The 288358-nt window shown below is 48.1% G+C and overlaps 7 protein-coding genes across 15 annotated transcripts in view; 2 read left to right on the plus strand and 5 right to left on the minus strand.

Moving 5' to 3' along the window:
- The first annotated feature begins 408 nt into the window (after positions 1-408).
- On the plus strand, positions 409-37157 carry LOC133353964 (serine/threonine-protein kinase 25-like). The gene is made up of 11 exons (XM_061570497.1): positions 409-793; positions 19083-19313; positions 25209-25265; positions 25927-26035; positions 26313-26470; positions 27330-27515; positions 27756-27901; positions 28532-28673; positions 32074-32148; positions 32970-33106; positions 33927-37157. The coding sequence occupies exons 1-11, from the start codon at positions 773-775 to the stop codon at positions 33964-33966; spliced, it is 1302 nt and encodes a 433-aa protein (XP_061426481.1). The 5' UTR covers positions 409-772; the 3' UTR covers positions 33967-37157.
- Positions 37158-37638: 481 nt separating this feature from the next.
- On the minus strand, positions 37639-142245 carry LOC133353957 (FERM, ARHGEF and pleckstrin domain-containing protein 1-like). 2 transcript variants are annotated; one of them, XM_061570491.1, is made up of 27 exons: positions 141628-142245; positions 119104-119329; positions 102427-102537; positions 100773-100815; positions 98991-99069; positions 94443-94540; positions 92842-92956; positions 90806-90953; positions 89190-89285; positions 87544-87707; positions 84979-85047; positions 83808-83892; positions 82849-82987; positions 75223-75422; positions 73786-73875; positions 72311-72444; positions 70487-70568; positions 69240-69477; positions 68371-68501; positions 67224-67292; positions 64921-65010; positions 63558-63640; positions 60056-60189; positions 54491-54636; positions 52245-52352; positions 50376-50527; positions 37639-41249 (listed from the first exon to the last, which is right to left on the minus strand). In XM_061570491.1, the coding sequence occupies exons 2-27, from the start codon at positions 119275-119277 to the stop codon at positions 41168-41170; spliced, it is 3060 nt and encodes a 1019-aa protein (XP_061426475.1). In that variant the 5' UTR covers positions 119278-119329; positions 141628-142245; the 3' UTR covers positions 37639-41167. The 2 variants fall into 2 exon arrangements, with proteins under 2 accessions (XP_061426475.1, XP_061426474.1); XM_061570490.1 differs by lacking the exon at positions 54491-54636 and adding an exon at positions 56213-56385 and having other exon boundaries at positions 141628-142244.
- Positions 142246-159298: 17053 nt separating this feature from the next.
- IPO5 (importin 5) lies at positions 159299-193419 on the minus strand. The gene is made up of 26 exons (XM_061570555.1): positions 193252-193419; positions 186810-186890; positions 184392-184587; positions 183856-183958; positions 183060-183159; positions 180037-180138; positions 179197-179322; positions 178346-178466; positions 177794-177881; positions 176925-177031; positions 175607-175731; positions 174980-175069; positions 173791-173964; positions 173361-173579; positions 172648-172731; positions 171900-172032; positions 171417-171535; positions 169935-170031; positions 168922-169094; positions 168300-168411; positions 167490-167545; positions 166029-166151; positions 165326-165545; positions 163532-163760; positions 162764-162905; positions 159299-162155 (listed from the first exon to the last, which is right to left on the minus strand). The coding sequence occupies exons 1-26, from the start codon at positions 193330-193332 to the stop codon at positions 162069-162071; spliced, it is 3288 nt and encodes a 1095-aa protein (XP_061426539.1). The 5' UTR covers positions 193333-193419; the 3' UTR covers positions 159299-162068.
- Positions 193420-205400: 11981 nt separating this feature from the next.
- LOC133353914 (nucleotide-binding oligomerization domain-containing protein 2-like) lies at positions 205401-223877 on the minus strand. Its single transcript, XM_061570425.1, is given in 10 exon segments — positions 205401-205488; positions 206267-206350; positions 207860-207943; positions 208350-210043; positions 210045-210235; positions 211288-211399; positions 211704-212145; positions 212728-212960; positions 215588-215690; positions 223579-223877. Coding segments are annotated over 8 exon segments (2865 nt in total). The 5' UTR covers positions 212898-212960; positions 215588-215690; positions 223579-223877.
- A 2240-nt stretch (positions 223878-226117) lies between these two features.
- On the minus strand, positions 226118-254459 carry LOC133353912 (nucleotide-binding oligomerization domain-containing protein 2-like). 6 transcript variants are annotated; one of them, XR_009756491.1, is made up of 13 exons: positions 254031-254284; positions 251864-252096; positions 250854-251280; positions 250429-250540; positions 246230-248102; positions 245752-245835; positions 242722-242805; positions 238165-238248; positions 236795-236878; positions 231430-231517; positions 230744-230827; positions 228775-228858; positions 226118-227830 (listed from the first exon to the last, which is right to left on the minus strand). XR_009756491.1 is itself a non-coding variant. In XM_061570421.1 (13 exons), the coding sequence occupies exons 2-13, from the start codon at positions 252031-252033 to the stop codon at positions 227761-227763; spliced, it is 3240 nt and encodes a 1079-aa protein (XP_061426405.1). In that variant the 5' UTR covers positions 252034-252096; positions 254248-254459; the 3' UTR covers positions 226118-227760. The 6 variants fall into 6 exon arrangements, 5 of the variants coding, with proteins under 5 accessions (XP_061426405.1, XP_061426404.1, XP_061426406.1 ...); XM_061570421.1 differs by having other exon boundaries at positions 231434-231517; positions 254248-254459; XM_061570420.1 differs by having other exon boundaries at positions 231434-231517.
- Positions 254460-259892: 5433 nt separating this feature from the next.
- Positions 259893-285030, minus strand: GPR161 (G protein-coupled receptor 161). 3 transcript variants are annotated; one of them, XM_061570459.1, is made up of 8 exons: positions 284993-285030; positions 272835-272958; positions 271559-271863; positions 270645-270849; positions 269666-270245; positions 267031-267135; positions 266494-266598; positions 259893-264547 (listed from the first exon to the last, which is right to left on the minus strand). In XM_061570459.1, exons 2-8 carry the CDS (start codon positions 272895-272897, stop codon positions 264033-264035), a joined length of 1878 nt encoding a protein of 625 aa, XP_061426443.1. In that variant the 5' UTR covers positions 272898-272958; positions 284993-285030; the 3' UTR covers positions 259893-264032. The 3 variants fall into 3 exon arrangements, with proteins under 3 accessions (XP_061426443.1, XP_061426444.1, XP_061426442.1); XM_061570460.1 differs by lacking the exon at positions 284993-285030 and adding an exon at positions 275157-275540 and having other exon boundaries at positions 259893-264544; XM_061570458.1 differs by lacking the exon at positions 284993-285030 and adding an exon at positions 275157-275540.
- Positions 276487-288358, plus strand: part of LOC133353815 (arf-GAP domain and FG repeat-containing protein 1-like) — a 36369-nt gene continuing 24497 nt past the window's right edge. The window contains exons 1-3 of the mRNA XM_061570236.1: positions 276487-276729; positions 279802-279895; positions 286196-286311. Coding sequence (XP_061426220.1) covers positions 276551-276729; positions 279802-279895; positions 286196-286311 — 389 coding nt within the window. The 5' untranslated portion in view covers positions 276487-276550. The remainder of the gene's footprint in view (positions 276730-279801; positions 279896-286195; positions 286312-288358) is intronic.

Raw genomic sequence — 288358 nt, forward strand, 5'->3', positions numbered from 1 at the left:
CTGTGCTCTCGTCTGTACAACACTGACTCATTCGCGATGTTTCCGTCCACTCTCATTCCCTCCCTTGCGACGTGGGGTCGTTAATAAGCTATTTGCATAACATTTGCAAGAACCTCAAGTAATCGATTCCAAAGCAAAGCGACGATTCGTCAACACGTGCCATCTAACGACTCTGCGTCATGCACCACACCCAACGATTCAACACGTGTGTCGTAACGTGTGCGGGAATCGATTATCGCGTCTCTTACGGAATCGACAACGAATCGATTCTACCCCCACCCCACCCACCCCTCCCTGGCCCCGCCTCGTGGGGCCGGGTGACGCCGTCGCCGCCGCCGCCGCCGCACTACTTTTTCTCTCCCTCGCACGCGCGCGCGCTCGCGCAGGGCTACACTTCACCGCCGTCGCGCCGCGCCCGCGCGCTCCGCCCCGCGACCCGGCGGATGAATCTATCATGGCGCCGCGTCGCGGTCGTGTTTTGCGGTAGAGGGCGAAGTTTGTCGACTAAAAAGCGTCTCGCTCTGCGCGCTCGCGACTAATTAACGCGGCGCCGACATCCAGGGACCTTCTCCCTCTCGCCCACGGACGTCTACGTCCTCTCGTCCGACGCCCGTCAGAGGGCCGCCGACGCGACTAGGCCTCCGCCTCGCACCGCTCCTCGGCTAGAAGCCCTGCCGGCCTCCCCCTCGCCTCGTCCCGCTGAGCGAGCCAGGCCGCGCCGGTTTGCTGCCTCCCCGCCCCCGCGGGGCCCGGGGGTTTGGTTTGCCAAGCCATGGCGCACCTAAACGTACAGGTAACGGAGCCTAAACACCTCGAACGAAGGGGGATGGTGTCGTAGTCGATTTGGCGATGTTAATCGTCGTCGTCTCTATCTTGTGTTAGACGTGTTGTGACTTTATGGGGCGGACCCCTCAGATGTGGAATCCTCTGTGTGGTGTGGGCGAGTGCATGTTCTCCTGTGACTGACTATTGCGTGTGTTGATGTGTTGCTGCTCGTCGTTATATTCTGAGTGTTTTCGTGCCTTGTGAGTGTTTTTGTGTGTAGAGGAGTGCGTGTGTATTCGTTCGTGTGCGAGGGCTGTCGTGTACACCTCTATGGCTCTCTCCCCGAAGTGTGATTTTTCGTCCGGGTCTCTTTACAAGTGTGTCTTTGTGTTCGTCGGTCTCTATGGGATTTCTTCTTGGTCTTATTAAGTGCTTTCACACACTCGCCCCTACAATAGAAAACGTGAAACGGAGTTGGCGAGGGTAGTGGTTAACGCACTTGCACTACGAACCCGGCCACCGGAGTTTGATTCCCGCACGAGGCCCTCGTCAACTGTTCAATGCTTCTCACGACGTAGCCTTAATTGGGTATCTGATGCGGCGTGTAAACATCAATATTGGGGACACAAAGGCGGTCGGGCGTGGACTGGCCACCACCCCACTCGTGTGTCGTGCCGGCTTTAATAGGAGCTTGCTTATATGCGTTTGTCTCGTGTCTGTGTTTTGGTTTTCCTTCGCTCACACACGGTCATTATTTTCTTGGTAAATCCGAACGTGAATGTCCCTCCTGGGTTAGCTTCTCTCCGTAAATGCAGCGTGCGCGTAATACAATATCAGTACAGTATTGGGCGGCGTATACGCTGTGCACACAGTAAAAAAAAATATCAGCCCGCTCAGAAAGCAGGAAGTGTAAATGGCACACGCACACACTCAAACGAGTGCAATATGTCTGGTCCTCTTCGTAAAGGTGCCAGATTTTTTTTTCCAACGGCAGGTTCAACAAAATGGCATGGAGTGTTCAGTATAAACGCAAGCTCAAATGGAATGGTAGCTTGAAATCTGTTTTTTCTGCTACAGTTTTGTCGGTAAAAAATGGCCCTTGGTTTGTGTTTGGCTGTATGAGGTTTCCCACTCATTGGCTGACTTTCGACATGCCGTCTTGGATAAAATGCATGAACATATGGGTTCTTAAATCTTATTTGTGTTATTTTCTTTGAACCTATCTACGTGACGTTACCGAAAGACCCAAATAATATATATGGGTTCTTTTCCAGGATAACCTTTAGCAAAATCTCAACTGCCCAATAATTTTCTCGTTCTTTTGCAACATGGATACGAATGCGACACCGTGTTTGCCAACTAAATAACTCATCGTTGGTACATTGATATACTATAAACCTGCACTGCTTAAGGGCATGCAACTCTTAGTTGTGACACGCTTGTGACGCTGGCTGATGGCTGCTGAGATGAAAGTAGAAAAAAGTCGGTGAATTGTTAGGCTTGCCTAATCGCTGGAAACGAGTCCTGCGTATTGCTGCAGTTGCGTCACGCTGTTCGGTTGCCTGGAATGTTGTGTACAGTACATAATTGTCGTGCGGGAACAACGCAAAAGGCCAAACGAATACAACCGTGCTAGAGTTTGTGATGCAACTTGAGTGCCGTATAAACATGTGCCTTGTCGTGGCCTGCATAATAACTTGAAACATTCCTCTCGGATGAATCGTTTTATATACCGATCCCGGTTTGTAATGTAGGATGGGTGTTTCTTGGTCATAAGTGGTTTAAACCCGGTGGCAGGTTTATCGATGATTCATCTCGGCGTTTTTTTTTCTATGGCTTAAAAGTCACATGTTCGGCGTAATAGCCCACACCCAGAACTCGCATTCTGTACGCCAATTAGTCACCTGGCCTAAAGCTTGTTCCCATATTCCATCCAGTAAGACCACCACGGCGTCTAATACGCACCGTAATTATGTGTGTGAACGATCATCATTGGATGGCATCATGTTGGCCTAACTCCCTTTCAGATTGCTGTTGTTTTGCGTTGTGACCTCTCTCAATAATTATTGTTCGTCTTTACTGAGTTAATGTAGCGTTTTGCTAAGGACTTACATGCACCTCCTTGAGGTGGTCATAATTGGCAACGTTTTGAAGAAATATCTATCATATTGTTGGATAGTAACACAATTATTATACAAAAAGGATTACTGTACGTTTGTGTTATTACTTTACTTGCATTCATCCAGCAGTAGATTGATAATGGATGATTATCAAATGGCGAATATTAAAATGAACCCACAGCATAGATATACAGTGTTAGATTGTTAGTACTACAGCTATGTGACCTTGACTAATCTCAAGGCATTGGATTTATGTCTCCACCATGAAAATGTAGTCAGCATTTTATGTGTTATATTTAATGTAAGTGTGCAGCACGCTGTGAAATTATAAACACATTTGGCTTCCCACAGGTTTGTCATGCAAGACAAATATTTTCTCAAATAGACTGTTATGGCAACTGGTGAAAATACAATTACGTTCTCATATGTGAAATTGTATACAGCACATAATTTATCACCTTATTATACCCTTTGCTTTTGAAACGTAGATGGGATAAAACGTTTCCCAAATTGAATATTTATTCTAAGGTGGGTGTGTGGATGCTATTTTGTCAAGCTTATGGTTAAGCTGCGTTTTTTTGCTATCTTCCCCCATCACAACTTTTGTACGGGACGCAAGTCCACACAACACTGTGGTCAATAGAACACGTTCCGGTGTATCAGAAACGATTTGCCACCACGGCAACATTTACGGCGTTGGACGCAGAGCGGTTGTTGGTTGTGAACGAGTCTATGGGGTGAATGCAGTGCATTGTTTAACAAGTGAAGCACAGTGTACAACTTTACTTTTGAATTGAGGCTCGCTAATATTGCTCTAGTCGTGCTGGGGTTAAAGGATGGCATTTATGGGTGATTCGGATCAAGAATTGTTGTGCTACACAAAACATCGTCCCCCACACCTGTGCTGCACTATTTATTGGGAGGTTGTGACTTCACCAGATGGTTTAAATTATTCTTGCAGTGCTCCACGTTATGCTTGGACATTTTTTTTTCACTTGCCAGGACACCTCTTTAACTAACTCATGGATGTACAACTTGTGCAGAGTTTTACGAGTAACTACATAGATATGTAATTGCACAATCGTGTGATTGAGTAAAGACTGAGGGAATACAGTGCACACAAATCTTCACGTGGGAAAGCTTAATGGCCCAAATAGTTATAGATTTTGGCATCCAAATTGTTTACATATACATAATTTAATGTATAATATGTGTAAGTAAAAGTGTTTAAGCTTCTAAATATGTTCACTTTACATTAATGTCTGGCTTTGGCTCAATGCTAGCAGTAAAACTTCTACACTTGCAAATGTAGATCACCATAATAGATTGTGAGTTTTAAGTGTACCTTTTTAATCTTCAGTCAACTACTACTTTCCTGAGAAATTGCACTAAAATGCATCGATTAGGGTTGGAATTGATTGTGGGGAAATAAAACATTGGACATTATCTTTACCAGTCCCTCTTATCACCGGCATGCATTGGTTCTTAATGTCTTCACTTGTCATTTCCCTTGATCCAAATGGTGAGGTTTGTCCTTGTAACAAATTAGTACATGGTAGAAATTCACATTTGTTGGACAGCGGGTGATTCTTTATGGTGTGTGATGGGAATTGTTTTATGCTGAGGAGGTGCAGACCTGCCTATGGTTTTGTTTATTTCACGAAGGTACAAGTAAATTTCGATTTAAAGCTTTCGTGACTGCAGGGATTCATATTCTTGGTTCTTTCGGTAAAGTCACGTAGAAGGGAAATAATAAAATAATCAAACAAATTCTCACGACGTTTCGATTGCAACACAAGCAATCATCAGCTGTGAAAACCACAGCAAGAAAATTTGGAAAAAGTGGCGGTTTTTTTAAATTTTCTTGCTGTGGTTTTCACACCTGATGATGATTGCTTGTGTTGCAATCGAAACGTCGTGAGAATTTTATTGTTTTATATTTTTATTTTTCTATTGTTTCCCTTCTACGTGACTTTACCGAAAGAACCAAGAATAAGGAACAAGTAGTCTGGTTCTGTGGTCTGCTAACTTCACGCTGGTATGCACATCCAAATTGATAATTATCGTAAATTTTTCACATGCCTCCAAATTAGCTCGCGCTCTTATATAACACAATGATTTTGAAGGCACCTGCACATACCAGTCTCTTCGTGAATAATTCTCCTTTACGCATCTCTGGTGTATTTCAATGTGATTTCATGCTACAAAGAGCCACAGACCACTGGTTGGCATTGACCAGAAGTAATTGACAGATACAGAAATCCCCTGGATATGTTGTTCTATTGTATTTAAAGCATTGTATTGTAGAACACGGCCATTGTAGAACATGACAATATTGTACATTTGTTGTAGTCGCCATTAACAACCTAACCAAATACATGAGGTGGTGGGTGGAAAGGGGAACATGTGATTGCAACTTTGTGTTTGGGCCACCTTTTGCAGCACTTGTGTGTTGTAAAACTAACTCCGTACACACTGACCAACAGAATCATGCAAACGATTAAATCTAGATTTTAAGTTTGTATTTAATTGTCTTCATAATTTGTTTCTACACGTGACACTTGAACATCAAATGGTGATGTCTACTAAATGGCGAATGCTTAAGCAGCACACTTCTGATGCCTTGCTGCTTGTGATGACAATCTGATGCCCGTGCCATCTTGCAAGTGGCGACTGTCAGTATATTTATAATCTGACATGGTTCTAAACAATACAGCACTGGTGTAGTCGTGACATAAGTTTACACTAAACTGCCACACAACAGCTGGTGCTGATGGAAAATATTTACAAGACACTAAATGGGTGATTTAATACGCAATTGTTTTGGTTGTAAACTTCGCTATATTTAGTGTAGACCTTTGAGAAGTGATTTGTGAGTAGTTTTACATAAAATCATCGGCAGACATGATCTGTCCTAAATTTCGATTTAAAGCTTTCGTGATTGCAGGGATTCATCTTCTTGGTTCTTTCGGTAAAGTCACGTAGAATGGAAATAATAAAATAAAACATAATAAAATTATTCTCACGACGTTTCGGCTGCTTGCGTTATTATTTCCATTCTACGTGACTTTACCGAAAGAACCAAGAAGATGATCTGTCCTCTGCTGGACAAGGGACTCTCTGCCTGTCCTTCTCCAGCTCTCTCGCGATGCAGCAATCCACGTGTATCTCCTGCGCACGAGCTGATCTCATCAATCCGTTGCCACCGTGGGATGTCCTCTCAGGCGCTTCCCTTCCTTTGGCTGCCACTTCGTCCTTGGGCTCGACCGCTGGCCATCATCCATTTCTATCTAACTTTCCTGCAGAAGCCCACATTTTTCAGCTTGTGTGTATTCTCTGTTGTGTTCCTATTTTTTTGTCTGGCAGTGTCATTAATTCCTAGCATGTATTTCTCAGCTTCCTTGCATTTTTTGTTTATTTTATTTCAAATTTGTAATTTTCAAATTACGGTAAATTTTCTTAAGTTAATGACCGTGTTGCTGATACATGTGTCATTGCAGATATATAATTAATCCTAAAGATAATTGGGAATCGAATACTGGAACATTTATAAGACTAGCAACCACATTTGCAAGCCATGTTTAGGAAATGTCTATGATCGACCACATGCATAACTATAACATTGTAGACAAAAATTAAATATCAAACTAACATTATGATTATTGTTTTTCAACCATGAAAGGCCATTTAACTCTTGAAATTAACAGTTATCCAAGATTTAAAGCTTTCGTGACTGCAGGGATTCGAAAGAACCAAGAATATAGTTATCCAAGATGTTAAAAAGGTTTAATAAAAAAATGATTTACTATCATTTATGAGCTATACACTAAGATTGATTGAAGAAAGTCACAAAATACACAGAAGGGTAGCCGGAGAAGGAGAGATACTAACACCAAGGTTATTCAGTGACGTTCGAAGATTCAATTGGAGAAAATAATGGGGTACTGTGACCATGGCTCAGCAGTCGCACGTTCGACTCTTTTGCAGAAGCTCAAATCTCGCAGGCAGCCCTCGCTGTACGTGTGTATTAGCCATCAATTGCCCCATCCGCTTCACAGTTGGACGTTAAAGATACCTCGATGTAATTTTAAAAGTGCAGGTTATTGTGTGCAGGCGTCATGGTCCAAATTTGCTAATTACTCAATTGGGATTACACGTAGCAATATCGCCCTCCTACTGTGAAACTGCTACAGATTGTGAGCCTTTGTGATGAGCTGTATAAGAATGGTGTGAATACCAAATGTACTCGATTATTATCGGTGAATATAATGAACATAAATTGTGAAAATAATACCACGTTAGGTTTACGTATGACATACATATTATGGTAACCAATGATAATACACCACATAAACATTAATTCATGTAATAAAGAAGGCTTTAACGTTGTATGAGCAAAACAAAAGTCGCCAACAAGATATATGATTAATAACTGAATTGCATCAGAGTATGTATGTTGGATGTAAGGTGAACTTCTTTTGCACCTTAGCCAACCATGCTAATCGGAGTATGTATATCTAGGACAATTATTAAAGGCAGACCATGACGAAAATTATGAAAACAAGAGAAAGATGAGTGTAGATTGAAGTACTTCTAGAAAACCAAACTAGTTGAATGAATGGCAACATAATGTGCCTGCAGAAGAATGTTGAAACTATTGTTTTGATTGTGTTTGAGCCATTGTAGATGTGTTTTTTTTTACGCTGGTTGCAATCCAGATTTGTAAAAAGTGGATGCGATATCCTGTTTGAATGAGCATTGGTGAGGTGCTCATGTCCTGTTTACTGCCCTGAGTCAGTGGTATAAATTCTGCATTCCGAGCACGGTGGTGAGTTTATCCATAGGACAATCACTGTTTTATTTCCCCACAAAGTGGTACTCGTTTTATCGACCCTACGAAGGGATTGAGCCGTGTCAGCCCCCAATCGGGATTTGAACTTGCTTTCAATTACGAGCCGCTCACTCTTCCGTTGAGCCACCTGGTCAAATACACATTAGCCTCTTCACAATCTTAACTTCTATAAAGCGAGTGTCTTCACTCCGTCCATTATTAAGAAATTGACATTCCTGTTTTGTTACATAGATACCAGCGCTTCAGCATGAAATATATTCCGATTCGTTTGCGGTGTCCAGAAAGCACTATTTATTGTGCCTTTGTTTTGTAGGCCATTCACGGTGTGTGCTTGCCCGCATATTTTAAAAGGGGGGCTTGTTGGGTAACATTATTTATTTGAGCATGGGTTAAGTACACATTCTGTCTGCACCATGGTGAGAACTGAGAGTTCTCTCTCTCTGGTCGAGAAGCCGTGGATAGCCAGACTTTTTCAGCAGGGCAGGCTTGACTGGGTGTCCCCTGTGGGCCTGGCCCCTAAGCTAGTAGTGTATGTGTGAACACATTTCTTGAATGTACAAATAACAGTGGGAGTTGCCTCGGAGCGAGCGGATGTGTGAAGGCTGCACAGCATGCACCTGCGAATGTTTTTGAAGACATTTTCTGCCAAAACACAACACTTTGGGACACATGGTGTTCATTGGTATTTGCAGCTTGAAAAAAAAACTGAATGAGAGAGAGCAAAGTTCACTGAACGATCATGAAAGTAACGCAAAATTGGCAGCATAATAAAGAATTTGTAAGTCAAAGGTGAATTTTCGTGAAACTGAGTAAGAGCAGTCCTTTTGAAATGATGATGAATTGATTCGGTGATTAATTTTAACTGTAAATCACAATCTACCTGCATTTAATAGGGTTGCAATGAGTGATATTTTTCAATTCATACTCGTGGCGATACAATTTAGCACAGTGATGAAAACGATTCTCAAATTGAAGCATGACCATGAATTGTGACCGGCCTTGTATAGATGCACCTTCGATTAGCACGGTTGCCTTACGTATGGTGCGAAATAATTTCTACATGCATAGCGAGAGGGGGATTGCATTCTTACGATCATGTTCATTAGATTACCTTATTTTTGGTTAATGTAAGAATTTTACATTTTACCTTGCAGAAGTTAGTACATTAATAAAATGTTAATGCTTTTATTGACAAGTTGGCTTCTTTATATCGAACCCTATTAAATATTTTTTTGACTCAGAATTTTGTTTTCATGTTAAATTGGAGTACTAACTACAACATTTTACATATTCTTTGGGTCTTTCGGTAAAGTCACCTTGATAGGTTGAAAGACAATAACAAAAAACTACGACGTTTCTATCACAACACAAGCAAACGCTGTAGTTTTTTGTTATTATTTTTCAACCTATCTAAGTGACTTTACCGAAAGACCCAACGAATATGAATTCCTGCAGTCACGAAAGCTTTAAGTCAAGCAAGATACAACATTTTACCTTTACAATTCTGTTTTAGTGTATGCAGTGCATGAAGGCGACATTACTCAGCTTTTCAAAAAAAGTTTTTATCGTTTTCAGTTAAGGATGTAAGGAAAAAAAATCACACTTTGCATAACACTGTAGTTTTATATGGGGTTCAAGGTACCAGCAGCTTGGGGAAACTAGTGTGGGCAACATAAACAATTAAGACACTCCTAATGTACTATCTTCATTTGCTTACACTTGTGTTTTGAGCCACTGAAACACCCGCTACCATGCCTTAAAGTAATCTGCAAGTAGTACCGCTTATCGCAGACTCAGACGTTTATAGACCATAAACAAGACAGCACCTGGTGATATTGGTCTAGACCAGGGGTCGGCAACCAAAATAACAAGAAGAGCCATTTCTTTCCAATTCGGTACAAAATTCAGTATTTCAAGAGCCGCAATGCATCTGAGTACATACGTACTCATCGTCAAGAAGCAGCCCGTAAAGAGCCGCATGCGGCTCCGGAGCCGTAGGTTGCCGACCCCTGGTCTAGACATTGCCCTAATATGGTAGCCATGTGGCTGCTTTAACGTAACGCATTGGCCATTCTCAGTCAGACAGTGGTCAACAATGCGCTCTGGGGGTGCATCGGCAATGATTTTCACGTGCGCTCATTTAAATGCTTGTTGTTACACTTCCGCTTCGGCCCAAATGACCCAGAAACGGTCCTGATCTCTCTCATCCGATCTTAGGAAGCTAAGCGGGAAGTTGCCTGGAGAGTGATTGGATGGGCAAACACCGTGCACAAAACAGGTGTTGTAGGCTGCTACAGGTCTACGTTGGCATCAGGGGGCAGTGCAGAACAAACACATTGTTTAATTGTACTATGCCCCGATGTCTTAGCCCCCCCCCCCCCGACCGCATTCACCAACCCGCATTGATCGACATGGCAAAATATGGCCAAATAACCTCAACCCGCAAAGCATGTAGTGGCCTTCATCCAGCAGTGGATTTACACAAAGGCATGTACTTGTTGTTTTTACTAAATGTATTAAGTCGTAGCATCATGCGAAGTAGAGTATTTTGTAATTATGGTGTTGAGCGTGTTAATATACTGTATACGCACTATGGAATCTTATATAATTGCTGCATACGCTATCAGCGATCGTGATATTTCCTTTCAAGATGCTTATAAATGAAACCCGTTTAGCAGAAGTTGTTTAGTCGGAAATAGTCGTAAGTGTATGTTACAAAGGCATTACTTTGGTTTCTGATGCGTCATTGAAGCATTTGTTGAAGTGTATTTTTATTGTTTTATTTTCTAGCACTTAAAAACAAAGCAAAAACAGTTTGTATCCCATCTATGTACGTTGAACTTCTTTCACACCGTTCACACCGTACTTAGCCAACCGTGTTAATCAGAGGTGTGGGGAAATTGACAACATACTCAACAAAAAAATCTGTTTTTAAAGAATTTCGTTTTCAATGTAGATTTAAAAGTGCATAACTCCAGTGGCTTTCTCATCGGAAGGAAGAGTGTTCCAGACGGCCGCAGAAGCTCAAAATGGTTTTCTTATTTGTGTAAAGATAACAGCTAAAAGAAGCTTAATTGGTAAGGGATTTCCCATGCCATACTTTACATATATCGAGAGAAAACGTTTCATGTGGAATTTATATAATCTCTTGGTGTACCTAGCAGGAAACATTGGTGCATATTAATGTTTTGATGTGTAAAAAGATAATAAGAAATGTGTACACACACCATAATCAAGTTCTGTTCTTGCGAAAGTGATGAACACATGCCCATTGTAAATAAAAATACGCTGTTAACATTTGGTGATTTAAATGGGCTCCTTTTGAAGTGCGTTCTTTTAATGAGCCATTATCCTGTATGTACTGTTGGACACTTACATTCCAAGTAAGCAAGATGGGGTTTCCCAGTTGTTTTTAACACTATCAATGATTATTCTAAATAGTTAGTCAGCCATGTGTATTGCACATAATGTTGGCTTATTATAGGGTTGTTTTAAAAACAAGTATGCACACCGACGTCACCGTTAAAACTATATGCTGACTAAAGTGTGTAGATTAACATCTCAGCTATCAAATGTGGGTTTGTTAGGCACGTTTAGTAGCAGCTGCACTAAAATAGACCTACCTTGGTTCACTATAGGCTACTGTTTCATCCACTCTTCAAAGCAGCACACATCTCCTAGCTTTAGCCACTTGCTTTTCAGAGGGTTTCCCACATTGTGCTCGCTGATGTTGCTCACTGATGTTTCTCACGCCATTGGTCAGTGTCTGCCCTAAGAGGTGGGAATGGTGGAGAAGTGTTCTTTGAAGTTGGTGTGAAAAAGAACTTCATACGGACATGGGAAATCACCGCACTCAAGTGCTGATTAACCCTTCATGGTGACTTCCTGCTTTGTTCCTGACTTTGATGCATTGGGAAACATTGATATTTGTGTTGTACACACCAATCAAATCGTTGACAATGTGGTAAATATAAAACTAAACTTACAGGGTAACTAATAAATGTAACAAGGAATATGTCTTTAAAGGGATATATTTTTTACATAATTTGAAACAACCAATTGAGTCAATCACGCTTTCTGTGTGACTTGTTGCTCTGGCATAACCCTCAATGAAATTGAATGTGAGCTGTTGGTTAGGCATACTGTGTAGTATGTAGGGTGACCGAGATAAATTGGCCGTAAGAAAGTAGGATAGTGTTGTGCACGAGCCGATGGACGTTGCAAATGAAGTTACATTCTGTAGTTAGCAGGATGCAGCAGTGGCTAGAAGATAAGCTTGTCGCCACCCCTGCAACCATGCCTAGACTTGGGACGGCGGGGATCTGGTGGGTGTGAAACATCGCCATGCATTTCCTGTGGTTAGTAGCCAGTCGGAGTTTCCGCCCTTAGATTTGGTGCCGTTGTGATAGCAAGCTCAAGAGGAGACGGGTGTTTTGTCATCAACACCCCGCTTGAACACAAGACGCTATCCGCTCCATGTGACCGCAGATGGCCTCCGACCTCGAAGTTTTGATCGTGCTGTGTTCTGGTGTCAGATGTACGCGTCGCGTGTTGTGATGCGCACCTAAGAATAAAAGGGGGGGCCCGTGCAAGCATGCGCACGCCACGTAGAACACAAATAGAACGCACGGCAAGTCCGCACACTGCACGCAACGCTTCGCACTCACCAGAGACACGCGCGTGACACACACCACCCACGCCTTGCTTGCCCTGTGCTCATGAGAAAGTGTTTTTTTTCTTCCCAAATGTTCTTTTTCATGGGCCGTAACTATTGGAGGGGCTCTTATGTTAACCTTTTACCATCCTTAACAAGTTTAAAGAAATGCCAGTAAATAACTTGCGTCGCTTCATTTTGCCCGAAAGTCAACACCGCCTTTCCATAAAGCCCTTGGCAGCTTCCACAGCCACAGACGCACACTTTAGTGTCGTAAGCTCAAGTGCGTGCATTCGATTTGTTTTCTAGAAAAGTTTCACGTGAACGCAGGCACTTCCTATTTGGTATATTTCCACCTACGCATCTTTCGGAGGACCTCTATAGCCACCACAGCAAAGAGTTCAAGTTTACGTTGGATATTGTGGGATCGCATTTTCTCTGCAGATGAGCATCGTAGTTGTTTAAACAGTAGAGAAACATGCCGTTTTTTTCACGTACAAATCGGTGACGACCAAAGGCAGCTTTTTTTAACAGTGGACGAGTACACGGCTACAATCCGTTCACTTGGGGCCATTATTTCTTCGACGATGATGCTTTTTATGCCTTTGTTGGCGGCACTCGTGTGGTTTGGCAGATGCAAGTCTTCCCCCCATACAGTGTTTCCAGCCTTTCTGTGCACCAGGGGTGTGGCAGCATAGTGAGTGAAGTAGAAAGCCCATGAAGGAATAAGTATGCATAGGGCTCAGGCTTGGCATGGAATACCTTGGCTTGCTGCCAGTATTTGATGTGAATAAGCGTTTCATTTGGATGACTTAAATACAGTACGATGTAAATGTAACGTATTTTCCACATTTTAGTGAATTAATGTTTCAGGTTTGTTTAAAAATATATACCTCTTCCCTGCGTGTTGACATGCCCCACGCGGACAATTCTCAAGCCAAGGCTTACCGCTCAGGTGTGTCACGCGTATGTTGTACAAGGGGTGTATTGGGGAGAGAAAAAAACACTGGGGAAATCGGGCGTGCAGAAAACCATAAGATCGCCGTATCAGCGTAATGTCACCTTTGGTAAGGAAGGCACCTTTCATCAGCAGTCTGGATAAAAAGGTTATGCTTTAAGTGCATTTGTGCCAACTCCTGACTTGGCTGTATTGTAGTTTTTTTGTTCCACTTGTTTAGGCCTGATTGGTCGCATGTTGTTGCGAAGCCATGCGTCCTCGAAGCTCGTATCCTGAAGCCTGGTGGTGATTTTGCTTACTCCGGTACGAAGCGGTCCTCTTGAGATCGAAATGCCGCATCGTGTGGGAGCTCTTCCGCGCTCATGTTTAGCATCCGAAGGGTATGACTCGTGCAAAGGGTGCATCCAGTGATGCATTCTGAATACAGCAATACCTTGACATACGAAGCCGATGCGTTCCTTGAGTTTCGTTTGCAACTTCGTATGCACTATTGAAACATTTATAACAGTACTATGAGGATGCCGTTCCCAGCCTTCGACAATTTAGATTGAAAGTGGTATTTTATTTATACTGTACAGTGTTAAAATATTAAAACTGACATAACTGAAAAAAGCATTGAATAAGATATTTTATTCTTATTTTTATTGCACCGTAGATCAGCAGAGTTATCCGGAGTTCGTAATTCCGAAGCTTTGTTTATCCAAATATACGCATATCGAGGTTTTGTGTTTTTAAGTCCTGAATAAGGTTAGTGTGGCCGGTAGCCTTCACTCAGAGGAAGATCGCTCCTTTTTTTCTAGCTGCCACCGAGGGTCTGGAACTCCACTCACCTCAAGCTTCCGTGATGTTAACTCTCTGCTCGTTGTTATAAGTCCAGACTTGAGAGACCTCCCGCCCCACCGCGCCCCCTCTGCCTATACATGGTCTGTGTCTCGCTCTAAAATATACGCCAACTGTTTCTGTACAACGTCTTGAGATGAGCAGCTGCATATAGGGCAGGGGGGGGTCGGCAAACCTGCGACTCCTGAGTCCACATGCGACTCTTGAAGGGACCCACCCACGCAGTGCATTGGCGGCCCTTGAAATATTCTGTTTCACCAAGTTCTAAAAAAATGCCTGCCCTTGTTTTAGTAGTAGGTTTTTACCCTTTTAAACTGGTACAAAACTGACACCTTTATTCAAGGAATTATGTTTGCAATAACCACAACACAAGTAGTCAAAAAAGCTAACAAAAAGAAGCAACTCTGATAATGATAATAATATGCACTGTCCTTGAAGTTGATTGGTCCACACCCGAGACGGCTTTCTTTAGAGTTTAGTCCCCATTGGTGTCAGTTTTGTACCAGTTTAAAAGGTTAAAAACCTACTACTATATTTTGCCACTGGTAAAAGAGATCTCATAGTGCCCTTGTTTAGTTTGGTTTGCCGACCTCCGATGTAGAGTACTATGAGTGCACGTGACATGGCGCTGATAATAGGAAGGTGGTAGTTACACTCGCTAGAGATGGATCCAACATTGTAAAGAACTTGGGAACCTCCAACGCAAAACCCCACCTTGTTCGAGTTGAAGCTTGGAATGCGGCAGGTCCTGTGTGTACATTCGTGAATACGTAAGTGAGTGTTTTCCTGAATTCCCTTCCTGTCGTTCTCTCTCCCCCCCCCCTCCTTTTAGCCTCTCCCTCCACTACCACCTCCCCAAGTTTTTTTGTTCCTCGCTTCCCCGCCCCCAACAACCCTCCTTTACTTGCCTGGCCCTCTCTCTCACACACACACTAGCCGATTACATCATACCTCCGTGAAGACGATGGTTATTCACCCCGTGGGCGGCGGCTACCATGGCAGCCCACGTCATGCTTGCAGCAAGTGCAGGCTCTGGGAAGTTTAATCCTCTTGCTTCCGATGGACTAGACCCTAAACAATCCCCCTAGGGTTCAAACAGCTGTGTGTTTGTGTTTATGGAGAAAATGCTTCCACTCCCCATGTGTGTGTGTGTTTATTTTCTTTGTAATATTCTTGCCATCATACCTGCTTCTGTTACAATCCCATATTTGTAACTTTCTTTTGTGTACTATCAATGGGAGGACAGATGCTGGTGTGGTATTTTATTCGTATTATTTTTAGACGCAAATTTGTTTGCTGAAGTGCTAACCGCACTGCAATTTCCCATAACAACAGTGTGTTTGTGTGTGTGTGGTTTTTCCCCCCTCTTGGCAAACTGACACCACCACCACAGTCAAATAGCAACAACCAGCTGTGAACTGATGGCCACAATGGTTGCAAGGGGGGGCGGCTCTTTGGAGTGTTGAACACTTGAGCACATGTGGGGGCATTAGACAAAATGACACCAAAATTATCTTTTAAATTATATTTGCAAGTTCATACATTGTTGTCCATTGTGTGGGAGCAAGATTTAGTTATCCTTGGCCAACACAAGTGTATTGTTTACAATGTCCAGGTTGTTGACTTAGGTACGTTTCCCCCCTATGTTATTTAATTCTTGACATATACATGAAGGTCACAAAACAACCAGTGCTGCCAGACGATGATTAAGGCAAACTGTTTGTGATGACGTGTGTGTGTATGTACAGTCTGTGAAACTCACAATGGAATAAATATGCAATGACCCCATGCATTTTAGATCAGCCCACAAGCAAGTCGGCAGATTTTTTTTTCATTTATAATTTTTCTCACCGTGCTCGCAACACCCTTCGGGCAGTTTTCGTTCGAACGTTCAGCAAGCAGTCAGACCTGTTCTGACGTCCAAGGCATTTGGAGGATATGGCTATGGCAGTGTGGAAGGGTGATTTAAAAGGTGGTTTTTAGCATTGGAACACAATGTTTTGCCTGTTTGTACTTCTAAAATGTGGGAAGACATATTAACATTTCCCGCCTCCAATGTTAACATTTTTTCATGTGCGGCTGCATTTAAGTGCTTGACTGAGTCATAGACGATGGTAAAATATATAGTGTCGTAATTGGTACTTGGAAGTTAATTGTGGTGTACTCGGCTTTTAAAAGAGCAAAACAGAACATTGTTCTCATGCTATCGGTTTGATGTTGTTGTGCTGTTTTTGGGTTTATTACAGCATGTTGTTTAGTATAACATTTGGCTCTCACGTGTCAAAGCTAAGACAATTGTGATTGAACTATTTGGGCATTCTGCCACGTAGACAGTGATGCACAAGCACAAACAACAAATACAGGTTTTTTTATTTGCGTTAGATCGTGTAAATACAAATGTGTTGTTAGACTCACCACCACACCCGACACAGCCAATTAGTAAGGTTTGTCACGTAACAGAACATGAGAATTCGTCACGAGTACAGCACATCGGTGTGTTGGAGCAAATCCCCAACTTTTATAATCGGAGTACGACGTTTTGCCAGTAATTACATCTTGCTTCATCAGGCAGACAGCCAGATTTGTGTCCGCTTGATGATGCTAGTGGTCATTACTGGTGAAACGTCGTACGCAGATTGCAAATGTTGTGGATTTGCTCCAACACACCAGTGTGCTGTACGAGTAACGAATTAGCCACGTTCTGTGTACTTGACTAATCTTACTAACTAGCATTTTGCCCGTCCAAGGACGGGTGTATTACAGTAATTCTGAAACTTGCAAGCCAAAAGCAGACCGCGACGTGATATTCATTGCATTAGTGCTTGTGCAATTTGTAAGGCCGTGGTGACAGACCTATTTCATTTAAAGGTTATAATCCCTTGTTCATCGTGACGTCCTTTTTACTTCCATGTCTCAATAGCGTGACGGAGATTGCGTGACGTGAGGGTTCTGCCTTTGTCGTGAGGGTTGTAAGTTGACGCCGAGGAGGGAGGAGGAGGCTCCTCACCCCCCCATGTGGAGTGACGTCAGCCGCTAATTATTATGAAGGGGGGGGGGGTGTCCATTTGGAGGACGTCATCTTATAATGATTATTAATGAGGGGGGCTGTTTGATGTGAAGTGACGTCACTTGCTCATGATTATTAATGAGGGGGGGGACCATGTGGAGGATGTAACCTGATAATAGTTTTTTTACCCTTCTATCTGGCAACAAAACTGACACCTTTTTTACAAGGAGTCATGTTTGCATAGACCACAATACCTGCAGCCATAATGCAAACAAAAAACATAACTCTGATAATGTATACACTGTCCTTGAAGTTGATTGGAACCACACCCAAGACCGCTTTCCTTAGAGCCTAGTCTCACATGGGTTGGACCAGATGACGCCAAAAGGCGTACTGGCAAATGAGAGGATGTAACCTGTTCATGATTATTCATGAGAGGGGCTGGTCGATGTGGAGTGACGTCACTTACACATTATTATTAGTGGGGGGGGGAGAGTACTCCATATTGAGTGACGTCACCCACTCATAATTATTAATGAGGGTGGGTGTCCCATTTGGAGGATGTCACCTGCTCATGAATATTAATGAGGGGGGCTGATCGATATGGAGTGACGTCACGAGCGTTTCGGACAGACATTCCTGGGTGATTATCTTAGTTATTAGCTGTGTCGGGTGGTGGCGAGTTTAACTCCACATTTATATTTACACGATCGAACCCAAAAAACCTCTATTATGGATATTGGACGAAAGCCTACGCGTTAACAAAAAACTCAACACATTCATCAATCACCACTGCCTTCAAAGGAAAAAATATATTTCATCGGCAAAGTTTCCGGCAGTTTCCCTGTTACATTGCAATCTGTGGCCTGTATGTGACAGTAGCCTCGTACATCAAGCCAAAGAGCTCTGCACCCAAAAAACCTTCATAAAAACCACGGGAGAGGTTCATGAACATTTATTGATGTGTAGTTCCATGTTCGGTTTTCAGGTGAAGGTTAATGCCATTTCTTCTAAATAGATAAGTCCTGTGGGAGGAGGGACCTGCAAGGAAGAGATGTTTGTACAATGTTACTTGACCGTTTTACTTTGAACTGTATCAAAACAGCTTCTCAACCTGATGGGTTATAAAGTCACATGTTTGAATTGGCTGATCATTAATAGGCCAGTACTGCTTGGGGATAGAGTCAGACTGGATGGTGTTGGTTCATTCCTGCAAAGCCTGGCAATAAAGCCAACTATGCCATAAAAGTCTCATAGAAGCTGAGCCAACAGGTCGCCTTCGATACTTCTGTTTTCTCGTCAAAACCACCAACGTGAAAGGCACCAACGTGTGCGACCCGCTTGCATGTCCTTCACGTGTAATTTACTTTTTACATGAGACCCAAGCGTGCCGATTTCAATAGGTTCACAAAAATGAATAGCTGGGAGCTACAACTTATCCATTTGCACTGTGCAAGGTTTTACGCTCGTCGCACACAATGGGATAAAAAAGCATATTTGTACGTTTTCCAATTTACGTGACAATAAGAGTTGTTGTTGTTTGCATTTCATATCTTTGTTCTCGATTATGCTCGCATGCCATTTGCGGATTTTACGCTGCTGCAAGTGTTTGATTTAAATGCCTTCTTGTTAATGTTCTATTTTCCCCGTACCCCTTTGACGAGTGCATCGGTTATTGCTAAAACCCAGCGTACTGTGGCGCGGGCTTTGTCATGCGGAACACTTGTCGGCAACGATCTGCAGAGAGCTTTGTGTCGTTGCGGCAATGCAGTCGGAAAGTCAAGTTAACCTGACGGGAGGGGTCACCCTTGCTTGCAAAAGCCCATGGTAACACCCCCACCCCACACGTTGCCCCCCACGCCCTACCCCCCCCCCCCCCCCCACAGAATTCATGCGCCGATCCCGAGGAGTTGTTCACCAAGCAAGAGCGCATTGGCAAGGGGTCATTTGGTGAGGTCTTCAAGGGCATCGACAACCGAACCAAGGAGGTAGTGGCCATCAAGATCATTGACTTGGAGGAGGCGGAGGATGAAATTGAGGACATCCAGCAAGAGATCACGGTGCTCAGCCAGTGCGATTCGCCCTACGTCACCCACTACTTCGGCTCGTATCTTAAGGTACATTTGTGTTGTCTTGTTTTCAATCACGTATAATAATTACATAATCAGCGTTTGATTTAACACCTGTTGCGCCTTTGGCATCTCATAGCACTTTGAATGCGAAATGCAATTAAAATCGCAACTTAAACATCTTCAATTTGAACGGGTTACCCCCACTGGTCGCTATCCCTGTGGGCGCAAGATAACTCAACACTTGACCCACAAACCGGCATTTACTTGTCAATAGGGGGGCATGGAGACATTTTCCCATTATTATTCATTAAATACATTTGCGCCGTGACTCCGGCGCGCAATGGCCTCCTACTCGTTTCGAATGACTTTCAGGGATGTTTCACGTCCGCTGTGCGAAGCAAGACGGCGCGTAGTGTTTCGCGGTGAATGCAACACCGCGGTATTAAGCAGCGTGGCCACCGGGCTCCAACCACGGCCTTCTACAACTCATGGCGAATGCTTGACTGCTGGGCCATGTCACCTCGCTCCCCCCACCGTGTATATTGCAATAGACAGCCATGCAGTGATCCTCCATTCTCATTATTTTTGTGTCCTTTGTTTCCGTGTGAATATATATTGGCGTACACGTGAGTGTGCGTAATTTATATTAAATGCGGAATAATCCCTTCTCGCACTACGCTGTTTGATGCAAGTTGCGTGAGTGTAACAATCCAAGCCTCGCCCTAGTTGCCTAGTAGTAGGATTGTGCGGTGATATTTTACGATTATTGAAAAATACGAGCAAGCGGCACTTCAATACAACTTTTTCCTCATATGTCATGAAGTATGATATGGATCCCTCAGTCAGTGTTCACCGAAGTGAGAGGGAGGCAGGGTTAGGCTAAGGGCAGAGGTGGCCATGTAACATGTATTTTAGCAACTTTGTTTTCTACAACTGGCAGGCATCGGGCATGTTTGTGTTGTAAATTCCAAAGTACTTTTGCATGCCACCAAAGTACGCACTTAATAAATCGATCGAACTAGGAATTGATAAGAACAGCAGTATATCACTGATAAGTAGAGATTTAGACACAGCAAATACAGGCTAATATGTAATATAATCGAAAGTCAACATTGCTATATGTTTACACAATCCCCCTGTTCTGAAAGAAAGAAGTAAAGACTATTTCTTGCCTTGTATGTCAACTTAAATGTAGCATCGCAAATGTTTGGTATTTGTGACTAGAATTTATCTCATCAGCTGCCTCAACCAATGTTTAAGTTTGGGTTGTTTTTCCCAATATAATAGTTAATAATGTGCTGATTGCTTAAAGCGAAATCCTATACATGTTAAACATTTCGACGACCGACCAGTAGAACGCTTTTGATTGGCTGCAGGCCAGCCAATCATCACGTTCTTGCCTGCGCAGGGCATGCTACTGTGCTTCATAGCCCATCTTGTTGGTGGTGACGTGGGGCTGGGTGCGGCGGACCTCGAGGAGGTGGGGGGCAGTTGAAAGGGGGGGGGCTGCGGGTGTTGAGAGCCCTAGGGGTTGTCATGCACGAGGGAGGGCACCCATGGGGTGGGGAGGTGGGGATGCAGGGTGTGGAGGGAGGGCCCATCCATTCTATGATGGGTCTTTCCACTGGTTTACGAATGCTATATTCATCCAAGGAAGCTTTGCTAAATGTCAAGACTTTCGGAGTAGGTTCTTACATTGGAATTAATTTATTAGTTTTCTGACTGATATAGTTCCTATCACAATATTTGTTTGAACATTCAAGTCTATTTCTTAGCTTTTTTTTCGTCGCACAGTTGGTTACGTATGGTGCGAAAGCAGTTCAACATACATATATTGAGGTCCTCTTGATTATGGATCTGATCGTGTCCCGTTAATGTATTGATTACCATTAGATCTTACCTCAACTTTCACGAATCATGATATCAGCCTACGAATATCGAACGCGCAACGACTGCAGATGCTTCTAAAGCTTACAGAAGTTATCTTTACCCCCTCATCTCTTTATCTCATCACTTTCTCTCTCATCGCTTTACTTTATCTTATCACTTCATCACTTTGTCTCTCGATGCAGTCGTGTAGAGTTTCAGCTGCGATTCACGGATAGCAAGTTCGTGAATAATGAGGGAATACTGTAATATACTTCTGAAACAACACTTTTGTTCTTGTGAATCTTACTTTATCCTTTGTCCCATTTAATACTCCCTCTTACTCGCCAGCACCCCCAGTAATTAATTCAAGATTTGAAGCTTTCGTGACTGCAAGGATTCATACTCCTTAGTTCTTTCAGTAAAGTCACGTAGGTAAAAAATAAAATAAAAATTAATAAAAAATAAAATAAAAAATAAAATATGTAAATAAATATAAATTTCTACATTATTTTTATTTCTTTTTTTACCCCAGTAATTAGTCAAATGTTACGGAAAGGCTCAACTGTGAGGTGCCAAGAAGGTGGTGGCAATAGGGATGATTAATTTTGTTTGTGGAGTTTTTTTTTGTAGTATTCTTATTTAATAAAATTATATAGATATAAAACCCATAAACTGGTAGGGGTACATGGGCAGTTGATAGTTCTGGTAGGGGATACACAAAGAGCACACGTTTAGCATCGACTTAATTGGTCATTGAGACAGTGCTAATCTCTTTCGAAAGTGCACATAGCTATGACGGGGGTAAGTTTATCTTTTGGACAGCCGCTGTTGACTTCTCCATGAAGTTGGTACTCAAATGTATTGATCACGGAGAGATGACGCACCGAGTCCAACGCCAGTCAGGATTTGAACTTGCAGCCTTCCAACTGTGAGCTGCTGTCTGGCCGGGACCACAGGTCTAGGGTGTATAAAGGTGAGACGTCATATGGGCAGATATCCGAGAGCTACCTCTAAGATTCCTTCAAGTGACCTCTGTGTCCACACGGTAGAGGGCAGCGTTCCTACTCACCCTGCCACACAAAAAGTAACGCTCATTGCATGACAAGTCAACCCAATTTAGCCTCGAACTTAATTAAATGCAGCAGCAAATAAAATGTGCTTGGGGCTTTGTTGGCGCCGTCATCGGTGATCGAGCTGAGGATGCCAACTCACTGCACTTGAGGAACGGTTTAATCAGAACCAGAATATTTATTCTTACTGGAGGAATCCGGTGCCTATAAAGCTCTTTTTCACAGATGTGCAGTCAGGGCGGGTAAGGGCACAAACAGTACAAAAACATGATACTCGTGCAAGAGGTAAAGAAATCACCCAAACACATGCAAATAAAAACTGAACCAACCCCATCCCCAGGCAAAGCCTGGATTTGAACCCAGGATTTCAGCGGTGCCAGCTCGCCCCTCCAATATCTGAACCACCAGACCACTTCACATTCCGTGAATATCTGCAATCAATTCAGCACTGTTGGCACTGCAGACATACAGATAGTCCCTGAGTTACGATGGTCCGACTTACGATATTTCGATTGTAAAATATTTTTAATTTCGCGCGGCAGGCAAACGCAGCAGCGTACGAGGTACGATACTGTACGTTGGGACGCTGCCGGGATGTACTGTACGCATCTCCCGCCTTGTGTGGTGCCTCACTCTCACCAGCGGTCGACGGAGTTAAGTTGTCTCGGTGTTAGCGCGTTACGATACGTTCAATGCATGTATGATACGTAGCTTTAGCGATTTCATTTTAGGGTTACCACGATACGATAAGTTCAATGCATGTTAAAAGTTTTTATAGCAGATAGGATTTTTTCCTGAAAAAACTTTCTATTAAATTGCAGTTCATATAAGTAGGCTAAGAATTTACCTTGTTTTTTAACTTTACATTTTACTGTGCAATACAGTATTGTAATTAATAAATACAGCATATAGTTTATACAGTGCGGTACTGTAAATTGCTCTGTTTTGCTAAATTATCACCATTCTTTAAGACTCCTGGGTAGGCTAGGCCATCTTCGACTTACGATATGTTTGACTTACGATGGGGTCGTCGTAACGCATCTGCATTGTAAGTAAAGTACTACTGTACTTACCATGCAACACTTTATTGGCAGGTTAAAACTAAAAAAGTAGCATTCCTTTGCAATTAAATTATATAGTTTGCCGTTTAATTGTCAGGCTGAACGTTTCCTTGTTGGGACATCAAAGTCAAATATTTATGGTTGTTCCGTGACAAAGGTCATGCTTTGTCACTAGGAAAATAGTGTGGTTGTTTTGTTAATTTATTATACATACGCCAGTGGAAGTACCCGTCATAGAACGAGAGCCACGCGCCCTTCAGCGGCCCTTACCCATTCACCCAACCCAAGCTATTTTTATTTTACCAGGTAAGACCTACTGAGCTATCTAGATCTTTTTCAGAAACGACCTGGCCACAAATGATAGCTCAACGAAGTGGCTTATCACGTGGAAATTGATTGCAGCCAAATACTCGAAACGCTCGTTTCTAAATGTAGAGGGAAGAACCGGAGGACCCGGAGAAAAATCCACGCAACCATGGGAAGAACATGCAAACTCCATGTATTCAGAACTCGCAACTTCATGTATACCAGGCAAGGTAGTTAACATCTCACCACCCTGACACCCCACCACCCTGACACCCCAAAGCAGTAACCTGCTCAGCAGCCACCCATGTGGCCCCTCCCTCAACACGGAGGGGTGGGGGGTGACTTCTGATTGGCTGGCCAGCATGTGACCTTAAGTCAATCTAAAGTCTTCTCAGAATCCGAATATTTATTTCTCCTGGAGAAATCCGATGAGGTCTGAAGCTCTTTTTCACAGATGTCCAGTAGGTGGCAGGTCAGAAAGTTACAACAAATAATAATAAAAAAATATCGGAGTGCAAAGTATTGGAAAGGTGAATTATATACTTAGTAAGTTCAAACTTATAAAGTTTATAAGCTTCACTGCTTGGTTGCCAAAGTATTTTTAGATATAGATATACTTTATCTAAACCAATTTCAATTGAGGCCTGGAGGATCACTGCATGGCTGTCTACTGCAATCAATACAATATATATTTGTTTACACATATTTATATAAGCTGAAGTCCACAATAGCATGTGGCAGGTTCGTGTTATAGATATGATTCGGCAAAAATGGCTGCACTGGGTGAGACCTGTATGTATGTTGAACTTCTTTCGCACAGTACGTAGCCAACCGTGCTAATCGAAGGTGCGGGGAGGGACAATATCCTGTGTGTGGGATTCGAGGGCTGATTGCCGGGGCAGGCAATGAAGTGGTTTCCACGGCTCCGGTGACCAAGGGGGAAGACGAGACCTAAGAGCAGATGGCGAGATACTGATAGGGCAAGTCTTTGAGGTCACGTGTCAACTGTGCAGCGCAGCTGCGGACCCAGCAGAGGGTAGAGAGGGTTGTCGAGGTGCATCATCGATTGTGGCGGCGTCTTGTTTTTTGGTTGGATGGAAAGAAAGGGTAACAAGGAAGTGCAAGTGGCGAGACGTTTTAATGCAGCAATTCGGAAAAAGGCAGTTTCAGAATGGGGCAGGTAGACAGAAGTGGGGGAGGGCTTATGAAGTAAGCTTGAGAAGGAAGGATGTTGAGGGTGAAAGGTGCTGCTCAAGGACTTCAAGAGAGGGCAGAAATAAAAAATGTCTAGATTAGAGAAATCGGAGGAACTTGAACTAAGAACTTGCCCTCGGACAAATAACTCGACAAGAAGAGATGTACTTGAAAAGCATTTATATTCAAAATGACCAGGCAAAGCATGCAACTGGCAGCGAGGAAATAGTTCGTAAACGTGTAGAGAGACTCAATGTATACGCGGAGCACCATGGTACACAAGGACACGTTCCAAAGTTAAGAACCGGACACACTGCATGGTCGCACCTGTTCACGTCTCATCTGCGGAGTATGCTGGCAGATTGACAGTGTGAGTTGGTTAAAGCGGCCTGCAAGCTGACTTGTTTTGTTTCTAAAATGCCACCTTTTCTGTGTTCCAGGGCACAAAGCTATGGATCATCATGGAGTACCTGGGAGGAGGGTCTGCCCTCGACCTGGCAAGTCTTAAGCGGTTTCGTTAAATACAAAATTGTCTTAAAGAGGCCAATGTTCTTTTTGGACGGTATGGATTAAAGGGATCCGTTGTAAATTTCCACATTGATTTTGTTTAATCCTTTGAAAAGCCAGGAACAAGATATCCAGAAGGCTATCATAATGATCCTGTTGAGACGTGTCATGGATTTTCTTTGGTTAAGGGAAAGAGCTAATTCAAAACGTGTTTTCCCTTAAGTTTAAAATTCCTTACGTGTGTTTCGTTATTGTTAACGTGTGCGGGAAAAAGGATTTAATGCCAGTTGTATCGTGAAAGTACACAGGTTGTTTAAATGTTGGCAATACTTGAGCCCTGAGGACTTGCACTTGCCTGGAGGCTGAATCAACAGGACGTATTTGGTTGTGCCTCTGAAACAAAAAAGAGCAGTGGGATTTGAATTAATAATTAATGGCAATGGGAAAACTTTGAGTAACATTGAGAAGAGGGTAAAAATTACATGGTTATGACCTAAGCATGAAACAGCTATGCACTGCGGTTATAAAGTTTGTATAAACATGGCAATAGAGTAAAATTGTGATAAATTCGAGGCGCAGGCCGTTACGTCGCTTAGCTTGTGCCCGGATAGCGAAGCTGAAAGCCGTTTCCTCTGACTCTCCTTGCTTTAGATAAAGCCCGGTCCACTGGAGGAGCATCAAATTGCGACTATTTTGCGGGAAATCCTGAAAGGGTTGGATTACCTCCATTCAGAGAGGAAAATTCACAGAGACATCAAAGGTAATGTGAATGTAATGTTTCACTCAGTACATCCGATAAGAGTGGTTGCCTATGTACGGTGCGAAAGAAGTTATGCATGTGTATACAATGTGTATGACCCCTCCTGGCATGGCCATAGAAGGTGCCGTTTCCGTATCACTTTGCACTCCCCGGAGCCAGAGTGAATGTTAATGTAAGAGCCTTAAACGCTCTTTAAAGTTCAATGGGGCTGTGAAAGCAGCATCGGCACTCGCTACATGATGTATCGTTCTCTCTGCCACCTCTCCCACCGGCCCAGCTGCCAACGTCCTTCTGTCCGAACAAGGCGACGTGAAGCTAGCGGACTTTGGTGTGGCTGGCCAGCTCACCGACACGCAGATCAAGCGCAACACTTTCGTAGGCACCCCCTTCTGGATGGCTCCCGAAGTCATCAAACAGTCAGCCTACGATTTCAAAGTAAGTGCATGCTGCATAGTCTGAATACAGCGTATGACAAAGTCATTGTCACACGCTGCGTCCTTTGACGTGATCTTTTGCCTCGACGTTCAGTTTTATCTGACGTGTTTGTGCGTGACCTCATTTGGTTTAAGCATTTCGGTAGACCTCGTTAAAGCTGCATTGAACAAGTGCTTTTTTGTTGTTGTAACGTTTATCTATTCGAGGGCTACGGAGATAACGGACCCCCCAAGTAACAATGTCTTCGTCAGCATTGTTTTTCTTCTATTAATCTGACCCAGCTTGTCTGCTGTTCATACGGCGGTCACCAACATGCTCTGGCTACTATACAAATGATCCCCCGGCTGTGTGCCAGGCACCCAGAAATGTTTAATAAGCGTACGGTTAAATTAATAGTTACATTTTGGAGGCGGGGTGGGGGTGTCACGTTGTGTGGAGGCTTCCGCCCTTCTCCTCTGTGTACTCACACAATTTAATTATCAAAAAGGTGTTTCTGGGAGCTCTGCATAGAGGAAGTTATTTTTTTCCTATGGAAATCGGATTTAAACATGAGTACAAAAAACAAGTTTTCTCGAGAAAATGACTTAATATTCCTTTAGCGTTGAATAATGTCTCTTGGGCAGGGCACAAATTACATTGCAGCTGATTGCCATTGCGGTACCATTGGCGAATTTTAAAGAGGACATTGAAGTATATGTAGTGTAATTGTGATGTATGATACATATTATACAAAGTGAAATTCTAAATGTTTTTAAACATTTTTGTACAACTTGCGACCAATCATGCCAACACATTTGTGCATGCTATGACATGAATATGAAACTAATTTCCTTTGCTACGTCCCCTGATTCCTCAACAGGCAGACATCTGGTCTCTGGGAATCACAGCCATTGAGTTGGCCAAGGGGGAGCCACCCAACTCAGAGCTTCATCCCATGCGGGTGCTGTTCCTCATTCCCAAGAACAACCCTCCCACGTTGGAGGGAAACTACAGCAAGGCCTTCAAGGAGTTTGTTGACTCATGTCTAAACAAGGACCCTCAGTTTGTGAGTTGTAACCAGTGGCGTGCCACACACGGATAAAGTCCACTTTTTGACGAGGGACATAATTCGGCGCAGTTTTTCGCTGTAAACCCCTGCGCTATATGGCTGTTGGATGTTTATGAGTAATGTACAATTGTAAAAAATTTTGTTTAACTTTAAATAGAATGAAAAGTGTGAAGTGAGAAGTTTGCCTTCGGAATGAATCGCAGCTTGATTAACCCTTGACACCAAACATTGTTACAGAGACCAACGGCCAAGGAACTGCTTAAACACAAGTTCATCCAGCGTAGTGCCAAAAAGACGTCCTACCTGACGGAGCTCATTGACAGGTACAAGCGTTGGAAAGCCGAAGGCCATGACGAAGGCTCCAGCTCCGGAGATTCTGATGAGTGAGTTCGTTTTTTATTATCTTGTCCGGATTGACAGCAATTATGAAAATTGTACATAACGTGGTAAACGTTTGAGATGAAGAGTGGGGTTGTTAAAAGTGGTGGTGTGACTGACTGCAAAGTAGAACAAGATGCACCCAGCTTTCTGTCGCACCCCAGCTACGACCACCTTTTTTACAGTCACGAAAGCTTTAAATCGAAATTTAAGTGGTGGTGTAGTCTTAGCGACGGTAGAAAAGGCTTGGAGTGTTAAGTAGTAGGGGTTTGGATAGGCCTGGTCGTAGATGGGGTGCGACAGAAAGCTGGGTGCATCTTGTTCTACTCTGCAGTCAGTCAAATTGAAATGTCTTGACGGACTGTCTTTTACTGCTCCTTTATTATATGTATATAATGTCCTCTGGGTGAATGGATTATTTTTGGATGGTGTATTTTAAAACGTGCATTCTCATTAATGTCTCCCACTATTTATAACTTGGTGCACTTTGTGTCTTAAAAAGTACTAAACCAGCCATTTCAAAATTGTATATCCATAAGTTCTATAAAATACTTGAAATAACTTTCATCACTGGCGACTTTCTACAATTAAACATTTATGCTTGTTGTACTTGGCTTGACATATTTTTGTTACAGCGACGAGAACGAAGGACCTAACTCTGAAACGGACGACTGGACTTTTACGATGAAGCCGCGGTTCAAGGGGATACACAACGGCTCACTGGGACACGCCACACAGAAACTCCTACCAGAGCTGCCTGAACCAGTAGCCCCCCCGGTAAGTCCTGACCATGACACACGAGCAGGATGAAGGCACCATTCTCCTCTTGTACGCATCAATCCACTGCTGGATGAATGCCTTCCCACGCCACGGAGATCGTGAGGATTATTTTATCGTGCTGCTCAGCGCGCGGGTTGGTGTAGAAGGATTATCATGAACGTGAGGGCATTAATAGTCCAGTACGATAATGTATTTTGCTGCACCCTGCGTTCTGTTGCCTGCATCATCATAGTCTCGTGGCTTATAACAGCTGTTTAATCTACGGTGGTCACCCACGAAAGCATTATCCAGGCTTGGCTTCGAATATCAGCCTCAATTTAGGTGATTTGGTTATATTATAAATTAACGCATTTCATGTGAATGTTCAATAGGCAAACCTGTGTAGCCATGATGACTTATTTTTCAAACTAACTTTTTTTGCTCTGTTTTGTTAAGGCATGCTTCTGGGGTGCATTAGCTTGTTTACAGCTTCACGTCGGTGATGACATTAGCGGCGAAACTTAGAGATTGTGAGCGACAGGGCATGGCTAAAAAGTTTTAAGAATGGCAATGTTTAGAATAACAGTTTCCCATTACTAGACTTTTTTTTAGAATCATTTCCCCTCCCAGTGCACTTAGTCTGTTTAATGACATATTTGTGCATCTTCAATTTAGACCTCAAAATAGCTCAGACTTGTACTGTTTCTCATTCTTCAATGTTTTTGACCTCCATTTGTGCTTCCCACCGATAAAAAAAAAAACACTTGGAATGAAAATGAAGTTTAGTTAGGTCATGCACGTTACATGTAACAGCTATTGAACTTTAAAGCTGTTCAGGACACATTGTACAATATTAAACTCAAGTTGAGGGGCAAAATCAATATTGAAGTATGAGCTCTTAAGAATTATTGGTTTCACGTATGGACAAATAAAAAAATAGATATATAGCTGCAGGTAAATAAGCAATATATATGCGTGCAGTAATATTAAATACACATTTACACCAGAGAGCTGTGCAATGCAGCAAAAAAGTTATATTTATGACGTCAAGCTTGCAAAGTCATTGTTAAAATCGACAACCGTGTTTATTTTAAATTGGCTACATTTTTTGTTTCTTGCCTGGATCTCTATTAAGAGGCCTTGTAATTTTCTGAACAGTAAAACTCCTTCATGCTACCTTACTACCGTTACTGTATTTAAACCCATGCCTATTAAGACCACACCTTGATTCTGTATTACATGCTAAACAAATAATGTACAGACCCCTGTCAATCCTCTGCTGGATGAAGTCCTCCCCATGCCATATTCAAACAACAACAAAAACTCGTCACATTCAACATTGACATAACACCGTCTTAAAAGGGGAAATATATAATCGGTGACGTTTTCCGTCAATGACCCTTTCCCAGCACAGAGAGAAAGAGTGGAGAAGAATTGTAGACTGCACTTGACACCATGGGGGAGCCTGACAATTTGAAAATACCATGCATTTTAAATTCCATGTTGGTAGATGGAATTCACCGTTCCTCACCACGCTGGTCATTGTGGCTTTGGTGAAAGAGGGAGCCCCCAGATTCAGTTGAGATATCATTCGTCACTGACGTTAGCCATGACTAGAAATCGGAAGCCGAGGTCGTCAGGCTTTTCACGCAGTGTACTAACCACTGCACCTTGACTGGCCCCCATGTGTGCATATATATAATGTATTACTTATGTATTATGCATCACATGTGTGTATGCAAGTTGTACATATGCACCAATGGCACATAAAATAGTGTATTATCATGGGAGCTCCTTTGCCAGTACCAAAATATGAGAATCGGTTTTCCCCTTTTTTCTGGCAACAAAACAGGTGTGTTAAGATGTTAAAACACCAAACTAAAACCTTTTACAAGGAATCATGTCTGCATTAACCACAATACTTGTGGTCAGATTCTGACCACTGGCAAAGGAGGTCCCATGATGTAGCTACTCACCCCGAGCTCTCATTACTCTGATAATGCTTGTCTTTGGTCTGTATGCCTTTTGGCATCCTCTGGTCTAACACCATTTTGAAACTAGGCTCAAAAGAAAGCTGTCTCTGGTGTGGACCAATCAGTTTCAAAGACAATGCATATATTATCGGAGTACGTTTTTTGTTTGCATTCTGACCACAAGTATTGTGGTTAATGCACACATGATTCCTTGTAAAAGGTTTCAGTTTGGTGTTTTAATATCTTAACGTCTGTTTTGTTGCCAGAAAAAAGAGGAAAACCTATTCTCATAGTGTATCATATTTTGCTATTGGAAGGACAGCGACGATCCAGGAGTGGGTAGGGAGCACATGTAGTGATGCGATGCCACCTCAGAGGCACTTGTTTGACAATCAAGTTTCAAGTGTATTCTGTTTGACTGGGTGAGAACTCGACCAGGATAGTTTAATTGCAACAGTGGCATGGTTCGCCGAAACGACAAACAAATAAAATGGAGTATCGCAACTTTATTTTAGGGGGCAATGATTGCTACGCATAATTCCTATTTAGAAATTTGCGGAAAATGTTTAAGGTGGCCCAATTTAGGTCTGGCCACTGGGGGGGGATCTTTAACGTCCGCTGTGAAGCAGATGGGGCTTCCTAATTTATGGTTAATACACAACGCAGTAATAATAAAGGCGGCCACTGGAATCGAACCATGATCCTGTGCAACAAGCAAGGAATGCGCTACCGCCAGGCTATGTCACAGCCCATGTGACCAATGGAAGCCGTGTGTGGACTCTCATGCGCTGCTGGCATTGTCACATCTCCAGTCGCCCGCACTGTGCCATCCAGAATGAGCGGATCCAAAAATCGTTGCGGAAACAGCATCACGGTGTGACCAGGGTAGCAAAGCCCAATGTAGTGGACACTTATGTGAAGCTGCTTAGAGAGCTTGCGTATCAAGGTGGCCCAGATGGCTTAAGGGGTCGGAACACTGAGCTGGCACCGATGCTATCTTGGGCTTGAATCTGGGCAGCAACTTCTGATTAAATCCTGTACTCAAGTATCGTGCTGATTGTCATTGCCCTGTAACCAATGATTGCATGAAAAACCCATTGCATCAAATTGAATTTTTTCATTTAACTTGGCTTATTCCAACCTTGAGAATGAAACCTATAGGTTAAATTAATATTCTATTAATGATCACCTTTGCAGGGTATACAAATCTGTGCTGTTCATGTGGATAAAGTTATCTTCAGAAGTGGTTATATGATACCTTCCATTGCCCTTGAGTGGAACAGGGTGATGAACTAATAGCTGTGAGTGTTTCATTTGGAAATGTCTGTCTCGTTGCACGATGCTGATAGCACAATCGGTGGATATTGTAATTCGGAAAGAAGAGAAGTAATTTGTCAATACTTGTTTTGTAAAAAATGTTTGCTTCCATGTGAACACCCTCCCAGGTTGAAAAACCAGTTGTGCAGCAGCAGCAGAAATCACAGTGCTTGGCCACGTTAATCGACCCGCTCTTTGCAGAGGTGAGAGCATCGCATTAAGTAAGCCACCCGCGCACCGCCTTCTAAGATTCTCCACGCACGCGCTCCCCTGCCTTACCCCTCCGGTGCCGTCTCGCACTCCCATCCCGCACGCCGTCCGCTCTGCAGTAAGTCTCACATCTCCTGATTCCCCTCTGAAACGCACTGCTCTGCTGCTCTTCCTCTCCCTTCAGCTGTCGCCACTGCAGACACCTTTATTCTATTAATTTTACCGAGGTAAGTCCCGCCACTGAGCTATGCAGATTTTTTTCAGAAGCGACATGGCAGCAAATGATAGCTCAACAAAGTGCCTCTTTCACGTGGAAGTTTATAGCAGCCAAATACTCTAAGCGCACTTTGATTCTAAATGTGGAGGGGAAAACCGGAGGATCCGGATAAAAAATCCATGCATCCACTGGGAAACTCGTTGAGCTATCATTTGTCTCCCAGGTCGCTTGTGAAAAAGAGGCTATATAGCTCAGTGGGCCTTACCTGATGAAATTTGAAAAAAATAATTGTTTAGTGTATGGGTGTGTTGTTGTGACCTGCACTGTGGTGGTCGTGCACAGTACGGAAGAGACAAAACAGTCAGTCTGGCACACATTACCCCCTTGACCTTCACATTTACATGAGCAGACTTAAATTTGAAGCTCAAAAAGAAATTGCCATGTGCAGCGAGTGGATCGAATTTTGGTTCAAGGACACAAACCACCTCTTCAAGCCCTTCAGTGAAATCCATTTGGGTCCTGCCTCGTGATGCCTCCGGACAAGTGAATTTCTTGTAAGCCGCTGTTTGACCGTAGTTTCTCCGTTGCCTCCCACAGCTGAAGGAAAAGCACAGAAGCAGCGGAAAGAATGTGTTGGCAGTGGAGGAGCTTGAGAATGCCTTCGGTCTGGCCGAGGAAGCTTGTCCTGGCATATCCGACCGACTTATCTCCCAGCTTGTTGACAGAGTCAGAAGGTATTGAGATGAAGCCCGACACTTGCAGCCACCAGAAACGTGTATATGCACCGATGGATGTTTCGAATGTTTTTCGTTTAGAAATATCTTGTGGCTTCACATGTACATGTACAGTCCTTCTGTCAATCCCACTGCTGGATGAGCACCACCCTCATCATGATTTAACAACACTTCACCACGCTGGTCAGTGCGCATTGGTGAAGGCGGGGAGCATAGAATTATAGTACAATGATTTAGCAAAACTGCCCAAAATGTAATCCCTCATCTTGTAACTCCTGTTATGCATGATGGGCACCTATACAACCATTATCCAAGCCAAAAACTACTTATCTATTTACAACGAATGGGCACATTCTGGAGATTATGATCATAGGCGTGTGTGTATATAAATATATGCTAGCTAAATTTGCGGCATAGATCATCGCATGCAGCGTAGATTTATGTTAAGATGGCGTGGTGAGTAACTTGTCTGGATTCGCCTAAATATAGACCTCGGGGAATAAGGCTGGCAGTTGCTTGGGTGTGTTTTCACGCAGACATTCTTGGTAGCCAATGATCGTATGTGCAGAGAGATGTACTGTGGAACTGCAAATGATATAACCACAACTGAGTGTACAAGTTGGGGTGTGGCTTTTACTTCGTGAGCTTGCGCATTAGCGCTCTCTCCGTCGCTGAATATTTGCACTAAGTGACTTTTTTTGCAGGATCGCCTTTGGCCTTTACCATCTTTACATGACAGCGACTCGGAAGAGATGTGGCGCTAAGGTCGACGCAGTGAATAATGACGTGTCCTTCCTGTGTGCGTGCCTGTTTTCAACAGATTTTCTTCGAATACCGCAGGAGCATCTCCAGCTCAGTGACGCGGATGAGGGGGGGGTGGTGGCTGTGACCGACCGTAAGAACCTGGGGAATGCCATCATGAAACGGGGACTTGTGACGTTCGATCCTGTATAAAAAAAATTAAGGCATGTGTTTTTGTTGTTGAAAGGGGGGGACAGGTGTCAACAGTGCCTGTGCCGGCCAGGGTGGTGTTATAGAGAGGGAGAATTGTTTGGAGCATGCAGGCGTGCGTGCGTGCAAGTGCGAATGGAGTGAGTGTGCAGAGATAAACAAAACAAATAGTGGCAGGACAAACTTCTATTCTTGTGTAAAATAGCACCAACAACGACGACGTCTTTTGAGATTTGGCACAAACTGGCACCAGCCCCATTATTTGTGATGACACACTTTACAGAGCTGATGGGTCATTTTCCACCACGTGCTTATTTAACATTTACTCTCGTTAAGCAAATAATCTGATAGCAGTATATTAAAATGTGTATATATGTACTTTTTCTTTTTTCAAATACTCGTAAATCACATTTTCTTTCCCACTGATTAAATTCTCTGCTCTTGGGTATATGCTAGAATAATCCCTTCATAAGTTAATAAAACAAGTATGTAAAAATGGTTCTTTATTTAAATAAAAAAAAGCATGCGCCTGTGCTTTTCAATGTGGTCAGACCATTAATAAAAATATGTTCTTGGGTACTTTAAAGTTTGTAACAATTTAATGTGAATCTTCGCATTCCTAATATTAATCGAAGAATAGAAACACCTAAAAATAACTAATGCATCCTACAATGCATTGTTTGCCCATTGTAAGGTAATTTGCCTAATCACTCAGCATGCGAAACAAGACATAATTTTCTGATAAAATATAATCTAGCAATTAGTGATGTTATTAAGTCATCTAATCAACTGTGCCCTAGAACCTGATTTTCTATTTAACAAACGGTCAGTTTCATGTAAAACTGTAGGTAAAAAATGTACATGAACACATGCATAGGTTGAAGTGTAAATATGCAAATCAGGGCTGGTAGCCAGTAACAGGTAAATCTTGCCATGTGACCCATCACATCAACTCACTCATCGTTAGTATTTTTTTCTAGATTTACTGTACTTTGTATGCTGATCAGATTACTTTTGTTTCCTTGTGTATATGAGGTATATGATTACGTGAACATATTTTTGTGTAGGGGTTATTTTCGGCAGTTTCAATACATATATTCTGCTTTACAAAAAAAAGAAAAAAATAGAAAAAAAAATTACACTTTGTAGGCTAATATTCATTACACGTTTGCCATATCAGCAGAGAGTTAAAAAAATGTATGCGGTGTAACATAATGGTGTACAGTATTGGAACACTGGTGGCATGTTAAAGTTGATGGCTTGCATTTCACAGCGGGTTTGCCAAGTGGCTATCTTCCTTTTCCGTGCCCCCAATGTGTGGCCTTGAACCCAAGGCTCGCCATGTGATGAGAGCGCAATAAATTATCACCCCCCCCCCCGTCACCCGCCCTGGCCCACGCACCTGGCATGTGACGGGCGCAAACCTCTGTCGCTGGAGACAAAACGAAAGCGTGCATGAATATTTTAACTTTTAATTCGCTGGGTCTGCCTGGATTGCTACGTACAGACAGTACCGGTTTGACCAAATTATGAAAACGATAGGAGGTGGTGGGGGGGAAAGGCCATACACAAGGGGCTGTTCTCGTTTTGATGACGTTATAACTTTTTTTTATTTCCCCTTCCCAAGCAAGACCAGCTCCGATTGGCTGTTGGAGCTCAAGTTGGCCGTTGCCTTATTGGTTTCCGACGGGCCCTTCTTGACGCTTGTGGTTGGCCTTGGGACGGAAGTAATCGTAGTGCGACGAGGCCATCGTAGAGTTTTATTTTTCCTCTCCTGTCTCCATCTCTTGGTGAGCCCTGGGCACTTGAACAAGATTGTTGGCGTCTGCCGGATTTAAAGAGAGAGAGAGAAAAAATATATATATTGTTCTTTAAGAGTTCGAAGCCCACCTCTTAAGGGTAATTTGCCAGTTTTTCAGACTTTAAATGGCAAATGTAGTTTCATCCTGTCCAAAGGTGCTTCCCCTTTTAGAAAACGCAGAATTACTCATGCTCTAATCAGCCTAAACAAGAGTCTTTATATGCCCTGCAACCGTAAAGGAAATGTAGAGTTACTTTTTGTTTAGTTCTGGTTAAAAAACTGACGCAGTATACATAGTGCATTTATTTTATGGGGGGGGGGGGGGGCGGGGGAAGATAGGGTGGATGAATGGGTGGTTCGCTTTATTATGACATTAACTCTGAACACTTAAAAGTTTTGTCATTTGAAAAATTGTTTTGTTGTGTAAGAAAATGTAGCTATTTTGACCCAAGAGTCTTGATTTAAACATGTAACCTATTTTAATCCACATGAAATAAAAAAAATAGCAACACCCCCAAAAAGGTGATGGTCTAACACCAGTCTCAAGGGGGTTTTAATAGTTAAGTTGCACTATAACGAGGTCAATTTAACATTAGCCCTTTGCATTTATTTCCCGTTGAATAAAACAAATATTTCACCGCAAATTTGGCATAGCCTAGAGCGTTCAACTTTTTTGCGCCCGAGTAACAAAAACGGCAGACTGGCGGATGCTCGAGGAGTGGTTTTCCCAACCTTGTGGTGCCGCTAACCACACTGATGCTACTCCGACAGGCCATGGCAAAGTGGACCGTGGAACTGTTAGCAGATATTTTAGTTTTTTCACAACAACGTGGAGTTTTTTGTGGTCCGTACAAATTTAGTGTGGGGGTCGGCAATGGTCCTCGGGTTCAGAAAAGGTTGGGAAAGCAGCACTGCTGTGGTTGGACTCTATCGCTCCTGGCATAGGCGAGGCGCGTGGTATGCATTTCCACTTTTATTTTCAGTACACTGTATGGTACAATTTTAAGTTAATTTCTATGCTTTGGGAAACACCTCTAGGTCGTTTCTGAGGTTGAACAATACAGCATCCATCAGCGCTCCGGGAATGGGGAGGCAGCCTTTGGGTGCAATGATCACATTGTGAAAGTGCCCATCGAAGGTTTATTTATGGAAGAGCTTTGTTGGTGTGGGGATTGAGACATTGAATGCTTCAACTGGCCAAATTGTATTTTTTTGTTGTGTAAATTTTAATCAAGCTCACCCGTTACCAATTTCACCACAAGGTACAATATACAATAAAAATGATTCTTTTACAAAGATGCTATGCTACTCTTGGCGTTGTTTATATATTTTTACTCTGGTTTAGCAAATACATCCGAACGTGTGTTTTTTTTGTTAATTGCCAAACATGCGGTACAGTAGTTGAAATGAACTTGTGGATGTGCTAAGATTATTTATGCACTTCACATAAACTTACATTTTTGAAGCCCTGGCTAATGGTTGTCATATCTTTATAGATGATGGCTGGAGGTAATATATAAATGCTGTATGAGGTTGGAAAAGGAATACTTGAGATTTTCTGACACAAAAGTGCAACTTCATTCATCGAGTTTGGAATTTCAAATGTGCCTAGTTGAAGGCGGTAATTAAATGCGGTCGTTTGGGCCGCACGCACGCGTGGAATTTAAATGGGAGTACACCCTGTCAGAGATGCACTCGATTAATATTCACGGTAACACTTCACGAAGATATGGTTTCATTTATACAATGCCGCACAAATTAAGTTGATACCGACTCCGAATAAAATGTGTTGCATAGTTTATTAATGGCAACGTGTGCTTGGAAAAAAACGAGCAGTCTTAATTGTAAATACAACCACTTAAGCTTATTAATGAAATGCATAAAATATCCATGAGTGGTTGTATTTACATTTTTGCAGATTAATCAAATGCACGCGCTTGCATTAAATGACTGCAAGGCTGACACGATTGCAAAGGATTAGCTTTAAAAAAACAGTTAATGTAAGTACCGCAATATACCAGCTTAACATTGCAAGCAATCCGACGCTTTTCCCATTTAATGATTAAACATTGAAAAGTCCACTAACTTTTTTGAGCGATTTCGACACCGCATTTGATATTGGTCATTTCTGGCCCGTTTAAAAACAGCCATGGTATTGTCTGTCCTTGCCATAAATTATAAAGTGCTGTGTCTCTAAAGAAGATGGTAGCCCGATTTGTGTTTGCAAAGGTTTGAATGGGAGTTGTGATGGTTATATTTGTGGAAGAAAAAAATCTGATAACACGGCTGCTGTTTAGTAAATTGTAAGTTAAAGTAATGGATTTTTAAAATATAATGTGACTTGAAATGGCATTTCATTCAACGGACTGAAAAGAAATCTCCAATTTTCTTAGTCCGCAAAGGCTTATTACAAAAAGAGCACTCAGTCGGATTAAAAGTAGGTTGGTAACTAGTCCTACGTTTGCAACTACGTAGATATTTTTTCGTACGAGAAATGGCTGAACATAAGAAGGGGAAACCGCTTGTTTGGGCACCATGCAGGATGGAGAACAACAGGAAAATGTAAAAAAAACTATTGGGAGGGAACTGGAAGAAGAGGAAGAAAATGGCTGGATGACATAAGAGATTGGTGCAAGAGATATGTGGCATAGCCTCAGCATGTTGGCACAGGATAGAGGGAAGTGGAAGCAAGTGACAACACATTGCAGTGTACACCTACTGACTTTCTGCCCATAGAGTTTGAGAAATGCAAACAATATTTGTAAAAAAAAGATTGAAATACTGTTCTGTATTATTAACATTCATATAGCTCTTGTTTAAGTTGCAAAAAAAATAATAACCTCGAAACGCTGCGAAATTTTTTTGCCAACACAAGCTGCAAGTCGGCTGCAGGGGTGCGCTCTACATGAACTAATCACCGTCACGTAACGAGCGTGTTAACCATTGTGCACATGGCCAAAGTCACCATTTGTTCTTAACGCTCCTCCTCGCGTTGACCGCTTTTTATTTCTACGACCGTCACCCAAAGACCACGTTCTGCGGGGAACACAGATTGGCCCTATCGATAACGGTAACGGTTCGCGTGCCTCGGCACTCCAAAACGAGGGTGGTGGTGGAGGCAAGTGCCATCGGTGAGAACTCATTTCATGGTCCGGCACACACGGAGGAGGAGGAGGGGTGGGTGGGGCGGGTGGTGTGGTGTGGCTCGCGTCATGCCTGGCTGCATTCCGCGTTCACGTTTCCCAGTATCCACTAAACGGCGACCACCGCGTTGGTGCCAGGGAAGTGAACGTGCCAGAGACGTTGCTTTGTGAACACGAGCTGCTCCAACAGCTGCAAGTGCTGCACCCCCCCCCCCACTCCCCCACGTGTGCGTACAGGGTGGCATTGCCTTGACGTATGGCAATATGAAATGACGATTTGATTTGTGTAGCGTCCGAATACTTTAGTATTTCAAGTGGACGTGTTGACCCGAGTGGCTTAGCAGAAGAGCGCGCGGCTACTCGACCAGGCCGTCGGAAGTTTGCGAGTTCAAATCCTGGTTTGGGGAGTTCATTTATAGCCCATCACCCCTCCGGGGTCGACACGAGTACCAAACTTTGTTGTGGAGAGGTCAGCGGTTGGTTCTCACATGGAGAAGACTTGCCTTCGCCATATGGTATTTTTACACCACTGGTTTAAGGCTGTAAACCGGAGATGAGCAATGATCATTCGGGCAGTAAATTGATTTGGCATTTGACCGTTAGCCAGCGTGCTAATTCGTACATCCGTGCAAAACGAAAACAGCAAAGCAAAAAAAAGACGAGGGTAGGACTGGCCAGTTACACAACACCTCGAAAGCCAAAAAGCAATACAGCTGAAACTGTAATGATGTAACCGTCATCTCATGTGTATGTGTATGCGTGTGTCTTTGTATGTGTCTATGTGTGTCTGTGTGCGCGCTTGTGTGTTTGGGGAGTGTCACGGTGAAACTCGCCGCGCAACGAACCGAGTTCGATTTTAGTACTCGCTCATCGTGTGAGTACTAAAATCTAGTTTTACACTTTCGGGGGTGGGCTGGTGGGTGTTGGGCTAAGTTGACTCCATGGTGGGTGTGTGGCAGATGGGGCCAGGATCACGGGCCATTCTGTAGAAGTAAAGTGGCCGTCTGTTTGCGTGGAGGAGCTCTAGCCGAGGGGATGGGGACGCGATGTGGCTGGAGCGAGCGGACGAGGGTTTGAATCCCTGCCTCGGGATGAACACGATCGCTCTCTAACCCACGACAGCTTCGGCTGCAGCGAATGTCCAACCGAGCAATTGCTCTTTTAGAACTCGATAGCGCATTATGATCGTTTGCATATGTGTTGTGTTAAGCTCGTAGATTACGCTTCAAAACAGGGTCGATGGCTTCCACGGGAATTTGTAGTGTTGGTGGGAACTAAAGTGAGGTTTGGGTTACACTGTGTAACACGATTTTTGTTCCTGGGTAGTACAGTAAGTGTTATTTTCTAATTGCTAATGCCTCAAAAGTTTGGAAAATGGCTATTATTCCCCACAAACTTTGCTTTTGTGGCCAGGACTTTGTGTGAAGGAATGACACAAATGCGCACCACGTTTTCTCATTGAAAATAGTTACATTTCAAAATAGCACTGTCCTGGTCACAAAAGTAAAGTTTGCGTTGAATAATGAGCCATTTTCTGTACTTTTGAGGCATAAACAATTGGAAAATAACACTTACTACCCAGGAACAAAAAAAATGGCGATTTTTTTTGTTAGTGTTATCATCCCCGTCTCTCTTCTACCACAAACCCCACCCCTGCCCAACACACTCACCGCCTCCGGTGAGACTCGCTAGGGTAATAATGGTTTTATGGGTTCGATTGCGTAAATGTAAACGTGTCGTTTACCCACCACCACCCGACACAGCGAATTAGTAAGGCGTTGTCACGTAAACACAACGTGCCGATGTTGTTGCGACTTCAGCACACCGCTTGTGTGTTGCAAAGTAAAACCCCCACGACATTTAAAATTGAGAGCGAACGACGTTTCGCTGGCGATTACAACGACCAGCTTCATCGGGCGATTTGCCGGAATTGTGAAGAAAGTCCTCCTGCTTCCGCTCTTGAACCGAGATCGAGGGGGGAGGGGGTTAAAGGGGTGATGGCATCACCGTGAGCCTACAACGCGCGCGTGGTTAGACGAGTCCGTTAGGGGGTCTTGAGACTTCCGTTGAGTGGCACAAGTTGGCAGCAAGGCGTCGATATTTGCGGCCACGCTGTCTCTCCTCCAGGTCGTGTCACACTCTTCGCCTCTCTCGCTCTCTCTCTCTCTATGTGAAATGCGAGTCTTTGCGGCTGAGCAGACGCGTCCTCGCGGACGAGCTGGTGGCGCTGCGAATGACCTCCATCCATCTGCAAGAGATGGGACCGTGCACCTTTAAGAGGGACAGAGGGTTGAGGGCGAGGAGGGGGGGGGGGGTTGACCTCCTGATGGGCCGGCCCGGAACACGCAACGCTCACACAAATCACAAAGCAGGAGGATGGGGGGGGGTCCCTTTGAACCAACATTGAAGTGACACTTAGGCCATTTGCACGCCCGATGGCTTGCAGGAGCGTGTTGTTGCACACAAGCAAAAACGCGTGTGACACTGCGTTAAAAGTCGTGCAGTTTTGCTTGTGTGCGTATGTGGGGAGCGATAGTGTAGTGGTTACCGCTATGCTGCGCTACGAACCCGGTGACCCGAGTTCGATTCCCGCTCACGGCCAACACCAGTGGCGATTATCTGAACCGGTCCCGGGCCTCCTCGAGGTCGACTCGGCCTCAAATTAGTATCTGGTGCAGTGCCGGATGAAGCTAGTGCGGGGCCTGTAGCATACGTTGTTATAAAGAGGCCCGAAATAAAATAACGTAAATATTAAAACACACATTTTTTACTTGCATAGTAAAGTAATTGTATGTTTTCATTTGCAATACAGCCAGAAAATACGACAAATAGCTAACCTTAAACACCCAGTCATTCGTAAAAGTTTAAGGCAGTATAGTACTATAGTAATATATCAAGTGCAGAATCACTGAACCGGAATTGATAGCCTTAAAGCATTTAGCGTGGGGCCCTTGAAAGTGCGGGGCCGTAGCATATGTAGCTACTACATGTGTAGCTACTACTTATGTAACGACTTCTGCTACTCGGATAATCCGGCACTGATCTGGTGCGGTGTGTAGTAAACATCGCCACTGGGGAGACAAAGGCGGCCGGGCGTGGTGCTAGCCACCCGCTCCCTCGTGTGCCGTTCCGGCCTTCATAGGTGCTCGCTAACAGCACTTGCCCCTACAGTCTTTTACAGGCTACACGGGAGATCTTTGTCTTTTGCAGTCGTGCGCAAAGCTGGAATAATATAAGCTCCAAACGCAATCGCCAACAGTACTACCCCGAAGAGGGAAGATTATATAATAGGCAACGTTTCTGGAAATGGCCCTTCTCTGTTATTGCTAGCCTCTGCAATTATTAAGAAGGTCCATTGCCCGTAACGTCGCCTATTATATAACTTAAAACGTGCTATGAATGTGCTCTTCAGGGCAGTATTGACAAAAGTGTTGCGTTACTGTACACACGGTTGTGGGCAGAATGTCGGTGTAACCCTCACTTAAATCTCCCTGCCGTCAAGAATGCACCCACTTTGCCACAATGATGATGATGATGATACAGAGCAATAGCCAGGGCCGATGTTCGTGTCTCTAATAACCAACACTGAGAGCCGTTGTGCATTCCATGCATGGAAACTGCAATCGATCCGTAATTGAAGGTTCAAGCCGTGTCGAGAAGAGAAAGTGAACATTGTGAAATGTTGGCCACAAGAACTCGTCTAAGTTGGAACCGTCCACTAATTTACCACATGCACCGAAGCCCACCTCTTGTCGTCTACAATACAACTTAGGCCAACGCACCCCTTATTACGAATATAAGCGTCCAATAGTTTGCGCTTTAATAACTGCATTTCTGGACTACAGTTGTTTTTATTGCACGCAAAATAGTGAGCACTTGAACTAATGCATTGTTATGTTACCGAAATAGCTTTGGCCAGGACCGAGCTGCAATGATATCACCGCTGCACTATCACCGCTGCACTGATATCACCGCTGCACTGATATCACCGCTGTACTGCCCCTTGTGTTTTGTCCACATCTTCTTGGTTCTTTCGGTAAAGTCACGTAGAAGGGAAATAATAAAATAATAAAAATAAAACATGATAAAATAATTCTCACGACGTTATTTCCCTTCTACGTGACTTTACCGAAAGAACCAAGACGATGAATCCCTGCAGTCACGAAAGCTTTAAATCGAAATTTTGTCCACATGTTATACCTTGGCTTTGTGAGTGAAGCCGGTTTGTTTGGGGGGCGGGCAGTGACCCGCCACCAGTTCATTGTGCGTTCGGTTTGATCTCAGCCCTTTCAGTGGCCCATGTGCTTATTAGACGTGGATGGCGTCGCCATAACGTCTCTCGCGGCTGGCACAAATCATTCCCCCGACCGAGGATTATTACGATCTGGCTTACACACCCTGCGAGTTAGCGATGTTCTCACCCGCTAAGCTTTTCTGACATGCGCGGTCTTGTCAAACGATCTGGATTCAATTTTGGTCGCTCCACCGGTCTTGGCCGCAGTGCTCAGTTCGCCTTCTGGATGTCAAAGTTATCGTTTCCTTTGGACCGTTTTAGTTGTGCCCCCTCCACAGCTCTCTCTCTTCTGTTTTAATCACCGTCCACGTGGGATGACTTTCGTGAAACCACAAGGGTGGGGCGGACTGGCGTTACGAGATGGAAAACATCAGCCACCACATCACACACTGACCGTTTACGATGTAGGTTTTCAGCATAGCATTGTACATCTGGCTTTGCCAGGTCAATCCCCTGGGCATTACTGACCTCAATGGAAACAAAACCCACAATAAGTATAACCCGTAAAAACAAAGTTTTTCACTATAAATCCTTTATATGCGTGGCAGCGAACTTAATATAAAGGATTTAAAAATATATTCGCCTGTGGAAGACGCGGGGATCGATCCCGCGACCTTTGGCATGGGAAGCGAGGGCGCTACCAACTGCGCTACTCCGCCACGGCCTGTGGAGGGGTTACGCTCTGGGCTCTTACACTCTGACGTTCAGCCAAAGCCATGAATGAGTTCTATTTGAATATATGTAAAATAAAATTTTTTTGCCTAAAAAGTGTAAAATTTTGGGAATTTTTTTTCACAAACAATAATTGTCTGGCACAACGAGTCTGTGTGGAAAATGTCAGCTCGATTGGATCACGGGAAGTGGGTTAAAAAACGACCGAAAGATTTGCACGGTCCTAAGCAAGCAAGCAAGCACGCGAACTTAATATAAAGGATTTAAAAAGAGGCTTGACAGTAGCAGGCTCACAAAGCGCGTTGCGACATCACGTTCAGAGTCAGAGAGAGCCGGTGAGCTCGTGAACACGGGCAAAGGCGTCGCTGTTTCAAGTCCTAAAGGGGCACACGGAATCGTCTGCGATTTCATTCGACAGCATTCTCGAAAGTTTAACGCGACGTTATCCTTGCCGGGCTCACTGTAAAGATGCCCGCTTACATACGCGCACGGTACGCGTGTGTGTACATATGTGTACAGCAGCCCCTCTTTCTTTTGTCAATCCACTGCTGGATGAGGGCCACGCCACGTGGGCAGTTGGCGGTCGTGTGACAATGCAACGCGGCTGTCCCGTTGCATGGTTTGTTGAAAGCGGGGGGGGGGGAGCCATCCGTTGGTGGAGGAGCGCAGGAGTAGAGTACAACAATGGTGGTATGTTGCTGCGCTGTCCTCCGCTGTTCACCTTGTAGCCCGGCAGCAGCTGGACACAGTCCCTGCTTTAGAGATGAAGGTCGCGCACCCAAGAACCCAACCAAAACCTGCTTAGCAGTTTCCATCATTTTGGTTGCCAGGCAAAGGTGTTGTACTGCACAGAGTCTGTGCGTCGTGCACTCAGGGAAAACGATGGGGCCACGGTGCCGAGTTCACGCTCCGCATCAGAGACGGACTCTCCACGTCAGAGAGTTTTCTCCGCATGACAGAAAGACTCTCTCTTTCGGACATGCTTGACTCGCCACGAAACTACTTCCTCCCGTGGAGCGCCCTTGCGACGGGCATCCTCCGTGGGCACGGGCACGCCTTCACACATCCGCGCCAAGCTGTTTCCACTTAACAATCGGGGCCTTCTCTTCACCCCCCCCCCCCCACTTCTCTCTCTCTCTTGGAAACCTCTCAAAAAGCCCAAGCTCAAGCCCAGCCCAGCTTAGAATGTGGCCGCTTGTTAGAATTCCGACGTGGACTTTTACGGCGCGCGCGCGCGGTGGTAATCGCATATGCGGCCAACGCCCTGCAATTAAAACATTTCCCCACACGCACACACACACACACGTGTGGTTCGCGTGTGTGTGTGTGTGCGTGACGGTGGCGCCGTCGTTAACGCATTGCGCTACGAACCCGGCGAACCGAGTTCGATTCCCGCTCACAGCTAGCAGCCGGTGACAAATGTCCGAACCGTTCCAGAATATTTTTTTGTGGTTATTGGATGAACCCGATTAGCCATAAAGCTCTTTTCCACAGATGTGCAGTCGTTTCAGAGATTTTCCTGGGCCACCCACCCCCCCCCACTAGATCGACTCAGCCTTAAATGAGTTACCTGTTGGCCACACATCCCTTCGCTTGCAGCCCGTTGAGGCTTTCACGAGAGATCTGTGCGGTGTGTGTGCCCCTGTTCCCAATTCCAGAGAAACTGCGCAAAGTCCATGCGTGACCCCGTCTTTAATGCTTAATTGTCGTCAATGCGACATTCCTCTAGCAACGCGACATGTTCACCGCGCGGTTTAAAATAGGCCCCGTGTTTGTCTGCGGGCGTTGACTTGGTCAGCGTAAAAGAAGACTTCTATTCTAACAAACCGCAAATAATCCTGGTGGCGTTGGTGGTGGGGGAGCTCCTTGAGCGTCTAGACATGACAGCCGAGGGCGGCTCGCGTTTCTGTTGGCGTGGGAGTCACGATTTCGTCGTCGTCAAAAAAAACCACACAAACACGCGTTGAGCCTCGCGTGTTATTTTACGCACTCGCCTTGCTCGGAGGAGAGTGCCCAAACGACGCCTCGGAATGGTTGCGTGATGGAGTACTGATTTTGGATTGATTGCTTGGATGTCCGTGGGTCTACGGATGAAGGCGACTTTGCCGGCGAAGATGTGTCTCGACGTTTGGCGGGGCTCATTGGCGATTCGGTGAAAATCCACCAGAGTCCCCGTAGACTCGCATCGAGGTGCACAGGCTCGCAAAGAGAGCCACAGAGAACCCCCGAAGACTCGCACAGAGGACCCGCAGCGAGAGAGGCGTTATCTAGATTTGGTGGAGAGAGAGAGTCGAATTGCAGGTCACGGCAGGAGGCAATCGGGAAACGGGTTGGAGGGAACAGCTGGTATCGTACTCTCGGCCGCATTATTAGCGGGGCCCCAAGTTTATATGGCGTGCACTTGCCAATAAACATCCGCTAACACGGCAGCATTTGTTTAACGAGCCTGGAAAGCCGAAGAGAACAAGAGGGTCCCAGTGCTCCAAGATTTTGCTCGCTTAAACAAACGCTGCTCCTGCTGCTGCATAACATTGCTCTGTCTGTAACGCCAAGAAGCCGATGGACTAGAAAGTGATTGTATTCGTGTAATTGGCATGCGTGTTGTGTTTTTTATTGATATCTTGAGACGGCACAGAGGCAGTTTTGCTTGTGTGTATATGTGTGTGCGTATGTATAGGTGCTCGCTAACAGCACTTGCCCCTACAGTCTGTTAAGGCTATACAGGGGATCTTTGTCTTTGTATGTGGGGAGCGGTGGTGTAGCGGTTAGCGCTACGCTGCGCTACGAACCCGGTGACCCGAGTTCGATTCCCGCTCACGGCCAACACCAGTGGCGATTATCTCAACAGGCCATGGGGCCTCCCCTAGGTCGACTCAGCCTCAAATTAGTACCTGGTGCGATGTGTAAACATCGCCACTGGGGACACAAATGCGGTGAGGCGTGGTGCTGGTCACCCACCCCATCGTGTATCTTGCCGGCTTTCATAGGTGCTCGCTAACAGCACTTGTCCCAACAGTCTGTTAAGGCTACACGGGGCATCTTTGTATTTTACCCTATAGACGGCATCGCTCCCCGGGGTTGATAATTAACGCTGCGCTGCACATTCTCGTTCATTAATAATTTACTTTAAAAATTTAGGTGGGCCCTCCCTGCCCTGGGCCGAAAAAAAAATGATTCGGGGGGGGGGGGGTGACACTCACCCAGACTACAGTAAAAACTCCGTGGCTTTTTAGAAATGCCTTTTTGGACTCATCAATTCCGCATGAGCCTCTGGCCCAAATGTCCCTCGCCTCGATGAATCCCCACCACCACCATCCCCACCCCCTTCAGAAGCTAAGCAGCGTTGGGAGCCCGGGCAGTGCTTGAGAGGTCTGCGGCCACGAAACGCGTGACACAGGTGCTATAGGCTTCGTGGGCAGTAGAGGCCGTTCAGCGCTGCCCCCAGGCCCGCCGATGTCTCGGCACGTGGCCACCGATCTGGCACGTGTCTTGTTGTCTCCAGGTCGCTCACCACCCACGTGCATTTATTTGTCCATCTCAGTGACCGTATCGTCCCTGTCTACGGCTCTCCCATGTACGTGTGTGTGTAGTGTAGCGGTTAGCGCGCTGCGCTACGAACCTGGCGGCCCAGGTTCGATTCCCGCTCACGGCGAACACCAGTGACGATTATCTGAACCGGTACCGGGCCTCCCCTAGGTCGACTCAGCCTCAAATGAGTACCTGGTGCGATGTGTAAACATCGCCACCAGCAGGTCGTGAAACTCAACACAAAATGCCCTGGTTTAAGGCACGGACATTGAGTAACCTTTTACCATCTTCCAAAAGAGAATTGTTTCGCTACTCTCGCGCGGTCGTCTCTTGCAAAAGTCTCCAATCATCTCACAATTCTTCTGCCGTGTGGCATGGGGAGTTGGGGGGGGGGGACAACAGCTTGTACAGGGTGCTTTAAAAAAAGTTAACACAGAATTTGCAAAAATATCACGAGAAATTTGCCTCCGGGCTCTTGAGACCACCTGGAGAAGATTCCAGGCCAAGCGTTGACAATGATGGTGATCAAGTGGAGACTCTTTGACGCTATTAATATACATTTGTTATCATGTTACAGTGTAGTATTATCCGTTCTTTTTCCATTATAAACGATAGTCACCATATAAAGTGTCAACATTGTTTTGAAGCACCCTTAACCTGGGGGTGCGAGATTCCCTTTCTGGGGTTGTGCGAGACACAGCCAGATGTTTAGAAGGTAAATCACCGAAAAAAAAACTAATTGAACACGAGCACATAAATACAACAACTTTGTTTCATTAAACCCTATGTATTCATTAACATGATTTTTTTTATGTAACGACTGAGAACGAAATGGGGTGCAAGGCTGCAGTAAAGGTTAAGTACCACTGGTCTAGATGACGTCACAGTTGAACGTTATCGAAGGTGGTGGCAGTCGACGTCGTACGCACTGGCGGAGCCAGGGGGGGTGGCACGTGCCCCCCCCCCCCCCCCCCAATGATCCGATCGAAATCCCTCATTTCGATCGGATCATTGGGGTTTATTACTAACTAGCTTTACTACCCGGATTCGCCCGATACTTGGATTAATACACGGCCAACGCGGAGGGTGGGGGGGGGATGCGTGACGTCAGCAGGCACACTGCGTGACGTCAGCAGGCACACTGCGTGACGTCAGCAGGCACACTGCGTGACGTCAGCAGGCACACTGCGTGACGTCAGCAGGCACACTGCGTGACGTCAGCAGGCACACTGCGTGACGCTGCCGCGTGTGGGCGCCATCGACGCACACCCGTCGAATAAAAAGCAAGGGACAAGTCTTCTTGGTTCTTTCGGTAAAGTCACGTAGAAGGGAAATAATAAAATAATAAAAATAAAAAATAAAATGAAAGTATTATAATTTTTATTATTTTATTATTTCCCTTCTACGTGACTTTACCGAAAGAACCAAGAAGATGAATCCCTGCAGTCACGAAAGCTTTAAATCGAAAAAGGGGCAAGTCCTTACTAACTAACAACTCCTCTATCATTTTTCATTTCTGGAGGGGTTGCCCCCTCCCCTCTACCTGAAAATCCTGGCTCTGCCATTGGCTGTACGGATTGTAACGATACCTGCAACGGTGTGTGGCGCTGATGCGAGTGATGGTTTGGGCTTTAGGGGCCGTCCATAAATGACGTCACGAGATTTTGGACGATTTTTGAACCCCCCCCCCCCCCCCCATCGTCACACGGCATCACAAAAGTCAGACCCCCCCCTCAAATATGACGTCACAAAGCTCTGCCCCCCCCGCCCCCCAAAAAATAAAACATGCTTCAAATCGCTTTAAACTATTGTCATTGAAGTGCGTATTTAATGTGGCGCTGTACTCTGATGTTGTAGGAGAAAACATTTATTTAAAAGTCTATTTAATTATGTAGAACGTGTTGTCTATATTTATTTAAAATTGCGCATTTAGATGTGACGTCACACATCGTCCCAAATGTCTGACCCCCCCCCTAGGTGCGTGACGTCATTTATGGACGGCCCCTTACCACAATTTGCAGTTTGGCGATTCTTTGATTGTCCAATGGGCTTCATCATTACAACTCTCTTTTGCTTGGATTGAGTCTGTCAGCGTGTAAACTTAACACAATTTAGACTTCACTCACCACATCCTGAATGCATTAACGGGCTTGGGGAAAATATCAAGGACTAATATTTGGACTGTGGGGCTGCGTGATGGGCAGCAGAGAAGCATCGTTGGGCATCTGTAACAAAAAATTGCTTCATAGCTCATTGGATTTCTCCAGGATAAATAAAGATCCTGATTCATCGCAGCAAAATCCATTCTTGTAACCTACTTCTCTGCTTCCACGTGTATGTATTCACTGACCAGCACGGTGTGGTATGATCAAACAACCGCATGGCGTGGGGAGGCTCTCATCCAGCAGTGGATTTGTACATTTACACAGATAAGTATTTACGAATTGGACAGGTGTGTTGGAAGGGCTCATGCACGATTATCCTTCCTATTAATTTTCCAAACCATTTTCGTTTTAATTTTTTACTTCTTTCGCACCGTACGTAGCCCACCCTGCCAATCAGAGGTGCGGGGGAAGGACAACAAACTAAACACAAAACGCAGTTCTCAAGAAAGCCAGTTATCAATCCAGATGATCTAAAAGTGAATACTGTAGCTCCAGTGGCTTCCTAATATCAGAAGGAGGAGCATCCCAGACGGCCGCAGAAGCGCATCTGAAAGCGCACGCGACGATGCGGTGACCACCGTCTTTGCTCGATGGCCCAGCCACAAGAGCCGACGCTGCGAGGGTGACCGGATTTAGTCGGGCACTTCATTGCGGTGAAAGAGCGAAAGAAGGAACCGTCCAGGGTCGAAGCGGGACACCCAGTCAAACGTCTCACCGCTCAAACGTGTACTCGCTCTCCGCCCTGAAGAAGTAAATGTGGGACTTGAACTGCAACTTGAAGACGTAGTCCTTTAGAATCCCATCTGACTCGGAGGGCAGCGTTATGCTGTAGCCCAGCACGGGCAGGCTGGCCAGGGGGAAGTTGTCCTGCGAGAGACAAGGCGAGCATTCTTGTTGTTGTCACCACACCAGAGAATTGTCACTTGAGTCTCGAGATTGTTATTCAGGAGAGTCCCTCCAAAGTTGTCACATCAGGGTGGCGGCGGCTGACGATTGTTACGTGTTTATGAAATTTATGTAAATACTATATTCTTGGTTTTTTCGGTAAAGTCACGTAGAAGGAAGCAATAAAACAATAAAAATATGACACAATAAAATTCTCACGACGTTTAGATTGCAACACAAGCAATCATCATCATGTGTGAAAACCACAGCAAGAAAATTAGATAAAATGGCGGTTTAAAAAAAAGTTATTGCTGTGGTTTTCACACCTGATGATGATTGCTTGTGTTGCAATCGAAACGTCGTGAGAATTGTATTGTTTAATATTTTTATTATTTTATTGTTTCTCTTCTACGTGACTTTACCGAAAGAACCAAGAATATGAATCCCTGCAGTCACGAAAGCTTTACATCGAAATTCATGTAAATACTGTTCTGTACGCGGGTAGTTTTACAACTTCGACAAAATTTGCACCGCTGCGCCAGCACGCAAATTGGCACGGGATCTTGAACGTCCGCTCTCAAGCAGACAGAGCCGATTGTCACGCAGTGTTAACCAGGGCAGCCTGCCAGAGTCGAGCTGGGAGCCTCTGTAACAATCGGCGACCACGCTACCGCTGGGCCGTGTCACCGCCACGGTGAGATGCGGCACGACCCAGTCGGTTTTTATTTTTCTCGCGGTTGTGCCGTTCTACTCTCTGATATGTTTTCGGATCGTACCGAAACGTCGGGCATCCTGGCCGAACAAACACCCATGCTGGGCACTTCTTCGGGCAACTTGAATTTGACGTTTCACGAAGACGCTCACAGGGCGTGGAGCGAAACGTCGGACCTCGTGCCGAACGCGTAGCTTAAATATGCGAAGACGAGATGCAGCAAAGTAAGCATTGAGCGATGCTGCCCTCAGGTGGAGCGTCTTGAGACCAGTGCTCTGATGATGATGCTGCTTGGTGCTAATAATGATGTTTGGTGATGATGATGATTGGTGATGATGATGGTGATGTTTGGTGATGATGATGATGGTGTTTGGTGATGATGATGGTGTTTGGTGGTGATGATGATGATGATGTTTGGTGATGATGATGATGATTGTTGATGATGATGGTGATGTTTGGTGATGATGATGCTTGGTGGTGATGCTTGGTGGTGATGATGTTTGGTGACGACACATGCTGGATGCAGTAAATGAGAAGAGAGAACGGAGAAAAATACTATTTTGGGCGAAAAATTCGCCATTCGTTGGCATTATTTGGTATTAATGCGCTATTCTATGTATGTGTATGATGATGTATTTGTGTTAGAGCTAAATGCCAACGTTGAGGTCTGCTCGCCAGCAGAGGGCTGCAGGAGATAGTCCGTGCAGCTTTGCTGTTCCCCCTCCGTTGACAGAGCGCAGGCTGCAGTGGTTTCCTGTATGGTCCGTAGACTAGCATTGCCTTGAGACGATTCCACTCCTGCGTAAAACTGGCAGTACGTTCAGGAGCTAAATGCCAACGTTGAGCTCTGCTAGGCAAGAGATGGCTTCAGGAGAGAGCGAGAGCGAGAATGGTTTTGCTGTTTCTCCTCCGTTGAACGAGCGCGGGCCCCCAGCTGGTCGCTCTGCGGCCCGTAGCGTTTCCCACGCGGGGAAGATCTACGCTCACCTGGTGAGTTTTGTAGAAGAAGAGGCAGAAGTTGGTGAAGACGACCCAGAGTTTCTGCCAGCCGCTGTTGTTCTTGAACTTTCTCAGGAGGTAGCCAGACAGCTGGTTCTGACGGACGCGCAGAGAGAGAGCAAAGACCACCCGGCGTGAGATCTACAACGAAGACTGTCGACGACGATGCGCATCACCTTACAATGTAGGAATCGCGCACGCACGCACGTACGCACGTGCGGTGTCCCTGTGCCAATCCTCTGTTGGACGATAGTCTCCCCACTCCGTGCGCGCCACGGGAGCGTTACTTTCACCATTGCTGCATTGACCACGGCTGGCCGAGGGCTGCTTGGTGAAGGCGAGGAGCATAGGAGGTGTGGGAGCATAGAAGTACATTCCAACGGTACATTTCGCAGCACTGCCCTTTTGACGCCCCCACAATGCAGGACTTCCACAACCTCTCCGTGCTTTGTGATCAACCATCCATGCACTGTCCAGGCTGCGGCCCTGCTTAGCTTGAGATCTGATGAGATCGGGGGTGGGGGTGAATTCTGGGCGATTATACACCGGGACAGTTATCTTTGTTCGTTTCTTTTGTTTCTAATCGAGCTGCTATTACGGGTTCACGTTTGTCACTTAGCAATTTCACGAACGCACGCGTCCACGATGAAATATACCAACGTACGGGCTGAACCTACGGGCACGCGGCCGCTTAAATTCGTCGCGGCGACGCGGACCGGCGGGCGGGCGGTGCCGTTTGCCTCTCGCCGCAGAGGTCACGGTTCGAATCCAGCGGGGAGCCATGATTAATATCGTCGGTGTCTTTTTTTTATGAATGCACCGTCTGTTTGTCGCAGCGGTCGTTGCAGATCACGTGGCGCTATTGACAAGATCGTGGCCATCGCGCGCCGGTGTCACGGTCCAAATTAGAAACGTTTATCCTGCAAATTGGTCAAATTGGAACGTTGAGTAATTGCGCAACCCCCCCCACCCCCACACCTACTGCTACATCTTAGCAAGACCCTCCTGAAAGAGAGTTATGAGAAAGACATTTCTGTAGTGAAATATCTGTGTCTGTTTACATGCCACGTCCCTTCTCAAACAGATCATGGCCTTCTTCCATGAACCTCGCTCCACGCTATTTATCGAGACATTCGTACGACACCCTCCCAGTTGCATCCAATTGTTCAAATTTCTTCTGCAGCCTTAATCACTTTATTCACCGGCATTTTGTGCCTCTAATGTTCCCAGTCAACATCCATGCACATTCAACGTCTTGTTTTCTCATAACATGTCCGAGAAATCTAACGTTCCCTTCTCCAATTATTCTCATTGAACGTCTCATTGTGTACCTCCCGCTTTCCGTGGAGAAAAATAAGGTATGTTGCTCATCTTGTACGGAAATACATTGACAACATTCCAACATGAGCATTTTGTCCAACAAGCCATCTCGAGAGACTATTGCAACCCTAGTTCCCTGACTGAACACCGAACAAATGTTTCGGTTTGCTTTCGCACGTGTTCGCTGCGAACGCGTGCGGGCAAAGTTGCAGACCTAAGAGGAGTGGTTGTAACCGAGTCAGGCAATAGAACACGGCTCTAAGAACTCGACGGAAAGACTGTGCCCAACATCCGCAGGGCGCAAATCCCCCACGCAACTCGGGGCTCTATAAAGTTGGAACGTTGCTTCAATTCATACATTATTCAGGTAGATCGCTGCGCTGCGGACATTTTTATTGTATCCGCACGCAGCACTTTGCTGTTTCATTCAAATCCTCGTGGACAGAATTCACCGAGGCAGCTTTTTATTGTTCGTTCTCGTGCACTCGAATCTGCCCGAGGATGAAATCCATCCGTGCGGAGCTTTGAGTTGCGGCACCACCTACGTATAAAACAAAATGAGACCAGGCGGCAGGCTACCAAAGTGGGAGGAAGGGCGAAGAAACGGGGAAACTGGAGCCCAGGTTCATTCCTTGCTTCACACCAACGCGACGTCAATGGGCTTCACCATCTAAGCAGTGGATTGGCAAAGGGGCTGCGAATGACCGATCCGTAATGAAGGGTATTCTTTCGGGTTAGATCGCGTAAGTGTAAACGTGCCGTTAACCCACCGCCACCCGACACACAGCCAATTAGTAAGATTTGCCACGTCAACAAAACGATTAGCTACGGCTCCATAATAACGGATAAATATATATATCGGTCGCAGAAGCCTACGTGTTAAACCCGAACCACGAGTCGTTCATATTCAATACCTGCTGCATGTTTAGGTAGTCACCAAAGGAGAGGCTGGCACGTCGGTACCAGCAGACGTGGGCAAGAGAATTACATCGCCAGTGGCGGTAGCCCGGGCGCGGAGAAGGAGGTCGGGGCCGCGGGGACGGCGGTGACGGGGTCAGGGCTGCGAGAGCGTCGGAGGGGGGGCGTAGAGGGACAGCGCACGCACGCACGAGACGGAGAGGGAAAAGACGGCGGTGCGAGTCAGGCGTTTCGAATTCGCTTCGACGGGGCGCGAGGCGAGCACTCGAGAGCGGTGGGTGGGCGCAAGGGGCTGCGGTCGCAGCGGAGACCCAGGGGCCGGAGGGGGCCCCTCTGGGCGTCCGGGCTACGAAGAGAGAGGGGGGGGGAGAGAGGAGGAAATTGGGAGGAGTGGGGGGGGGGGTTTGGTTAGGTGGGGCGCATTTTTGTTCCTTGCCGACCGCGCTACGCCGACTGTGCGAAAGGGCTGTCACCGCCACGGTTGGCTACGTACGGGTGCGAGAGAAGTTCAACGTACACACGAGAGGGTGTGCGTGCGTGCTTGCGCGCGTGCGTGAACCAACCGGGTGCCTGCTGCAGTATTTCAACCACCAATTTCAATCGTAAAGCCCGGGGGGGGGGGGCAGGGGGGGACTAGGTACAAGCAACAGCCGGGTGGTCGAAGAAACCGATGGACAAAAGTTGAAAAGGAAAAACGCGAAGACGGAGGGCGACACGAGGCAAGAGACGGAGGTCTAAAAGGGAAATCAAATGCAGCAGCGGCAGCAGCGGCAGCAACAGCAGCGGCAGCTGACACCGCAAGAACTGCCGGTCACAGCCTGGCTCGGCGTGCCGGTTGTAGAGGGGAAAGGAGAGTTGAATAAAAAAAAACACAGACAGACTGATGACAACAGCGGGGAGAAAACAAATCGGAACGGGTATCTTCCCGGGAGACAAGATCCACACAGATCCAACTGGAGAAAAGAAGGAAGAGAGTGAATGGTGCACGCCCTGAAATGAAGATACAACAAGGGCAGTCGGGAGGAAAACAACGCCTCAATGTGGATGACGAGGAGGGTCCCGCGTTTGTTCCCGGTGTCGGTGTCGGTGGTGGACACGTGCCGGGCAAATTTTTTGACGACGTTGAACGTTCACCTCGGGAGACCGAACGCGACGGTTCGAGTCGAGCGCCGGGATGTCGCTCTGCGTGTCCCAGCCGCAACTCGCCGCTCCGCTGCGACCCCTAACCCCAACCCCCGAACCCAACCGCGGCGTGCCACTGCGCCGTTCGTGTCCACATTACAAACAAACTCAACGCGTCCGTCGATCACGCCGGGGCATCGCGAAGCGAGCGTGCGTTCTATCGGCGACGCTTCGGCCGATGACCCTTCTTCACGGCACGTGGAGAGGGTCAGGGAGGTCGAGTGAATGTCTACAGATTTCGCCGTTACACACGGACACCCAAGGCAGTTCAAATGACGCCACTAACTTGTTTGGCGTCGTTCTCCGATCCACGCGTCCCAAACCCGCTGCGTCTCTCAGTGTAATTCGGCAGCACGTGTCATCTCCGCGCTCTTCAAGTTTGCGCCCCATTTATACTGACGTCGTTTTTTAGTTTGCTTGTCAATGACGGCGTGGGCCTCGGAACCACGCGAGAAAATTGGGTCACCTTCGCTTTAGACTTTGACGAAAAACTCACGACACAGACCGGACACCCACCCGCCCCCGCCCCCCGCTACCTCAGCCGCCCGGCTGATGTCCAGCAGAGACACGCTGGTCTGCCGGTGGCAGCACACTTGCACGGTGCTGCTCGTCTGCTGGTGAACGGACAGCCTCTCGGAGGAGGCTCCGTGAGGGCTCCGCGGAGACGCGGCCTCGTCCTCGGCCGAGTCCTCCTGGTCGTCGGAGGAGTCTGGCGGGGGTGGGGGGTGGGAGCGACAGGTTTTTCGCGCGGGGGGAGGGGGGGGGGTAGGCGGGGAGACGGTGCTCGCGTCTTCTTCTCATCGGTCCTTGCTTCAAAGGGGGAAACGGAACGCCTCGTACGGGGCGAGCGCTAATATCGACGTCGATCACGGGCGCATCGTGAAGTGCCTATTTGCTCATCCATAACAGAGGTTATTTTGGGGTTAGATCGCGTAAGTAAAAATGTGTTGTTAAACCCGCCACCACCCGACGCAGCCAATTAGCAAGGTTTCACGTAAAGTAAACATGGCAATTCGTTATGAGTACAGCACACCCGGTGTGTTGGAGAGTAAAATCCCACTACATTTACAATTTGAGTAGCGTGACGTTTCGCCAGTAATTACAACTAGCGTCACCAGGTGCGCAGTCAGAGCTGTGGTCGCGATGGCGATCAACACGGACAACAAGCACACGGGAGTGGTGGGCCCATGACTGATTCGCTCCCCGACGATTCGACGGATTATACCGTGATCCGGGGTGATAATTCAAGAATGGATTTTTTTTATTCATTGCTGTGAATAGTAGCGCCTCCAGTGGCTGCAGAGGTGATGTTAATGCTATTAAGTGCAACATATACGATAAAAAAAATCTCAAGCACGCGATTGATGTATCGTGAAAACAAGCGATTTTATGAATCGATGTACAGCGCTACAACCGTTATAAGAGACCAACAATGATGGTGTGTCACCCTGCCAACTACTGGACATCCGTGAAAACTATTAGACATCGGTGAAAAAGAGCTTCATAGCTCATCGGATTCCTCGAGCATAAATAAAATATTCTGACTCTGATCACTTCCGGAAAAAAATTGTGTTGCGATCGATACGTTGTGATCTATTATTTTCTACCTACGTGACTTTACCGAAAGAACCAAAGAGCATGGATTCCTGCGGTCACGAAAGCTTCAAATCGAGATCTATTGTTACATTGTGCAACTCGATGTGGGTGTATCATGGGGGACCTTTTTGGCAGTATCAAAGTATGAAAAATAAGAATAGGTTTTTACTCTTTCCGCTAATAAAACATGTGGTGGTAAGATGTTCAAACGCCAAATAGATCGTCTGCATTATTTACACATACTTGTGGTGAACATGCAAACAAACATCCTCTGATAATAATAATAACGTACACATTGTCTGTGAAACGGAGTGGCCTAAACCAGAGACACCGTTCTTTATGGTCAGGTCTCACTACCAGTGTCAGACCACAGAACGCTAAAAGGCGAACAGCACAAAAACACTGCACGTATCAGAACATTTATATGGCTCGGGGTGAGTCATTTATATCATGGGACCTTTTTTGGCAGGATAAAAATATGAAAAATAAGCAGAGGTTTATTGCCAGAAAGGGCAAAAAACCAATTCCTATTTTTCGATGTGGGTAGCTGAGCAGGAGAGGGAGCGGCTCACAATGGGAAGGTCGCGAGTTCAAATCCTGGTTGGTGGTTGACTTAGCCAATCATCCCACCAAGGTGGATAAAATCGTGTACCACTTAATGTGTAAGTCGACAGTGGTTGTCCTATGGTTAATATCGGCCCTGCCATCGGAATGTGGAATTTTCGCCACTTGCTCAGGGCTGTGAACGGGCTATGAATGCAGCGCTAAGGGTCATACGAGCGTGAAATCACGGCAACGTTTGGGTGCGATGCGTGTATCGTGTATTCATATTTGATGAACAGAGAAGTGTATGGTGTCATGCCGAATAGCCATGCAACACGCACATCCATTCGCATGTCAGTGCTGGAATCAGAAAGTGCCTGAGAGCAATGATATGTGTGTATGTTTAACTTTTTTTTAGCACCTGTACGTAGCCAACTGCGCTAATCGGAGGTGCGGGGGAAGGACAACAAACTAAACACGAAAAACAGTTCCAAAGAAATGAGTTCGTAAATCTGGATGATTTAAAAGTGGACAGTTCACAGTGAGCTTCCTAATAACGGGTGGGAAGAGCGTTCCAGACGGCCGCAGAAGCGCATGTGGAAAGCGCGCGGTGGCGATGATACGGTGACCACCGTCTTTAAATCATCATCTGCCGCACCATTTGAAGCACAGTCCTCAACAAGGTGCTGCCTCGGACTGGGCTCTGCAGATTGTGGCCCGGCGCCCGTCACACGGCGTGCTTGCCGCTCTGCGATCGGAGCCACGCAGAAGACGCCGTCAGATGCCGGCTCCCGAGGCCAGAAGGGGGTTTTTGTGTGTCTCGCTACCGCAATCAGAATCTTTACGTTTTAGATTGCAGGAGGAATCCGATGAGCTATGAAGCTCTTGATTTTTTTCTCACGGATGTCCCACTATGGGCGGTTCGGCAAGTCTACGACAGCGAGCAATGCACAAAAGCACACGGTAGGAGTGCAAAATAGAGTCACTAAATAGACAAAAATAAGACAAACATTGATTACATTATCAGGATTAGGCAAGGCAGCAAAAACAACAACAATCCCAGACCACACCAAGATGAAATGGCAAATTAACATTGAACTATCGATACACCCTTGATGACGTTTCAAAGGTTTGGTTTCGATCAGACCCTGTTTAACCCTGTGCAGTGTCTTAAGGTCAGGACGAATGTTTTACAGATCACTCACACATGTTAAATCGTGTCTTTAAATCCAGCGCTTGAATCTGTTGGACATATAAACATTTTACATAGACACAGCAGCTGCCATTCGTCATCAGGCGTCACTGATATCACCGCAGCATCCGCGCCAGGCTAGGCACACTCTGAGGATGTGTGCGGTGGCGAAGGCTTGATGAGTTATGAAGGGAGAGAGCCCAGCGCTGTGGGTGGAAAGGTGAAATCTCGCCGTGCGGAGGTCAGGTGTTATGGGTCAACAGATTAGAGTCACACACACAAAGACAAAGATCCCCCATGTAGCCTTTGCATAGTTTTGGGGCAACTGCTGTTCGCAAGTAGCGCCTATAAAGGCTGGCAAAGCACACGAGAGGGCGGGTGGCCAGCACCACGCCTAGCCGCGTTTATCTCTCCAATGTTGATGTTTACAAACCACGCCAGGTACTTATCTGAGGCCGAGTCGACCTAGGAGATGCCCAGGACAGGATTCAGATTATCGTCACCGGTGTTGGCCGTGAGCAGGAATCGAACTCAGGTCACTGGGTTTGTAGCCCAGTGTGCTAACCACTCTGCCACCACTCCGCACACGATTAGAAGCATATACACACACATACAAAGAGAAAGATAGAAACCCCCCATGTAGCCTTGGCAGACTGTTGGGGTAAGTGCTGTTAGCGAGCTCCTATGAAGGCCGGCACGGCACACAATGGGGTGGATGGCCAGCACCACGCCAGGCCGCGTTTGTATCCCCAGTGACGATGTTTACACACCACACCAGATGCTCATTTGAGGCCGAGTCGACCTAGGGGAGGACCAGGACCGGTTCAGACAATCGTCACCGGTGTTGGCCGTGAGCGGGAATCGTACTCGGATCGCAGCGTTCATAGCGCTGCGTAGCGCTAACCGCTACAACTACCGCTCCATAGGTTCACACACGCACGCACAGACACACACACACATGCACGCACAGACACACACACGCACAGACACACACACACACACACCGACGTGTGAGCGCCATGCCGGGCCGTGGTAGCGTGCGACTCACAAATGTGGCTCTCCACGATGTCGGTCTCGCGGCACGGCGAGCGGCCGGCCGTGGCGTGGTCGACCGTGTCGTCGGCGGCGCGCCTCGCCGCCAGCGTGACGTCCTCCACCCACTTGTCCATCTCCTCCGGCGAGCTGCGAGCGGCAATGCAGAGATTTTCGTCGGGGGGGGGGGGGGGTGGCGGTCATCGGGGCCGAATCGCGTCGCATCGGTCGCGCCGTAACCGAGCCGCGTTGTGGCGTCAGAATCGGAATCGTGATTTAGTCCTGGGGAGCAATCCGATGAGCTGTGAAGCTCTTTATGCAGTGATGTCACAGGTGTGCGATGTGGACGGGCTCGCTGGGAAGGGCTCCGTCAAGAGCAGGTGCGAGACGGCATTTGGACTCCACCGGATTTGGAACGTGTATTCTCAGTGCCTTACATTACGTGAACCCCAGGGTGTCAATTATATTTGGTCAGCAAGACTCCCCTTGCAGAAATAGTAACCCCTTCTCCACCCCCGCGGTGATATCAGAATTAGAGTTGGAGTTATGATTAGGTTGAGGGTTGGTGTTAGGATTAGGTTTAAGGTTAGGATTACGTTGAGGGTAAGTTTTTCACGAGCACTGCCATGAAACTGGTGATTACACCAAGTTCTCTCGCTGGACATCTGCGAAAAAGAGCTTCATAGCTCATCGGATTCCTCCGGTCTAAATTGAAGATTCCGATTCTGATAGTTCACGGGGTGACAGTGAAACCGATAATATCTTAAAATCTCAAGAGCTACAATTTTTCGCCAAATCAAATGCAACGCAAGAGGGCGGCCGGGTGGGTGGCTCGGCTGTCGGAGCGCCGTGCCGGCACCTCTGAGATTCCGGGTTCGATAACAAGATTCGGCCGCCTGTGATTACAGCGGCTTCTCAAGAACAGCGGCGTCGTTCGTCCACAGCCCAAATCTGGCGTTTAACAAGACGGCTACCACGTGGCCCTTGCTCCTGGAGAGATGCTCGTACGGCAGGCAGATGAATTGTCCAGAAGCTTGTACGGCAGGCAGATGAATAGTCAAGACGCTCGTACAGCAGGCAGATGAAAAGTCAAGACGCGAGCACGGCAGGCAGATGAATAGTCAAGACGCTCGTACGGCAGGTAGATGAATTGTCAAGACGCTCGTACGGCAGGCAGCTGAATAGTCAAGAAGCGAACACGGCAGGCAGATGAATAGTCAAGAAGCTCGTATGGCAGGCAGATGAATAGTCAAGACGCTCGTACGGCAGGCAGAAGAATAGTCAAGAAGCTCGTACGGAAGGCACATGAATAGTCAAGACGTTCGTACGGCAGACAGATGAATAGTCAAGACACGAGCACGGCAGGGGGGGGGGTACGAGTGACTGAATGGGGACAGGTGGATGCGGCGACACTGAAGCGGCGTCGCCACGTGCCCGCCACGCCGCGTTGATGATTGTCGCCGGCGTGGGGAATTTAAGTTTGGGGAAGGGCTGCTATTCCTGTGCCGTTGGGAAGCGTCGTGATCCCAGCCTCCCAGGGCAGCCAGGCCCGTTTGGAGCTCCCGCCGGTCGGGTCGATCTCCGTGACTCTGTACAGCGGAGATCCTCGGCCTCCTTGGTATGTAGCACCCCCCCCCCCCCCCCCCACATCAAGACTACTCCTGGATACCCCCGCCTCTCGCCCCGGCCCATGCAAACAACACAACGACGGTCACCGGGGCCGCGATGCGCAGAGAGATCGCAACGTGTCGGTGCGCTCTGCGCGCATCGAACTTCTACGTTTTGGAGCCACGCTCGCTCTGGCACACCGGGCGGGGGGGGAGGCTGGGGGGGCTGGGGGAGCGGGCGGGCGAGGGGTGGACGCCGGAGCAAGAGAAATTCCTGTCGGGGCGAATCCTTTGTGCGCTCGCAAACCGCCGGGTGGCTCCGGGCCAATACCCTACCCTACCCGACACCACTCCACCTGTTGCGTGGCGACCGTGGTTCTTGTTGGCTCGGCCTCTTAGCTGGGAGAGAGAATGAGAGAGCCTCAGACCGGTACACCACCCCCTGCCCAACCCCCCCCCAGTGAGAGGGCATGCCCAGGGACCGAAGGCCAAGGCTGGCAACCTCTCTCCTCTCTCTCTCTCAAACAAAATAAGTCAGAGCGAATTCCCTCCTGAAATGAGCAACCAGGCGTTGATGGTCACCTCCTGTTTACAGCCCTGAGCCAGTGGTGAGAAATTTGCACAATGCCATGGTGGGGGAAAGACTCTCACTCAGGTCCAGGTACAACCGCTGCTGATTTCCCTACCAAGTGGTTACCCACTTAATCGACCTCGGAGAGATGATGAGTTCGTAGCGCAGCGTGCTGACTGTAGACCCACCCACCCACTTCGCTACGCACACAAACAAAGACAAAGATCCCCCACGCAGCGTGGACAGACTGCTGGGGGAAGTTTTGTTAGCGAGCTCTTATGAAGGCCGGCACGACACACGTGGGGGTGGGTGGCTAGCACCACGCCCGACCTCCCTTGTCTTCACCCCGCATCAGTTACAAATTTGAGGCCGAGTCGACCTAGGGGAGGCCCAAGACCTGTTCAGATAATCGGTGTTAGCCGCGAGCGGAAATCAAGCTCGGGTCGCCGGGTTCGTAGAGCAGCGTGGCGCTAACGGGTCGCACCGCCGCTCGACACATTCACTCGTGCCCACCCACTCAATCACCGACACCCACCCGCTCACTCGCTCACTCACGTGGAGTGCGATTCGGCGGGGGGCAAAAGTGAAGGCGCGGATGTCGGGCGGCTCTAACGACAGTGACGCGAGTGAGCGTGGGTCACCGAATCGGTCTGTTCCACTCACCATGAAGGGCCTCGCCAAGGCTACAGAGCGGGCCACACATCAGGTGCCGTGCTCTTTCCCACTGGTCTGTTTGCACCTCCGATTAGCACGGTTATAGATACGTACGGTGCAAAAGAAGTTCAACATATATAGACACAGCATACGTCAGTTTAACACGAAGGCTTTCGCGACCAATATTATTCATAATAGAGGTTTTTGGGTTAGATCGCGTAAGTAAAAATGCGTCGAAACTCAGATTGTAAATGTTGTGGATTCACTCTCCAACACGCCGGTGGGCTGAAGTAGTAACTACTTGGCGTTTTGTTTACGTGACAAATCCCTTACTGATTGGCCGTGTCGGGTGGTGGAGGGTTTTCGACACATTTCTACTGACGCGATCTAAGCCAAAAACCTCTATTAGGAATACAACATACGTGCTGGCCATATGTGCCGTGATCATATCATGTGCCGTGATATATCCACTGCTGGCCATATCATGTGCCGTAATCATATCATGTGCCGAGATATATCCACTGCTGGCCATATCATGTGCCCCCATAACGGCAAGACCCTATTGACTTTGTTGGCAGGTCGCTGCTGCACTCCCCAATCCCACCCCCCCACTCCCCCCGTCACCCCCCTTACCCCCCCCCCCCCCCACACCTCCACCGTGTCGACCGGCCGTCTCCGGCACTTACTTCGCAGCCACGACGACGTGCTTCTGCGGGGTGGACAAGGTGAAGGAGCAAGGAATGGAGAACTCTCTCTCGCTCGCTGTGATCTGGGACGGAACGACGAGGGACAAGACGAGCGTGAGAGCCGGCGTCACCCCACGGGCCGGGTGGCTCAAACAAAGCGAGCAAACTACGAACAATGTTTTCTAATTTTCGATTTAAAGCTTTCGTGACTGCAGGGATTCATCTTCTTGGTTCTTTCGGTAAAGTCACGTAGAAGGGAAATAATAAAATAATAAAACGTAACAAAATAATTCTATATTATTTTATTATGTTTTATTATTATTATTTTAATAAGAATAAAATAATAAAACATAATAAAATAGTTCTATATTATTTTATTATGTTTTATTATTATTATTTTAATAATAATAATTATTTAATAATAATAAAATAATAAAACATAATAAAATAATTCGATATTATTTTATTATATTTTATTATTATTATTTTAATAATAATAAAATAATAAAACATAATAAAATAATTCTACATTATTTTATTATGTTTTATTATTATGTTTTATTATTATTATTTGAATAATAAAATAATAAAATAATAAAACATAATAAAATAATTCTATATTATTTTATAATGTTTTTTATTATTATTTTATTATTTCCCTTCTACGTGACTTTACCGAAAGAACCAAGAACATGTTTTGTAATTATTGTTGTTACCCAGGTGTAAGGGTCCCTCCCCTCATGGGCCATGTAGCTCTTATTCAGAAGCCACCAGGCTTTCGCAACGTGCGATCGACATCGCGTGGGGAATTTATCGCCGCCCAAATACTCTAAATGCGTCACGTCGATTCGAAATGTGGAGGGGAAAACCGGAGGCAGCCGGAGAAAAATCCACGTGACCCACGGGGAGAGAGATATGCAAACTCCAAATATACTAAAATAAAAACTTTATCTTGCCAGGTAAGGCCCAAATAGCTATATAGAAGCGACCTGGTCACAAATGATAGCTCAACAAATTGGCTTATCACGTGGAAACTGACAGCAGCCAAATACTGTAAACGCACGCTTCTAAATGGAGAGGGAAAAACCGGAGAACCCGGAGACAAATCCACGCGACCCACGGGGAGACGGACACCGCACACTCCAAATATACAGCAGCAGGCGTCAGGATCAGAATCGAACCCATGACCTCCTGTACACCAGGCGAGGTAGTGAACAACTCGCCACCGTGGCTCGGAGGTCTAGAGACTCCGAGCCAGCACCGCTGAGATCCTCGGTGAGAATTGTCGCGGGCGGAGGAGACGGGGGGGGGGGGGTGCGGTGATAATTGAGGTGCGTGTCACGTGGGGGGCTGTGCGTCGTGCCTTCAGAGTGCTGAGCTGCATCTTGCCGTGGACCTTGAACTGGTTGTTGGTGGTGAGCGCCTTGCTGGTGTACACCAGCATGTCGTTGAACTGAAACCGCAGGGCAAATATTAAGCCGGGCAGGCGAGCCCTCCCCCCCGACCCCATTCATGTTGTCAAGCACAAACAACAACAACAACATGAGTCTTCGGATGCTTTCAGATCAGGTCATGTATAGGGTTATGCCTCCACCGCACTGCTCAAGTGTGTCTGGGGTCAAGGGCGAGCAACCCTTCAACCCTATTCTCATTTGTCACGAGAAGCAATGCACCACACGCCTTGTCGGAGTGAGCCTTTGAGCTGCAGTAAACACAATGTTATTACTGCCGATTGAGATGTCTGATATGGTTGTTGTCCACAATTGCACCCAATTAAAACGAAACAACATATCAAGACGTTAGTCGGTAATAACATTGTGGCCGCGAGAAAAACGTTTTGGGCAACGGCCCTTTTTCGGAGCGCGTTGAGAGGCGAGAAAGAGTTTTTGTTCTTTCATTCAAGTTGTTAAAAAACATTTATCCGGGTAGGCATCTACATCATGAGACCTCCTTTGCCAGTACCAAAATATAATAAAAGGGTTTTTCCCCTTTTTTCTGGCAACAAAACTGAAACCTTTTTACAAGGAATCATGTCTGCATTAACCACAATACTTGTGGTCAGAATGCAAAAAAAAACACACGAATAATATATGCATTGTCCTTGAAACTGATTGGTCCACACCAGAGATGGCTTTCTTTTGAGCCTCGTCTCAAACGATGCTAGACCAGAGGACGCCAAAAAGCGTTCTGACCACAAGTATTGTGATTAATGCAGACACGATTCTTCGAAAAAGGTTTCAGTTTTGTTGCCAGAAAAAAGGGGAAAAACCTATTCTTATATCCGTGTAGGTTTAGACTTTTTTTATCAGTCGACAGCCATTTCAGGGTGCCTTGTCACTGTGAAATGTGCAGAATATGGCGCGCTCGTCAGATGTAATCTCTAAACTCTTGGCTCTGATCGTGGCATTTTCCTCGACTGGCGGATTTAAGCGGTGATCAATTGATGTGCTTCTTGGGCCAATACGGGTGAAATAAAATCTGAATAATACACAGTGATCCATTTGTAGAAGCGCCACTACTCCACGCAAGATAATAATAACTTGACGGTCGAGGGCAATTTGTTTCAAAGCCTCTACGTGTCTCCCACCAACCTCAAACAACTTGTAAAATATTTCAGCACTCTCGATAATCTCTACGAAATGGAGGCTCTACCAAAATTCAATCACGCCTATTGAGTAGAAAGCTAAGAGGGTTGTTATAAATCAGTGGGATATCTGAAAAAGGGTCATTTTTTTGTTGTCATCTCTGCTACATTGTTGTAGTCTTTGCTACATTTACCATCAACTTATTATGGTCTCAAATTCGATCACACAATATTTCACAATTACTATATTATCCAGAGTATAATGCACTTGTAGGTGCGTCTTATACTGGTAGGAACCACCTGGTTCCACCAGCCCACAGGGGATTATTGTGTCCGTCCGTCCATCGTGCATCCAAAAATAGGAGGGGTGGGGCAGGGTGGAGAGGGTGGGGAGGGGATGGGTGGGGAGGGGAGGGTGGGGAGGGGCTGGGTGGGGGGTGGGAGGGGACGGGCTGGGTGGGGAGGGGCTGGTCACCCCGTGGTGCCCTTATAAAACTCAACGTTTAACCTACTCACGCCGGCTTGTGCCCGCCCTCACGGTCGGGCATATTTGCGGAATACGCCACGCCGCCGTTGACCCTGGCCATTGACTGAGCAACCCAATGTTCCTACCAGCGCCCTCCGCAGGAATGTATTAATCCAGTAGGTGTCCTCGCGCGCGCGCGCGCGCGTGTGTGTGACCAGATTTGTCGAAATTAATTGACATCGGGCACAAGTCTTGTGCTGCTTCTTACTTTCTGGAGGCGTTAGGTGATGTGGTAGTTAGTTTTAATCTATCCACTGCCTACAGCTCTCCACTGTTCTCTCACAGTATTCCCCTCTACACATTCCCATATCTCTCCCCTCTCCCCTGACTATACGCCCCTCCACACTCTCTCCGCCCCAGAATAGAAGGATTTCTGTCAAAGCCTCGTGGTGAGCCTTCGCTCAGTGGGAAGTCATTCATTATTCTCAAACTGCCTCCAGAGCAGTCTGGAACTCCCTTCGCCAACCCGTCAGTGCTGTCGACTCTCTGCGCCTGTTCAAGACGAAGACGCGACGCTAAAACATGCACGACTTTTCTCTAAACTTTTCCAACTCACGAGGAAAAACATGCGCTGTTGGAGGCCCTTTCTCGTCAGTTTGTGCAGGCAGCCCTCACGGATAAACTCCTGCAACAACAATAACAACAACAACAACGGATATCGTCTTGTACGATTTAATAAGTGAAAACGTTTAACGCACCGGGCACAAGACACTCATGTCCCGCTTATAGCACTGAACCAGTGGTGGAGAATTTACGGCACTTGCAAAACGTTTTATTTCAACGTGAAATTACATTTACGTGAAAAATACAATTGGTTCTTGAATTGAACAGTGATCCTGAAAACTTCGTTATCAATTAACTGTCAAAAACTATGTACTGTCACAAATAATCACACGCTATCGTGTTTCACAGGTAGGGTGCAATGTTGCTGTGTGGTTTTACCCAATTCGGTACTTTGCGAGTAATCTTCAAACGTAGACAAATGTGGACTATCTTGATTTGAAGCTTTCGTGACTGCAGGAATCCATACTCTTTGGTTCTTTCGGTAAAGTCACATAGGTAGAAAATAAAATAAAATAGATCACGACGTTTTGGGCACAACACACCTGATGACGGACGATGGTGTTGCGCCCGAAACGTCGTGATCTATTTTATATTTATACCTACGTGACTTTACCGAAAGAACCAAAGAGTATAAACGTGGACTATTCTAACGTCGAGGTCTGCTGGTCACGAAAGGGCTCCAGGAGAGAGTTCGTGTGAATTTGACTATGTTACCTCCATTGGAGGAGTGCATACTACAGTGGTTTACGATATGATCCATAGCCAGAGTTGCACGGACACAGTCGCACATCTGTGGCTCGCGTCTTTCATGTTCCACCCATTATGGAGATGTGCGTATCGGCCTGTTGGGGTTCTCACGCTGTCGATGGTTACACCGCCGGTGTAGAATGTCAAAGCCAGCAGTAACATCTGGACCTTGACACTTCACGTAATCTCTTTAACGTCCACCGTGAAGCAGACGGCATGTCGCGGTATTATTTTGGTACCCGCGCAGTATTAACCGGGGCGTCCACTGGGCTCGAACCCCTGCAAGACGCGGCAAGAAGCGCTCCTGCTCGCGAATTGGATCCCGACGGAACGTGTGGGGGCAGAAGGAGGGGGGGGGTGCGGGTGGGGGGTGTGCGGTCGCCCCGGCTTACCCGGCCTGGCATGGCCAAGTCCTCCATGTCGGTGAGGTCCCTCTGCAGCTCCATGAGCTTCTGGACGTTCTCCAGGTGGAGGAGCGTGTCCTGCAGGCCGTACGTCATCTCGCTCACCTCCGCCAGCGCCGCTGACAGCAGCCGCACGCGCCACCGAGAAACGGCGCATTGGTCAAATTCAACGCAAGGCAATAACAGCGATAATCATAATAATAACGATGAGCTCAACATTGTGACGCTTTTTTTCTTTTTCACGTGTAAAAAAGAGCTTCATGGCTCATTGGATTTCTCCAGGATATAAAAATAGATTCTGATTCTGTGTTTGGCAGGCATAGCTTTCCAGTAGGCTCACAGCGGGGGGGGGGGGGGGGAGGGGGGGGCATTAACCGGGGGGGGGGGCGGCCCATGAGATTCAAACCGCTCCCCCCCCCCTCCGCCGCCCCCCCTCCGCCGCCCCCCCCCCTCGCTCCCCCCCCGTTTGCACCCCCCCGCTCGCTCTCCCCCCCGCTATCCCCCCCCGCTACCCCCCCCATGCTACCCCCTCACTCCCCCACTTCACCCCGATCCCCCCCCCGATCCCCCCCCCGATCCCCCCCCCGATCCCCCCCCCGATTCCCCCCCCCGATTCCCCCCCCCGATCCCCCCCCCGATCCCCCCCCCGATCCCCCCCCCGATCCCCCCCCCGATCCCCCCCCCGATCCCCCCCCCGATCCCCCCCCCGATCCCCCCCCCGATCCCCCCCCCGATCCCCCCCCCGATCCCCCCCCCCGATCCCCCCCCCGATCCCCCCCCCGATTCCCCCCCCCCACTCCCCCCCCCCCCCCGCTCCTCCCCCTCCCCCCCGCCACCGCCAGCGGCTCGGGGCTCACCGCGACAGTCGCGGAAGTCCGGGTGGTCCGGCGCGTGGTGCTTGCACAGGCGCTCGAGCAGCAGGCGGTAGTGCAGCGGGCGCTGCAGGGGGCGCAGCAGGAACCCGCCCAGCGGCAGGTGGCACACGCGCTGCAGCTCGAAGGTGCGGCAGGCGTCGGCGAGCTTGTGGGAGGCCTGCACCTCGCTCTCCAAGCTGCGCAGCACCTGCTCCATCCCGCAGAGCGGCCACACCAGCCTCTGCGGGGCGGAGGGCCGGAGCGGGGAGGGGGGGGGGGCGAGAGAGAGGGGTGGAGAGAGAGAGAGAGAGGTGGCAAGAGCGTGGGTTGCCACCTCCCAAGGGGCAAAATAATCGGAGGGAGGGGGGGCATGTCACAAGACACGTCAATGGGCTAAAGAAGTCAATTCATTTGTCCTTTGAAAACGTGACACATTTTTTACTGTTTGGCCATGTCGGGTGGTGGAGGGTTACGACACATTTATAAATAACGCGATCTGACCCAAAAACTTATATTATGGAAGAAGAAGAAGAAGATAAGAGAAGATCGGAGAATGATATCGAAGTGCATTGACACGTCAATGGAAGAAGGGGGAGGGGGGGTGTATATTCTGGGTTTCATTTCCTCATCAAATATTTTTTGGCCTGCCCCAGCCAATCATAAGAAATGTATAAAGGTGTACGTTAGTCACGATAAGCCGGATTAAACGTTGAGGATATAATTATTGTGAGTGTCGGTCTGGGCCGTCGTCACGAGCAGGTGGAACTGAGGGCCCTCCGGAAAGGCCCAGACCAAAATTCCTCTTTACCTACAACGGTTTAATAAGAACGCTCATCATCATCATCGTCGTATTGGTGGTGGCGGCGGTTTCCCTGCTTGCTCACGTCACTGCTGACATCAGGGCCTCCGTAAATAAATGAACATCAGTTCGATTGTAAGGTGACAGACGTTACTCTGGGTGGCAGGGCGGGTGGGGAAAGCGCTGCTGCCTCCCTGCTGTGCGGAACAGAAGTCACTTGAAGTTGACCTCAGAGGTAGCTCTGTAATATCCACTTCCGCGGTCAGTTCTGCCTCTGCGCGAGTTTCGGACGGACGCTTCGTCTCGTGACGTGAAGCACGTTGTATATAACGCTGAAGAATCAAATGTCAATTTTTTTTTATGAATCGTTACACGTCGTTGAGCTAGGAGCCTCCAGACATCCGCTATCGTGTCGCTGCTCACGGGCAAAAGTCGAACTCGACGAACGAACCTTGAGCAGCTGCATGTTCTTCAGCATGATGTCTCCGATCTTTTCGTGGTCACCCTTGAGGTGGGCATTCGACTTGCCTTCCCTGAACAAAGTAAAAAATGAACCCGTTCAATAAATGTAAGACGTTGAACCCGCGACGTTGGGGAGATGGAACGTCCCGCTTGCACGTTCACACGCAGCGGTGTCGCACCGCACGGGAGCGGTAGCCTCGCGATTAGCGCTGCACTCCGCTACGAACCCGGCGACCAGAGGTCGCAAACGGGTTTTGATTCCTTACCCGTACCCGGCCGCACCAGGGTCGCAAACGGGTACCCGTACCCGGCCGTACCCGTACCCTACCCGTACCCGTACCCGGCCGGGTACGGGTACGGGTATCAGGTACCTGATTGCGACCTCTGGGATGAAGCCATGTTGCAGGTGCGGGTGGGTTGATTCAAGGAACTTGAATTGTGAGAAGAGACAAGACGTTGGGAAATGAGTGACAAACAGTTACTCACCAGTGACTCACGGTCTACCCGTACCCGTACCCGGCCGGGTACGGGTACGGGTATTGGGTACCCGGTTGCGACCTCTGCCGGCGACCCGAGTTCGATTCGCGCTCACGGCCACCAACACCGTAATGATTTTCTGAACCGGTCCTGGGCCTCCCCAAGGCCGCCTCAGCCTCAAATGAGTAGCTGGTGTGGTGTGTAAACTTTGACGCTAGGGAGACAAAGGCGGCCGGGCGTGGTGCTGACCACCAACTACCTCGTGTGCCATGCCGGCCTTCATAGGCTGCTACTCGTTAGCAGCACTTGCCCCAACAATCTGTTAAAGAGGCTAGACGGGGTATCGTTGTGTATTATCCATACATCTATTTATCAAATTTACTTAATGAACATTTGCCTTGTAGGAAGAAACCAGAGAACTTGGAGAAACCCAGAACCACTCTGCTCTACGAGGGGGCGACTCTCATCAGCACTGCCTCCTCCTGACTACACCTCGCCGGCCTGCACGCCTACAACACCTGGCAAGCCCTGATGCAGGCGGTCACCCATTCAAATACTCATGAGGCACGACCCCAACTTGCCTTCTGAGATTGGAAGAAATCGGTCAGTCGCAGTCCGGGTGAATTGAACGCCACGGTGGAGAGATGTTAACTACCTCGCCTGGTATACAGAAGATCGTGAGTTTGATTCCGACCCTGACGTATGTATATTTGGAGTTTGCGTGTCTCTCTCTCCCCATGCATCGTGTGAATTTGTATCCGTGTCCTCCGGTTTTTCCCTCCACATTTAGAATCAACATGCGTTTCTGGAGTATTTGGCTTCGATACATTTGCATGCGATAAGCCACTTCGTTGAGCTATCATTTGTGACCAGGTCGTGTCTGAAAAAAATCGAAAAAGGTCAGAGTCAACCTTACCTGGTAAAAATAAAAAAAATTGTTCCGTACTCTTAGTTTTTTCGGTAAAGTCACGTAGGTAAAAAATGAAATTAAATTAATAAAAATAAAATAATAAAAATCACGACGTTTCGGAGGCAACACAAGTCTCCGTCATCAGGTGGGACCGTCACAGCCAGATTTGCTGTATCAAGTGAGGCAGGGATTCCAAGATGCAAGTTCTTAAATACAAGTTAAGGGGGAGGAAAGGGGGGGGGAGCTTATTTTATTTTTATTCATTTTTATTTTATTTTTTACCTACGTGACTTTACCGAAAAAACCTAAGAGTATGAATCCTTGCAGTCACGAAAGCTTCAAATCTAAAATAGTTCCGTTTAGACTTGGGGGGGGGCAAACGGTGGAGCCGCGATGAACGTTGGCACAGCCTGGAGACATTCTCACCAGAGAGTGAGCCTGGTCTCCACTTCCTTGAGGAAAGTTCGGTGGAAGTCGCACAACGGTTGGAAAGAGGAGAAGAGCTTGGAGGAAAGTTCCTTGGACATGGGGCTCTCCTGGCCCAGAAAGCTGGAAAACCACTGCACACCGCACGCAACGCGCCGTCAAATCACCGTCATTCCCAACGTCACAACGTATCGTGGGGGTATATTAACATCAATAAGCATGAAAGTTTTGCTCGCCGCAAAATTCTGCTCAATCTAAGAGTAACTTATACGGTTTGTCAGAAACGGGCTGTGCAGCGATGAACATTGGTGACCATTCTGTGTTGACGAGTCACGATGAGGACGAAACCCGGTCTACAGTTGAGGTTCATACTGTTAGGTTTTTTCGGTAAAGTCACGTGACTTTACCGAAAAAACCTAACAGTATGAATCCTTGCAGTCACGAAAGCTTCAAATCTAGAATTACAGTTGAGGTGTCAATCACTGCTGCTGCCGGTTGGCAGCGTTTACTCAAATGCGTTTTTGATGGTGACCCCAAGACAAGAGAGCCACAATGCAGTTCTTCACGAACTGCTGATGGGTGGTGGGATTTTTTTTTCGTTACATTCACCCCACCCCCCATTGCAAATGCACAAAGGCTGTGGTGTGCTTTTAAGCACATTGTCACGCGTCGTTTGAAGCCGCGGCAAAGCCACGGCGCCTTACAAAAAAAACACCCACGTGACTTGTTTACTCGAGACCCGTTTGCCCAGCGTGTGTTGCTGGTCACCCCGTGCAGTCGATCTGAGGCTACTTGAATTCCCTACCTGCATACAAACCAAGATGCGTCTTGTCGAATCGTTGGCCGTAGAAGCAAAAAAGATTCGCTCCGAGCCTCGCTTTTAGGCTTTTCTGTGTAAACATTTTACCTCGGTTGTGCAGTCCTGAGTACCATTGGTGGAAATTCCGTATTGCTACGGTGGGCGCCAAGTGTATCCATATTACGACCTTTTTGCCAATGTTTTCCAAGGTGACGCTTGTTGGACCCATCCCACAGGACTGACGGGCAAAACATTCACAGCTGATCAGGATTTGCACAGAAGATTAACGGTCAAATATTTTTGTCAACAACTCAATTAGTTTGAGCAGAGTTTTTCAGCGAGTTAAACTTAATGTTTTGCTTTCTTTTTTATAAAAAATAATAACTTCGCCGTTTATAAACTTCACTGAAACACGCTTTATCTTTTCCATTATTTGAATCACCACCATTGGTCATTCAAATTGCAGTGAATGTGCTCAACCAGGGTTTACTTTCTCACCGAATTTTTTTCCGGGTCATTGGTAGAATGGAGTGGGTGGCACGTGACTTAGTAGTGCCTACTGACATAGCGAGAGGTATTCAGGACGTGGTGTGCCGGGTGCGGGATGCCGACCTGGCTAGACCCGCTGGTACCTAAGCCCCTGTGTCCACTGCATGGGATGTTCTCGCACGCATACCACCGTGATGACTTCTAGATCCTTGATGTGGGTCCTTTCTGTCGTGCAGATTTCCTTGGCGATGAAGTAGGCCTTATCAGCTGGGCACCGCTGTCAGGCAAGACACACAAAGATAAAAAACACACAAAGATCACCCGTATATCCTTGCACAGGCTGTTAGGGCAAGTGGCTTGCTAGCGAGCGCCTATGAAGGCCGGCACGGCACACAAGGGAGGTCTCGTGTGGCCAGTGCCATGCCCCGGCCGCTTTGGGCCATCGTGCGTTGTGCACTGCACTGTGAACCCAGCCACCTGAGTTTAATTCCCGGCCAAGGCGCGGTGCGTAAATATCAGCACTGGAGCAGGACAGACACACACATAGATGACTCTTTCTCTCTCTATATTAAGTGTCTCAATTCCCTCTGTTGTGTGTAGAATTCTACCCATAATTCCTTGATGGGCAGTTGCATGATTTCGGACATACACTTTAGACACTTTAACTATGTGGATTAAACATTACCGTCATTATCACGAGGTGGCTTTTTCGTTGGCATGCCAACTAATTAGGATTGTAATTCTGATCATCTGTCCACCTTTCTTGGAAAGGGATAAATGCTCTACACTGTCAATGTCAAACCACTGACGCATTCCATAAATAAGTGTTACACTTTAAACTACAGACAATTACCTTCAACAATGGCACCTTATGTGGATCAGTAGAAAATACTTAAATTCTGGCTGTGCAGTTTCAAAACTGACTAGACTACGTTTTTCCTGTTTGGGCAGCCGCCGCAAATGCGGTGACATTTAGACGTTCTGTAAATCCAAACTGTGCCACATTGTGAAGCTTAGGGTCAATTGAACTGCCGTGCCCTCTCTCTGGCAGCTGTCAGATTCTTCAACGCCACGGCTTTAGGTCGACACCTCTTGCTAATCTCAGCCCTGCGTGGCTGAGCGCTCGAGCGAGCGGCTGACAATCGGAGAGTTGCTAAGTTCAATTCATAGTTGGGGGATGACTCGGCCCATCATCCTTCCGGGGTCGATACCATTCACACGATGTTATGAAGACGCCGACAGAGCGTGTCCTTATTGAAAGACTCGCCCACTGCCGTAGGAATGTGAGAGTTCCACTACGGGCTGCGAATAGATGAGCACTTACTACATAAATCTCATTCGAGCAGGAAATCACCGACCGTTTTTGTTTTGTCTTGACAACAGCCTCTGAGGAATTTCCACTTTGTAAACACGGGTTACGCAAGGCGCGATTGCACCGACGGTTTCGACGTCTGGGTGGCACGTGGCACGGTTGGCAACGGAACGAGGGCGTGCATCGTACGATTCTCTCAAAAGCCCCCCCCCCCTTTTCATTTTCCCTCCATCACCCGCAAAGAGCTCCTCCTCTTTATCCGACGGAAGCTACACAGCGGGCTCCCCCTCCTCCTCCTCCGCACCAACTCACCTTTTTTCTCGCCTCCTCCTCCTCTTCCACCCGTGCCGCTGCCGCGGGCTCCGTAGCTGCCCCGGTCCCGGTGGGAGACGGAGGCAGCGGCGACGTGGACGCCACCGCCACCACCACCGCTTGGGACACGACTCGCCACGGCTCGGTTTGCGGGTCCCCCGGAGGTCGCAGACGACTCACCAGAACATCGGGGCCTTGGTCTGAACACACAGAATTAAATGTTTAATCACCACTAATTGATGAACTGCTGCCGGCGGGACGTATTGCGTGCCGTAGGCAAGCTACATTCAGGGCCCGATTCACTCGTTCCCGGGATGTTTTATTTTCGGGAGATATTTTTTCGGGTGGCAACGTGCTGAGGTTTCGTTGTCATCAGCCGTGGGATCTATCCACTGCTGGACAGAGGCCTCCCACCCCCTGATGTATTGCCGTGGATTTCATTACCAATGATGGGGGGAATCGCCCAGATGATGTGTTTTGACCATCTTATCAAAATGTGAATCTGACCCTGAGTGTATTGCAGATTTAAGACAATGTTTTTACTCTGTTGGCTGTTTAAGAAATATATAATACTCTACCGTAAATATTACTTGTTTAAATAAAAGACCCATCAATTCCAACCTTTTGAAATCAAGTAATACAATGAATGAACAAAGACCTTAATTTTTTGGGTAAGTTTCAAACATTACCACGAAACTAAGGCGTTTATTAGTCACCAAAATAAAATGAGATGGTAAGGCCAATTTCCAAAGATCACAACCCAGCAAGAGTTTTTTTTACGAGTTTTATTTTTGGCATGAAACGGACTTTGGAACTTCCTTCGAAAATAATCGATGGGGCTGTTGTTGCTCAGCAAGTGGCGGTTACACTGTCCCGGGCAGACTGTGGCCTCGTTTGAACAAAAATGTTCGACGACGATGTAACAGATATGGCCCCGTGTCTTTGAATTCATTTGGGAGTTTTTTCCCCCCTGCAATGCGCTGTGGCTGAACGTCATACGAAGATGAATCGTTCGTTATGTTGAGCCCGGTGAGAACTTGGGAGAGACCAGGGGCCGCGTCGTTTGCAAGAGCGACCAGGGGTGTCGCCAAAATGACAAAAAATATTTATAAAAACAAAACGCACCAAGGAAAATAAAACTAAATCCGTGCACAACCGCAGTACAGGAGAAAAATACAGCACAAATATAAACTAGATTCGAAGCTTTCGTGACTGCAGGAATTACGATTTGGTTCTTTCGGTAAAGTCACGTAGAAAGAAATTAAATTATAGAATACGACGTTTCGATTGCAACACAAGCAACCATCATCAGGTACAAATGAATGAGAAAACAAACATAGTAAACTTGGAAATATAATGCAATACAACACAGAGAGTCGGCCAGCACAACAGTCAACACCCCACCTGGTTGATTACGTTCTTCCAAAGATTGCTAAATTTGTTTGTCTGTGTGAGTCTCTCTCTGCTTGTGTGTCTGTCTGTGTCTCCGTGTCTATGTTTTGTCTCTCTCTCAAATTTCGTTATCTTTGGAAGAACGTAATCAACCAGGTGTGTTATATTGCATTATATTACCAAGTTTACTAGGTTTGTTTTCTCATTCATTTGCACCTGATGATGGTTGCATGTGTTGCAATCAAAACGTCGTATTCTATTATTTAATTTATTTCTACGTGACTTTACCGAAAGAACCAAAGAACAAATATATACATCGATTATCAATGACAACATAGGCCGGCAAGATCAAATTACTTTTAGAACACAATCGTAGTCAAATTAAGTGAGATAAAACATCATGCAGCTTTAAGGTGCTCCGATTGCACGGATAAAACGTGCATGGGGGGGGGGGGGTGTTTTTGAAGTCTCAGTGCCTGACACGGTCAGAGGGTCTCTGAACCTCGTTGACGAGTAGAAAGATTGAGCTGCCAACCGATATGGACATCGACAAACTCTGTGCGGCCGCCGCTTTGCGTGCCAAAGTCTGGCGTGCAGAGTTTCCCTGCCGAGTCAGAGTCGGAATATCTATTCATACTGGTGGAATCCGATGGAGCTATGAAGCTTTTTTTTATCGCAGATGTCCAGTTAGGAGCGGGTCAAAATGCTACAACAGCGCAAAAACACGAGAGGAGGGCAAAGTGTAGTAAAGGTAGACACATCGCTTAAAAATATATACAAATGAAACGAAACGGGTTTGTTTTATCCTACCAGGCAAAGCCCACTGAGGTATTAATTGATTTTTCAGAAGTAAACCTGGCCACAAATTATAGCTCAACAAAGCGGCTTATCATGTGGCAATTTATATCAGCAAAGTGACTGAAATAATCTCAACACGAGACGGGGAAAGGCAAAATGTCAAGCGGGATGTTTTGTCAAGAAATAAATAAAGCACCACGAAGGGCCATTTGCCCAAAACGTCAGCAATTATATAGTTTTTTGCCTTGAAGTCTGCGTAAATTGAGGATAATTTTTTTAGAAGAGTTTGAGGCAGTAATTGACACACAATTAAGAGGGCATTTAAAAAATAATTGTGGGGGGGGGGGGGTGGTACAAAATTATTTATAACCAAGGATTAATTTCACACTGTATTTTCCATTATATAACACAGTATTGTACCCTATATTCCTATAATAATCATATGAATGCATAAATAACAACAGCATTGGGGACAAAATATGTCGCGATGGATGTGGGCCGAATGCCTAAAGAATACCTAAAACAGCATTCAGGAATGATCCGGTTGAAGCCAAGCACTCGTCAAAAGTTAAGCCACTGTGCCACATTTTTAAATCCTTTGCGTATTCTGGGGGAGTATGCGACCTGGGCCCGTCAAATGCGCAAACAGAGCGAAACCCTCGAGGCTTTGTGAACACCGTGCGTGTGTGCGTGCGTGCGTGTCCCGTGTACACTAACCAACCAGGCTTAACAACAACAGGTGAATCTATTTGTTTTGTTTATTGAAACCATGCACCCGTGCATACAAAAACACAAGGAGATCACAAAACAATGCGAGAATAATTGCGACATTAACAAAAGTGTGTGTTTTTTTTCCCCCACAAGCTAAATTTTTTTTTGTAATCAAAGGCGCAGGTCACAATGCGGGTTTAAAAATTAAGACTCGTAAATGGCTTCGATGCGGAGCTATTTAACTCAATCATCTTGCCAATATTATCGTAAAAACAGAGCAATTAAATGCGTTTTTTGTTTCATTTACAGCATCTCCCTCATATTTAAACAAGCATCACTGAAGCTACTGTACAAACCACTTTAGCTACAAATCAGTCACGATCATTCTCGTTTCTACAAAAAAGTGCTACAAATTGATAGAAACGTATTTCAAGCGATGCACTTCAAATTTGTAAGCAATACAAACTTGAACGCATACAGCTATAGAATAGCACGTGGCTAGCGCATGAGGACGTCACGATGGCGAAATGTTAACTACCTCACCTGGTATACAGGAGGTCGTGGGTTCGATCCTGACCCAGATGCCTGCTGTATATTTGGAGTTTGGATGTTTTCCCCGTGGTCACGTGGATATTTTCTCCAGGTCCTCGGCTTTTTCACTCCACTTTTATAACAAAAGATGCGTTCAGAGTATTTGGCTGCTAAAAATTTCCACGTGATAAGCCACTTCGTTGAGCTATCATTTGGTGGCCAAGTCACTTCTGAAAAAGAGCTACATAGCTCAGTGGGTACCTTACCTGGTAAAATAAAAAAAGTAGATATTTTTATTTTATGTGTTGGGATCAACGACTTCGACCTGGATTGACATCGTGAACATTTCAACGTGGGTAAAATAACGGGCCATGCTAATTTACACACTCATAAAAAAGTAAAATTACAGGCCCCGGCTAACATCAGTGGCGAGCGATATCTACACCGATGCTGGGCCCCACCCACATCACCTACCCACACTGACCGGCGTGGTGAAGTCTGCTCACACAACCCCCACAATTGGCATGGGCGAAGAGGCCTTCACACAAGTAGTGGATTGTCAATGGGCTCTTGCTGATACTACTACTGGCTATGGGTTATAGAACGAAACAATACAACACCCGTGGTAGATCGCCGTGTCTGCTGTTAGCACTGGCAGGCACAAACCGTGCTGTCAAACGCCGCAAGGGAAGGCAGACGGACGGTTGCACATTGGCTTTCGAGCGAACTTTTCCATGCAAAGAGTCCAGTGTCGGAGAGAAGACCCGAGATCACGTCGGGGAGAATGCACGAGCCGACCCCACGGATGATGCGCGCACAAGTTTACCACCGGCTTGCGGGTCAGTGACCGCAGTGGAGCGGAAGCACGCATGGGAGTGAAGCGGCACAGCGTTTGGAGTTACAATGCACAGAGTTTCATGCACAGCTTCGAACAAAGCAAGCGTTCCCGTTTCCCCGGAATCAAGATGGCAACTTCAGCAGGTGTCAATATTTACGCGTGGATAGTTTGGTTTCTGCCACTTTTCAAAGTCTCGTTTCAAAGTCAAATTGTGTTGTGTGTTAAGCAAAATATAACACGTGTTGTTATCCGAAGCAACAACAACATATTAGGCAGGCTTCGAGGCGACAGAGGCCTATTGGTCCAATATTTAAAGTTTTGTTATAATAATTGATCTCTAATGTCCAAATTAGAATAAGTATTTGCTTACAATACAGGAATGCACGTTCTCTGTAATGTATTGTAAAGCAATGACACAGCCATGCAGCATTCAATATTGCACCGATCAAGTTGCATCCGATTCCCAGTGTCGCCGGCAAAACCGTGGTAGATAAGCAAATTAAATACCATGCTTGTCATAACAGTGAGAAGCCTTTTATATATATAAAAAAAACACGAGCATCCCATATTGCAGGTATAAGTGTACAGACCAGACCAAGCAGAGCTTTGAACTTTAACCCGTGACAGCACGTGTTGACATGGAAAAAAATGTGTTAAGCAATACAGGCAATGCTAAAAAAGTATAGATGTATAGTAGGGTGGGAGGTAAAAGGCCTACGTGGGGTAAAAGGCATGTATATATCCTGGTGCTCACCTGTCTGTTGGGCTGCAAAAACTACAAGCAGGGGTCCTCTAGGGGACACCGATGTGTGGACCTTAAACTGATCATGGCTGATGACGCCAGGTCTGTCAACACCAGGACAAAACAGGCCTTATACCCCAAGTAGGCCCTTGTACCCAACTCTATACTGTACATGCAAATTAAGTTAGTTTAACCAAGGTGTGCGGGGGTGGGGGACAGTCATGTGGTGGATACCAAAGCAATTTAAACATGCAAGATAACAGAATTACAGGTTCGTTTACAATTTTTTCAAAAAATGCTTATTTCAGTTTTTTGTTAACACAGTCACCATGTAGGCCACAGGTCTGAAAGTATTTTTTTTTTGCAACAAGAGCTGTTTTATAATAAAATAAAGATTAAATAGATTTTAGCTGCACTGATTGAAAGCACATTTTACACTCGTGGATTCATGAGGAAAACTATTTCGTAAAGAAATATCGCCATTACTACACCTGAAACGACAAGGTTTACCTATTACAGAGTACACCGTCTTGCACCAGTGGGTTAGCACCAACTTCAAATGAGCACATGAATTCGGCAGCATGTGAAAACTGCCAAAGCAAGCGGTGCCATTGCTGGGGAATTGGTGGATTTGGTTTCTTCGAATTATAACCCCCATTAAACAACTACGTGTTGGCCTGAAAACTTGCAGAACTTTTCAGCAAAGCCAGTGGCGGATACTGAAACGTTTCACAAACAAACCCGCCGCCAGGAATCCACGTTCACACGTTGCCAATGAGTCGGATGAAGGCCGCGAGAAGACCGCGTCACATTCTGTGTCCGTGATGACAAAGTCACCAAACCCGACCAAGAAGAACGAATGAGAGCTTCCACGGCTCAATGAGAGGTCATCTGCCCGTTCCTACCCCACTCTCCCATCCATATGTCAACCGCGTCCCAATCTGAAGTTTGCTGCGGTTAACCGCAATCGCTCGCTTCTGCTGGTGGTTAAAAAATATAAATTAAATAGCAATTCTTCAAAACCAACGATGGTTAATTTGTAGTCGCACTTAATGCAGTGGCCATAGTCAAGTGACTTCCACACACGTCCGTAGCCCAACCGGTCATCTGTGCGGTATCTCAGCCGGGGGTACGAAGACGTAATTTGTCATTTGACATTAACTCTGCAGCTCAGTGGTTGCGTCTTAGTGGTTACAATGATTCGTTTTGTGCCTTTTAAAATGAGTACAACTCTGCGTTGACCCATTCTACCAGCTTTCGCCCCCATCTCCGCCTGGCATGTTATTTTTAAAAAAATCTAACATTTTGCGTTAATAATAAAAGAGTTGATGATAAAAGCTGCTTGGAGAGTAGGAAACCTGCACGGCCGTTGCCTAAACGACGGCTCACTTCAAGCCGTGCCGTTTGCCGATGGGACCCCCCGACTCCTCGTCGCTCAGGTTAATCGACCCGCCATCGCACTCGTCGCTATCGTAATTGCACGGAACGTCCAGGTACGCTATCCTGTTCCGCAGAACGGGGCACGATATCGGCGGCAGCGTCAGCGGGTTTCCAATAACAAGGCCGCTGGACGACGCGTCCGCCCGCTCGTCGACGACCAACTCAGAGTCGGAGTTGCTCGACTCCGATTCGCTGCTGCTGCTGCTGCCGCTACTGCTGCTGCTGTTTTCTACGAGGCGGCCGAGTTGGCCGTCCGTGTTCTCGTAGGCGGATGCCGGGAGCGCCGGAGGGTTGCGCGGCTTCACGGGCGTCGAGCAAACGAGTTGCTCGACGCCCGGGCTCACCGGCTCGCCAGGCAGGCTGTCGGAGGCTGCCGAGTCCATGGTGTGGTCGGCGACGCTATAGAACTCATTGGGGACGGCGCCCAGGTTGTGCGCGCGGTTGCACTCGACGGCGTTTAAGTCGAGGAACAAGTCGCTCTCTGGAACTCTGCCGCTGTTGTAGGTGCCATCAAGGGATAAAATTCTTGGATCCGTGTCGTCCAAATGCCTGAAAGCGTGCCTCAACATCGCTCTGCTATCGGTACCCACAGCAAAGCCAGACGCGGCCGTCTTATCCTTTAGGAAGTATTCGCCGGGCGTGGCGTGCACGTCCAAATTTAGACGCTCCCCATTACCGACGTTTCTCTCCGGATCGAAACCTTCTCCGCTGTCCTCCATCGCGAGGGCCGTAAGGGCCACCTGGTGGCCACAGAGACGGAAGGCGTCACCTTCCGCCGAGCCGGCCGGCTCGCTAGGGGTCTGTCCGCCGTGAAACAAAATATCTGCGGGATCGTCGTCAAAAAATTCTTCCACCAAATTGGAGTTGCTGTTGCCTAAGTTTACGCTGTTGCTGTCGCTGTCCAACCGCTCCACCGCCCGACCGCCGCCGTTAATGAACCTGAGAGGAGAGAGCTCGTCCGATGTCGCCTTCTCCCCGCCAAAACGCTGCTCGGGGGTCAGCGGTGCGGCTACCCTGCCCGTCGCGAGGTCATACTCGTTCTCGACATCGCTGCCCTCAGCGTTGCTCGACGCGCCGCCGCCGCCGCGCCCGTTGCCGACAACGGCGGGCGGCAAACCGCCGTCACTCGCGTCCGCCAAGCCCTGCGTCGCCACGCCTCCACCTTGGGCCGTACCAACTCGGCCGGTAGGGGAGGGGAGCTGGTCGCTGGTGGTTTCCAGCTGCTTGGGCGGAAGGGAACCTTCCTTGGCGAGGATGAGAGACACCGGGTCCCACACGTGTCCGCCGCTCTCCCCCTCGGAGAAGCTCGCGCTCTGAGAGACGGACACAGAAGTGGTGCATGTGAAGCGGGGGGTGGGGAATGTACGGACGTGGGTGCTGGACGCGCGGGCTGGACGCGAACCCCATGACTTCATTTCGCGCGGCCCTGCCTCAATGCTCACTGGAGCAGGATTTTTTTTTTTACTAGTTTTAATAATAATTTTTTTAAATCTTATAAACACATGTATCACCAGGCGAGATGTTCACTACCTCGCCTGAAGTATAGGGGGTCGTAGATTATATCCCGATCGTGACGATGTTTGCATATTTGGAATTTGCATATTCTCCCCGTGGTCGCATGGATTTTGCTCCGGGGTCCTCCGGTTCACTCTCCACATTTAGCAACAAGCATTTAGAGTATTTGGCTGCTGTACATTTCTACATGATAAGCCACTTTGTTAAGCTATCATTTGTGGCCAGACCCCTTCTGAAAAAAAGCTATGCAGCTCAGTGGGCCTTACCTGGTAAAAGAAACAATTCTAAGAAATTAGTTTTTTTTATGAACTTTGCACATACTACAAAAAGAATAGGCAAATTTCGACCTTGCCGCCGGCCCACACAGCCTGGCACGGGGATCTTCAACGTCCACCGCGAAGCAGACTGCGCGTAGCCATCGCCACGGTTACTACAAGCGCAGGACTAACCAGGGCGGCCGCGCGGTTCAGACCGTCAACCTCTGCACTACCGCTCGGTCGCGTCGCCGCCCAGCGGTGAAGACGCGGAACTGCTGCAAAGGCTCCCCCTTGTGCCCTGCGTACGCGAGCAATGAACTCCTCCAGCACGAGCCACGGTTGCGAGCTGGGCCAGCCGTACCTGTTTAGGGGGCTCTGCCGTGAGCTGCGGGGGGTTCACAGGGATGTCTCGATGGCTCTGAGATGACCTCATCTTCGTGCTCCTCCTGAAACGCACGAAAGCACAGGGCAGAGTCGTGTGAGCATCACGCACACGCGCGTATACGCATGCAAACGTACACGCAAACGTACACGCAAACGTACACGCAAACGAAAACGCACACACACTCACTCACACGCAAACGAAAAACGCACACACACTCACTCACACGCAAACGAAAACGCACACACACTCACTCACATGCAAATGTGTATGCACGCATATGCACGCACACACACGCAAATGTATACGCACGCACATACACGCAAACGTATACGCATGCACATACACGCAAATGTATACACATACACACGCATGTTCATACAAAGAAAAAAGATCCTGTTGGAGCAAGTGCTGTTAGCAAGCACCTATGAAGGCCGACACGGCACGCGAGGGGGTGGGTGGCCAGCACCACGCCCGGCTGCCTTTGTCTCCCCAGTGGCGATGTTACACACCGCACCAGGTACTCATTTGAGTCGACCGAGGGGAGGCCCTGGGCCGATTTAAATAGTTGTCACTTGGTGCTGGTCGTGAGCGAGAATCGAACTCGGATAGCCGGGTTTGTAGTGCAGCTCGCTAACCACTACACCACTGCTCCCCACCGCATGCATACACGCACGCACATACATACACACGCACGTACATACACACGCATGTACATACAAGCGCACGTACATATGTAAATCCAAAAAAGTTACAGCGCAAATTGCTCAATTGGATTTTACATAGCAATCATCGTCCACTAATGCCCTAGCACAGGGGTCGGCAACCTACGGCTCCCGGAGCCGCATGCGGCTCTTTACGGGCTGCTTCTTGACGATGAGTACGTGTACTCAGATGCATTGCGGCTCTTGAAATACTGAATTTTGTACCGAATTGGAAAGAAATGGCTCTTCTTGTTATTTTGGTTGCCGACCCCTGCCCTAGCAGGTGACTCTTGCAAATGAGACTCAATGCTTGTCTCTTGAGTTCTGACCTGGTTAAACTTGAAACAACAACAACAGCGGCCATTCGCCACTAGGTGGCGTTGACGTCACAACGGCGCTTGTGCCAGGCTAAGTGCACACCGCGATGGAGACTTGCACAAGCGTACCTTTCGAACTGCACCCTCCTGCTGCCGTGGTCGCGCACGTACATCGACACCTGCTTCTGTGTCCTCCCGCTGAGCCAGACGAAAGTCACGCGCAGGACAAGAGTGAAGATAATCCACGGTTTAGCGCCACACAACGTCGACATTTGGTTGAAGCTGGGAGAACGTGACGGGGCTCTGTTTCGTAAAACCGAGCCACCATCGTGGCGAGATGTTAACTACCTCGCCTGGTATACAGGAGGTCGTGGGTTTGATCCCGACCAGGATGCCTGCTGTATATTTGGAGTTTGCGTGTTCTCCCCGTGGTATCGTGGAATTTTCTCCGGGCACTCCGGATTTTCCCTCCACATTTAGAATCAACATGCATTTAGTGTATTTGGCTGCTATAAATTTCCACATGATGATAAGCCACTTTGTTAAGCTATCCATTTGTGGCCAGGACGCGTCCGAAAAAGAGCTATATAGCTCAGTGGGCCTTACCTGGTAAAATTAAATAGTTTAGTTAAAAATGTTGAGTTTGGACGAATTAAACAATCGTACGAGAAGTCATTCGTACATAAAACTCGAACAAAACAGCAGGTTGATATAGGACAACAACAATAATGACAATGCATGCTGTTAAGACGAGTGACTGAAGAGGTGGCCTTGCCAACACCGTCTACGCCCAGCCGCCTGTGTCTCTCCACTTCCGTTGCGCGGTGTACATGTCGCACGCGCTCGCCGCGGCTTTTGGCTGACCATCGAACAAAGACGGTCACCGAATCGCGCGGCGCTTTTAGATGCGCTTCTGTGGCCGTCTGGAACGCTCTTCCGTCCGTTCCACTGGAGCTAAGCACTTTCCCCCGCACCTCCTGACTGGCACGGTTGGCTACGTAAGGTGAGAGAGAAGTTCAACACACCGATTATCGCTCTCTCTGGTTGGCGCGTTTTCGGGACGTACCGAGCGTCGTTCAGCACGATGTCCAACGTTTCACTGCGCGTGCTCAGAGCTTCTTCAGGAACCGAACCCAGAACGTTGATGAGAACGTGGTTTCTGCTTCACTGCTGCAACTTTATTGTTTTGCTTTTATTATCTTCAATTAATTTAAATTTTGTATTTTATTTAAATTTTATTATTTACATTTTCTATCTACGTGACTTTACCGAAAGAACCAATAATATGAATTCCTGCAGTTGTCAAAAGTTTTAAGTCAAAATTTGTTTCGTTCGTTTTGCTTTCGGCATTTTTGAGCCCCAAGTCAAGCGAGACCCCTCGTGGTCTCTTGAAGTTCTCACCTGGCTAAACGAAATCAACTAATTCGTTGTGTAAGTTATAGATTGAAAAACGTGTGTGTGTGTGTGTGAACGTGTTTGCTACGTGTCACTTGACGCTATGTACAACCCTTGACAAACAAGATGCTCCCTTCTCGAGACATGAACCATGTGCAAAACGTTCACGAATAAGGTAAATAGACCCATGCTAATTTAAAATAAAATCTACCTTTGCCCTTGCAGGACCTTCACAGCACAGCTCTGCTTGAAGTCAGTAATTAAATAACGAGAATAGAACAAGTGAGACCCTGGTAATTGGCTGAGGCACAGCCCAATGCCCCAAAGGCATCCCCCCCCCCCGCTTTGGCAGATAATTACGAGTCAATCAATTACACAAACAAACTTGGGATCATCTTGGATAGAAAATAATCCCATATGTTAAAAAGTCATTCACACGATGTGCTCAGTCTTGCGCGATGTTTTTCTCTGGTTCGGGTAGTTGACCAGGCGGCTTTCTCTGTGCTCTTGGGCGACTATTTGCCCACGTTTAAAACCTGGCTCAATGCAAGAAACTAGCATTCTTTGATTGATGTTTTTAGCCTTTGGGCCTGTGCTGAGCGAGGTGTGTTAAAATACATGTATGTATATTACGTGCATGTCAAAAACGTGTGCCGTTATATCTGGGTAAAGGGTCTATTTGAAGTCACTGCAGAAAGTAGATCTGTCACATTAACTTGTGGGGGAATTCTCCGAGTGGTGCACTGCCCACTACGAGAAATCCCCAATGTATGTACGGAGAACCTATTTCGCACCGTACGTAGCCAACCGTGATAATCGGAGGTGCGGGGGAAGGACAACAAACTAAACACAAAACCAGTTCTAGAAAAATGAGTTTTCAATCTGGATTTAAAAGTGTCTACCTCCGGTGGCTTCCAAATATCAGAAGGAAGAACGTTCCAGACGGCCACAGAAGCACATCTGATCTTTGTTCCATTGCACGGCCAGATACCAATAGCGCAATCTAAATGAGTAAGTTGAATAACAATGCCAAAAAAATTATGTTGCCAATTTGACAGAAGCTCAACTGTAAGGCGTCATTCTCTGCCAAGTCGGTGGTACTCGTGACCTCTGACCCATGCGGCCGTCACACAGGAAGCCACTGGGAGCTACGCACTTTCAAATAATTTCGATTGAAAACTAATTTCTTTAGAATAAATGTTTTTTTTACTTTTGTTGTTGTCCTCTCCCCGGCACCTCCGATTAGCGCGGTTGGCTGAACGTACAAACGGGAAGTGAAATGCGTGGCCCAGCCCTTGCCTGTAGCGGAAGGATGATCCGCGGCTGAAAAGGACCGACTTTGGTTTGGGCCGCGGCGGGTCCTGGAGGCGGAAGAAAGCGTGGCTCTCCACGCAGCCCTTCCAGAAGGCCTTGCAAGCGTCGCGTCCCTTCATGCTGAACTCCAGGGTGTCCTGGTAGTTACCCTGCACGCACGCACACAGACAGTACACGCACGTTTGATGTAAATCGCCCTGGGATGGATTGTTGCATCTATTTTATACTATATAGATTGCTTCATCTAGAATGTAGTAGACATGTATGTTGCCCATGTATAGTATACTATACATGTGTTGTGGAGTAGTGGATGACGTCATGTCACCCTGGGGTGTAGAATGTTGCACATGTATAGTATACTATAAATGTGCTATACTATACATGTGTTGTGGAGTAGTGGATGACGTCATGTCACCTTGGGGTGTAGAATGGATGACGGCTTGTCACCCGGGGATCTATAAGCCGAGACGGGTGACGTGAAGGGGTCGTCGTTAGGGGCCGGGAACAGAGAGGTTAGACGTGGGGACCCAGGGGAGGGGAAATTAGCACCAGGCTAGGGGGGGCTACTTCACCCGGCCAACCGAGCTGGCTGATCCCTCGCTCGGTGCTGAGGGAAGAGCCCGAACAGCCTGGGTGGGTGCTAGGGACCTCCCAGTTACCCTTTGCCTGGGGAGTTAGACGGTAGTGCATGAGAACTGTTAGGCGTAAGCCCCTACTTAGTTCCTGGGCGTAAGCCCCGAATAAACCTGGCATGAGCCCTTACCAGAAGAGACGTCTCCGTGTCGATTTTTCCACGCAACACATGTATAGTATAGTATTGATGCAACTATCCATTGTTGCATCTATACTGGATTTTTGCATCTATACTATACATCTCTTGGTTACATAGGTAAAGTCACTGTCTACTTGACGGACCTGTTCTCCACCTGAGGACGGCTGCTTGCGTTGTGGCCGAAACGTCGTGAGAATTATTTTATTATATTTTATTTTTATTATTTTATTACTTCCCTTCTACGTGACTTTACCGAAAGAACCAAGAAGATGAATCCCTGCAGTCACTAAAGCTTTAAATCGAAATTTATACTATACATATTATACATACATACTATGTTTTTAATTTTACCAAGTAAGGCCCACTGAGCTGTGTAGCTCTTTTTCACAAGTGACATGGCCACAAATGATAGCGCGACGAAGTGGCTTATCGCGTGGAAATTTATGGCAGCAGCCAATTACTCATAACGCGTCTTTTTTACAAATGAGGAGTGAAAAAGCCGAGGACCTGGAGAAATATCCACATGACCACGGGGAAACATGCAAACTCCAAACATACAACAGCCATCGTTCGGTTTGGGATCAAACCCTCAACCTCCTGTATACCAGGCGAGGTCGTTAACATCTCGCCACTGCGTCGCAATCGCATCGCCAGATCGTGAGAGGTGGCAGTGGCACGGGGAGGCTTTCAGCAGAGGGGGAGTGATGGTTGGTGATGATGATGATGGGTTGATGAAGAACAACAACGAATTGCCCAGCGAGTTAAGAGGAGTTTGCAGCAGCACGAACGACAAGAAAACAAATAGATGCCACCAACAAAACGAATTAAACCCTTTGATCTTTGTCGAATCGGCACTCACCTCAATGTCCGGGTGAAATTTGACGAGGAAGTACTTCCGTTTGAAGCTGAGCTTCCGTATCTTCGCCCAGTTGAAGGTGTTAATTTTGGTTGTGTTCTAAAAAAAACGGAAAAGAGAAAAAACAACAGCAGACGTTAAAAGAGGTGTTAAGCCTCTACGGAATTGCAGAGGTAGAAGTGATATCAATTTCGATTTAAAGCTTTCGTGACTGCAGGGATTCATCTTCTTGGTTCTTTCGGTAAAGTCACGTAGAAGGGAAGTAATAAAATAATAAAAAATAAAAATAATGTTTTATTATGTTTTATTTTTATTATTTTATTACTTCCCTTCTACGTGACTTTACCGAAAGAACCAAGAAGATGAAGTGATATCAACTTCCGCGGGCCATTCTGTGTGGATCAGTGTCACTTGAATCAGAAGGAATCTCAGAGATAGCTGTGATATCCACTTATGTGGTGCGCTCTGTACCACACAGGGTGATGCACCGCTCTGTGACGCTGATAGCACAATCGTCATAAAATTTAGGAGAGATTTAACATTACAAAAAAGCACCAGTTATACAACATAAAGTATCCAGACAACAAATATTTGAATACTGAATATTCGTTAATATTATTTTTAAAAATATATATAATACATGCAGTCAATCACGTGGAAGAAAAAGGACATGGACATCAATTCGAGGATACTAAGCCAGGCCAAGTATAGGACATCGATCTACGTCACTGACAGGATGCAGTCCGGGCGGTCCACTAGACTCCTAATGTCGGCGGCAAAGACGCCTCTTGGTTAAAGCAATCATAATTACAACGGCATTACATCAAGAAATGAGATGTATATATAGCGTGTTAACACTACAAGCACTGTAACAATAATGCCGAGGGAACACCGAGCACGTATAACAGTAAAGCATAGAAATTAAATGGAAATTGAACTTTAGCACACATACTGTAGTTAAGCACACATACAAAACGACGGTATTGCCTTCAAAGCCTCATCGCTGTCAAATTAACTCGCTAAACTAACACATTTTATTTCACCAGATAAGGCCCACTGAGCTGTCTAGCTCTTTCTCAGAAGCGACCTGGCCACAAACAAGAGCTCAATGAAGTGGCTTATCGCATGGAAATGTATAGCAGCCAATTTCTCTAAACGCGTGTTCAATCTAAATCTGGACGGGAAAAACCGGAGGACCCGGAGAAAAATCCACGCGACCACGGGGAGAGAGACACCACAAACTCCAAATATACAACAGGCCTCAACAAGGGTGTCGGGATCGAACCCACGACAACCTGCATACCAGGCGAGGGAGATAACATCTCGCCACCGCGGCGCTCCGCTGTTCACGGATCATCGAGGCGGAGGTGATGAATGGACATAGAGTTGTGTGGCCTTTTGAGGAACAATCACCGTCCCAATTAGGCGGCTCGCTCGCAGGTAACCCACCCAATCAACGGCGCCACCGCGGCGACACAAAGTTGCAGCACCAACCACACTCGAGGTGGGAGGTAAAATCCTTCAAGACGTTTTAAGAAAATTAACAAAAACGAGAAAGTTGCACGGCAGCCTCGATGTCCGTCGCTCGAGCCGCACGGAGGGAGAACGAGCGGCGGCACCTGGAAGACGGAGACGCCGGAGTAGCCGACCGCCAGGTTGATGCTCGCGCCCTCCTTGTCGTAGGCTTGGTGCAGGCGCAGGCCGTACGTGTCCTGCCGGCGCGCGATCTCCAGCAGCTGCACATCCGCCTCGGCCGGAGAGAGGCCGCTGCACGAGCCCGACGACCAGAGACACGGTTGAGGAGACATCACGAGAGGTAACAGCTCGTCCGGGGTGGGGGGTGGGTGGTATCTTTCCATTGATATCTCAAAGTTGTTGTTACATTTCGTCACGGAGGCGAGGCATCGATTATGAAATCTCACCGAGCGGCGCGAGCCCTTCTCCTGTTCGAGAACGGCTCGCAGAAGTGGACACCAAGGAGTTACCGCTGAGTGTCCTTCTTCAAGTGACCTCTGGTCCACACATGTAAGGGGCAGAATTTTCCAACCCGCTCTGCCCCGAGAGTAAAGTTAACTCACCAAGCTGGGATTAGGCCAAATCAAGCACAGAACCAAATTTCATGCGATGGGGGCTTGGTTGTTTTTTTCTGCTTGCACAGACGTCGGGAAGCGGGCTGAGGCCATCGATTCCCTACGCTTGCGCGGGACCGGAGGCCACTGGAAAGGATCTCAGATGTATATCACCGTGCTATCCACTTCCAGAGGGGTTGAGCTTCTCTGCAAGAGATCCGAATGGACAAGCCGTTTTACGGCATGACACCAATAGCACTTTTCGATTTAAAGCTTTCGTGACTGCAGGGATTCATCTTCTTGGTTCTTTCGGTAAGGTCACGTAGAATGGAAATAATAAAATTATAAAAATAAAACGTAATAAAATAATTCTCACGACTGTTTCGGCCACAATGCAAGCAGCCGTCCTCAGGTGGAGAGCAGGTCTGTCGAAAAGACATTCAGACTCTGTCTTTTCGACAGACCTGCTCTCCACCTGAGGACGGCTGCTTGCGTTGTGGCCAAAACGTCGTGAGAATTATTTAATGTTTTATTTTTATTATTTTATTATTTTCATTCTACATGACTTTACCGAAAGAGCCAAGAAGACCAATAGCACTATCGGGTCGACTCGATTCACCAAATATGTAGGGACTAACAAACACAACCCCGAAACGCGAGCAAAGAGAAATCTGAACTGAGTAAATCTAAAACTTCTGGAACACGAGTCAAGATTAAATTACATACACGTCCCATGTCACGCCTTCTGAGACTGTCCCACCATCAGGACATTCTCCGATAAAATAACCGATCTGTACAACGCGATGTCTGGCACCAAGATACTACAAACATTGAGTGCTCTCTCCTGGGCCTTAAACCCCAAGGTATCACCAGGCCCCAACACGCCCTTTCTCCACGCACTTAACATTTCGGTTATAAAGACCATCCTAAGCTCCTGGAAGAATCATGGGCCCCCCCCCCTGCCCATTCACCCTCTGGCATAACAACCTAATCGCCCGAGCAGCTTTAGAACACCTGAGTCTGAAACTGAGGAATAGGGAAGGGGAGTTGACCCAGATCTGGGGCCCTCTCGTGAATGCCACTCCAGAGACCGTGAGTTTACTTGACTGAACTTGAAATGTGACTGACTGCCCCCCCCCCACCTCCACCCCCCCTCTTCCCCCCTTCCTTCCCCGAAGAAAAGGGTTCTGACGCAAGTACCACATAACGCTACGTCTGCGTTGGCCGTCTGTCCGAGCCTGCCTATCCCGCTATGCACCACTCACCTGTCGCAGAAGTTGTACACCCCCCCCCCCCCCCCCCGTAGTTGGCTCAATAAAACTAAATTTCGATTTAAAGCTTTCGTGACTGCAGGGATTCATCTTGTTGGTTCTTTCGGTAAAGTCACGTGGAATTATTATTTCAATTATTATTTCAATTCTACGTGACTTTACCGAAAGAACCAAGAAGATCAATAAAACTAATTAACAAAAAAAACACAGGAACGTTGTGCTTGGGCAAGTGGCGACCAAGCCGTGACGCAGCTGCGATCGCGAGCACGTAATGCGGCGCGACGCGAGGAGCGAAAGGAAAACCGCGGAACGCACGCGAACTGCCGGTGGTAGTCCAGGATGCGGTTGGCGAGGACTTCCTGGTTGGGCAGGTACTGCACCTCCCGCAGCTGCTGACTCGACCGCTGCTCCTCATAGTCACTCACGTCGGCTGTAACGGGCAGCGGGGTCGGGAAGGGGGGCACACCACGAAAATGATAAATAGACGAGAGGTGAAAAGCTTTCGTGACTGCAGGAATTCATATTCTTTGGGTCTTTCGGTAAAGTCACGTAGATAGGTTCAAAGAAAAGAACAAAATAACCGCTTTGTGTTGCGATCGAAACGTCGTAGTTTTTTTTTTTTTCTTTGAACCTATCTACGTGACTTTACCGAAAGACCCAACGAATAGACAGAGGCGACTTTCTCCCTCCAAAGATTCCCCTGCATAGCCTTTAACACGCGCTGTTCGGGCAAGTGCTGTTAGCGAGCACCTATGAAGGCCGGCACGACACACGAGGGGGTAGGTGGCTATTACCACGCCCGACCAACATTGTCTCCCCAGTTGCGATGTTTACACACCGCACCAGGTACACATTTTAGGCCGAGTCGACCTAGGAGAGAGCCCAGTACCGCTTCAAATAATCGTCACTGGTGTCGGCCGTGAGCAGGAATCGAACCAGGATTGCACTACCGCTCCTCCCTCCACCCACGTAACAAGAAACGACTCAACTCCCTCTGCCCCCCTCCCGACCGCATCCCTCCCTTCGAGCTCATTGGTCCACACTTTTTCCGGAGCCACGGGGCACATCGTCAACCCCCAATAAAGTTTCTCGGGCCATCGTGAAATATTGCAATTCTTCCGCCTGTTTGCCCGGCAGGAGGGTCCTGTTAGGTTTTTTTTTTGCAGCAGCAGGGAGTGATGATTGCTACGTTTCCTAACCCACTGCAGGATTAGGGCTTCCCCCCCCCACCACCACACCGTTTTCGGCTTGGTGAAGGGTGGGGTTGTACTGGAATCATTCACATATCACTCACCACTATTGTTAGCCGTGACTGGATCACCGAGTTAACCACTGCGCCACCACGTCTGCCCAACCATCGCCCTACTACTGGCGGATCGCAGAGCTTGGGCAATTGTTGGCGCTGGTACGGTAGGTGGCTGCTTCACAGCTTGTCCGTAGTTTACTGACAGAACGAGCTTGATGGACGGAATGGGCCCCCTTTCTCTCGTTGCTGACCTCTCCGATGTTGTGAGGTTAACAGCAGCGATTCAACAAATAGTCGCGAATAATAGGATCTGTCGATTTCTTCCCCCGCACCAGCACGGATAAAAGGCAAAAGGCGTTTCGCTCCAACGGGACTGCACGCAGGCCTCACGTGTTAGTGTGCGAGCGATGCGGGGAGCGCGAGAGTGACTTTTGTTTACGTGCGAGCTTCAGGCGGCCTGGTGGAAGTAAACGATCGGGAGCCTGCGTTTGAGTGTGAACACGAGAGTGGGTACGGTGTTACTGTCAAATGCGAATGACTTTAAGGTCACGAATAACTCACTCACTCACTCCGAATCACTCTTCACTCACCCACTCCGAGCCACTCACTCACTCACCCTGAATCGCTCACACACTCACCGACCGACCCTGAGCGACTCCACTTCACTCACCCTGGAGGAGGCACGCGGCCATGAGTGAGGAGGACATCTCGCTGGCCACCAGGCGACCCGCGAGGAGGTCCTGTCTGACCTGCAGCGCGAACTGGTACCTGTGCAACACGCGCACGCAGACGCACGCACACACACACACACACGCACACACACACGCACACACACACACACGCACACACGCACGCACACACGCACGCACACACACACACGCGCACACACACACACACGCGCGCACACACACACACACACGCACACACACACACACACGCACGCACACACACACACACGCACACACACACACACACGCACGCACACACACACACACACGCACACACGCACGCACACACACACGCACGCACGCACGCACACACACACGCACGCACACACACACACACACGCACACACACGCACGCACGCACACACGCACGCACACACACACGCACGCACACGCACACACACAAAGATAAAGATCCCCCGTATAGCCTGAACAGACTGTAGGGGCAAGTGCTGTTAGCGAGCACCTATGAAGGCCGGAACGGTACACGAGGGGGTTGGGTGGCCAGCACCACGCCCGACCGCCTTTGTCTCCCTAGTGGCGATGTTTACACACCGCACCAGGTACTCATTTAAGGCTGAGTCGACCTAGGGGAGGCCCAGGACCGGTTCAGATAATCGTCACTGGTGTTAGCCGTGAGCGGGAATCGAACCCGGGTCGCCAGGTTCATAGCGCAGCGCGCTAACCGCTACACTACCGCTCCCCACAACGCACACACACACGCGCACACACACACGCGCACACACACACACACGCGGTGGAGGTAGGGGGGACGCACCGCACAGACCGCCGTGTTAGCCTCAACCGCAAGGGCTCTCTCACCGCGGTGCTGTTCCTCCGGTATCAAAATACGAAGCAAGACAAATTGTTTATACGTAAGCATCAAAACGTGTACGCATATTAAGACGCTGCAGAGCGGTGCTTCTCAAACGCTGTTTGGGCCCGCACACCACGCGGCCAACTCAAACATTTCCACGAACCGCCCAGACCTCCACCGTTGCTGACAAAACGCATTTACCTCTCTCTCAAAATACCACGAATATAACATTATTATTCATATTATCGAAGCGTAATTAAAAAAAAAAGTAAACGCAGCTGTAAGGCTTGTTTTTAGGCAGGGGGGAGGGAGGAGCATTTAGATCTTAGGGGTAGGGTAGTTACATCAGGGCAGTTTACCTAAGTTAATTTTTTAATTAAATATCACGAGTTAAATATGAATTATTGTCTGAAAAAAAGGTCTATATACGTTAAATTTAGATTTAAAGCGTTCGTGACTGCAGGGATTCATCTTCTTGGTTCTTTCGGTAAAGTCAGGTAGAAGGGAAGTAATTTTATTATGTTTAATTTTTATTATTTTATTATTTCCCTTCTACGTGTCTATATACGTCGTCATTATTTCCGGATCAAGCTGTGTTCGCATCACCCGGCGGACCACGTGGCGGAGCGTCGCAGACCACCGGTGGTCTGGGGGAACCGCACTCTGAGAGCCGCTGCTGCAAAGAAAATGTGCTCATGCTTTGGAGCTCGTAAGATAATAGAAATGGTACGGCCCCTGACCGCGTGGAAACATCACCCGTGGCTGAACGTCCCGTTTCGAAAACAACAAAAAAACGTTGCCGCTGCGCCGTGCTCAAATGAAAACCGCCATCGCCATGAATAAAAAAGCGGGCCGAACCGCTTAACAAAAATGCGAACAAAACTACGACGACGAACGTTTGCGATGCCCAAATCACCGCAACGAACGTCTAAGATCGCCGCGGGGTTTAACGTTTCGGGCGACAGCCCTTTTAAATGAAGCGTTGCGTTTCTCTTGGGCCGACGCACGCGTTCCCGATAAACATCGTCCCGGGTGAATTCTCATCGCTCAGACAGCTCCGTTGCCGAGCGTTCGCATCCCTCCCCCCCGGGGTGTTTCCGCAGATTACCACTCGGCGGAAGTGAGTGGATTTGTCAGCGCCGGATTCCATCAGAACGCAAGCGTGGTGATTCTTCATTGAGACATTGCGTTTTGCAGTGAAATTAAAAAGGAGTGGCATCGGAATCCAATTTTGGAAGCTTAAGACCACAGCATCGCGGCGATAAACTTGGGCCAAGATAAATCCTCGGCGGCGCTGGCGGCGTGACGTCTCGCGATAGAAACCCCGAGTGACTAAAATCTCCAGCGGATCCCGACTGCTTGCGTAGAAGTGTGTGCACTTTCACTCGGGCCTCGGTTGTGAAAATTGCATCGGTTCCATTTCTGCTTCGGAAATGCGCGACCTTACCCCGGGGTCCTCTCCCCGAGTTTTGAAAAGGCCACGGTGACAAATTTGTCCTTTGTCAGTCGCTCGGCAACTCAACAAATTAGGCCCGACTGCCCGCCGCATTAAGTCTGTGCCGGGCAGGATTTAATTTATTTCTCCCAGCGTGAGCAGATTTGTGCCGTCAGAGCTCCCGCGGCATTTTATTATTTTTATTTTAATATTGTTTTTTTACACTTCTGCCGCGACGGAGAAGACCGCGTTTGACGTGCGCTGTCGAGGCCGACGTCAAACAACTCGCGGTCGTGCACCGGGCTCGGCTCGGCGCTTCGGGGACAGCTGCTGGCTCCCCCGGCATCGTCTCGTCAGGGAACGTGACGCTCCGGCCAGGGTCAAGCGACCAACCGATGATTACAGCACTTCAAATGTAGTCGCGCCGTACGGTAACAACATCCCCGATTAACGGAATGCTGGTGCTCGTACCAGGCTAGGTGCGCCTCGAGGCCACGAGGAGTGTCGAAGCACAAACATACGTGCGTGCAACCTACATACAGACACTGGAATATGCATAGGCATATACATACATGCACGTATTCTGTATACCTACACATATAGCTCCACACACACACACATACAGTACATGCAAAGACAAATATCCCCGTATAGCCCTTAAGAGACTGTTGGGGCAAGTGCTGTTATGAAGGCCGCCACAGCACACGAAGGGGTAGGTGGGCAACACCACGCCCGGCCGCCTTTGTCTCCGTAGTGGCGATGTTTACAAATCGCACCAGGTACTCATTTGAGACTGAGTCGACCTAGGGACCCAGGACCGGTTCAGATAATCGTCACTGGTGTTGGCCGTGATCAAGAATCGAACTCCACACACAAAGACAAAGCTCCTCCACATAGCCTTAACAGACTGTTAGGGCAAGTGCTGTTAGCGAGCACCTATGAATGCCAGCACAGTACATGATGGGGTGGATGGCCAGCACCACGCCTGACCGCCTTTGTCTCCCCGGTGGCGATGTTTTTACACACCTCACCAGGTACTCATTTAAGGCTGAGTCGACCTAGGGGAGGTCCAGGACCGATTCAGATTATCGTCACTGGTGTTGGCCGTGAGCGGGAATCGAACTCCACATACACACACACTCGCACGTACCCAGTACACACACACACACACAGGTGCGTAAATGCCCTTTGGTTCATCTGCAGGAGAATGCATTAGCTCAGTCAATAAACTGCAAAAAAGGAGCGTTTCAAAGGTCACGCTGCTGCGCTCGACGGGGATAACGGGCGGCAAATTAAAAACTGCCGAGGACCAAGGCAACAGTTTGTGTGTGAAGATCTCCACAGGCCGGCACCTGCACACACAGAGCAGGGGGGCCCCTACACCAGTCGGACAACGGACGAATGAATGAACGAGACGGCGAGGGGAGGGGGGAGGGGGAGGTGGAGGTCGGCACAAGAGATGGGAGAAATCACACGAATAATGCTCGATTGGCGTGTAGCACGGACACGGAAGAGAATTAGGGCAGCGGGGCGAGAGGCATGTTGGAGCGCAAACCAAAAAACACAAAAACTTAGGCGGCCACCAGTTGGCTCAGAGGTCACAGCTGGGTTTAAAGTTTGGGTTTCGGCCGCCCGCGATTAAACCGGCTCCTCGAGTGAAGTCGAGCTTGTACGTGTGCACATACGTTGAACTTCTTTCGCACCATACGTAGCCAACCGTGCCAATCGTTCTCAGCCTGCCCCAGCAGTGACTGCACACAGGAGCCCACGTCATGTGCGTAACCCCAACTTGCGTGTCCAGGTGGCCAGGTTTTAAGCGGATTGTAATACGCACCCCTCAAACCCCCAATGTTTGTATTTTGTTACAAAACTGCTACAAAAACAAAAGTACGTCCCATCTATCCGGAGAAATACGGCAAGATGAAGCCCGCTCGTGGTCACGAGTCGGACAGGGGGCTTCGTAGCAAAGAGGGCGGAGGGTGACTTCGCCGGTGACTTTAAACATCGCCGCTGGAGAGACAAATACAAGCCGGGTGTGGTGATGGCCACCCGCAACCCTCGTGTGCAGTGGCGGCCTTTATTAGGTGCTACTCGCTAGATAGTCCTTGCTCCCCAAGTCAAGTTCAAGTTCATTTATTAGGTATAGCCCTGTGAGCCATTCGGCTCTTGAATCGGGTGAAACCGCAACAAACAAAAAAAAGTCTACACGGGATCTTTGTCTCTGAGTGTTCTGGTCCTTGCCTTGTGATTTCCTCTTGCAGCTGGCTCGAGTCTTCAGGAAAGAACTTCACCCCGAGTTTGAAAACGACGTTTTTTGGCTCTGGAAGAGAATACACGGACGCACGCACGTACAGGCACGTCAGCATGCATGGCGCTAATTAACATAGCATTGCAATGTACTACGAGCATGACATTGTATAGAATCTTAACTTAAAGCTTTCGTGACTGCAGGAATTTATATTCTTTGGGTCTTTTGGCAAAGCCACATAGATAGAAAAATAATAAAATTATCACGACGTTTCGATCGCAACACAAGCAATCATCATCAGGTGAAAAAATGTAGCCAGGCAGCTCTCGCTATATTTTTGCGTTGCGATGGAAACGTCGTGATAATTTCATTCTTTTTCTATCTACGTGGCTTTACCAAAAGACACAAAGGATAAAAATTTGTATAGAATGTTTACAGTTGACGAGTATTCATGCGATCTGGTTGCAGATTTGTGTCGGAAATGCGCCACGTGTTTAACAAACTTCACGCAACTTAAATCGATTCTCTGGCTCAACACATTCATTGCATCATACACTTACAAAATTATTATTTGACTCATGGCGGAGATTATTTAACACGTTGGCTTTCGGGACCAATATTATCCATAATAGAGGTGTTTTGGGTTAGATCGCGTAAATATATAAACGTGTCCTTAAACCCGCCACGACCCGACAACCAATTCGTGAGGTTTGTCACGTAAACAGAACGTGGCCAATTCGCTACTAGTACAGCACACCGGTGTGTTGGAGAGTAAATCCACAACATTTACAAATGCATACTAATTGGCTGTGTCGGGTGGTGGCGGGTTTAACGACACATTTATATTAACGCGATCGAAGCCAAACTAACTCTATTATGGCTCAGATTCCCTGTCGATAGTTTCCGGAATGCTGCCAGGCTGCCTTGGAGTAGGAATTACCGGCGACAGGCACGACCAATTGATCACAAGGTAACGCCCATCCTTGACAATTATATAATAGTGACCCTGCATTCCAAAATATCTTGCAAGCGGGTTTATGAAAAAAAAAAATCACTGCAGTATCGTGAGAGCAAAAATCGAGCGAGATGGATGTGCCACGTCAAAAACTAATTCCTAGAAACGCATTCTGGACTGTTCCGGCTCAAATTATGAATTCGAGTCGATTGAATTTGTTACACGATTGGTCCCGTTTAACAATTAGCCCGGGCAATTTTGCACGGCACGGGAGATCCGTTGGGGGGGGCTGCGCGAGCACAGCATCAGCAACAAAAACGAGCGATATAAAACAATAACATTGACGAGCACGAGCACAGGGCCTTTAACAAGGTATTTCACGATCGTGAACAAAGCACACGTGAAATCCACCACCTGTCGTACGTCAATCAACGCACCACGATTCTCACCGACACGGCGACCTCACGCGTGCACCGTGAGCGCAAAGAAACAATTTCAATCAATGGATCAACGCATCGTTTACAAGGGCTGCTCAGTGCCACTCACTCAGAGCGGATGTCAGCGGCCTAACGCGGTTGGTGTGGGCCCTGCCGCAAGAAATTAAATGGGCCCCTCACCCCCCTCTAGCCAATTGGCCCCTTCTTGACATATCTGGCGACTCTTGACCCCTCTGACCTGTGGGCCCCCCACCTGACCAGTGGGCCCCCCACTTGGCCTGTGGGCCCCCCACCTGACCAATAGCTACACCCACGGAGCGTTGCGTTTTCCGGACTGCGGTGCTCGGGGGGGGAGGGAGGTGATGCCACGGCCGTCTACTTACTCTTTACTTGCTTGGCGATGGGCTTCTGGGAATCGAGCCAAACCTGGAGAGACAAGGGAGGGGGAAGGGGGGGGGCACAACAGGGGACCGCGAGCACGACGTCACACATCGTCGGGTGCATTCAGGGTGATCCCATCAAGCTCGTGGGTTTCTACCGCCAAACCCGTTTTGCCAAAGGGTGGTCTGCATAAACAGGCAACTTGAAATTGGGCATCCCGCTGCGGCTAAATGAATTTCGACGTAGAGTGTCTCCGTAATTGTTTTGTTTCTTTTATGATTCCTTCTTCAGCCTCAGGGGGGGGATGGGGAAATAAAACGTTAATCATTTTGTGGGAGTCAACATTGGTCGTCTTACAGGCACCACTCTTAAATTTCGATTTAAGGCTTTCGTGACTGCAGGGATTCATCTTCTTGGTTCTTTCGGTAAAGTCACGTAGAAGGGAAATAATAAAATAATAAAAATAAAACATTGTAAAATAATTCTCACGACGTTTCGGCCACAAAGCAAGCAGCCGTCCTCAGGTGAAGAACAGGTCTTAGAGCCGCGACTCTAAGACCTGTTTTTCAACTGAGGAAGGCACCACTTTTGTCGTGTGGAATGTCCACCTGTGCATCAAGGCTCACGAGGACCGCACGGTGACGTTGACAAGATGACACTTTTTAAATCGACGGATAAAAGCCTTTGGAGCTGAAACTACTATCGTTCCTTGAAAGGGGGCTTTAAAAAAGTAACAATAAGCAGCAGCATCGTCGTCATCATCGTCGGGAGTGGAACCCATGTGGAGAGGACTTCCTCGGAGGAGATAGGCGATGATGAGATCAGCTGGTTCCACAGGTGCCAGTTGGATTGATACATCGCAGGATTGAGAGGTGGCAACGACTTGGGGAGGCCTCCATCAAGCAGTGGATGAAACAGTGATGATGTTGATGATGACGACGACGATGTTCAACCGCACCATCGGTCTCTTAACCGTGGGGGTTGTGAGAGACTTTGCGATGCTTTGGCAATCAACCCTCTCAATGTCTCGCGGTTTTTGGTCATCTTTAGTCATCTGCACAACGTTTTCCCCTCATCTCCCCATCCCGGCCGCTTTATTTGTCGCCCAGCTGCTCCTCGGCCGACAGACGTCTCTCTTGCTCATCCCCTCCACACTGCGCCTCCGATTGGTGCGCGGTTGGCTACGTACGGTGCGAAAGAAGTTCAGCCACAGGATGGGGCTGGGAAATCCCTCTGGTGTTTCAGAGGCCCGGTCAAACTATCGCAACTTCCTCCTCCTGTATTCGTCAGTCGTCATCATCATCATCATCAGTGGCACGGCCCAGCGCCCGAACAGGAGAGCGATGCGGGGGTTCGCCGTTCCAATCCTGCGACCGCCCTGATTAACACTGCAGTGTGTAAGAACCACAATAAACAAGCGCCCTCTTCATCACGGTAGACGATAAAAGATCCCCCGACGTAATCGGTTCTGCTCTTCGGCACGGTCCAGACGTGGCGCCGAGGGAGAAAATTTGCCGCGTTCGAAAAATTACCTGAAAATCACTCGATTGGGAATATAAAAGCAAATGAGACTCAACCCTGGGGTGTCACCGAGTCCTCGACCTGCTCGATGGACGCGATACGCGAAAGGCGAAAACGTCCCGGCTCGGTACGAACCGTGAATCCGCACTTGGGGTAGGGCTCCAACTCCAGTCCGAAGTAATCGCTCTCGACGAGGTTGAGGTACTTGTAGACGGTGGTGAGAAGGGCAATGCCCTCTGCCTTGGGCTGTTTGGGGAGGGGAGGAGGAAAAAGGAGAATGTTCAAGCCGGTCAACGAGCGGGCGAGTTCCACAAAAAAAACCTCACAAGTCGAAATTTCAACGACAAAGCAAAACGAACGGAGCTATTGTCCCCCCCCCGCACCGCTCAAATGATCGCTCATCTCCTGTTCACAGTCCCCCGAGGCAATGGCGGGAAATTCCACGTTCTCACGGCGGGCGCGATTCTATCTTCCGGACAACAGCCGTTGACTTGTCCACAAAGTGGTGCTCATTTTATGGACCCCCCCCAGAGAGGATGGATCGGCTGCAGGATGAACAAAGTACTGGAGAGAGTGAATGTGAATTAGTGTCCTATGGAATTCATGCACGTGTACAGCTCTTTGTAAAACCACTGCTGGATAAATCACTGCGTAAAGCAGTCACAGCAAATCAGTGCAGGTTGGTGAAGGCGGGGAGCGTAAACGTGGGGGCAAGGGAAGCGGGGCCATAGAAGTACAGTCAACTCATTTAGCCTGCGTCGAGCTGCCCACAACGCAGCCACGCGGCAGCCTGCGACGCGTCTTGCGAGTAGCGGCCGTGCATGCGACCCGACCCTGCTTAGCTTCCGAGATGTGACATGCGTATTACAGGTGGTTTAGTCAGAGGCACCGTTACGACCAATAACCAATATCCAATCAATAATCGTTACATCAAACAAGCCCCCCTCCCGGGGACGGAGTAGTCGTGCGCGCATAAACGTGGCCTACGGCGCGTTTACTTAGGACGATCGATCCCTGCCTGTGTGGGGGAGTTCCACCGACCGGTTCCGCGTCAGACCGGAGGTTGCGTTTGATGGGCTGGGCGCTTTTCTATTGAACGGCCTGTGAGCCCAGAGCACATCGCAATGGGAGCTAACGGCCCGTGCAGCTGCCTCGCTAGGTGGGCACGTGTCAACAATCGGCCAATCGGAGGCGCCGTACCTCACACTGCCAGCTGTCGGTTCGCGGAGGTGACGTATGCGCTCATTGGCTGAGCGGACGGTGACGTCACACCGCCGCTGCGCGGGCCGTGTTTCTTCACCTGAGGACGGCTGCTTGCGTTGTGGCCGAAACGTCGTGAGAATTATTTTATTATGTTTTATTTTTATTATTTTATTACTTCCCTTCTACGTGACTTTACCGAAAGAACCAAGAAGATGAATCCCTGCAGTCACAAAAGCTTTAAATCGAAAAAAACTATGAAGGCACAGCCCTGCAATTGCTTGCTAACACCACTGCTGGTGGAAGCACCTCCAGTCGAGGGAGCTCCTCCATACTGACCAGACGCGTTTGGAAGAGGTGGGAATACCTACAATTTACCCCACCACACTCGAAGCCATCCTCTTCTCCTCTGACTATGACAGACAGTGTGCCTCTCTCCAAAGGAAGCGCCCCCCCCCCCCCCCCCCCCCCAGCCTCTGCAGTTATTTCAGACGACGGCATTCACCCAAATCGCGTCGCAGCGGTCAAACTCGTTCACGTTCGGACGACGAATCCAGTCGATTGCAGAAAGCCGATTGGGGGGATTGGGGGGTAGGGGAGGGGAAGTGGTTAACGGAGAAACGATATTGTTCCCGGTTCAAAGAAGCATCCTCAACGAGGGAGCGTTCAACCAGCTCTGAGTCTGCGTGCCATCCGTGGCATTTTTTTACGTTCTTTTGAGAATGTAGTTATGAAGCCCCCAAGAGACTCGTTCAGTCAAACAATGGCACCATCCGCCCGACGAAATGATGGGGCACGCGCCAGCATTTGGCACGTGCCCTTGAAATTAACCAGACCTGGCCTATACGACGGAGCAAAGATAGCCCACTGCCGCATCCGATAGCCCCCCCCCCCCCCCCCCCGTCTGTGCAAACATACCAAAATACACCTCCACACCCCCGCCCACAGCACGGCACATGGTCTGGCTTACGAGTCTTGCTCTAGACCAAGGGCTGGGAACAGAAAAAAACTAAATAACGGGACCCGGACCGGAATACTGCGATGCCCCCATGTCGTGCCGCCGATACCGCGAGAAAGACGGCCGAAAATTGCTTTTTGCTCTAATTGGAGATGTTCGCATTTAATCGCAGCCGCGCCAAAGGTCCTTTGCGGCACGCTCCCACGAGGACGTGCCAACAACCGCTAACACATTGCATTGCCGTACGACTCAGCAGGCCCTCCTTCACCGTGACTACCCCTAAGCACATGCACAAATTACCATATGATAATAGAGATATGGTAATAACGGTATGGTAATAACGATGATCGGCTCTGCCGGGGGTTGCACGTTTTAGTGGTCTATTAAGGCTCACGCAAGGCCATGTGGCAGATTGAACCTGATGCCAAGGATTGTGAATTTTTTGTTGTTGCTTATTTCTTCAACGGCCTTCCAACGAGTATCAATTTTGGCGAAGTCAACGGCAAGGGTTGTTCAACGGAGAGACTCGCCCCTGCCATAGAAATGTGCAATTTCCGCCGCTGGCTCAGGGCTATCAATTCTAGAATACCCATCGCACCAATACTCCTTTGAGTGGGAATTCACGTCCACTTGCTCTTGTGTAGGAACTGTGCTTAATAAACAAATATTTCATGGACAGGCAACACTGTTCCGTTATGGAGCAATTTGCATGTTTTTGCCAAATTTTAACCGAAATGAACACGATCTCACAAGTGAATCGGGCTCTTAATGTAACCTATTTGGCAACACGCCCTGAAAAAATAAATACACGGCTCGCTAAAACGATACTTAACAAAGCTTGTTTTGTTGAAAACAAAACGTTAACTGCCACAGTAAACAATACCAGAATGTGGGGGCAGGGAAACAAGAAATATATTTCACGAGAATCTGCTGCGTCTTCTCAGATGTTTACAATGGTGTTGTCCTTCACCTGCCCCTCCGATTAGCACGGTTGGCGACGTACAGCGCGAAAAAAGTTCAAACGTACGTGCACACAACCCGATGAAACAAATGTGAGCAAGCATGCTGCCACTGTGTAGCAAACATCCTGCACTTGCAGTCCAGCTGACAACATGGCACAACTTTCTTAATCCACCCAACGGTACAAAGGGATACAACCGCATTTAAAGTCGATCGGCAGGTTAGTCGCACGCATGCGGTCGAGGAAAGTGTGGGTACTTCCACCTCTTCTTCCAAGACTAGTGGTCTAGCGTGGAAGAGTAGGCCAAACACCCTCTCTCTAGAGGGGACTTTTAGAGCTCCCTCTAGTTGAGCGATCGCACACGAGCAAGACAAGCGGGTTGCTGAAACGCAAAACGTCCCTCGACCAGTGCTGGCTTAAGCATCGCGAACTTCTGGTTAGCATCGCGGGCCGTCTGGCACCCCGCTGGGCGCCGGAATAATCTTGGCAAAAGCCGGTCCCGCGTTCCCGTGGAAACGAGACGGCATGGCCTGTGAATCACTTGAAGAGAGCGTTCTTCAAACCGTTGGGAAAAAATAAAGTCTCCTGGAGGAAACGGCATCTGGAGTGGCCACATCAGAACAAAAAAACACAAACGGAACGCTCCCCCTGCGGGCTGTGGTTTTATTTTTTGTGACCCAGTTTAAGTTATAAGGGTTTGACCAAAAGCACATGTTGCTATCTCTACTCAGGGCTTTGCTTTGAGCTCATGGCAAGATGAAACTGCAGGAAGCGTAGGGGACTCGCCCCGCTTCAATGCAGCCTGGTGATTTTTTTGGTTTCGGTTGAAGAAATAACAATTTTTGTTGTTGTCGTTATACTGTTGTGAACATAGCGGGGCCTCCAGTGGCTGGAGGGGTTGGATGTGTGTACGTAGAACTTCTTTGGCACTGTACGTAGTCAAGCGTGCTAATCAGAGGTGCGGGGAAAGGACAACAAACTAAACACAAAAAAGCAGTTCTAAAGAAATGAATTTTCAATTTGAAATGAGTTTGGGGTTACATGAACCCATTACATGTTGAATATAAAAAAGGCAAAGATTGTTAAACTCACTCTTCGATCGATGCTTCACAAACTTAAGAACCGATATTGAGTTGACGAATGTGCTTTTTGAAGGAAAGTCCGGCCTCTAATGCTTATCAAATTCCTAAATCGGAAACTAAACAGACACTCATCTTTCTGTCAATAAAACCAGTAGGCCGAAGGCTGCACGATTCAGTGCTCGCAAACTCGGGTCGCCACCCCTAAGGAACAAAGTATCAGCACACATGGGAAGGAGAAGAAGAATATCTCACAGTACCAGAAAAGGAGAACTTCATTTAAATGGACTGTCCCGAGCGATTAATTATCATCACAAAAACTGGGACTATTGACGCTCCGGGAAGAGTTACACACATTTCCCAGGATTGCAGCTGGCTCGACGAGAGGGCGAGATCCTGGAGAGAAAAAAAACAGGACAGGGCCCTATTCGAAACTGCACATTGCACCTCGGCAATCGCCGTATTTTTAGACGCGTTTCCAGGCTCCAGAATAGCGATGGCTGTTTGTGGGACACAGGGCCGCGATTGTGCCACCCTCTCTCGCTCACCCGCTCTCTCTCCAGTCCGCAAACCTCTGCGGAGCGTTATTCAAGTACCCCCCCCCCCTTCCCCTAAAGCCGGGGCCGCCGTGCTTGTGGATTGTGAGCGGGAGTTAGGGGTGGAATGGGAGTGAGGGGTTGATGATGGGAAGGGAAGGGGGAGGCGAATTCCAATCCATTACGGCAGGCGCCACCGAGACAAACATCCCATTGAGGAGCGGCGGAGGCGGTTCAACAGAAAGTCCATCTGAGACAGCGCACGGTCGGAGCGTTGAAAGTTTGGCGGCAGGGACCACGTCACGCACGGCAGCGAGAGACCGACGCGAAATAAATGAGAGAAAGCAAAGCGAATGAGATGGCAAGTATCAAATGAGGGCCCACGGTCCTCGACGGGACACATGCATCTCCGAGGCAAACCGAAACGTGCCGTCATCCTCGACTCGCTTAACCCTTCGGTTACCGCCACGCTCGCGCCGCAACACATTTTGAGAATGCGACGGCGAGAGAACATTATTCTGCACGAAAACCGGCGGTTTTCACTCGTGCGTTGTGATTAGATGTATTTATAGATGTGTTCGACTGGGTGTGATATTTACTGTATAAACGTATTGGTTATATATTTTAAAATGTTTGTACGCGTTGTCACGACGTGTCTCCTGCGTGTTAATTAACACCTCGGACACCCTTCCAAATGAGAAGTTACATCCCGGAGAGATTATATCCAGGTGAAATATTTAATTAGCGATATTTGTATTTTTTACGACACACTCGTTTGGGCGTGAGGTTAATGCACATGGCACGTATGACACGTCCATGGCAGCCGAGGGATCCTCACACACACAGCAAGAGAAAATAATAATTGGCGTCAATGTGGAGAATATCAGCAACAAAATAAATAACGCCGACAGATGCATCTGTCCGTCCGTGCAGAAAATAAAAGCCTTTTTTTTTTAAACACTTCCTGCAAACCACAAGGCTTTCTGGGAGTGAATATGTTTGGCTGCGTTGGTTCAAATCTGCACCGGTTTCTACACACGGCGTTTCATCAGCATATTCTGGCTTACTTCCACCATGGCTGAACTGCCAGATGTTGGCTCGCACGGTGAGGCGGGGTCAAACAAGCCACATGACTGTGACACGGGCCTTCATCGACTAACAAAAAGGCTTTTGGATGTTTATCCGATACGGTAATAGAGGGACGCCCCTCGGTTTACGACATCTTTGCGTTAACGCGATTATGGACCCTTTTCGATTTACGAAATCAAATCTCCACGTCTGCGAGTTGGCGCTGCGGCACGCGCCGCGAGACCGTCAAACGAGGAGCCACCCATGAGGCCGCGTCATCCATCCTCGACAGCGTCCCTGAAGCGCGACGTGTCGACATCACCTGTCCAGCCATCCCAACATGCCGGCAGATCTTTTTGGCTACTCCACCGGAAAAAGTTAACTATTTTTGCTTTCGATTAATTATTATTCGAAAGTTTTCATATTTACGATTTAAAGCTTTCGTGACTGCAGGGATTCATCTTCTTGGTTATTTCGGTAAAGTCACTTAGAAGGGAAGTAATAACCCAGCTTAAATATACGCTCCAAGCTTGGTGGTGTTTCATTCTACACCTGAGGACGGCTGCTTGCGTTGTGGCCGAAACGTCGTGAGAATTATTTGATTATGTTTTATTTTTATTATTTTATTACTTCCCTTCTACGTGACTTTACCGAAAGAACCAAGAAGATTTCATATTTACGTTCGTGATCATTCTTTTCGTATTGTAAAAAGTGATATAGGTGTATGTGTTCAGGTTCGGAGCAGAGTTTGAATGACTGTCCGAAAATGTAATCAATGGGAAAAGCCATATGAAAGAGATGCATTCATGAACGCATCCCTTTCGTAAATCAAGGGACACCTGTATAAATATATATTATTTATTAATTAAAGCAGTTATGGAGTTTGGACCTAAGCCCAGCGTTAACGCCAAGGATAATCCCCATCGCACTACCCACCGGGTCACATGCTCACGATGAAACATTGTTCCTTTAAACGGGCGGACATAATTAGGAGTCCTTTTGCCATCTGGCACGCCAGCTCTCGCAAACATCGGACTGTGCAATCGGCCGTGAACAACGCTGGCAACATCTTTACTGCTTGCATTTCTTTTTTGGGTCGCTTTCCTTCCAACTCAAGCTTTGGACAGTATTTGTAGGGCAAGATGGCGAGGGAATTTTTGTTTACGTTATTATCGATATTACTGTAATAACAACAGTTATAAATTTTGATTTAAAGTTTTCGTGACTGCAGGGATTCATATTCTTGGTTCTTTCGGTAAAGTCACGTAGAAAGGAAATAATAAAATAATATTTATATAAAACAATAACAATTCTCACGACGCTTCGACTGCAACACAAGCAATCATCATCAGGTGTGAAATCCACAGCAAGAATTTTTTTAAAAAGTGGATTTCACACCTGATGATGATTGCTTGTGTTGCAGTCGAAACGTCGTGAGAATTTTTATTGTTTTGTATTTATATTATTTTATTATTTCCCTTCTACGTGACTTTACCGAAAGAACCAAGAATAACAACAGAGTGCCAGCTGAGGGAGGGGAGCGTGCGCCCTGGAGTACGTCTGCCGGAGAGATGGAGCGATGAGATCAGATGGTGCATCGTGGGACCAGGGAGAGTTTGCAAAGGCATTGGGGGGGGGGGGCTTCGTCCAGCAGTGGATCGACCATGGCTGATGACGATGATGAATAACATCGTTTATTCAGGGGAGCCTCATAAAATCCACGAACATATTTTGCTAAAAGATGCTCTCCTGGAATGTTTTACCAACTCCTTACCTTTTTCGATTTAAAGCTTTCGTGACTGCAGGGATTCATCTTCTTGGTTCTTTCGGTAAAGTCACGTAGAAGGGAAGTAATAAAGTAATAAAAATAAAACATAATAAAATATGTTTTATTTTTATTATTTTATTACTTCCCTTCTACGTAACTTTACCGAAAGAACCAAGAAGATGAATTCCTTGCCTCTTCACCGAGAAGGGCTATTATCATTCTGACTGTTCAGAAGCCTAAGTGGGCTTGGGCAGCGAACGGCTAGAAGTGACGATTGACCCACGGTCGAGATTAACGACGGAGTGGCAGCCAAGGGAGGGAACGCCTCCCAGAGGTACGTCCATCGCCGAGATGGAGCGATCAAAATCAGCTCGTGTGCAGACGCTTCATGCATTGTTGCATCGCGTGCCTGCGAGAGATGGCGGTGGCTTGGGGAGACCTCATCGATATTGAGAGTGCCGATATCAGCTCATGTGATGATGATGATGAAGTAATGGGGCGCCGTGGTAGCGAGATGTTAACTACCTCGCCTGCTCCATTGGTACCTCATTTGCCAGTAAAAAATATGATAATTGTTTTTTTACCCTTTTATCTGGCAACAAAACTGACACCAGATAAAAGGGTAAAAAAACAATTATCATATTTTTTACTGGCAAATGAGGTGCCAATGGTGTAAATGCTTACCCCGAGCTCTCATACTCTGATGGTGCATTGTCTTTGAGTTGTGCGCCTTTTGGCGTGATCTGGTCCAACCCATGTGAGACTAGGCTCTAAGGAAAGCTGTCTCGGGTGTGGACCAATCAACTTCAAGGACCGTGCATACATTATCAGAGTTGTGTTTTTTGTTTGCATTATGACTGCAGGTATTGTGGTCCATGCAAACATGACTCCTCGTAAAAAAAAGCTCGTCTGCTGTGCAGGAGGTCGTGGGTTCGATCCAGACCCCGACGCCTAATTATTTGAAGTTTGCACGTTCTCTTCGCGGGTCACGTAGATTTTTCTCCGGGTCCTCCGGGTTTTCACCTCCACATTTAGAATCAACGTGCGTTTAGATTATTTGGTTCCTGCTAGAAATTTCCGCATGATCATAAGCCACTTGGCTGAGCTACCATCCGTGGCCAGGTCACTTCTAAAAAAATTAACCCGTAAAAACTAAGTTTTTCACTATAAATCCTTTATATGCGTGGCATCGGTTTTATTTTATTATTCATTTCTGTTTTTCTTGAGTAAGAGTTTCATTTTTATCACATTGGTATTTTAAATTAAATATGAAATTGTTTTTTTTCCTAAAAAGTGGAAAATTTTGGAATTTTTTTTTTCACGAAAATAAATTGTCACGCACAACGAGTCTGTGTGCAAAATGTCAGCTCGATTGGATCACGGGAAGTGGGTTAAAAAACGACCGAAAGATGTGCACGGTCGTAAGCGCGCAAGCAAGCAAGCAAGTGAACTTAATATAAAGGATTTAAAAAAGAGCTACGTAGCTCAGGGGTCCATACCGGGTAAAATAAAAATGTTTCGTTCAGCACTAACGACGGTGACTGCGAATTCACATTTGGAGTCTCTCCTCTCGCGTGCGCACAACCAGTGAGGACGTTGTCATCCCCTCAATCTCTTCATCTGGCCCACAGCTCTCGCGAGGTTCGACCGCGAGCGACAGACGGACGGGGGAGCAGGGGTGGGTGTGTGGAGCGCGGGTGCACTGTGGGGGGGGGGGGGTAGTCAATGAGGACGATGCGTGTTACGCCTGCATGCGAACCCCATTTAATAAACACGGATATTAAATGCGATTGCTTGGCAACGCTGGCGATCGCAGCCGGGCAGATGGATTCTTATACCGGTCGCCTCGTTTCCGTGTCGCGCGGATTTTGTAATGGTTTTGCATCGTCGTCATAATCATCATCATACTTAAATTGGCGTCAAAAAATGTATTGTCATATTGGGTTTTTTTCTTTCCACCCGAGCGGTTGAGCGATGCTCTCAATTATAAATTGCAGTCGCAAATACCCCAGTGGATACGGACAGAGAGGTTTGTGGTGAATTAATAGTGCAGATGCCCACTCACTAATTGGCCAGACAATCGGGCTCCGGGAGCTGCTGCAAAATTATTAATTCATCCTTTTGGGAGGCACACACACCAAATATCCTTAAGATCTTAAAAAAAAATACCCCATCGTGCGTAACTGTGCACTTATTACGTATTGTTATTTAAATGAGGCAAAAATACGACAACAAATAAATTACAGAAACACTCCCCGACGGACACACAAAAGATACGTTCAATTATCAGTTTACCTGTCACCACTAGAGCGGGGGGGAGAATTTGGAATGCCAGAAAACATTTCGACACTTAATTTGAATGGGCAGTCAGGAAATTATGGCATTAATAGATATACGCATATTTTTGCAGTTGCGCCGTACACAGCTGTCCAGTGCGTTTCTGGGTCGTCTCGCACGCTGTTCGGCGCAATGTCCCACATTCCGCCTCTTTTTTTTGTCCGGGAACCGATTGAAAAAGCTGCCAGGACGTGGAGCGATCTCGTCAAGGAGCATAAAAATCATCACGCGAACTCCGGTCAACCACGCAGCGACTTTTAGCGAGCCATCGAACAAAGACGATCACCGCATCACGTGCTTTCAGATGCACTTCTCTGGCCGTCTGGAACGCTCTTCCTTTCGATATTAGAAAGCTATTGGAACTATGCACTTTAATAACCAAATCGAAAACTCATTTCTTTAGCACAATTTTTAGTGTTTAGTTTGTTGTCCTTACCCCACACCTCCGACTACCACAGTTGGCTGCATACTGAGCGAAATAAATTCAACCTACATACGACCTGACAATGCATCGGAGAGCTGCTGGAACTTAACCGTTCTGTAAAGCGAACGCTACAATTCGGAATTGGAACCGCACATACTGAGAGGGGGGGGTGGGAAACAAACTGAAAGAATGAAAAAACACACACAAGCGTAATCGCATGAGCAAACCGAGAGCACGCGCTGGGCCGGGCCCTCACAGACAGTGTGTTGCTGTGAGCGGAAATCAAACTCAGGCGGCCGGGTTCGAAGTGCAGTGCGCTAACCGCTGCACCACCTCACACACACACACACACTGTCTCTTTCACGCACTGCTCTTCGTTGTTTTCTCTCTCTCATCCTGTCGTGATTTGTTACGAGAACTCGTGGAGTAGCTCGATCGGAACACTTTTTTTTGTCCGTGCGGATAATTGCGTTTCATTTTACTATTTCCAGAACAAAGTTTGTTCTATCCTTTGGAGAAGGGCCCTGCAGGCCCGACCTCCACGCTCGAATCCGAAGGCGTTCCGTGTTGTTGTCCACCTCTCTCCTCTCTCGGCACGGTGCCTGGGTGCTGCCAGCAGTCCGCGACCGTTCTGCTCCGAGGGGCGTTCTCTAAAGGGTGATCCCGCACGCGGCCAGCATCAACTTTCACCAGGGGTGGGGTGAACCTTTTTCTCTGCCAAGGGCCATTTGGACATTTGTAACATCATTCGCGGGCCATACAAAATTATCAACTTAAAGATTAGCCTGTTATACTCGGTCAAACATTTTAATTAACTCAACCCTAATGTGATTGCTGGAACTGCCAAATGATTTCGCGGGCCTTACACGGCCCGCGGGCCGGACGTTCCCCACCCCTGACTTATTCAATCTCTGGCGAGTTTAGACTACACTCCACCACAGGTAGGAGGAGGAGGAGAGGGCACTGACCCCTAGAAATGATTGGGATTCTTGCTTGGAGCTGCGGGCACAGTTTTAAATTACACACGTGGCCGCCCAACATCATCATCTCCTCCTCCGCACTGGCATTGCCCCGATGGCCGCAGGAGTCTCGCCGCTTCAGTGAACGAGTGTGGATGAATTTGCGTGACGACACTTCCAATGTGCACGTTATTCCTCGGGGGGGGGGGGGGGGGCTCCTCCCTTCCTCCCCCCCCACCCCTCCCACCACAACAACAACAACTGCACAGCGAACGTTTGTCACAAGGCGACCCTTCCGGGAGGCATCGCGTAATCCGTCGCTCGCAATCATTCACAAATGAACGCCAAGAGCCATCGGCACAGAAGAAGCTCTCTTATCGGCTACTGAAAGAGCTCCACTGGTTGCATGCCATCACCCAGCGTGGCTTCAAATAAATGTCCTGCCCTTAGCAAGGGACTGCCAAACGCACTACTCATCGTCGTCGTCATCAATCAGCCGTGTTCAATCCACTGCTGGATGAAGGCCCCCCCCCTCTTAAAGCCATCGCCGGTTTCTCTTACGATGGCGAGCTACAACAATCCTCCCCGGGAGCCGATTTCATTGCTCCATCTCCTCCGCGGTGAAGGTGCTCTCGGGCGCGTTCCATCCTTGGGCTGCAACCAATCGGTCATCGTATCTAACCGTCGGACATTGCCCAAGCCCACTGTGAAAGAGCTTTACAGCTCATCGGATTCCTCAGGTATAATCAAACATTCCGATTCCGATGAACGTGCCGATGTTCAGTCGTCCGCGCGTCAACTCTTCCCACCTCTCAAAGTGAAGCCAATGCAATTCTACATTGCCGTACACTGAAAATAAATCACGAGGTGAAATAAGAGTGCAAGAAAACAGACTTTCGTGCGCCAAGTAAAGCTGGGGCTAACAAATGCTGTAACTTGAGGTCCCGACACTGAAGGGCCCCTTTATTTACAGTGTCGCCACAGAGCAACAAGACAAAGCTCCCCTGTATAGCCTGAACAGACCGTAGGGGCAAGTGCTTTTAGCGAGTACCTATAAAGGCCGGCACAGCACACGAGGGGGTGGGTGGGCCAGCACCACACCCGGCCGCCTTTGTCTCCCCAGCGGCGATGTTTTTACACATCGCACTAGGTACTCACTTGAGGCTGAGTCGACCTAGGGGAGGCCCAAGATCAGCAGAGAGGTGGCCGTGAGCGGGAATAGAACTCGGGTCGCCGGGTTCGTCGCGTACACACAGACAAACGCGCACACACGCGCACACATCCGCCCGATCCCAGGGATACACCTCGGCAGTGGTTATAAAATAGGCTTGCCTTTTGCCCGTCCAAGGACGGGTGTATTGCAGTAAATCTGAAACTTGCAAGCGAAAAGCAGACCGCGACGTGATATATTCATTGCATCAGTGCGTGTGTAACTCGTAAGGGCGCGGTGACACAGAGCTATTTCATTTAAAGGTTATAATCCCTTGTTCATCGTGACGTCCTTTTTACTTCGATGTCTCAATAGCGTTACGTAGATCACGTGACGTGAGGGTTCTGCCTTTGTAGTGAGGGTTGTGAGTTGACGCTGAGGAGGGGGGAGGAGGCGCCTCGCCCCCCCCCCCCCCCATGTGGAGTGACGTCACCCGCTCATCATTATTAATGAGGGGGGCTGTTCGATGTGGAGTGACATCACTTGCTCATGATTATTAATTAGGGGAGGGTGCTCCATGTGGAGTGACGTCACGAGCGTTAAGGACATTCATGGGTGATTATAGTAGGTATACGTCATATAATATAATACGTTCTATAATATATACGTGTAAAATTGTAAGGGGGGCACTTGGGTAGTAGTTCGTTCGACCTCTCGGCGCCGCGGCTGTTGAAACAAGGGGGATGGGGGCGAGTTTATTTCGATCGGCCAGGTCTCGTGCGGTGGGGTAAAGTGTGGGGTAACCCTGTCGTTGCCAAGATTGTCAGAGGCCAGTGTGGAAGAGAAGGCCATGTTACCCTCTGCAGGGCTCTCCCAACACGAGTTTTCCTCATTTTCCTTGGTAACTTCATTTTATTCAAGTAATCCTTCGCGCGTCAATGTGATATCTTAGCATACATGCATCTACATATACTCTCTGTGACATTTTCGTCAAAAAAATTAGCGTGCTTTTTTTGAGGTTTCATTCCTCACGAATCTTTAAACAGAAATGTGTATTTTTATATACCAAGAGTTTCGCGCGTGAGCAAGTCACAGCAAGGCCGCACCTCTGACTTTGACTTTTTTTTTATCTTTAACACCGAGGAGAAAACCGCAGGCTGGAAAATAGTCTCCACATTTATCATGTCCCTCCAGCAGAAGCCGCGAATAGGCACGTCTAGTCTGAGCTGGGCTCTGTTCATCCAATTGAGAGATTCACTGCTGGCCATAACTTTACAAAGTTTTTTATTGCTGAAGGCTAATGTCGTCCTTGACTCTAGCGTGCGTAACATGCGACAAACCGACTCAACTCCTGGCACAACAAGGACATGACCATTACCACTGTAACTCTAAGGGCACTCATCGTCATCATTATTAGTAGCCATGATCTATCCACTACTGGGTGAAGGCCTCCCCCCAAGCCATCCGCTATCTCTCACCGTCTCACGATCTAACAATCCATCTAGTTCCCAGATGAAAGTGGAAACAACCGACGAAAATGTGCAGCGGACACCTACGGGGGGCTATCTGCCCATTGATCGTGATGATGCTGATGAGCTCCAAACACACGAGCCGTTTTCACCGCTCCATCTCCGCGCCGGACGTGCCCGCGTGCATCTTCCCCATTTTCGCGGCCACGCCATCGTTAGTCACCGCCCACCGGCCATCATCCAGTCTCGTCAGACGACGCGTCCCTGACCCAAGCCCAGCATGAACTTTTCCCGACGGCTAAGTTGTTGGTGTCCTGACCTCCGCGCTCGTTCCCCAATCCGTGCACCCTTCCCATCGCTGCGCCTCTGAGACGCGTGCGTCTGCCCGTGCCGTGACCTTGACCCACCCCCACATTGAACGGGCCAGGAACAACACGAGAAAAGCAACTCCCTCTGGTGGCTTGGGCAGGGTCAATGCGGGGTGGGCAGAGGTCGCAACCGGGTACCCGATACCCGGCTACCTGTACCCGGCCAGGTACGGGTACGGGTACGGGTACCCGTTTGCGACCCTGGTGCGGCCGGGTACGGGTAGGCCGTGAGTCACCGGTGAGTAGCCGTTTGTCACTCATTTCGGGTAGGGTACGGGTAGGGAACGAGTACCCGTACCCGGCCGGGTACGGGTACGGGTAAGGAATCAAAACCCGTTTGCGACCTCTGGGGGTGGGGAGACGAACGCGGTGAGGGTCGTGTGCAGACACCACTCGGGGGCTGTAACGGCAGCGTCGCTCAACTCGCTCTTGGGGGATTTTTCTCTGGGTGTGGTCTTAATGGGGTTTTGTTTTTCGTGGTCACCAAAGCAGTGCAGTTAAGCGCACGAAACTGCCCGATGTTGTCATTGCTGCCGATAGACTTTACGTGGAAGTGCCGAGCCAAAATCTGTTTCGAAAAAAAATAGAAATGTATTATGATGTATGGGCCCCTTTTGACAATCCGCTGCTGGATGAAGGCCTCCTCATGCCGTGCCCGTCATGTGCATTCAACCACACTGGACCAGCGTGGTGAAGTACGGTCACAGGTCTTTCCACGTAATGGTGACAAGGTTCTGGGTTACCCACAGCTTCTATCCAGTCAACAGGAATGATGCCAGGGTAGGCGTAGGTGCAAGTGTTGTCAGGAATCACTGGGTAAGAACAGGACCTTCACACGACCGTCGCTACGTAACGGCAGATGGGCTCGGACAATGAAAAAACGGGGAAGATCATTTTTTTCCCCCCACAACCGCCTGGGATTTACTTGCAAGGAGGACTGCGGCAATTATAATCATCAGCGCTGGATTGCGAGCTTGCCTCGAGCTAATGGCGCACACAGGTCGCCCGGGATTGCCTCCCAATCTGCTGCACCTGACAACTGCGAAAGCCAGATGCAAGCGTAGCACGCGGCAAGGGTGACTGGGGGGGGGGGGGGGGGGGGGGGGGCACCGAGAGGTCGTCAAGAGGTCATCGCCACCAATTCCGTTGATGCCAGCGCACCTAGCCATCGCTTCCTTCCTTCTGCTAGATCCAGTGCAGAACCCCACAATGTCTGCTATGAGTATCCCACCATCTGGCTTTGGGTCTTAACCCGAGTCTCCAACCTCTGGGTGCCACTTTCATGCCAGTGTCGGCGATCTGCCCTCCTCCATCCTGCGCACCGGCCCCTGACCATCACAGCCTCCACCTCTTCCTGATTAAATCTCATAACGGCTTCCTGCCAAGTTCTATCCCCAACCTACACGCTGCACCCCATCATCAACCATGCACCCCCACCCATCAATTGAAAACGAATTCTTGCTAGATGAAAAACTCACTTCTTTATCACTATGTTTAGTTTGTTGTTCTTCCCCCGGCACCTCCGATTAGCACGGTTTGCTACTTAAGGTGCGAAAAGAAGTTCAACACACGTGCATACATCATCATCATCATCATTGCCAATTGCTGTTGGGACAAGGTGATCACCCTATCCATGCACGCGCCTACATCTCACGTGTAGGAGCAACTGTTCGAGCGGCAGGAAGGCGCGCGCACACACGCAAGTGAATGTGTGCATTGAAAAGAAGAAACCCACGTTGGGACACCGGTTATGTTTAGAATTGTTCGCATGCCAGTTAAAGTTAGAATTAGAATTTGTAAACACATTAAATCGGCTAAAGATACCTTTAGGTAACCCGAGAAGAGGAAAAATGCTTCTACGATAACTGAACGTCCGTCTATAACAAGCGGATAAATCCGGACGCTCGCACACGAGTACGTTTGCACGCAATGACCATTTACGTTTACAAAGTGGCGCATTTCATCCGTAGATCCCAATTCTTATTTCGGTGATAACAGATTATGGAAAAGACAACAGTGGCACTGACCAGAAAACCAAGGTTGTCACCTCGTGTAGTGACACGTCTGCCTGCTAAAACAGCCGACTGTGTGTTGCGTGTTTTATTCGTTTGTGTTTCCCCCTTGTAATGGGACTTCGTAGGATGAACGTTGAGATTCATTAGGGGCACAGGGTGACCAATAAGGTCTGAATTGGTCTGTAATAAGGTAGGGCACTGATAAGGGCTTGACAGGGATGAATACTAAATAATCGCGATTTTCTTATCTTTGTTAAAGCTTTACAAACCTCGACTAAAATTTGGCTTGCGGTAGAGTGACAGCATGGCGGCCCGCACGCTATGCAATGAAGCCTGGTGGCCCGGCATCGATTCCCGGACACGACCAGCAACAAAGCTACCCCGGGGCACTGACCGGTCTGGGCTAAATATTTTCAAACAACCCCCCCCCCCCCCCCCCCCCCCGTTCGCGGTCCCCACCCAGCAGTATCATCCAGCGGCGAGACCGTCGCTTTGGCACGCCGGGGGGACGGGTACTCACCGGCACGTCGAAGATCTTCTCCGTGTCATCCAGGAGGTGCACGGTGATGGGCAGCAGGTTCCCGTGGGCCTCCGCGGCCGACTCGTCCGACCGCGTGGCTCGGACCGGCGTGGGCTTCCCCCTGGCCGCTTCGGCCGGGTCCACGCGCCGGTACGTGCCCTCGATCTCCCCCATTGGCGCGGCCGTCGGGACGCACCGATGAAGCGGGCGAGGTCTGGGTGAGATCCTGCGGCACGACGAGCAGAGGGGGAAGGGGCGGACGCGCGCACGATCAGGGCCTGACTTTTCTCGTGGAATCATTTCGGGTTTGTCTGTCGCTCGCAGGCGAACCTCGCGAGAGCTGTGGGCCAGATGAAGAGAATGAGGGGACGACAACATCCTCACAGGTTGTGCGCACTCGAGAGGAGAGACTCCAAATGTGAATTCGCCGTCACCGTCATTAGTGCTGAACGAAACTTTTTATTTTACCCGGGAAGGACCCTTGAGCTATGTAGCTCTTTTTCGGAAGTGACCTGGCCACAGATGATAGCTCAACCAAGTGGCTTATCATCATGCGGAAATTTCTAGCAGTCAAACACTCTAAACGCGCCTTGATTCTAATTGTGGACGGAAAAATCTGAAGACCCGGATAAAATTCCACACGATCACGGGGAGGGAGACACACAAACTCCAAATATACAACAGGCGTCAGGGTTGGGATCGGGATCGAACCCACGTCCTCCTGTATACCTGGCGAGGTAGTTAACATCTCCTAGCCACCGTGATGATGATGAGAGACACGCAAACTCCAAATATACAGCAGCAGGCGTCAGGGTCGGGATCGAACCCACGACCTGCTGTATACCAGGCGAGGTAGTTAACATCTCCTAGCAACCGTGATGATGATGAGAGAGAGACACGCAAACTCCAAATATACAACAGGCATCAGGGTCGGGATCGAATCCACGAACTCCTGTATACCGGGCGAGGTAGTTAACATCTCCTAGCCACCGTGGCGCCCTGGAGTAGCCACGCAGCCGGATCACAATCTGGATGTGGTGTGCCGGGCGCGGAAATATTTTCCTAGCCGCCGTCTCGGACGGACCCTGGCTGGAATGAAGCCCCGGCTCTCTAAACGACAGGGGAGTGGACGTGCCCATGCTCGTTCACGTCCGCTCATACGCGGCACAAACATTTACAGCCCAGTTCGTTTTGTGCAATCCGCTGCTGGATGACGGCCTCCCCCCCCCACGCCCGTGCGCTCCGTGAGCATTATTTGGCCGTCGTTCGCCACGTTGGTCCATCGTGCCCGATTGATGAAGTCGGGGGGAACATGGAAGTACAGTCCAGTTGTGCTGCTCTGCCCTTTACCGTCCATCACGCAGCCCCGGAGCCTTTAACACCTGCTCGTGAAGGGCGGTCGCCCAATCTGAACGAGGTTCGCCAGGCTCAAGCCGGCTTAGCTTGCGAGCTCTGACGAGGTCGGGTTTATCCCGGATGATTTGGTCACAGGGAAAACTTGCTTACGTAAACGCTGCCACACCAGTTGTTGACCTTCCCCCCCGCACCTCCAATTAGCACGGTTTGGCTACTTAGGGTGTGAACGAAGCTCAGCATACACACATACACACGCTTCTGCGCTGCTCCGTGACAGCGGGGTGTACGAATTGCAAACCGCAGGCAAGATTACGTTTCCGAGGTGAAGTGGGGTGTAACACAAGGCAAACGCCCGAAGGTAAAGTGTGAGCAGAGCTTTTAAAGAATACCATTGCATTTTTAGACTGGAATTACACCCATCATTCCCTCCTCAAATAAAAACAAAATACCCCGATGATGGGCAAGCGTCTCCTCGGGTGCGGCGTCTTGAAACGCGGTCATTCAAAGGAGGAACCTTTGAATGATAAGTTAGGAGCTAGAGGAGCAGCCCTGTAATTGCTCGCTTCACTCCACTGCTGGCGGAAAGTAACTCCGGAGGTGCGCCACTCCAGGAGGTTGCTGTAGCTGTCCTGCTTTTCGAAACTGGAAAGACGTCTTGGAAGAGGCGATTCAGGATCATTGAGACACAGGTGGAATCGCTTCTAAAGCCACACAATGTCCTCGTACCACAAAGTGGCTCGATTTGTCAGTGCCCAATGAACATGCAAGCGATGGCTTAACGTTGGTACACGTGCTTTGGAGCGCGACGATCGGGGTCGTCGCTTCGACAACATTTTGTTACCATGGGAATCCCAGAAAAAGTAGCTTTGACCTGGCAAACAAAACCACGAAGTTGGCAACCATGCCCCCACCCACCCACCTCCAAAAAAACTGTCCAAACCCTGGGGTCAAATTTCACAAGGCTGCGGCAACCCGGGGAAACTTTCCCGACAAACGCCACGCTCAGCATGCCATCACGGCACCCGCACGAGGTGGGGGCGGATGGGAGTGCGTGCGGTGGGATACGGGGTTGGTACAGCTCACGGGCTCGAGACCCCAGCAAGTCCCATCACGCGAGCCTTCACGAGGACTCGTCAGGCACCACGCCGACAGGCCGGATTGGTCCGCCCACACCCGCCCCGACCCACCTCAAACCACCGACGGACCCATTTGCTCCACACCCCTGCAGTCCTAATTCACTCGCTCCGCCACCCCCACCGCCGTGCGCGCTGCAGCGTAAAGTTCACGGTCTGTAATAATTGCACGCTCCGACAGTACAGTGCGGCGCGCTGTACGAATACAGCCGACGAATCCCACACCCCCCCACCCACCCCACGCAGTCACCAGCCGGAATGTGCCCCGTCTCGTCAGAGATCTCAGGAAGCGAAGGAGGCGAGCGAGCGAGCGAGCCAGGGGGTGGGAAGGAGAGAGGGGTGGTGGTGCAGTCGTCTCGAGGGCGCTGCCGTGCGCGCGTGACCCGCCTACGCCACCCACGCGTTTTTCGAGGCAGGCAGGAGGGCCAGTCGTGCAGAAATCCCACCGTTGTTGCACTGCACTTCTGTGCTCCCACGTCTGGTGCTCGCCTCCGTTCACTTGTCACCGAGCCGCACTGAATGGCATGGTGAAGTATGGTAACGGCAAACACCGTTGCCCCAGGAAGGGTGTGGAGAGGCCCTCGTGTCCAGCAGCGGACGGACTAAAAAATTAACCCGTAAAAACAAAGTTTTTCACTATAAATCCTGTATATGCGTGACATCGGTTTTATTTTATTATTCATTTCTTTTTTTCTTGAGTAAGAGTTTCATTTTTATCACATTGGTATTTTAAATTAAATATGAAAAAAAAATCCTAAAAAGTTGAACATTTTGGATTTTTTTTTCACGAAAATAAATTGTCACGCACGAGTCTGTGCAAAATGTCAGCTCGGTTGGATCACGGGAAGTGGGTTAAAAAACGAACAAAAGATTTGCACGGTCGTAAGCGCGCAAGCAAGCAAGTGAACTTAATATAAAGGATTTAAAAAGGGTGGCACTCAACCACAGAACCGTACCAACCACCATCATTGGCCATTCTCTATCCACTGTTGGAAGCTCTATGGCAGTCCAGCGTCCCCTCTCACTCGACCCCAGCTGCAATCCATACCTACGGCATCACGGAACGCGACAATACTAACAACAACATAGCACTGCTGGAGAGGGATCCAGTGGGAGAGACGTATTCGGTGACAGTCCAGTGGTTCTTAACCTGGGTACATAAACCCCTGGGGGGGGGGGGGGGGGGGTGAGAGAAGCCCTTCCTGGGGGTGCGAGACATGGCCAGATATTTTTTTAGAAGGTAAATCATCGAAAACACAAATCAAGTACGCGCACGTGCGTACAACTTCTTTGTTTCATCAAGTCTATGTATTCATTAACAAACATTTATTTTTGTAACGATTGAGAACCAGGGTGCAGGGCTGCAGTAAAGGTTATATACACAACAGCGCACGGTCCGGTCATCGACAATTGCTGCTGCGTTGTGCAATGAAAATGGGTCTGTCATCGTGGCCACAAGCCGGTTGATCCTCACCCCACACCTCGCAATCAAATCAACCTCTCCCCATGCGCCAGGCGAAAAAAATCCCGCAGCTGCTACTGCTGCTGCTGCTACTGCAACGGTAGCCGCACGCGGCGACCTCCCGCGATCCGCCCTCGCAACCTCCAACCACCTGCTCTGGGATCCTGTGCTGTGGTTAAAAGGTTGTTTATTCTTTTCAAACGCGTAGTGGGGTCGCCAAATCTTTGACTTAAAGCTTGTTTTTGGTTGCGCAATTCATATATACATTTTTTTAAAATATCCGATTAAAATCTCTCCCCAGGAGGACGATACCAATTCCGATAGACTCCGAGTCATCTCCCCAAGAGGATGATGCCAATCCGGGAGGGGTTGGCAACCATAGCAGGAGGTGAGTGGCAATGACTGAGAGGTAAACAACTGTGGTCCCATCTAGATTACGACGGTAAAGTTAAAACAAAGCGATGCACAAGTTTAAAAAACACATATATTACCACATACCCACTTTGCGTGATTGTGCGTAATTTTCACCCGGCATGGTGTAACATCTTCTTGGCCGATGGCCACGTGATAAAGGCACGGCAGGTTGGGTGGCTAGGGCCTGCCACCCTACACCGTAACGACGACAACTCCCTCTCGGCGTGGACTCGACGAGCGATGGCGAAGTCACCACGAGCTGGAACTGGCGCCGTCGGTGCCCCCGTGCGACCGAGTGATTTCGACGACGGCCAAAATCCAGGCGAGGGGACGTGGTGGGCAGATGCCACCCTCCGTGAAGAGCATTGTCTGTCAAGCGCTGCGCAAGTGCCAACCTTGCACGCTCTTGTTTTTCGAATTTCCTTTCCACAATTTTTTTTCACGCAAGACGTTTTTTACTTATTTACGGTAATATGCATTCAAACATCTATTTGGAGGAATATTGGGAAAGGGCTTTTAACGAACGACGCCACCGGGGTCTCCAACGTGGCCACCCTGGGTACTTTGAATCTTGGGGTACACTCCACGACCTTAGGGGAGTGCGAGTGTGTGTGTGTGGCAGTTAGCGAGACGCTGTGCTACATGACCTGGGCCATCCGAGTTCGATTCCCGCTCACGGCCAACGCCAGTGACGATTTTCTGAACCGGTCGTGGGCCCCTTCTCCTAGGTGGACTCAGCCTCAATACGAGTGCTCGGTGCGGTGTGTAAACATCGCCACTCGGGAGACAAAGGCGGCCGGGCGTGGTGATAGCCACCCACCCCCTCGTGTGCCGTGCCGACCTTCATAGGCTGCTACTCGCTTACAGCACTTGCCCCAACAGTCTGTTAAAGATATTACAGGAGATCTTTGTCGTGTGTGTGTGTGCATGAGTGAATCTATGAAACGCCCTTTCATTGCGAGTCAACGAGCAGTAACCCACGTGTGCGGATTAACGTGCGGCCTTGCAGCCCATGCAGATCAGGGCGAGCGCCACAACGCATGTGTTTATTCTCTCAAAGCAAATGTGGCCGTTAAAGGGTTGGGTTGCCTGCGAGCATGCCACTTAAATGGGACTATGCTTCTTCTTGGTTCTTTCGGTAAAGTCACGTAGAAGGGAAGTAATAAAATAATAAAAATAAAACATAATAAAATAAAATAATTCTCACGACGTTTCGGCTACAACGCAAGCAGCCGTCTTCAGGTGAAGAATGAGACAATGCCAAGCTAGGAGCTTATATATAAGCTGCGTTGGAGGTGGAAGAAGAGCGCCTTAACAAAAGAATGTGCATATGAAGAGGAATTTAGCATATTCATGGCAAAAGCGTAGGAGGTGGGCGGGGGGGTTTCAAAGTCATATTATGTCCATGCATTATGCAGGATCAACAGCACCAAGGGGGGGTGCAGGGATTAGCAGTAACAAAGGAAAGGAATGTTAATGATATGTAGCTGCAGTTACTCAACAACCACGTAGAAAACGAAAGTATAAACTACATAAAAAACTAAAGTATAAATTGCATAGCACCATCAGTATACTTACTATACTCTACAATAAGCTGAGTTACTAACAGCAAGTAATACATTACAATTCTACTTCGTAAAAATTATATAATATGCTTCCATCTCAACTTTATTCTATTGCATCACAAGAGCATATACCGTACTATATACTGCCAACATTAAATTATATACTGTATTGCTGTAAACCAACCTATACCTTATACATTTAATATAACACTATGTATTATTCTACCCACCCTAATGTGTGTCGAAATGGTTTATTACGTCCTTGCAATGATTGCTAAGCCAGAATCCATCTTCTCGGTTAAAATTGTCTCTGTGTTTGTATATGTGGATCGCCTCATGAACGAATCTCTCATGATAGCCAGATGGCTTGCAGAGAACCTCTGTCTTGGAGAAGTCAATATCATGTGAGCCCACTGAGTTGTAACAGTGATCTGCCACGGCTGAGGTGTTTGTCCTACCGTGTTTCAGGTCAGCTTTATGTTCACGGATGCGGTCCGAGACATGTCGTTTGGTTTCCCCAATGTAACTGCTACCACAGAGGCAACTTAGTTTGTAGACGCCAGGGTACTGTATGTCTGGAACCACATCTTTTACAGACGGTACCAGATCACGGATTTTATGTACTGTGTTGAATCGGACCTGGATCTTGTGTTTAATCAGGATTTTGGAGATCTTTTTTGTGACCCCAGCAATGTAGGGTAAGGTGATGGTCTTGAAAGGCTCCTCAACAGGATCCTTCTTGATGGTTGGAGTGATGGCTTTGCGGATTGTGTAGTCGGAGTAACCATTAGCCTTAAGAGCTTGGCGTACGTGTTTGAGTTCACTAACAATGTGTTCATGGTCGGAGATGCATTGGGCTCTATGATATAGAGTCTTGATGAGGGAATTCTTCTGGGATGGATGGTGGTGGGAATCCGGTTTTAGGTAAGAATCCGTATGGGTGGCTTTCCTGTAGACAGAGTGGCTCATTGAACCATCAGGTCTCCTTTTGATTAGGACATCCAAAAAGGGTAGCTTGCCATCTTTTTCGACTTCCATGGTGAATCTGATGGCTGGGTGTATGGAATTGATGTGGTCGAGAAATTGGTCTAGAGCAGGCCGGCCATGTGGCCAGATGACAAAGGTGTCGTCTACGTACCTCTTCCATAAGGTCGGGCGTAGAGTGGCAGTCTGGATGGCGTCAGTCTCAAATTTCTCCATGAAGATGTTGGCTACAACCGGAGATAGGGGGGAGCCCATTGGGGTGCCCTCAGTTTGCTTGTAGAAAGTTCCATTCCAGGTGAAGTATGTATTGGTTAAGCAGTGTCTCGCCAGGGGGGGTACCCCAGCATTCAGTCCTTGATGAACCAAGTCTTCAATGATTGCGATGGTGTCAGGTACAGGAACCTTGGTGAATAAGGAAACCACATCAAAACTGGCAAGCAGGTCGTCTGGGGACAGGGCAATCCCCTTGATTGTCGATACCAGGTCAGTAGAGTTTATTACCGCAGAGGTGGTTTTTCCAGTGAAAGGCCGTAGGATTTCAGACAAAAAACGAGCCAATTTATAGGTGGGGCAGTTGATAGTAGAGACAACGGGACGAATAGGTGTATCGTCTTTATGTATCTTTGGCAAGCCGTATAATCTTGGTGGCCTGGCTGCAGAAGGTTTCAACGAGAACTGTTTGGTCTGATCAATTAATGCGGTTGAATCAGAAATGATTTGCTTGGTTTTAGAGACGAGGCTGTTGGTGGGGTCTCTTTTTATTTTTGTATAGCTGCCATCGTTGAGTAGTTCTTGGATTTTGTTGTTGTATTCTGTTTTGTCCATGATGACAGTGGCATTGCCTTTGTCGGCTGAGAGGATGACAATGTCATCCCTCTTTTTTAATTGAGCTAATTCAAAACGCTCATCTTTGCTAATGTTGCTAGCTGGCATCTTAGCGTTTTTGAGGGTTGCAGAGATTTCCCTTCTACGTGACTTTACCGAAAGAACCAAGATGATGAATCCCTGCAGTCACGAAAGCTTTAAATCGAAATGGGACTATGCTTGTTCCCAATTATTCGCCAACTCTTGCCGTCTAACACAGCATATCCAAACTTGATTTGAAGCTTTCGTGGCTGCGGGAATTACTCTTTGGTTCTTTCAGTAAAGTCACGTAGAATGTTTTTAAATTAAATAATAGAATACGACGTTTCGATTGCAACACAAGCAATCGTCATCAGTTAGAAAACAAACCTAGTGAACTTCTAAATTTGAGAGAGAGACAACACAGAGACACACACAACATAGACACACAGAGCTGATATGTTAACAGCCAGTGCCGTGGTGAAGAGATGTTGACTCCCTCGCCTGGTATACAGGAGGTCGTGCGTTCGATGCCGGCCCTGACGTATGTATACTTGGAGTGTGCACGTGGATTTTTCTCCGGGTCCTCCGGTTTCTCCCCCTCCACATTTACAATCAAACGTGCACTTAGATTATTTTCTGGTATTAATTTCCACGTGATAAGCTACTGCATTGAGCTATCAATCGTGGGCAGGTCGCTTCTGATAAAGAGCTATGCAGCGCAGTGGGCCTTACGTGGTAAAATAAGACGTTCAATGGTTTATTATTTTAAACCCAGCTCTTTTCTTGCAACTGTACCCCCCTAGGCTGTGTGTCCTGGCCTATCCAACGTGAACACTATGAGAAAAAATTAACCCGTAAAAACAAAGTTTTTCACTATAAATCCTTTATATGCGTGGCGGCTAGAGTCCTCTGGCTTGAGATGGCTGCCACCTATGGGTCAGATGATTGCCTGCCACCATTAAGCAATTGGTAATTAAATATCATTTTTTTTCCCTAAAAAGTGTAAAATTTTGGAAAAAAAATTTCACGAAAATTAATTGTCACGCACAACGAGTCTGTGTGGGAAATGTCAGCTCGATTGGATCACGGGAAGTGGGTTAAAAAACGACCGAAAGATGTGCACGGTCGTAAGCGCGCAAGCAAGCAAGCAAGTGAACTTAATATAAAGGATTTAAAAAGACTTTAAAGTCACAATCAGCAGATCCCTCGGTGACAGCATCCAGTTAATTCGCTGCATAAATGCTGTATGGAAATGTGCGTTAGTGCCATTGCAGTCATGTCAAGAACGAGCTGTAACTAAGGTTAAATGCCGTTATGCATTAGCTCTGTCCATCCATCTGTAATGGAGGAGTCATAATAATTCTTGTCGGGATGACCCAATACTAACGACACTTTAGTATAAATTAGTTTTGACCTTAGACATTCTCGATAGAAAATACACCAACCACATCGATTAAATACTTCCCCTGGCACAAACCAGAGCAATAATTACTCGTTTTTGGAAATATTTAAGTCGCTTATATAAATCTATACAGTATACATATGTAATAGTATATATATGGATATGTAAAAATGTATACAGCACACAATATTTTTGCTGTTGTTTTACTGCCATGCGGAAGCTTGGGAATTGATGTACTTTATTTATATGTATTTTTTTTTATGATTTTGCTTACCTTTCTGACCTGCTACGACTGCACATCTGTGATAAAGAGCTTCATAGCTCATCGGATTTCTCCAAAATAAAATATATACTGTGTGTAGCTAACCACGCTAATAGTAAGTACGGGGGAAGGACAACAAACTAAACACAAAAAGCAGTTTTATAGAATTAAGCTTCAATCTAGACGATTTAAAAGTGCATAGCACCAGTGGCTTCCTAACTTCGGAAGAGCGTTCCAGATGGCCGCAGAAGCGCATCCGAAGGCGCGCGATGCAGTCACCGTCTTTGTTCGATGGCCAGCCAAAAGCCGCTGCGAGGCTGACCCGTAGTTCACGTGATGGTTGATATTCCTTGATGAGATCAACCAGGTATTGTGGCTCATTTGTGGCAAGGACATGTGTGTAATGAGTGCGACCTTATACTGGTAGGAACCTCCTGGTTACACCAGCCCCACAGGGAATTATTGTGTCCGTCGTGCAAGGAGGGGCTGGGTGGGAAGGGGCTGGGTGGGGAGGGTGGGGAGGGGCTGGGTGGGGAGGGGCTGGTCACCCTTTGGTGCCCTTATAAAACTCAACGTTTAACCTACTCACGCCGGCTTGTGCCCTCACAGTCGGCCATATTTGTGGAATACACCACGCCGCCGTTGACCCTGGCCATTGACCGAGCAACCCAACGTTCCTACCAGCTCCCTCCGCAGGAATGTGTTAAAATGAGTGCGACCTTACTATCATCACCACAAACTAGAACAGCTGGCCACTTTGACTCGACCCTCGTTCACGATCATTGCCGGAGCGGACTTCGGGGCAACGCGTCCGCGTATCGTATAGGATTCTCGCAAGTTCAGAGCGAGGATAATCATCGAAGAGGGTTTTTCGCTCCACCACGGCTGGGCACGCCGCGTTCTGTGCCGTTCTCAACCGGCGGCGTAGGTCCCTTGGCTTGGCACAAAGCAGCGTGGACTTTACAGCCCTCAGACAGGGTGGCTGCATTCAGTGAGTCAGCGATGATGGGACAGTGACAAAGGTCGAAAGAACACACCTAAGATAGTGCAACGGCACAGATGGGCCGGGAAAGTTCTGCGAATCGATAACAGGCCTACCCCGATCGCCATGAACAATACTAAACCCATTTACAGTTCGTTTTGTTTTCTACAGTGCGATGCTTTTTGTGGTGCGTAATGTATGTGTGTTGCACTTCTTTCGCAACATACGTAGCGACTAATTGGAGGTCACGCGTACACTCGACTCGCAGTCCAGAGGATGCCGGTCCGATTTGATCTCCGTGCTCGACGGTTCAAAGAAAGGCTACAGCACTGCGCGTTGTTATTTTTGCAACCCTCTCTTTCGCATACTCTTTGGTTCTCTCGGTAAAATCACGTTGGTATAAAATTTAATAAATCACGACGTTTCGATCGCAACACAAGCGGTCGTCCTCGGGCGTAAAATATATATTTCAGCAGTGGAACTCATCCTTAAACAGCTGAGCGCTCATCCCATAATGCAAATCACCCCCATCCCCACGACCTCTATCCACCCAGCAGTAGTAAAAACTATTTTTTTATTTGAACAGGTGAGGCCCACCGAGCTATCTCGCTCTGTTTCAGAAGCGACCTGGTCACACAAACGACGACTCAACCAAGTGGCTTATCACGTGGAAATGTCCAGCAGCCAAATACACTTAGCGCGTGACGTTGATTCCAAATGTGAAGGGAATAACCCGGACGATCCGGAGAAAAATCCACACGACCACGGACAGAACATTCAAACTCCACACAAACAGCAGGCGTCAAGGTTCGGGATTAAATCCACGACCTCCTGGACACCAGGCGAGGTAGTTAACATCTCTAGCTATAAGTGGGTACACCGGCAGAGGTAGATGACGGTCGTGTGTGGTGGGGTCAAGCGTGGGTACACGCCCACCTCTTCCAACACGTCTGGTCAACGTGGATGAGTCAACCGATCACCCTCCACAGAGCTCACTCGAGTGAAGGCCCTTCTATCGGCAGCGTTGTGAGCAAGCATGTGCAGGGCTGCCTCTTTGGCTTCCTGTGTGTTCTGCTTAAGGGTTTAGCAGGAGTGATCGATCCGATGAACTACGAAGCTGTGTTACGTACACAGGGACCGTGTAAGCATCATTCTCACGCAGACCAATGGGCTTTCGGCTCACGACGGTACTGCCCAGTATTTGGAAATCGCGCCTCGTGCCATTACATCGCTCAAACCATCGGTGTCTCGAGGTACGCGAGGGCATTCCACACCACTGTGATAATTGCGAACACGTTTACGGCAAACAGCGACAGGCACTGCAGCGGGTAATAATCGCGATCAACAAAACGACGAAACTACGCCGTCGTTTTGATCAATCGCACAAGCCAGCGCAGGGGCTCGGCAAACCTGCGGCTCCGGAGTCCGCATGCGGCTCTTGAAGGGCCGCTTCGCGACGTTACTTATTGAGGGACCCACTGCCGTCTCGTCACACGGTCCATTGCGGCTCTTGAAATATTGAGTGATTTTGTTTGATCGAATTCGAGAAAAAAAATTGGCTTTTCTTGTTACTTTGGTTGCCGGCCCCCTGAGCTCGCGGGCTCGCGAGCTCGCGGACAGCATGGACTAATGAGCCGGCCCGACGCCTGATAAAGACCGCTGGGACGGGCCAACGCCGAGAGGGCCGACAGCCAACGGAGGCATCGGTGGGGGCATCTCCAGGCCCACTGCGGCTACGGGATAGACGAGGATTTTTGAGTGGCGTCTCCCCCTTCGTCGATTCGCTTCTCACCTGACCTTTTTCCCCCAATCGCGCGACCTCACCTTTGACACCCTCTCCCCCCCCCCCCTGTTGTTTTTCCTCTTTCTATTCCGCTCCTATTCTTCCCCCTCGGTCTATTTCTTTTTTATTTGTTTGTTATTTGCTTCATTTTTATATACTTTGCACTCGTGTTTTTTAGTATTGTTTGTTGTCGCAACTTTACGACGCACCCCTTACTGGACATCTGTGAAAAAGGAGCTTCATAGCGCATCGGATTCCTCCTCTAGCATCATTAAAGATTCAGATTTTGTCTCTAAAGCCTTCTCTGCTCCCTTCTTTATTTTTTTCCGAGATCACAGCTGAAGACCACTGCAAGGGTACGCGTCCGCTTCGGTCACTTGATAAATGCGCATCACGGTGCTGTCGGTTTCCAGTCTTGCTTTTGACGATCTTCAAATATTTGTTTTTGTCAAAGATGACGACGATCAAGCTAGCAACACCCGACATCCAAAAAAAGGGATGCTCTCCGATGCGTTTCAAAAGCCCCAGCGTTTCGCTCCCTGTCCAAATAAAGCCAGCCAGCCAGCACAGTTGGGCCCACTGCCAAGGCTAATTTTAAAACTTTACGTTTCTTTCCCTGAAAAGTTTTAACAAGTGGTGCCCCGTGCGAGACACGTGATGCCGGCTGTCTGCCTCCCCCCCACGGTAACCCGCCGCTCCCTCGCAAACTCCCCAACGTGGGTGGCACCTCCCCACCCCCACCACCACCCCCCACGTCAAATGGCCATTGAGGCATTGGTGTTCATCTCCTCGTGTTTACAGCCCTGCAGAGCTGATGGCGGAAATGCCACGCTCCTATGGCGGGCGGGCGGGCGGGGTCAATCTATATAACGACCACACAGTTGACTTCCCCACAATGCGGTGGCTTCTTTTATTGACCCCCAGAAGAATGACAAGCGGCTGAGTCAACCCCCAAACAAGATTTGAACCCACAATCTTCCGATTGCGAGCCGTTTGCTCGACCGCTTTGTCACCTGGACTTTATAATCCGGCAATAAATAAGGAGTGTCGGTTTCAAAGTTATTTCAATCAAACGACGTTTATCCGTGAGTTCATTTATCCGGGGTTGGAAAAACCCATTTCTCTATTCCAAATATCTGGGGGATGTGGCCATCCAAATATTCGGGGTCCAGGCTACAGATAAACGGAGTTATTTGGCAAATTCTTCCAAATATCTGGGGTTAGCCGTGGTCACCCCAGATTAATGAGCGAATCCTGGGTTAGCACCTCGGATTTTTGAAACCTGGATATCTGTTCCCCCATTTACCCTGGATATACTCAGAGAGAATGGCTTATGTATTGGAACAAGTCAATGGTTTGACACGTGCGTGGAAAACCAAGGCACCGTCGCAGCGCGGACGGAGGAGTCGGTTCGCCCGGGCACGTCCGTTTACCGTGGCACTTTACGAATATTTCTCCCTGAACATAAAAAAAAACAACAACGCACAAATAGTTTATATCTGCATTGCAGCCCTGACTTGTTAACATGCCATGCCCTAGAAAAATGCCACTTCGGGATGATGGCCATGATTGTGCACGTCTTCACAGTTGAACGAGAGTATGCGACCGAAACGGGTGAAACCTCCCGTATGTTTTATATTGTATTTTCTTTAATTCAATGAACGTCGGCGATCCAAAATCCAGAACAAAGCTGTGTGCAGCAGGTGATGGTTTCCTGTTTTCACAGAGAGGAGCAAGGCGAGCAGGAGGACGTGAGAGGGCTGTGGGTATGATGAGTGTCCCGGGATGACATTCCTCACCCACCCCAGGTGCTCCCTCCGGTTTTTCCCTCCACATTTAGACTCAACGTGCGTTGAGATTACTTAATATTATATTTCTGCGATAAATGTACAAATCGCCACGTGGTGAGCCACTTTGGTGAGCTATCGTCTGTGGGCCAGGTCGCTACTGAGAAAGAAGTGAATACCTCAGTGATTTACTTACCTTTCCTATACTTTGCAGTCTTATCGTGTTTTTGTACTGTTTGTTGTTGTAATCTTCTGACCTGCCCCTTCAGTTGTTTTCAGTTTTCATTCATTTGGTATAGCCCTGTGAGCCGATCGGCTCTTGAATCGGGTGCAACCGCAACAAACAAAAGACAAAAACATGAACAAGAAAACATCTTAAAGTGACTATGTGCAAACAGAAAATCCAAGAAAAGACAGCAAAATATTGCAGAAAAAGCACCGTACACCAACTCTGTATGCAAAAATCCCAGTGGGATGCAAGCCAAACAACAACAACCACAAGACAACTTAGATTAAGGCCATCAGTCTCCCTACTGGACATCTGTGAAACAGCTTTTATAGCTCATCAGATTCCTCCAGTATAAATAAATATACGAATTCTGATTGTATTGGGACCTCCAAACCTTCAGTCATGCAACAGCTATGCAGTGCTCGCACAACTGCGAGTCGCTGCGTTAAACAAAAATGAATCAAGAATTAAACAGCCACTGAAATCACTCCCATACCAGCTGGCTGTGATTCAGAGCACAGTGGAGTCCGAAGAATAGAAAAAAAACCCACAAAATATTCTGGAAAATGTCCAACGAAGTAATAAAAACATTATGGTGATGATGATGAATGATAATTCACAGTCCTTTGTCAATCGACTGCTGGATGATGGCCCTCTCGCTCCATGCCGTGTCGGGCGTGGAGGATGTTCCATCACTCTTTAGCACGCTGGTCAGCATGGGTTGACCGGTTCAGATATCACTCGGCAATCATGTTAGCCGTGTTTGGGAATCGAACTCGGGTCACCGGGTTTGATGCGCAGCGCACAGACCTCTGCACCACCGTTCCATCCCTTAAACGGTCAAATCCTGTATTTAACAGTTTTCAAACCAACAACTGCACTTTGCCCAAATACCATTCCCCACAATGATTACGGAGATACAGGATACAACAACAGACTTAGGACACGAAAGTAATTGTGGCAAGTCAACTATTTTAAAATGCACAAGACACCAAAAAGTCAAACAAAAGCTTGCTATCGGTGATAGGTAGAGCCGCACAACCCAGCAATCACTGGCTCAAACTTCTTGCTGGCAACAAAAAAAGCCTCAACTAAAGGGAGCTGTAGAGAGAGCCGCTCTACAATACTTTTGGTTTTGGCCTACTCTTCCACCCTCGAAAGATATCTCGGAAAAGCTGGGCGTACCGGACCACTTAATTCCCGCCCGACACAAGATCCTACAACCCTCGCGAAGAACTGCAACGCACCGCCCATTAAACACGACGCCGCCGTGCGGGCAGAGGCGTTGGGAATTTCAAGAAATTCGTGGCGTTGTGCCAAAGTGTCGTGCCCGGAGATGTCAGTCGAACCGGCGACCTTTGCGTTCGTAGTTCAACGCGCCGACCGTTACCCCACAGCGACTTCCTGACCCGGCCCCCGTACTGGACATCCGTGAAAAAAAAAAGACACATTTCTCCAGGATAAATAAAGATTCTGAAACACCTAAGGACATAGGAGGCTTATGTTGTTAAACAAAAAGATGCCATTCCATCAGCTGGCAGCGTTAGGATAAAAACACCACCACGAGTGTTCTTAATTCCTTTGTAATAGCCACATTTTGTAGTTTTTGGACCGGAAGACCCTATGCGACGTTTCCCTTCATTAAAAGTCCAATGTGTATTCTTTGGCCGAGCAGACAGGACGCAAGACAAAATCAATAGGAAGGACTTGTGTAGAAATACTGCCGTTGACGTTATCTGCTCGCAAGTAAGATGGCATCGTAAACCCAAGACCTTGAACCCCAAAAAGCTGGCCTCGTGAACACGACCCAACAAAATGAGCTCGCATTGCAGCGAGTGTCGTAATGGGTAAAGGCGTAACCCTGCAATTAGCTCGCTCACGCCAACTGCTCTAGAGGATACTCGGGTCTACTTTTCCACATTAGCCAGACGTGTTGGAAATGGTGGGCACACGCCCGCGCTTTGCCCCAAAACGCACGCAACCCGCCGATCCGCCCACACTGTGGTGAACCCATGGGTGAGCAAGAGGTGTCACGGTGAAGGGCGTAGCAGGAGAAACCTGCCCTCCCCCCCCCATTTGCTTCAAGCGCCGGGCCGGAAGGCAGAGGTCGCAACTGGGTACCCGATACCCGTACCCTACCCGATACCCGGCTACCCGTACCCAGCCGGGTACGGGTACCCGTTTGCGACCCTGGTGCGGCCGGGTACGGGTACGGGTAGACCGTGAGTCACTGGTGAGTCACCGTTTGTCACTCATTTCCCAACGTCTTGTCTCTTCTCACAATTCAAGTTCCTAGAATCAACCCACCCGCGCCTGCAACATGGCTTCATCCCAGAGGTCGCAATCAGGTACCCGATACCCGTACCCTACCCATACCCGGCCGGGTACGGGTAGGGTACGGGTACGGCCGGGTACGGGTACCCGTTTGCGACCCTGGTGCGGCCGGGTACGGGTACGGGTAAGGAATCAAAACCCGTTTGCGACCTCTGCCGGAAGGTGGCAGTTGAAAACGGCGACCTCTGGATTCCCGAGTCCGGCGTGCGCGTGCCGAGACACCCACCGGTGGCAGCCCTCGCTAACCGGTGGCCACTTGGAACAAAATGTGGAGACGTTTCACTGGATGAGCATCGAGCCGCGGGGGTGCGCAGGTTTTACTTTCGGCCCGCGAATCAGGTCGGCCGTGGCAGGCACGAACGGCGGGTGGCATTTACCGCATGCATGGTCCTTTCGTTCTGCCCCCCCGCCCCGCGCCCCCTGAGTGAGCGACTGGCGAGCGTTGTGTCTTGCAGGCAGGAATGGTGGCCACCCCTCGCTCTCGATCTGTCCCTACGACTCATTGACCTCCAAGTCAAGATGCAGAGGCGATATGTTGGCTCCCTCGGCTGGTATACCAGAGGTCGTGGGTTCAAATCTGACCCCTGATGCCTGCTGTATATTTGAAGTTTGCATGTTCTCCCTGTGGTCGCGTGGATTTTTCTCCGGGTCCTCCGGTTTTTCCCTCCACATTTCAAAACATCACGCGTTTAGACTGCTTGTCTGCTGTACATTTCCACGTGATCAGCCACTTAGTCGAGCTATCATTTGTGTGGCCAGGTCGCTTCTGAAAAAGAGCTACGTAGCTCAGTGGGCCTTACCTGGTAAAATAAAAAGTTTAGTTTAAGACAACTGCCATTCGATACTGGGTCCAGCCCTGGAGCGTCTGGCTGGCCTGAAGCACCATTCTCCGTGACCAACGCAGAATCAGAATCGGAATCTTTATTCAGACTGGAGGAATCCGATGAGCTAGGAAGCTCTTTGTCACAGATGGTCCAGTATAGAATGGGGATGGTCTTCGTCCAGAAGTAGATCGACAGAAAGCGCTGCCAATTATTATTTTAAAAGCATCTTGAGATCCAGTTGCATTCGGTTGCTACTTTAAATTGCTAAAGATAACGATTCGTTACGCGCTCATGGTCTCTGTGCCCCTCTTTGATGTTTGCGTTGTGTATTTGGTTCTCGAACAATTTTTTGTTGTTGTTTGCAAACGATGGAATTGCTTTCGTAGAACCGCAACAGGTCAATCGAGAAGTCGTTAAGCCACGAAAGCTTCTACTCGACTTCCTGCCGTCAATTAAGCGATGGGCGTCGCAGCCTCTCCCCGTACACACACGCAGCGGGCGAGCGAGAGAGCAAAATTCACGACAGACAAGAGCAGATGGTATCCTTACTCATTCCGTTGAGCACCTCGTGTTTGTTTAAAGTTTGTTTAACATTGACTGTGTCCTGCTCCCCCTGAGTATTTGTAATGCCCAACCTCTCCCACACCCACCCCCCTTTACACAAGATCACACAACAGAGTTGACTGATCTTCTTGGTTCTTTCGGTAAAGTCACGTAGAAGGGAGATAATAAAGTAATAAAAATAAAACATAATACAAATAAAACATCATAAAATATTATTATTTTATTATGTTTTATTTTTATTATTTTATTATCTCCATTCTACGTGAAAGAACCAAGAAGATGAATCCCTGCAGTCACGAAAGCTTTAAATCGAGAGTTGACTGACTCACGGTCGCCCACACACCATTGGGGCTCCCCACCCTATTTTCCTTTCATTTCATCACCGTGTTTTTTCGCCTGCTCTCGCAAACTCTCTCGATGCCGCGTAGGTGACATCTTGCACCTCCGATGAGTGCGCGCGGTTGGCTACGTACTTTGGCGGTGTGCTGTTTGTTACTGGCCGCTCTGACGTTCTGGGGCCTTTGGGACCGTGCTCAGCAATTGTGGTTCCAAAAATTAAAAATTAAAACAAACAAAACTCCCCACCACAGCTCCGCACAAATAAAACGACGCTAATAATCCCGTACCAATTCGCGCAAGCCGTCAAAGAGGCTCGGCGAAGAGGGGGGGGACTGCAAGAATTGCTGCGTGTAATCAAGTGAACCTCATGACACACGTGGGTGACTGTCACCATTGTAATCAACAAGGGCTTGGTACTGAAGTGAGCAATAAGATACGGGGCGTGGGGTGGGTGGTGTGGAGCTCACGGTATGCATGCAACCTGAGCTCGTGTTTAGGCATCAGGGACATGTTTAATTGATTAATGGGCCCAGTGACTGTCCACTGCCTACATCCACCGTCTGTCTTTTGACGAGAAAACACAAACGGCAACAGGAAAAGTGATGTGCCGTGTGTGTGTCCGTGGTGCCCAGCTTTCCAAGAAACCACACGCGGGGGCCTGCTGAGAATACGTCACGAGACCCAGCGATGCTTCCTTGGGTCAACGTCGAGACATTAGCTCGTTAAGGTTACACAGTACAGGGTGGGGTCCAGATGTCTTGTGACCCCCCCCATGCCCCCCAATTAATTGACCGCTCACATTTTTTTCTCATTGGAGATTCGTTTCTGTTTTAAATAAACCTTACTTAAAAAATATAATATCGCGTTTTTGGAGAATCAGATGGGAGTCACACGACATCTGGACTACCCCGCACACGTACAATGTCAACTTACGGTATTGAAATGTTATTTGACATCAACATGAAACTAAATCATACACACACGTGTGTCATATTAAAAACAAACAGCTGCCTCTGTCAATCCACTGCTGAATGAATACCTGCTTGCGTCGTTTCGGCCATGGTGGTTGGTTGTTTGACCATACTTCACCACGCTGGTCAGTGCGGTCTGGTGAAGGAGGTGGGGGGTGAGGACCCAGGACCGTTTCGTACATCGCTCGCCACTATTCAATTCTTGCGTACGATGGCAATACGTCCAGGGACGCAAATGCCACGGTGGAGGAACCGACCCCTGGCCACGAGAGAGGGCTTCAGGGATATAAGCAGCCGTGACACGGGGTCGAACTCTGGGAAAAAACAGCCCGGGTTGATAGGCCAGTGCGCTAACCACTGCGCCACCGTTCGTCCCCCACACATCACACACCCCAAAAAAGATACTCAAATATACAACAACGAATGATGTCCTGGCATCGGGGGCCTGCCTGGCGAAACTCCGAAATGGAATCACTGATCGTTTGTACTTCGCCTTGTGCTGTTACAACAATTGCCTCCAAGCAAAGCACGAACGCTGAGCGTGGCCATTATTGAGAGCGAAAAATGTTTTTAACAAAAATAAAAAATATATTGAGCTCACGCGAATGCCCTGTCCAACTAATCTCACGCCAGCGTTCACACAGCCCATGATCGTTTGCAATCAAAGCGATCGTGCAGCAACAACAATCGTCTACACACCTAAATATCCTTTTTACAGCATCAATCATTGTCTAAGCGTGCGTATGTGTGTGTGTATTATATTGCACGCAGTATATTAGTCTCATTAGCGCGATAATTCAAACCGCGTACACTCGTCAAGACGAGAGAGAGTACGTCAACATGGCTTGAACATCCTGCACTCAAATTGGCGATGCTGCTTGCTGCTGCCATTGGCAGCGGTGAAGAACCACAGATAACAACAAACTCAACATTCTTCGATAACAGCAACTGTGGCCGTGAAATGAACGGTCGCCTATGCGCAATAGGCGACGTTTCGGGCAATGACCCCCCGCTTCTCAAACACATAGGCGCAGCACAATACACTCTCTTGGTTGTCTTTAAAGTTACGTCCGCAGTAAATACACGAAGGCACCAATGTTGCGAGGAAATTCTATTCTTTGCACGTGTCTTCAATGGAAGCATTGTGTCAAATAACACTGGTCAACACACTTTTTCTGGCATAAGGTATTCCAACTGTTTAAGGTACTTTTGGGGTGCCGATTCCAAATCTGGCATCAGTTCTTGTCTATCACGTCAGGTTTTTGAGATATCAACTATTGCATTTTCAATAAAAACTGCAGAATAAAAATATTAAATAAATGTGGATATCTACATAAAATGTTATTATAAACACACTATCCTAAAAATACAGGCACCGTATTTTAACACTAAAGCAGTCACTGACTCGCAACAACTTGCAATCATAAATGGCAGAGTTAATTTCGGGTAAAATCAATGAAAATTGGGTAAGCCGATAGCATAAAATGAGATGTGATAGAGCAAATCTGAGATCAGATTTGGAATCAGCACCATAAAATTAGTCTAAAACAGCTGCAAAAGTCCAGGCCAGAAAAAAAGTAGTTTTTTTGTTGACCAGTGTAATCACACGCAGGCGCTACAATCCACATCACTTACAATCCAGACGACCACGACATCCACAACATCCCGAGGATGTGTGCAATCATTAGACACGCGTTGAAGTCAATGCCCACGCAATACGAATCGCATACAATCCACAGAATCACACCGTCAGTAACAAGCACTCGCTCTTTCGAGGTACTCTTGTGCGGATCACTGTCTGAAATAATAACATTTTAAAAAAATCACGCATACATAATCTAATATCACGGATCCTTAAAATCCGTGTCACATTTCACAGGCGCGTCGCAACAAACACGATCTAAAAATAATCAATGCGTGTAAATTAACCATTTTGTGGGGCAATTGATTATCCGACTGTGTATTTCGATGATACACAAACGAACTCATTGAATTACATTTAAAATCTTGAATCACACCATTCAAAGGATCAATCACATTCCCCAATCATCACCTGTGCAAGTTAAAACTTTTGGAGATCACGGTCTGAACGCAGAACGTAGACTACTCTACTCGATCATAACAATGCATAGAGAAATCTAAAGACTATAACCTTTATTTTATCAGGTAAGGCCCCCTGAGCTCTTTAGCTCTTTTTCAGAAGCGACCAGGCCACAAATGATAGCTCAACGAAAAGTGGATTGTCATCATGTGGGCGTTCATGGCAGCCGAATACGAAATGTGGAGTGATAAATCCACCACGCGTACACGTGGAGAGAGAGAGAGACACCACAAACTCCAAATATACAGCAGCAGGCGTCAGGGCCGGGATCGAACCCACGACCTCCTGCATACCAGGCGAGGTTGTTAACATCTCAACACAGGAAGAGAGAGACACCACAAACTCCAAATACACAGCAGCAGGCGTCAAGGCCGGGATCGAACCCACGACCTCCTGTACACCAGGCGAGGTAGTTAACATCTCCTAGCCACCGTGACGCCCAAACTAATATCAATTAACCTTACAATCCGTAGAATCACAACATCATCATCAACAATTCGCTTTGTCATGCGCACGTTTGTAGATCGTTATCTTAAAGTACGTGGTGTGTGTGCAGTCAATAGTGCGGGGAGCGGTGGCACAGCGGTTAGCCCACTGGGCCAATCGAGTTCGATTCCACAGCCAAACATCGATTAGGAATATCTTGAACCGGTCCCAGGCCTCGCTTAAACGAAAATGACCTGTCGTGGTGTGTAAACATCACCGGGGAGACAAAGGCGGCGGTGGTGCAGCGGTTAGCGCTACACTAGGAAGATTGTGTTGCCTCCGAAACGTCGTGATTTTAATTTTATTTTTATTTTACTTTTAATAATTTTTATTTTTTACCTACGTGACTTTACCGAAAAAACCTAAGAATATGCTACACTACGAACCCGGCCACCCCGAGTTCGATTCCCGCTCACGGCCCACACCGTTGTGACGATTTATCTGAACCGGTCCTGGGGCTCCCCTAGGTCGCCTCGGCCTCAACCGAGTGTGTAGTTAAAACATCGCCACTGGGGAAACAAAGACGTCCGGGACGCGGTGCAGTCCACCCCACTCCCCTCCCGTGCGCCGTGCCTGCCTGCACAGAGGTGCCGCTCACCAAAGGCTCTTGCCCCAACAGTCTGTTACAGGCTACGCGGGGCACCTTTGTCTTTGTGGCCACGCAGACAGACAGACAGACGGACAGACACACAACGCTTACCCCGCTCTTGTACGCGACACTTTTATCCAAACGTGGGTGACGGTAGTGGCGGTGGGATATATCCAACGCTACTCAACAACAACTCTCTCTCTCTCGCTCTCCTGCACGCAGTCGCCGTCAAGGTGAACGCGGCCAAGTTGCTGGCTGGCGAGCCGGTTTGCTTGATGGTTGCGAGGACGTTCACGGTACCGACGACTACTACGACTACGATGATGATGGCGGTGGTGGCGGTGATAAGTTTGTCTTGTAGGAAGACGAAGAGGGTTACGGACGACGGCGATGTTGTACGTGTCGACAAAAGACGCGGGCGAATGAGTTGTTCAGCTGCTGCTGCCGCCCCCCCACCCCCCACCTGGGGGTCCCTTTAAGTTCGTTCGCTTCTTTCCTTCGTTTCTTCGTTCGCTGAGTCGCGCTGCCGTTCACGAAGCGAGTGGCTGCGTCGCCTCTAGCGCCATCGCGAACGCGCAGGCAGGGGAGAGAGAGTTAAAGGAGAGATAGTTAAAGGAGAGAGAGAGAGAGATGAGAGAGATGCAAGGGGAAGGGGCGAGCGAGGCGAGAGCCGGAGGAGATGGAGATAGTTGCACACAAAAAGCGATGGGGGAGGGAGAGTCCGAGAGTGATGCGGGGGTGCGACACTGCCAAGGCGAGCGCGTCTGATTGGCCACAAGTTCGAAAGCTCCCCAACGCAAACCTAACTAGCCTCGCCTGCATGTGAAGAGGAGATGCATGGGGAGTCGTGGGGGTGTGGTACAACGATTACAGCAGTCGTGCTGTGACGGTTCCACCTGAAGACGGAAGCTTGTGTTGCCTCCGAAACGTCGTGATTTTTATTTTATTTTTTATTTTTTTGTTATTTTACTTTTATTAATTTTTATTTTTTTACCTACGTGACTTTACCGAAAAAACCTAAGAATAGGAGTACAACGAGTCCTATGATGTTAAACTCAGGCAGTGGTGGTTTGTCTTTACCTGGGGGGTGCCAGATCGCCTTTCTTGGGGTTATTGGGAGACGCGGGCAGATTTTCTTTTTGTTTGAGAAGGTAAATCGTCGAAACACGCACATTAAGCACGTGCAGTTCAGCACGACAACTACTTTATATTCTTGGTTCTTTCGGTAAAGTCACGTAGAAGGGAAATAATAAAATTATATTTATAAATAATATTTATATTATTTTATATTATAGAATATGAATCCCTGCAGTCACGAAAGCTTTAAATCAAGACGACTACTTTGTTGAATCAAACCCTCTGTGTTTATTAACATTATTGAAAAAACAACAACTTGCGAGCTTAAAGGGGTAAGAAGGAGGAGAGCAGAGCGTGAAATCTTTCGTGAAATATTTCATTAAAACGGGGGAAGGGGGGCACATAAAGCAAAGCATTGAAAAAAAAACAAAAAAAATAACCCGTAAAAACAAAGTTTTTCACTATAAATCCTTTATATGCGTGGCATCGGGGCGGCTAGAGTCCTCTCGTCCTCTGGCTTGAGATGGCTGCCACCTATGGGTCAGATGATTGTCTGGCAGCATTAAGCAATTGGTAATTAAATATTTTAAAAAATTCCCTAAACAGTGTAAAATTTTGGAAAAAAATTTCACAAAAATGCATTGTCACGCACAACGAGTCTGTGTGGAAAATGTCAGCTCGATTGGATCACGGGAAGTGGGTTAAAACACGACCGAAAGATTTGCACGGTCCTAAGCAAGCAAGCGAACTTAATATAAAGGATTTAATAAGTATAACCCGTAATAACAAAGTTTTTCACTATAAATCCTTTATATGCGTGGCGGCTAGAGTCCTCTCGTCCTCTGGCTTGAGATGGCTGCCACATATGGGTCAGATGATTGCATTGCACCATTAAGCAATTGGTAATTAAACATAATATTTTTGTCCTAAAAAGTGTTAAAATTTTGAATTTTTTTTTACGAACATTAATTGTCACGCACAACGAGTCTGTGTGCAAAATGTCAGCTCGATTGGATCACGGGAAGTGGGTTAAAAAACGACCGAAAGATTTGCACGGTCCTAAGCAAGCAAGCAAGCACGCAAGTGAACTTAATATAAAGGATTTAAAAAGACGAAATGATGAACGAAGCAAAGTGCCGACTACACCGAGCATCTTCCCGTTTCCTCTGCATCGTAAATAAAACAGAGCGAGCGATGTGACCGGACACTGCTGCTGCCTATTCACCTGCATTCCGCTCTGCCCCCCCCCCCCCCCAATCGTGCGATGAGAAGTTTTCACGGCCCCCCACGAGTGTTTAGATTGTGTGCCAACATTTTAATTTGATGGAAAAACTAGAAGTGTGAGGGAGAGGGGGGTGCGACTCTTAACCTGAGTTTGGGGGGGGGGGCTCTGCCCCCTACGGGACTGCAAGCAACCATCTAGTCCTGCTGTTGTTACTCACAGACGTATGAGGCCGTCCATAAATAACGTCACGCGATTTTGGACGATTTTTGACCCTCCCCCCCTTCGTCACACGGCGTCACAAAAAGTCAGACCCCCCTCAATTATGACGTCACAAAGCTGTGCCCCCCCCCCCAAAAAAAAACATATTCCATTTAAAAAAGTAAAATATGCTTCAAATCGCTTTAAACTATTGTCATTGTAGTGCGTATTTAATGTGGCGCTGCACTCTGATGTTGTAGGAGAAAACATTTATTAAAAAGTCTATTTAATTAAGTAGAACGTGTTGTCTATATTTATTTAAAATTGCGCATTTTGATGTGACGTCACATTTCTCAACCCCCCCCCCCCCCCTGGTGGGGGGCAAACTAACACATAAAAAAACAGTGGTAAAGAATTTAATTTTGGATCGAGATGATTTAAACGCGCGACACAGCTTGCCGGTGGCCTGCTGACATCGGAAGGAACCGAGAACGTTCCAGACGGGCGCGGAAGCGCGTCTGGAAGCGGCGCGCGATGATGCGGTGACGCGCAGTGTTTGTTCGACGGCCGAGACAAACAAAGTCAAACAACGCCACCAACCTCGAAGCAACGAATGGGGACCATTGCATCATGAACATGTCATAGCCATCACCGTCGTCAGCTATGATATATCCACTGCTGGATGAAGAACCCCCCCCCCCCTCTCCCCACCATCAAGCCGTCTGCAACTGAGCACGGTGCCGCAAATGTTGAAAAACTCCCAAGCGGCCAGCAATAAACAGCAACGTTTAAGACGCAGTAGGTCAGAGACTAATTGACTTGGGTGAGTGGAGTGAGTTGGGTGAGTTGGTGAGTGGAGTGAGTGGAGTGAGTTGGGTGAGTGGAGTGAGTGGAGTGAGTTGGTGAGTTGGTGAGTGAGTTGGTGAGTGGAGTGAGTTGGTGAGTGGAGTGAGTTGGTGAGTGGAGTGAGTTGGTGAGTGGAGTGAGTGGAGTGAGTTGGTGAGTGGAGTGAGTTGGGTTAGTGGAGTGAGTTGGTGAGTGGAGTGAGTTGGTGAGTGGAGTGAGTGGAGTGAGTTGGTGAGTGGAGTGAGTTGGGCGAGTTGGGTGAGTGGAGTGAGTTGGTGAGTGGAGTGAGTTGGTGAGTGGAGTGAGTTGGTGAGTTGGTGAGTTTAGTGAGTTGGTGAGTGGAGTGAGTGGAGTGAGTTGGATGAGTGGAGTGAGTTGGTGAGTGGAGTGAGTTGGTTAGTGGAGTGAGTTGGTGAGTGAAGTGAGTTGGTGAGTGGAGTGAGTTGGTGAGTTGGTGAGTGGAGTGAGTTGGTGAGTGGAGTGAGTTGGTTAGTGGAGTGAGTTGGTGAGTTGGTGAGTTGGGTGAGTGGAGTGAGTTGGTGAGTGGAGTGAGTTGGTTAGTGGAGTGAGTTGGTGAGTGAAGTGAGTTGGTGAGTGGAGTGAGTTGGTGAGTGGAGTGAGTTGGTGAGTGGAGTGAGTGGAGTGAGTTGGTGAGTGGAGTGAGTGGGGTGAGTTGGTGAGTGGAGTGGGTTGGTGAGTGGAGTGAGTTGGTGAGTGGAGTGAGTTGGGTGAGTGGAGTGAGTTGGTGAGTGGAGTGAGTTGGTGAGTGGAGTGAGTTGGTGAGTGAAGTGAGTTGGTGAGTGGAGTGAGTTGGTGAGTTGGTGAGTGGAGTGAGTTGGTGAGTGGAGTGAGTTGGTTAGTGGAGTGAGTGGGGTGAGTTGGTGAGTGGAGTGGGTTGGTGAGTGGAGTGAGTTGGTGAGTGGAGTGAGTTGGGTGAGTGGAGTGAGTTGGTGAGTGGAGTGAGTTGGTGAGTGAAGTGAGTTGGTGAGTGGAGTGAGTTGGTGAGTTGGTGAGTGGAGTGAGTTGGTGAGTGGAGTGAGTTGGTTAGTGGAGTGAGTTGGTGAGTTGGTGAGTTGGGTGAGTGGAGTGAGTTGGTGAGTGGAGTGAGTTGGTTAGTGGAGTGAGTTGGTGAGTGAAGTGAGTTGGTGAGTGGAGTGAGTTGGTGAGTGGAGTGAGTGGAATGAGTTGGTGAGTGGAGTGAGTGGGGTGAGTTGGTGAGTGGAGTGGGTTGGTGAGTGGAGTGAGTTGGTGAGTGGAGTGAGTTGGGTGAGTGGAGTGAGTTGGTGAGTGGAGTGAGTTGGTGAGTGGAGTGAGTTGGGTGAGTGGAGTGAGTGGAGTGAGTTGGTGAGTGGAGTGAGTGGAGTGAGTTGGTGAGTTGGTGAGTGGAGTGAGTTGGTGAGTTGGTGAGTGGAGTGAGTTGGTGAGTGGAGTGAGTTGGTGAGTGGAGTGAGTTGGTGAGTGGAGTGAGTGGAGTGAGTTGGTGAGTGGAGTGAGTTGGTGAGTGGAGTGAGTTGGTGAGTGGAGTGAGTTGGGTGAGTGGAGTGAGTTGGTGAGTGGAGTGAGTTGGTGAGTGGAGTGAGTGGAGTGAGTTGGTGAGTGGAGTGAGTCGGTGAGTGGAGTGAGTCGGTGAGTGGAGTGAGTCGGTGAGTGGAGTGAGTCGGTGAGTTGGTGAGTGGAGTGAGTTGGTGAGTTGGTGAGTGGAGTGAGTGGAGTGAGTTGGTGAGTGGAGTGAGTTGGTGAGTGGAGTGAGTTGGTGAGTGGAGTGAGTGGAGTGAGTGGAGTGAGTTGGTGAGTGGAGTGAGTTGGTGAGTGGAGTGAGTCGGTGAGTGGAGTGAGTTGGTGAGTTGAGTGGTTGTTGCTGCTGCAGTGGGGAGCGGTAGTTGTAGCGTTTATCGCTTCACTGCGCTCCGAAGTTCGATTCCCGCTCACGGCCAACGCCAGTGACGATTTTCTGAACCGGTCCTGGGGCTCCCCTAGGTCGGCTCGGCCTCAAATTAGTAACCGGTGCGGTGTATAAACTTCGGCACTGGGGAGACAAAGGCGGCCCGGCGTGATGCTCGCCACCCACCCTCTCATGTGCCGTGCCGGCCGTCATAGGTGCTGCTCGCTAACAGCACTTGCCCCAACAGTCTGTTAAAGGCTACACGGGGAAATCTTCGTCTTTGTTGTTGGGTGGAGGAAGCAAGGGATGCAACCCATGGCAACGGTCACCATGGTAGCAGTGGTGATAGGAGAGTGATAAGGAGATGCCTGACTGCTGGTGAGTGACTCGTTGCGTGCTGGATTATCAATAAGCCCGGCCGATGTCCAGTGAAGAATTCATTCTTATCAGTCGCAGGGAGGTAGCAGCGATCTTGGTGCAGGGAAAAATGTCACAATGAAAGGGGGCTGAACGATTTGGTGGAAAATATTTAATTGCGATTTTTCTGACATTGCGATTTGATTTGGGATAAAAAAAAATTAAGTCAAGCTTCAGTTCAATATTCACCGAGTAATAGATTTAAAACATGTGATGGAGCATTACCACATGATTCCATCAAAATATGAACTGCCCTATATATTGAATTGCTTCCAACATGTATTTATTAAAATGTTTTAATTGAAATAGAACAATCAAACATAGAACAATTGTTTAGTTACTTAAATAAAGTTACAATAATAAAAAAATACCAAAATTCCAATAATAAAGTAATCACATTGTTTCAAGTTGCGATTTCGATTTGAAATCGATTAATCGTTCAGCCCTCGACTGCACTCACGGTTACAAGTAGCGGACCAAAAGTTGCAAGTACTGTGCTAACATTTCGTAGTATTGTCCTCACAGTTATATACAGATCCAAGTGAAACAAACGACAAACCCCTAGCCATCAAAGACGCTTTGTCGTGTCGTGTTTCCTCTCCTGGTTTTCACTCGTGCCACTTTTTGAGGCCACCAGCTCGCAGCATCTCGATAGCTCCTACACACGACGAAGAGAGACTTTAATACTGCTAGGAACCTCCTGGTTACACCAGCCCACAGGGGATTATTGTGTCCGTCCGTCCGTCGTGCAAGGAGGGCCTGGGTGGGGAGGGTGGGGAGGGGCTGGGTGGGGAGGGTGGGGCTGGGTGGGGGGTGGGAGGGGTGGGGCTGGGTGGGGAGGGGCTGGTCACCCCGTGGTGCCCTTATAAAACTCAACGTTTAACCTACTCACGCCGGCTTGTGCCCGCCCTCACAGTCGGGCATATTTGCGGAATACACCACGCCGCCGTTGACTCTGCCCACTGACCGAGCAACCCAACGTTCCTACCAGCTCCCTCCGCAGGAATGTGTTTAAATGCCGGAGTAAAGTTATACATTGACTATAGCTTCGGCCGAGACCTTTGACGTTATCTGACTACGATGGTTGTGTTCTGCAGTTGCCATTCGTTCGTCGTAATGGCCGGATGACGAGTGGCGTGCGATCCCCCCACTCAGAACCGGCCCTAGACCTTTGGGGGCCCTAAGCAAAATTTGGTTGGAGGCCCCTTTGATGTTTGATTTTTTTTCACCCACTAGCTAGCAGTGACTCTAGGGGGCCCTCTGCTGGCCACGGGGCCCTTTGCAATTGCAAGGGTGGCTTAGTGGCTGGGCCGGCTCTGCCCCCACTCTTTCTCTTCTCGCCTTGTCCACATCGACCGTTCCACAGCGCTCCGTTATCGACTCGATTTGCATTCGCGACCCGCAAGATCGCAGACGGGGTTGGTGATTGCGCGATCTGTCCGTGGTCTTCTCTACCGCTCAGGTCATGCAAACGCAACGTCGCATATCGGTAAGGAGAGAGGGAGACCCAGACGTACGGGAAGCATTGCCCATCGTAGGCGTTTGTGCAAAACGCAAAGAAGATGCGAACTTTTTTTTTATCTGGACTAGAATAGAGTGGAGGGTGTCGAGTTACCCATCGGTGGCCTTGCACTGCCACGTGGAAGGATCGCGAAGGAAAGCCGAACCGAGTCTCGACTCTAAAGTTTTCTCTTTGTGTGTTCTGTATAGGTAATTAGCGCCTTCTTGGTTCTTTCGGTAAAGTCACGTAGAAGGGAAATAATAATAAAATAATAAAAAGAAAACATTTTAAAATATAATTCTCACGACGTTTCGGCCACAACGCAAGCAGCCGTCCTCAGGTGAAGAACAGCTTAAATATACGCTGCCAAGCTTGGTGGTGTTCATTCAGACGTGCCGCAGCAGCAGCATCATTAACCAGGGCTGCTTCTCGGTTTCGAACTGCGAAGCAGCTTTGCAAGAACTATCCAGCAGCCTGACCGTGTCACCGAACCCCAGAATAAACGCAGGCGCGACAAGAAGTGATGGCCGTGATCGGAGGAAAGTAGAGGAGGGAAATTGTAGAAACCCAACATCGATTTAAAGCTTTCATGACTGCAGGGATTCATCTTCTTGATTCTTTCGGTAAAGTCACGTAGAAGGGAAGTAATAAAATAATAATAAATAATAATAAATAATAATTCTCACGACGTTTCGGCCACAACGCAAGCAGCTGTCCTCAGGTGAGGACGGCTGCTTGCGTTGTGGCCGAAACGTCGTGAGAATTATTTGATTATGTTTAATTTTTTATTATTTTATTACTTCCCTTCTACGTGACTTTACCGAAAGAACCAAGAAGATAAACCCAACATCATTCAAACTTATTCTCGCGTACGGCAAGTACGATGTGTACATTTATCGGGCAGTATAAGTTGAACAGATTGTAATGATCCAAAAGGAGCATGACAACGACGACGAGATGATGATGATGATGATTGTTTGCCCGCGCAAACATATAATGTCCAGTTCATGCAGGCAGGTGTCACATAAATGTGCCTTTGATTGTTGTCATTTTGCGAGTGCATTGAAAACCTCCCACAAGGAATACAGTCCCAAGACAAATATCCCCCGTATAGCCTTAACAGACGATTGGGGCAAGTGCTGTTAGCGAACAGGACCTATGAAGGCTGGCACGGCTCACGAGGGGTGGTGGGGAGAGGGTGGCCAACACCACGCCCGACCGCCTTTGTCTTCCCAGTGACGACATTTACACAACGCACCAGGTATTCATGTGAGGCTGAGTCCATCTGCGCGCGCACACACACATGCACACGCGCGCGTTGTTGTGGGTCAAAGTGCACGCCCCGTGTAATATCCGTGCGTGATGCCCGCGCGCGGTGCCAAACGATCGGTCCACTAACACGTGGACTGGTTCCACGTTCAATTGCCCCGCAAGGTGCATGTCGAATTGCAGCCGCAGGAGAACGTGATGACGTATTCTTAGGTTTTTTCGGTAAAGTCACGTAGGTAAAACATTTAATTAATAAAAGTAAAATAAAAATAAAATAAAAATCACGACGTTTCGGAGGCAACACAAGCTTCCGTCTTCAGGTGGAACCGTCACAGCACGATAGCTGTATCAAGTGACGGCTGTAACGTAAACGTGAACATCTCTGAAAAGAAAACATTCACGGTTTAATTTCGATTTAACATTCCTTCCCTTTATTAATGCTAACCCTACTCTCTCCCTTTGATGCTGCTAATCCTGCATAATGCACGGGCATAATATGACTTTGAAAACCCCCAGCCCACCTCCTACGCATTACACAAGTAGTGACTAATCCCATATCTGCATTTCCCATAAATATGATAAATTCCTCTTGATATGCAAATTCCTTTGTCAAGGCGCTCTTCCCCCTCCAACCCAGCTTAAATATACGCTTCCAAGCCTGGTGGTGTTCATTCAGACACTGTCTTTCCGACAGACCTGTTCTTCACCTGAGGATGGCTGCTTGCGTTGTGGCCGAAACGTCGTGAGAATAATTTTATTATGTTTTATTTTTATTATTTTATTATTTTCCTTCTACGTAACTTTACCGAAAGAACCAAGAAGATTCACGGTTTCATTGCATGCTTTTTTTCTTCCCTCCTCTCCCGTCGACGTCCGATGTAAAGTTCTCGCCGAAGGGAAAACTCGCACGGTGCGACAAGCGTTGGGTCGTGTGATGCCTCCGTGGTCATTCAGCGCACTCAGTGCCGACTCGTAATTTGATCACGTACGAACAGTGGTGATTTCGAAAAGTGTTTAGCCATGTTTGTTTGTTGTAGTACAGAGTTAGACTGATGGCTTTAATCTAAGTTGTCTTGTGGTTGTTGTTGTTGTTGTTTGACTTGCATCCCACTGGGATTTTTGCACACAGCTTTGGTGTACGGTGATTTTTTTCTGCAATATTTTGCTGTCTTTTTTTGGATTTTCTGTTTGCACTTAGTCACATATTCACTTTAAGATGTTTTTTGTTCATGTTTTTGTTTGTTGCGGTTGCACCCGATTCAAGAGCCGAATGGCTCACAGGGCTATACCTAATAAATGAACTTGAACTTGATTGTATCGTACGATGGCAATATGTTTTGGAGCCAAATGTCATTGTTGAGATCTGCTGCTGGCCACGATGAGAGGGCTTCAGAGGGAGAGAGAGTTCGTGTCGTTTTGCTGTTCCTCCTCCCCCGTTGAATGAGGGCAGACTACAGTGTGTTTACTGCAGTATATGGTCCATGGCAATCATGTACAGCCCCATAGTCAGCACATGAAGGCCTCCTCACCCCATGTTGCTCATGGGAGTTGTTGGAGCATACTTGGCAATGCTGCTCAGTGCGGGTTGGTGAAATGGGGCATCTCGGATCGGGGTTGACAGCACCCCATATCACTCGCCGCTCATGTTAGCACTGGCTTGCAATTGACCTATATATAAATATAAACTATTAAATAATATAAAAAACGAATTAAACTATTCTTAAATTTTATTTTAACAGGAAAGGCCCACTGAGCTACAGTATGTATCTCTTTTTCAGAAGCGACATGACCACAAATGATAGTAAAGCAAGGTGGCTTATTATCGCGTGGACATTTATAGCAGCCAATGACTCTAAACGCAACGTTGATACTAAATGTGGAGGGATAAACTGGAGGACCCGGAGAAAAATCCACGCGTACACGGAGCGAGAGACAAATATATAGCAGGCGTCAGGGTCGGGATCAAACCCACGACCTCCTGTATACCAGGCGTGGTGGTTGACATCTCATAGCCACCGTGATGATGAGAGAGACACCACAAACTCAAATATACAGCAGGCGTCAGGGTCGGGATCGAACCCACGACCTCCTGTATACCAGGCGTGGTGGTTGACATCTCACTACCGTGGCGTCCAAACCTCAGGTTTCTGAGCTCTGAGTGCATTGTGTGAAGCACTGCGCCATGATGGCAATGTCTTTACGTTGATGGACTCTGTGAGAAGGACGAGACAGAAACTCACCAGTTTCATCACTAACACTGCCCTTATAAACAGTTTGCCTTTAGAGGCTGACCCCTTTGCCTGATGATGCCCGTTTGTGTTGCGATCGAAACGTCGTGATTTTTTTATTTTATTTCTAACTACGTGACTTGACGGAAAGAACCAAAGAGTAACACTGCCTTTTAACGTAAAAAGTCAACAATAATAATCCCATATTGTAAAGCGCCGCGTGGTATTCGCTCGCTCTCGTAGAGAGAGATCGACGCAGAGGCGCGAGGAGGAACCACGCGTTGAGTCGGCATCAACAATTGCCTAAGCTCCGCGGTCCCTTATATATGAAAGTTGTTATCGGACATGTGGGAGGAAACCGGAGCACCTGGAAAAAAACCCTCTTACTGCCCACAGCGAGGGAGAAACGCTCTATCCCATACAGACGGAACAGGCAGAGTCCACATTATTCGCTGTACCGTCTTTTACCTGGCGAACCAGGGTATGGCACCCTCTTCAAAGCCCACGGGAAGGCAGCTTCACAACATCTGTGTGTGATCCACCAATCCTCGCTTGCTGCCTCCATAGTGCTGGATCACAGACCAAACGTATAGCCACCACCACCACCACCTGGCTATGAGATATTTTTATCCAGTCGTTATAACATTGGAGAGAAAAAAAACACACTTTCAATAATGCCACTTAACTAAAGGTCGCTCTATAAAAAAAAACTATATAAACGTTTCATTATTCACGACTGATGTTTTTATAAGCATTATAAAATACCTCCCGTATGTCCCATTTGTGCCTAGCAGTATGTATAAATGGCTTTGTGCGGGAAATGCCCCATCCACGTCCACGTTTTATAAACACGGCGTGACGCTGCCAATTCGTTCCAGCTCTCTCACATTTAACGAATTCTATTTTCTTCCGTGAGCTAATTGGATCAGCGTTAATAGCCACGGGAGTCTGATTCTAGACGGCCCGGGGCAAAAAAAAAGGAGGGGATGAAAATACTGGCAGAGTGCACCGACAAAATCGGTAGATATATTCAAGTCTGCTTTGAAAAGCCAGCTCTTTAAAGTGGCCTTCCCTCTCTCGTCTGGTCGGTTGCCCTGGCTCCGTTATTGTTTCCTGCTTTTCATGCAATGCGCATTGGGATTCTACAATGGAATGCCGCATTATAAATTTGAATGATTGTTAGGGCTGGCTTCATTACTCGGCAATGACCAACGGAAAGATGTTGATGGCAAATGATTGACACTTCGCGAGAAGGCATCAACGGTGGCTGTCCCATGGCTATCCTGGTGCGTGTCGTGGGAATGTGGAATGTCTACGACTGTTCACAGTGGTGCCACAAATGAGCACCACCAACTTCGTGTGAGCAGAAAGACATTTTTGGTCGTTCTCACGACCTTTAACTTTGTTCTCGGTTCCAGAAAATGGAGGGCTTTTGTCCAAGGCCCCGCAGTTTTAATCTTCGCTGGGGGAGGTCGCTCCTTCTCCTCTGCTGCCCCCTGGGTCTGTAACTGCCTCTCTTTGATCGACGTCATTCGGTTCCAACAAGGTAGGTTCCTAATAGCAACCCGACATTCGATTAAAGTTTCTTTCCCATTGGATCGTATTTAAGAATGAAAACTATCAATCCGTGACGGACATCGTTGAAAACGGTTTCTTTGCTTCGGGCAGCTCACAACTAATTAAAGCGAGCCTGACTCTGCCGAGGAGGAACTGAGTGTCGATGCCGAGACAGAGTTACCCCCCCCCCCCCCCACAGCAGAAATGGGTACACAAGTGAATCTTGATTTGAAGTTTTCGTGACTGCAGGAAGCCATACCCTTTGGTTCTTTCGGTAAAGTCACGTTGTAACAGCCCTTTCTTGTTCAGCAGTTCGACTGCTGTATCTTTCTACCTGATGACGATTTGTTTGTGTCGCGATCGAAACGTCGTGATTTATTATTTATTTTTCTACCCACGTGACTTTGCCGAAAGAACCAGAGAGTACACAAGTCAATCGGCATAATGTGCAGTAAAACAAAAAACACCACTGATAATGTATGCACTTTCCTTGAAGTTGATTGGTCCACACCCGAAACAGCTTTTCTTGAGGGGGGGGGGTCTGACATTTTTGACATGCGTTTTTCTGGATTTTGTTGTTGTTATTCTGTCTTTCACTGTTCAAATAAACCTACCATTAAAATTATAGACTGATCATTTCCTTGTCAGTGGGCAAACGTACAAAATCAGCAGGGGATCAAATACTTTTCCCCTCACTGTACATCAGCCGTACGAAAGACAGAGAATGTACAAGTTGGAGGAGACCGGGGCGCCCCGGTGTGAACCCAAGTGTGCGAGGGGGCAAAGGGCCGTCCATAAATGACGTCACGCGATTTTGGACGATTTTCGACCCCCCCCCCCCCCCATCGTCACAAAAAGTCAGACCCCCCCTCAAATATGACGCCACAAAGCTCTGCCCCCTCCCCCCCAAATAAAACATGCTTCAAATCGCTTTAAACTATTGTCATTGTAGTGCGTATTTAATGTGGCGCTGCACTCTGATGTTGTAGGAGATAACATTTATTAAAAAGTATATTTAATTAAGTAGAACGTGTTGTCTATATTTATTTAAAGTTGCGCATTTTGATGTGACGTCACATTTCTCAACCCCCCCCCCCCCCTCGTCACACATCGTTACAAATGTCTGACCCCCCCCCCCCCTCCCCTAGGTACGTAACGTCATTTATGGACGGCCCTTAACACTTAATCCAACACAGATCGAAGAGTTGGGGGGTAGGGGTAGTCCACATTCGCTTTGTCGCCTTCCCCTGGCGAGCCAGGGTATGGCACCTCGATCTCCCATGGATCAGGGAGTTTCTTACAGCATGTGCGTGATCATTCCTCGCCTCCAGGCCTGTAACACATTCCTGCGGAGGGAGCTGGTAGGAACGTTGGGTTGCTCGGTCAATGGCCAGGGTCAACGGCGGCGTGGTGTATTCCGCAAATATGCCCGACTGAGGGCGGGCACAAGCCGGCGTGAGTAGGTTAAACGTTGAGTTTTATAAGGGCACCACGGGGTGACCAGCCCCTCCCCACCCAGCCCCTTCCCCACCCTCCCCACCAGCCCCACCCTCCCCTCCCCACCCAGCCCCACCCTCCCCACCCAGCCCCTCCCCTCCCACCCCCCACCCAGCCCCTCCCTCCCCACCCAGCCCCTCCCTGCACGACGGACACAATAATCCCCTGTGGGCTGGTGTAACCAGGAGGTTCCTACCAGTATTAAAGGCGCGCGTAGCTACTACCACCGTCACCGGGCTCGTAAGGGGCCGTCCATAAATGACGTCACGCACATAGGGGGAGGGGGGTCAGACATTTGTGACGATGTGTGACGAGGGGGGGGGGGTTGAGAAATGTGACGTCATTTTAAAATGCGCAACTTTAAATAAATATAGACAACACGTTCTGCTTAATTAAATATACTTTGTAATAAAATGTTTCTCCGACATCAAAGTGCAGCGCCACATTAAACACGCACTACAATGACAATAGTTTAAAGCGATTTGAAGCATGTTTTATTTTCAAAAAGGAAATATGGTTTGGGGGGGGCAGAGCTTTGTGACGTCATATTTGAGGGGGGGGGGTCTGACTTTTTGTGACGCCGTGTGACGAGGGGGGGGGGGGGGTCAAAAATCGTCCAAAATCGCGTGACATCATTTATGGACGGCCCCAAAGGAGAGGCGGCGTGATTGATTTCCATCGGGTAGCTGCATTTGGTGGCGTTCCCTTTCAAAACGTGAGCGAAGCGCAAAAGGCATCTCTACCTGGCTTAGAAAGACATCAATCGGCCCTTTAATGTTCTGCCGGCAAGGGTTATAACCACCACGCAGAGTGGGTGGGCGTTTGATGGCTCTTCCTATGATGTGCTTTTCTTTTAATTTCTATGCGTAATGTTTGATCTTATGAATGCCCCGCGTCGCGCGTACATTGTAGGGTGCTTTGATATGTTGATACAGCCGCACGCACACGCACCAGACGACGTATCATGCAGAACACAGCGCGTCGTGTTGCGGGGCTTCTTTCGCAGGGAAGTGAGCGGGGCTTCTTTCGCAGGGAGGTGAGCACGCGTTAATGAACGAGACGTGAACGGAAAGCGCCACCAAATGTGCGTTCGGTGTGTCACGTTGCATGCGAGGGATAGTCTGTCGTGGTTCAAAGTCGGGGCACTCGACTTGCTAAGCCAGAGGTCCGCCGGTTCAATTCCATCTCCCGGCGTGACACATTATTAATGTATAATCGACTTATATTTCTCTTCTTGGTTCTTTCGGTAAAGTCACGTAGAAGGGAAATAATAAAACATAATAAAAATAAAACGTAATAAAATGTATTGTGTTTTTTCCCTTCTACGTGACTTTACCGAAAGAACCAAGAAGATGAATCCCTGCAGTCACGAAAGCTTTAAATCGACTTATATTTAGTGACTTACTCACCCTTCCCCCTCTATTTTGCACTGCTATGGGTATTTTTTCTTCTGTATTTCTCGCTGTTGTAGCTATGCTGACCCGCCCATACCGGGCCGTCTGTGGGGAAAAGAGCTTCATAGCTCATCGGATTCCTCCTGCAGTCTGAATCAAGATTCCCGAGTTGAAACAATGGACGCTCCTTGGGTTCCTTCACAATCCATCCTCTTTGGTTCTTTCGTTAAAGTCACGTGGGTATAAAATAAATTAAATCACGACGTTTCGGGCGCACACACAAGCGTCCGTCATCAGGTGGGACAACCACAGCAAGAAACAATTGCTGAAGTAAGCAAAAGGGGGCTGTGACACTTGTGTGGTCCACCAACCCTCGTCTCCACAGTGCTATATTTTAGGTCACGTGATTGGCGGAGTGCAGTACAACTATAGTGACCGATAAAGAGGTGGTGGTGGTGGTGGGGGAGATGTGGTGTTTAAATTAGTGATTGCTTTTGTTTGGCTGGAATGGGTGGGTGATTGGGAAGGCGTGGGTATCTGTGGGGGGCTGGTTGGGTGGTGATGCAGGGGGTATGGGTTTGTAATCAGGGAGTGCGGGAATGATGATTGGAGGGGTTATGAATAGGGATGGGTAGATAACAAGGGGGGGAGGGTGCTACCAGGATGTGGAGGGGTTTGGATTTAAAGGGAAGCGGGTGAGCAGCGGTTTTACGTAGCAGTTTAATTATAATTGATATCTTTGTTTTTTTTAATGGACATTGGGTTAAGCGTTTACACACACACACCTACTCTTAACTTAGGTCGTCAGCCGGTTCTTTTATTATTTTGTGAGCGGTTGCAAACACTAATATAGAAATATCACGAAGTAGGAAGCTGTATTTCCGTGGTTCGGTCACGTAGGTAAAGAAAAAAAAAGAAAAAAATCACAGCTAAAAACAGTTGCTGAAATAGGCCTATTTCAGCAACTGTTTTTTTCTGTGATTGCTCCCACCTGATGCATCCAAAACGTCGTGATTTATTTGTATATTTTATTTTCTTTACCTACGTGACTTTACCGAAAGAACCAAGAGGGTGGATCCTTGCAGTCACGAAAACATCAAATCTAGAATTTCCGTGGTTATTACACAGACATGGATTCTTCTGCTCTGACCTCTGCTGCTCATAACGTATCCCGATACAAGTGATATACACCGTAATTCTATCGATTTCTTTATTTATTTAATGCATGTCTTTCCATATGGACGAGCAATACGTACAAATAAAATATGATAGCAATGCATCACTTCCAAAACGATTTTTTTAGAGCCCGAACACGACCCGTAGCGGCAAAAATGTGTCATTGCCCGGTCACTGTGTGCGATTTACCGCATCACTTGCAGGAGGAAAACAAAATTAGATTTTTACTTTTCCGTATTCTCCGGATTATAAGACGCATTTTTGTTTGGTCGGCATTTCAACCCAGTTCTCATTATCCGGTAAGGGTTGTGTGTACGATGTATATAAAACCTTATTGACAGCGGGCTCAAGTTTGGGGCACGTTTTGACTTTCCACAACGTCTTGCAATCCGTGGAATACGACCCGTGTCAACAGCAAAGTTGCGCAACAGTGGTAGGGTAGAGGGGGGGAGGGCATAATTCTACTTTTAACTCGTAAACCAAACATAGCACGAGGATTAGTGTCTGTTTAGGCGGCAGCTTTCCCGTGAACACAACACGTGGGGGGGGGAGAAAAACAAATTCCAGAAAGGATTTAAACACAAAATCAATCGTGAAAAAAGAACCCCAACTTGACACAGAGCCGCAGCTCGAAGAAGAGTGCAGCATACAAACATGGTTTATTGTCAACACATGCCGTCAGCTGGAGGAGGGCATGGAAGCGATACAAGATTGCCACCGGTTTCCGTTATGGATTGAACGGCCTTGCACGCAGCCGAACAGGACATGTGCGTGCGTGTGCCTCGTGAACTTTAACCGGTGAACCTCGCTGCCCTTTGTTTTTTTTAATATTCTCAGCGCCCATCCATAAGATGGATGATGGATGGATGAACGTTATACGCATTTTGCTAAGCGACTGTTTCGAAAGAAATGTTTATATTAAATTAATCCATCTTTTTGCAGTTCTTTGTCGTTCCGACACACGCGGCCCACGGGCCAAGTGCGTAAACCGGTACTCACCTACGTGAGTAAAACTTCAGTGAATATTATAGATAATTAAGAGTGAATTGTTTAATGACCCACAATCATTCACTCTTATAGAGGGCCGTGCAAAGAAAGTGTAAACGCTGACAGTTATGCCACTTCTAGTGGCACCCACAACTGGAATCTCATCTGGACTCACGGATTTAAATTAACAATCTCAACGCGTATTGGGAAAGCCAGCATTGATTTAGGGTTTTTTTTAAAGCAATAAACCGAGGAATTTAACGGATTTAATAAAATATTAATTTAAAACTGTGGTCAACCTGTTATGCAATTTCCTAGAACAGAATGAGCAGGACGGGGACTAGCGAAAAGGTTTATATGAAGAACAAAATATATATAAGGTGTCAGATTTGGGTCATGAGAGCCATTAAACCAAAAACATTGGGATGACTTACAAATGCGTCGGACTTGAGGAGATGCAGAAGTCACGTTGAAGGATCAAGATTCAGAAAAAAATATGCATCTTACCGAATCCTAACATCCATTAAATTACAGTGTCAACCGTGTGTTTATTTAGCTTAGCGTTAACAAGTACAACACACAAATGAGCCGTTTGATCACAAACACAAAAACGCATCAACAGGGCGTGCATTTGCCCAACAGTTTCCAGCAGAATGTATACCGTTCAGCATGTTAATTAGGCAGGTTGTATGTTTTAAGTCGTAGGGTTACATTCATTCAAAACCTCTCGCCACCGAGTCTGAGAGTAAAGCCTCACACGGAAGGCTGAATTGACAGCGTTTTGTCAGCGGAATTAATGTTTCACCTCTGGTCGTAGCATATATACGGATTAAAAACCATTTGGCTTCGAAGCCCCTCGAAGACTTTAAACAGAACACTTTAGGATTCACAGACCCATCCGTCACTACGAGTCACAAAGACGGGAAAACTCCCAAACAGTGGTAAGTTTGTCCTATCGTTTTTTTTCTTTCTGACATTCACAAATACACATTGTATCGTTTTTTTTCTTTCTGACATTCACAAATACACATTGTATTTGCTACCTTCAATCGCCGTACCATCCGGCTCACAAAAAATATATATCAGCTCACACCTCGGTCAATGTTTAAGACGGGTAAACAACGAACGCTGGACACACACAAAGTTTTTGAGGACCAAGATACTAAGAGGGGGCTTTAATCCAAAAACCCTTTACAAGGATAGACCAAAACAAATTCCTAAATCACCCGTGGCTGCAACGACACAGCACACTTCCAGGCAACATGCATGCCGTCGATCTAGCAGAGACCCACAACACTGGCACTTTCAGAATGCGATCACCATTTCCAATTCCATTTATTTTTCCTCCCCCCTTCTATTTTAACATCGCTACCCCTCTTAACGTTACTCTTCCCCTCAAGAGGAATGAACTAAAATAAATGTTTTCTTGCGTACTTGCCACAAGCCGTGGCCTAGGCTATAATTAGTATTTGTACTGTGATTAAAAATAAAGTTCTTCCTTTTAAAATGGGATCGCTCCACAGATGTTTAAACGACATTCCGGATAATTTAAGGGCTGTATTTGGATGACCAAAGTGTACCTTGTAAGCAAAGGTGCACATTTGCTGCTCAAAATAAACTGCCAAATCTCTAAATATAATGCCTTACACGGTAACAAGAAATATATTATCTTAAGCAGGTGAAAAACTCTCGAAAATCACCACTAAAGTTGAATTAAGTTGTGCGGGGGTGATAAACTCAGGAGTCAAGACATCTTTGCAAATACATTTCCTCCAGCACCACTTGTGCCTTGCCAGATGGGAGGACAACTGAAGGATGGATAATCGAAACCAGGACACCAGAGATGTGGAAACAGAGTAAACTACACAAGATTCCACGTTGCGTCGCACTGGGTTTTAAAAAATATATTTAAGTCAATTTGGAGACGTTCACCGCGTGTTGAGTGCTTGTGGTCATGTAATACACACCCGGACAAAAAATTGGTTATGGGCAGACAGTCCACATTTTACGAAAAAATGTTTAATCAGAACATACTTCTATACGACTTCCATGCTACAAATAATACCTCCACAATATGCACGTGTGGAGTAATAATTATAGTGAAGAGCATCCTTTGTGTGCGTTCCACTTCTGAATTGAGTATGGACCGATGGATAATTCAAGAGGAACATGTGTAAAACTGCCTTGCCGATCAAAGTAACATTTTAACCAAGGCTGCAGCTGTGTATCTCCCAGCATGGAAGTGGTTGGTCAGGTTATTTCACTTCAAGACGGTGGTGGTCTTGAGGAAGGGGCGAAAGGACAGCCGTTGATGCACTCTCCACTCAACCGTTGAAATCCAATGCCCATTTAGTTAAACATTTTTTTTTATTAGTTAACAAACATTGCAACTGGAAATCAAAATCTAAATTACACAGAGTGAAATAACCTATGCAGTAAAGTTATCCGAGCTAAGGCCGATTCAATCACATGGTTCACATTGCAGCAAGGGCAAAACATTACTATACATAAGTGTGTCTTGGAACCACACACAGCAGCAGAATAAGCAGCGGGCTCGAGACAGAGGGAGGAAAAGACTCAGAGGGGGGAATGCAGTGACACAGTCAGAATTCCAATAGCGGTTTTGACTCCCCAACAATGAAAAATAGAATTGGTAGCAGTCGCATTACACTTTAAATATAAATTGGGAGTCATGGATGCAGTCGTAATAACATTATACGTGGGAGTGCAGGGGGTGTTGGGGATAGTCCCCACTTTGGCCCTAACAACACTTGACCTCCCTCACCCCTCCCCCCTTTAGCTGTGAGATGCAATTTTTGGCCAGGACAACATTTTCACAATTTTCTCTCTTCCTGAAGAGCTGCTGCTGCTTTATTGTTTGATTGCCGACTTGCTGCGAACGAACCACTTGAGCCTTGGAGCAAACGAGCACACCCCACAACTCAAAGAGCCTTCGAATGAAAGGGAACCTTCAAAGCCAACTGGGTTGGATGTCAGTGGGGAGGGTGGGTTGGGCCGCGTGAACGCTACTTCAACCAATGCAACCAACTAACTCGCGCGGCGAGATCAGCGGCCCGAACCGCCAATCCGCCGCGCGTGCAAATATGTCGCAGGGGGGCACAGACAACGGGCGCCCCTCCGGGGGTTGAGCGCCACTCCGCAAGCTAGGAGGGGCACGGTGATAACGGCGCATCGTTCAGCGCCCCCCCCCCCCAAGCCTAAGGTACACCCTCTGTGTGCGTGCATGCGGTGCGGTGCCTGTGGTCGTGCGTGTGCGTGGGCGCGCGTGCCCATTTGCTCATGCTGCACTGAGGAGGCTGTCAAGGAACTGCTGCTGCTCCTTGTCGAGCTGCGACAGGCAGGCGGCCCACAGCTCTCCGGATGCCTGCGCGAGACAACCAATAATGTGAACATTATTAACAGGGCCACAGCGGGTTACGAATGGAAAATAACGGGCATGGTGGTGGGGGGGGAGCGGCGGCAGAGTAGTGAGCGCACTGCGCTACGAATCCGGCGACATCCGTTTGATTTCTTGGCCATGGTGAACATCGGTGCCAAATGATATCTGAACCAGTCCAGGGCCTCTCGCTTCGGGTCGACCGATTCTTAACCGAGTACCTGGTGTGATGTGTAAGCGAGTTTGCACTGTGGAGGATCTTGTTGTTGTTTGACTTGCATCCCCACTGGGATTTTTGCACACAGCGTTGGTGTACGGTGCTTTTTCTGCAATATTTTGCTGTCTTTTCTTGGATTTTCTGTTTTCACTTAGTCACATATTCACTTTAAGCAGTTTTCTTGTTCATGTTTTTCTTTTTTGTTTATTGCGGTTGCACCCGATTCAAGAGCCGAATAGGCTCACAGGGCTATACCTAATAAATGAACTTGAACTCTCTTGAAAATGGCGAGCGCCATCTCGACAGTGATATGGGATTGCATTGCACGAGGATTGGACAATCACGGGTGTGGCGTGCGCGCACGCGCGGACGCACGCACCTGCACTTGGCGCACGACGCTGACGAGCCGCGACGTGCAGGCAGCGTCCTCACTCGTCGCCTCGTTGGCCACCCCCTGGGCGATGATGGCGAGGATGCTCGGCAGGTTCGCGTTGTTGAGGCCCAGCACCAGCGGGTTGTTACTGCCCGGGCAATGCGGGCAAAGCAGGTGTGTTTGAACAAAGTGTGGACAACAAAAAAACGGTCAGTCTGGTAGAGCTAGTCCTCAAAACATTGGGCTGTGAGCGCCACTGCCTGAAATGTCTCCTGTAAAATATCTTTATTTTTAAGGCAGTGTTACTGACAAATGTGCCGAATTGTTTTTAATTACTATTTGCACTGGTGGAGCACCACTGTCAACGCAGTATCACCAAATAATTTGTTCATTCCTCAATAGGTACCCCCCCCCAAGCCTGCCCTACTCGCCCCAGTTCCTGAACCCCCCGCTTCTGTGGCCGTCTGGAACGCTCTTCCTTCCGATAGTAGGAAGCCACTGGAGCTATGCACTTTTACATCTAAACTGAAAACGCATTTCTTTAGAACTCGCTTTTTGTGCTTAGTTTGTTGACATTCTCCCACACCTCCAATTAGCACGGTTGGCTACGTACGGTGGTGCAAAATAAGTAAAAAATTCTGTACACACTCACACAGACACATAGACTGACACAGAAACCCATAGTTTGTTGTCCTTCCCCCGCACCCCCGATCAGCAAGGTTGGCTACGTACGATGGTGCGAAAGAAGTTCAACATGCATATATGTGTACGTACCTCTCAATGAGGTCGCAGAGGTAGTTGTAGCAGAACACGGCCTCCTCTTTGTCTTCGGTGACCGGCAGCCAGGACAGCCAAAGCGGCAGGAACTCCTGCGTGTTGACGCAGTCCGGCCGGAACTTGAGCAGCTTCCCCACGGCCGAGATGCAGTTCTCCGTGGCGTTGATGTTCTCCTTGACGCGAGACTGCGAGTCCTGAATCACCTGCATTAGCAGTCCCAGTGCCTCTGCATGGATAAGGAAAGGCACAGCAGAGGGCAGGATTGTTGGAGAGTGTCACGCGTCTAGTTGTGTGGTGGGTGTACAATGACAAGAGGTATTTTTTTTTATTCTTGGTTCCTTTCGGTAAAGTCACGTAAAAGGGAAATAATGAAATAATAACATAAAACATAATAAAATACAATTCTCACGATGTTTCAGCCACAACGCAAGCAGCCGTCCTCAGGTGAAGAACAGGGCTGTCGGAAAGACAGCGTCCAACAGACCTGTTCTTCACCTGAGGACGGCTGCTTGAGTTGTGGCCGAAGCGTCGTGAGAATTGTATTTTATTATGTTATTATTTTATTATTTCCCTTCTACGTGACTTTACCGAAAGAACCAAGATTAATCCCTGCAGTCACGAAAGCTTTAAATAGAGGTATTTGTTGGCCATAAAATGCACGCATTTGCGGTGCTTTGTCAATGCACTGCTGGATTAAGGATTCCCTATGCCATGTGAGTTGTGCGTATTAGCACAGTTGGCTATGTATGGTGCAAAAAAAGTTCAACATACATACAACCTGGCGTCATGGTGCAAATTTGTCTAGTTTGAATAAATGCTTGCAAATTACTTAAATTGGGAAGCGCATAGCAATTACTCCTGAAAAAAGTCACAATGCTCAGGAAGGCTTTCCCAGGTAGACAAAGCGCAATGATAAGAATAATTAAATATTTCGCTACACTGGTCAGCGTGGGTTGATGACGGTGGGAAGCTGAATTGTAGTAGTACAGAAGTATGTTGCGGTATTCCATCGTTATTCACGAACTTGCTGTCCGTGCATCGCATTCGGTACTCTACACGACTGCATTGAGAGAAAGTGATGGGAGAGAAAGTGATGGGAGAGAAAGTGATGGGAGAGAAAGTGACGGGAGAGAAAAAGACGGGAGAGAATGTGATGGGAGAGAATGTGATGGGAGAGAAAGTGATGGGAGAGAATGTGATGGGAGAGAATGTGATGAGGGAGAAAGTGACGGGAGAGAAAAAGATGGGAGAGAAAGTGACGGGAGAGAAAAAGATGGGAGAGAAAGTGATGGGAGAGAAAGTGATGGGGGAGAAAGTGATGGGGGAGAAAGTGATGGGAGAGAAAGTGATGGGAGAGAAAGTGATGGGGGAGAAAGTGATGGGAGAGAAAGTGATGGGAGATAAAGTGATGGTGCGTAGCAGCATCATAATTTAAGGTAAGTTTATTTCCAAACTATGATTTAATACTTTCATGTTTATTTTATTTACTTTGCTTATTATATAAATTAAAGGGACCGATATTCCTCAAGTTTGCTTCTTACTTTTTTTTATTTTAGAAATCATTTTATTTTACATTAATTGTGGATATATTATTTTTTGTGCCTGGTGAGTTGTAAACTTCTTAAACTCCCTCCAGTTGGCTGTGATAAACTCCCACATGATAAGCTACTTCGTTGAGCTATCATTTGTGATAGCCAGTTCACTTCTAAAACAAGAGCTATATAGCCCAGTGGGCATTTACCCGGTAAAATAAAAAAAAACATTTAAAACAATTTTAAAAGTTTTAGTTACCAGTGCAGGCCGGGGCATAGCCGGGCCCTCCGTGCTGCGCCATCACGCCCACACCGTACGCGGCTGCCTGCCGCACCTCGGCGCTCGACTCGCATACGCCTTCCAGCATGGGCCGCAGGAAGTACTCCGAGTACTTGAGCGAGGCTGGGCCGCAGCACTCGATGAGGTCGTCGAACACGCAGAACCCCCACTGGCGGTCGGCCCACGGACGGTTTCGGTCCTGGTTGTAACAGCAGCAGCGGCAACATGAACAGAACTTTAGAATATGGATATGTTGTTTATCGAGACTTATCCTATGGAAACAATGTTAAATTAATCACAGGGTTTCAAAAATCTCCCTGGCAGAAATACTATGCGAGCCCTGTTGACCGATTGCGGCATATCCGAAACCAAGCCGGCACATTGCCTCAAAGGCTCGGTTGGTTATCTACTGGCTCTTTGCAGTTCCAAGCTGTAAACAACGAAACTGTGCAATGCTGGTCTCACAAGACAACCGAAGCTGGCTTGGGGCCAAGCAGGGCCAGGGGTGGAGGCTAACGACACGTTTGTTGCGTGCGACGTTGTCGGCAGAGCTCGGCTTTCAGTGGAAAAACATTGAGCCACCCGAGCCGGCACGGCACAGCATGGCACGGCTCAGTCGTACGATGGAAAAAGACGCACAGGCGAAGCACTTGAGTTGAGGAGTCCAAGGTGGCATACGTACGATGAGGCTGACGATGAGCGGGAGAAAGAGGTCGAACCAGGGCAGCACCGTCTCCTTGTAGCAAGTGAAGATGGCGTGCAGGATGTCGGACACTTTGCTGAGCGTGTACACGTCGCTGTTATCCTGCGCACGGCGAAATGCAAATCGGTGACATTTTAATACCCCACTCGTTTCAGGAACACAAACTATTCCAGGACGTGAAAAACAAAAACCGACGTAAATTAATTCCCCACTTATGGAGGTCAACGTACCTCCCCACGGATAATTCCATCACGGTTAAGGACAGTCCAGTGTGGCATGTGTGTGTAAAAACGCCGACACGTTGTTACTCGGAGCCTCGTATTGGACACAGCACCAACACTAGGCCCGGGGCTTCTCCCTTGATGCTTGAAGCTCGCATTGTCCCCTGAACGTTCCCCTCCCCCTTGTGCTCACCCCTTTAATACCATTTGAACCACTCTCTCTCTCTAAGCATCGCTCGCCCCACTCCTTTCGGCCAATCCTCGTCCTCCTCCACCAACGGTTGTCGAGCGTCGCCTCTCTCATCAACCCTCGCTTCCCCGACTTTCAAGTTTGAATCTCTCCTCCAATCCTTTTGAACCTTGCCTCCCGACCAATCAATTTGGAGGCCTCTATGCACCAATAGGAGGCCTTGGCCTACTTTCTGACTGTCCGTCTGCCCGTACGCTTGCCTCAGGTGAGTGGTCTGCTGCCTCGGTCATGACATCTGTATGTGTAACAAACCACTGTGACTATCATCTGGAACTTGTGTCTTCTTTATTTTCGATTTAAAGCTTTCGTGACTGCAGGGATTGATCTTCTTGGTTCTTTCGGTAAAGTCACGTAGAAGGGAAATAATAAAATATTATTATGTTTTATTTTTATTATTTTATTATTTCCCTTCTACGTGACTTTACCGAAAGAACCAAAAAGTTGTGTCTTCTTTATTGCTTATTCCCTCCTTCACAGCTGGACAGCTCCGCGCTCTCTCTCCGACGCGGCTGCACTCCCGTTCCCGCGCGGTTAGATGTTGTCCCTCGCGTCGGCTCGCTCACAACCTCTCCCACGCGCCGCTGACAGTCGGCTCGCAAGGAGGAAGCCTCCAGCCCGACACGTGGCCGCTGGCGTCCCGGGCAACGTGGTCCCGCTCTCTGACTCCACACACCGACCCCGAGCTCTCTTCCGCTTTCCCTTATATCCCCTGACCTACGTCACCAAGCCCCGCCTACAGACACGCCCCCCTCACGATCCTTCTAGATGGTTACTTCCACAGAGACTTTAAGCTCCGCCCCTAACTTCGGTTCATCCCTCTGATTGGGTGATGGCTCAAGCAGCGGAGCCTATCCCACTGATCGTCGGTGAACTCTCGTATTACATCTGTATGCTGAACTTCTTTTGCACCGCAAGAAGCTAACTGTGCTCATCGGAGGTGCGGGCGTAATTATAATTAACTGGATTTACCTCGTCTTGTAATGTCTCTTCCACTTGTTCGTCGTAATCTTCGTCCTTCCTCTTTTCTGCGTGAAAAAAACGTCGAAATAATCAAATGATCATTCATGTTTGTTTTATGTTATAGCTTTAGTCATGCAAATTGCATCTATGAACCCTGCAGAATTTGTAACGTGCGGTTTTTCGAAGAGGCACGGGAAACCAGACGGGCAAGAATGAAAAGCCAGAACTCCAGAACTGTGGCCGATAATTGCCCATGCTCTGTGATCCTATATTAGTATGTTTACGCTCCTTGACGAGATCAGCAAGATAGTGGTTCATCTTCTTGGTTCTTTCGGTAAAGTCACGTAGAAGGGAAGTAATAAAGTAATAAAAATAAAACATAATAAAATAATTCTCACGACGTTTTGGCCACAACGCAAGCAGCCGTCCTCAGGTGAAGACCAGGTCTGTCGGGGAGACAGCGTCTGAATTCAGACGCTGTCTCCCCGACAGACCTGGTCTGAATTCAGACGCTGTCTCCCCGACAGACGCCGTCTCCCCGACAGACCTGGTCTTCACCTGAGGACGGCTGCTTGCGATGTGGCCGAAACGTCGTGAGAATTATTTTATGTTTTATTTTTATTATTTTATTACTTCCCTTCTACGTGACTTTACCGAAAGAACCAAGAAGATGAATCCCTGCAGTCACGAAAGCTTTAAATCGAAATTTATTGTGGTTCATTTTGGCACATTATGTGTAATGAGTGCAACCTTATCATGTATTCGTTCAGTAACCAGAAGTCAATGTAATAGTTAATGTGGACCCACAAGATGCCTCACCCTGTCTGAGCTCCTGGTTTTTAAAGTGCTCTTCCAACTTTGCCTTCAGGATGTTCCCAAGCTCCACAAAGTGCTCTTTGTCAAGACATCCCTCGCCCATCAGCTCCACACACTGGGGGTACAGGGCAATTGTAAAAGGTGGAGCAGACACAGCACGATCCCATTATGGTCCCACACGTGTCTGTCGAGAAAACAGAGTCCGAGTTCTCGACAGACCTCTTCTCCACCTGAGGACGGCTGCTTGCGTTGTGGCCGAAACGTCGTGAGAATTATTTTATTATGTTTTAGTTTTATTATTTCGTTTTGCTAGGGTGACTTACCTGAAGTATCAAGATGACATCCCTGCAGTCACGAAAGCTTTAAATCGAGGTATACATATTTTAATTTATTTTGGCTAATGTAGACCATGATGCCGGTACGCAATGGCCTACTCTTCTTTCAATGACCTCACTGGAATCTTTCAACATCCGCAGGTGACGCACAGGCATGCGAGCGGCGAACGCGCTAACGCTGGGCCGTGTCACCACGCCCACGTGAAGCGCGCTATTTAAATTAAGATTGGTTAATGGGATTGTGACCGGGTGTTAGAGGGGGGGGGGCTGATAAGTGTGGCTCGTCGCACCCTGGCGAAGGACTCCATGATCTGCGAGATGACGTCGGAGTCCGGCTCGGTGCCGATGGCCTTGATGAAGTCTCCGCACATGAAGTGCCACATCTCGGCCAGGTACTCGGGGCCGCGGATACGCGCACACTCCAGCAGCAGCGGCAGGGACTCTGCCGCAGCCATGCGCACGCGTGCCGCAGAGGAGAAATCCACGCGCGGAGATATTAAAAAAATCCCCAAAATAAATGAAAGTCAAGGAAAGTTTCCGGTGAACCAGTTTGTATTTTTAAATGGCGCTTGCCGAACACAGGCACCAAATGCCCAAACTGTAATGTGGCCAGAAACAGAGCCATTGAAGGGGTTAACACATTCCTGCGGAGGGAAGCTAGTAGGAACGTCGGGTTGCTCAGTCAATGGCCAGGGTCAACGGCGGCGTGGTGTATTCCGCAAATATGCCCGACTGTGAGGGCGGGCACAAGCCGGCGTGAGTAGGTTAAACGTTGAGTTTTATAAGGGCACCACGGGGTGACCAGCCCCTCCCCACCCAGCCCCTCCCTCCCCATCCAGCCCCTCCCTGCACGACGGACGGACACAATAATCCCCCGTGGGCTGGTGTAACCAGGAGGTTCCTACCAGGTATAAATAAGTGTTCATTCGTTTGGAATCTCAACCACTGGCCGAGGGCTTTAAACAGGAGATGAGTACTGCCTTAGTGCTCATCTAAGCAGGAAATCGCTGTTGACTTCTTGACCAGCGGTTCTTAACCTTTACTGCAGCCTTGCACCCCTTTGGTTCTCAAGCGTAAAAAAATTACGTTACTAAATACATAGATTTGATCAAAACAAAGTAGCTGTACTTATGTGTCCGTGCTTAATTTGTCTTTCGATGATTTACCTTCTAAAACAAGTCTGGCATGTCTAGCACTCCTCATAAAGGGTATCTCCACCTCCAGGGGGTTGCTTGCACCCCAGGTAAAGAACCACTGCTCTAGAACTATTGATTGCGCTGCGTGAACACGGCTGTGAGGATATCATCGTGAAAGTAGAACTTGAGCAGCGGGACCATCAGCTTCACCACCTGCTCCGTGTACTCCGCAAAGCCCTCCTTCAGCTCGCGCGCGTAGCAAACCTAAGGGACCCCACGACGAGACGCACAGAGAAAAACAAAACCAGGTGGCTGTCGGTCAATTTCATCGCCGAGACTTGACAATGCAGACAACAAAGATAAACACGTGGATTGTATGTACGTGTATGTTCAACCGTATGTAGCCAACCACACTAATCGTAGGTGCAGGGGGGGGGAGAAGGAAAATAAACTAACACGCAAAAATCAGTTGTAAAGAAATGAGTTTTCAACCTCAGATGTGAAAGTTCCATGAAGTTCTAAGAATGATGTTGGAAAGAGACCAAGAGGCAGAAAAATAAAGACGCTGCTTGACGAATTGAATGAAGAGGGATGTCGTATCATGAAATCAGCAGATACCTCAACAATGGCCAGAATGGGGGGAGAGTTTGAGTCAAAGACCTGCCATTGGGCAAAGGACATTTAATATTATTTAATTTTGTTTTACCTACGTGACTTTACCGCAAAAAACCTAAAGACTAAGAGAAGACCTCTCCGAGGTGTTTCCGGGTTGTACTACGTGTAGGTCGGCCTTCATCAGACGCCGCCAGCAGCAGCCGACAAATACTACGGAGGCTTGTGTTGCTTTCGAAACGTCGTGATTTAATTTAGTTGTTTTCATTTTTATTATTTTTTACCTACGTAACTTTACCGAAAAAAAAGAGTATACTACTACATCAGAATCTTTATTTTTAGACTGCAGAAAAAATCCGATGAGCTATGAAGCTCTATTTCACAGATGGCCCAGTATGGGCGGCTCAGCAAGTTACAACAGCGAACAATACAAATAAACACAATAGGAGTGAAAATTAGAGAAAGAGCTAAGCAAGTAACTAAATATAAATAACAAAAACATCGTAACATATAACCGGGGGAGATCTTGAGCTGCTCCATTGAGTTACCGAAGACGATCCGAACACGTGGAACAAAACGTCGGACATCACGTGGCGGTACGACCGGAAAAGACATCGGAGAGCTGCACTGCACGACCACGAAAACCGAGGCAGTAACAGAAGACGTAACAATCTTCATTGTTTTTACTTGAAAGAGATGGTAGGCTGGAAACTGGGGTCTGGAAACATCTATACAGGAGTATCCATAATATACAGGAGGTCGTGGGTCTAAACAGGAGGTCGTGGGTTCGATCCTGACACCTGCTGTATATGTAGCATTTGCAGTTTCTCCCCATGGTCACGTGGAATTGTCTCCGGGTCCTCTGGTTTTTCCCTCCACATATGTATTTGGCTGCTGTAAATGTCCACATAATAAGCCACTGAGTTGAGCTATCATTTGTGGCCAAGAACGCTTCTGAAAAAGAGCTGTATAGCTCGGCGAGCCTTACCTGATAAAATAAAAAGTTTCAAACAGTTTTCCATTCTAGTTTTGCGCACCAGCATTTGGCAGGCGGTGGCTTTCTCCTCGAGGCCGGCCGTCTTTATCCCGAAACTCTGCTGGTCTCCGAGGCTCACAAACTCCCAGCTGTCGTCCTCCATCTCCTCCATGTCCTGGGCTGAAAGACAAAAGCAAATGACCAGTTCACACCGGCCTCCTTCCACTGTGAAGCAGGCGGCGCATAGTTTATTTTTATGATATAGCCTTTAACAGACTGTTGGAGCAAGTGCTGTTAGCGAGCACCTATAAAGGCCGGCACGGTTTACTATTTTTTTTCTAATGACGTCACGGAATATTTAACGTTCCCCTGTGAAGCAGGCAGCGCGTAGTTTTAGTTATGGTTCACACACACGCAGCAGGAGCAGTATTAACCAGGGTGGCCCGTCAGATTTGTACCGCGAACCTACGCAACGAGCGGTTGAACGCGCCTCACAGCGGGGCCACCACCAAGGCAGGCCGAGGTCTCGGCGGGCGACACTCACCATCCAACAGGGCCACCTCCGGCTTCATCGAGGCGGTTTTCAGAAGTGGCCCCATGACCACGGGCAGGTACTGCTGAAAGTCCTTGCCCAGGATCTTGCACATCCGCGCCCACGCCGAGATCATGTACGAGATCTGCCGACAGACACCACCGCCCCAGGATAAGAACAAGGATTTGCACGTGTGGGTGGGGTGGCTCAGTGATCGAGCAAGCGGTTCGCAATTGGTAAGGGGGTTCATCATTCAGGCCATCATATCTCCGGGGTCGCTAAAAATGCGTACCACCTTGTGGGAAAGTCAACAGTGGTTTCCCATCAATAGATGTTCCCCCCCCCGCCATAGGAATGTGTAATCGTCATCATTGGCTCAGGGTTGTAAACCAGGAAATGAGCACCGCCTCAATGTCAAATTGGAGCAAAAATAATCATCAGTCGTCTGTATGCCGAACTTCTTTCGCATTGTATATGGAGAGCCATGCTAATTGGGAGGTGCGGGGAAAGGACAACATACCACATGGCCTTGTAAGAGTGCATTCCGCACCTTCAATGAGCAACGTTTGGCAGCAAAAGGAGTTCAACATACAAACATACATTTTATCATCAGCATTTGGTTCAAAACAAGCCAAACTCTGGTTGTTGTCGACACTCGATGTCTCATCAGCAGTCAGGCTTGCCTTAACCAATGCTGGCGAACTATTCGATGTTTGTTGGCGAGGGACCCTCTCCGTAAGAACTGGGGCTCTGGTCGCACCTGTGGGTCGTCGTCCTCCAGCTGCGTCGACTCCGTCTGTGTGGTCAGCAGCAGCTGCATCACGGCCGCCGCGTCAGCCATAAACTGCACGATGGCGAAACGGAGACAACACGGACCGAACGTGAAAATTACTTCGCTCATTACCGAGGATGTGACGACGCCGAGCAGGACCGATGAATTTATTTAATTTGACCTGTTGTCATGAGTCCGACAAACTTTGAAACGGTCCACGCATAAAATATTTATCTGTCGCTTCACGCATCCTATAAGCAGTCATTTAGTACTGGAGGGAATGTATTTTTTCAATGTAATATTGCAAGAGCCTCTTGCAGTGGCAGAAGTGACTGGGGTGTGTGTGTGTTAATGTGCGATTGCCCATCAAAAGAAATTAGAGTCCTATTCAACCTTCCGTAAGAATATGTTCCCAACCCCTTATGATTATTTCGTGTGGCGTGTGAATTGCCACGTTGTATTTTGATGTGGAGCTTTGTGAGCCAGTTGAGAGGTTGCTAGAAAATGACCGAGGCTGCAATTTCTGGAAAATGTGTTTTCATAGCGTGCAAGCAACGCTGGCTGCTTTTCATCTTTCACTGGTGTTATCACAAGTGGCTGAAGGCGCCGTGCAACTTACAGATGCCGTTTAAAGCAGACCACGTCTTCCTTGGTCGTCCCCACCCCCCGATTTAGAGAGACACCTGTGACCTTCCCCGTACCTTCTGCTGCCCGACGGCCAGGCCGATGAGGCTGATGCACTCGATGGTCTTGCCGCGCAGCAGTCTCATCTCCTTCTCGGTGGCGCGCTCAACGATGAACTTGAGCTTGGGCATGAAGCGGTCGTAGTGCAGCACGAAGCGCTCCTCCACCGTGTCGGCAACGGACGCCACGGCCGTCACCACCTGCTCCAGCACCAGCTTCTTCCCGTTCATCACCATCTGCGACGGGCAGACAAATGGAGGGTCAAACAAATGATGGGACGGACAGAAAGGAATGGACGGAAGGACAGATGAATGGGCAGAAAAGGTGATCACATCACTGCAGACCACTAAGGTATGGGGTGGGGAACTTTCTTTCCCCGTGGGATGAATTTACAGCCCAACAAAAGGCACTCAAAGTCCTAGGACTTAGGATCACGCAAGGAGGCACCTCCTGCAGTTTGACGTTGAGGATGGCTTCCAGGTGGTCGAGGAGGCTGTCCAGGTAGGGCAGCAGGTACGTCTTGGGGCAGTCCTCCGTGAAGTTGATGAGGGCAGCTGCCGCGTGGGCCTGCACCCGTGGGTTGTCGTTGTCCTTTATCGCCATGAGCAGTCCGGACACGACCTGGGATGAGAGACGCAGTGGAGCTCCTTCGATGGTGCCAAACACTCTTTGCATATGACTAGATGATTCCCCATGCCTATGTACAATCATTTGTCAATCCACTGCTGGATGAAGGCTTCCCCATGCTAAGCAGGGCATGGAGGGGAGGTCCAGGACCAGTTGATATAACACTGATGTTCGCCACAGCCGGGAATATATCTCGCTGGGTTTGTAGCTCGTAGTGCAGTGCCAACTCCTGCACGGGCACTTCAATCCCAAGGCTTAGTCACTCGTAAAAAAATATTTCTGTGAGCCTTTCTAAATTCATAACGAACCTTAGGAATTATTAAAATGTCTTAGTCTGGCTGGCTCGATGAGCCTCGGGGAATTAACAACAACCCGAAGAATATTAGAGGTGGTTAAGTCTGCCTCGGAGTCTTGGGCATTACAAATTTATCAGAAATAATCCTAAGATAGCATAGTCTGGTTCTCGTAAGATGGCTCAAACTTCGCTAGTCACATTGCAAATGTTGTGGGTTTCATCTCCAACACACCGGTGTGCTGAAGTAGCAACTAATTGGCACGTTTTGTTTAAGTGACAAACATTACTAATTGGCTGTGCCATCGGGTGGTGGCGGGTTAACAACACATTTACATTTCGATTTAAAGCTTTCGTGACTGCAGGGATTCATCTTCTTGGTTCTTTCGGTAAAGTCACGTAGAAGGGAAATAATAAAATAGTAATAATAAAACATACAATTTTTATTATTTTATTACGTTGAATTTTTTTTATTTTATTATTTGTATTTTATTATGTAATATTTTTATTACTTTATTATTTCCCTTCTACGTGACTTTACCAAAAGAACCAAGAAGACACATTTACATTTACGCAAACGAACCCAACTTGGGCAATAACGTCCACAACAGTGACTTATCACACGCCACGTGCCAATGACTTTCTGGCCCCGACTATTGTCAATACGCGTGCGGGGCAGCGTGGCGAGACAGGTTTACGATTTCAGCGGCGACTCACCTTGTCGTGGAACTTCTTTTGGAAGGTGGGCGCGAAGTCGGTGGCCATCTGCCCCAGAGCGTTGCACGAGGCGTAGCGCACCCTGGGATGCTGGGGGGGGGGGTCCGCGGGTCAAAACAAAGCGCTCGTTGGCATCGCTGGCACATCTTGCGGTGGCCAAAAGCCGCTACGTGCAATGTGTGTGCGTGTGCGCATGTTGAACTTCTTTCGCACCGTACGTAGCCAACCGTGCTAATCGGAGGTGCGTGTCCCCCCAGCCTTCACCAACCCACACTGATCAGCATGAAGTACGGTCAAATAACCCCCACGACCCACACAGCGTGGGGGAGGCCCTCATGCAGCAGTGGAAAAAAAAAATATCTGAACCGGTTCATATATATCATTCGTCATGTTGGCAGTGTCCGGGAATCCAAGTCACGTTGCCACTTTCAAAGCGTAGTGTGCTAAAGTTCATCGCACCTCCAATGAGCACGGTCGGTTACGTACGGCACGAAAGTTCAACATCGATGAATATACAGCGCTACCTGGTTCCACTCCACACAGTTGTCAGGCACCTACTTATAATAAGACAGCGCTAATGGCCACAGTGGCGGCACAGGGGGACATCGCGGGAGCACCGCCTCTCACCGGGTCACTCAGGAAGGGCAACACGTAGTTGAGGATTTCGGGAAGCATTGATTCCATCTGCTGGTGGCAGCCCTCGCCGATGGCCGACAGAGCCATGAGGGCCGCATGCCGGTGCTTCCAGTCCTCTACACAATGGACAAGCGACGATATATTCAAGTCACGTCTCGTCCGGAGGCAAACCGTTACCTTGAGAGGCTTCACACGTATGCCAGCGGACGACATGAGGGAAGGGGGAGAAATGTGTGGGGCGGTGGGGGCAGGGACGCGTGGGAGAGAGAGAGAGAGAGCGAGCAATACCACATCATGGCCCCAGGGCCACTGAGGCCAAGCGCAGGGGACAAAGGTACTGGGACCAGTCAAGAAGGAGCCCCAGGGGCAGCACCAATAACTCACAGGGGCAGCGATAACAGCACCAACCAGTTTCGGCGCAGAGCTGGACATGCACCCTAGTGTGGCTACGAAGATCAAAAAGGAGGCTTTCGCGACCAGTATTATCCAAAGGTTTTTTTTGGGTTAGATCGCGTAAATATAGATGTATCGTTAAACCTTCCACCACCCAACACAGTCGATGAGTAAAATTTATCACGTAAAGAAAATGTGACAATTAGTTACTATCTTTATTTGATCTTGATTTGAATTAGTTAGTTACTAGTTCAGCACACCGGTGTGTTGGAGAGTAAACCCACAACATTAACAATTCGAGAATGATATTTCGGTAGTGATTACAACCAACTTCACCAGGTGATTAGCTAGAATTGTGAATCATTCCTCAAGTCTTGGGTCTTAAATGAGGAACTTCAGTTGCAGGGACATCATCTTCTGAGGCCGTGCTGTGACACAGAGTGGTATTATACTGCTCGCGATAAGAGATCTCAATCTCAATCTCAATATTTGTTTCATTACAGCATGAGGATTAGAGCACAATTGGATTATATAAAGGAAGAAATATATAAAGTGTCAAGTCTGGACGCTTTCAAGAGAGTCCTGCAAAGTTTTCACAGTAGGGGGCGATGTTGCTATGCATTTATGAAATTATTGGCAAAGCAATTTTTTTTTTTACATGAAACATTTGGACCACAATGTGCTTTCATCGCGTGAAGCAGGAACCAGGACTAAATGGGAGGGGGGGGGTGATGATTATGCTGCAGGTGAAACAAGCAACAGAAGTGGAAAAATTGGTTTCAAGGGGCCGTGACTGATCAATGCAGAGCACGACAGGAAGGTCTGAAGTCTGTATTTACAGTGGGGGATGAGGTAATAGGCAGCGTGGGAAACTTGGGGAAAGTCAAAAACAAACACCACGTCAACCGAGACTCACGGCTGGGCAACATGCTGCCGATCCTTGGGGTGACATAAGGCAGGACCGTCTTTCCTCCGAGACCGCACGCCAGTCGGTCCAGCGCACTCTCCCCCGCCACCGCATTACTGCAGCACGGACAACAAGGGAACGAGGGGGAGGAATTACCGCTGCCCCGAGTAATGTAACCTCTAGAGTGCAAGATGCGCACCTCTATCAAGCGTGCTACCCATTAACATCGTTCTTACCCTCGCGATACGTGCGCGGGATCGCACGTGCAACAATCGATTATCTACAGTTTACACAGATCTTGCGCAAATGATAAACTAATGTAACATTTAGGCCAGGGGTCGGCAAACCTGTGACTCTTCAAGGGCCGCTTCGTGACGTTACTTATTAAGGATCACCGTCTCGTATTCGCCACACATTGCACTGCGGCTCTTAAAATGTTTTTTTTACCAAAGTCGAAAATAACAGCTCTTCTTTTTATTTCGGTTGCTGATCCCCTGATTTAGGCTCATGAAAACAGTAGGCGTCATGTGACCGAACCAAACAATTTTTATTTTACCAGGTAAGGAAGGCCCACTGAGCTATGCAGATCTTTTTCAGAAGCGACTTTGGCCACAAATGATAGCTCAACGAAGTAACTTATCACTTGTAAATTTACAGCAGTCAAACACTCGCAACGCACGTTTCTAAATGTGGAGGGAAAAACCAGAGGACCCGGAGAAAAATGCATGCGGCCAAGGGGAGAGAGACATGCAAATTCAAAATATACAACAGCAGGCATCAGGGTCGGAATCGAACCCACAACCTCCTGCATACCAGCCAAGGTAGTTAATATTTCTCCACCATGGGGGAGCCTTTGTCGAGAGAAAGTGCTTGCGAACCTGTCGTAGTCTTCGTCCTCCAGCTCGTCGCACGTCGACCACAGCTCGTTGTCCTCCAGATCCACCATGAGGTCGAGCATCCGAATGACTGTCACATGGGGGCAGCAACGTCCAATAAGACAAAGATCCCCCGTATAGCCTTAACAGACTGTAGGAGCAAGTGCTGTTAGCGATCACCTATGACGGGCGACACGGCACACGAGGGAGTGGGTGGCCAACACCACGCCTGGTTGCCTTTGTCTCCCCGGTGGCGATGTTTACACACCGCACCAGGTACTCATTTTAGGTCGAGTAAACCTAGGGGAGGCCCAGGACCGGTTCAGATAATCGTCACAGGTGTTGACTAGACTATAAGCGGGAATCGAACCCGGGTCGCCTGTTTCCTAGCACATCGCGTACACACACACACGGGCGCAATCCGACTACCCACATCACTAACAAACCAGACACAACCTCCTGCATACCAGGCGAGGTAGTAAACATCTCACCACCACGGCCACCCCTTACACACCACACCTTCTCTGGAGAAAATCTAGTTTCTGCTCATTTTACCTGCCAACGAGATGATTTCCTTCTGCTTTCGCAACATGGCCGGGGCGGCCTCGGCCAGTGTCACAATCACCTCCAGGCCCAGGTGCCTCCTCATGTTGCCCATGTTGCTATCCTCGCAGATCTGCAAAAGGATTTTTTGCTCGGTCACCGTGAATTAAAAAAAAAACCATTGACGACAAACCGATCAGTCGATTCTTATGCTGTCGATCGGTGCGGCCAAATGGCACAGCGATTTGTCAAATGTGGAAAATACAGACCGTGACGCCAGCACACACGGCTTCCTGTTTTCTTATTAAATAATGCCACGAAACTTTTAACGTCTATCACGAAAAACACGACGCGTATTTACGGGATATACAAATGCAATTAACCCTTTCCCATTCCGAGACATCTGCAAGTTGGAGGATGGGGGGTCCCATTCACCTCTGAATCTCGAAATGCTAAAGCGGCTCGGTGTTCATTTAATTTAAAAAGGCATAACGTCGTTTTTTAAAAATTGTACTCACCGCAGGAAACTCTAGCGACACAATTGCACTCTATGATAGCTGGTGCGGAATTGTGCCACACGCCCTCCTGCATGGTCTTGTCGGAGCCTTGGTACCAATAAAGTAAATTATTTTTTTCTTCCGGTTACGTTTTAATGATGTACACTTACGTCATCGGAAAGGAATTGGAAGAAAAACTGATGACGTACAAATCCGTAATAAGAACGAAAAAGGGTTAAACATACTCCACTCACTGGTGTTTAACAACACTAAACACGACACTTCGCCGCTCGCCGGCGACGTCTCCATTGTCGTCGACCGGACCGACGCGTCACCGCTTGGCGGTGCCGTGATGCGAGCACGGACCTGCAGGGCGAGCTTCAAGGTGTCCTCCAGGTGGCCCTTGAGGTACTTGGGGCAGGTGTCGGCGAGGTCCACGAGGGACTTAAGCACCGAGTCGTCGTCGAGCAAGAGAAGGGAGTCCTTCACCGCCTACGCCACCAAAAGACAATAAAGCACCGATGTCGCTGGGCGCTAACGCCGCGTCGAAGATGTCACGTCGGCAAGCACGGACGAGGGCCTGGGATCGAACCCGGGTTCCAGCCACCTCTTTGATTGAACTGCATTTGCGAGTGAAGCGAGTTGATGGTCTTGGCGCAGTCCCCATTGACAACGTAAGAATATAACATTGAATTTTAAACCAAATTGTCGGACATTGGAAGCGACCACGAACCACCACTTGGTATCGGCCCTTCTCTGAAAAGAGTGGAGCACGTGACTCTCAATCGAATCCACACGACTCACGGTGCCACATCTTGTCACCACCTTCGTAAGTGGAAAATGAAAGGAAGCCCCGCAAGTGCGACTGCACCGACCCTGACGGAACCACGGAAGGCATTGTGAACTTCTGCAGCACTTCATTCAGCCTCACCCCTGCAGCTTTTACATCCCTTTCAAACATGGATATAGATCTCTACGTTGCTATTCACTTATGCCACAGGACAAGAAGACATTTCTACGAACATCTATCATTTTAAACCTTATGCTTTCAGACATCCTGAATGGCTTATTTTCTCCCCTTCCCTTGCACGCTTCCTCTAATTCCCTTCCGTTTCCTAATTTGTATTTGTTACGTTTGTTTTACGTTCAGAGGCACTTTCAACGCAGGTCGTCATTGCGGTCGTTGCTGTGAAGGGGCCCACGTACTTGCAAAATTCCGGGCAGGAGGTCTGCAAAGTGCTTCTGGACGGGAAGATGCTCCTGAGACAGCACGAAGGAGGCAGTCGCCTTGGCCGCTTGAATCCGAACCTGCAGGGACATTCCCAGTCCAAACAAAACTTATATCAATCGCACACGAACATCAAGTACACTCAAAAGTTAAAGTTATTGCCTGCTCCAATGAGCTCTGAGGCATCGGTGCTCATCTCCTAGTTACAGCCCTGAAGAGCCAGTGGTGGCAATTCCACATTCCTCCAGCAAGGGCGAGTCTCCCCATAGGACAACCACTGTTGACTTTCACACTAAGTGGTACTCATTATAGTACAACATCACATATCACACGGCCCAATATCCCACCCTAACCAATTAAACGTCCAAGCCCAGTGCAGTATTAAAACAGACGTTAACAAATTCGACATTGATGTATTTTTAATCTCAAGCACATTTCCTAACTTCTAAAGTACAGTAATGTATATCCATATGTTTAAAGCAGTATGCACTTTATTTTCTAGGTAGCATAGTTGTGAATGGAGTGACTGTTATTTGCTATGGATGTTAAAAAACCTGACCTTTTCACTTCGGCCTAAACCTCAGTCCCCAGTGAGTCAGATATGCAATGTTGCACCGTATGAAACTGGTAGGAACCTCCTGGTTCCACCAGCCCACAGGGGATTATTGTGTCCGTCCGTCCGTCGTGCATCCAAAAATGGGAGGGGTGGGGCTGAGTAGAGAGGGGAGGGGCTGGGTGGGGAGGGTGGTGCTGGGTGGTGGGTGGGAGGGGTGGGGCTGGGCGGGGAGGGGCTGGTCACCCCGTGGTGCCCTTATAAAACTCAACGTTTAACCTACTCACGCCGGCTTGTGCCCGCCCTCAGTCGGCCATATTTGCGAAATACACCACGCCGTCATTGACCCTGGCCATTGACCGAGCAACCCAACGTTCCTACCAGCTCCCTTCGCAGGAATGTGTTAAAATAACCTTGTAATGTAGCACTGTGAAGGCAAAATGTTGGTGCATGAGAAAGCGATATCTATCAAAATAAAAAATAAAAACTACTCAAAATAATTTGCCAAATATGTCACCGTATGAATCTCCTGCAAACTAGTCAAGAGCCTCAATAAAAGTTTATACACTTTGGTTCTTTCGGTAAAGTCACGTATAAAGATAAAATAATAAATTAAATAATAGCATACGGCATTTAATTATGAACGACATGTGAACCAGCTGGGCACAAATGAGCAACACAACAGAAATGTGGTATGCAGCCAAACCAGGATCTTAAGTCACAATGCTATGCATCAATTGGCAAGTAAAATTGGTACGTTACACAGTGAGCAGTAGTAGCTTGCAGATGTAAATACTAACCCAGGTTTCGAATCGGACTGCTACTTGCTCGATACAGGATTGGTATTTCATTGGAGCTTGCCAATGAATCAAGTCATATTTATGACTAGCCATTCAACCCCCTTGGGGCCATGTGGTGCACATTTCTTCAGTTTGAACAAACCCCACACTTGTCTACATAAAGAAGGGGGCAAGTTAAGGTACAAACAAGTGCAATGGCTCACTTCACTCTGAATCGCTGCAGTGAGTGAATCGCAATGCAGCCGACCGCACGCCAGTACAATGCTAGCTATTTATGAGGCATGCCTGCAGAAGGGCTGCTAACATATTTGTGCTGAGCCAGCAATCGTTTTTTAGGATCAATGCGTGCAATTGTTGGCCCTGACACTTTCTAAACATTCCACCTGTATATTCCCTTGAGATGGAACATCCCGTTTGCAAGGGTGTCCAGGGTTGTCAATTGCCGCATACATAGCAAGCAAGTAATGACACGTATGCAAACTTTTTTTAAAAATATCGACAAAATATAAAGTATGTATTTGTACAATGTATACATAAATACACAGAATGAAAGTGTGCTCATCGCCAGTGCACGTAGAATGTACTCCGGCTGTAACAGTTGTAAATGTTGCGTGCGATGGAATTAAAGACGTAAATAAGTTGAGACTGGTGGCACATTTCAGTGTGCCTGGCAGATTGCGCTTTGTGAAGGAGCTGTGTATCCAATTGGAAGTGTACTCAGCTGGATTATTATTGGATAAAAACAGCTGATGAGTTTACTATGGTTGTCGTGAGATAATAGTCCATGATACGACATGATACAATGTCATACTGGTAGGAACCTCCTGGTTACACCAGCCCACAGGGGATTATTGTGTCCGTCGTGCAGGGAGGGGCTAGGTGGGGAGGGAGGGGCTGGGTGGGGAGGGGCTGGGTGGGGAGGGGAGGGTGGGGTGGGGCTGGGTGGGGAGGGGCTGGTCACCCCGTGGTGCCCTTATAAAACTCAACGTTTAACCTACTCACGCCGGCTTGTGCCCTTCCTTACAGTCGGGCATATTTGCGGAATACACCACGCCGCCGTTGACCCTGGCCATTGACCGAGCAACCCAACGTTCCTACCAGCTCCCTCAGCAGGAATGTGTTCATATAAACATTCTAAAGATGCAGCACTGCAATTGCTTGCTCACACCACAACTGCCGTAATGGCCTTCACTCGGGGAAGCTCTAGAGACCCTCTCGAGGGGTATTGGGCTACTCTTCTCAGAAGGCCAGACATCTTCGAAGATTGTGGGAGTATCCACACTTTACCCCAGAACATGCTACCAGCCCATCAGCTGCCGTGTACACATCGATACAGACTTGCCCACGGTTTCATCTGCCGCTCTGGGATAACAAATGAGTGGACCTGCGGATTGCAAGTCAAGTGTGCTAATCCCTAAACCATGGCAGCATCCATAGCTATTTATTTACAATGTTAATTGTATTTTGCTAATTTGAAAACAGAAAAAAAACAAGAAATCATATATATATAAAGTTAATTCCCAATGATAAGATAATATTTTTCAGAACGGATAAATTAATTTGTTGTTGTACTTTAACAATAGGACAATGCGCCGTACCGCCGTATCGTGGCGCTCATAACCGATAGAGTTCACTGCACGTGTTCCACACCTTGGGGTTTTCCTTGATCCTGGATGCACTGGACCAGCATCTGCTTGATCACGTCAATGTAGTGCTGCTGCTGATTGCCAAAGATTCCGGGGAAATTCCTGCATGGAGAAATTAAAACAAAAATGTTGTGTTTAGTGCAAAGCAGCAGGCAATGGGGGGGTGGGGAAGGGTCGTCCGGATATAACGGATAATATAAAACATGTAAATTATGCCAAACTCCACGTGAGAGTTCTTGATCCATAACTTGGGAAGAACAGTTGAGATTGTTTCCCCTGGCATTAACTAACAGTGTTTGCTAGACAACACTTAGCTCAAAGGTCAGGTGAAGGTATGTCAGATGTGGCTCTTCCAAATCTTCTTCCATGGTGGCGAGATGTTAACTACCTCGCCTGGTATACAGGAGGCTATGGGTTCAATCCCAACCCTGATGCCTGTATATTTAGAATTTGCATGTTTTCCCCGTAGTTGTGTGGATTTTTCTCTGGGTCCTCTGGTTTTTCCCTCCACATTTAGAATCAACTTCACGCGTTTAGAGTAATTAGCTGCTATAAATTTCCACATGATGAGCCGCTTTATGAAGTTATCAATTCTGGAAAAAAGCTATATAAATCAGTGGGCCTTACCTGCTATAATAAAAATAGTTTAGTTTTCCATCACAAGTGTTTGCAATGCTATGAGTGTTCACAATGGATACTTTGTCTCATGACAAAACAACAACACAACTGTACTACAAATAGGGAAATGGATAAAACATATGGTGATGACGCATCAGCAATAGGAGTGTGTCCCGTTACCAGAAAATGTGTAGGGCAGCCTCTCGCAGCAGGGGATTCTGGGAGCTCACACAGTCAAAGAGGAACTTCAGCACCTCTGGCCACTGGTTGTTTCCATCGTCGTCTGTGAAACAAAACGAGAGCGAGAAAAAAAAACCTCTAAGAAACAAAAATTACTAAAAAGTAATTTCTTGAGCAAAGAATATACCAAGTATTGTTACAGATGGAACAAAAGCGGAAAAGTACGCAAAGGAGCAAGTTGAGACCCGTGCTTGGAATTACAGTGACAGGAAGATGAACACACGAATTAAAGAACATAAGTTAATGACGTTGTCCAAACTTTTGTGGACTTGGGCAGGACATGGAGGATAGTCAAGAATAACAACGGAGTGGCAGCCAAGGAATGGAACGCGGCGGAGATGGAGCTATGAAATCAGTTCATGTGCAGGTGCCGAATGGATCGTTACATCGCCGGATCGCGAAAGGTGGCGGCAGCGGCGGCTTGGGGAGACCTTCACCCAGCAGTGGATTCTGATGAGGATGTCGATGATCGTTACCGATGAGGTTGCGGGCGAGCTCAGCGATGATGTCGCTGATCTTGGCGCGCAGGTTCGGGCTTAGCGAGGCGTCCTGGGCGCCCAGCAGCAGCTGCTGGCGCAGGGCGAGCTGCAGCTCGGGGGGCAGCGCCGGGTGCACCTCCTCGAACGACGAGGACAGCAGCCGTCGAGCGAGCACCGCCGCCATCTGTCGTGTCTGCATGTTGGCGCACGCGGACATAGCAATGCGACGGGGGATGGGCAAAACGTGAGCGTGTGCGGTTGATGGAAAACGCACCAGGGATGGGGGAAGTATGGATGCACGTAGGGGGAGATAATGGGAGGGATGGAGAGTTGGATGGAGGTCAAGACATCATCGTGGCCATCGCCGTTGATGCTGCCACACCTCGCCAACGCCTCTGGCAGATCCCACAACACGCGACCTCCAACATTTTTCCGAACTGTATCCCACTATTTAATTTTAGGTCTTCTCTTCCCCTTGGTCACTGGACCCGTGGAGGCCAACATTGGTACTCCCCTACCTTGCACACATGACCCAACCAAGCGGAACCGTTTTTGCCTATTCACATCGACAACACTTACCTACGGTGTGTTCTATTCCGGACTTCTGCGTTGCTTACGTGGAAGGAGGAATGGGCAGATAGAGGATGGAGGAAGATATGGGGGGAGAAGAATGTATAGATGGCGGAAGGGATGGGGAGGTAAGAGTGGGGATGGAGAGAGGCGATGCAGGAATGGAGTCGGTGGCAACTGCCATCGAGTGCGCGTTTACTGCACTAGCACCCACGTGCCAGAGGAATCCAAGTGTGCTTGACTGCCAAAAGTGGAGTAGATTGGACGGGGTGGGGGGGGGTATTTAATTCCTTGCACCAGTGCCCATGCCAACTACTCTAATACACTGGAAGGGAAGGCCGCACGCTTAGGGTCAAGGAGCAAATCCAACCGCTGTGCAAACAAGGTGCTCACAGGGACGGGGAGTGTGATAGGGAAACTAATTCAAGTAATGGTGGCTAAGGCTCAGTTCAGGCTGCCCCTGTAGGCTTCTTAACATTTGGGCAACTGCTGTTCAAACACACAAAAGCACCAAAAGTTTTGTATAGGTATTGAATCCTGAAACTAAAGCGGCAAGAATGTTCCTTGAATTATTAATGTAAAACGTGTTCATGAGATAGGCATATAACGATTCAATGAAAACTATCTAGATTCCAAGTTGCACTTTTGTTTCAAGAATGAATAATTTAGCTAAAAAATAATTGTTGTACACGCAGCACCTCTCGTTGCTGCGGGGAGTCACAAACCAATCACATACGAAATATGAGAAGACAGCGTTAACAATTCTCACACGCACGATTTCACGCACGCATCGCAAACGGAAGAATATATTTTAATCGATGCAACGGTGCACTGCTACGTGCCGCGCATGTCGTAACGTTGATAATGTAACTTCATTGGGGTTCACTGACCCCAATACGGTCTCCACTACGCATTGAGGAATATTACAAAACACACATGGCCAGCAGATATAACCAACAAACACGCGTATGGAGAAATCTTTTCCTGATGACAATCGCTTGTGTTGCGATCGAAACGTCGTAGTTTTTTGTTCTTCTCTTTGAACCTATCTACGTGACTTTACCGAAAGACCCAAAGAATACGAGTATGGAGCACAATTACCACTTGATCAGGAAAAAAAGAACGAATCCTAGGCACTATGACACAATAAAAACTAGAATTATTTTTGCACATCAATAGATCTAAAAAACTAGCCAAAATCATCCTCCAAGGTGTCATTGAGGGGACTAGGAAAATGGCCCCAAAGAAAAACTTCTGCTCAGAATGGCACAGAGTGGACAGACTTCCACCGCAACCAGCTGATCCTTGAGTCGGAGCACCAAGCAAGGTGTTGGAAGATCATGAGCACGGTGCCCCAACGGCCTCGTCATTAAACTACGAAATATTTTCATTTTACCAAGGAAGGCCCACTGAGCTATATAGATTTTTGTCAGAAGCGACTTGGACACAAATGACAGCTCAACGAAGTGGCTTGTCATGTGGAAATTTATAGCAGCCAAATACTCTAAACACGTGATGTTGATTCTAAATGTAGGGGGGGGAACTGGAGGACCCGGAGTTCACGGAGAGAGAGATGTGCAAACTCCAAACAGAAAGGTGTCATGAACAGGATCAAACCCAAGACCTCCTGCATACCACGCGAGGTAGTTAACATCTCGCCACTGTGGCACCCCATTAAACCGATCGTAGAGGATGAATGGATAAAACACCACCACTTCTACACCGCACATTAATGGGCAGCATGTGGCAGCGTTACAGCAACTGACAGTCGACTGCATCGGTCGCGTTCTCAAGCAATACCCCAGCATACGAAGACAGGTGACAAGGGCACGGGAAAACACCCACCTCTTCTGCACCAGATCCATTCCTCACGGCGCTCATGAGGAAGGACAACTTTGAAGGCCCAGGAATGGCTTCATACGCTTCCTAGAGAGAAGAAAGAAGTCGCAAACACGCATGTCACACGTCAATCACTTAAGACTTTAAATGTCATAGTTCGCTCCTCTGCTGAAAAATATGGAAACGACTTACGATACACAGTGCATTGTCCTTTATGTTGCAGGGTACATCTGTGATGTGCAATACAACATTGCATACGACACTAGCTGGGGAATGAGCTATATAGGTGGACGTGATACAAATTCTGCCATGTGAAAAATCTTTAGAAAAGTATACGTTCACCATGCATAAACAGGGTATTGGATAAAAATAAAGTGCAAATGAGAGGAAACCACTCAACGCTCTGTACAGATATATTCACTCCAAAGACAGACCAAATCCATGGAATATTTATGTTGGCGAAGCCAATAGCTGCACTGCCACCTAACCCTAGAGATAGCCAACAAAACCTGATATTCTAAGACATCGCTTGTGGAGGGAACAACGGTTAGTGGATCGGGCAAATTACAAAATGTTGCGAGACTCCCTTCTCTGTTGGCATCGATGTGCAATAACCTGGCTTGCCAGCAGAATTCAATACAGCAAAGTGCGGACCGATATCATGTCCCTTCTGCATGGGGTAGAGCGTTTCCCTATCGCATGCGGAAGTTTCCTCCCACACGTATAAACTCACAAATTGGCTGAAACCATCTTAATATAAAGAACTGCAGAGCAATTGCTGGTGGTGGCTCACCTACCTGGCAACCTTCCAGCTTTGTCTGTGGTTCCTCTGAAATTGTGAGATGCAATTTGCATGGAAGATGCTATATAATATTATTCATCGAAAAAAAAAATCAAGCAACTGATGCTCAGCTCTGCTTAGCTTCCGAAATCTGATCAGATGGGATGGATTCGGTGAATTGGTAGAAGGCAAATCTGAAGACTTCGATGTACTCTTGCCGATTGGCTACGATTGGGCTGCACGATGTTCTGGAACAGCACGCTAGGCAGGAGGGCAGCCATCAATCAGCGCATGCGAGCCGACCATTCGACACAAGAGTAATGACGAAGCACGCACCCAAAAATATCGCTGTGAAGGGGGATTCAAGTTCACTCAATTCTGCTTTACATTAGCCTCCCCCACAATATTGGTACGAGCCAGCCGATAAATTAGTCGTGTTGGATAGCCTGCCTACGACCAGATCACCCTGAATGGACTTGATTGTCAGGATCTTGGAAGCAAAGCAAGGTTTATCCCGGAGAGTACTTGGATGGGCGTCCAGCATGTGCAAAACAGCTGTTGTAGGCAGCAGAGGCCAATTCAGCATAATTCGTCATTGTAATGTACTTCTATGGTCCCGTCTTCACTGATCTGCACTGACACACGTGGTGCAGTATGGCAAAATAATTTGCTCAACCTGTGAGGTGTAAGGGAGGCACCATCCAACAATGTCAAGTCAACCATAATTACAAACTAAAGCGTAACGCATGATTTCCATTTATCACGCGCATATTTATGAAACCCCCAAAAAGCATGCTTGCGTGTGATGGGGCCAGGAGATCATATGTGAGTTTGTGAATTTTCCCCTGGTGTACAGAAGGGGTTTCTGTAAAGTACTCTTACTTTTCTCTACTCCAGCTTTGGTAAAAAAATATGAACTAGCCCAACATTGTGATGCTGCATCATCCTGAAAACGTCTTGAGACCATGCAAAGTTGTTTCTGGATAAAACACATGATCGTCATTGCCAAATAATAGTACGCAATAATCAAGTTTGTGGGTGCTATGGGAGCACCAACGGGTTCATTTCATCAAGCAAAACCTACAATTTTCTAGATTCCGCTTGACCCATAATGGATCAAGGGTTAGACAGAATGAACAGCTGACCATGGGTAAATTTTTCTCCTCTCCCCTTTTTTTATCACCAAATTGGACTGAGGCCTAATCCCTTTCACTGGTTGAATAGCTGTGCACAATAACCAGCGCCCCCCCACCTCCCGCCCCCGCCATGGGTGCCTGCACACATTTAAATAATAATGGCAAGTTCCTAAACAGTGACCAAAGCTCATTCCGGCTTTGAAGTTTTGATGACAAGAGGCAGTTCCCCATGTGCTCGAGGTTTGCCGACACATATACCGCGAGATATTTGTGACCATTTTGCTAAATGGAGAAGACAGCCCTTTGGCTTTGTCATCACATTTGTGACCAAACTCCTTGCGTTGGTAATCTTTAAATTCACAGAACCAGTTTCGGTTATGGTGTTTGTTACCCAAAAAAAGTGCGTTTTTTGCGATGTCAATAGCTTTCTGAACTAAACACAGAACATTTCATAATTAAATGATGGCTATTTTTCACTCAATCCTCGACTGGACGGAGGCCTCTCTATGCCGTGTCGGTCATGGGGGTTGATTGACCATGCTTCACCACATTGTGTCTCCACATACAAATAAAATAATGTTTTTAGTCATCGGCCTTTGGCTTTCCAGACGAATGCTATCCGGCACCAAGTAAACAAATTGAAAAGGTAAGGGATGGCTGGTCCAAACATCACTCGCCACTGATATTAGACGTGGCCTGAAATCAAACGCGGGTCAGGGTTCATAGCACAATGCACTAACCCCACTATGCCACCGCTCCACCCTTACCCATATCGTACACAATAAACAAACATACTTACACGTTAAACAAAATTTTCAAATGGAATTTATGATTTTCAACTCGTGTTGTAAGTGTATGTATCATACCTTGGATGCAGGAATATGGATGATTATCAACTCAACTATAGTAATAACACAATCTTAACAAAAGGCACCCTTGGGTGATTCAATAGATGCGATTGTTCCATGGGAAATTATTCTTGAAAACCAAACTGAACCGTGTTCTAGCGAGTCCATTGCCAATTTAGTGCTCCACACAAGTACTGTGAAATGCATTTGTGAATAACTGTAGAAAAATACATCACATGAAATACCATGGAAAGTGCAAGTACATAACAAATCCCAAATCATCGATTTGGGATTTATTTGTTCAACATTTTGAAAGGACCTTTCACCGTACAATGAGAACGCGAGCTGCAGAGGAAATTACAAATCATGAATATAACTGACGAAACTAATTCTACGTCCGTTACTCTGCATTTTATTCAAATAGCTTGAGGCAAGAAAATTATCTTGTATGTCTATGGTGCTGTAGAACGGACGCAGGATCATGTGCGGCTTTAATGCCAAAACAAACATTACACGACACAGACAAGCAGGCATGATTCAGCAAACATATTGAATAACACCCATAAAAGACCGTATCACCTACACAGTCATTTAAATTAAGGTCTGACCAAGCAAGCCATTTCTCTCCCTACCCACACTAAATCTTCTGTGACACTTGGCCAATAGAAGCCAACCGTGCAAGGCACAATGTACTTCCAGTAACGATACAGCACCACGTGTACACAACTTGACTTGATACACAACTATACGAAGACAAACCCAGTCCCAATGGGCAGCCAACCGAAGGGAACACTATATGTACTGTATTGAATGGTGTCTACAATCCAAATTTATAACGTCCGTTTTACAAACTGCATCTAGTATGAAAAAAATAAAATAGGCTTTTACCCTTTTGAAATAAAACTGGCGCTAAAATGTTCAAACACCAAATAGATACCTATTAAAAAGACATCAAGTCCGCATTAGCCACACATTCTTGCGGCAAAACATGAAACAAACCTGGTCGGATATAATTAATATGTACACAGTATATACATTTAGGAATGAGGGGCAAGTTGGAGTCGCAAGGGATAAAGACATTGTGGAGATCCTCATCGGACAGTTCTCAATGGACTCTCACTTGGTTATAAACACAGGCCTTGATCCATTACAACGACTGATATGTTACAGAAACATCACGTCTCATGCACTGGTATTTCTTGCGGTAAGGTCTAAAGCCCCAACTGTTTGCTGCATCTCCAAACACATTCTGTTCCCTGCTCTGTTATCCCTTTCTCGAATAAGGACTCCAACTTAATCAGAGTCCACTCTGAAAGCCCTACCTCCCACTCGCACAATGTCCTGCAATGCCCTCCGCCATCAATCGGTCATAAGCGATGCCCATATCCCGCATGGAGATCCTCTCTACGAACACTCCATGCCATCTCCCCTCCGTATGCCGTGTCCTCTGCAAGCTGTTCCACAACTAGAGTAGTTCAATATTACGTTATTCCCTCCTTTTGCTCCAACATGGTTGATGTAGTCATGTTTGCATTGACCACAATACCTGCGGTCGGAATACAAACAAAAAACACAACTCTGATAATGTATGCACTGTCCTTGAAATTGATTGGTCCACACCCGAGACAGCTTTTCTTAGAGCCTAGTCTCACATGGTGTTGGACCAGATGACGCCACAAGGCGCACAACTCAAAGACAATGCACCATCAGAGTATGAGAGCTCGGGGTAAACATTTACACCATTTTTGTTGCCAGATAAAAGGGTAAAAAAACAATTATCATATTTTGCTACTGGCAAAGGAGGTTCCAATGGTATGGTTGATGTACTCCAGCCACAACCACGCCACCAGTTGCTATCACCACTGCACACCGATTCCTCCGGTTGGCTGTCAACCGCAATGCAACTCCGATAAGCTCCTCACTCGTACGAGCCGTCAACCTCTGCAGGCTCTCAACTTTCTCGACACTTTCGCCAGTGCTGTTGACCCCTTTATGCAGTGTGTGTCATCGTCTGCATACTGTGCGACCCATGCCATTACACGCTGTTCCACGCTGCCCTCCCCTCCGTGATGTCACCCACACCGTCGCTCCCCGCTATGTTAATGTAACACAAAATGCCACTATATATATAGTGTATCTTGTCAACAACCACGCAGCCTCCACTTTCATGCTGTCACCCACCCCCACCCCACCGATGTAAATCTCTGGCGTAATTCCTCCCCCGTCACTCCCTCCATGTGACCACCTCCTTCAATGTGCTCCACGTCCTCCACGCCGTCTACACTGCCATGCCTCCCTCAGAGCTGTCACCCCCTCTATGATATCAACCCGTTTGCGCCGTCACCCATGCTATCTATCTATCATGTCACCACGTCCATGATATCACCCTCGTCCATGCTACCACTCATGCAGTCATCCCCTTCATACTCTATTCCATACTATTACCCCACGACATGTACTGTATGTTGAACTTTTTTCGCACCGTACGTAACCAAGCGTGCGGGGGTGGGACAACAAACTAAACACATTACACAAAAAGCAGTTCTAAAGAAACGAGTAATACTCGAACTTAAAGATTAATCAGGAGCGGACGCCACAAATAGAAAGATTCCCCGTATAGCCTGAGCAGAATGTTGGGGCAAGTGCTGTTAGCGAGCACCTATGAAAGCCGGCACGGTACACGAGGGGGTGGGTGGCCAACACCACGCCCGGCCGCCTTTGTCTCCCCAGTGGCGATGTTTACACACCGCACCAGGTACTAATTTGAGGCTGAGTCGACCTAGGGGAAAGGCCCAACGCTGTCACGCACGCACCCCATCCAAGTCGTCACCCACCCCCCCCCCCACCACCTCGCCATCATTGTGAACTCTTCTCTATGTTTAACACGGAGACGACTTTCGCGACCAATATCGATAAATGTGTCGTTAAACCCGCCACCACCCGACACGGCCAATTAGTTAAGGGTTGTCACGTGAACTGAACGTGGCCAATTCGTTACCAGCACAGCACACCGGTGTGCGTTGGAAGAAGTGACAACTTTTAAGGATGGTGATGTTTGTTGTGGACTGTTTAGCGTTTCGGTCCTTTGCCCAGAAAGCGCGATTACATTTTTATTTTATTTTAAAGAACAATTTAAAACCCCCACGCACGCACCCCAAGTCACTGCTGTCAAGCCGCCACATCTCATAGTCCACATAAGCGCGGCCGCGAGCCATCCCGCTTCACCCATTGGCTGCAACGCGCGCGACCTCAAGACGCGCTCGTCCCATTGGCTGAGAGGCCTCCGCCGCGGCCAATGGGCGACGGCGGCGCTTATCGACGGTGGGAAATGCAATGGGCGCCACGCCGGTGACTGAACAGGCCCTCCCTCCCCCCCACGCGTTTTGTCGGCGCGCCGAGTCGCGGGACATACTTCACCCTAAATTGTACCGAGCTAGCAACGACCTCCCAAACAAACTAAACAAAACAACCCCGCGAAAGAACACGCACTCGAAATTGTGTTAATTGTCCATCGCCGACGCAAACTGCTAATAGGAATTCACACGTGAACCAGGCCGCGGCCTTCCGAGTAGAGGAGGAGGAGGCCGAGGCTAGAGACGCGCGCCAAAGGCTTCTCCCACTCGGCGAAAAAAACAAAACTCCCGATTTCCCCCCACCCCCACCACCACCCGCCGCTTTCTCACCTCGGCTTGCTTGCGAACGCCATTGTCGGGGCTCATGAGGTTGGTGAGCAGCTGCTGGAAGAAGGCCTCCTGCTCCGCCATGGCTCCGCGCTCCTCCACCCCGACTCCAGAAAGCACCGCCCGCGCGCTCAGCCCGCGCGAGCAATAAAAACCGCGCCGCCGGTGGACGGTGAAGTCACCCGGGCGGCCATGTTACGTGAGGGTCGAGAATCATTCATTGAGCGGCGAAGAGGTGTCGCGTACGTCATCAACCGAGAGGGTGGGGGGGGGGCTCTCGGGCTTCGCTCCTGAAGCCGATTCAACCTTACTAAGATGGCCGCCGAGTATAACGGACCCCGCCCGTTCGATGACCTCACCGGCTTTTGACGGCGCGCGCGCGCTCGCTCGCTCGACTCCCGCTCGATTTGCGCGCAATCCGATTGGCCGACGGCGTCAGCGAATGGGCTCGCGCGTAGAGCCGAGCTGCGACTGCGCATGCGCCAACAGCGGTGGTAAGAGGGGCGGGGGGGGCGTTAGGGCTGTGTGGCACGTGCGCGTTTTGGTCACCGAGCACGTGGTGGGAAAAGCGCGGGAAATAATAATAAAAAAAACATTTCGCGTAAAACTGTTACGTGGCCTAACCCCGAAACAAATGCGGATCATTGGGTTGGCTACGAAACCCTACGTTTTAGTAAAAATATTTATTTTTTTATTTTAAGCGACATTTATACACGTGTATATATTATGTAACGAAGCTCAATGGTGTATATTACAATGTTGATTTCCCGGTATATCTTGTCTTAACATTTTCAGAAAACCTGTTTATCGTGGCACACTATCAGAGCCAAATGGCGTCACGAAATGCAAAGCGGCGGGCAGGGCTCAAGATAATAATCATTTTAAATTTATAATGCGCATTCCATCCTTAGGATCCCAATGCGTAAAGACCAGCAGCAGGAAGTAGGGGAGGGGAGAAGGAATGACTGGGCCAAGAGTTTCCACTGCACCAAGACCCCGCTGCACGTGTGCGAGTCTACTGGGAGCAAGCAGTGGTGAGCTGCATGGAACAGCGTCTGTTTTTAGAGGGGGCGGAGACAGCGGGAGAGATTCACAGTGGGGACGGCCACACTGAAGCCACGCGATTCACGGGAAGCTTGAGCTGATTTTGATGTATGAATACAAATGCCGCGCCTCTCAGGGCGGGGGCTCAGGATGCAGCATGGGTACCGTGCAGGAGAAATGTAGAATGTGCTCGAGGAAATGCCAATGCCACGTTGCAGCGATAAAACACGTGAGTGCACAACACGAAACAATGCCTTGCACCACCTCCGTTTTGATGTTACCGTTAAGACTCATTCTGTAATCAACCATATTTTCCTAAGGGGCTGTCCATAAATGACGCCACGCGATTTTGGACGATTTTTGACCCCCCCCCTCCCTCGTCACACGGCGTCACAAAAAGTCAGACCCCCCCTCAAATATGACGTCACAAAGCTCTGCCCCCCCCCCCCCAAAAAAAAAACATTCTTTAAATCGCTTTAAACTATTATCATTGTAGTGCGTATTTAATGTGGCGCTGCACTCTGATGTAGGAGAAAACATTTATTAAAAATGCAATTGAATTAAGTAGAACGTGTTGTCTATATTTATTTAAAGTTGCGCATTTTGATGTGACGTCACATTTCTCAACCCCCCCCCCTCCTCGTCACACATCGTCACAAACGTCTGACCCCCCCCCCCTAGGTGCGTGACGTCATTTATGGACGGCCCCTTATGTGCGCACTATTATCGACATAACGCGCTGCGAGCTTCGTCGTTAGGCAGCAAAGTTCGGTAGCGATGCGTGAGGTGCAAGTACGGGCAGCAGCAGCAGCAGTATCTCCTTCTCGCACATTCTGAATGTCTTGTCCAAGTGAATTTTTGTGTTTGGCCCCCACCCAGTACGCCACACTCAAGCATTTCACAACACGTGAAAACAATCCTTTTGTATTACTTTATTATTGTTCTTAACTTAAATAGGCTGTTACGATTTTTAATACATGTATGGGTTGTATTGTACTGGTATGAACCTCATGGTTCCACCAGCCCACAGGGGATTATTGTGTCCGTCCGTCGTGCATACAAAAATGTGAGGGGTGGGGCTGGATGGAGAGGGGCTGGTCACCCCGTGGTGCCCTTATAAAACTCAACGTTTAACCTACTCACGCCGGCTTGTGCCCGCCCTCACAGTCGGGCACATTTGCGGAATACACCACGCCGCCGTTGACCCTGGCCATTGACTGAGCAACCCAACGTTCCTACCAGCTCCCTCCGCAGGAATGTGTTAAATATGTAATGTAACCAGTGAAATGTGTAGACACAATAATGAGGTTTGAAAGCATAATCTCCCTAACCCCAACCATTTCCTTTATATATCGTGGGAAATTTACGTTGAATTTTTACGGAATGTTGAGTTACGCGCCGTTTTTCAAGAGGAAGCTGTAACTATCGGTGACAATTACACAATCGTTGATTTCACCTGTAAAGTAATTGTTAAAGGGGTTTGGTCAGAGGCGTCACTAAACAGTTCTGGCAAGAGGCTTTTAGAGGTATGGGCAAACCTCGATATATATTTGGGTTGCGTTCTTGAAGACCCGAACTTGAAGTGAAACATTCTACTCTATATCGAAACAGATGTTTCCATAAGGTCCCCATTATCGAACGTAAGATGCGTTCATAAGGAAATATCGAACCCAGAAGCTACCAAAGGTAACACTTTTCAACGCAATATATGGATAAGTATAACGAGACGAGTATTTAAAAAAAAAATATAAAAAAACACGCTTTCATGAAATGTACTAGTAATGAAAGAACTCCACGACTTCAGGAAGTGGCCCCAAAGCTTTCTATAACGTAAGGGACCGTGGCCAATTACAGCCAACGTCAGTTGAGCGTGGACAATTAGACCCAAGCCGAAACATAACATATAAAAAAGAATGTTTACAAAAATATGTTACGTTGACAGAATATAGTATTGTCATCAGTATGACATAAGTATACCAAGTTTGCAGTCAATACCACATTGGTAAGTGGGTTAAAATTGAGTTACAAGATTTGAGGATACAACAACAACAGACAGTGAGTTAAATGAAAGCGTGTAACAATGTACACTGTTATTTACTCACCAGAAACCGGGGGGTGGGTTACTAGGAGGGTGTGAGTCCAGTGAAATGTGGTGGAAGGTACAGGAGCTTGGTGTGCGTGGCTTATCAGAATCTGTGTTTATACTGCAGGAATCCGATGAGCTATGAAGCTCTTTTCAACACGGCTGTTCAAGTGTCGAGGCTACAAAACGCAGCGGCCAGTCACACATGGCCTGGGAGAGTATAAAAAGGTACGCATGCACATAACGTGCATTTACTATAAGTTTGTAGTTTGATTTTTTTCCGCACCGAAACATAATTTATGGCAAACCTAATATCGAACCATCGTTAATCGAAGTCACTCATATCGGGGTGCACCTGTAAAAGTAAGAGGTGCAGCCCTGCAATTCTTTGCTCGTGTCATTGCTGGCCGAAGAGCCGCTACGGAACAGCCCATCCAGAGGGTGTTTTGGCCTACTCTTCCTCACTGGGTAACGTCTTGAATGAAGGTGGAATAACCAACACTTTACCTCACCTGAGGCCAACCTTAACCATACGACTGTGTTGTTATCGACTTAGGGGCCGTCCATAAATGACGTTACGCGATTTTTGACGATTTTTGACCCCCCCCCCCCTCGTCACACGGCGTCACAAAAAGTCAGACCCCCCCCTCAAATATGACGTCACAAAGCTCTGCCCCCCCCCACCCCCCCAAAAAACATGCTTCAAATCGCTTTAAACTATTGTCATGTTGTAGAAGAAAACATTTATAAAAAAAGTCTATTTAATTAAGTAGAATGTGTTGTCTATATTTATTTAAAGTTGCGCATTTTGATGTGACGTCACATTTCTCAAACCCCCCCCCCCTCGTCACACATCGTCACAAATGTCTGACCCCTCCCCCCCCCCAGGTGCATGACGTCATTTATGGACGGCCCTTTAGGCTTTATACTGCTGGGTGGAGAGAGGAATGGGGGCAGATGGAAGTGACTTTCCCCCTCCGTGTCTGTGTAACAAGTCTCGGGCTGAACATTACGAACGCCACGTCTCCTCCGTCGTCGTCGTGAGTTCACGCAAATTCATTTTAAAACGTCTTAAAAACACGTTCTGTCATGCGTACGTAACAAAAAAAACACACGTAAAGCACCGATTTAGGAGTCCGTTTGGCACAAACGAGTGGCTATGGCTTTGGTCTTGTACGTCTTCTTAGTGCAAGCTGAGTTAGTGTAAAAACAAAAAAGTGCATTCACCCCCGCTTGGGTGTCAACAGATGACACTGACGTCCGGCAAAACTCGTAAACAGCTGCCGCCGGCATTTGTCGCAATTTGAATTTCAATGTAACAAAATGTCAACAAGTGGTCTGCGTTACTACTCTATTCTGCTGTCTTTATCTTGGATCTTCACAGTATTCGTCGTAAGGGATATCATTATCCCTCAGCCTGTAACGAGAGGCAAAACGTTACCGGTTGCTTTAACATGCGCGAGAAGACGTACAGAAATAAATCTTTTCGTAAGAATACACACAGACACGTCTTCTATAACACCGCAGCATTATTGTATACGAACGGCAAATGTATAACTTTGGACATTTACGCATATATGTACCATGCCATGGGAATGCCCTATGGTTAATTTACTACGTATTTATTATGACATCGCAGTATCGCGAGAGGTGGTGGTGGTTTAGGGTGGGGGGGGGCCTTCACCCAGCAGTGGATTGAACATGACTGATATTTTTGTTTTGTTTATTTCATTTGTTACACGGATGATCCCATTTAGCCAGATGTCCGGCTATTTTACAATGGAGATCCGCGGCGTACGAACACAGCAGCAACAACAACAAGACAAAGCCATGTGAAGGCCAATATTGCACAGTGAGTGCAGGGTCTTTAAGGACGTACAGAGAAAACTGGATAGGGCCAGGCACAGAGCCGTGAGTAACTTCCTTTGTATTGGGGGTCCTGTCAGATGGTGATGGGGCACCAAGGTGGCAAGATGTTAACTACCTCGCTCGGTATACGGAAGGAGGTCGTGGGTTTGATGCCGATATTTGGAGTTTGCATGTTATTCCCATTTTTCTCCGGATCTTCCGGTTTTGCCCTCCACATTTACAAACACGCTTAGAGTATTTGGCTGTGATAAATTCCCACATGATAAGCCACTTATGAGATGTCATTTGTGGCCCAGATCGTAAATGAAAAAGAGCTTTATAGCTCAGTGGGTCTTACCTGGTAAAAGAAAACGTTTCATGAAGCTTTTTAGTTTGTTTTCTATCGTACGATTGACAGAGACATAGTTGCAAATCAAGGAGTTGCACGATGGTGATGATGATAACATTTAAATGTCTACTCACACGACACACTTCAAGCAGGTGTTGTCTTTGAGGGCAGAAGCGATGGCCTCGGCGCCGAGCACGGTAAATTTATTTTTGTTCAACCTAAACGGGGAGATGAATACATGAAAGTCGCTCTTCGGTTAACGTTATTTTTAATACATTCCACGAAAACTACTGTTAGCCGAAATAACCATTAATCTAAATCACTGACCAGTAGTATTCATAATAAAGGTTTTTGGGTTAGATCGCGTTATTATAAATGTGTCATAACCCTCCACCACCCGACACGGTTAATCAGTAAAAAAATGTGTCACGTTAACAAAATGCTAATTAGTTACTTCTTCAGCCCACCGGTGTGTTTCAAGAGTGAATCCACAACATTTAGAATTTGAGTACGACGTTTCTCTGGTAATTACATCCAGCATCTTCGGGCGATTTGCCAGGATAGTGAAGCCATCCACCTGCTTCTGGAAGCTTCTGGCTTCACTAGTCTGGCAAATACCGACATCGCAACTCTCTATTACTTGGGAGTAACGACCGATGTTAAATTAACTTTGGGACATTCGTAACCTTTGCCCATTCCGAGACTACTGCAGGTTTCAGGGTAGGTGTCCAATTTACCACTGAATCTCGGAACGTGCAAGCCGCTTAAGCGCTCATTTTATTTAGAGAAGCAGAGCGCCGTTGTTTTTCAATACATTGCACTGACCGCAAATAACCGAAGCGATAGCTGGCGCCAAACTGTGCAGCACACCTTCCCGCATGGCCTTGTGGGAGCCTCGGTAACCAAAAAAGCTATTTGATTTTTCTACTTGTGCCGTTCCATTGACGTACAAATCCAAAGAAAATATGACGACGTACACATGTCATTGGAACGGGAAAGGGCTTAGACATCTTACGTCGTTCTGCACTCTGGCCCCAAGGCCTCGATGAAATATTCACAAGGGATTCACGCACAGGGGCAGCATTCTCACCACAGCTGCTCGAGGTGCATTTTTCCACGGATGACGTCGGCGAGGATGAGGGCCTCCTCGTCCGTCAGGGAGTTCTCCCCGAGCCTGCCTCGACCGGACACAAAATGAAATCCCTCGTCACGGAGCTCTGGAACGCCGCTCGCTGGGGAAAGGCCACCAGGATTTGGCGGTGGACAGACGGTGTCAACCATGCATTAGTTCAACGTCATTCTTAGGATGCTTCAAATCGTGCCTGTGAGAAATGGTCAATTGGATAGGCTCGTTAATGATGCATCATTTCAACGTCGTTCGTACGATCACAGCACATGCTTCATATCGTGCCCGTGAGAATTGGTTAATTGGGTAGACTTGTCAATGGGATAGACGTGTGAATTGGATCGATGAATCAGTTCAGCATCGTTCGCATGGTCACGACACGCACTTCATATAGTGCCCGTGAGAATTGGCTCTGCTCAATTCGAATATGTTGGGGAGTGGTTTAACGCAATGGTTAGTACAATGTGTGTTACAAATCTGGAAAATCGGACCAGGGTATCTTGGTACATTTCACAACCTGCTAATTACTGCACTATTTTTCAACACTCGCTATACTCGAAAGTAAAAACAATTCTCATCCTGGCAAAGGTGCTTATTCAGATGAGAGCCATCACACGTATCCCAGGTAAAATACGGCAAGTCCTGCACACCAACCAGAGATCCTGCAGGATGGAGTTCTTGAGGAGAGCCTCGGAAAGTCGTCTGACGCCTTCATTGCCAATGCCATTGCCCACCAGGCTGTTGCACAGGGGACACACACAGACACATTAATAGCAGAGATTCAAGGTTCACGTTCAATTTGTTGAACCGGGTGAGTGGCCGATGCAACTGCTACAGGTGAGACTCATCCTGGTTGTTTGAGTTCTCATCTAGCTTGAACAAAATCAACTTGGAGGAACTTGCAGCTCCAACCCAGGTGTGACCACAGTTCTCCAACCCCTGCTGAACCTGCGCTCTGAGCAGCGGGAGGAGCAGCGACTGTTAAAGAAATAGAACCTTGTTTTTCTTTCAAATTGCCCTGTAAAGAATGGTCTATATTGAGCCGCATCGGAACATCAAACGGCAGCTGCTATCTCCTCCTACACCGATGGACAATTAAGAGTAGCTCCCAGTGCGACTGCGGCCACCATTCTCAGCCCATGGGGTCACAAAGTAACACCGTCGCCCCCTTCAATCATTTGCTCGAAGATTTTCAGACATTCATTAGGTGTGTGTGAGTCTGTGTGTACGGTGTAGCGGTTCGCGTGCTGCGCTATGAAAACCCAGCGACCAGAGTTCCAGGCCCGCTCACGACCAACATCGGTGACGAATATCTGAACCGGTGTTGGGCCTCCCCTAGGTCTACTCAGTCTCAAATGAGTACCTGGTGCAGCGTGTAAACATCGCCACTGGGGAGACAAAGGCGGCCGAGTGAGGTACTGGCCACCCACCCCCCTCGTGTGCCGTGCCGGCCTTTATAAGTAATACTCGCTAACAGCACTTGCCCCAACAGTCTGTTTAGGCTACACAGGGGATCTTTGTGTAAGTCTATGAATTACCACGAGTCAATATCTCAAACAGTAACATCACTGCCCAATTCTAATTATTCACCTATGGGTTTATATGTGGGTCTATGAGTCTGTTAGTCTGTTTATGTATATGACGTCGTCCTGCACTATTTAAGACTGGAAGCAGGTGGATGGCTTCACTATTCTGGCAAATCGCCCGATAATGCTGGATGTGTGAAACGTCGTACTCAAATTGTAAATGTTGTGGATTCACTCAACACGCCGGTGGGCTGAAGTAGTAACTATTTGTCGTTTTGTTTACGTGACAGCCATTACTGATTGGCCGTGTCGGGTGGTGGAGAGTTTCGACACATTTATACTTACTCGATCTAACCCAAAAACCTTTATCAATTTATAATATTGGTCGTGAAAGTCTACGTGTTTGAATATCAGCTATTCACCACGAGGCTACTCCTGAAACCATCCGCTGGCTCACTCACCAACTTCGACACGAATGTATAAACCTTAAGCAATGGAACAAACGAATAAGTGAGGAAGACACTTTATGTATGCAACTCTTGTGTTGTTGTCTAATTAACTGCATACGTAGAAATATAAGCCAGCCACCCACCCAGCTCTCGGCAGGTTAACCCTTTTCCGTTCCAAGACCTCTGCAGGTTGCAGGGTGGGTGTCACGTTCACCGATGAATCTCGGAACGCGCAACCGGCTCAGCCTTCATTTTATTTCGAGAGGCATAGCGCAGTTGTTTTTAAAGACATTGTACTCGCCGCAGAGAACTGTAGCGACACGACCGCACTCTACGATAGATGGCGTCAAACTGTGGCACATGTCCTCCCACATAGCCTTGTGGGAGCCCCAGTCCCAATAAAGTTATTTTATTTTTTCTTCCGTTTCCGTTCCGATGACGTACACGTATGTCCCACGTACGTCATTGGAACGGGAAAGGGGTTGGGTCCACGAGACCGAGACTCGCGGCCAATCAAACGAAGAACGAACAAAACAGGACGTCGTTATTAGCTACGGACGGGGTGATAATGACGCGGTGGGAACAGAGGTGGACGGCGCAGGTACCTGAGCCAGGTGAGTGGCGTGTTTTGCTCCAGCACCTCTGCGAACGCCACGGCCCCCCGGTCGCCGATCGCGTTGCCCCACAAACTGGGGGAGAGAGCGACGCACAGAACCGCAGTGGTTACGCGCAGCTCGCTAAAACCTGATTTTTTTTATTATACAAAGAAATTGCTTGACATGCAGGTGCTGGGTGATTTAGATAGCAACATCGAGAGGGGTGGAGATAGCCTGGGGTGGCCCTCATCCAGCAGTAGATTGACAATAGGCGATCATGAAGACACAAACTCCAAGTGGAAGTACCACTGGTGGCCGTTAAAGCTGCGATGAAAGAAAATTACACTTGCAGTCCTTTATCAATCCATTGCTGTTGTCGGTAATGGAGGTTGTTTGACCATGCTTCACCATGCCGGTCGGTGCGGGTTTGGCGAAGGGGGAAGACACAAGACCGATTCGGATATCACTCGCCAACAATGTTCGCCATGGCCGGGAATTTAACTCGAGATTTCTTAGTTCAGTGCGCCAACCACTCAACCCGCAGCCATACCCCAAGGCCAAGATACATTCGGGGAAACTTTAGGGCTATGTGACCGGCAACGCATTTACTGTGAGCAACTATGGCAACTTGGTAAGATGGTGGCAGAAGAGCGACTGAGTTGTGTCTGGCCAATGAACGCAGAGTTTGTTGAACTTTGACGTTGGCGATAAGCGATTGCTCGAGAGAGCACGCAACGTCGGGAAGTCACGTGACGATGTCTGCCCGCGATCTGAATGGAAGCTGTCAATTCAAGAAACGTGTTAATAACTCCATAAGAGGTTTTTTTTGGGTTAGATCGCGTAAATATAAATGTGTCGTTCAACCCGCCACCACCCGACATAGTCAATTAGTAAGGTTTGTCACATAAACAGAACATGACAATTCGTTACGAGTACAGCAACACCGGTGTGTTGGACAGTAAAAGATAAAACATATTTAAAAAAAACTTTTTTAAAAACACGCTTTAATTAAATGTGCCCTACTAGTAATGGAAGAACTCCACGACTCCAGGAAGTGGCCCCGAGGCTTTCCACAACGTAAGGGACCGTGGTGATTTACAGCCAACGTCAGTTGAACGTGAACAATTAGACCCAAGCCGAAACATAACACAGAAAAAATATCGTTTAAAAATATTTGTATTTATTTTTTTATAATAGAATATAGTATTGTCATCAGTATGACACAAGCATACCAAGTTTGCAGTCGATACCACATTGGGAAGTGGGTTAAAATTGAGTTACAAGATTTGAGGATACAATGACAACAACAACAGAGTGAGTTAATAGAAAGCGTGTGATAATATTGGTCGCGAAAGCTTACGTGTTAAACCGTGTTAAATTACACCTCTAACAGTGTCGTTTGTCTGCTGTCCGCTTGATGTTTTAGGCCTTTGGGCCCCGTGTGCTCAGCAGCTGTTTGTCAGAAATAAAACGTGTCCTGGAAATTTTGTATTGTCTGTTATTGTAACGTTTTGACCCCGTGCCCCTACAGGACATCTGCGAAAAAGAGCTTTACAGCGCTTCGGATTCCTCCTGTATCAATACATATTCTGATTCTGGATGGCAGTTCTCCGATGACAGAACACAACACGCAAGTGTGCCCGAGTCCCCACGAGGCGATCTTCCACTTAGGACTTTGTTGAAATTCCTCACAAAACATTGACAAACATCCGCACGCGCAGGAAACCTTCTATTCCGGAGCCCCCCGCCCCCCCCCCCTTTTACCTCATATCCACTCATTCTCCATATCCCACACTTATACCCCATAACCCCCCTCTCTCATTACCCCCCCCCCCCCTTAGACCCCCCCTCATACTCCATATCCCACACTTATACCCCGTAACCCCCCTCTCTCATAACGCCCCCCCTTAACCCCCCCCTCATGCCCCCCACACTTATACCCCATAACCCCCCTCTCTCATTACCCCCCTAAGACCCCCCCTCATACTCCATATCCCACACATCAAATCACTCCTCCAGTCCCCCGCCAATCCCCTGCCTCGTTTCCGCCTCTTTTTTTTATTATCTTAGGCGGTGTCTCCCTGCCGCCCCCCTCCCGCCTGTCCTCACCTCACCAGCACGACACAAAGACAAATATACCCCGTATAGCCTCAACAGACTGTAGGGGCAAGTGCTGTTAGCGAGCACCTATGAAGGCCGGCACTGTGGCACACGAGGGGGTGGGTGGCCAACACCATGCCTGGCCGCCTTTGTCTCCCCAGTGGCGATGTTTTTACACACCGCACCAGGTACTCATTTGAGGCTGAGTCGACCTAGATGGAGGCCCAGGACCGGTTCAGATAATCGTCACACTGGTGTTGGCCGTGAGCAGGAATCGAACCCGGGTCGCCGGGTTCATAGCGCAGCGTAGCACTCACCACTACACTACCGCTCCCCCAAAATCACACACACACCTCACACACACCTCACACACACACACCTCACACACACACCTGACACACACACTCTCACACACACACTCTAACACACCTCACACACACACACCTCACACACACACACTCTCACACACACCTCACACACACCTCACACACACCTCACACACCTCACACACACACACCACACACACCTCACATACACACCTCACACACACACATCTCACACACACACCTCACACACTCTGACACACACCACACTCTCACACACACCTCACACACACACACTCTCTCACACACACCTCACACACACTCTCACACACCTCACACACACACTCTGACACACACACCTCACACACACACACACTGACACACACACCTCACACACACCTCACACACACACACACCACGCACATACCTCACACACACACACTCTCACACACACACACACTCTCACACACACACCATACACATACCTCACACACACTCTCTCACACACCTCACACACACCTCACACACACTCTCTCACACACCTCACACACACCTCACACACACACACCTCACACACACCTCACACACACACCTCACACACACTCTCTCACACGCCTCACACACGAGCAACTGGTTCATTGGTTGGTTGGTGGCCTTTTTCTGTTGAAACCGCGGGCGACAGAGATCTAAATGACAGACAAACAAAGTTTACCCGACGATCTTGACAGAGCGGTTGCGCTTCAGCGCATCTGCCAGCAGCACGGCGCCCGCGCCCGTGAACTCATTCCCGCCGAGCCTGAGGGGGGGGGGCGGAGGGGGGTCACAGGCGACAAGCAGCGACTCAGGGCTGTCGATAGGGGGGGGCGGGAGGGGGGTGGGGCATGGGGGAAATCACACCACGTGTCCCCCCCAACCCCTTAAAACTAAAAAATTATTACTTCTGACACTGTGATGTCAAAGCGAGGCACCCCCTCCACCCAAAGCGTGCCCCCGCACCCAAACCGCCCCTCCCGCCACCGAAAGCACCCTCCCCCCCAATGCGCGGGGTCCGGGGCGGTCGCCCCGATTCTCCATACCCTAGGGACGGCTTTGCACTGGGGGGCACACAAACAGAGAGAGGCGTCGCGGTCAATCGCTGCGTCTGCCAAACAAACCGCTGCTTTTCACCACTCCCGGTAGCTTTTTAAGATACAGTGTGCAAATGTTTGTGCGTGTGTATACATACACACGCACTGTATATGTACATTCAACAAAAAACGCGCGAGGAGAAGCAGCCGGAGAGAACACAATTCTCCGGAGGAACCTGCCGACGCAAGATTTACGATTTAGAGAAAAGGGGAAGAGGTTATAAGGATCGGGGGGAGGTGTTAGGGGTGTGGGGTTACAGGTTGGGTTAGCGGGTTAGGGAGGCTGAGATGACTCGGATGAACACAACGTTCAGGGGAGTGGGGGGGGGAGAGACCTGCTGTTAACAATGATCACACTGTTGGCTGATGATGACAACCAAAGAGCCCCAAGGTGTTCAACGGAGAGTTCCCATCACGTGCCAACCATATCCACTGGGGGTCTCTCACTTGAGTTGCTCAATGGTGCTGCTCTTCTCGATGAACTTCGCCAGGTCGGGCGCGATGACGTCCGTCAAGCTGTTCTTAAAGAGCCTGCCGGTGGGAAAAAAACCAGTTACACTCACTTCGAGGCAAGACGTCAACGCAAAACGCCCGACGATAGACGTACGTACGTTGAACTTCTTTCGCACCATACGTAGCCAACCGTGCTAATCGGAGGTGCGGGGGGAAGGACAACAACCTCAACACAAAAAGCAGCTGTAAAAAAAGTACTTTCCAATGTGCATTTAAAAGTGCATAGCTCCAAGTGATTTCCTAATATCAGAAGGAAGAGCGTTCCAGACGGCCACAGAAGCGCATCCAAAAGCGCGCAATGCGGTGCCCACCGTCTTTGTTAGATGGCCAGCCAAAAGCTGCTGCTGCTGCGAGGATGACAGGAGTTCGCATGACGGTTTAAGCTCATTGACGCCTCAATCCGTCCGCTGGCTCGCAGTCTCAATCCCCCCGGGTCAATTCCGAGATGGCGTTCAGCATCCGCAAGATTTCCGCCCCGTGCACTTGCTCTGTGCGAGCACGAGACGCTGCATCAACAGGAGGGCGACCGTTGCCGGCAACAATCACCGGGCAACGGTCACCGCACCATAATCCTGTTGCCTAAATCTGGACGAATCTGATCGCAGTTTCCCCAGTGGATGAATCGGTTGGTGACTTCCAATCAGATGACGGATAGGCACCACGTGACTTAGTTGTGTGGTCTGTAGACCATATAACTGATCATCACTTTCATTGATTAGACACACCTCCTGCATGCCACAGTCATACAAAGTTGCTTTAGCCACTCACAGTAAATCCGTTGCCGGTGACAATTGCCCTTCAGTTGCTTTAATGTCCCTGTAGCGGCGGTGCTGTCGCTGCAAAGGTGTAGGCCTGAGGGTAATGCCCACTGAGCTGTATAGCTCTTTTTTAGAAGCGACCTGGCCACAAATGATAGCTCAACGAAGTGGCTTATCGTCTTGTAGAAATTTATAGCAGCCAAATACTCTGAACGCATGTTACAAAATGTGGAGGGAAAAACCGGAGGACCTGGATAAAAATCCACACGATCACGGGGAGAATACGACTTCCTGTATACCAGGTGAGGTAGTTAACATCTCGCCGCCGTTGACCACGGTTGATCGCCAGTTCGCGTGTGGTGAGGTAAATTGTGATTCCTCCCACTTCTTCCAAGACATATACCCAGAATGGATTCGTAGGTCAAGTAATAACAATAGTAATAAGCTGCATTTATAAAGCCCCTTTCAATGACACAGTACTCGAGGCCAAGTGGAGGAAACATGAATAAGACAGTGAGATAAGCTAATGCAGAGAAGTAAAGAGAGAATCGGCGTGTGCCGAGGCAGGTTTAAACACCACCGTTGTATCGTTGTGTCCGAATCGTGACCAACACTGGCAGTGGTCCCTTTCCGCCAGCAGTGGCGTGAGCAAGCAATCGCAGGGCTGGACGTTTTAGTTGTTGTTGTTTAACACAGCGAAACACGGCGGCTGAAGTCGGGACAGTCCCCCTCGTTTGCACGGCAGGCCGTGTGGTGGAGGGCCGCTTACCCAAGGTACTTCAAGGTGTCGTGCTTCATCAACTCCGGCAGCAGCACGCGGATGCCGTCGTCCGTTATCCGGTTACTGCTCACTCTGGAATAGAAATGAAGAAGGGACGGAAAGAGGCGGGCGGTGGTAAGCGTGGAAATTGATTACCCAGGAAAGCCTTGCCGAGTCCGGAGACTCGGCAAGGAAACGTTTTCGCAGTGGGGAGTGGGGGGGGGGCAACGATTGCTATGTGTTTCTCAATGAGGTTTTGAGTCATTTGTTAAAATTTTGACCAGGATGCACACACTGGCCTAACATTCTAAACAAGTCGGAAAACCATTTGCATGCACGTTGAACGGTACGTAGACAACCGTGCTAATCGGAGTCTTGGGGGTAGGATAACAAATGAAACACAAAAAGCAGTTCTAAAGAAATAGAGTTTTCATTTAGAGAATTTGGGAGGGGGATAAAAAATAAATATTTCCCGCGAGCGTGTACACCGCGCGCCCACCGCAGCTGGTCCAGCTTGTGCAGGCACGGCAGCAGTTGGTGCAAGCCCAGGTCCTCGATGTGGTTGTTGTCGAGCTCGGCCGACACGGCCGACCTGGCGTGCTGCAGCACGAAGGCCAGGTGCGTGCAGTGCGCCGGCCCCACCGACGCATAGTTCAGCTTCACGAAGCTCGGCACGTCGCGCGCCAGCCGCCGCGCCACCGCCTCGTCGCCGAACTCGTGGGCGCAGCACACCACCCACAGGAAGTCGCACGTCAGGTGGCCGCGGTAGCTGGCCATGTCGCGGCGCGTCAGTCGGACGCTCGCCGCCAGATCCTCCAGGTGAACGCGCAGGCACCGGCGCAGGTGCGCGCGCAGCGCCCCGCGCTTCCGCTTGAAGGCGCCGCCGCCGCGGTCCACCATCTTCAACAGCGTCGCGGATTGCCGCTCGGACAGGAGGCCGCTGAGGAACTGCGACACCAACTGCAGGTTGCTCTTCTCCGAGTCGGTGAGCTTGCGGCACTGGTTCCGCCGCTGCCACCCGACCACGCACGCCGGCGCCAGCCTCCGCCACGGAGTCGCTCGCGAGAAGTTGGGGAAGTGCCCGAGCACGTCGCGCGCGCCGCGGTCGGCGCTCAGCACCAGGAGGAGCGCGGCGAAGAAAGCCTGGAAGGTGACGTGCATGAACACGAACACGTCCTCCGTGCCGAAGCCGCGGTAGCTCTGCGACTTGATGAGGAAGCCGTACGCGAGGTCCTCCTCCGTGAGGCCGTGCTCCTTGAGGCGCGACGACGAGAACGAGGTCTCAGACTCCAGCAGCGCCTTCTGGGCGAGGCTGCCCAGCTTGAGCAGCAGCGGCAGGGAGGCGCCGAAGACGGCCTCGCGGTCCCGCTGCGGCCGGCTGTGACACAAGCACACCTCGAGCATGCTCAGGTAAATCTCGGTGATCGTCAGCGACGAGTCCGGGGCCCCCGCCGGCGCCGCCTGGTGTTGCGGCGGCTGCGGCTGCGGCTGCTGGAGCAGACCGTGGCACTGCGACACGATCCAGCAGTAGAGCGGGATTTGGCAGAGGCTGTAGATGTTCGGGTCGGACTTGAGCAGCTGCTCCGTGGCCCGGCTGGTGGCGCCCTCGCTCTCGCGCCGCTTGGACAGGTATGCCATGACGGCATCCTTGGAGAAGCCCGAGGCGACGACGTTCCGCCCGACGTGCGTCTCCAGCATGACCTTCACGTCCGAGTTGGTTCGCGACGTCACGATCTTCTTCGCGCCCTTGAGCAGGTTCCCCCGCAAGACGTTGGCGACGAGCGTGAAGGCGGGGGCGGCGCCCTCCGGCGACGCGCACACTGCCACGTCGTCGCCGCCGCCGCCGCCGCCCGCCATGTCTCGCCGGAACTCGTCCATGGCGTCGAACACGAGCAGCGTCCTGTCCGGGCGTCTCAGCACATACTCGAACACCTTGTCGGGGCACGCGTCCGGGCAGCAGCAGTTGTTGAAGAGCAGGTCCCTCAGGCAGATCTCCTTCTTCACGTGGTTTAGGTGGCTGCAGGAGAACGAGAAGAGGAACTCGAACTCGGCGTACGCCGCGCCCTTCGACCACTCCCGCCGCAGCTTCTGCACCAGCACGCTCTTGCCGCTGCCCGCGTCGCCCGACAGAAGGACCACGTTCTTGCCGGGCGGCCCGGGGCGGCGGCCGGCGTCGGCGCCGTTGCCGGCCACAGGCCGGGGGCGGCGGCAACAGCGTGTCCAGCGTGAGCACGAGGGGCTCCTCGTCGGCCGCGGTGGGCAGCGCGTGCAGCTGCGTCTCGGTGTAGATTTCGTCGAGGGCGAGGTGCCCAAGGTGGCTGTACATCTGCAGCGACTGCGAGCCGTCCTCGTGGTGCCGACGCAGCTTGGTCTTGTACGCCTCCACTGCGCGCCGCAACACGTTTATGCGTTAGCATGTAGTTTACCGGATGGTAAACATGCTTTTTATAATGCAGAGTCGTTCATCAGAATCAGAACTTATACTGGAGGAATCCGATGAGCAATGAAGCTGTCCAGTAGGGGCAGATCAGAACGTTACAACAACAACAACAAAACACGATAGGAGTGTATGTTAAACTTCTTTCGCACCGTGCGAAAGAAGTTTGATATACATACACCGCCCAGTATTATGTTACACAGGAGGTACGGACACCGTACATCGAGTGGCTCCTGATGCCATCGGACGAATTGCCAAACTCCTCTACACACGATTATATTATCTCGTCAGCTGCTTTTTTAAATGTCATAATAAAGAAAGATTAACCAGGGCGGCATGCCGAAAATCGAACCGTGGACCTCTGCAACAAGCGTTGAGCTCGCGAACTGACGGGCCGTGTCCCCAAGACAAACAACAAACACAGTTCACTTCTTACAGCCCTGCAGCTTCGCACAATTACTCCTTTACAGCAGCCGCTCGCCGCAACTTTACCGCCTCGCCGAGACGTCCCTCGTAAAACGGCAGCAGTTAAAACAAAGATTGGCCGCAGCAACTTGTTGTTCCTTTTTACTTTCACCTGAACGGCGTCGTAAATCTGCGATGGCCACGATCGGCCGCCGGTCTGCAGCTCGTGACGAGCCAAAATGACAGGCGTCGCTGTTGTGGAATCTCTTAACGACTAAAATTTTTTTATTTTACCAGGGAAAGCCCGCTGAGCTTTATAGCTCTTTTTCAGAAGCAACCTGGCCACAAATGATAGCCTAACATAGTGGCTTATCACGTTGACATCTAAAATAGCTAAATACTCTAAACACATCATATTGATCATAAATGTGGAGGGAAAAACTGGAGGAACCGGAGAAAAATCCACATGGCCACAGGCAGGGAGACACCACAAACTACAAAGATACAGGTGCCAGGGTAAGTTACCCCCGCCCTCACCACCCCATGCTGTGATTGGGCGAATAGATCGCACGACGATCGAGCGTCGTTTTCCCACCGGGCGAAGGGAAGTAGTCCTTCTCGGCCACCGCTTTCACGTCGACGCAGCGGAGAAACGCGGCCGCCGCGGCTTCCCCTTTCGTGTGAATCAGATTGAGCAGCTTCCTCACCTGCGGGAACAGAGACCACAGCGCCACTATTCACGCATCGACGGGTCAACTCTAAGGACCGTACGATCGCACCGTACCTAGCCAACTGCGCTAATCGGGCGGTGCGGGGCGAATAAGAGGTGCGGTAAAATGTAACAGGACCCTCCTGAAAGAGAGTCCTGCGACTCAGTGTGGCTTTCCTGGATAAACAAGTAAATTATTATAAATGTTGCCACGAGGTACGTGCTCGGATTATTAACGTGCAAACATTTGGAGAATCAGGCCTGGACGTGGCCTGCCAGCGCGCTTTAAAGCCGCTAATCACGTTTTGCTGGCGCGTCTGCTGCGGAAGCGTCACTCGGTCCCGGTCCTCGTGACTCAAGACGCCGTCCAGCACCAGCTGCTCGGCCAGCACGTCCACATCGTCCAGCTTGTCCACCAGCGCCAGGTGGTGGAGCCGCATCGCAGCCAGGGCGCCGTCGGGGGGCGACGGCACCGCGACAAGCGTCGCGGCGTTGGCGTCGGCGGCGGTGGCGTCGGCGGCGGTGGCGCCGGCGGCGGTGGCGTCGGCGGCGGTGGCGTCGGCGGCGGTGGCGAAGCCGGTGCTGGTGGTGGCGTCGGCGTCGGCTTGGTCTGTGCGGAGCTCGAACCCCGGGGGCACCTGGATGAGGGCCGCCCTCGCGAGCGCTCCCACCAGCTCCGCGGCGGCGTCCTCGCCCTTGCTGCCGACGATGCAGAGCAGCTGGCGCGCCGCGTCGTACGGCGTCCTGGGAGAACGCGATGGAACGCTCACGAAGGCGGCCTGCGGTGCGGCCTATGGTGCGGCCTCCACCGCTATCATTGTTAAGCCTCACGGAGCCTCGAGGATCTTTTGTTTCCAAGAGGGTCCCGCAAAGTTTATCGCAGTAGGGGGCGACGATTACCATGTTCCTAATTAAGTAAATTGCGAATATTTTTTTTCATTTGGACCAAGATGTTGGCGCACCATGGCCGAATACTCTTCTCTGAATGACGCCACGAGATTTTTTTTACTGTGAAGCAGAGGGCACACATTTTATGTTAAATACACCTGTACGACAGTATTAACCAGGGCGGCCTACTAAAATTCGAACCGCAAGCCATAGACCTACACAAGCTAAAGTAATCATTGCCACCACGGCCATCAACGGACACGATCTAGCCACTGCTGGATGAAGGCCTCCCCACGCCGTCGCTGTGACGCTCATAATCCACCTCCACATGACTTTACATCGTCGCTCCATCGCCACCGCGTGTCCCTGTGCCCTTGTCCCCTTGGGCGACAGCTCCCCCCAGAGTGCATCTTACATTCCGTAGGGCATAAGGGTTACCTGCCGCACACGATGCTCTCTCGCTCCTCCAGGGAGACGATGTCGCGAGCGAACAGGACGTCCAGGAGGCCCTCCACCTGCGGGCCCATGGCCAGGACGAGCCGCTCCCTGCGGTGGAGGAGCAGGGATGAGGCCTTCGGCCGGTCCTGCGCCGCTCCGCCCTCCGCCATCACCGGCTAATCGAGCAAATAGTTCAGGGCCCCAAGCGGATCAAGGTGGGGGCGGGAGCACCCCTGGATTTAAAGAGAGGCAGGGAACAAAAATAGCAGCGCATCAAACAAAAAAATCGGCTCGAATTCAAATCGTAATCAATAGCTAAAACAAAACGATAATCTCTACCTTAGAGGGAGCTATAGACTATAGCAGTGCTAAGTTATTGGTGTACAATGGCATACCCAGAAGCCCGGTATTTTAGGAATCGGGAAAGAACCTAAAGCACCCTCCGCTCACCTCCCACCATCCCTCCCCCTCCCCTCACCATTGGGCTGACGGTTGCAGACAATTGAGAGGGCCTTGGCCCCCACACAAGGCCCTCTCAACTCCCTCGGTCGCGGGTGCCCAGTTGGGACAAACCCGGAGACACGCAGCAACACATACACGGAGACACGTAGAGACACACGGACATGGATACACACGCGGAGATAGAGACACGCATACACCCACACAGTTGAGCAAATTCGTGTCGACGAGTTTGGCAGTTCCACCTGAATTCCTCCATCAGTAGAAGTGAGGGACCGTGAATTATATTTGAACTACCACGCGTTATCACCCATCCCCGGGGCGCGGCAGCGGCGAGACGTTAACTACCTCGCCTGGTATACAGGAGGTCGTGGGTCCAATCCCGAACCTGAGGCCTGCTGTATATTTGGAGTTTGCGGTGTCTCCCTCGTGGTCGCGTGGATTTTTCTCCGGGTCTTCCAATTTTTCGCTCAACATTTAGAAACATGCGTTTTAGAATATTTGGCTACTATACATGTCCACGTGATAAGCTAATTTCATTAAACTATCATTTGTGGCCAGGTCGCTTCTGAAAAAGAGCTACATAGTCCAGTGGGCTTTACCTGGTAAAATAAAAAAAAAGTGTGCCAGTTTGAAAGCGGTGCCGTGGAATGAAATAGACGAGTCGTGCTGCTCTTGAGATCCGCTATGTGGTTTTCACTTGGCCTACCTTTCCACGGTATCAGACGTCTTGAAATATCTGTGAGTAACCCACACTTCACCCAGCCACATACAAACCTGCCGATCGACCTGTGGTTGAACGTATTCGTGCTGCTTGCCGAGTGGACAAAGAATTGTGACGGCAACGTTCAGAGAAACTTGCCTCCAACTCTATTCTTGGGTCTTTCGGTAAAGTCACGGAGACAGGTTCAAAGAAAATAGCAAAAAAAACAAAAACTACGACGTTTCGATCGCAACACAAGCGGTCGTCTTCGTTTTTTTTGTACTGAAGACGACCGCTTGTGTTGCGAGCGAAACGTAGTTTTTTGTTATTTTCTTTGAACCTATCTACGTGACTTTACCGAAAGACCCAAAGAATATAAATTCCTGCAGTCACGAAAGCTCTCGGTCAAGATTTTGCCTCCAACTGTCGCCGTGACGGGACATGGATCGGGCCACCCCCTGGGTCTCTGTCCAGTGTGATGACCAGGTTCGACACGGCAGAATGCTTGCTGATGCCACCATGTGTGGATGTGGTGTCGTTTTCTGTGAGCGTCCATGGAAGCCGTGCTGTCAGGGTGCCTTGGGGTTTGGCTCGCTGAGCCTCGGATATTATTCCATTGACATCCCAAGCAGCCAGGCATTTCGGCAAACAAAAAATAAAATCGACCTGTTATACCCAAAAATCGACCTGCTACACCCATTTCGATTTAAAGCTTTCGTGACTGCAGGGATTCATCTTCTTGGTTCTTTCGGTAAAGTCACGTAGAACTTTACCGAAAGAATCAAGAAGCTGCTACACCCATTTCAAACCTTTTCAAACAGTCTGCTTCAGCAGCAAATCATGTTTTCCCACCTGATGACGGACGCTTGTGTTGCGCCCGAAACGTCGTGATTTATTTCATACCTACGTGGCTTTAACGAAAGAACCAAAGAGTAACAAATAAAAATGTCAGATTTGTAATGGCATTCATTCACTCACGGCCCCGACAAGCCTTTGACAGAGACACCACGAATATTCATGAAACACGCGACTCTGTCACCGGCATCAGCCATGATCAATCCACTGCTGAATGAAGGCCTCCTCTACCTCTTCATAACCACGGGCCCTTTATTCCCACCACTACCATCTCGCGTATAACTGCTGTAAAGCCCCTTAAATTAAGGCGGTAGATACGTCACGAATTCATACAATCCACCCGGAAATGCCGCTCTACGCACGAGAATTCGTCGCTCCATCTCCGCAAACCCGGACGCGTTCCATCCCTTGACCCCCACTGCGTTTCCACCCGCACCTCCGGTCGGCACGGCACGGCACGCTTGGCTACGTGCGGTGCGAAAGAAGTTCAAACGTACGTCGAGCCGCTTGCCCACCCCGCCTGCCCGCCCGTCTCTCGATTCACCAGCCGAACTCGTCGCTCCATCTCCGCGACTGACGTTAAAACCCACGGCCGCTCTCTGCGAGAATTATCGCGACGTCGTGGGGGGTGGGGGGTGTTGTCTCTGGCTGAGCGGGCGACGTCCGGTTAATGATTGACGACCCCCCCCCCCCACCACCGTTCTTTCACCATCCACCCACTCGCCACGTTTAAAGCCTAGCGCCTGTGATATTCGGTGGGGGGCGTTATTATCAGCATCCTCAGCAGCAACAGCGTTATCAGCAAGCCAACAACAGTGATCATCACCGGTCAGCATCACCCACCGATTTGCAGGGACTGCGCGTGTCTCCTGCTCGTTAGGGGAAGAAGCCGTCTTTGTGTGGCGTCTCAATCGGCGAGAGCGAGCCGAGAGAGACGTCTCGGGGTCTGATGCACGCGCATTCCAGAAAGAGAGAGAGAGATAAAGACGGTGGTGGTTCCTTGAGACGGGGAGAGAGAGAGAGATAACTTCCTGCTCGTTCTCCGGGTTCCTGTTTGAGACAAACTTGGCTGGGCTGGCCGGCCCCGCACTTTCCCAGTTGTTTGTCCGTGCAGTGCAAACTTTTGACGGATCGTCTCCGTCCAAGATTGGCCGCGTGGTGGCGACAAACACCGAGAAGTTGGAGAGAAGAGAGCGAAGTTTAAACGCGAAGTGTAAGTAGTATTGGGCTATCGCGACCAATCTCCATAGATATAAAAGGCAAAGTTGTGATTGTGTGTCTGTTCAAAATGTTTAGCGTACTTCCCGACATGCAACAAACTTGAAATTTGCCATGTGGGTACTTTCCAGACTGTACACCATGCAAACATTATTTTTTTTTTGGGGGGGGAGCTCAATAATGCATATATTTTCTGCACGGCAAGTGAGCTGTGACGTCAGTTCTGTCACGTGACCCGCGCACGTGGAAGCGTAACGCATTGTAGTGTAGCAGGTAACGCGCTGCGCTACGAACCCGGCGACCCGAGTTCGATTCCCGCTCACGACCACCACCGGTGACGATTATTAGAACTGGTCCTGGGCCTCCCCTAGGTTGACTCAACCTCAACCGAGTAACTGGTGTGGTGTGTGAACATCGCCACTGGGGAGACAAAGGCGGCCGGGCGTGGTGAATCCAAGTCCCGGGTGAAGCCGGGTAGTAAAGCTAGTCCATAATAAAGTAGTTTTTGTTGTATTATTTTGGGTTAGATCGCGTGAAAATAAATGTGTCGTTAAAGCCGCCACCATCCCGGTGGTGGTAATCACCAGCGAAACGTCGTACTCGGATTGTAAAGGATGTGTGGGTCTACTCTCCAACAACGCACCCGTGTGCTTGAGCAGTAACTAAATAGGTGGCGAGGTTTAACGACACATTCATATTCACGCGATCTATCAACCTCCCCCCCCCCATCAAAAATAAAAACAACATCTGGAAGTTGATTTAGATTTATTTTGCGGATGATCACAGAAATAACAAAAGAAACACGACACATAAACATGTAAGAGGACAGTGCAGGTCATTCAGGAATGTTGCAAGTTGAATCTGCCAGTTGGCCAGCATTTGTTTTTAAGCAAGCCCGACTCCACTGATGAGACATTGAACGTCGAAACTGGTCCAGGGTTTTGTTGCTATAAACGCAAAGCTGCTCAAAAACAACAAAAAAATCACTCCCAGAAAGAACAAAAAATAGTCCGTGTGGCCGGTGTGATGTGTAAAACAACTATATTATCTTTTCTTTCTTATATATAAAAGTCTCCGCGCGCGCTTGCGAGGGATTTGTGAAAGCACGGTGGGCCGTTTGTCCATTTCTCCACCAACAAAATTATAAGAGTCTTGCAAAAGTCCAAAAAGTTAGAGAAAGTGTGGGGTAAATAGTTGATCTAAAAGGTTTCCAAAAATTGTCGACCGCCCCCCTAAAAAACATCTTTACCCTCGCGTAGGTATATATACCTACACACCCTCCACACAAAAGAGTAAGTAGTATCGACCGACTTTGTAGTTTTGTCTACTGACTGTACAGTAGTATCTACTGAGCCAGTAGTAGCTACTGACTGTATAATAGTATTTACTGACCGTAGTGGTATATACTGACTGTTTTTGTATCTACTAACTCTATATAGCAGTATCTGCCAACTCGATAGCAGTATCTACTATCACTAGAGCAGTGCATACTGACTGTGGTGGTACCTGCTATGATTACAGTAGTACATACTGACTGGTGGTACCTGCTATGATAACAGCAGTGCATACTGACTGTGGTGGTACCTGCTATGCTTACAGCATTGCATGCCGACTGTGGTGGTACCTGATTTCACTACAGCAATGCATACCGATTGCGGTGATACCTGTTATCACTACAACAGTGCATACTGACTGTGGTGGTACCTGATTTCACTACAGCAATGCATACCGATTGCGGTGATACATGTTATCACTACAGCAGTGCATACTGTGGTGGTACCTGCTATGACTACAGTAGTACATGCTGACTATCTAAACATATAAAAGGGAAATTTGTGAATATGTCGGTTCGAAATGTTTAGCATACTTCCCAACATGCAACAAACTTGAAATTTGGCATGCGGATAGCTTCCAGACTGTACACAATGCAAAAAGTATAAAAAATAGACTGTTGTATTTGGGGGGGGGCGCAATAATGGAAATCTATTGCACGGCAAGTGAGCGGTGACGTCAAATCTGTGATGGACTAAACTATGAATTTCCATGCGAAGAACGTGTACACCTGCTAGTCTTTCTTCTTCTTATGTATAAAAGTCTCCGCACGTGCGCTTGCGAGAGATCTGGCTCTCGAACGGTGGGGTTAATTTCGAAAAAAATTGTCAGCTAGCATGCCCTAAGCCCCGAGGTGGGAATAGGCTCTACCTTTTTCACATCCGTCACCTTTAAATGAGTTAAATTAGCGTTTCTTGGCGATTTTTTTTTAATATATTAAATTCGTTTATGATTTCTTAAATTATTTCCCTTCACCCCGCGCTGGGTGACAACGCAACCAGCTGCACTTGTGCACAATGCCCCCACTATGTTGCCCCCTAGCAATCCACATGCACCATCGCCCAAGGTAAGTCGCACACTGTTGTATTATATGCATTTATATCAGATGTAAGTCACAAAAATGTGTCTTATAAGCATTTATCTAATTACACTTTGCACTGCTCACATGGGTTGCCCCTAGCAATGCACACATGATCGCCACACATTTTCATTCGCCTTACACATGCAGCAAAAACACACCAAACACGTTAATTCTTCACAGTGTGATGTCCTCTTCTCCCCAACCCATCCCAATGATACCCCAATGTGTCCTGAAATTGCTATAGAGCCCCTACATTTTATTATGATAGCGCTTACATGCCATTATTGTCGCGTGGCCAGGGGGAGCAGCCCAGCCCCCAGCCTGCCAAGGTGACACCTCGGCGGGTTGGCAAATCTACGCGAGGCCGGGGGCTCTGCACGGGACTAGGCCTCACCACGGCACTTTGTCTGCTTACTACTTTGTGCTATAGATTGCATATACAGTGATCCCTCGTTTATCGCGGTTAATGGGGACCGGAACCCCTCGCGATTGGTGAAAATCCGCGAAGTAGGATTGGCCCCCTAGGAATTTCCGTATATGTGTGTGTGGGTACCAGAATGTTTAAAATATGTATATTTATACATTATATATATATTTTACTTAAATCTATTTAATTATAAAACCTTAATATTATACATTCTCTCTCTCTCATACGATACGTATTATGGTGTTCTACACTCACCAATGACAGTAGTATCTTGAGACTTGACTCCAGTAATGACGACAACGACGATGACAATGACGATGACAATGACGACGATGACAGACCTGTGCAGCTCGATGAATGTGATGATGAATGATGATGATGATGGTGTTAGTGCACAGGTATAATGAGGCCTTTAAATCAGTTAGAAAAATCCGCGATGCACTGAGGCCGCGAAACTTGAACCGCGAAGTGGCGAGGGATTACTGTATACTGCGATACAGCCAGCATATACTACTGTAGTGCTAGCAGGTACCAACACAGTATGCTCTGCTGTAATCATAGCAGGTACCACCAAAGTCAGTATGCACTGCTGTAGTGATAGCAGGCACCCCCACAGTCGGTATGCACTGCTGTAGTGAAAGCAGGTACCACCACAGTATGCACTGCTGTAATCATAGCAGCGACCACCACAGTCACTATGCACTGCTGTAGTCAAAGCAGGTACCAGAGTCCGTATGCACTGCAGTAGTTAAAGCAGGTACCACCACTGTATGCACTGCTGTAATCATACCAGCTACCACCACAGTCCGTATGCACAGCTGTACTGAGAGCAGGTTGCACCACAGTATGCACTGCTGTATTAATAGCAGGTACAACCACATTCACTATGCACTGGTGTAGTGAAAGCACGTAACACCACAATCAGTATGCACTGCTCTGGTGATACCAGGTACCACCACTGTCAGTATGCATTGCCTTTGTGATAGCAGGTTACACCACAGTCACTAGGCACTGCCGCCGTGATACCAGGAACTACCACAGTCGGTTTGCACTGATGTAGTTTAAGCAGGTACCACCACAGTTCGTGTGCACTGCTGTAGTGAAAGCAGGTACCACCACAGTCGCTATGCACTGCTGTAGTTATAGTGCATACCGTCGATGTATGTGTGCGTAAGTCGATGTGTGTGTGTTAGTCAATGTGTGTGCGTGTGTAGACAACTTCTATTTTTCTATTAAGTTAATTCTTTTCACATTAATAATGCCTGCGTCTAAGTCCATGTGTGCATGTGGGTCGATGTGCGTGTCTGCGGCGATGTGTGTAAGTCGATGTGTCTGTGTGTGTGAGTCAACGTGTGTGTGTGTGAGTCCATGTGTCTGTGTGTCAGAGTCAATGTGTGTGTGAGTTGATATGTCTGTGTGTTTGTGTCAGTCCGTGTGCGTGTGTGTTAGTCGCTGAGTATGCGTCGCTCCATGCAAGTCAGTGTAAGTCCATTTCTTTCTGTGTGTGTGTTTTGGTACATGTGTGCGGGTGAGTCCATATGTGTGTGTCTGTACATACATCTGTGTGTGTGTGTGCCTAAGTCCATGTGTGTATGTCAGTCCATGTGTGTGTGGCTCTATGTGCGTGTGTGAGTCCATGTATGTTTGTGTGGGAGTCTGTGTGTCAGTCGATGTGTGTACGGCAATGTGTGTATGTGTCAGAGTCCATGTGTGTGTATGCGTCGATATGTGTGTGTAAGTTCATATGTGTGTGTGTGAGTCTTTGTATGTGTGTGTGAGTCGATGTGTGTCTGTAAGTCGATGTGTGTACGTGGGTCCATGTGTGTATGTAAATCCCTGTGTGTGTGTCTTAGTCGATATGTCTGTTTTTGTAAGTCCATATGTGTGTGTAGGTCAATGTGTGTGTGAGTCTATGTACCATCGGACACTCCACCCTCACAACTCCCAATTGGTGATGGGCCATTTGTGGAGAGAGTGCAGAGTTTCCCATACCTTGGCAGTGTGCTTATGACCAGCTCCTGTTTAACAGCAGAGGTCTCACTCCGAATCAGTCGAGCGGCATTATCTTTTCATCGGTTGCGTAACGCTGTGTGGAAGCTACCTGGTCTATCACCCAGCACGAAGCTTCAGGTCTTTTCGGCCACGGTCATTCCCTCCCTTCTCTACGCTTGCAAAACTTGGACCCCCCTATTGGAACAGCTTCACCGGTTAGTGTTCTGCCTCACGGCAGGTGTCTTTCCTCACGGCAGATGTGGGGCGTATGTACACAGGAATTTCCTGTTTTTGATGCTAAGTTTGGTCACGTGACCAGGAAGTTGCGATTTAAGATTCCCACTCAACCACGCGGGCATCAGCCATTACACACATAATTCAAGATGGCGGCACACATCGCGTCTCAGTGAAGCCAGCTGCAATTGTCCATTGTGGGACTTTAAGAAGCATTGTCTGTAAGTTCGTTTATTGTCTTATAAAATTGGCAATGCTGTTATAATGTTAGAATGACCGTTATAATTATGTAAATGCCTTTATAATGCTGTTAAATTGTTATGATAAAATACGAGGCCTAGTTAACAATTAAGCCTGCAACTTGCCTTGTTGTGACTGTTACCTGTAATCGAATAAGTCGAGTCAAACTTGTACCCAAGTAACTATATTGCGATCTTGAGAGCAAGGATGACAAAATGTCTCATTCATAGTGCAGTGTTATGTGTAGTACTGTACATCTGGGGTGCAGTGTGATGATTACATGATGTGCCTTTATGTAACACAGTAGCTTATGCTCTTGTATAGCTATTCAGTGGTAATGTAGGTGCCTGGTCCATCCAGGATCCATTGTTGAGAAACATGTTATCTAAGACAATGGTATGATGCTGTGGTGTTCATTCATTGTGTTGGTGTTTCCGGGTATTAACAGATGCTGCATCTGTGCTGTTTTCTTACCAGTTTTACCTCGTTCAATTCAATAAATGACGTTTGGAGTCGGATGTTCATCCTGGCTCTGAGGGTTTATTGGACACGAGGTTAACTGCTCAGCTAGCGGTGCAATGCAGCGCACAGCGAGGCCGATACAGTTAGAAACATTTAGGATGGCCTGCCTCTGATCCATCCTGGGGTTAACCAGGCTGGATTGTGAGAGCTCACAAATTCTTGAAAGATGTGGACAAAGTCCCATTGGTGAGCTCCTGCGGCAGGCAAGTCTGCGTTGGCTGGGTCATGTAGCACGCATGCCCAGCCACCGCATGCCTAAATAGCTTTTGTTCGGCCGGATCGAGGTGGCTAAACGGGCGCGTCATGGGCTAGCGAAGAGATGGAGTGATGTGGTACAGAAGGACGTGGAACTGAGTGGACTTGCCGATGACTGGTACCAGCTGGTGTCAAGATCGGCCTCTGTGGAGGAGGCTCGTGAAGGACGCTACTGGGCAGTTGGAGACAGTCGCCCTCCAACAACAATGGAGGGCGGAGGAGCGACGCTCACAATAATGAGCGGAGTGCCGGGTGGCTAAAGCACAGCAAGTTGGCACAGTAGGGGGCACAGGTGGTGCATCAGCCAGTCGTCTCAGTCAGTCGACCGTGGCATTCTGGGTCTGCCCCGTGACCTCCTGCCAGCGGGCGTTCAACACTTCACGTGGCCTCAAGGTGCACATAGCCTGGCACAAGCGTTGTGCTGACGTCACTGCCACTTAGTGGTGAATGGCGGTTGTTGTTGTTGAATCTATGTATGTATGTGTGAGTCGATTTGTGTGTGTAACTACATGTGTGTCTAAAGTCGATGTCTGTGTGTGAGTCCATATGTGTGTGTGCGTGTAAGTCGATGTGTTTCTATGTGTGTGGGTCGATGTCTGTGTGTGTGAGTCCATATGTGTGTGTGTGTCTGCCTTTTTCGCCCGGGCAACGCCGGGTACTTGCCGCTAGTCTTATATATTAAAAGGACATTTGTGAATGTGTGTCTGTTCGAAATATTTAGCATACTTCCCGACATGCAACAAACTTGAAATTTGGCATGTCGGTAGCTTCCGGACTGTACACAATGTAAAAAGTATGAAAATAGACTTTTGTATTTTGGGGGGGTGGGGGAGGGGGTAAATGACCATGAAGTGTGTGGCATCAACCCACATACAGGACTGGCGAGAATCGATATCTGGTGAGCGTCTGTGGTATCAATTAAACGAGAATAGGCCGATTCTAAAGAAATCTACAACCATCAATTCCTTTGCGCGATTCAAAGAATCGAATCTTGGCACCGAGCGTAAGTTTTTTAATCCTTTATATAAAGTTCACTTGCTTGCTTGCTTAGGACCGTGCAAATCTTTCGGTCGTTTTTTAACCCACTTCCCGTGATCCAATCGAGCTGACATTTTCCACACAGACTCGTTGTGCGTGACAATTAATGTTCGTGAAAATGTTTTTCCAAAATTTTACACTTTTTAGGACAAAAATATTATATTTAATTACCAATTGCTTAATGCTGCCATGCAATCATCTGACCCATAGGTGGCAGCCATCTCAAGCCAGAGGACGAGAGGACTCTAGCCGCCACGCATATAAAGGATTTATAGTGAAACACTTTGTTTTTACGGGTTATACTTGTTTTTTCCACTGCGCATTGGGTTTTATTTTATTTTTAATTAATGCAGTAATGATTAAAGTATTATTTTAATTTGATATATGTTATGTTTTTAAGTTTTGAGAAGTTTTAAATATATTTTTCCCCCGGGCAACGTCGGGTACTTCCCGCTAGTACCAGTATATATCGACTCTATAGCACAAAGTACTCACCTAACAGAGTGCCGTGGTGAGGCCTAGTCCCGTGTAGAGCCCCTGGCCTCGCCTAGATTGATTGCCCAGCCGGCCGAGGCTGGGGGCAGGGCCGCTACCCCTGTCCACCATCCCCCTGCCCACGCTACAATAACACGATCTAAGCGGTATAATTTTAGTATCTACCGACCCTATAGTCGTGAGTGCACACATTGGGGTGGGGGGGGGGAGAGAAGAGGACATGACACTTTGATGAATTTACCTCAGCGTTGCGTGTAAAAAAAATTGCATTTTGAACATGAATGAGAAATTCCCCCCACCCTCCAGCGATTGCGTGCGTGCGTTGCCAGGGGCAACTCCTGTCAGCGTTTGGCGCATGCGCAGTAGCGTGCTTTGTCCCGCGCCGGGCGGCAAAAGTGAGTAAATAAATACAAACCTCACTAAATTGTTAAATTTAACTACTTTAAATTTTACGGATGGGAAAAGGGAATAGCCTATTCCCACCGCGCGGCTTAGGGCATGCTGGCTGGCAAAAAAAATTCGACGTCAACTCCAACAGAGAGCCAAATCCCTCGCAAGCGTGTGTACGCAGACAGAGGGACAGACTGACGGATGGCTGCTTGCGTTGTGGCCGAAACGTCGTGAGAATTATTTTATAATGTTTTATTTTTATTATTTTATTATTTCCATTCTACGTGACTTTACCGAAAGAACAAAGAAGAGACAAAGAATGCCTTTCAGAGGTTAGAAGATTTCCCTTCGCCATGCGCTGGGTGACAATGCAGCCAGCTGCACTCGTGCACAATGCCCCACTACGTTGCCTCCTAGCAATCTACACGCACGCCATCGCCCAAGGTAAGTCACACACTGTTGTATTATATGCATTTATATCAGACGTAAGTCACATAAATTAGTCTTATAAGTCTTCTTGGTTCTTTCGGTACAGTCACGTAGAATGGAAATTATAAAATAATAAAAATAAAACATAAAATAATTCTCACGACGTTTCGGCCACAACGCAAGCAGCCGTCCTCAGGTCTGTCGGGGAGACAGCGTCTGAATGAAACAGCACCATGCTTGGAGCGTATATTTAAGCTGGTGAGAATTATTCTATTATGTTTTATTTTTTATTATTTCCATTCTACGTGACTTTACCGAAAGAACCAAGAAGATGAATCCCTGCAGTCACGAAAGCTTTAAATCGAAATTTAGTCTTATAAGCATTTATCTAATTACACTTTGCATTGCTCACATGGGTTGCCCCTAGCAACGGACTCACGATCAGCGCAAATTTTAATTCGCCTTACACATGCAGCAAAAACACACCAAACACATTAATTCGTCACAGTGTGATGTCCTCTTCTCCCCACCCCATCTTAATGATACCCAATGTGTCCTGAAACTACTATAGAGCCCCTACATATCATTATTATAGGGCTTACATGCCATTAGTGTTGCGTGGCCGGGGGCAGCGGCCCAGCCCACACCCTGTCAAGGTGACACCTTGGCGAGTTGGCAAATCTAGGCGAGGCCGGGGGCTCTACACGAGACTAGGCCTCACCACGGCACTCTGTCTGCTTACTACTTTGTGTTATAAATTCCATATAGACTGCTATATAGTCAGCATGTACTACTGTAGTGCTAGCAGGTACCAACACAGTCACTATGCACTGCTGTAATCATAGCAGGTTACACCAAGTCAGTATGTACTGCTGTAGTGAAAGCAGGTATCACCACAGTATGCACTGCTGTCATCATAGCAGGGACGGACCCAAAGTCGGTATGCACTGCTGTAATCATAGCAGGTACCACCACAGTCAGTATGCACTGCTGTTATCATAGCAGGCACCACCACTGTCAGTATGCACTGCTGTAATCATAGCAGGTACCGCCACAGTCAGTATGCACTACTGTAATCATAGCAGGTATCAACAAAGCATGCACTGCTATAGTGAAAGCAGGTACCACCACAGCAGTATGCACTGCTGTAATCATAGCAGGTACCACCACAGTCAGTATGCATTGTAGTTAAAGCAGGTACCACCACAGTCAGTATGCACTGCTGTAATCATAGCAGGTTCCACCACAGTCGGTATGCACTGCTGTAGTTAAAGCAGTTACACCAGTCGGTATACACTGCTGTAGTGAAATTGGGTACCACCACAATCAGTATGCACTGCTGTCGCTATAGCAGGATGCCACCACAGTCAGTATGCACTGCTGTAGAGAAAGCAGGAACCACCACAGTCGGTATGCATTGCTGTAATCATAGCAGGTACCACCACAGTCAGTATGCACTGCTGTAGTGAAGCAGGTACCACCACAGTCGGTATGCACTGCTGTAGTCATAGCAGGTCCCACCACAGTGAGTATGCACTGCTGCAGTGATAGCAGGATCCACCACAGTCAGTATGCACTGCTGCTCTGATAGGTTCCACCACAGTTGGTATACACTGCTGTATTGATAGCAGGTACCACCACAGTCAGTATGCACTGCTCTAGTGATACTAGATACTGTTGTAATGGGCTAAAAAATAGGCGAACACAACGTCTTGGGAGGCAACACTATTTATTGTTAACAGAACGCTCCTTAACATAGGGTTGTGACCACCGACCTATTCTAACTAACACACACCATCACTCACACAGACTCTCTAATACAACTAGCATGACCCAGCCAGGTGGGCTACTGGCTGGTCAGCTGACTGGATGCTTGACTCTTCACGAGGCATATTCACGATGCATCTTCTTTCTTGACACGGGCAGCCTCGAACCCGGTGAGGAGGCTGCTTATATGGGCCTTGGCGTGTCCGGGCCCCCACCCCGGTCACGCCTTCCTTCGAGAATCCTCTCGAAGCTGCTCGTCTGTCCACGTGGCCCCCCGAGGTGCCCCCCGGGCCCCCGGCCTCCACCTTGTGCCGGTCACGTGTCCAGCTGGGTTCACTCAGAGTGTCACAGCCTTACACAACCCCCGTGGCCTCACCTACGGCCTCCAGATCCTTGAACCGGCCCTGACGTCATTCCCGCCTCCAGACGGGATGACGTCATGTCTGGGTATGTAGACCCGTCTGGTAGTGACGCTCCCATGCATAGTTACGTCACACGTGTGTGTGTGTACAATGTAGTGACGCTGCAAGTCACTACATTGCTATCGAGTTGGTAGTTACTGATATATAGAGTTAGTAGATACTAAAACAGTCAATATATACCACTACGGTCAGTAAATACTGCTACAGTCAGTAAATACTACTATACAGTCAGTATCTACTACTGGCTCAGTAGATACTATACTGTACAGTCAGTAGATACAACTACAGAGCCCACTGGGCTTTCACAATACCTTAGTGTCTGTGTATGTGTAGTGACGTAGATGGACCACACTTACCGGCAGCGGTAGACGGGGCCCATCCACAGGGGGTACCTCGTACCGCCAGGGGAGGGGCTGCTGTGTCAGCCTAAGAGGGGAGGGGCTGCTGGGGGCTCAGGATCCTAGACAGCTAAGCCCCTCGCCGCTGGGGGCTCAAGATCCCAGACAGATAAGCCCCTCGGCGCCACCAACGAGGGGGGGGGGGGCTAAGGTGGTTCTGGGATCTCACGCAGCCCCACTCCTCGATGGGCAAGGGGCATAAAAGGGGACTTCCCCAGCCGATCTGGACCAGTCGCAGCCAAAGAACCAAGACCAGCCAGCTTAGGACCCTGGACCCCCTCGCCCCGCTGTCCTTGTAAGGGCCGGGACGCTGTGCGGGCCAGTGGTGGGACTCTGGGACTCCCGGCCCGACACCCTTGTAAGGGCGAGGTCCAAGGAAGCCAGAGTCTAGACCCGCACCTTGGCTGGGTCGGGTTAGGTAGCCTCCCCTAGGGTAATCATAGCCGGAGGACCCGAGAGCGTAACCAATGTCAGGCACGCTAGGAGTAGGCTGTGTCCCTAGGCTGGATCAGGACTGTGGGTGTGGTGTGTTGTAAGAAAGAGTCGCCTCTGCAAGTGTCTCCGGAACCCATTACACAAACGAGTGGCTATGGCTTTGGTCTTGTACGTCTTTTTAGTGCAAGTTGAGTTAGTGTAAAAACAAAAAAGTGCATTCACCCCCGCTTGGGTATCAACAGATGACACTGACGTCCGGCAAAACTCGTAAACAGCTGCCGCCGGCATTTGTCGCAATTTGAATTTCAATGTAACAAAATGTCGACAAGTGGTCTGCGCTACTACTCTATTCTGCCGTCTTTTTCTTGGATCTTCACGTATTCGTCGTAAGGGATATCATTATCCCTCAACCTGTAACGAGAGGCAAAACGTTACCGGTTGCTTTAACATACGCGAGAAGACGTACAGAAATAAATGTTTCGTAAGAATACACACACACCTCTTCTATAACACCGCAGCATTATTGTATACGAACAGCAAATGTATAACTTTGGACATTCACGCAGATATGTACCATGCCATGGGAATGCCCTATAGTTAATTTATCATACGTTTGCTACATCTTTATTATTACATCGCATTATCGCGAAAGGTGGTGGCGGTTTAGGGTGGGGGGGAGCCTTCACCCAGCAGTGGATTGAACATGACTGATAATTTTAGTTTATTTCATTTGTTACACGGTTGATCCCATTTAGCCAGATATCTGCTATTTTACAATGGAGATCCGCGGCGTACGAACACAGCAGCAACAGCAGCAACAACAAGACAAAGACACGTGAAGGCCAACATTGTACAGAGCGAGTGCAGGGTCTTAAAGGACGTACAGAGAAAACTGGATAGGGCCAAGCACAGAGCCGTGAGTAACTTCCTTTGTATTGGGGGTCCTGTCAGATGGTGATGGGGCGCCAAGGTGGCAAAATGTTAACTACCTCGCTAGGTTTCCAGGAGGAGGTCGTGGGTTTGATGCCGACCCTGACACCTGTATATTTGGAGTTTCCATGTTATTCCCGTGGTCGCGTTGATTTCTCTCTGGGTTTTCCGGTTTTCCCCTCCACGTTTACAAACACACGTTTAGAATATTTGGCTGTGATAAATTCACACATGATAAGTCACTTATGAGATATCATTTGTGGCCCAGATTGCATCTAAAATAGAGCTATATAGCTCAGTGGGTCTTTCCTGGTAAAATAAAACGTTTCATAAAGCTTTTTTTTATCGTACGATTGACAGAGACATAGTTGCAAATCAAGGAGTTGCACGATGGTGATGATGACCACATTTAAATGTCTACTCACACGACACACTTCAAGCAGGTGTTGTCTTTGAGGGCAGAAGCGATGGCCTCGGCGCCGAGCACGGTAAATTTATTTTTGTTCAACCTAAACGGGGAGATGAATACATTACAGTCGCTCTTCGGTTAACGTTATTTTTAATACGTTCCAGGAAAACTACTGTTAGCCGAAATAACTGTTAATCGAAATTACCGACCAGTAGTATCTATCTATATAAAAGTAAAAAAAAGTTATGTTTATCGGTTTGTGGCTTTTTGTGTGTTCACGCGCTTGCGAAGGATTTGGCTCTCCAATAGTGGGGTTTATGTTAAATAAAAATAGCCAGGTACCACGCCGTAAGCCCCGCAGTGAGCAAGCGCTATTCCTTTTTCACATCCGTCAATTTAAAAAAGTTAAATTAGCGATTTAGTGCAAAAGTTTTAGCTCTATTTATTTATTTATGACGCGTGCACGACCATACCAACTCATATGCCTTTGGTGGGGGGACAGCCCATGCCAAGTCGCACGCTTTCGGTGGGAGTGAGGGGGACTATTTCTTTCACGTTAAAAATGCTTTAAAAATACACTAAACTCTGAGCTTAAATCTCCACTGTGTGATGTCCCCCCTACCCGATGCATCCAGTTACTAATATATACAGTCGCTAGATGCTCCCACTATAGGCCGTAGATATTACTGCAAAGCGGCCGGAGCGATCGTGGCTGGGGGCGGGGGTCAGGGGTAGCAGCCCAGCCCCAGCCTGCCAAGGTGCCACCTCGGCCGGCAGGACAATCTAGGCCTCACCACGCCACTCTGTCAGGTGAGTACTTTGTGCTATAGAGTCGATAAATACTGCTATAGAGTCAGCATATACTACTGTAGTGATAGCAGGTACCACCACAGTCGGTATGCACTGCTGTAACCATAGCAGGTACCACCACAGTCAGAACGCACTGCTGTTAGAACAGTTTCTAAATGACATGCACAAACATGTTTGTTGGGCACTTAAAATCGAGATTTGGGGGCCTTCAAATAAAAGATCTAGGATGTTCAGATGTTTCCTATTGTTTGGGTCCTAAAAGCTACCTATACCAAATTTCAGTGTTCTACCTTGTTGGGAAGTACCCTATAGATTTTTGAAACATACAGATTAAGGTATTCCTTTATCGAGAAGATTTTGTTTAATAATCTGATAGGACCGGGATACAGTCTCATTAGTCTGCCAGTAGATGGCGATGATTGCATTGTATAATCTCAGTTAAGTAATTTGCCGTGTAATCTTTGAATTTGGCAAATTTGGACCCTGACGCCAGCACAACAGTGGCCCACTCTTACAAACGACGTCACTGGATCTCTAGCGTTCACTGTGAAGCAGACGGCGCACAGTTACTATCAAGGTTCTTACACTTGAAATAATAACCAGGGCAGGTGCTTGATTAGAACCGTGAGCACCTGAAAAAAGCGGCGAACGTGCTCCCATTCAGCCGTGGCACTGTCAAGAGGGCAGTCATGACTTTTTGATGCCCGACATCGCAACTCTCTATTACTTGGGAGTAACGACCGATGTTAAATTAACATTGCGACATTCTTAACCTTGCCCATTCCGAGATTACTGCAAGTTGCAGGGTAGGTGTCCAATTTACCACTGAATCTCGGAACGTGAAGGCAGCTTAACCGCTCATTTTATTTAGAGAAGCAGAGCGCCGTTGTTTTTCAATACATTGCACTCACCGCAAATATCCGAAGCGATAGCTGGCGTCAAACTGTGCTGCACACCCTCCCGCATGGCCTTGTGGGAGCCTTGGTACCAAAAAAGCTATTTTATTTTTCTACTTGTGCCGTTCCAATGACGTACGAATCGAAAGAAAATATGACGACGTACACATGTCATTGGAACGGGAAAGGGCTTAGACACCTTACGTCGTTCTGCACTCTGGCCCCAAGGCCTCGATGAAATATTTACAAGGGATTCACGCACAGGGGCAGCATTCTCACCACAGCTGCTCGAGGTGCATTTTTCCACGGATGACGTCGGCGAGGATGAGGGCCTCCTCGTCCGTCAGGGAGTTCTCCCCGAGCCTGCCTCGACCGGACACAAAATGAAATCCCTCGTCACGGAGCTCTGGAACGCCGCTCGCTGGGGAAAGGCCACCAGGATTTGGCGGTGGACAGACGGTGTCAACCATGCATTAGTTCAACGTCATTCTTAGGATGCTTCAAATCGTGCCTGTGAGAAATGGTCAATTGGATAGACTCGTTAATGATGCATCATTTCAACGTCGTTCGTACGATCACAGCACATGCTTCATATCGTGCCCGTGAGAATTGGTTAATTGGGTAGACTTGTCAATGGGATAGACGTGTGAATTGGATCGATTAATCAGTTCAGCATCGTTCGCATGGTCACGACACGCACTTCATATAGTGCCCGTGAGAATTGGCTCTGCTCAATTCGAATATGTTGGGGAGTGGTTTAACGCAGTGCTTAGTACAATGTGTGTTACAAATCTGGAAAATCGTACCAGGGTTTCTCGGTACATTTCACAATGTTCTAATTACTGCACTATTTTTCAACACTCGCTCTACTCGAAAGTAAAAACAATCCTCATCCTGGCAAAGGTGCTTATTCAGATGAGAGCCATCACACGTATCCCAGGTAAAATACGGCAAGTCCTGCATACCAACCAGAGATCCTGCAGGATGGAGTTCTTGAGAAGAGCCTCGGAAAGTCGTCTGACGCCTTCATTGCCAATGCCATTGCCCACCAGGCTGTTGCACAGGACACACACACAGAACATTAATAGCAGAGATTCAAGGTTCACGTTCAATTTGTTGAACCGGGTGAGTGGCCGATGCAACTGCTGCAGGTGAGACTCATCCTGGTCGTTTGAGTTCTCATCTAGCTTGAACAAAATCGACTTGGAGGAACTTGCAGCTCCAACCCACGTGTGACCACAGTTATCCAACCCCTGCTGAACCTGCGCTCTGAGCAGGAGGAGCAGCGACTGTTAATGAAATAGAACCTTGTTTTTCCTATAAATTGCCCCGTAAAGAATGGTCTATATTGAGCCGCATCGGGAACATCAAACGGCAGGTGCGGCTATCTCCTCCTACACCGATGGACAATTAAAAGTAGCTCCCAGTGCAACTGCGGCCACCATTCTCAGCCCATGGGCTACATAGTAACACCATCGCGCCCTTCAATCATTTGCTCGAAGATTTTCAGACATTCAATAGGTGTGTGTGAGTCTGTGTGTATGGTGTATGAATTAACACAAGTCAAAATCTCAAACTGTAGACCGCATAGTAACGTCACTGCCCAATTCTAATTATTCACCAATGGGTTTATATGTGGGTCTATGAGTCTGTTAGTCTGTTTATGTATATGACGTCGTCCTGCACTATATAAGATCGGAAGCAGGTGGATGGCTTCACTATTCTGGCAAATCGCCCGATGATCCTGGTTGTAATTGCCAGTGAAACGTCGTACTCAAATTGTAAATGTTGTGGATTCACTCAACCCGCCGGTGGGCTGAAGTGTAACTATTTGTTGTTTTGTTTACGTGACAAATCCATTACTGATTGGCCGTGTCAGGTGGTGGAGGGTTTCTGCACATTTATACTGACGCGATCTAACCCAAAAACCTTTATCAATTAATAATATTGGTCGCGAAAGCTTACGTGTTAGAATTTCAGCTATTCACCACGAGGCTACTCCTGAAATCATCCGCTCGCTCACTCCCCAACTTCGACACGAATGTATAAACCTTAAGCAATGGAACAAACGAATAAGTGAGGAAGACACTTTATGTATGTGTAGCGCCGTAGATGGGCCACACTTACCTGCAGTGGTGGACAGGGCCCATCAAGGGCGGTACAGGGGAGTTGCTGCGGGGTGTTCTGGGATCCCCCACTGCCCCTCCCAACGAGAGGGGGCTGCGGAGTGTTCTGTGATCCCCCAGGGCCAGAGGTCGCAAACGGGTTTTGATTCCTTACCCGTACCCGTACCCGGCCGCACCAGGGTCGCAAACGGGTACCCGTACCTGTACGGGTACGGGTATCGGGTACCCGATTGCGACCTCTGGGATGAAGCCATGTTGCAGGCGCGGGTGGGTTGATTCTAGGAACCTGAATTGTAAGACGACGTTGGGAAATGAGTGACAAACGGTTACTCACCAGTGACTCACGGCCTTCTCACTCATTGGTTGGGGTGAGTCACGTGCAGCTACCGGTACCCGTACCCGGCCGCACCAGGGTCGCAAACGGGTACCCGTGCCCGTACCCAGCCGGGTACGGGTAGCCGGGTATCGGGTAGGGTACGGGTATCGGGTACCCGATTGCGACCTCTGCCAGGGCCCCTCCCAACGGGAGGGGGCTGCGGGGTGTTCCAGGATCCCACGCAGCCCCGCCCCTCGGTGGGGAAGGTGTATAAAAACGGACCTCTCCAGAGGTTCGGGGCCAGTCCAAGACAGAAGCCAGAAGACCAGCCAGCTTTGGACCTTGGACCCCTAGCCCCGCTGTCCTTGTAAGGGCCGGGGCTCTGTGGGGGCCAGTGGTGAGACCCTGGGAATCCCGGCCTGACGTCTTTGTAAGGGCCAGGTCCAAGGAAGCCAGTGGTCTGGACTCGCACCTTGGCTGGGACGGGTCAGATAGCCTCCCCTAGGTAAATCATAGCCGGAGAACCTGAGAGCGTAGCCGGTGTCAGGCACGCTAGACGTAGGCTGTGTCCCTAGTCTGTATAAGGTTTGTTGCTGTTGTGCGTTGTAATAAACGTGTCGCCTCTACCAGCGTCTCCAGAACTCACTACATTTGGTGTTAGAAGTGGCCATGGAGACGCGGGGTAAATCACATACCCAGAGCCCAGACGGCGACTTCGGCAAGCGTGCAGCTGCGGGGCCGGTGACTCCGGCCGACAATGGCGCTGCACTGCCGGCTGAGCGGTCGTCCGTTCAACCGCCCGCCCCTCCTCCATCATCGGGAGCTCCGCTGCAGGAAGCGCTTCTCCGGCTCACGGAGCTGCTCCACGCTACTGCCTCCATCCTGGGCGACATACGTCGCTCAGAGGCTGCAGCGGGAGGGAGGGAGATGGCGCAGCACCTAACCGACACCGCCACCGCCGTTCCCGCCATAAATTTTGAAACTCCCGCCATTTTGGGGGATACTTCCGCTGGGGGGCGCAGTGGCCGCTGGGAGCCACGTCATTTCTGGGCTCAGCGGGGTCCAACCAACCGACACCGCGTCATCAGCACTACGACCTTCACCGCCGGGCGACATCTTGGCCAGCGCTGGTGATGCGGGACAGCTTCATCCATGTCGCCGGCCGACGGACGCACGCTTCACATCCAGCAACGGCTGCCGGAGCTGAAGGCATACTCTGCGGCCGGCGGCAACTCGGCGGCATTCGAATGCCGGTTTGTCTCCCACATAGAGACGTCCGGCTGGTCAGTGGCTGAGGGGTTCCGTGCCCTCCCGGCCATGCTGGATGACAACGGCCTTGCCGCTTTCCTGACAGTTTCATGGGCGAAGTGAGCTACGCTGACAGACGCCCTTTGTCAGATGCGGCTGATTTACGGGCCACCATCCCAAGCGTGTCACCGCTTCGACGTCAGGACGAAGATGGCCTCGGAGTCGGCACTAGGGTATCACAGCGCGCTGCTGGCCATGGCAGGGGTTGCCTACCCTCATATGGATCAGGACGCCATGGACTCATTGGTGCTGCAGAAGCTCCTGAGCTGGGCTCGCAAGCTTTGAGTTGCTATGCCAGCGGCCGACGACGATGGCTTCACGTCTCTACGCGCTGCCGGGTGCATCCAAGCGCATCTGCAGCTCCAGGGGGACATGACCGTCGCCGCCTGCGCGGGCCCACCTGACGGCCAGGGCCACAACGTGGAATCGGAGCCTCACCAGGCCATCATTATCGGGGAGTCGCGGATCGTCCGACCGGCGACCCCAGCGAGACTACCACCAGCGGGAACGGCCGACCTCACGCCAGGACGGCGCATCCATCATCTGCCTTCGGGGCCATGTGGCGTCCGGCTGCCGGGTCCCCCGTCACCGCACTTCGGGACCTCCGACCGCAGGGCCTCGCTCACCACCGGCTCTTCCCGGGTCTCAAATGTTGGTTCCCCACCTGCTTCGGAGGCCTCTTGACTCTGACGCGTTCATGGGGGCCGTTGTGATCGGGCCTTCGCGTTCGACGGCGCGGGTGTCGGACCTCGTGTGTACACAAACGCTCATGCGAAGCGACCGCGAGCCCTTATCTAGATCCTTAACGCGGGGTTGAAAACGGCCGTCATCCTTCAGAAGATGGTGCTTGCTCACGCGACGCCGGCCCCATCGGGGGATTTGATGGTGGGTCACGTAGGCGACGTGTCCCCTTCCACATCCAAGCCGGGTCCTGAAGCGGGTTGGCTCGACGCGCTTTGCTCCAGTTGTGCCGATTTGTCACCGTTACAGCATGCTAAATTACATACGTTGCTGAGCAATTTCGCCAACGTTTTCAGTCAAGGGAAATTCGACATTGGCTGTACTAAATTGCTTAGCCACCACATCGACATGGATGATGCCGCTCCAATTCGTCAAAACCCATTCCGGTTGAGCCCAGTCGAGAAGGAACATGTGCGGGTGGCCATCAACGATATGTTGGCGGCCGATGTCATTGCGCCATCAAATAGCCCATGGGGGGCGACCTGCTGGGGACACTCGCCATATCACCCCCAGACCGACGGTATGGTGGAGCGATTACATAGGACACTCACCTCCATGCTAAGCCACCAGGTGTCTGAGTCACAGACAGATTGGGATCTCCACGTACTGGTGTCTTGGCCGCCTATAGAATGGCGCCCCATGCTGCCATGGGGTACTCGCCATTTTACCTCATGTATGGTAGGGAGGTTTGCCCTCCGATCGACGTCCAATTGCGCATGATGCAGCCCGCACCTTGGCAAAAATTGCCGACTACATCCGTGCTAATGTACGTTGTCTGGTGGATGCCCGGGAGGCTGCTCAAAATAACTCGGAAGCTCGTCAGCTGGCTAACGAGCGGTTGCGGAACCTCCGCACGTCCCGCCATGTTTGGGCGGAAGGGGACCGCGCCTGGCTCCACTGCCCGCAAGTGCCGCTGGCTACTTCCTCAAAACTGCTTAAGCCCTGGAGGGGCCCAGTTGTTATTGTCCGCATTGTCCGCAATCAGTGCGTCAAGATCCAACACGGCAAGCGCCGTTGGTTTGTGCACCCGTAACGCCTGAAACCTTACGTACAACCATGCACACCTCCCACACATCTCGGGGGCCGAGAGCGTGACGTGTCGGGCGAGCGGTGCTGCGCCAATGCAGACTCTCGGTCAGATCCTATTGTCCCACCCTCAGGTGCCTCGAAGAGTGAAATCGGCCCGGCCACCCGCAACGGCCGACCCAGCGGGAACCAACTTGCCCACAAGATTGGCGGGCCAAGACACAAGCCCAACCCCGGGCTGTCGGCCCACTCCCGCCTCCGTCGCGACCGATGGACGTTCCACTCAAACTTACTACATATGTAACTGTTGTGTTGTCTAATTAACTGCATACGTAGAAATATAAGCCACCCACCCAGCTCTCGGCAGGTTAAACCTTTTCGGTTCCAAGACGTCTGCAGGTTGCAGGGTGGGTGTCACGTTCACCGCTGAACCTCGGAACGCGCAACCGGCTCAGCCTTCATGTTATTTGGAGAGGCATAGCACCGTTGTTTTTAAAGACATTGTACTCGCTGCAGAGAACTGTAGCGACACGAGCGCACTCTACGATAGATGGCGTCAAACTGTGGCACACGTCCTCCCGCATAGCCTTGTGGGAGCCCCTGTCCCAATAAAGTTATTTTATTTTAGGTTTTCTTCCGTTCCGATAACGTACACGTATGTCCCACGTACGTCATCGGAACGGGAAAGGGGTTAAGTCCACGGGACCGAGACTCGCGGCAAAACAAACGAAGAACGAACAAAACAGGACGTCGTTTTTAGCTTCAGACGGGGTGAGATGACGCAGTGGGAACAGAGGTGGACGGCGCGGGTACCTGAGCCAGGCGAGCGGCGTGTTTTGCTCCAGCACCTCTGCGAACGCCACGGCCCCCCGGTCGCCGATCGCGTTGCCCCACAAACTGGGGGAGAGAGCGACGCACAGAACCGCGGTGGTTACGCGCAGCTTGCTAAAACCTGATTTTTTTTATATTACAAAGAAATTGCTTGACATGCAGGTGCTGTGTGATTTAGATTGCACAATTGAGAGGGGTGGAGATAGCATGGGGTGGCCCTCATCCAACAGTAGATTGACAATAGGCTATCATGAAGACGCAAACTCCAAGTGGAAGTACCACCGGTGGCCGTTAAAGCTGCGATGAAACAAAATGACACTTGCAGTCCTTTATCAATCCACTACTGTTGTCGGTAATGGAGGTTGTTTGACCATGCTTCACCACGCCGGTCAGTGCGGGTTTGGCGAAGGGGGGAGACACAAGACCGATTTGGATATCGCTCGCCAACAATGTTCGCCATGGCCGGGAATTTAACTCGAGATTTCTTAGTTCAGTGTGCCAACCACTCCACCCGCAGCCCATCCCCAAAGCCTACGTGTTAACCGTGTTAAATAACTCTATTACACCTCTAACAGTGTCGTTTGTTTGCTGTCCGCTTGAAGTTTTGGGCCTTTGGGCCCCGTGTGCTCAGCAGTTGTTTGTAAAAATAAAACGTGTCCTGGCCATTTTGTATTGTCTGTTGTTGTAACATTCTGACCCCGTGCCCCTACCCCGTAACCCCCCTCTCTCATAACCCCCCTTAAACCCCCCCTCATGCCCCCCACACTTATCAAATCACTCCTCCAGTCCTCCTCCAATCCCCAGCCTCGTTTCCGCCTCCTTTATTTCATTATTTTAGGCGGTGTCTCCCCGCCGCCACCTTCCCGCCTGTCCTCACCTCATCAGCATTACACAAAGACGAAGACCCCCATATAGCCTCAATACACTGTTAGGGCAAGTGCTGTTAGCGAGCACTTATGAAGGCCGGCACGGCACACGAGGGGGTGGGTGGCCAACACCATGCCTGGCCGCCTTTGTCTCCCCAGTGGCGATGTTTTTACACACCGCACCAGGTACTCATTTGAGGCTGAGTCGACCTAGATGGAGGCCCAGGACCGGTTCAGATAATCGCAACTGGTGTTGGCTGTGAGCGAGAACCGAACTCGGATCGCCGGGTTAGCAGCGTAGCATAGCGCTAACCGCTCCCCCACACACTCTCACACACACCTCGCACACACACCACACACACACACACCTTACACACACACACTCTCACACACACACGCATGAGCAACTGGTTCATTGGTTGGTTGGTGTTCTTTTTCTTTGGAAACCGCGGGCGAGAGAGATTTAAATTAAAAAACAAAGTTTACCCGACGATCTTTACAGAGCGGTTGCGCTTCAGCGCATCTGCCAGCAGCACGGCGCCCGCTCCCGTGAACTCATTCCCGCCGAGCCTGAGGGGGTGGGGGGGGGCGGAGGGGGGTCACAGGCGACAAGCAGCGAGCCAGGGCTGTCGATAGGGCGGGCGGGAGGGGGAGCGGGGCATGGGGGAAAATCACACCACGTGGCCCCCCCAACCCCTTCAAACTAAAACGGAATTATTACATCTAACACCGTGATGTCGAAGCGAGGCACCCCTTCTACCCAAAGCGTGCCCCCCCCCCGCACCCAAAGCGCCCCTCCCGACACCCAAAGCACCCCCCCCCCCCAATGCGCGGGGTCCGGGGCGGTCGCCCCGATTCTCCATACCCTAGGGACGGCTTTGCGCTCGGGGACACACAAACAGAGAGAGGCGTCGCGGTCAACGCAGTCGCTGCATCTGCCAAACAAACCGCTGCTTTTCACCACTCCCGGTAGCTCTTGAATATGTGTGCGTGTGTATACATGCACGCACTCTATATGTACATTCAACAAAAACGCGCGAGGAGAAGCAGCCGGAAAGAACAAAATTCTCCGTAGGAACCACCCGACACAAGATTTAAGATTTAGAGAAAAGGAGAAGAGGTTATAAGGATCGGGGGAGGTGTGTGGTGCCACAGCAACGGAGCAACTCCGCCGGCGCTGCTATCCCCTTGCACCCCTCCACACGAATGCACGCACACCCCCACTAAACACACACACGCACCCACGTAGGGTCTCGTGGGGGGTCACCTGGTACCATGGGTTTTTATCTGAGGGGCCCCTAGCGGGGATGTCCCACGGCTTCCCAGTGCCAGGAGATTGGCAGACCCCCCCCCAGGCCGAATTGCATTGCGGCCCCCGTGCATTAGCTTAGAATTGTATGGGCAAGACGAAGCTCACCGAGAAACCCGCAATGAAAACACTCAGCACAGGGAGATGAGGCCTCGGGGGCAAACACCCAGCGAGCAGCGCATGAGAGGAGGTGGGAGGGAAATTCCTGGACCGACTAAAGTTGTGTATTCCGCGGGACGGCCACCCGACCAAACCAGTTGGGGCGGGGATGGGGAGGGCGGGTGCGCAAACAATGGTTGAAGGCGCACCGGAAGATATTGTTCCAGATAAGGGCGGGGCATCGGTTTAAAATCAAAAGGTAGGCGCTCAATTGGCCGCACAGGGTAACACCACGGACCCTGGATTTTTGGATTGGGAGGGGACAAAGGGAGGGAAGAGAAAAAACGTTGATCAGTGCTCCTCCAACCGTTGGGCTACCCGGTCGGACTCCCAGCCGCTCGCAGCGTCCCAGGGACGCTGGCGAGTGCAGCTACGACTCGACCCCAGGCAGAGACCTCTCGTACCCTCGTCCCTCCGATTCCCACCGTGTCCGTGAGACACAGCGAGTACGTCTGCGAGCTGAGAAGTTGGGGGGGAGAGTGCACTCAGGGATTGAATAGGGATAGGCTAGGCACTGCTCCGTGGGTATTTACTCCGGACCGCCCAGGGCTTGCTATAGGCGCGCCATTAATACACTTTATCACAGAGGATCTATGTGATGCCGCCGCCACGAAGCCGTTCGGCAGGCGCCCAATCCCCGACCTCGCCACCACCAAGCAATGGAGCCAACCCCGCGTCCCCCTCACCTCACCTCACATGAACACACCCGCACGCATTTTCCCCCACCCATAGAGCTGGAAGGGGAGATCACCTGATCGGCCGGTTTTTATCCGAGAAACCCTTATCGGGATTAACTCTCAATGGTTTCCGGCGATCAGGGAATTGGACGACCTCCCCCGTGCTACGTTGCGCCGCGGCGCTGCGACCAGCCTTAATATGGTATGGTCGCGGCGTGGGGCATTCGGCCACCGCGGTTGAGGCGCATTTCCCCCCACACACACCCCCACGGGTCGACGAGACAGGCGGAGGAGGGACGGGGCGGCATAGTTTAGGGTGCGCAGGAGCGCGGCGCCATGCATGAGAGGGAGATTAATACAGGAGCGTGTTTGGAATCGGTGCCGCAGCATATCCGATTAGCATAGCAAAAGAGCCGTGGAGGCGCCGCGGAGCCGCCGTGCTCGTGCAAGGGGGGCGCGAGCCATTGTTTAGAGTTTACGCCGCGCGAGCAGGACATTGATTAGCATATGCGCCGCTCATGAGCGGAGAGCATTCGGGAGTACGGGACAGAGGATAAAAGGGATCGTAGCAAGGTAGAGAGAGGTCACTTCTCTTCAAGAGGCACGCGTTCAAGTCGGCTCCCAGCTCTGCCCTCTGGACGTCCGCGTGACGTGCCCCGACGGCATAGAGGAAAAGCCACAGGACGCCGAATACTTCGACCCGTGAGTAGCAAGGTGACAGGGTATCGTAAGCCGATAAATAGGGAATAGGTCCAGGGGAAGTAGGATAGGCCAGCCTCGTCGACTCACTGATTCAACATTAATTACCAGGTAGCAGATAATAAATAATTAATAGCGAAGTGTGGCCTCGCGTGATCTTGTCGAGCAGTGTGAGCGTGTGGGTGCGCGTGTGTACACAGTGGTTCGCCACGTGAGTGAGCGCTGCGTGGAGCTGAGCGCATGGGTGAGCGTGTGTACACAGTGATTCTGTAGTGCTGCGGCTCGCCTCGGGGGAGCGCTGCGCAGAGCGGTGCGAGAGTGGGTGTCGCGTGTGTTCACTCCGTGTGTGATACAGGTGCGCGATCATAACGCGAGTATTCAGTGGTGAGTGAGTGCCGCGGAGAGCTGTGTGCGTGAGTGCGCATACATTCGTTACGTGTCGGATACGGATGCGCATTGGTAACGTGGTTATTCGACGTGGAGGCGAGTGCCGCACAGGGCTATAGACGGGCACACGCTCGCAGTGTGCGAGAGCTGTACGTAGCGGTGTAAAGAGGGGGAGTGTAGCGTTTGATTGATGATGCTGTGCGCACGTATGCTCGCAGCGTGGGAGCGCGGCGCGAGGCTGTAACAGTAGGGGCGTCGCGTTCGAATGCCGGCGAAACCATAGCGGGTAATAGGGAGGTGGGGTAACGTAAACGGAATAGGGGATGCAGGCGGGAGGGACCCCGGGGGCCAACGGCCCCCACAGATCCGTGTGGTGTGATTTCTGTGGGTGTGGGGAAAGTGTCGGCGTAGTGAGTAATTCGAGCGTGTGTGGGAGGCAGCATGGGTAGTAATTCATTAACGGCTTCCGTGTCCGTGCAGCCGTGTTATTAATAGGGCGAAGGAGGGGTGAGTTAAAACCCGTTCGCATGCGTGTTTACACAGCACGTCTTACGCAGTGTGTTCACGTAGCGACGATAGCACTTAGCGGTGGAGCGCGCGTATATTGCCATCAATACGGCTTGCGCTCGCGTGCGTGTTTGCACAGCGGATTAAGGCCGACGCACAGGAGGGGGGAGGGGCGCGTGCTTACGGCGGAGTAAATCTGACCCCATGGGAGGGGCGCGTACTTATTCATACGGCTATTTTTAGCGCGAGCAGAGGAGCGGCTCCTCCGGCAAGTGCGTGCATGCAGCCACCTCCGCATTAATGGTGGTGTACGTGAGAAGTGTGTGGGATAACTCCAGGTGGTGGGGAGCCAGCCACTAGCCATGTCCCTCAGAGAGGATGCTGGTGCGGGGAGGCCGATCATCTGATCGGCGGCAGCCCGGCGAGAAGTGGTGGAGGAGGGGGGAGAGGAGGAGGGGGGCGTCAGCCCCCACAGGTGTTAGGGTGTGGGGTTACAGGTTAGGTTAGCGGGTTAGGGAGACTGAGATGACTCAGAGGAACACAACGTTCAGGGGAGTGGGGGGGGGAAGAGACCCGATGTTAACAATGATCACATTGTTGGCTGATGATGACAACCAAAGAACCGGGAACGCTGGACTTCACCAGTTCTGCTGGGAAGCTGCGTGGGGTGCATGCATTGCTCCGCTGGAGTGTAAGCGCAGCTTGCAAAGCCACTGCCAACGCATTTAAATCACTTGGTGGGTTTATTTATGGGAGTCTATAGATCCCTTTGTTGGAAATTGGTTCTCTATTGCCAACAAAGTCTGCGTTTCTGTGTTGATCCTATGGATCTGTACTGTATGTAAGACTATGGGGCTCTTTGCAAGACTATGCGATGAGTGCAGTTGGCTTCGTAGGGTGCGAAAGGTCAACATACATACATATAGTCATTGAATCTCTATACTTTGCACTCCAATCGTGTTGTTGTATTGTTGTAACGTTCTGACCCGCCCTTACTAGATATCTGTGAAAAAGAGTATAAATATTCTGATTCTATTTTTTTATATTGATTATTTGGATCTGTGTAATTCTGTGGGTCTCCATGTGAGTGTATATGTCCTTCTCAGTCACTGAGTCTTTATGTTGAGTCAAAAAATCTACGTGAGGTCTACGATGGGGCGAGAGGGTCGGGTAAGTTCAGGAACGAGTTGACGAAAGGAGACCAAATCTCCCCCATGAATTAAAGCGATTCCTGCGACGGAGCCCCAAGGTGTTCAATGGAGATTTCCCGTCACATGCCAATCATATCAACCGGGGGTCTCTCACATGAGTTGCTCAATGGTGCTGCTCCTCTCGATGAACTTCGCCAGGTCGGGCACAATGACGTCCGTCAAGCTGTTCTTAAAGAGCCTGCCGGTGGGAAAAAAACAGTTACACTCACTTCGAGGCAAGACGTCAACGCAAAACGCCCGACGCGAGATGTACATACATTGAACTTCTTTCACACCATACATAGCCAACCGTGCTAATCGGAGGTGCGGAGGAAGGACAACAAGCTAAACACAAAAAGCAGCTGTCAAAAAATTAGTTTTCAACCTCGAACTCCGATTAATTCCAACGTCTAAGCACGCAAACGCAACGCACTGAACGCTCCTGAAAGTGCATAGCTCCAAGTGACTTCCTAATATCAGAAGAGCGTTCCAGGTGGCCGCAGCAGCGCATCCAAAAGCGTGCGATGCGGTGCCCACTGTCTTTGTTAGATGGCCAGCCAAAGCTGCTGCTGCGAGGGTGACCGGAGTACGCATGACGGTTTACGCTCATTGACGCCTCAATCCCTCCGCTGGCTCGCAGTCTCAATCCCCCCGTGTCAATTCCGAGATGGCGTTCAGCATCCGAAAGATTTCCACCCCTTGCACTTGCTCTGTGCGAGCACGAGAGAGCTGCATCAATAGGAAGGCGACCGTTGCCGGCAACAATCACCGGCAAGTCACCGCACCATAATCCTGTTGCCTAAATCTGGACGAATCTGATCGCAGTTGCTCCAGTGGATGAATCGGTTGGTGACTTCCAATCAGATGATGGATAGATACCACATGACTTGATTGTGTGGTCTGTAGACCATATAATTGATCATCGCTTGGTTAGACACACCTCCCGCATGCCACAGTCATACAAAGTTGCCTTAGCCGCTCACAGTAAATCCGTTGCCGGAGACAATTGCCCTTCAGTTGCTTTCATGTCCCTGTTGTCGCGGTGCTGTCGCTGCAGAGGTGTAGGCCTGAGGGTGATGAGTTAAACTAAAACTATAAATAATTGTTTATTGTACCAGGTAAGGCCCACTGAGCTGTATAGCTCTTTTTTAGAAGTGACCTGGCCACAAATGATAACTCAACGAAGTGGCTTATCATCTTGTAGAAATTTATAGGAGCCAGATACTCTGAACGCATGTGACAAAATGTGGAGGGAAAAACCGGAGGACCCAGATAAAAATCCACACGATCATGGAGAGAATACGACCTCCTGTATACTTGGTGAGGTATTTAACATCTCGCCGACGTTGATCATGTGATGCCGCAGCAGCGAAGCCGTTCTGCCGGCACCCCACCTATGACCCCACCACCACCAAGCGACGGGGCCGACGCTGCTCTTCCCTCACCACCCCCCACATGAACACACACACACCCCCACATAGGGCCCCGAGGGGAGGTCACCTGGCCGACAGGTTTTCACCCGGAAGCCCTCTCACGGGACTAATCTTCACGGTTTCCTGCGGCCAAGGAATTGGGCGATCTCCCCCGAGGCTAACTCGCACCGCGGCGCCGTGACTTGGGTGGTAATTACATGGTCACGATGGGGCTGCCCAGCCACCGTGGGTAGAAAACACACACGACACACCCGGGTCAGCAGGCAGGTAGGGTGGCAGAGCCACGGACGGCGGGAAAACAGGGCCGGCCCTCTGATTGGTCGGACCAATGTCTCTTTAATGTAGAAGGCAAAATGCGGACGTCTGTGAGAGCAATGGTCCGTGGCGGGAAATCCGAGTTGATTGGCCGGGGAGGCCAGCGGATCGGCGCCAATTCTCTTTGATGTAGAGAACAATAAAAGGCGAGAGAAGGTAGAGAAAAATTCAGTCGTGTTCTTCTGAAGTGAGAGATCGGAGTAGCCACCTTGCCGGCCACTGGATCGTCCGTGAGACGAATCTCAGCGTAGCCAGGCCCCGCCACCAGGAGAACTCCGTGCAGCCTCGCCTCCCCACGGCTTCCCACACATCCGAGCCGAACCGTGAGTACGCAAGAGAGAGTTGGGATTTCGCGTAGGGTCCTAGGGAGTTTAATTCTGAGTAGACGAGGTAGATCGGGTTGAGACCATCGGGAGATAGGTTAGCCCTGCCCTGCTGACTCAGACTGATTCGGGTAATAGTAGCTCGCAGACACACCGGGAACAAATCGTTAGTGATCGATAACAGCCTCGTGTGGTTTCTACGAGTGTGAGGAAAGTGCGTGGTGGTGTGTGTGCGCTCGCCGTAACGTGTGTGGCTGGGTGCGCGGTATCCCGGGGGAAGAAACGCTGCACCCGAAGGACTCCGCGAGTGCGCGATTCGTCCTGTAACCTCTGGCCTCCGCTCTGGGTGTGCATCGCTGAGCGGGGTTGTGAGAGCAGAGACGTCGCGTGTGAGTGGCTGCGCGTATATGGGTGTGGGACGTGGTGTGCAGGGAGTCTCCTACTAATGTTTGAGGGAATGCACGGGGAGAGTGGGTGTGAATGACCCGAGGTGGCCAAGGGCCAGCCAAGAGTTATGTCTCGCAGGAGGGAAACGGCAGCAGCGAGGAGAGAATAAGAGGAGGAGGAAGGGGGAGAGGAATCGGGGGGCAGCAGCCTCAGAATGGAATCGGGGGGCAGCAGCCTCAACAACCACAGTTGATCGCCAGTTTGCGTGTGGTGAGGTAAGTTGTGATTCCTCCCACTTCTTCCAAGACATATACCCAGAATGGATTCATAGGTCAAGTAATAACAATAGTAATAAGCTGCATTTATAAAGCCCCTTTCAATGACACAGTACTCGAGGCTCCGCAAATTGCAGGCCAAGCGGAGGAAATACTAAGACAATGAGATAAGCTAATGCAGAGAAGTAAAGCAAGAGAGAATTGGCGTGTGCCGAGGCAGGTTTAAAAACACCGCCGTTGTATCGTTGTGTCCGAATCGTGACCAACACTGGCAGTGGTCCCTTTCCGGCAGCAGTGGCGTGAGCAAACAATCACAGGGCTGCACGTTTTTGTTGTTGTTTAACACAGCGAAACACGGTGGCTGAAGTCCCCCTTGTTTGCACGGCGGGCCGTGTGGTGGAGGGCCACTTACACAAGGTTCTTCAAGGTGTTGTGCTTCATCAACTCCGGCACCAGCATGCGGATGCCATCGTCCGTTATCCGGTTACTGCTTACTCTGGAATACAAATCAAGAAGGGACGGAAAGAGGCGGGCGGTGGTGAGCATGGAACTTGATTATCCAGGAAAGCCTTGCCGAGTCCGGAGACTCGGCAAGGAAACGTTTTCACAGTGGGGAGTAGGGGGGGGGGGGGGCAACGATTGCTATGTTTCCCAATGAGGTTTTGAGTTATTTGTTCAAATTTGGACCAAAATGCCAGCACACGCTGACCTAATATTCTAAATAAGTCAGAAAACCATTTGCATGCATGTCGAACGGTATGTAGACAACCATGCTAATCGGAATTTTGGGGGTAGGATAACAAATGAAACACAAAAATCAATTTAGAGAAATTGGAGGGGGATAAAAACAATCACAATATTTCCCACGAGCGTGTACACCGCGTGCCCACCGCAGCTGGTCCAGCTTGTGCAGGCACGGCAGCAGTTGGTGCAAGCCCAGGTCCTCGATGTGGTTGTTGTCGAGCATGGCCGACACGGCCGACCTGGCGTGCTGCAGCACGAAGGCCAGGTGCGTGCAGTGTGCCGGCCCCACTGACGCGTAATTCAGCTTCATGTAGCTCGGCATGTCGCGCGCCAGCCGCCGCGCCACCGTCTCGTCGCCGAACTCGTGGGCGCAGCACACCACCCACAGGAAGTCGCACGTCAGGTGTCCGCGGTAGCTGGCCATGTCGCGGCGTGTCAGTCGGACGCTCGCCGCAAGATCCTCCAGGTGAACGCGCAGGCACCGGCGCAGGTGCGCGCGCAGCGCCCCGCGCTTCCGCCGGAGGGCCCCGCCGCCGCCGCGGTCCACCATCTTCGACAGCGTCGCGGAGTGCCGCTCGGACAGGAGGCCGCTGAGGAACTGCGACACCAACTGCAGGTTGCTCTTCTCCGAGTCGGTGAGCTTGCGGCACTGGTTCCGCCGCTGCCACCCGACCACGCATGCCGGCGCCAGTCTCCGCCACTGAGTCGCTCGCGAGAAGTTGGGGAAGTGCCCGAGCACGTCGCGCGCGCCGCGGTCGGCGCTCAGCACCAGGAGGAGCGCGGCGAAGAATGCCTGGAAGGTGACGTGCATGAACACGAACACGTCCTCCGTGCCGAAGCCATGGTAGCTCTGAGACTTGATGAGGAAGCCGTACGCGAGGTCCTCCTCCGTGAGGCCGTGCTCCTTGAGGCGCGACGACGAGAACGAGGTCTCCGACTCCAGCAGCGCCTTCTGGGCGAGGCTGCCCAGCTTGAGCAGCAGCGGCAGGGAGGCGCCGAAGAGGGCCTCGCGGTCCCGCTGCGGCCGGCTGTGACACAAGCACACCTCGAGCATGCTCAGGTAAATCTCGGTGATCGTCAGCGACGAGTCCGGGGCCCCCGCCGGCGCCGCCTGGTGTTGCGGCGGCTGCGGCTGCCGGAGCAGACCGTGGCACTGCGACACGATCCAGCAGTAGAGCGGAATTTGGCAGAGGCTGTAGATGTTCGGGTCGGACTTGAGCAGCTGCTCCGTGGCCCGGCTGGTGGCGCCCTCGCTCTCGCGCCGCTTGGACAGGTATGCCATGACGGCATCCTTGGAGAAGCCCGAGGCGACGACGTTCCGCCCGACGTGCATCTCCAGCATGACCTTCACGTCCGAGTTGGTTCGCGACGTCACGATCTTTTTCGCACCCTTGAGCAGGTTCCCCCGCAAGACGTTGGCGACGAGCGTGAAGGCGGGGGCGGCGCCCTCCGGCGACGCGCACACCGCCACGTCGCCGCCGCCGCCAGCCATGTCTCGCCGGAACTCGTCCATGGCGTCGAACACGAGCAGCGTCCTGTCCGGGTGTCTCAGCACATACTCGAACACCTTGTCGGGGCACGCGTCCGGGCAGCAGCAGTTGTTGAAGAGCAGGTCCCTCAGGCAGATCTCCTTCTTCACGTGGTTCAGGTGGCTGCAGGAGAACGAGAAGAGGAACTCGAACTCGGCGTACGCCGCGCCCTTCGACCACTCCCGCCGCAGCTTCTGCACCAGCACGCTCTTGCCGCTGCCCGCGTCGCCCGACAGAAGGACCACGTCCTTGCTGGGCGGCCCGGGGCGGCAGCCGGCGTCGGGGCCGTTGCCGGCCACGGCCGGGGGTGGCGGCAGCAGCGTGTCCAGCGTGAGCACGAGGGGCTCCTCGTCGGCCGCGGTGGGCAGCGCGTGCAGCTGCGTCTCGGTGTAGATGTCGTCGAGGGCGAGGTGGCCAAGATGGCTGTACATCTGCAGTGACTGCGAGCCGTCCTCGTGGTGCCGATGCAGCTTAGTCTTGTACGCCTCCACTGCACGCCGCAATACGTTTATGCGTTAGCACATAGTTTACCGGATGGTAAACATGCTTTTTATAATGCAGAGTCGTTCATGCAAATCATCAGAATTTATACTGGAAGAATCCAATGGGCTATGAAGCTATTTGGCATGTCCAATAGGGGCAGGTCAGAACGTTACAACAACAAAAAATAAAAAAAAACACGATAGGAGTGCAAAGTGTAATACATCGCAGGAACCTGTCGGACGCAAATGGCTGGCAAAATTAGTCATGTAATGCCTGGCGAAGTTTAGAACCTTGAACTTCTTAAGCCAGAAAGATAAAGGCCTATGACCCAAAAACTTCCTGGACAAGATAACTCCTCAGTTGCGGCTAGAAGCTCACATGGAACGGCTCTGTTTGGAAAGTTTCCGGCCAATACTTGATCCCGTGATCCCAAAGGTGCAAGCGGTGGATTCCAACATAAATTAAAAACAGCCGCAGCGGGCGTTGACTACAACCGAACAACACATGGAAAGGGCTACCAATTCCATCATTAATGGAAAGAGAAAGGAAGGGCATCCCGATTGCGAATGTGATGAAGGGAGATCTCATCGTATAACCGACCACCCATTACACACAAACTGCTTGCCACAAATGAACCACAGCACCATTCATGACCTCGTGAAGGAACAAAAACCATCACACGAACTCCAGTCATCCTCGCAGCAGCCGCTTTTAGCTAGCCGTCTAACAAAGACGGTCACTGCATCGCAACCCGCTTTCAAATGCGCTTCTGTGGCAATCTGGAATGCTATTCTTTCTGATATGAGGAAAGCATTGGAGCTATGCACTTTTGAATCAAGATTTAAGTCTTATTTCTTTAGAATAATTTTTTTTTGTGTTCAGTTTGTTGTCCTTCCTCCACACCTCCGATTACCATGGTTGGCTACGTACTGTGCATGTATGTATGTTGAACTTCTTTCGCACTGTGCGAAAGAAGTTCAATATACATACATACCCTGGCCAGTATTCGGTTACACAGGAGGTATGGACACCATACATCAAGTGGCTCCTGATGCCATCGGACGAATTGCCACACTCCTCTACACACGATTATATTATTTCGTCAGCTGCTTTTTTAAATGTCATAATGTAATAAACGACTTCCACGACAATATGAGACTTGCGTCCTTTCTTTATTAGTTATGACTGCTCGGGTCCGCGCTCCCTTCCAGATAGTCGCTCTCTCTCTCTCCCTCGCCGCATGCATGCGCTCACTGCTCCTTTGTTCCCGCGCAGCTTCCCTCGCTCTCGCCTCCCCCGCACACCGCTGGTTGACGGCGTGCCGGGAGTCGGGAGAGCTTCGGCCCCCGAGGCTGCCACGTGGTCGGTAGCTTGATGAGAAGGCAGAGATGCAGTCCGGACCCAGGCTTCCAAACCGAACCCCGAGTCCTCCCCTTGCCTCTCCTTATATCCCTCCCGGCGGAGCAAAGCCCCGCCTCTAACCACGCCCCCCTCAGAACCTTCTCGATGGTTCCCGCATGTACCTGTGAGCTCCGGCCATGAACTATGGCCCAGATGGAAGCCTTAGCTCTGATTGGCTACGACCGATGCAGCAGCGCCTATAGCAGCCCTCCGTCACCAGACGGTGTGCTCTCTCATTACAATAAGAAAGAAAGATTAACCAAGTTGGCATGCCGAAAATCGAACCGTGGACCTCTGCAACAAGCGTTGAACGCGCGAACTGACGGGCCATGTCCCCAAGACAAACAACAAACAGTTCGCTTCTTACAGCCATGCCGCTTCACACAATTACTCCTTTACAGCAGCCGCTCGCCGCAACTTTACCGCCTCGCCGAGACGTCCCTCGTAAAACGGCAGCAGTTAAAAAAATATTTCCCGCAGCAACTTGTCGTTCCTTTTTACTTTCACCTGAACTGTGTCGTAAATCTGCGATGGCCACGATCGGCCGCCGGTCTGCAGCTCGTGACGAGCCGAAATGGCAGGCGTCGCTGGTGTGGAATCTCTAACGGCTAAAACGATTTTTTATTTTACCAGGGAAAGCCCGCTGAGCTTTATAGCTCTTTTTCAGAAGAGACCTGGACCACAAATGATAGCCTAACATAGTGGCTTATCACGTTGACATCTAAAATAGCTAAATACTCCAAACACATCATATTGATTATAAATGTGGAGGGAAAAAACGGAGGAAGCGGAGAAAAATCCACGTGGCCACAGGCAGGGAGACACCGCAAACTACAAAGATACAGGTGCCAAGGTAAGTTACCCCCACCCTCACCACCCCATGCTGCGATTGGGCAAGTAGATCGCACGACGATCGCGCGTCGTTTTCCCACCGGGCGAAGGGAAGTAGTCCTTCTCGGCCACCGCTTTCACGTCGACGCAGCGGAGAAACGCGGCCGCCGCGGCTTCCCCTTTCGTGTGAATCAGATTGAGCAGCTTCCTCACCTGCGGGAACAGAGACCACAGCGCCACTATTCACGCATCGACGGGTCAACTCGAAGGACCGTACGATCGCACCATACCTAGCCAACTGCGCTAATCGGGCGGTGCGGGGCGAATAAGAGGTGCGGTAAAATGTAACAGGACCCTCCTGAAAGAGAGTCCTGCGACTCAGTGTGGCTTTCCTGGATAAACAAGTAAATTATTATAAACGTTGCCACGAAGTATGTGCTCCCGATTTTCGGATTATTAACGTGCAAACATTTGGAGAATCAGGCTTGGACGCGGCCTGCCGGCGCGCTTTAAAGCCGCTAATCACGTTTTGCTGGCGCGTCTGCTGCGGAAGCGTCACTCTGTCCCGGTCCTCGTGACTCAAGACGCCGTCCAGCACCAGCTGCTCTGCCAGCACGTCCACATCATCCAGCTTGTCCACCAGTGCCAGGTGGTGGAGCCGCATCGCAGCCAGGGCACCGTCGGGGGGCGACGGCACCGCGACAAGCGTCGCGGCGTTGGCGTCGTCGGCGGTGGCGTCGGCGGCGGTGGCGTCGGCGGCGGTGGCGTCGGCGGCAGTGGCGAAGCCGGTGCTGGTGGTGGCGTCGGCGTCGGCTTGGTCCGTGCGGAGCTCGAACCCCGGGGGCACCTGGATGAGGGCCGCCCTCGCGAGCGCTCCCACCAGCTCCGCGGCGGCATCCTCGCCCTTGCTGCCGACGATGCAGAGCAACTGGCGCGCCGCGTCGTACGGCGTCCTGGGAGAACGCGATGGAACGCTCACGAAGGCGGCCTGCGGTGCGGCCTATGGTGCGGCCTCCACCGCTATCATTGTTAAGCCTCACGGAGCCTCGAGGATCTTTTGTTTCCAAGAGGGTCCCGAAAAGTTTTTCGCAGTCGGGGGCGACGATTACCGTGTTCCCCAATTAAGTAAATTGCGAGTATTTTTTTTTATTTGGACCAAGATGTTGGCGCACCATGGCCGAATACTCTTCTCTGAATGACGCCACGAGATTTTTTTTACTGTGAAGCAGAGGGCACGCATTTTATGTTAAATACACCTGTACGACAGTATTAACCAGGGCGGCCTACTAAAATTCGAACCGCAAGCCATAGACCTACACAAGCTAAAGTAATCATTGCCACCACGGCCATCAACGGACACGGTCTAGCCACTGCTGGATGAAGGCCTCCCCACGCCGTCGCTGTGACGCTCATAATCCACCTCCACATGACTTTACATCGTCGCTCCATCGCCACCGCGTGTCCCTGTGCCCTTGTCCCCTTGGGCGACAGCTCCCCCCAGAGTGCATCTTACATTCCGTAGGGCATAAGGGTTACCTGCCGCACACGATGCTCTCTCGCTCCTCCAGGGAGACGATGTTGCGAGTGAACAGGACGTCCAGGAGGCCCTCCACCTGCGGGCCCATGGCCAGGACGAGCCGCTCCCTGCGGTGGAGGAGCAGGGATGAGGCCTTCGGCCGGTCCTGCGCCGCTCCGCCCTCCGCCATCACCGGCCAATTGAGCAAATAGTTCAGGGCCCCAAGCGGATCAAGGTGGGGGCGGGAGCACCCCTGGATTTAAAGAGAGGCAGGGAACAAAAATAGCAGCGCATCAAACAAAAAAATCGGCTCGAATTCAAATCGTAATCAATAGCTAAAACAAAACGATAATCTCTACCTTAGAGGGAGCTATAGACTATAGCAGTGCTAAGTTATTGGTGTACAATGGCATACCCAGAAGCCCGGTATTTTAGGAATCGGGAAAGAACCTAAAGCACCCTCCGCTCACCTCCCACCATTTCCCCCTCTCCCCTCACCATTGGGCTGACGGCTGCAGACAGTTGAGAGGGCCTTGGCCCCCACCCAAGGCCCTCTCAACTCCCTCGGTCGCGGGTGCCCAGTTGGGACAAACCCGGAGACACGCAGCAACACAAACACGGAGACACGTAGAGACACACGGACATGGATACACACGCGGAGATAGAGACACGCATACACCCACACAGTTGAGCAAATTCGTGTCGCCGAGTTTGGCAGTTCCACCTGAATTCCTCCATCAGTAGAAGTGAGGGACCGTGAATTATATGTGAACTACCACGCGTTATCACCCATCCCCGGGGCGCGGCAGCGGCGAGACGTTAACTACCTCGCCTGGTATACAGGAGGTCGTGGGTCCGATCCCGACCCTGACGCCTGCTGTATATTTGGAGTTTGCGGTGTCTCTCTCCCCCGTGGTCGCGTGGATTTTTTTCCGGGTCTTCCAATTTTTCGCTCAACATTTAGAAACATGCGTTTTAGAATATTTGGCTGCTATACATGTCCACGTGATAAGCTAATTTCGTTGAACTATCATTTGTGGCCAGGTCGCTTCTGAAAAAGAGCTACATAGCCCAGTGGGCTTTACCTGGTAAAATAAAAAATTGATAAAATAGTGTGCCAGTTTGAAAGCGGTGCCGTGGAATGAAAAAGACGAGTCGCACTGCTCTTGAGAGCCGCTTTGTGGTTTTTACTTGGCCTACCTTTCCACGGTATTAGACGTCTTGAAATATCTGTGAGTAACCCACATTTCACCCAGCCACATACAAACCTGCCGATCGACCTGTGGTTGAACCTATTCGTGCTGCTTTCCGGGTGGACAGAGGAGTGTGACGGCAACTTTCAGAGAAACTTGCCTCCAACTCTATTCTTTGGGTCTTTCGGTAAAGTCACGTAGACAGGTTGAAAAAAATAACAAAAAAACAAAAACTACGACGTTTCGATCGTAACACAAGCGGTCGTCTTCGTTTTTTTTGTCCTGAAGACGTGTTGCGATCGAAACGTCGTAATTTTTTGTTATTTTCTTTGAACCTATATACGTGACTTTACCGTAAGACCCAAAGAATATGAATTCCTGCAGTTACGAAAGCTCTCAGTCAAGATGGTTGTAAAGCCCCTTAAATTAAGGCGGTAGATACGTCTGGATAATGTCACGTATTCAACAATCCACCCGGAAATGCCGCTCTACGCACGAGAATTCGTCGCTCCATCTCCGTGCCCGGACGCGTTCCATCCCATTGGCCGCCACTCCGCCCCCCCACTGCGTTTCCACCCGCACCTCCGGTCGGCACGGCACGCTTGGCTACGTGCGGTGCGAAAGAAGTTCAAACGTACGTCGAGCCGCTTGCCCACCCCGCCTGCCCGCCCGTCTCTCGATTCACCAGCCGAATTCGTCGCTCCATCTCCGCGACGGACGTTAAAGCCCACGGCGGCTCTCTGCGCGATATATCGCGACGTCGTGGGGGGTGGGGGGTGTTGTCTCTGGCTGAGCGGGCGACGTCCGGTTAATGATTGACGACCCCCCCCCCCACCACCATCGTTCTTTCACCATCGACCCACTCGCCACGTTTAAAGCCGAGCGCCTGCGATATTCGGTGGGGTGGGGTCGATTGTTATTATCAGCATCCTCAGCTGCAACAGCGTTATCAGCAAGCCAACAACAGTGATCATCACCGGTCAGCATCACCCACCGATTTTGCAGGGACTGCGCGTGTCTCCTGCTCGTTAGGGGAAGAAGCCGTCTTTGTGTGGCGTCTCAATCGGCGAGAGCGAGCCGATAGAGACGTCTCGGGGTCTGATGCACGCGCTTTCCAGAGAGAGAGAGATAAAGACGGCGGTGGCTCCTTGAGACGGGGAGAGAGAGAGAGAACTTCCTGCTCGTTCTCCGGGTTCCTGTTTGAGACAAACCTGGCTGGGCTGGCCGGCCCCGCACCTTTCCAGTTGTTTTTCCGTGCAGTGCAAACTTTTGACGGATCGTCTCCGTCCAAGATTGGCCGCGTGGTGGCGACAAACACCGAGAAGTTGGAGAGAAGAGAGCGACAAAAACAGCGATCGGTTAAACGCGAAGTGTAAGTAGTCGTAGTGGGCTATCGCGAGCAACGTTATCCAAAATAAAATAGTTTTTGTTGTTGTATTATTTTGGGTTATATCGCGTGAAAATAAATGTGTCGTTAAAGCCGCTACCATCCCGGTGGTGGTAATCACCAGCGAAACGTCGTACTCGGATTGTAAAGGCTGTGTGAGTCTACTCTCCAACAACGCGCCCGTGTGCTTGAGCAATAACAAAAGAAACACGAAACATAAACATGTAAGAGGGCAGTTGTAGGTCATTCAGGAATGTTGCAAGTTGAATCTGACAGTTGGCCAGCATTGGTTTTTAAGCAAGCCCGACTCCACTGATGAGACATTGAACGTCGAAACTGCTCCAGGGTTTTGTTGCGATAAACGCAAAGCTGCTCAAAAACAACAAAAAATCACTCCCAGAAAGAACAAAAAAGAGTCCATGTGGCTGGTGTGATGTGTAAACAAGCAAAACAACTGTACAAGAATATAAGAATAGGTTTTACCATTTCTGGCAATAAAACAGCTGCGTTAAGATGTTAAAATACCAAACTGAAACCTTTTGCAAGGAATCACGTCTGCATTATCCCACGTACTTGTGTTGAACATGCAAACAAAACGATGCGCTGGTAATGTATGCATTGTCTTTGAAGCTGATTGGTCCCCACCAGAGACAGCTTTCTTTAGAGCCTCGTCTCAAAGAGTGTGAGACCAGAGAACGCCAAAAGGCAAACAGCACAAAGACAATGCCACAATCAGGGACATTTCTAGCTCGAGGTGAGCAGCTTCATCATGGGACCTTCATTTCCAGTATCAAAATATAAGAATGGGTTTGAAGCTTTCGTGACTGCAGGAGTCCATACTCTTTGGTTCTTTCGGTAAAATCACGTAGATGACGACCGCTTTGTGTTGCGATCGAAACGTCGTGATTTGTTTGATTTTATTTAGTTTCTAACTACGTGACTTTACCGAAAGAACCAAAGAGTATAAGAATAGGTTTGATATTCTTGGTTATTTCGGTAAAGTCACCTGAGGACGGCTGCTTGCGTTGTGGCCGAAACGTCGTGAGAATTGTATTTTATTATGTTTTATTTTTATCATTTTATTATTTCCCTTCTACGTGACTTTACCGAAAGAACAAAGAAGATGAATCCCTGCAGTCACGAAAGCTTTACATCGAAATTTAATAGGTTTGATAATTTCTGGCAATAAAACAGGTGTTACGATGGTATAGGTCCCAAAAACGAACAAAAATAGTTGACGTTTTTATGTGGAAGGACAAACTTGGGATGAGGGTGAATTATTCGAGTTAAGACCGAATTAGGAAGGATTTCTCCACAACTCTGTCTGTCTGCCTGATTATGCTCGTTGTAATTACTGGCGAAACGTCGTACGCGAATGTTGTGGATTTTACACTCCAACACACCGGTGTGCTGAACTAGTAACGAATTGGCATGTTTTGTTTACGTGACAAACCTTACTAATTGGCTGCGTCGGGTGGTACCGGGTTTAACGAAACATGTATTATATTTAAGCAATCTAACCCAAACACGTTCCTTCGGAGTGGGCAGGTAGGCACTTGGTTGGACAGCGCATTCGTGTACGACAGACAGACAAATAATCCCTAGTGGGCAGTGTGGAACCTGTTGTTCCTACCTGTATAAGTGCGGTGTATCGTGTCGTGTATAGTGTAGTGTGTAGGTTAAACGTTGAGTTTTATAAGGGCACCACGGGGTGACCAGCCCCTCCCCACCCAGCCCCACCCCTCCCACCCCCCACCCAGCCCCACCCTCCCCACCCAGCCCCTCCCCATCCTCCCCACCCAGCCCCTCCCCCCCCTCCCCACCCTCCCCTCCCCACCCAGCCCCAACCAGCCCTACCCCACCATCCCCTCCCCACCCAGCCCCTCCCCACCCTCCCCTCCCCACCCAGCCCCTCACTCCCCACCCAGCCCCTCCCCACCCTCGCCTCTCCACCCAGCCCCACCCCTCCCCATATGCACGACAGACAGACAAATAATCCCTGGTGGGCGGTGTGGAACCCGTTGTCCCTACCTGTAAAAACCCTACTACGTGTTAAACCTTATTCTACTGATATTCTTGGTTCTTTCGGTAAAGTCACGTAGAAGGGAAATAATAAAATAAAAAAATATCAAACAATAAAAATTCTCACGACGTTTCGACAAGAAACGTCGTGCTTTGGATTTCACACCTGATGATGATGATTGCTTGTTTTGCAGTCGAAACGTCGTGAGAATTTTTTATTGCTTTTTATATTTATTATTTTATTATTTCCCTTCTACGTGACTTTACCGAAAGAACCAAGAATATGAATCTCTGCAGTCACGAAAGCTTTAAATCAAAACTTATTCTACTGAGTTAATGTATTTCTAAAATTGACGTGTTGCTCATCTCCTGTTTACAGCCAGTCGTGGCACATTCCACATTCCTATGTCGGGGGCAAGTCTCTCCACCGGACAACCACTCGATATTCACGATAAATTGATACATTTCACCATGAATTGTTTTGGCCCCGGTGGGGTGACACGTGCGTGCGATTATGGAGTTCCTTAATTCACTATTTTGTTCAAGTCTCTGGAGGTATTCTCAAGAGGTCCCTCTGGGAACAAGAGCCACTGTCAACGACCGTGGCGTGAGAAAGCAGTTGCAGGTTTGCACCTTTATCTTGTGTCAGACCGCTTGTTTGTTTCTCAAAAAAATGTTTTTTTATTAATGAGACTATTCAAACTCTTTGGTTGTTTCAGTAAAGTCACGTAGGTATAAAATAAAATAAATCATGTTTCGGGCGCAACACAGGCGTCCATCATCAGGTGGGAGAGCTCACCTAACGCTGTCTTTCCGACAGCTCAGTTTCTTCACCTGAGGACGGCTGCTTGCGTTGTGGCCGAAACGTCGTGAGAATTTAATTTGATTGTTTTATTTTTTATATTTTATTATTTCCCTTCTACGTGACTTTACCGAAAGATTCCAAAGAACACAGGATGAGATGTTACTATCCTTTGTGCAAGCACTTCCAAGAGTTCATGAACAGTGAGCCTGGTGAAATTTGGGGAGCGCATCGTCAGTAGTGACCCTTTGGTTCCTAGGGTGTTTCGGCCTTTCATACTATACACCCTCCCCAAAGGCGACCAGCGACAGGGTGATCAATCCTACGCTTGCGTCCCATTCCCAATTAGTCATAGGAGTTGCCTTGTTGTTGGTAGCCAACATCCCATGGGACTATGCATGGCAGGGGCGTCCTCCTCCCTGAGTCAAGCATTGTTGACTGCATACCTCCTGGCCCTCTCACTTTGGGGCCCAGCTGGGGTCTTTCCTCTTCATCCAGAGCCACTGACTGAACCAAGCATATGAATCCCTGCAGTCACGAAAGCTTTAAATCGAAATTTACCAAAAGAACCAAAGAGTATGAATCCCTGCAGTCACGAAAGCTTCAAATCAAGATTGAGACTATTTAAGTAAACACACAGGATATGAAAGGAGGCTGACACCACCATACATACATTACGGTTTACAGTGCAATGGAAACCTGTCTAAACCGCATGTCTTCCTAAGCTCTGATGGTCCTGTAGGAGAAGAAAAAAATTAACCTGTAAAAACAAAGTTTTTCACTATAAATCCTTTATATGCGTGGCGGCTAGAGTCCTCTCGTCCTCTGGCTTGAGATGGCTGCCACCTATGGGTCAGATGATTGTCTGCCACCATTAAGCAATTGGTAATTAAATATTTTAAAAAATTTCCCTAAACAGTGTAAAATTTTGGGGAAAAATTTTTCACGAAAATTAATTGTCACGCACAACGAGTCTGTGTGCAAAATGTCAGCTCGATTGGATCACGGGAAGTGGGTTAAAAAACGACCGAAAGATTTGCACGGTCATAAGCAAGCAAGCAAGCACGCAAGCAAGCAAGCGAACGTAATAAAAATGGAGGGGGGGGGGGAGTGCATAAATGCTCTCATGAATGCTCCTAAGAATAAATGCCCACTGGAGGAGAGGTAGTGAAGGGGTTCCACGTTTCGCAGTAAGCTTCCTCCCTACCCCTTAGCTTTGCACTTAGATCCTCTAGAGCGGCAATTTTAGATAATTTATCGGCCGATTCCTGCAGTGTTGGTGAAGCGTGCTCTTTCCAGATGGCTATAATGGTGCGTTTTGCCATAACATTGAAAATGTGTAATAATGTATCTGCCTCCATAGAAAGCCCTTGAGGCTTCAACCCCAACATGGACGTTTCTGGTGAGGATGAGATGCTTGTTTTGTGAATGTGGTTAAAGTATCAAATGTGATCATGTGAAAAAAACTTGCTAATGTCTGGACATTGCCAAAAAACTAAAACATTGCCAACGTGACTTTATCGAAAAAACCTAAGAATATGAATCCTTGCAATCACGAAAGCTTCAAATCTAGAATTAATTGCCAAAAGGTAATGTCTGTGTGTTTGAGGGGTGTCCGGGGGGCATCCTGGGCAGTTGGGGGAGGTTGTTTTGTCGAATTTGGTTCTTCTTTGGTTAGTTAAGTAATAGCCATTGAGACATTTAAATTGGGTTTCTCTGAGGAGGGCTGAGTAAAGATGGCAGACTGATTTTAAAAATGTTTTAGTATAAGATACAGATACAAATCCTGCAAACTCAGCAGAAATAATCTCACATTTTTTTATGTACAAGTACAATAAAAAAATAGAACATTGAAAGCTTTATTTGCATTTGTCAAACCACTTCATTTTTCAAAACGCTAGTCAGTGCGGACTGGTGAAGTGGGGGTTGTAATGGAAGGAACTCAGGACTGGTTCACCGTGGCAGGGAATCGAACTCGGGTCCACAAGCTTCATGGCGGAGTGCGCTAAACCATTGTGCCAATGTTCTCCATTCATATATCGACTAATCTTCTCACTCTTAATTGGGAACGCAATGTACGCATCTGTCAGTGGTTGTGTGTGCAATTTTCACCATTGTGCGCAACTTTAACTGATAAGTTAGGGTAAATAACTTCGCATATTTGGCCTGGCCTGCACAATGTTATTAATGAGAGATATGATTCTTGTACGTCTAATTGAATTAACATTCTCTAACCATTACTGACTAGTTTGGTGAAGAATGGTCGACACTCTAATTAATCCATGACCCGCACGGAATATATACATTTCGTCCTGCCTCAGCAGTCCGCCTGCTGTATTTTTTCACCTGAAGACGATTGTTTGAGTTGCGATCGAAACGTCGTAATTTTTTATTGACTTTTTCTATCTACGTGACTTTACCGAAAGACCCAAAGAGAATGGTCGACACGACCTCAAAGACTAAACGGTTTCGGGAGGCCTTCGTTCAACAGTGGGTTGAATAAAGGTCTGTGCATTGTGAATCTATTTGTGTAGACGACGACGCTTATTCGAGTAAAACGGTGAGTCAGAAACCCCATTGTCGATAACACGGGCGAGTGCTTGTGACTGATAGTGCAGAAAAGCAAGTATGACTCTTGATGACTCTTGTCCGTTTATTAAGCAAAACATAGTAAAAAGGCTATAAAACTCAAAACAATATACAGGACAAAACATTACATGACAACAAGTATGTACACCAGGAGGTTTTGAAATAACGTTCACAAGTCTGGAATAACTGCAGCCATGGATAAAATAATATATATTTTTTAATCCTACACGCTATTGCTGATACACTGATATAAATCCTAACCTTGATAACATCCTTTTCCTGGTAGTGGGTTTTCAAAATACTCTCTCGGTAGCTGCCAATTACACTTTTCCCTCAAGTGCATACAAGAAAATTACCAACTCAAATATATATGGTGCTTGAATATAATGACTGTGAATGGAAGGAATACATAAACAGGACATTTATATATTTGGGCCACCCATGATTATAGAGTAGTGGTGTCTGAAGATAACATATGGCATGCCGTACAACAGCACAGTACTGCAATTGATAACATTTCTTTAAGACCACAATGCTATGGTGAACCATGGCATAATCCAATCGCCAAAGTAAACCGCATTTTTTTTAGAGGCAACCAAACATTGTTGGACCATCTACACTCGTGTCACAACAGCAGCCAGTGTTACAAATACCAAGGATAAGTCGAAACAATGACATTAAAACACTGCACCGGTTTCTAATTACAGTATGTCACATATCCACGCCGACCACTTAATCATCCACAGTCAGTGCAGGTATTTGTGCAAGGTTGCGACTGTCATTTTCCACAGATGTTCACAAATCCGACCATTCGCATGCAGTGATGTGTCCTTAAACCTCGCGTACATTTGCTAAAGTATGAAGCACAGCCGAAGCATTTCCCTATGCTTAGAGCAGTCTTCGCTTTATTTTTGTCCGGTTACCTATTCGTACTGAACCAACATTTTCTATTGCATTCACATATCAGACATGTTTACGTATCCACCTGTACCTCCATACCTCGTGAGTCTGATATGCGATGTTCTCCATAATTACGTTGGCAACGTGTTGCTACTCGACTTCCGGTAACACAATGCACGTTTAGTACCTTCAGCCCACACGGATGCCGGGCTTCAAAATAAACTGTTTGGAGGTTGCAGCAGACAATGTTGGGCACTCAAAAAACTGCCTTCAACCTTTCAACGATTCATTCTTCTGCTACCAGCCAGGGAAGGATAGCAACAAGGGATGCGTGGAACACCCCCCTTCACATTGCAGTTAATTTACACGGCTACATAATGCAACAAGTCATGTTTCCGTAAAGGAGTACACGCACAGCACACTTCTGGATGAGGGCCACCCCATGCAACGGGAGTCATGGGAGTTGTTTTTGCCATATTGTGCATAGACGTGGGAGCATGGATGTACAATACTGTACATTGGATTTTGCTGCATTGCCCTCAACGCAGCACAACCCTAGCATCTTATGATACTTGTAATACAAAGTAGTCACATATTCGACTATTATACAGGCCCAGGCCAGCTTAGCTTCCAAGATCTGGGTGATCCGGTCAAAGAATGTAAAGAAGTAAAAAAAAACATTGGCGAAGCTGCAATTTCTTGCTCATGCCGCTGCAGGCAGAAGGGCCACAACTGAGAGGAAGCTCTCCAAAGGCTCTCAAGAGGACACATTCGAGATAAAAGTGAGAGAAGGATTGGAAGGGAGATAAGAGAAACAACGGTGAGATGAAGGCTGCAGCACAGGCTTAGAAGACGTGAAAAGCGAGGCAGTTAATCGTGTGCAGAGGAAGGTCTGGAACATGGGGTTGAGTGATACCAAAAGGGACAGAGAAGGGAAAGGTGGTTCCAGACGCCGAGCACAGCCTTGGAGAATTCGTGGTGACCATGCCTTGGATAAAGGTTGACTGGCAGAGGCAACAAGTTGTACACGCGGCTAAGCAAATTTCATTGGCAAAGGGCAATGGCACAGGGAAGGGAATAAAAGGCATAAGTTGGCTTGCTTAATGACACTTAATGTCAGCCAGAGATAGGTCTCGAACAATTCTGCTTTCTAGTTGGCATCCGATTGTTTTTGTGTATTGTTTGTTGTTGTAACTTTCTGACCCGCGCCCCCACTTGACGTGTGAAAAAGAGTCTCAATGCTCATTGGATTTCTCCAGCATAAATAACGATTATGATTCTGAGCAACGTTATAATTGTTTGAGCATCTTAAGGTATTTTAAGAATTTTAAAATACTGAAAATAAAAAGGAATTTGATCTTCTAAAACACAACAATCTTTAAAATGCTTATAATACAGTTTTCACTGATGCAGTTATATTACAAAACGTTTGCAGACACTGCCAACACTGTTGTCAATGGAATTATATTTAAAAAAATAACTAAATAAGAAACCACCGTAATGTACTGCACTTATATATGGAGAAAATAAATATATGAAATGGTTGCTTAACAAAGAGCACGTGACTGAACGTTTTACTTAAACGGTACTGTACCTGCAATAGTTTCAATCACCCAACCTATGTTTGCACTGCCGTCTAAACAAAACATAGACTCAAGAACAGTGCACAGGAGTTGACGAATGTTTTCAATGTGAAAACGGAAACTGTGCTACTTTTTATCATAAATATTTTCAATACATCCCGCGAGTTCGGCCCATAAACACTGACGTTAGCACCAGGCACGAGATAATGTTTTGCTGGTTTGTTGTGAACTAGACTGCTGAAAACATGTGGAGATCAATCGCTGACCAAACCCAGTTTTCAGAAACCAAAATTATAACAATACTTTTATCGTCATACCGTCCTTTGCGCTTTTAAGAAAACGTGTCAGATCACACGGATGAAAGAGAAAACTTGCCCGTACACTTCTACTCTTTCTGAGAATGTTTATACACCAACATTTCGTTGTGCAAAAACTATTTCATTAAAACTATCAACAGTTTACATAAACATCCGCACTGTTTACATGAAATGTATTTTTAGTTAAGTGTCGTGTTGAATTGGCATGAACATGTTTTAGATGGAGATACATCAGAGCACATTATCTCTGCTGTCCCGACACCGGTGCATTAAAAATTGGCACAATAACTTAAAATGTACTCAAAACGCAAGCATTCTACTGTAGTATCTACTGAAATATGACTTACTGCTGTTGAGTGTCCTACTGCTGAGAAAAACGAATGGTTTCTAAACATAAACCTTTCCAAGGCTAAAAGTACACATGGTTTGGTTGGAGCGCCTATAACATTACACTGGAATTCCTAAACGAGTCCAGCTTAAGTACACGGAAGTGGGTCCTGTATTGTTTTGATGACACGATACGTTACAATGATGGCGACCCCGATACAGATTGCAGATGTAATGGATTTGCATATAGCCACGGCTTAATTTCTCATTCTAAATTCTTCGGAACGAGACTTTACTGACATCACACGTGTCACGGGAATCGACGTCACATTGGACGTCACTGACAAATGTGTGTCCTCGTTGACGATTCTTTCTCTTAAAAACAAGGAAATGACATTAAAGTATTGATCCCTTGAGGACATTTGGTAACCCTAAGCGCTTTTCACACATATCGCGCGCACACCACCGTGGCATCGTGAGAACAATTAAGGGCGAGGTAGATGTGGCATGCCACAAGAATTCGCGGAACAACTGTTCCGACTGACGTTAAGTGCTGACAGCAAAGCCATGGTAGATCGCTATTAAATGTCGGCAGGCTGCAAGGTTAACTTTAAGGGCACTTTTGTGTTCAAGTAAAATGTTCCCCTAAAAGTTCAACAAATCCAGTCTTGGGCAGACCAGCCCCCTGATGGGCTGTAACCGACCCTATAATCTGATGTGGAAAGTTTGCGCAACAAAGCATAGGCTGCCAGTTGCCGTGGGGGTATGTGCCAGGTCACTTTAAACAGTAAAGGCATTTAAGGTCATTGCTTGCTTCTGTCATCTTCTCAAAAGCTGTACAGTGCCCCATCTTTCAGTTCAAATACATTTTCTTTACACCAATTCTCTTCCTGCGACATGTTCCAATCCCCCGTTATTCTCTAGCCAATGGAATTGAAACCTTGACTTCATGAGCAACTCCCTCAGTATATTTACCTCTCCTTAATGTTACTCACCATTTGGCAGCTAGGTTTCCCTACTGGTGCCCTCTGCATGTCAGCAAATAACGACGACGATAAACCACCGAGCCCTAGAACTCTTCCTCGTTGCATCCGTCGTTCACAATGCCCTCGTCGATGCTTTCGAGACGCGGCCTCTGCCCCACCGAAGTCCGACTGCCGCGCCGGCACCCGTGCACGGAGCCGGGCCCCACTGCCATCACGCTGCCTGGCAGGTGCGGGTACTCCGGCACGAGCAGCGCCGGGGTGGAACAGCGCGGGAGAAACGGACACTCCGCTCCACTGCCGACGCTGCCGCCGACGCCAACGCTGCCGCCGCCGCTGCTGCTATTGCTGCTGCTGCTGCTGATGTCGTCGTCGTCTCCCCGCTGCCCGCTCGTGCTTGGACACAAATCTGACAGGAGGCTGCCGAGTGTTGCTACGCCGATGTCGGTGACGCCGTCGAGCCGGGAGGCGTCGCCGAAAATGCTGAACTTCGCATCGGTGGCGATGGCCTGCGCCAGGCTGGAGGCGAAGGAGTCCAGGGTACTGTGGACTTCGGCTTGCACCTCCACGGGCTCGTGCCGGGACTGCTCCCGCAGGGCTGCTGGTGGCAAAGCAAGACAAGGTCACGAGGGTGCGACATCGTTTGTGATAGGCGGTCTCCCAGAAGCGCAGCAGATCACCTCCACAATTACCAACAACATTGACAACATTGACATCGATATGTGGAGAAATAATAAACAATCTGTGGTTTACAGATGACAGATCTAATTGAAAACATCCTAAAAGATTTACAATCTTACCTATAAAAGTATTTTTTGTCCGTCTCCCTGTCTGTCTGTCTGCGCACGCCTTGCAACGTTTTTAACTGAGAAACTGTTGGGTTTACGTTTCAACAAAGTACACAGATACAACACACTAAGTCCCCGGACGAAAAAAACGCTATTTGTTTTTCCCTTCCGTCAAATGTAAACTAATTAAATCAGACTTGAAACTATTTATATTATTACGCTGATCGTGGTGCCAAAGCACGCATCTGCGCGGAAACGCTGGCTCGCGATTGCCCCTAGCAATGCACAGGAGCGGGACGGGAGAGAAGTTCTCCTTCGCGTTAAAAAGGCAAAATAATACACAGAAGTGCAACACTGAGGTAAATCTCTCCCCACCCCAATGTGTGCAGCTACTACTATAGAGTCGGTAGATACTACTGTAGAGTTGGTAGATAATACTGTAGAGTCAGTAGATACTACTGTAGAGTCGGTAGATACTACTGTAGAGTTCGGTAGATACTACTGTAGAGTTGGTAGATACTACAGTAGAGTCAGTAGATACTACTGTAGAGTCGGTAGATACTATTGTAGAGTTGGTAGATACTACTGTAGAGTCAGTAGATACTACTGTAGAGTTGGTAGATACTACGGCATCGCAAGTAGATACTGCTGTAGAGTCGGTAGATACTGAGTCAGGTACTACTACAATCAGTAGATACTACTGTAGATTCACTATATACTACTATAGAGTCAGTAGTTATTTTACGTATGCGATCTAACCAAACATACCTATATTATCGATGATATTGCTCGTGAAAGTCTACGTGTTAAACAAACACTAGCTAATGTGATTGTTATTATCATTATCATAAATATACGTTTCACTCTAAAAGCTTCATAATGTTCTACGTTTCCCAAGTAAGGCTGATAGTGTTAATGCGTCATCTTTGAACTGAATGGCCATCCCTCCATCCATTTGCCTGTAACGGGGGTCATGGTAACTCTGGAGAATATACAATATGAACAAAGCTTAAGTAAAAAAAAAAGTTATGTTGCTGTTGGGGACTTAAAACTTTATAAAACTGTCTATATTATCCAAAGGGTTTATGTCCAAAACCTGGTGATCAAACCAGCAAAGGATAAGCCGCGTCGACCAAGGTAATGTCACGTAACTCTAGTAAGTGACATCACACGTCATGCTCCGCGTGACATTGTCTCATGGGAAGGTAGCACTGTTGTCGCTAACACTGGTCAACAAAAAAACATTTTTTTCTGGCCTGGACTTTTGCAGCTGTTTTAGACTAATTTCAGGGTGCTGATTCCAAATCTGATCTCAGATTTGCTCTATCACATCTCATTGTATGCTATCGGCATACCCCATTTTCATTGATTTTACCCGAAATTAACTCTTGTCACTTATGATTGCAAGTTGTTGCGAGACAGTGACTGCTTTAGTGTTAAAATATGGTGCTGTATTTCTAGGATAGTGTGTTTATAATATAATTTTATGTAGATATTCACATTTAATATTTTTCTTCTGCAGTTTTTATTGAAAATGCAATATTTGATATCTCAAAAACCTGATGTGATAGACAAAAACTGATGCCAGATTTGGAATCAGCACCCCAAAATTACCTTATAACCGTTGGAATACCTTATGCCAGAAAAAGTGTGTTGACCAGTGTAATTAACTACTTCTAAGCACAAAAGCATGACAACATCCACGCATTTGCATGATTTGTCTACCCCGTTTGAACGCAAGTTCGGCGCTGGGACTCACTGGAGATCAGCGGGAGCTCATCCATTGGCACGGAGCTGTGGCGCCGACCGTAGAAGCGGCCGCTCTGTAAACTCTCGGACTCCTCCAGCAGCATCACGTCCGTGCCTGCCTCCCCCGCACACACACACACAAGACAAAACAAACACACATCAACAGATTCTATATGCTAAGTATGACCATAACATTGGTCGTGAAAGCCCATGCACATTGGGTATGTATATATATACTAGCGGGGGGAGTGGTTGTGCAGTAGTGAGCGCACTGCGCTATGAAGACGGCAATCCATCAGTGAAGGATATCTGAACTGGTCCTGAGCCTCCCTAGGTCGACTCAGCCATACATTAGTATCTGGTGCAGTGTGAAAACATCGCTATTGGGAGGGAAAAGGCATAGGGGCTTGTTTCTAGCCACATCACGTCCTCGTGCGCAATTCCAGCCTTCACAGGTGCTCGCTATACGAATTTTTCCCAAAAGCCTGTATGGCTATACGGGGAACATTTGTCTTGATGCACACAAGTGTGCAGCGAGATAACCCACCAGAGTCCTGTGAAAAGCTGTATCCCGTGTCTCCACTGCTGCTGCCGTGGTTGGGAAGCCGCCCGCCTGCCAGTAGAGACGTGAGGTGTGGCGACAGGCCAAGGTCTGGGTGTCGGGGAGAGAAACAAGAACGTGTGGATATTAGCTTACATTAGAAACGAGACCCACTTTAGTACAATCGCACTTGGCAGAGAAGGCATTACTAAAGTGCTGCATTGATTGCTGTTTATCATTTTAAAATATGAGTGCATCAAACTAGATTCAAAGCTTTAGTGACTGCAGGAATTACTCTTTGGTTCTTTCGGTAAAGTCACTTAGAAAGAAATAGCAATTAAATAATAATAGAATACGACGTTTCGATTGCAACACATGCAACCATCATCAGGTACAAATGAATGAAAAAACAAACATAGTAAACTTGGAAATATAATGCAATACAACACAGAGAGTCGGCCAACAAAACAGTCAACACCCCACCTGGTTGATTACGTTCTTCCAAAGATTGCTACATATGAGAGAGAGAGATAAAACATAGACACGGCGACACACAGACAGACACACAAGCAGAGAGAGACTCACACAGAGAAAAACAGAGAGAGACACACACATAGGCACACATAAAGACAACGTCTGTGTCGAGGCCTTCAATAGAGAGAGAGGGGCGTGGGGCAGAGGGGGAGTTGTGTGGAATTCCTGCCCATAGGGGAAGGACGAGCTGGACACTGACTTCTAAACTAACAATCACGGAGCGTTGTGTGGAATTACTGCCTCAGCCATACATTAGTATCTGGTGCAGTGTGAAAACATCGCTATTGGGGGGAAAAGGCATAGGGGCTTGGTGCTAGCCACACCACATCCTCGTGCACAATTTCGGCCTTTACAGGTGCTCACTATGACGAATTTTTCCCAAAAGCCTGTATGGCTATACGGGGAACATTTGTCTTTATGCACACAAGTGTGCAGCGAGATAACTCACCAGAGTCCTGTGAAAAGCTGTATCCCGTGTCTCCACTGCTGCTGCCGTGGTTGGGTTATTATTTAATTTATTTTCTTTCAACGTGACTTACCGAAAGAACCAAAGAGTAATTCCTGCAGTCACGAAAGCTTCGAATCTAGTTTGAACCACCTCTACGGGGAGGGTTTGCCGTGCTTGTTTGTTTCACACTTAACTTCTAATTTAGCAATCTTTGGAAGAACGTAATCAACCAGGCTATGCGTTAACTGTGTGCTAACCGACTCTCTGTGTTGCATTGCATTACACTTCCTAATTTTACTAAATTTGCTTTCTACCGTGCTTGTTTATAAGTCCATTCTCTCCTCCGGCCGCTATGGGCAGTAATTCCACACAACGCTCCATGCTTGTTTGTTTATGAGTGCATCATTCCACTTTTAGCTACGTTTTTAATTAAAAACAGGTATTCAATAAAAAAACATATTTATGACTACAGACACGTAATATACACTGCATTTAGTACAACCTGCCTACTTGAAGTCAATTGTAAAACAAAAGTGGTATGCTCATGAACGTATAACACTAATCTATTTACATTTTCGTACATTATATAAAGCTTAAAATTTTCGTAAGTTATATAAAGTGTTTACTTACAGCATGAGTGAGGTTTGATTCATAGTTTCCTTTAACATTTTAAAGAAATATGATATTTGCAATTACTATTTACAACCTATTCAGACCAAATCTGACGACAGTGGAGGAAGGATCAAGTCCACTCCTGATCAAAAATTGGCTTCAATACGCAAGTGGTATTGTTTGTACAGAGTCGAGGGCTGGGCTTATTAACCAATTTTGAATCAATCCCCACACAGCGAACCTGATACACTATTGGTATTTTAATCGTGTCACCAATTTGATGATGGCAGAAACCAGAACCTTACCTGTGATTAGACAATTTGTTTCACGTTTCAATTATTTCTGTTTCAGTTTTTACCATTCTGTTTGTATTGTTTCCCAATTGTTTTGTTTCATTTGCACAGTTGTGTTTGTTCCATCAGCCTAACTGTAACAATGGTATATTACTTATCTATTATGTGCATAAGTCAATCTATTCATTATCAAACGTGCACAATTTGATGTATTAATTACAAGAACAAGAATAACTGATTTTAATCGAGATATCAATGCATTTTTAAATGTCTAGCCACAACCCTAATTTGTAAAAATTGCACATAATTTGCCAATCATTTGTATAAATCGTCATGAATAAATTCAAACGTATATAATTATGTGTATCACAAGTGCAAGAATGCATTTTCATAGAATAAATTAACGCATCGTTGCACACACCTCCACACTAACATAAATAGATCAGCATAACATTTGCGTGGGGAAGGACGATAAAATAAACACAAAAAGCAGTTCTAGAGAAATAAGTTTATGTTTGCAGGGTAGGGGAGAGCCCATTACCGAGACAGGCATTGGAGCAGTCTCCATGAGTCTGTTGACCAAAGAGCAAATGGTGGGAGATTGCGAGGGTAGATCATGGAGGTTGCTGCGTGGTCTACCGTGCAGCAACTGCGTGATCTGGCGGAGGCTAGATTGCGTTGGCGAGGCGCGGTGTCGTAGCTAGCTTTGGCCCGGGGTGACATCTTGCATTGACCCATCGTCGCGCATGCGTACCTGTGATGCGGTTGGAAATGCTGAAGAGGCGCGAGGTTCTCCGACGCTGAAAGAACGAGTCCCTGCGGTAGCGCTCCCCACCGCAGCAGTAGCAGCCGCAGCAGATCATGGCGATCAGCTCCTTGCGCACCGTCTTATTCCACAGCCCATAGATAAGCGGGTGGCACAGCGCGCTACTCAGCGCCAGCCACATCGCCAACGCTTCCGCCCGGGCGGACACAGCGCCCGAGCCGCCTGCCGCCTCCATCATCACCACCACCAGGTAGGGCAGCCAGGTCAGCGCATAGGAGCCCACCACCATCACAATCGTCGTCAGCGCCTTGCAGGGGTTCCCCGAGTAAGGCAGGCTGACCGTCGTGTTGCGTCTCCGTTTATTGATCGCGGTGGCGGCCGCGACGGTGCCATTCTGCACCGCCTCCACCGCTTCAAGGTTCGAATCTTGGTTCGTGTCCGGAGAAAGCTGCTCCGTCTCTACTGCGATTACCCCACAGCTGACCCTGCGGGCTTTGCGCCGGGCGACGCGGAAGATGATGCCGTAGCAGATGAGCATGGTGGCAAAGGGTGGCACCATGCACCACAGCTGCCGGAAAACAGGTTTGGACATTTTTACTGACTCGGTCGGCCAAACTACCACCACAGGTCGTCGACCTTCAGATCGATCAACTTTCACTACTTGTGTGTCAATATTTTTTTATGCAGTATTTATGAATTTACATCAGCCATATTAACAATAAGCGAGTACAAACACTATTTAGAACTTGTATGTGGTGTATGTACCATGCTCATGTGACCCCTGCAGCCATAAACTTGTCGACACTGGCTGTCATAAAGATATACTCGTTCCAGCTATAGGAATGAGGAATTTCCATCACTGCATCAGGACTGTAAACAGGAGATGAGCAATGCCTCAATGCTAATTTGAGCAGAAAAACACTTTTGACCTCTGACTTTTGAATCTACAGCATGTTATTTTCCTGACCTGCCAGAAGATGGCGTAACCAAGGCCCCGGTACCATGCCGGAGTGCACATGCGCTTGTGGACGGAGAACTCGAATCCCGGCCAGCCGAAGAGTGGAGGTGCCGAGCCGACCAGTGCGTGCAGCCACATGTACGCGATGAGAAACGCCACGCGGTTCCCCGTTATCTTCATTGGGTAGAGCATCGGGTACAGCACTGCATAGTACCTGTACGCGCCCCCACACATGCGCACAGCCACGCACGGTTCAGGCCAAAGCAAGCTCGATCGCTTTTCCCAGCTGATTTAGTCCACACCAGTTTCAACACTTGTCAATGTTTTGTATATTGCTGTGATTTGTACAAGCAGTGCACTGCATAGTTTAGTTCAATGTCTAGGTTATCTCCGTGCTCATGAGCGTGGGGTGGTTATTATCATTGGTATTTCTAAGCCATTGGTGATGAGCATTCTGGATAAATTCCAGCTCTGAGAATTAAAATAGAATATTGACTGCTTTGGCTGTCATGCAACTAACATTACTCTCAGTGACAGGGTAGGTGAGAAAGTGCTACGCTCTGCTGTCGGGACCAGAGGTCACTCGAAGGAATTTAAGTAAGTAGCTCTGTGATATCCGCTTCCATGTGTATCACATACTTTAACGCAAACGGCTCTGTGAGAGACCCAAATGGATTCTTTGTATGTATGTTCAACTTCTTTCGCATTATATGTAACCAACCGTGCTAGTCGGAGGTGTTGGGAAAGGACAACAAACTAAACACAAAAAGCAGTTCTAAATAAATGTTTTCAATCAAATTTAAAAGTGCATAGCTCGAGTGGTTTCCTAATATCACGAGGAAGAGCCTTCCAGACGGCCGCAGCACGATCACAATAAAACCAGGGTAAATTAATAACTAGGCGGGGGGGGGGTGGCGGCGCACCTGTCGAGGGCGATAGCTCCGAGCGTGAGTGCACTGGCCGAGCTGACAAGCATGTGCAGCAGTGCCGTCAGGTGGCACCACACTACGCCGAAGACCCAGGCGCGGCGCGCAGCGCACACCGCCGCCATTGGCAGCACCAGCAGCGATAGCAGCAGGTTGGAGGCGGCGAGGCTCATAACGAGCCGGTTGCTTGGTGTCATGAGGTACGGTTTGCGGTAGAGCGTGACGGTGACCAGCAGGTTTCCCACGCACACCAGCGTGGCGAGCGCCGCCAGAGAGGACGTCTCCAGCACCACCAGCCAGCCCTGCAGGGTGCCCAGAATCATCATTGTCAGTGAGCTCTAGTCTCTATACCCACCTCTATTAATGCCATATTGTTATGGCCTAGACAGTGCTTCTCACTATCATCATCATCAGCTATGGTTAATCGACTGCTGGAATAAGGATTCCTCAAGTCACTGCCACTTCTCATGATCCTGCAAAAAAATAATCCATCTATCACCTGCACAATCTGATTTTATTACTTAATCTTCAAGTGGACACCTTCTGTACACAAAGTGAATGTAGTGGCCTCTAGTGGCTAGAGGGGAAATGTGAACCAATTACTTAAAATGCATACGATTCATGCACATGTGGTTCGATGCATGTAACATGATCATCTTTCTGTGTAGCGCTTTGAAATGAAGTTAAGATGCTATATAAATCTATGTTCTATTGTACTGATGCCTTGTCACACTCCTACTATATATAGTTTTTAAATCAACTTTTGCAAACTTGCAAATTATACTATCCTGGTCCCTTGAGTCCTCACCTACTTAAACTAAAATAAATTATTCTTCTAAGGGATTTTTTTCTTAAATAATATGTTAAAATGATAAGGACAGGAACAAAAATAAAATGGTCAAACAATTTCGTGATAAGTTATCAGCGTTAGGAAAGGCCACAGCTTACCAACTAAATATGAATCATAGTCTAGTACAATAACAAGTACAATAAAATCTCGATTTACAGTGTCTAAATGCCACCACATCTCAAGTCCCAGTATATAAACAATGGGGAGTATTTATTTTATATGGAGAGAAAACGCAATCGGTCATAGGCAAAGACAAAAGGAAAGTCTTTAAACTGGATTTTATTAGCGACATGGAGCAGACACCACTGAAGGCTGAAGAAAGTGATTTCAAGACCATAAGGGCAGCAGAGGGGAAATAGGAAATATCAGGATTAGCAAACACAGCAATGTTAAGAGAGGACTAAACAAAATCCAAGTGCTTACCTCCTCCACATCCAGAGTGATGTTCCCCGCCACGCTGGTGTTGCCATCGCTGCTGCTGTTCATGCTGCTTTGGCCGGCCGAGCCCTATGACAGCTCACAGCTCAACCCTACCTCGTCTTCTCCACTGTGCGCCAAAAACAAACACAATCGACCCTTTTCACAGAGCAGCAAAGTGGGGGCAAGGCGACAACTGCTGTTCCAAAGTTAGCCGCTCGTCAAACTCCTAAACGCTTACCGTGCAGGCAGCTGTTCAAATTGCTCATCCAATGTAGTGGGAACTGGGACAGCACCAGACATCGGTCTGGTTCATGTCCTTTGCCTAGGACTGCCTGCCTTTCTTCCCAGACAACAGTCTGGTTACAATGCGACCTAGCAAGACTTTGTGGAGTGAATGAGTAGTTCGCTGGGAGATAATATCAATGTGTGACCACTGGAAAGTCACGTGGCTCAGCAGCGTAGGTTGCCAGTTAAAATCTTGGTTGGAGGTTGACTCAGCCCATCATCCCTCTGGGATGATAAAATAGGTACCGCATTGTGGATATGTCAACAATCTTAAAACTCGTGAAAGCTTTTTTTGGGAAAACAAGTCAATAATGAGTGTAACGAATACATTTTTGTATTTCAAGACTAAGGACTGCACAAAACGATTGTATTAATCTTGAGTATCACAACAGCATACATTTAAGGCTTAGAAATATTAATATGAGAACTTTAAGTGATAAAAAGCCATCATGAGCTTAAAGTATACTTTGTCAACCTCTCCGATCATTCCTTGAGTTTAATAATAGATTAAAATGGATTACATTCAATCAGCCGAGCATGTGAAAATCAATTATTCAGAATATATGCAAATTTAAATTAAACATTCATGTTCGATTTTGGTTTCACGATAGTGTGCAAACCTGATAGAAAAAAAGAAATACAAACAAGAAAAAAAATGTGTTAATGAAATTATTGATTCTTTAATTGAAACGAGACCCCAGAATGACAATTCATTTAATTTCTGGAGGGTTGGTGACATGCTTACTAAGACAGGGGCATGTTTATCGAGTGTGCAGGTGGTGCAACTACACTGCAGCCTCCAAGCCAGAGTGTGTTTGGTGATCAATGAAATTATTAATGCATCTTTGAGACAAATTGCTTTAATTCACATAGCTGGCATCTCAAATTTGCATAATCTTCATTAGCCTCAGGCCGTTTTTGCACAACATTTGTGTGACGCGTTCCTCTGACAGCAAACAACAGACAACTAATGGACACTATCCAAAAGAAAATAATAAATTACATTTACATGAAGTGATTGTGGACTTGTAAGCAGAGGCCAATGGCTAATTCCATTACAATAACAAATTGTGAATCAACAGTTCTAAGCATCTACAATTTGATAAGTTAGTTAACAAAAAACTTTACCGCAATTGACGAAATTTAATTGAATAAGGACCGATTTAACATTCGGATGTGAATCGATTATCACAAAAATGTTGGGCTAGCCAATGGGCCAGAGCAGAAATTAGGGTTAACATACCAAAACTGTAGTATCGATGTATTTAAGTGGCTCACAAGTGTTAATTAACTCGATAACACCACACATTTCAAATGGTTAGCGAACATCATTCACTATTTTTGGCCACGTCAATAAATTGGAACCGCGAAATTTTCGACACTTTCAATGGTAACGACAAAGTGACAAATATCTTGGTCTGCCATGAACCTGGAAGTCCGTCAATTTGGATGTTGTCAATATACGATTGTATTCACAACGGATAATAAGACGCACAACCACTTATTAATCACGAAAACACGGTCAACTGTGTAAAGATTTGCAACAAATATATATTAATAAAGTAATTAACAAGTCTGGGAGACCAACATTGGCAATCAACACGTGGGACACAGAATAAAACGTAGCAACACCAGAAGCAAATATCTAAATCAGAGAATGTGCATCCACAAATAAAGTATGAACAATACGTGGAAGAACCGGCATAATACACTTTAGCCACACACTCCACAAAGTCTTGATAAGCCACAATCAAAACCCCACAATAAACCGCAAACGAATGCCACCGCTTGCAAACTCTTAACGAAAAGTTAAAATGTTCAAGGGTAGCGGCATACAAAGTGTGGCACCGCTTTTATTGTTTAGAGATGCCCCCTCCACACACGACTATAACCTCGACAACAACAATCTCGACAACAACAACAACCTCGACAACAACCTCGACAACAACAACCAAGACAACAACAACGCCGCAGCCGCCGACATCACCGCAACTTAAAAACCGACCCTCGCGGGCAAAGGCAGCGGATCAAATTCCTTACCCAGCTCCCGGCCCCTCGTCGATACAGATAGGAGTCGATCGGGACATACGTGGAGGTTGATAGTTGATCGATTGATAAGTTTTAAAAGGATGGGAGGGAGGTGAAAGAGGGAATAAAACTGCACGGAGCGCGGCCTCCGCGGACGGGACAATGGGAAATGGCGTCGTTACCCTCAGCCCCGCTACGTGGGTGGCCACCCCGGTGGCATTCATTATTATTTTTTCGTCCCCCTATACTTTAAAATTCTTTAGGTGTGTGTGTAGGGTTTTTTTTCTTCCGTGAAATAAAAAATGTGGCGGTGTGCGTTTGTGTAATTTCATTTTTTTTTCTCCCCCTCGCAGTTTTAGTTTGCGACGAATCGTCTCCAACTCGCGGGGACCACCAACGGCGATCAAACGGTCCCGCGCGGACGCCGGGGAGGGTCACGTGACCACGTTTGTCGTCGCATAAATTATCGCTAATTTTGTATTGGCCCCAACGGCCGTTTATGTTAATGTATATTATTAACATAAATGTGGGCGTGACTTCACAAACGGCATAAATTATGTTAATTTTAACGCGCGCGTTCATGATGGAGGGTGAAGCCACGCCCCTCCCCAAGGGTGTTCGGTGGGCGTAACCGAAGCTGTCGCATAAATTATGTTAATTTTAACGCGCGCGTTCATGATGGAGGGTGCAGCCACGCCCCTCCCCAAGGGTGTTCGGTGGGCGTAACCGAAGCTGTCGCATAAATTATGTTAATTAACAGGACCCTGCGGGGTGGGCTGGTAGGAATAATACTTAGTACCGGTACAGAGATATCGACCGGGTATAGAGGAGTTAAAGAAAAAATTACTGTATTCTAGTGTAACGTTAATTAAAAGTGTTTGTTTTGACAAGAAACGCTGTGAGATTTAAAACTCGTAGTCTTTCATTTCCAACACCACCCTCAACACCACCCCTCCCACGGACCGACGGACGGACGGACGGACACATTAATCTATTGGTGGTCTGGTCCACTTCGTTCCTACCAGTATAACGTGCGGGTTCATGATGGAGGGTGAAGCCACGCCCCCCTCAAACATGTTCGGTGGGCGTAACCGAAGCTGTCACATAAATTATGTTAATTATTAAATATTATTCTCGTGGGATGACGCCGACAACGTCTGGAGGGCGGAGGGTTGGGCTGGTGGGCGGTGTTCGGACACAATTATATTTTCAAGTCCACATAAGCCAAACTCGCGTTGCGATTGGCGGACGCCGCCGCACGTGACGCCCTATACCGCTCGCCCATTGGTTGCGACGCGCGTTCGCGCTAGGATATGTAAAGAGGCGGTTGCCCAGGGCCCTCCCCCCGGTGGCGGCGGCGTCTGTGGCTGTGGCGGCGGCAAAGCCGAGCAGCGGAGTCACTCACGATGGCGGCGGCAGCGGCGGCAGCGAGGAGGAGAGGGGAGGAGGACAAGCAGCTCAAGGTGCTGAGAGAGATCTCGAGCCTGACACACAACCGGCGATGTTTCGAGTGCGACCAACGGGGGCCCACCTACGTCAACACGACCATCGGCAGCTTCGTGTGCACGACCTGCAGCGGCATTTTGTGAGTGTTTGTGGTTGGTTGGTGGTTGTGGTGGTGGTTGTGGTGGTGATGATGATGATGATGTTGGTGATGGTGAGGGTTGTGTGGTGATAGTTGAAGATGGTAGTTTTTGTTGTGGTAATTTCTGTGACGGTGGTTTTGGTGATGGCTTTGGTGGTAATATTGGTGGTGGTGCTGAAGATGATGATGGTGATGATCATAGTGATGATGGTGTTCGATGTTGTGGTGCTAAGTGTCGGTAGTGGAGTGGGTGGTTGCGGTGATTGTGCTTGTGGTGATGCGGTGGTAAGTGGTTCAGCTGATGGTGATGATTTTGATTGTGGTGGTGGTAAGTGGGGAGCGGTAGTGTTGTGGTTCGCGCACTACGCTACGAATCCGGTGACATGAGTTCTATTCCGGGACAACATCAGTGGCGAGTGTTGTCAGAAACTTGTCATGCGACTCCTTTAGGGCGACGTGTAACCCTCGGTGAGTAGCGGATTCGCTGTAAATAGGGAGACAAAGGTGGTCGGGCGTGATTTCTGGCCACCAAATTCTCGTGGCATTAATAGGTGCTCACCAACATGACAGTCCGTGTTGGCTATACGGGGGATATTTGATTGTTAAGCGGTGTTGGTGGTGATGGTTGTGGTTGGGTTAGTCGTGGTTGTGTTGGTGATTGAGTGGTGATGGTTGATGATTGCGATGGGAAATAAGTGTTTGGTGATGTGTGAACATTATTTTTGTGGTGTTGAATTTCGCATTAATGATGGTGAATGAGAGAGGTTTAATGACACCATTGGAACGTATGAAGAATGGTAAAAACGGGCTTGGGTCTGACAACTCACGGCTCGCCACCCATAGTCAAGAATATTGACGGCAGTGGCAGCCAAAGGAATGGAATGCGTCCCAAGTGGACTTCCGCTGGAAACATGGAGCATTGCAAATAGCTCATGTGTAGGTGCTTGGTGGATTAACAGCATCGCAGAATTGTGAAGGAGTGGAACGACGGCTCTTGGACGGCATCATTCAACAGTGGATTGAGCATGGACGATGATGATGATGATGATGGAACTCTGTTGTGGTCATGCGTTGATCGCAGTACAGTGCATGCGGTCATCAGAGTGTTCCAATTCCACAAGGACTGCGTTCATTTGCTTGCGAGAGGAACAGTTTGCATTTAAGTTCGCGTGTGTTGTGTGTGTGTGCGCGCACTTTTGGAAAATATGCACACGGACAACGCACCCAGCGTTTGCGACCCAGCCCTTATAAAATGTTACATGTTACGTTACTCAAGGGCTGGACAACCGAACATTTGTCAATAGGGCCACAAAAGGCCCATTTATTAATGGGCTTGATGATGCTGCTGCTGCTGCACTGTGCACGGTCGAGTGGCTTGGGCCATGGGGGGGGTGACTGGCTTTCTGTTTTTATGCCCCCCCTTTCGCAATTGCCACTGAGGCTAAAGCAGTTCCAGAATTCGTGCGGCATTCTTTAGAATGCAGCATTTGTAGGAGGGGAGGGAGGCGAGAACACCCCCCCCCCCCCCCCCCCAAGATTACCAAGCTCAGGGCACGACACGAGCTCACGCTGAGGCAGGAAATGCGGTCCTTTTTTTAAACGGAACACGCTGGCTCTTCAGGGGTGGCCGCCGGGTGGGTGAGTGGGTCAGAACGCTGAGCTGGCAATGTCCGAACATCCTCCGCTTTGAATCCAGATCGCAGTCACTCGTGATGGGAGAGGGGGGGTGGTTCTAAAAACCCAGCGAGTTCGCCCGTTCTCGGAACCCCGATTGCAGGCTTAAACAAAAAAAATCATAATTCAATTCATTCTGACGCAGATAATTAAATATTCGGTTTGAATGGCATGCGCTGAACAGGCTTTGTATGGCAAATGAAATGTGAGCGCCGAATGTGGATAAACAGGCCTTTGCTGTAGTGTGACTTCAGAAGCAGCTCTATTATGTCACTCTCGTGCCGTTCTCTGACACAGTGTGGTGCAATAGTTTCTGAATGGAAATATCTTCATGGCATGACGCCCATACAACAAAAGGGATATAACTATAAAAATAAGCAATGTTTAATAAATATATATTAAACAGGACACGCAGCACAACGCATTCAAAGTAGAGGAAGCTGCTTTTTCTTCTTTTGAGACAGCATTTTTAAGAACCATTCAGAGACGGGGAGATATTGACATGGAATGGTGGCGCAATCCCAGGGACTTTAGTAACCATTAATTTTGTCTTACTGGTTCTAAATATACGTGGTGCTGTGTCCCCATGGCCACCTTATGCAGTGTCATAGCTGCTTGCCTTGGTGGTGTCCTCCTCTTTGTGCCCTTGAGCATGGTTGTGCGTACAGTATGCACAATCATTTCTCATGGGAAGGATGCTCGGTTGAAGATGATGTTGTACCCGCTTATGATACTGAGAGGTAATGGAATTGAATGTTTACGATTGCGGTGCATTTGTTACCATTGTCCTGTCATAGCCATTCTATACGACATAACCATACCCAGGCCCAAAGAAAGCATTTTTTTTTATTAAGCAACAAAAAATGACTGCGTCTGGGATTGTTGCGTGCGATAATGGAATTGTATCACGGAAACTGTACAGTTGTTTTACAACGTGAAGTGAAACCAAATTGACCACATCCTCAAGCCACTGGCAGGTACGGTAAAAGTTACATGTGGGAAAAGTCCCAGGGTGTGTTTGCTTAGAAATTTGTTGCAGAAATTTTTACTTTCTACTAAAGTATATCTTGTTGCACATTCATTGCTTGCCTTGGTGCCAGTCTAACGCTCTCACTCTGAAGCGTGGACATTCCACCTTTACAAATTGTCAATTAAAAAGCATAATTTTATTATTTTTGTATATCCCTAAGCATGACAAGGTGTCACTGACTTGCATTATTGCGAGCAACTTGCTTTGTTATCACACTCGTGAGAGGCAAGTATATTTCAACAATCCAGCAAGCTCAAGTTACATGAATGGCGCAGTCCAGACAATTACGTAATGGACAATTGAGTATTGGCGACGTGGAAATGTTTACTGCACTAATGTCGGTTCGTTGATCGTGTTTATTATTTCAGACGGGGTCTGAACCCTCCGCACAGGATTAAATCCATCTCCATGACCACCTTCACTGACCAGGAGGTGGAATTTTTACAAAAAAATGGTAATGAGGTAAGGGATGCATGCTTTGGCATACTGCAACCGCAGTTCTAATCTATTAAAAGTCATTGCTTTGTATAAACCCAGGTGAGAGATGACAAGCTAATGTCACGAGTGAGACTAACTGGTATGTGTGTTCTTTCTTGCATCAGCACATCATTTTTTTTACTCGACATGGAAAGTGGTTGAACACCCTTATACAGTATTTGAAATGTCTGGACTAGAAGGTGGATGGGTGTCTTAGGGGTCAGAGCATTGAGCTGGCAAGACTGAGGGGGCCATGGTTTGAATCAGGGTTTCATTCACCAATGATTAATTGACGATTCTCAAGTCTATTGAGTTCATGGTCTCATCCTTGTAACCAGGAGTAGGCAAATGTGCAGCCCTGCAATAGCTTTTTTAACTTAATTTGGTTACATTGTAGCTCTGAAAATGAAAAAAGTTTCTGACTGCCATGCGATGAACATTTATTTGTACCGGTGTATGTGGATAAAAAGGGCGATTTGAGGTGATCTTACAAGTGGTTCTGTTGCATCTCATTCACGGGCTGTTATCTTAACAGTTGTTGGTACAGTGCTCTGACGCATTCCAAATTGATACTTTGATGCCAATATCACTAGTTGGATTAAAATGGAAAAATTCAAAGTTAAATAATAATTTCAAAATGTTTATGTTGGAGGACAAAGCCGATTTCATCAAAGGTCACAGTGTGGGTAAGAAAGCAGACTGGGTGGAGGCTATAGATGCCACTCAGAATTTTCCATTGTTTGGAGGACACGATCTTAAGCTTTGCTGTGCGATCTCTGTTGAGAATTCTGACCTCCGTAACTTGCTGCCAGCATTGCTATCAAAGGACTGTCCACAGTTTCACATTTAATTGCTTTTTCCCCCCATCACTGTTGGAAACTTGAATCTTCAAGCACAGTTTTGTGGGTAAGAATTATCCGCAGCAGTTATGCATTCTTATCCAGAACAAATGATCAAGACACGCGGTAGATGTCTTGTGTGTTTACATCACAAACATGTGCTGTCACAGTGTGAAACATAACGACTCATTGATGTGTGCGAAGCCCTGTTGTTTTTGGCCAACAGTAGGAAGTCTTCAGGGGGCTTCTGCAGATTTGTTATTGCAGTAATGTGTGCTGAAGGCAGAAGCTCTTCATGTCAATGTCTGAGCAAATCATTTTCCACCAATAACATGTGAAGCCTGAAAGTTTGTCTTTCAACGAACACTGACTACCATTGATTGTTATTCATCAGAACATTGCTTTATAATGAGGACATTGAGATGCAAGTTTTACGAAACGACGCTTTGCCGCCGCGGGCATAGCATCCCGCGTCTGTGTGTTTATCAGCGATCCAAACAAGATTGTTGTAACAATTTTGTGCACGGTGTAAGCTGCATTGATTCATTACTCCTTTTCCTCTGACATCGGCCTGGTTTCTAATTGTATCAATCAATTCACTTGGAACGGACACAATTGGAGTTTGACAAAGCAGCCTTGCAAGCTCTGCTCGTTTAAAAGCTATGGGCGGCTGGACATTTACACTCAGTGCTTGCGTGTCGCTAGAGTAGTCTCTTTGCTCAGCTAAGCTTTGTAAGTGGAGCTCGTAAATCCATGACAACTGGTTCACGGAGCCAGCATAATGGAACATGCACAAATTGTCTTTAACCCTTTCTGAGTACAATATCATTTATGTAATTTCAGAACCCAGTATAAAACATTGGGACATTTCAAAACGTGCTTGTAATTTTTACCTAACCCACCGCCGCCACCCAAGCGAGTTTACTACAGTTATGCTAACGGCGTGGTGTCCTTAAGTATCCATTCTCGCAGAGCAATGCAACGCATTGTGTTCGGCAATGAGTTGCTTACAGAGGCGGACATCAGTGGCCTCTTGTCCATAATATACAAAATATTTATTCAGTGTAATTCTGGAGAATGTTAATAACAAAATAAATAACTCATATTTTTTCTCCACAGAAAAGTTAAATTTTTTTATACATCCCATTGGCTAACACGGTCTTCTGGTTCAAAACTCTGGACTGGTTTTGAGCTTCATTGTCTCATTGGCAGTCAGGCTTGCTTGATACAATGCTGGTTAACTGCCAGATGTTTCTTAGAAATTTACCTTTTCTGTAAAAAAGAATGGTCCTCGTTCGATACAACTTGAATGACAGGAACATTCTTGGGCAGCTGGGCATTTGCACTCATAAGTTTTGCGTTGAACTCGGACACATTTCTCAAGGCAGGTCCACACCTGAGTGATCTGTTGCAAATTTAAATCACTGTCGACATTGTGCAACTTAATGGCCTGTTTACATATGGACGTCTCTGTAATTAAGTTGCGCAACTGATCGCTCAGGTGTGGATGTGCCTCTAAAGAACTGTGTCCGAGGCAAGCCCTTGCTCTTAACTGATGAGACGCTGAATGTCAAAACACTGGTTCAGAGTTTGCTCATATTACCATTAAAATACACATGGGTATGATGTGTGTGATAAGTTTAACTGTGATACTTAAAAAAATGTTAATCATTGTATTGAGAATTGTAATCAGTCAGGTTAAAAAAAAAACAACCTTGTATTTTGGCTCTGCTCATAAAGATTAGAAAACGCCAGGGGCAGTAGTTGAAAGGGTCGATCAGCCACAGACCTCCAGTATGAAATTTGCTGTCTGCGGCCCTTCCTGTTCAATCCTAAAGCCCTGCCGTGTGCCTTTTTGTTGAAAAGCGGACGTGAATTAAAAATGTGCTGCTTATGCAAATCTCGGCGACAAAAATACCACCACGATTGCCTCTGTATCCTGTTGCTTTTGAGGTTTGGTTTAAAAAAAAAAATTCGTCCCATCCACCTATTTTAAAATGAATTAAATAAAATTTACCAACCCGCTACACGACCGTTCCCGTGAGAAACTCGCGATTGCCGGAGCCCCCGGAAAACCAAGAGGGCTATGGTCCCAGGGATGATGCCACATTCTCCCTTACATCCAGATTCATCTCACACCCAGGCTGTTCTACTGAATGGGTCTACATGGGATGTTTGTCCGATTCCATGCACAAAGCTTTGTCATTCTGCCGCTGGATGAAGGCCTCCCCCTACCCTGTCAATCGTTGGGGATTGTTTAACCATACTTCACCACCCTGGTTGATGAGGGTTGCTGAAGCGGGTGGGCCAGGAAATGTTTATGGCTTTGGCCCAGAGTCGAACTCGGGTAGCCAAGTTCATAGGACAATGCTGTTAACCACTGCGTCACTGTTCCACTTCTTAAAATGAAGTCATTGCTATTAAAAAGGTTATTGTGAAGCACATCGTGAGTTCGTCGTGCGTTAGCAAATGACGTCCTGGGTGAAATTTTTGTGCGATGACTAAGCAGGCCTCAGTATGCTTGTATGACTACATTTACAATCCAGTAATTGCTCTGTGGCAAGACACTTTATTACTATTTTCCTGCTATATACGTGCTGAGCGTCATTTCAAAGACATTATTTGCTCACTATGAATGTGGCACCTGTGCCTAATTCTGCGCGATAGTCCCAGTTCGTGTTGTTCTCTGCCAAGTTTTGAAATATTACAATACACGACATGTAGCTTGTTTTTCACTTCATGCCACGATTAATACCACAAGTATATTAAACAAAATATGCAGAGTCTGTTGCGTAGTGGATGTTAAATATCCCGTGTCGTCATATGAAAAACATAAGAATAGGCTTATTGGGCACAGGCATGGTCCAAATAAAAAAAATACACTCATAAATTACTTAATTGGAAATAGTATAGCGATTGTGGCCCCTTACTGTGAAAACCTGGCAGGAAAAATTGTATTGAGACTTGGTGAGGATTTCCTGGGTAAACAAGTACAACAATTTAACACGTAGGCTTTCGCGACCAATATTATTAATAATAAACGTTTTTGGGTTAGATCGCGTTATTTATAAATGCATCGTAACCCTCCACCACCCGACACGGCCAAACAGTAAAAAATGTGTGGGCAATTGGCAAATTGCCCGATGATGCTGGATGTAATTACCAGCGAAACGTCGTACTCAAAAATTGTAAATGATGTTAAAACACTCTTCAACACACCAGTGGGCTAAAGTAGTGAACTATTTGTCTTTTGTAAACGTGACACATTTTTTGCTGTTTGGCCTTGTCGGGTGGTGGAGGTTACGACACATTTATAAATAACGCGATCTAACCCAAACACGTTTATTATGATGTACAACAATAATAATACAAGTAACTTGGCAGAGAATACATTTAAAGTAATTTACAAAACAAGATTGCTACCAATTACACTACGATCCGAACGTGGCAGTACTTATGACAAGAGTTTAATAAAGCAGTGGAGAGACTTTGCTCTGATAGAATTACCTAATCCATGCATTTTGTTTAATCAGCGCTCGATGAAATAAAATTAAGTGCAGTTATCATTGTGTGCTCCTCATGAAATCAATATTGAACACTTTCATTTTGACTACTTAAGATTATCCCAGCCACATAAATAAACAATACATCTTCAAAAGCAGTGCATGCCTTGTATAAAGAGGCACCATATTGAAATAGAATTTCAAGGTAACGTTGGCCAAAATCGCTCGAAAATAACCAAGCAAATGTTTTTCTTCAGACAAACTTAATTTAAAAATGTATTGTTTTACTTTTGAACTTCACCAAAGACGCAAGAACAAATAATTAAAATGTACTAAAGAAACAGGTTTTGGGTTTCAGGAGCTCAGCGGCTGACCTTGGCCACTTGGAAGAATCTATTCTGCTATTATTTGCAAAGGGCCACGTGTCCGCCTTTCTACCAACAATGCTGTGATATGGTTTCGCTGACATAAGCACGAGCATAAGGATTCAGAAGCCAGTTCCCACAGGCCGGGCAAGGAGAAGCGGTGTCTTGTTAAAATCCCATGGTGGCTGCCTGCGCAGATAGAACACGCTGGCTATTGCGGTGTGCTCTTGAGCAGTGGTCAAACATAACACATTCCAGTATTCCCTTAACAATATGCAGTGCTGGGTACCGAGATGATGACTTCTTCAGCAGCTGTTAAATAAGTACATTCTAGTATCCCCTTGATGGTAAGCAAAGCTTGTATAGTAAACTTACCACGAAACTTGTGGGGTTAGTGGTAGTCGGTGATGACTTTGTAAACACGTCCGATCGTTCCAGGACAGCCACGGCTTTGGACACCGAGCTGTTTCTGACAACATTATTCTCGGCTGGCTACGTCAGCATTTCCTAAATGCTTGGCAGGCCTACGCGGAATTGAAGTGACGTGGGCAAGATAATTTTCATTTATCGAAAATTTGTGTGTTTTACCTGATAGCTTTTAATCAGGTGTATTGAATGCATATCTGTCGAAACAAAATTAACTTTTTTTTTATCGCTCACCCACATGCCAAATTCAGATAGCAGTTTAATTTGGATTTGAGTTAGACAAGTTCATCCGACATGAATTGTTTGGCTGAAGTGTGAAAGTGATGCTTTGGTCACCGCTGTGTCACACAATCTACAATTTACATAATTTATCTTCAATTTTGGGTACAGCAGTGGTGCAGTGGTTAGCACACTATGCCCTGAAGCCCGTGCCCTTAGATCCATTCCTGACTGGCTATAACACCAGTAGCAAGTGGTTTCTGAGCTAGTGATACCTGCACTGCTCTGAGGTCTGCCCTTCACGAACCTGCACTGACCAGAATAGTGAAGTATGGTCAAACATATCCCTCATGACCAATGGCATCGGGAGGCCTTCATCTTGCAGTCAATTAACAAAGAGCTGTAAATCACCATTAACTTAAAAAGCAATTAATATGTAAGAAATGTATTTGATTAATGCATAAAAATAGCATATCATTTGCACAGATAAATAAATGAACATATGCCCACTTGGCTCAGCATGTGCTTTAAGCACAGGATCAAACGCTTCATTGTAATTGTCACTCATAACCACGGCACACTGAGTCTCCAGCGTTTTGTGGACCGATGAGAGGGGTGGCGTCGTTATCAATTGCCTGGCGATTTAATCGATTGAAATAAAAAAATGTATATTGACAATCAAGTTGGGAACGTGCCTGAGAAGGCATCTGCTGCCGGGGGGGGGGGGGGTGGAAGCAATGAAATCAGCTCGTGTGCGGGTGCTTGATAGATTGTTACATCACAGGACTGTGAGAGATGAAAAGAAAAAAAGCCTGCACTTGAACGGTTTTGAGAAGAGCATCCAGGGAAGTTGAGAATCGGCCGCGTGATGTATTCGTGTTCACTCTTGTGTCTCGTCGTGCCCTAAACGGTTTGTATGTGTCGTCGTGCTAGGTGTGCCGGCACATGTGGATGGGACTGTACAATGAGCGCTCTGCTCTTATGCCTGACTTCAAGGACCCCCAGAAGGCCAAGGAGTTCCTACAGGACAAATATGAGAAGCGAAAATGGTATGCACTGCTGCTGCTTCGTGTTGATTTTCTCCGGTGATCCTCGCTGCGGCGGCTTTTGGCTAACCATAGAACAAAGACGGTCACTGCATCGTGTGTTTTCAGATGCGCTTCTGCGGCCGTCTGGAACGCTCTTCCTTACGATATTAGGAAGACACTGGAGCTTTGCACGTTTAAATCTAGATTGAAAATAATTTATTTTGAACTGCGTTTTTAATTTATTTAGTTGTCCTTTCCCCGCACCTCCTGCGAAAGAAGTTCAGCATGCATACAGCGCTGATTCATGCCCAGAGCCAGCCTGTGACTTGCTTCGGGTCGATGTACCCAGACCAGATATCTGTCACTTGTCGGTACCACACGAGGTGGTGTAACTTTAGCGGGTTCCAATTTTTTCACGTGGTCAACAACAATGAATTACACTGTAACAAAAGCTAAATTTGTTCCTGGGTAGTAAGTGTTAGTTCCGAATTGCTTATGCCTCAAAAGTACAGAAAAATGCTATTATTCCCCACAAACTTTGCTTTTGTGACCAGGACAGTGATATTTTGAAATTTCCCTATTTTCAATGAGAAAACGTGTCCATTTGTGTCTTTTGGTCACATAAAGTCCTGGTCACAGAAACAAAGTTTGTGGGGAATAATAGCCATTTTCTGTACTTTTGAGGCAGAAGCAATTAGGAAATTGTGTTACATATTGAATTACGTGATAACTATTCTAAATTAAGTGGGTTATCAAGTAATTCATTCTTAACTTTGGAGCTTTTGTGACTGCAGGAATTATTCTTTGGTTCTTTCGGTAAAGTCACGTATAAAGAAAAAATAATAAATTAAATAATAGCATACGACGTTTCGATTGCAACACAAGCAATCATCATACATCAGGTATAATGAAATAGCGACATAAAATCTAACCAGAAAAAATTATAGACAGACATATAAGCAGACAGATATCACCAATATCACCACTTGGTGATATCTGTCTGCTTACATGTCTGTCTATAATTTTTTCTGGTTAGATTTTATGTCGCTATTTCATTATACCTGATGATGATTGCTTGTGTTGCAATCGAAACGTCGTATGCTATTATTTAATATATTATTTTTTCTTTATACGTGACTTTACCGAAAGAACCAAAGAATAAGTAATTCATTCTTTAGTGGCCGTGTAAATACATCAGTAGAGCTTAATTTCAGATGCTCCTCGGTGGTACCATTTTTTGCTCTGGCCCATGGACTCTTTTTGAGACTTTGGTGAATTCTTGCTCAAATGAGCATTGAGGAAGTACCCATACCGTGGCAGGGGCGAGCCTATCCATTGGTGAACCACTGTTGAATTTCCCACAAAGTGGAACTCATTTTATCCTCGGTTTAACTCGTAATCTTTATTATTCATAATAAAGGTGTTTTGGGTTAGATCGCGTAAGTATAAATGTGTCGTTTCTGGAATATCGCCCGATGATGCTGGATGTAATTACCAGCGAAATGTCGTATTCAAATTGTAAATGTTGTGGATTTACTCTGCAACACACTGGTGGGCTGAAGTAGTAACTAATTGGCGCGTTGTTTACGTGACAAACCTTACTGGCTGTGTCGGGTGGTGGAGGATTACGACTATGATACTTAGGCGATCTAACCTAAAAACCTTTATTATGAATCATTTTATTCTAATCATCCATTTTCTCTGGAAACCTGAATTGAGTCGTGCGAGAGAAAAACGGTATTGTGTGTGGGTTTTCTGTGTGGCCCTCCAGTTTTCCTTCAACATGCAAAAAAAACTAACTTGGTAATTCCCAACTTTCTGGATCCACAGATTCCTGTGAACCCTTACATTTTTTTTATGGACCACTGTGTTTAGCCTGCAACAATTGCACGGTCCACTTTTCACAGCCATATGGAGCACTAGTGGTCCGCAGACCACAAGCGGATGGCAACCACACATTAAGAAACTGGCCATTTGTCCAGTGCTGGCCCGTTCAGCAAAACAATCCGGGTGTGAGATGAGCCCAGATGCAAGGGTAATAATGGTTGATGTGGCAGCCCACCCGGGA

This window comes from Lethenteron reissneri, chromosome 45 (genome assembly GCF_015708825.2).
Source record: "Lethenteron reissneri isolate LAM-NWPU_2019-01 chromosome 45, ASM1570882v1, whole genome shotgun sequence".
Taxonomy (NCBI): Eukaryota; Metazoa; Chordata; class Hyperoartia; order Petromyzontiformes; family Petromyzontidae; genus Lethenteron; species Lethenteron reissneri.

Bases quoted from the DNA above. Each gene is read 5' to 3' on its own strand.
- LOC133353964 (XM_061570497.1), top strand. From the start codon at position 773: ATGGCGCACCTAAACGTACAG. The intron at 19,314-25,208 runs GTACATTTGTGT...TCTGTGTTCCAG, and splicing joins ACTTCGGCTCGTATCTTAAG to GGCACAAAGCTATGGATCAT. The intron at 33,107-33,926 runs GTATTGAGATGA...TGTTTTCAACAG, and splicing joins CTTGTTGACAGAGTCAGAAG to ATTTTCTTCGAATACCGCAG.
- GPR161 (XM_061570459.1), bottom strand. From the start codon at position 272,897: ATGAACAGCAGCAGCGATGGCAACACCAGCGTGGCGGGGAACATCACT. The intron at 270,850-271,558 runs GTGCGCCGCCAC...GGGCGCGTACAG, and splicing joins GGAGCTATCGCCCTCGACAG to GTACTATGCAGTGCTGTACC. The intron at 267,136-269,665 runs GTACGCATGCGC...CCCGACACCCAG, and splicing joins CATTTCCAACCGCATCACAG to ACCTTGGCCTGTCGCCACAC.
- LOC133353912 (XM_061570421.1), bottom strand. From the start codon at position 252,033: ATGGCGGAGGGCGGAGCGGCGCAGGACCGGCCGAAGGCCTCATCCCTG. The intron at 231,518-236,794 runs GTACCCGCGCCG...CCTGTGCAACAG, and splicing joins ACGCCGCTCGCCTGGCTCAG to CCTGGTGGGCAATGGCATTG. The intron at 227,831-228,774 runs GTGAGTAGACAT...CTCTCGTTACAG, and splicing joins ACCTGCTTGAAGTGTGTCGT to GTTGAGGGATAATGATATCC.
- LOC133353957 (XM_061570490.1), bottom strand. From the start codon at position 119,277: ATGGGGGAGATCGAGGGCACGTACCGGCGCGTGGACCCGGCCGAAGCG. The intron at 75,423-82,848 runs GTACGGCCCAAG...CTGTGTGTTCAG, and splicing joins CTCCCCTACCGGCCGAGTTG to ACCAAGGCCCCGATGTTCTG. The intron at 70,569-72,310 runs GTGAGAATGTCT...TACTTTGTTCAG, and splicing joins GAGACCAGGCTCACTCTCTG to GGAAGGCAAGTCGAATGCCC.
- IPO5 (XM_061570555.1), bottom strand. From the start codon at position 193,332: ATGGCGGAGCAGGAGGCCTTCTTCCAGCAGCTGCTCACCAACCTCATG. The intron at 177,032-177,793 runs GTTCGCAAGCAC...TCCGTGCTGCAG, and splicing joins GAGGACGAAGACTACGACAG to TAATGCGGTGGCGGGGGAGA. The intron at 166,152-167,489 runs GTAAATCCAGTT...CGCCGTGCGCAG, and splicing joins AAGAGACATTACAAGACGAG to GATAACAGCGACGTGTACAC.